The sequence below is a fragment of the Rhinolophus sinicus genome, linkage group LG11, assembly GCF_036562045.2.
Source record: "Rhinolophus sinicus isolate RSC01 linkage group LG11, ASM3656204v1, whole genome shotgun sequence".
NCBI classification, from domain to species: Eukaryota; Metazoa; Chordata; class Mammalia; order Chiroptera; family Rhinolophidae; genus Rhinolophus; species Rhinolophus sinicus.
Genome location: NC_133760.1, coordinates 22,752,103 through 22,995,895, shown reverse-complemented (window position 1 = coordinate 22,995,895; position 243,793 = coordinate 22,752,103). Strand labels below are relative to the sequence as shown.

At 50.7% G+C, this 243,793-nt stretch overlaps 1 protein-coding gene across 2 annotated transcripts; it reads left to right on the top strand.

Moving 5' to 3' along the window:
* Window positions 1-1,939: 1,939 nt before the first annotated feature.
* Window positions 1,940-235,644, top strand: CMIP (c-Maf inducing protein). 2 transcript variants are annotated; one of them, XM_019743707.2, is made up of 21 exons: window positions 1,940-2,626; window positions 146,187-146,312; window positions 157,529-157,579; window positions 182,462-182,623; window positions 187,275-187,316; window positions 192,657-192,719; window positions 195,128-195,208; window positions 200,959-201,062; window positions 202,596-202,700; window positions 209,517-209,870; window positions 218,977-219,042; window positions 220,302-220,328; window positions 220,624-220,672; window positions 223,222-223,329; window positions 225,894-226,010; window positions 227,572-227,712; window positions 228,485-228,532; window positions 229,661-229,807; window positions 230,640-230,745; window positions 232,117-232,187; window positions 235,021-235,644. In XM_019743707.2, exons 1-21 carry the CDS (start codon window positions 2,327-2,329, stop codon window positions 235,072-235,074), a joined length of 2,322 nt encoding a protein of 773 aa, XP_019599266.1. In that variant the 5' UTR covers window positions 1,940-2,326; the 3' UTR covers window positions 235,075-235,644. The 2 variants fall into 2 exon arrangements, with proteins under 2 accessions (XP_019599266.1, XP_019599267.1); XM_019743708.2 differs by lacking the exons at window positions 1,940-2,626; window positions 146,187-146,312; window positions 157,529-157,579 and adding an exon at window positions 176,634-176,666.
* The last annotated feature ends 8,149 nt before the right edge of the window (window positions 235,645-243,793 follow it).

Sequence of the window (243,793 nt, the reverse complement as noted above, 5' to 3'; positions counted from 1 at the left end):
GTACAAGGTGGGTGGGGGCGTGGGTTTGTCCCTTTCTTGCTTGATGGTTTTCTCAAGGCCATTGAAGCTTAGAATTTTTTTCCTCCTTTATTTTTTTTTTAAATTAGTTTCAGGTGTACAAAACAATGTAAAAGATATTTACACCCCTCACAAAGTGATAACCCCTCTCCCCCAATCAACAACCCTCTGACATCGTATATAGCTATTACAATTCTACTGACTCTATTTCCTGTGCTGTCCTCCACATCCCATGACCATATACATTAAATGATTGTTGACATTCAATATTATTCATCTTCCATCACCGTCCATGAAGTGGTCTCCCTAATAAAACAAGTGCTCATCTGACACCCTACAAAATCTTTACAATATTATTGATTATATTCCCCAAACTGTATCCCCATGGCAATATTTTGGTTAACAATTTGTGCTTTCTAATAAGCTTAGAACTTGAAGGAAATGCCAGCAAATTGTGGGGAGATGCTGAATATGCCACCTCCTTTTTTTTTTTTTTTTTTTTTTTTACCTAACTGTGCCTCCTGCAGGGCAGATAAGGAGTAAACAGTTCTGCCCAACTCCTGGGCAACCTGGGTGTTTGAGTCTTATTCCATGAGGAACACATGTTGGGCCCTGCCCCCAGCCCTTGCCAAGCTCAGGGGAGAGGGTCTTAGGGAAGCCCCTCCATCTTGTTTGTTCTGGGAGAGTGGGGAGGGGTTAATCCCACTGCAGGGACACTGTAGACAAACTGTAGCATTCATGATATGATTCAACACATGCTCACACACTCATGTGTTCACTACAGGCTACCTTCACTTAACAAAAAAAGCAAAAATCTGGGGGTTTTGATGGTATTAACTGCAGAAGCAGTTGGACTTGTGGAAATCCGGTGCAGGAGCTGAGCACTTGTTGGGTGGTGTTAGGTCCTGCTCCTGGTGGCAGAGTTGGAGTTCCTGAGTGACACTGTGGTCCTTTCCACAAAGATGCTTCGAGTATGATTCTCTTGTCTTGTGTTCCGCCTGGGGACCCAGAGATGAATGGTTAGGTCCTGGTCTGAGGAAGAGGTAAAGAGACTGGAGCTGCTGGGATGTAGACAGAGGAGGGGCTGCCCAGGGGGTGACTTTGTTGTCTAGGTTTCCAGAAGCGGTCAGACTCCAGGCGCAGAAAACAAGGAGGGGGGAGGCAGCTAGGGAACCTGTCCCCTTTCCCCAGGCTGCTTGAGGGCCCCAAGGGCCAAGGCTGGCAGACTTCTGTGAAAGGCCAGGGATTCTGCAGAAAGACTGGCAGGCTGAGAAAGGACAATGTGGGCTCATTATCCGGATCATTGAGGGGACATTTTCAATTGGAGGAAACATCCCTGCCTTATGGCCCCATCTGGCAAGCTAGATCGGCAGCCTGAGCTGTGGAGCGGGGTGTCAGAGGTCAAGCCGTCCAGCCCAGCCTGGGTCCCTCCGGTTTACACACGGCCGCATCTCGGCTGTCCGCGTTGACATGTTTTGGGGTGCTGACATTTCTGATCGCGGCTGGCCAAAGTGGTGAGCGTGGGGTGAGGGGCAGCGGCTGGTCCGGTATCAGGTTCAGTCCAAGGGCTCAGCACCCGCCTGGGCACCGGCGGGGGCGCGGCTGGGCGTGACGTCACGCGCCCCGCCCCCGCGGCCCCCGCCCACACCCACTTTCCGGGCGGGGTCGGGCGGGGGCCTGCCAGGGCTCACCCCTCGCAGCCCCCTCCCCAGGGGCGGCCCCCTCCCGTCGGCCGCGCCTCTGCCCCTCGCGTCCCCGCCCGGTGGCCGACTCCTCCTGCGAGAGGCCGAAGCCGCGGCGGCCGCCGCCGTTGCCGCCATTGACGTCAGAGGGGCGGGCACATGACCCCGCGGGGACCAATCGCGCGGGCGCCGAGCGGCTTCTGCAATCTCTCAACTGAGCCGGCCCCCGCGGCCCCCGCCACACACTCGCCCGCGGACGGCCGCCCAGACACACGTACTGTACACACGATCGGGCGGCGGGGCCGAGACACGCCCGCCGCGCGGCCCCCGCTTGCTGTCGCCGCCACCGCCGCTGGCCCTCGGCGCTGCCCGCGTCCCCGCCCGCCCGCTGAGCCGGTCCGGCCGCCGCGAGCATGCACCCGACGAGCTAGGAGGAAGCCGAGCCCCGCAGGAAGGACCGAGCGCCGGCCGCGCCAGCCGCCCGTCCCCGGCCCCTCCCCTGCGGGCGCCCCCAGCCCCACACCCCCCCACCTTCCTGGGCGGTGGGGGGGTGCGGGCTGCCGAACGGGGGCCCCGCCGCCCTGCAGCCAGGACAGCCCCTTTCCCCGCCCCCGGCCCCGCCGGCCATGGATCTGACCAGCAGCTCGGGCGGCGGCGGCGACCCCCGGCAGATCGAGGAGACCAAGCCGCTGCTGGGGGGCGACGTGCCTGCCCCCGAGGGCACGAAGATGGGCGCTGTGCCTTGCCGCCGGGCCCTTCTGCTGTGCAACGGGATGAGGTACAAATTGCTGCAGGAGGGCGACATCCAGGTCTGTGTCATCCGGCACCCGCGGACCTTTCTCAGCAAGATCCTCACCTCGAAATTCTTGAGGCGCTGGGAGCCGCACCACCTAACGCTGGCCGACAACAGCCTGGCGTCCGCCACGGTGAGTCGCTCCGCGCGGCCGCGCGCCTCAACCCCCGCGTCTCCCCTCGGGTCCCGAGAGGCGCCCCCTCCCACCGCTGCACCTGGAGCCCCGGGCCTGCTGCGCGCTGGGGGCGCCGGTGGGCGCCAGGGGTGGCGAGAACGGGACCCCCCTCCTGGCCTGGGCTTGGGGCTGGATTGTGACTCCGAAGCTCTGCCCAGCCGGAGCCTCGGGGAGACCCTTAGAATTCTGGAGAGGATCTGGCCCACCCCGGGCTGAGCATTTGGGGACCTCCCGGGCCCAACGCTTGGGTTTTATACGGATGGGATCGTGGGATAGACCGAGGGCTGGGCCCTGATGGTGGTGAGGGTTCCGTTTACGAAAGCCCGCGGCCCATCTGGACCTGCGCTGGAGCGGAAAACAAAACAGCCAGAAAAAAAAAAAAAACACAACAAAAAACAAAAAACAAAACCCAAACCAAAAAAACCTAACAACCTCAAAACCCCAAAACCCAAAGAATTTCCAGAAGCCAGTTCCTTTTTTTGGTTTACCCGTCTTTTATTCTTTTCCTGCCCGGGCTGGCAGGCAAAACTGGGTGCTTCCCTTTCTGAAAAATTTCTTTCGCACATTGGGAGGTTGGAAGGGGAGGGGTGGGGGGCAGGGGTTATGGACGGTCTCCTCCTTGGTGGGGGGATGTCAAGTTCTAGTGTGGAAGCTGTCCTGTGGGGCTCTGGTCTTGCATTGTCTGAAGTGTGTAGATGTGTGTTTTGTTGCTGGAGGTTTTATTTTGTTATTGTTATTGTTTTAAAATATATGGCTGGGTCAGCTGGGTGAGAGGGAGGGAAGAAGTGATTAATCTGTTTCTGAAATCAAATCTGCAAGGTGGGGTAAAACAGCTGTGGTGGGGTCCCAGGGTGGGGGTTGGTGGGCAGGAGCCTGAACAGGATGCTTTGTGTTTTGAAACAAGGACAGTTTAAAGCACCAGCTCTGCTTGGGCCTGAGCCTTGCTGAGGTGGTTCCTTCCTCTATGGAGAGGTGACAGGTCTTCCCCAGAATGCACATTCCCCCCTGGGTCCACGGTGATCCTGTTTACTAAGCACAGTGGGAGGGGGGGCAGAATCCACCGCCTGCCCACACCTGTGCCAAGAAAACCCAGCCAGGAAACAGGGTGTCGCTTACATGGCATGTCACAAACGTGTAGCGTGTGTAGACATTTCCCCGGCATCCATGTTGCCTTGGCAGTGTGTCACAGGCTGTGACACATGCTCCAAGGAATGGGGAGGGGGAAAAGTTAGCAGAAGAAATCATACTCCTTGAAACAGCTTCCCCCCTCCTGAGAGCACTGAAGCACATGAGGACTTTTATTCTGAATTTTGGGTCCGACGTGCTGAGAACACCTATTTTTTTCTTTCCTGTGGGCACGTTGGTGCAGTGTCTGCAAAGACTGCTTTCTCAGGAAGGCTCACCGGTTGCCATGAAGTGGCCCAGGCCCAGTTTCAGGCTCCTGCATGTTCTTCAATCCATCCTGAGCCATAGGCCTCAGTGTTTGGCTTTTCATTTGATGGAGGGAGAGCCTCAGAAAATTCGCAGGCACACAGCGTCAGATTCAAGGAAGAACTAGTGTCCTTAGCAGTTCCATGCCAGGGACCTGGAGCCCCCAAATCTGGTTTTAGAAATTTCCATTGGCTCAGGGGGGGGCTTTATCATTTTTTTTCTGCCATACCTCACAATGCAGGGTGGGGGGGGGGTAGAAAATGGTTTTGAGAGGCTCAGAGATCTTTTGTGGAAAGGACAGCCTAGCTCCTGTGCTCCCCTGGGAGAAGCCAGGAGTGTGTCCTCTGCTGCTGCTGCTGGCCGCTGGCTGGGGAAGCCAGCTTTGGAGGCTCAAGGCCCTCCACTTACCTCTGATTGCTCAAGAAGCATATATGAGAGAGAGAGGAAAGGAGGAAAGACTGAAGCTGTGCGCTGGTTTCTTAAGCAGCCTGGCACCACCTTCACCAGCCAAGGAGGGTGGTACCTTTGTAGCTAGGGCCTTTCTGGAGAGGAGCTGTGATTTTTCAGGACTGGGGACTGAGGGCTATGCGTGAAACAAGATTTTCTCAGCAGAGACTTGCTGTGGCGTTGGGAAATGTGGAAGGAGGAACTCCGAGCAAGTGTCCAATGAGCTGGTATAATCTCTTCTTCCTCCACTTACCATCACCAAGCCCAGTGGGCAGAGCAGGGGGTGTCCTTAAACCTTGCTGTGGTGGGCTCCATTGGGGTGCATGGCTTTCCATGCCAGGGCCTGTGAGCGTGGAAGAGGGCGTGCAAGGGCAGGCCCAGTTGTGGTAGTGGCCTCCAGGGCAAGGTGGGGTTGGGACTGCTCCTGGGGACCTTGTCCCATCGTGAGACACCTGGTTGGTATCCAGGCCCTGGGAAACAAAGCAGCCCTGAGGGGTTTCCCTGAGGCCAGGGCATTATGTAATCTGTATGAATTTTATAGTGCGGCCCAAGCACTCTGTTGAGAAATATTAATATTAACCTAAATGAAACAAAGGTGAATTTGGGTGCAGTTGAATTTCACTACAACAAAAAACCCTGTGCAGCCGTGTAGCTTTGCAGAATCCCCTGGCCCAGCCTCGAGCTGCCGATATGTTTCATATTCTTTCATGAAATGTACATCATCTGTATAGTAAGCTGTCTATACAGCCCAACTCAGAACCATCTGGTAATTATCTGGTTAATTGTGTGGGCTTCAGGAACAAGAGTCAGAGTGGTGGATCTGGATTAAAACCAGTAAACAAACCAAATACACGCTTTTGCCCAGACTGTCTTCAGAATCTGTCTACACTGATCCAATTAACTGCATTCTTGTCAGAGATAAAGACCAGGCTTCCAGGACCACAGCTGCCTCAGGCAGGGGTGGAAACATATGCGGCTCGAAGGCCCACCTGGTGCGCAGCTCCTGCTGGGTACACCCCTCAGGTGGACCTCTCTTGGTTCCCTGCTGCTGAGATGGGCTCAGCCTGGGGCCCCCGGGACTGGCAGCCTCACCCCCTGAACTGGCTGTAAACTTTGCCTTCCGTGAGGTCAGGTTGGAGCTTGCCCTGTGCCTGTCTCCTGAGCCAGTTACTGATTAAATCCTTGCAGAACCAACAGTGCGCCTTACGTGGCCTGTGACAGCGCCGGGCCTGATGCACTCTGTGATTGAGACTTTGGATCCGGAAAGCTCATAAACAAAGAAGGAAACACAAAGGCGACAGGGACCTGGCTGACGTGTGAGGGGTGATTGGGAAGCGTCCGCCCCTTCCCTGGGGTACACATGACCACACCTTGTGGGGGAAGGGCCTGCCTGCCCAGGCCGTGGCCTGGATAAGGCACCTCATTCCCCTTTGCATCCAGACTTCTCAGTCCCCAGGCCTCCCTGGGCTTTCATGGTGGTGGTTGTGGTAACTGATGGCCAGGCCTTCGGCAAAAGCAGCCCATTCCAGCGAGACCAGAATCCATTTTGCTGTTCTTGTGTTTGGGTTGAATTTGATCACCTGCTAGACATGTTTGTCCACTGGAAGAGGGCTTTGTCTGTGTGCTGTTTCCTCTGCACTGAAGAGGTACAAATAAAGCTGCTTACCTTTTCTTTAACCTCATTTTTGTGCGTGTAGCACACGGCATCTCAGAATGCTGGATCCAGTCCGAAAAGTCTTTTACTCATTGACCAAACAGGGATCGGAGCACAGGTGACAGTAGCATTCTTTATTTTCAAGCCTTAATTCATCAGTGACTTGTTTATAAATTTTCACCCCTATGCTGCTCCGATTGAGATGTTTCTGGGCTTCTTGTCACGGAGAAAGAAAGAGAAGTCACCTTAATTATCATTGGATTTCTTTAGTGTGTTCTTGGGGAGAGCAGCCTTCTTCTGAACTTGGCCTTATACTTACTAAGCACCCACTGGGTATCGAGTACTGAGCGGAGAGTTTATCTCGACAGTGTGGTTTCCACTTGTGAATTAAAGTTTGTGTCCTCCAGAGTAGTCATAAGTCTTGTGGGAATATGTGTGTGTGTGTGTGTGTGTGTGTGTGTGTACGCGAATGTATGTGTGTTCATTTTTTTCACTTGGTATCATGTACCACTCCCTGGTTTGCCCGTTTTTCCCGCCTTTGATTTATGTGATGTTTTTCATGGCAGTTGGCAAATAAGGAGTTTTTTTTTTCAATTTCACTTGACGTAAGAAGATTTTATAATATATCAAATTTGTTGCCCGAATAACTTGTCTGATTGGAAGTGGTGGAGGGCAGGTGTAGAGACAGAGAAGAGGAAAAAAATCTAAATTCTCTGTAAATAGCAAATGTGGTCTGCTTTCCCCGGGCTGTGATAAATGCGTTTTAAGGAGGAAGTATGTTTTGATACTGCCTTTCTTTTGCCTGGTACAATCTGAGATGCCCTTTCGGGCCAGGTTTAGAATTGTTCCAGGAGAGATGGAAAGGGTTTCACTGCTCGGGTGTGGCTGGGCTTTGCTGCCGAGCTGGTGATGGAGGCGGGCGAGGCCGACGTACGCCGCTGGCTTGGGCTCCATGGCCCACAGGTGGCTTCTGCATGGTGCCCGCTGACTCACCTGGCAGTGGGAGAGGGAGGGCATTTCTGGGGCACTGTGTCCAGCAAGGCTTAGGGGAGCCTGGTGGCCAAGTCACCAAAGCTGTCTCTGTTGCCTCGCTGACAACCTTGGGACAGTAGGGCAGCCTCTTTCCACGCCAGCCGGGCTTGATCCATGTGGATAGTACCCCCTTGGTGTTTTGGCAGAAAGGACCTTTAAGATGGTCGAGTTACACCTTTTATTAAAGGATTAAATGAGATTAAATCTAATGATTTAGGGTGTCTCCACTGTGGGGCAGAACAAATTCCGGATTTGCTGTCACTTACTACTGGGTCTGGATTCTGAAGTTAGGACTTCCTGGCTGTGTGACTTTTGGCAAATTGCTTTACTTCACTGGGCCGTACTTTTTCTCCTGGAGAGTGGAGTAGTCCTCCCTCATTGACAAGGTTGCTGTAAGGATTGGAGAGAATTCAGATTAGCACCTAGTAGGACGGCCAGCACAAAGTAGGGGTGTGACCAGGGTCCAGTATCCCAATTCATGTTTTCCTAATTGCCCTGAGAGAGCTTCATGAAATTCTGCAGGAATGGAAGGGGTTATTGCTATTTAAAAATGGGCAGTCTCCAGAGAAAAGTCTTCCAGGATGAGCAATGAGTTTGGGAAAGTTAGGGATATTTAGCAGATCTGGTATGTATGGAGGCAATGAAATTGTTGAACGGTTTAAGAAAAATTCCTCAGGGGGCACAGTCTGTTTTCTTTAAAAAAACAAAACAAAACAAAACAAAAACCCACAGTTGTTTTTTTAAAATAGAAAAAGTAATGTGCATGTTAAATAAATTCAGATAGTATAACAAGGCATATAAGAAAGAATCAATTTCCTCTTATTCTATCCCCTCATAGCCCCGAGATCTCTTCCTCAGAGTCAAGCTCTGTTACCCATTCCTTGTGTATCCTTGTTGACCATTCCGGCATTTACACACAGTTCTGTGCCGTTACTGTTCATTTGACAGTTTATTTTGGAGATCATTCTAGATCTGTTCATACACAGTGGCCTTGTTCTTTTTCACTGCTGCGTAGCGTTCCACTGTAGAGCGGTATTATAATAACTTAGGTAGACCATCCCCGGTTGCTGGACATTCAAGTTAGTCCTAATCTTTTGCTGTTTTGAACAAGACGCTTTCCATTTTTATTCAGTGGAATTGTTTCTGTCTTGATAATTTGAATGTTTTTTGCCTACTTCGTTAGTCTCAGAGTGCTTTACAAGGGCGAGCTGACCCAACCTCAGGGGGAAAGGGCATTGCTGTCTCGGGTCATCGCTGCCTGCAGTCATGCTTCATCAGTCTGGCTGAATGGCACTGGTTAGGGAGCCCCCTTGGAGGGTCTGGCCACCTGGCCCCGCCGGGAACTAAACACAGGTGAGCAGGGGTCTCTGAGCAGTCACGCTGACCTCCTCCCTGAGGACAGGCGTCTGCACGGCCAAGGATTACTGCTTCCTGCTCCATGTGAGAGCGTCATTTTTGTCCCGACTTCCTGCTTCCCCAGGATGGAAGCCAGGCCGAGTGCGTGGCCCATGGTAGAGAAAGGGAGGAAGTGAGACTGTCTCTTTCCCTGCTCGTGGCTCTGGTGACAAGGCATCCAGTGCATTCAGCTGGGCTCCCAGGGAGGCCGTGTGCATTGGAAAGGAAGCTACGCTGACATCAGCAGAGCCGTACCAGGCTGATGAGGTGCATGTGTGTGCATGTGTGTGGGGAAGGTGTCCGTGTGCATTGTGGCAAAGGGGACTGCAGAGAAAACATGTCTGGTGCTGAAATGGGTCCCCGTGTTCAGTCACATTTCTTCACACCTGTCATGTGCAAAGGGTTTATACCAGCATGTGGGGTATGCAGCGAGGTGGATGGAGAACAGCCAGACCCAGGGGAGCCGTCAGAGCCTGGATCCTGCCCCTACAGCTTTCTAGCTGGTGGGTGATCTTGGGCAGGTCACCTAATCTCTGTCCTTATCTGTAAAATTTGGATTATGGGACTTCCTTTTAGTGCTGACATTCGGGTTAGGTAAGGTAAGGCATGGCAGTTATTCACTCATTCATTCAACAGATCAATATCACTGTCCTAGACACTAAAGCAAACCAGTTTCAGCCCTCCTGGAGCCTGCATCGGTAGGGTAGGTGACAGACAGTAAACTGCTAAGCAAGAAAATATGAAATCTGTCTGGCGGTGACAGGGGCCCTGGAGTAAAGATAGCAGGCAGGCGGGTGGGATGTTTGGGGCTTGGAGATGGGAAGCCTGGTGGCTTTGCATGTGGTAGTCAGAAAAGGAGGCCATATCTGGGGAGCAAGCATTCCAAGCAGAGAGAATGGCCAATGCAAAGGCCCTGAGGCTGGATCGTACTTAGCAGTCACCGAGTAAAGTGGCTGCATGGAGTAAATGCTCTACAATTGTCATTGTCCTGCCTTCCAGGAGCTGTTATCATTTATTTAAAAATATACTTACGAACACCACGGGCTGGCTGGGTATACAGGCAGCTCCTTGCCCCGTGGAGTTTCCATTCAAGTGATTTTTGGGTGTGTGTGTGTGTGTGTGTGTGTGTTTTATTTAACCTAGCTGCTTTAAGAGACTTAAATTACAGAGCCCAGCAAAACTTTTAAAAACCAGCTCCCTTTGTCCATGCTGTATAACAAGGGTCCTAGGATTTAGAACATACTGTGTTTCCCAGAAAATAAGACCGGGTCTTATATTAATTTTTGCTTCAAAAGACGCATTAGGGCGTAATTTCAGGGGATGTCTTACTTTTTCATGTACAACAATCTACATTTATTCAAATACAGTCATGTCATCTTCTGGAACATCGTCATAATGTACTAAATGTGTCTCTCTGGCTGACGATCTTAACTGGGGCTTATTTTCGGGGAAACTTGGTAGTAATCATTGAGGGGAGAGGTGAGGGGAAGTTTGTTGCCCAAAGACCCTTACAAATGGCTCAACAGTAGGGCTGGGATTCACAGTAGGAAGGGCCTCCCAGCACCTTCCAGGGTCCTCTTTTGTTGTTGGCTCTCCCCTTCCAAATTGCTATCAGAAACGCTACGATGGAGAAAGCTTCTAAACACATTAGGCTGAGTAAACTTGCTTTGGAGGGAAGCAGAAGAGCTGGATTCTCCGGTCAGGGCAGCCAGGGCTTCCCTGGGGCTGGGCTGGGCTGGGCTGGCTCAGGTGGGGTCATCAGGAGAGGGGAGATAACACTGGAGCTTGTGGTAGTTTCCTGGGTGTCCTGGGCCAGCATAGCTGCAAACGGGAGCACACAGTCTGGGAAAGCCCAGGCCTGGCCCCACTGCCTCTGGCTTTGGCTCACTCGCCAGCCCAGGGGCATCTGATCGCCAGGACACTGTGCTGGGGGCTCAGCGGGGCAGTGGAGCCCTCTGTGCAGACGGCTGGGCGCAGTCAGGGCAGGCCAACTGCTATAACAACCAGTCCGCATACTGAGCTGGCTTCATGCAACACACTTTACTTCTCGCTGATGTCACAGTCCAGTCGGGGTTTCTGCCCCCTCCAGGACCTCATTGAATGGGGGGTAGGGAGATGGGCTGAGCCCTTGGCCACAGCTCAGTCACGTGGCTCCTCTGAGTGCAGGCGATGCTGGGGTGGGGTGAGCTGTGTCCAGGAGAAAGGAGACCATGGAATGGTGACGACTCCTACCCCAGGTCCGCTGGGACACCGCAGTGGTCTGGGGGTCTCCAGGTACCAGCAGCAGAAGAAATTCCAATGACATGGTGTCTTTTGGCTTTTGGGTTTGAGCTTGGTGGCAGGTCAGGAAAGTCTGCAGTCTTCTCTCTGGTGGGGAATAAACTAGAGTAAGCGAACCTATTGCAAGGGATGGAACAATGCGTTCCTGATTACAATGACATTTATTGTCCACCTGCTGTGTGCCAGGCACGGTGCTCATTTACTTGTCCACGTAAACCTGTGGGGTGGGTGTTATTATCCCTGCTTTCTGGGTGCTGCAGTGGAGACTCAGACAGGAGGACTGGGAGGGAGCGCAGAGGCAGAGACAGAGGCAGGTCTGCCCCGTGCTCTGGTGTGTGTCCATGGGTGTGTGCGCGTCTGTGGAGATACATAAAGTGACTTCCGCCTCCTGCAGAAGCATCTTAGTTGAGAATCAGTGGGCTTAGCAGTTTTGTGTTTGCCAATGTTTGGCAGACGTTCCTTTGTGAATTTGTCAAGTGATTTCAGAGAACTGGTGTTGGAAAGTGAACGCCAAGTATTTTTGTGAAGGGTAAGCACCAGGTACTAGGTAGTGAACTGAGTACCAGGCACTGTGTGTACAAAGGGAGTTCCCCAGGCGCTGCGTCTGCATGGGGGTGCTCCCAGGTACCCTGTATTTGCAAATGAGTGCTCCCAGGTACGACACTTGCAGGGTCAGTTATAATCTTTGCTCCCCAAAGACTCACAATTAAATTGGGTACCCGACAAATTATTGATACACTATAGAGCAAAGCACACATCCTCAGAGAGGTTTATGCTTGTCTGCTCTTTGGAGGGAGGGAGAAGTGCTGCCATGGGGACAGGTGGTTTCAGGAAGGACTTTGTAGAAGAGACACATCTGGATGCACAGAGGTAGGGTTGAGATTGGCAGAGATGGGGGTGGGGCAAAGGGTGGAAATGGGCAGAGGGAGCAGTGAGGAGAGGGAGAGAAGCCAGAGCAGCGGGGGCACGTTCTTGATAGTCTGTGCCATTTTTCCCGTGGGGTGGGCACCATAAGAGAATGTAGGAGGTAAAGATGGAGGCAGGATTGCTTCCCGGAGTCGGGGCCATGCGTGGGGGTGAAGGTTAGTGTTGGATTCACCAGGGCACTTTCCAGCTGAGTGGGCTCTGCTCACAATGCAGAGAAACAGGGGACCGACTGCCAGCTGGGAGCTCGGGATGCCCCTGAATGGAAACTTCGGCAGTGCAGGGATCTGAGTCACCATGGCCAGGCTTTAGTCACAGTAGTGACCACTGCTGCAGCCACTCATGAGTGTTCCTTTTGCCAGGAGCTCTGCTACATGCTCACGTCCGTGATCTCTACAACAGCCCACTGAGGTGCTGTTACTCTCTCCGTTTTACAGATGGGAACACTGAGGCTGCCTCTCAGCAGACATTTCTCTGGCTGAATGAATAGGTGAATGAGTGAAGGAATGAACGAACGAGGCTGCTTGCAGGTGTCTAGTTGGGAGGTCCCTCCTGTTGAAAGGGGGAGACGGAAGGAAGGACCACAGATCTCTCCCTGCCACTTCCTTGTAACCCTGCGTGTTTCTGGTCCTCCATAGCTGGCGATGTAATACCACTCCCTTTTCCAAGCCAAAGGAGACAGTATGGGCAGACAGTATGCGTGTCCAGCATGTGGTGCACACAGCCAGCCTCAGGTTGCACACAGGCCCAAGGGTTCCTGGTCTCCTTCGGTCCCCCTGACACCTCTGGGCGCAGCCGGCCAGCCTGGAGCTCCTGATGGCTTCCACCAGAGGCCTCTGGTACTTTCCAACTCTCAGACCTGCAACCTCTGCTGTGAGCTCTGGCTCACCGGCCTCCCTTTCTGGAATTTTCCTTGCTGGAGGCTTGGTGGGAAGGCCCATCTGGCCCTGCGGCCCTTGAGAAGGTGGCACCATTGGGCTGAGGCCCAGGGCAGGAGTGGCGCTCTGCTTTGTGTCTGCAGTGAGGTCTCCGGCTGGCGGCTGTGGGTGACAGGGTCAGGGCTGCCCCGTTAGAAAGGGGAACAATGACTTGTGACGTCCATCCGTCTGTTGGTCTGGTTGGTTTGTGTTTCATGACCCTGTGACTGAGGCTTGCTTTGGGGCTGGGAAAATGAAAGCGCTCGAACCATCTGAGCCGTCCAGTGGCGACCAGGCTTGGGGTCTGAGGCAGGGTCAGCCTGCAGGATCAGACGGATCAGGATGGGGTGGGGTGACTGCAGGATAACAGCCACGCTGAGTCCCCTGGGCATATTGGTGCAGTTAAACCTCACAGCAGCCCCCCGAGGCTCCCGCTTACAGATGGGGAAATGGAGGCCCCGAGAGTTTCAAGTTACAAAGCTGGAAACCAGACGACCTGCCTGCAAAGCCCAAGGTCTTCTCCACAGCATGATGCCTCCTTGCTGGGTTTGTGATGGGAGCCTGGGTAGTCAGGACTGATAACCAGCAAGACAGTGGTAACAACAGCTAACACTTCCGCGGCTCTTGCTATTCTGCGCCCTTCATGTAGGTGAGCTCGCGTCATTCTCAGGATGCCCTGAGAGGTGCTGCTGTCACTGTCCCATTTTGCAGATAAGCAAACTGAGGCCCAGAGAGAAAAGGTCACTACGTACCCAGCTAGTAATGGTGGAGCTGGGACTTGAACTCAGGTTGTCTGGCTCCAGAGTATAACTATGTGTGGCCTGTGAACAGGGCTCAAGAGCAGAGAGGCAGAAAGGCCCCAAGTGGCCAGGGCTGGCTGCGTGCTGACTGGAGGGCCTTGCTGAAGGGGGAGGGTGTGGACAGAGCAGAGTGTTTCACCCTATGGGGTTTGTCCAACTCCCTGCAGACCATCTGTAGAAGAGCCTTGGTGGAGGTTGCTCCTCACCTGCCCTTTGTTGACCTTGGGGTAGTGACCTTGGCCTCTCCGAGCCTCAGTTGCCTTGACTGAGAGGGCCTGATGCTGAGGAGCCGCCTGTCAGAGCTGGCTGTGATGAGTCAACCACAGTGAGCCTGACGTCCAGAGCCCACTTCGTGCACCCTCCCCGCCTGGGGTCTGGCGTGGCCCATCCCCACCCGGAGCTTTGGCACAGCACCTCTTTCCCTCTGTTCCTGGAGTCTCCCCTGACCCCCAGCTGCAGTGAGGGCTTGTGTCCTGCAGAGTGGCACTTCCCCAGCTGGGTGGCAGTTGTCTTCTCCACTAGCTCTTCATCTCCGCACTTATAAATTGAAACCAAAATAATCACACAGGGATGATGATGATCTTATAAAATAAAGGAGGAAAAAATTCTCCCATAATCCCACCACCCAGAAATCCTCCATGTGAACATTTTGGCAGATAGCCATCTGTGCTTTTCTCTTAGGCAAGCCCATATGACATACATGGGATCGTTTGCCCAGTGAATAGAGACTAGGTCTTACTCATAAATGCTAAGCCATTTTCATATATTATCTCAAGGGTTTCAACTTGGGCCACATGGGTATTGGGGTCCAGATCATTCTTTGTGGTGGGATTGTCCTGGGCCTCATGGGGTGCTGAGCTGCACCCCTGGCCTTGGCCCACTCGATGTCCGTGCTCTGTTCCCCTCGGTTGTAACATCCATAGTGTCTGCAGACATTGCCACGCGTCTGGCGGGCATCATCCTCTGTTGAGAAATACTGTGGTAGCTCATTTAACATGCCACCTGCCCAGAGACGTCCCACTGGACAGAGTGGCCCTGGCTGCGAGCTGGCCAATGGCAGAGCTGGGAACATTCCTGCTTACCCTGCTTCTCTGGAGCCTGGCACAGAGGAGTGACCAGGAGCTCCGTGGGAGCTGCAGGAGCCCTAATCCCGTGTCTGGCGTGGCACGGGGCCAAGAGCCAGCAGGGCCCCTGGAGGAAGTTTTGCCGGCCAGGGCATCAGCGAGCTCCCCATACCTTTCCCTTGGATCCCTCCGATGGCACCCCTGCTGTCCTGCCTTCCCTGATGACTCAGGACTTCAGAGACCTGGATTGTTGAAAGGAGAATTGCGTCATGCCAATAAAAAAAGAGAGAAACTAGCATTAGAAAGTTTTGGTGTGAGGAAAAGGACTTGGAAACCTGCTCTTGGCATCCTGTCTGAATTAAAGCATGTTTTTGGGGAAAGGGTGCAGTGAGGAGAGAGAGTGGGCTGTGGTAGGCGACCCAGCTTACATGGCTCTTCTAGAAAGGCTTTCATCTGCTTGACTCAAGCCCCCCCAGGGCTGTGCATTGGGTCCCTCTGCTTTTTGGAGCTATCTGAGCCACACCACCAGAAAAGATAAAAAAACGAAGCTTCTAGAGTGTGTGGGTCCTGCCAGCAGGAGCAGTGAAGAGGCAAAGGTCTTAGGCCAGAGACTGTTGCAAAGAGCAGAGGTCTGGGGGCTCTTCTGATGCCCCAGTGGTAAGCAGGGCACCCTCTAAGCCAGGAGAGCCAAGTACTGGCTGGATCTCAGCCCCCACGGTCTCTGGCTGTGTGCTCTTGTGCAGTTCACACCTGCTCAGCATTCAGGGCAGCCTGGCTTCAAAGGGGTTGGCACTGCAGACTGGGGAGCAGCAAACATCTTGCCTCCACTTTGAAACCTGGGGTAGAGGTGGAGGTACTAGAGACCCTGCCTTCCAGGTCAGTCCTTCCCTAATGGGGACACTCATGATCATCAGACCAAGTGACCAAGAGTGCTCGCCATGTTGTTAGATTCCAGCACTGGTCGGGTAACCAGTGGTGTGATCCAGCTCTCAGTTTCCTCATCTGCAAGCTGGGGATAATAGTAGCTACCTCCCAGGGCCCCCCTAAGGATAGCGGAGCTAAGACATGGAGAGTGCTTGGTATGCCAGGCGTAGGGTCCGTGTTCAGTAAATGCCCACTCTGCCGTCACCACCAGTTTTACCATGGCTGCTGCTTCTGCTCCCCTGCATTCCTGTTTTCTGCTCGACTGTGAACTTCTTCAAGGCAGGGCCCTTTTCATCCAGGTATACCCGATGTCAGAACAGGCCTTTGACTGAGTAGTCCACCGTCTATATCCCTGGGTTCCGCATCTGTGGATTCAACCAACCGTGAATCGAAAATATTCAAAAAAAAGTTAGGTTGTTGCTGATACGCAGTGTGTAGTTAGGCCTACGATGGTTGGGTCTGTACCGAACCTGTACAGACTTTATTTTCTTGTCATTAATCCCTAAGCAATACAGCATAACGACTATTTACATAGCATTTACATTGTATTAGGTATTATTAGTAATCTAGAGATAATTTAATGTATACAGGAGGATGTACCTAGATTATATTCAAATGCTTTGCCATTTTATATAAGGGACTTGAGCACCCAAGGATTTTGGTATCTTGAGGTGGTCCTGGAACCAATCCCCTGTGGGTACTGAGGGACGACTGTGTGGTTACTTATCTGGGGCGTCTCGGGGCCCCACACATCACAGTCTGTGAAGGACCAGAAAAGCAGCTTAAGTTTTCTTGGAAACCCTGGCTGTGTCTGGTGACCTCAGGGCTGTTCTGTCGGGGAGAACTGCAGGGGGTGACTCCAGGCCCCTTGGGCACCCAGACCTGGAATGGACCCACGGCCCCGGGCACAGCCACTGTGTCCCTGACTAGAGGAAGGTAGAAACCCACAGCTGGGAGGATGAAGGTATTATTCGTGGTTTTCTACCTCAGCTTCCAGCAGCAGTGCTTGGGAAATAAGATTTTGATCTTGGAAAATATAATTTAAAAACAGAATTGAAAGTTGCTTTTATTTTCTCAACGATATTGTCCCTGACACATGCACAGGGCCTGAATGGTGGCATGCCAGTGGGGACACCACTCATAGCCCTTCCATGAGGCACCCCGGTGTATATTTTATAGCCCTCCCCACCGCCCCTGCTCTCAAGTGGGCTTTCCACCTTTGATTCCCCACTTAGGTCTGAGATGACAGAGCACCCCGTTTAGACAGAGACCAAGAAGCCCCTCTTCTTTTGGGGTAGCTCAGTGTGTCGTCTCGGTTTCATTCACTCTGCTGGCGGTGACGTTGTTGCCAGGAGAGGGCCTTCTTCCTCGGAGCCCTGAATATTGAGAACGAAACCCATTGACGGGGGCTTCATGGAGCTTGAGTCCGGTGGTTCCCGCCCCACGTTCCCATCCCAAAGTGGGAGAAGGTGCCTTTCCTTCCCATTGGATGAGGACTGGGTGTCCTTAGTCCCAGCCAGGCCCTTGTGGAGCCTTCTGAGAGGTGAGGTCTGGCTCCCTGGTTGTCCCAGAGAGGCTTGGCACTCCATTCTTGTCTGCCCTTCTTTGTGCCCAGGACCTGGCCATGTGGCCTTCATCAGTGGGCTTCTGTGCTCTCTAGCGTCCAGGTTGGTTTGGCCAGTGCGGACCCTGGAAGGAGATGCAGACCCTGGGCTCCTTCCTTCAGGGTTGCGGTGGGTGGGCAGCGTCTCAGCCACAGCTCCTATTGTGTCAAGGCCCCCCCCACCCCCAGGCTTCTAGAACTGCTTCTTCCTCTTGTCCCTTCAGGCCTAGGGGTAGGAACACATAGGGCAGAACTGGGGTGGCCAACCGTCTTGGCTTGCCCAGGACCTCCCCAAGTGTTTGCACTCAGTTCCTGTGTCCCAGCAAACCTCTCAGTCCCAGGCAGACTGGGACAGTTCCTCACACTGGGTAGAAACACCATCTCTTGTGCTTTCACTGTGCTCTGCCCACACCTTGCTGTGTTTGTCCTTTTGTTACAATTTCTTCAAATGACACCACTTTATGTCTGCCATCTGTTTCTTCCCGGGGCCCTGGCTGATACACTAGGAGCTTCAGGAGGATGGGATTGTTTTCAGAGCCTCTTCCTTTTTAGGGTTCATAGTAACCAAATGGGCTGTAGTTGTAAACATGGGAAAAAGAAACTAATCTCTTGCACTTGAACTCTTTTTTGAAAATAGGCCCCCTTCAAAGACAGATGTGATGAAATGACCATGGTGGTGACAGCAATGATGATGATGATGATGGCCCTTTATTTGACGACTTACTATGGGCCTGTTGTTGTGTTGAGAACTTGGGTGCACTGTTGTGTTTAGTTATTGTGACAATCCTGTGAAGATCTTCCAGGATGAGGAGACTGAGGCTTACCAAGAATTAATCTGTCCAAGGCTCAGGATGGGCAACGGGTCTGGCCAGGGAATGAACCCCACCGGAGCTCCCTGTGAGCTTACTATGCTCACTGGTGAGGTGTTTTACAACCAAGGCCAAGCCAGACAAAACTCACACTTTTGCTGCTTCTGGCTTGGATTGGAGTGTCTTACTGGGTGTGCAGGCAGCAGATCTGGTGTTTTCCATTTCCTCCCATGTGGCAGTGCTGTGTGCATGGAGCATGTAGGACTGGCTGGGCGGCCAGTTTGGGCTTTGCTGAATTCAGCTATGGCCGGTATTGGAAAATGTTAGTCTGTTCTTTCCTTTTCCACCCCTCCCCCTTTAAAACTTTTATAATTAGAATCAGAGGTAGCTAGAGTTGGAAGAGAACCTGCAGGTCATCTAGTTCTGGGATGGCAAATATATGACATATGTGCTGCCACTCCACATTGCCTCGCCCCTGGTAGGCATTGCTAATCGATCCTGGCGTAATCAATCCTTCCCAGTGTGTCTGGAGACAGCCACTACGAATCAATTGTTGTTGGCCTGCAACGTGTCTCCCACTGTGTGGATTAGGAGCAGCCTGAGACCCAGAGAAGTTAAATGACCCTCGAGGGAGTCACGGGTTGTGAGCCTGCTCCACACCAGGGGGTTTTCTATTGAGAGATGACTGAGTTAAAAGTCTGACATCTAAATAAGAAAGTACGGTGTGGGTTTTGCAAAGCAGTGCATGGATCTGGGTTTAAATCCCAGTTTTCCCTCTTCCTGATTGTAACTTCAGGCAAATCATGTGACTTCTTGGAACCCAGTCTGTGAAACTGAAAATTATAATCTGTACCACACTGGGTTGTGAGGAATAAATGACACGGAATGTTTATTCCACATCCAGCATCTGTTGATCCAGGCCTGGCATGTGGTGGTGAAGCCGTGTAGACGAGACCCTGCCCTCGGGGAGCTCCGTGCCCTCAGGAAGATGAGGCCTGTTTCAAGTAGTGCTGGTTTTCTTCCTCCTTCCTTCTCAGAGGCCTATGAAATGGTATTGTTACTATTATTTCCTCAGAGGCCTTTGAAATTGTTGTTATTATTATTTTTTTAATCAACTCTTCTGTCGCGTCCACTTAAATTCTGGCTTGTTTTATGCTTCGTATGACTTTCTTTGGGAAGTGATATATTTTTTCTTTTATTCCTGGTCTCGTTTCCATTCTCATAGTGGGACGGATGGTCAGTGAGTCTGTCTGTCAGTCGGAAACAATTGAAATGACAGAATCCTCCCTATTGAATGGATGTGCCTTAGTCTTCTCTGGAGGGACACACTGCTTTTAAAAATTTGATGAAAGCTGTGGACCCTCCTGCTGCCAAAGTGGTAAGATGACAGGCTCATAAAATGTAGCATCTGTAATACAGGCATTCTTAAGCATTGATTAATGGATACCCCCGGGTTATAAGCCAGCCTGGCAGTCCTGTGGCACTTCACTAGCAGGAAATGGAACTTTACATGGAAATAAAGACATAAATGGTTAAAAACTGTTTCGTTACTTATGAAAGATCAAGGTTTTTATTCAGATTTCTACTCCTGTGGCTGGGCAAATAGGTTTGTCCATGTAGCCTCTTCTGATACTTGTTGACCTGTGTTTAGTCTTCTTTGTTATAGTGAAATATTTTTTCTTTTATCCTAGTCTGGAGTTTCAAGGTTGGCACTTTTTGCCCCTGAAGTGTTTGTTTTAAGATTTAGAACAGTTCTTCCCTCTTCGATAAGAGAGGGCATCACTGCAGACCCACTGTGCTCGAGCACAGGGCGATCCCGCCGACGTCGCAGGTGGTGCTCAGCGCTCAGCCCTGCTGAGCAACGCAGGCCAACCTTGGGCCACCTCACCTCTCTGACCTGTGAAACTGGGACAGAGATGACCACAAACCCCTTGTGGTCAAGGATTAAAGGCTAGCTAGCATGAAAACAAAATAGGCCCAGAGAATGTACAAATAAGCTGTGGTGGATTTTGTATTTCATCGCCTTGAAATTGACTCAGAAGTATGGTTCCTTTGCGCTGTGAGAGGTGGTTGTTTTTATTGAGTCTGTGGTATGGAGCTGAAGTGAGCGGAGGTCCTCTGTGAGGTGCAGCATGCATACCATTCTAATGTGCTTTTTCCTCCTGGGTACAGAAGGCTTTAAGGAGGCTGACCAGCATCGTTAAAAGAAACCAAGGGTCTTCTTTGGTTGGTAGCATATAAAGGGACCCCAATAAATGAGTTTCCTCCTTGCCTTTGACGCTTCCCTGGAATGAAACATGGTTTAAATGACTAGAGAGAGAGAGAGATGCTTCCATAGGACCCTTTCAAATTTAGACATGGAATTTTGCTGGGATGGTTTCTTTGCTACTGAATTTTGCATTTGCATGTTCTTCAGCCAAAAAAAGGAGTTGAACTTGCCCTTTTGTTTGCTTCATTACTCCCACCACTTTTGGCAGTTTGGAGGGATGCGGTTGTGTATTTTTTTTTTTTTAAATGACTCTCAAATTCGTTTTTAAAAGTGTGTTGTGTGCATGGAGGCCGCTCCCCTCCCTGAAGATTTTGTAGAGAGGTCTGAGTCAGTTGTCTGTCTAGCTGGGTACGCTTTGCCAAAGGCTAGGCTGGGCAAAATAATGGAATCTCCATTTCTTGAGCATCTACTATGTGCTAGGTGCTTATGTATCTCATCTCTCACTCACAGCAATCCCCTGGGTTGGGTAGTATCCCCTGTATTAAAGGATTGGGGACAGCCCCTTGCTTCCAGGGTCACACAGCTGCAGGTCATAGAGCTGCTATTCACACCCAGGTCAGGCTGACCCGAGCCCATGTGATGTATCCTAAGCCCCACACTTCTTCTGTGACCTCAAGAGACTTCCTGGGTGTAACTTTATGTCCTCACCCTTGTAGGATTCCACTTAAGGAAAAACAAGTCGGCGTTGGTCTGACAACAAGGAAAGGCCTGGAGAGTCCTGTTTCTCCAGGTGGGGTCAGGATTGTCCCAACGCTCCTGGTGACTGGCTAGGGTGGCCTTCTCCAGACTGCCAGCTCTGGGATGAAGTTTGGGTTCCATCTGCCTCACCTGTGTGACCTTCCAGGGCAAGCCCTGGCCAGTATGTAAAGGAAGGGGACTACAGTGAAGGTAGCTTTCTTACCCGTCTCTCTTTCACAGGTGAGAAAACCGAGGGGAGGGTGGCTTGGGTATGACCACTCAGAGGAGAGGACTGGCCAGGCTGAGCCTGAGCTGTTCTAGTAGGTGTTTCCAGCCTGTTTACCTGGAAGAGGTGCATCTCAGTGGCTGGTGTCATGAGCTGGAGGTATATGCCTGCTATGGTGTTTCCCTGAACACAAGTCCTAGCCAGACCATCAGCTCTAATGCGTCTTTTGGAACAAAAATTAATATAAGACCGGGTCTTATTATATTATTATATAAGACTCGGTCTTATATTAAAATAAGACCGGGTCTTGTATTAATTTTTGCTCCAAAAGACCCATTAGAACTGATAGTCTGACTAGGTCTTATTTTGGGGAAACACGGTAGTATCTTCCTAGAATCAGCTCCATGTCAGGAGACTAAAGAACAGGTCTGCTCGCTGAATCCACGGGGTCTTTTGAGACCATCTAGGCTGATGCTTTCTTTCATTTTGCAGTTGGTCAAACTGAGGCCCAGAGAGAGAGAGACTGCTCCAGACACCAGCCCTCCCCTAGTATAGCTTCCGATTTTCTCACTTTATGTACTACATGGTAACATAGTCTTATTTGTTTATTTAGGCATTTAACATTCTGAGTGGTTTTTTTTTTGGTGGTAAAATATACATAGGAGTTGTCATTCTAACCATATGCAGGTGTACAATTCACTGGCATTAAATACATTCATGATGTGTTACTATAACCACTGTCTATACCCAAAATTTGTCATCATCCCTAACATACAAGTAAACTCTGTACCTGTTAAACACTAGCTCCCCCTTCCCGCCCCCTGGCAACCTCTGTTCTACTTTCTGTCCCTATGAATTTGCCTGTTGTAGGTATGTCATGTAAGTGAAATCATACAATACTGCCCTTCTGTGTCTGGCTTATGTCACTTAGCGTGATGTTTTCAAGGTCCACACATGTTGTAGCATATATCAAAATTTCATTCCTTTTAATGGCTGCATAGTATTCCATGGTATGGATGGATCATGTTTTGTTTGTCACTTCATCTGTTCATTGACACTTTGGTTGTTTCCAGTAATCTTTTGGCTCTGTGATTAATGCTGCCATGAGTATGGGGGCAAATAACCTGTTAGGGTTCCTACTTTCACTTCTTTTGGATATATACCTAGGAGTGGACATTTATTTTTAAAAGATGTCCCTCTCTCTCTCTCTCTCTGTTACATTGGGAGTAATTAGACAACACAAATAAAAGAAAAGAAAATTTCCCAGAATGCTAACACCCGGAGATAATACTTAACATTTTTCTAGGACATTCATTTGCATGTGCTGTTTTTCCTTTCCACGCAGGATTATACTCACAGTCTTTGGTAGTGTGGGATAGATCTTTGTTCAGAAATATAAAAACCTTTGTGTAAGGCACTGGGACAGAGGGCGGAGGTGCCACTTGGTCTTTGTGACTCAGCTGAACATTCACCACCTCCTGGAAGCATCCCCTTGTTTGTGAAGGATGCGTCCCCGTCTGATTGCCATGTCCTGCTTTGCCTATTCTGTTCCCTAGTATCTGCCCCCTAGCTGGACCATCTAAGTCCTGGGGGGCTGCCCAGCACAGCACCTGGTGATGGTTGGCACTCAATAAATATTTATTAAGTGAATAAAGAAATAGCCGAATGAATGAATGAATGAATGAATGAATGAGTGAAATTAACAATTGAAGTCATTGGGTAGCTGGTGTCCTTTTAGGCTAGACCTTTTGCCTGCAGCCTGCAGCAGACACATTGGGCAGAGTAGCCGTAGTATAGTGAGTTGTCCCTATTCTGAGTCTTTGTTCACATCTGGGGAAGGAAGAGGCTGTCCCTAAGAAGCTGGGCGGACATGGTCCTTTTTACTCCCATCAATAAGGCTGTGCATGTTCCCTCACTGCAGATGTTTGCTGGGGGTCTCCTGTGTGTCAGGCCCTTGGCCAGGGCCTGGGCTCTGGGATGACCAAAAGAGGGTCCCTCTCACGGACCTACATTCCAGAAAGGGAGACACCCTTGCATAAAAGAACACAGAAATTTCAGATGGTAATGCATGTGATTAAGAAAAATACATGTTTTCTTTTTTTTCTCTTTATTAAATTTCTCTCTTTCTCTTAAAAAAAAAAAAAATCCATTTGGCTGTTTCTTGGTTGATTGGTGGCCAGGGGTATATGTGCAGTTACAGGGTTCGAATCCCAGCTCCACCGCTTTGAGCACTGATCTTGGCAATGACCTTAAGCTTTGCAAGCCTTTGTTTTCTTGTCTGTTGCCGAAAGATAGTGGTGTGTCTGCTTCCTGGGGTTATGATGAGGCTTAATGGTGACATTGCTCATGAAGTACAGTGCCTGGGACATCGCAAGTTCTCAACAATGCCTGCTGCTCTTGTCATTATGAACCTGTGGTCATTGAATAATGAGGCTGCTGACTGTGTGGTTTTAAAATGACAAAATGGGCCCCATCCAATGGATTGGTTGACTAGAGAAGGGCTAGCAGGGCACCCAGTGTGTACACTCGACACAGCACCGCTTCCCTGAGGCTTTGGCCAAACCAAATTTGTTCAGCATCTCCTCCCTGCGTCAGATTGTCTCCTCCCTGGGAACAGGAACAAAAGGCCCCAGCTCTGAAAGAGGCCCTTGTTCCCGACGAAGCTTGGGAAAGCCAAGGCGAGTGTCGACAGCCAGCTCTAGGAGTTCTGCAGCGAGGCCGGACTCTTCCCTTTTTCCTGTGTCTCTTTGGGGCCAGAGTCTGCTGGTTAGCTGATAGAGATGACCACAACATACAGGAGAATAAACAGAAGCCCCCAAACTGCCCTCTGAGGCACACTCGTCCTCGTAGGGTGGGGACGGGGACCTTCTTGGACACTGAAACTTTCTTTAATTGAATAAGTTTCCAGTTTGTCAGGCATAGGGCTTGGTTAGGTCACATGGTACCGCCAGGCCCGTGTGACACAGCCCTAGTGTGGGTGCTGGACTTGGACCTGCATTTGTCACCATCCCTGTTACTCACTGTGAGGCCCAGTGAGTCCCTCAGTATCTCTGAGTGCCCAGCCTCGGGTCCCACCTGCAAATGAGGCACACGGTAACCCCGGCTTCATCAGGGAGTGGGGAGACAGGGCCCATGCAAGGCTGGGGTTCACCAACAAGGGTGCCCCCCCTCACCTCTCAACAAGGCTGTCCCTTTCACCATCTCCTCCTCCTCCCCTGTGAGAAGATGGGAGGATCTGAATGCTGTCCCCTCAAAATGCCATTTCTGCCCAGGTTCAGGTCTGGGAAGAACAGGAATTTAGTTTTACCTTTTCCAGGCTTCCCTTTTCCCCCTTTCTGCTCCTGTGGTCCTGGGACTCAGTGAACAATACTGTGAAGTGCACAGCTGGGGGCTGTGATTCTGGAGTCTGAACCGACTAGGAGAGGCTGGACTGGCTGGGAGCGGGGGTGGGTGGAGGGGGCTCTGTAGTTCTCTTTCCCCCAGGGGCCAGTCGGCTCCAGGGTCTAAAATGAACTAAAGAGGACTCGTCTGCTTCCCCGCCCACCCACTCCACACTAGGGAGGTGTGTCTATGTCCTAGAAGCGGAGTCTGCTCTCAGGGCCTGGCTTCTAGTCCCAGGCCTGTCCTGTTTCCTCTCAGTATGGAGCCTTCTGCACAAGGTGGGGCGGGAACAAAGTGAGGAAATGCACCCTGTGCCTGTGTGCTGCCTCCGCCATATGTGTTAGGGTCTTCTCACTCAGTGTTTAGGCATCATGCCTGAAGTATGCACTTATGGAGCACCTACTGGGTACCAGGCATTACGCCAAGGGTTAGAGGAGAGAGAGCCATGGACAGTCAGATCTGATGCCTTGTATGACTGAGGAAAACAAGGGTGACAGGGGAGCTTGTGGGTTCCCCAGGAGAAGCCTGCTCATCAGAGAAGGGGTCGACTTGGGCCAGATGGAGAATGCGGGGAACAGCATTCCAGGCCGAGAGAGGCATTGGCAGAGCTTGGAGGAGTGGCAGGGCCACCACATCTCGGGGAGGGAAATGCTACTTGCGCCAGGAGTGTGTTCAGTGGTGTGGGCCTGGGTGAGCTGTCCTGCGTGTTGGGCTTAGGACTTTGGACTTGAACATGGAAGCCGAGTCCTGGAATGCCCCTGAACGTCTATTTCCTTCCTGCGTAGCCTTGAAAGCACCTTGTTCTTTGCCCTGACTTGGTCATTCTTAGGCTTGAGAATCTGGGAAAGACCGAGCTGGTGATGGGTGGGGCTCAGTTCATTGCCAGTGAGGAAATGGCCTCTTTCCCTCAACCTTTGGTGCTGGTGGAGAAACTCAAAGGAAATAGCCCTTGAGGTCATTTTGGGCCAGAAGCATCTAGACCCGAGATAGTGGAGAGAACTGCCTGGTATTGGAAGCTCTGGGATTAGTCTTCTACGGTGAAAGGAATGCCTGGGACAGTCAGAACAACAAGTTAGGAGTTCTACCCTAGGCTCTGCCACTTGCCAGCTGTGTGACCTTGGGCAAATGGCTTAACCTCTCTGGTCTTCTGTTTCTCATCAGTACGATGTGGTGTAGAGTGGTACCAATCCCCTGGCTTCTGAAAGGATTTGGTAAGATAATGCATGTCCAGTGTTAGCTCTGTGCCCAGCACAGAGAAAGTGCCCAAGAAAAAGAGAGAGCTCTTATTATTACCAATTACTGCTGTTATCAAGATTACAGAGGAGGGGCCCGTCTGAGCGCAGGGCAGTAGGGGCCAGAGAGGGCTTCCTAAGGCAGGTGACATGGAGCTTTGGAGTCAGACATTCCTAAGTTCAAGCTCTGCCAGTCTCTGGCTATGTGTGACATTGGGCAAGTTACTGACATTAAATTGAGCATATTTACTTACATTCTGACCCCCTTAGTTGTCCCACCTGGAAATGGGATAATAATAGTCAACCCCCAGGCCGCTATGGGGGGTGTAAGAGCTCCTAGGTCAAGGTTCTGTTGATGAATCATTTCCTCAAAGTCTTTGGGGGGCTGGGAGAGGGAGGGCTTTCTTTGAGCTCCTCCGGCCCTGTGAAACCCCAGAAGACAGGTGTGGGGTAGAGAACCTTGGGAACCTGTACCTATGACCTTGTCTGGAGGCTGACAGCCATCCTCAGGTAAAAAGTGTTTGCTTAAGCCCTGGTGGGAGCCCTGGCCTTGCCTGACAGTTCACCCCCCGCCCCCCAGTCTCTGTGTTAATCTTTTGCAGAAGTCATGAGCAGGAGGAAGGACAAACCACTTCCTCTACAGCCTTCAGATTTATCAGGCACAACTTTTGACAGTTTCAGTTTGAAGAGAGTTAAAAAAAAAAAGCAAGAAGTTGAGAAGTGTTAGATAAATAAAGCGGCTTCGCCACCTCTGTTCTCTGCTGCTTCCAGGGTTGGGGCAAGGCACCTCCAGGGGCTTCTGGGATGCGGGGAGGGGGGCCTGCGGGTTTGGGTTCGAGAGGTGGCTGCATACGTTCAGAGCTTTCTTTGCAAATGCAGGCTGCTGGCTGAGAGGCCAGGCTTCCAGGCCACTGCCTGGTGTTTCCTGCCCTGTGTGTTAGGGTGTCTGCACCCAGAGGCCAGGTCGCAGAGACAGATGTTTCAGAAGTGTGACCACAGAGTAGCTTTCTCTGCCCCTCCATGTGTTTGGAGAAAGTGCTGAAGATAAGGCTGGACCTGAACTGAAGCGAGTGCTGGCCACCCAGACATGCTGGCTGGGATGCTTTCCCCTCCACCTGCTTGCCTGTTAAGGTCTCACACAAAAGGGGATGCTTTGGTTAGATTGGGTGGAACTTTAGGGAACTGCAATTTTGTAAGTCAAAATAAGTAAATGCTGGTTTCATGTAGGTCGACCTACTAGTTTGTAAGTAAACACAATTCCTGACTTCCTGATGTCATTTCTTAGAAGTTTCTGAGACTCCTAAGAACAGGACAGAAAGAAAACCTTTCTTGAGGAGAAAGAGGCACATAATGATTGGTATGCACACACATACACACGTATACCTACATATATACACATACACACATACATACACATATGTACACGTACACGCACACATACACATACACAAACACCCATTTATACACATATGCACATACATATGCATAAACATACATGGACATCTGCATACATAAATATGCATGGAACAAACCACACAAACACATACGTACATCTTCAAAGGCTGTCTTTGGCATTTCACTCCTTTCTTTCAAATTGACTAGATGTATGTGTGCCTTTGGGCATGTTGTATAACTTCTGCCTCAGTTTCCTCATCTTTAAAGTGAGATCAGTAGTAATATTTATGACCTGGGATTGTGGTCAGGACGCAGTGAAAGAATGCATGAAACAAGCGTCGCACACGGCCCAGGACCTTCAGTGCTTAAGATGAGCTCTTCTGAGTTTTCGTGTCCTTTGTGGCATCTCCTTGGCCCTTCACTGTTCCCACGGCACCTGGTTTGCCCACAAGTGCAGGATTTGGCCCTTCTGTCCGTGGTTCTCCTGGCCGGAGTAGACGGTGAACTCTGCCACCCGTTCCACACTGCTAAGCATTAGCTCTGTGCCACGGACTGTTCTAGGGCATTTCACCGTGGCCTCTGCTCTCCGGAAGCTTAAAGTTCGTGGGCGGGGCGGGGTGGGGGCAGGTTGACAGTAGACAAACAAGCCAGCAGTGACCACGGCCCCTTCAGAGGTGACAAGTGCGAGGATGAAAATGGGCTGGGGTGACGCAGCAGTCAGGCAGGGGCCTACTTTAGACAGTGCGGTCAAGGAGTGCCTCTCCGAGGAGGCAACACTGATGGAGGAGCTAGCCTTGTGGGGGTCTGGGGAGGAATATTTCAGGAGTGGGTACAGCAAGTGCAAAGGACCTGCGGTGGGAAGACGGGGCCGCTCGTGACTGTCACAGAAGCACCAGCAAGGAGCTTGGATTTTATTGAGCACCACGGGAAGCGGGGGCAAAATGGGATCTGATGACCTTTCACTAAGGTTGGCGAGAGAGGCATCAGGACAGGCTGTGTATCCTGTTCTTCTCTTGTCCCTTTGGGCCTGCCTTGGGCTCAGCCACACAGTGGCCGCCCAGTGGGCTGTTAGGGGTGGTCTGTTGAACTGCTCTCTGTGAGGGTGTGAGGACAGCCATTCACACGTCCAATGGACCAGGCTTACATCCTGTCCGTGTGCCCTCAGTGTCCTGATCTGTTGAATGGGCATGAATATGGGATCCCTTCCCCGCCCCCACCTCCCGGCCTGGTGGCCCTGCTTCCCCTATGTCCTTCTCTGAGGTCAGTCTCTTTCAGCTCCCACAGCGCTGACGTTCTTTCTTGTTTGTTGTGGGGGAGGGGTATTTAATTGCATTCCTCAGGAGTGAACGACACAGAAAGGGCAGGGGTACGTCAGCAATGCTGCTCTATAATTTTCATGTCTGGGACGGGTTTCAGAACTGGGCTGTTTTCCTCTCTGACTGGCAGCGGCTGTTGCCCAAGTCAACAGCGGTGCATTTTCGAGTTGGCCTTTGTTGGTTTTCCTTTCTCTTTCTTCTTCTTTTCTTCCCCTTTCCTATGAAATAAAGCTGGTGACTTGGATGTGGTGGGTAAGAATTAGTAGTTCCTGTCCTTTTGGTGTGGGAGTGGGGAGGGCGTTCATTTCAACGTTTATTTCCCATTACGAGATTCCTGGACTTGGAAGCTGGCCTTAGAAGGGGGGTGATCACAAGCCCCAACTGCTGGTTGTGATGCCTGTAGGTCTTGCCTTAGAGGGACGCAGGGAACATGCCGAGGAGGTTGCAAGCAGGCGACCCACGGACCAAGGCCAGTCTGCTGGTCTATTTTCCTTGGCCTACGCAGTGTTTGTGGGAGAAAAAAAAGAAAAATGCTTCAGTAAGTTGTCCACATTTAAAAATCGGGAGAGTTCCCCTAAAAAAAGCCTGGATTTCCATTTTCTAATAATAACAACAAAAGCAAACACTTCTGTGTCATCGACTGCATGCCTGGCGCTGTTCTACATGACTTGCATCTATTCACTCCTCTGCTCCTCAGGACAGTTCTGTGGTGCAGGTATCTTTATTATTATCCCATTCTACTGCTGGGGAAACCGAGGCAGACAGTGACCCAGTTTGCTCCTGGCTGTGTCTCCCTTCCTGCGTGGCAGCTATGGCTGGAGCAGGTGGTGGCTGCCCCCTTTTGGCTGGGCACATGTTCTCCAGTTCACCCCACCCTGCCCGGCCCACTGTACTCCCGTTCCTTACCCTCCTGACCTAGGCCTGGGAGCCTCGGACTTGGAGTGGTCAAGATGAGTGATCGGAGTAAAGCTGCTGTCTGTGCACCGCGTCCTTTATCACTGATTTATCCCTCCCTCCCGTGCTGCCCCTGGCCGCCCAGAGCCCGCCTGGGCCAGGCAGATCCCACACCACTTCAGTTGTGTGTGAGGATTTGTGCAGGCTCCCTGGTTTCAGTCCAGACCTCCAGTGGGAGGTGCTACGTGAGGATCTCAGGGATGAACTGAGACAGGCTGCCGGAGAAGGGGACCCGAGCATCCTGTCCTGTGCCAGCCATCCTTCCGTGGGAGGGGAGCGGTGGGGGGCGCAGAGAATCCATGGCCCACCTAGGGAAGGAGCTGCATAGGGCGCTGTGCCTGAGGTACCTTCCTGTGGGGCTCCCCTGCCTGCGGTTGGCCACCTCCATCCAGCAGCAAGCCTGGGATGGTGTCCATCCTGAGGCCCCCCCAGCCTGGCTGCCCTACGTCACACCGTGGGGAGAGCAGGGGGTTGCATGGCCACTGCTTATCTTTGTTGAAACTACTGGTGGGCGGAATGTGGTTCTGGGGTGGCCAAGCTTGGGAGTGACTCATTTTGGAAGTTTTGAGATGTCATTTCACCTACGGAGCCTTCAGCAACATGGAGGTGAAGTGGCTCTTTTCACAGAGGGCTTGTGGCTTCGTGGACAGAGCTGCTGTGGTCAGTGTGGCTGGACGTGGCAGAGAGGAGCGTGGGCTGGTGAGGAGATGCCGCTGTGTTGGAGGCCTTAACCCTTCCCTCCTCCCTTTCTGTCTTTTTCCTCTCTCTCTCTCTCTCTCTCTCTCTCTCTCTCTCTCTCTCTCTCTCTTTCACTCTCTCTTTTTCACTCTCTCTCTCCCTCTCTCATCCTCTTTGGGGTGCATTAAAAAAACCCTCTTTATTGAGGTATAATTGGCATACAGTAAACTGTACATTCTCCCTTTTAAAATGCTGAATGATTTCAGCTATTCAATGCAGTATATAAAATAATACGTAAATATAACCACTGGTGTAAGAAATAAACCATTGCAGCTGCAATTCCTGATATTCCCACGTGTGCCCCTCTCAGATCTCACCCCCTGCCTTTCTCTTATCCCTGAATTTATAAACATCTCTCTTTGCAGGAGTGTGAAAGTTTCTCCCACTCCCCCGCTTCCTTTCCTTCCTCTTCTTATCCTCACCCCACTCCTCCCTTCCTCTTTTCCTTACTTCCCAGGGGCAACCAAGTTCAACCCATTGGGCCTCCTGAGAATTTTCAGGAGACAGGGAAGAATCATGGAAAGAACACCAGACTGGCGTCCTGGGTTTTAACCCCAACGTGCTGGGTGTCTTTGGACTTCATCTGTAATAGGGCTGTTTCCAACCTGGGCTGAAATTATTCCTGCAGAATTGAGCTGAGCATTTGAGGCATATAGTAGGTGCTTGATAAAAGGTGGCCAGTCCATCCATTGATTTTGCAGAAATACGTCAACCTTGGAAATGTTAGCCCTGAATTCTTAAAGAGCAAACATTAGGGCATTCCAATTGCTATATGTTGAAATCACCAGGTCTACGGCTGGGATTGCCTCCTTTCTCACTGTAGAGATGAGAATGCTCTGTGTTGTGGGAAGGCAGCCAGGCCCTCTCATCAGCTACAGTCAGACTTTATTTATCCTGCATTTAGGTTCAGCATTCATATAATATTAAAAACAACAACAACGCAACAGAAGTTTGTTTTTTTTCTCTCATATAAAAGAAGCATAGGCTGTCATATTAGGGTGAGTATGGTTGGTCTATATTCTTCATGGACCCATGCTGCTTTTATCTTGCTGCTCCACTACTCTTAGCATCTTGCCTCCTGGTCCAAGTAGCTGCTCAAGTTCCTGCCATTGTATCTGTATTCCAGTTAGTGGGATGTGGGCTCTTGCCATCACATCTACATTCCATTAGCAGGAGTGGGAGGGAGAGTGGAGAAGGATTTCTACCCTTTTCAGGAGACTTTTGTTTTCATCTTACTGGCCAGACCGAGTCACATAGCAACTCCTACCTGCAAGGGAGTCTGGGAAATGTAATCAGGGAGACACATTGTGAGTGGGGCACAGACATACCCTCATGTTTTTAGAAGTGACCATCCTTTGGAAACCTGACACATGTAGAACGGTGGAAGGAACTAAGTCTTTTAACAAGAGCCAAGGTAAGATGTAAATTTTCTTCAGCAAGGGTGTAAAGTAGAACGAAGAAATGGTTTATTTTTTATAGTGTCAGAATTGGAACCATGGCCGCTGGGAAAGAGTTGAGGGCAGTGATTTTGGCTTCCTGAGACAGGATGTGTCTGAGCAGAGGTTGAACGGACATGTGTCAGTCAGTGAGGCCACCGCGTATGTTCCAGATCTGGAAGAAAGGTCCGTGGAACCTCAGGGAATTGCTCTCTAAGGGATCTCATCCACTGATGGCAAATACACGGACCTTGAGTTGTCACCTCCCTCCCCTGTCCCGCCAATGGCAGACATCACTGGTCCGTCCTGGTGCCCTGCTGACCCCAAATGCCACCTGAGAAACCTCCCCACAACCTCCCCATTGATAGAAGGTAAACCCACTCACCGATGGGGAACCAGTTGTGTCACTTCTACAAGTGAGAACATGAAGAGCCAGAGGTTCACACTGAGAAGGGCAGGGGACCCAGGCTCTGAGACTCAGGTCCGTCTCAGCCGTGCCAGTCTCCTCCTGTGGGTCCTTCACCTGCCTGTGAGGAAACCCAGAGCTGCAGAGGCTGCCGCCTGCAGCCTGCACGGCTGTGTCTTATTTACCGGAGCTCAGTGTAGCCGAGTCCGCCCTCCCAGAGCCGGCTGACAGGGCAGGACCTGCCACCTCAGGTCTGGGCTTTGCTGCACACCCAGGAGAAGCTGGGGGACATGGGCCAGCGGGAAGTGAAAGTGTGCAACAGCCCTGTTAGTTCTGCTATTGACCCGGCAGGGTTTTTCCTGGGGGGAGGGGGAGGAATCTGCTGTGTTTTCTTAACTTAATCTGGCCTTGCCCCAGAGAGAAAACACATGCAGTCTCCATCCTGTTTGTAAAGAGGGCGTTCAGTTACTCAAAGTTGCTGGCCTGGAAAAACTGGGAAGATGTCATCTCTGACTGAAGCGAGGTGTATGCTGAGGACAGCTCAGGTAGGACCACGCAGCTCCATTTATTGTGGCGACGGCATCTGTGGACTGTCAACATGTGACTGGTTTGGTTTGGTAAAATCCACATAACATAAAATGGTACCGTTTTAACCACTTGTAAGTGTGCAGTTCCAAGTATATTCAGTTGTTGTGCAAACATCGCCACCTTCCATCTCCAGAACTTTCTAATCTTCCCAAACTGAAACCGAACCCGGTGAACACTCCCCATTCTCTTCTCCCTACACCCCACTCCTGGCACCCACCAGGTTACTTGCCGTCTCTCTGAATATGACTTCTCTAGGTACCTCATAAAAGTGGAGTCATGCAGTATGTGTCCTTTTGTGATGTTTTTGTTTTGTGCTTTTTTTTTTAATTGAGGTGAGATTCACATAACAACAAAATCAGCCATTTTAAGGTAAACAATTCAGTGGCATTTAGTACTTCACAGTGTTGTGCAACCAGCACCTCCGTCTCGTCCCAAAATATTTCATCATCCCAAAAGGAAACCCCATACCCATTAACAGTTAATCCAGGTCTCCCCTACCCCCAGCGCTTGTGGCTATAAATCTGTGAATTTGCATATAACTAGGCACTGTACAAATGTATGTTGAGTGAAGGAAAGAAAATCCTTGCTTGTTGACAATGATGAAAGCTTGGATTTCCTGTGTGCCAGCTCCATCTAAGCATCCATATTTCTCTGCCCTGCTCATACTCTGAAATCGCCCCAGGTGATCTTCACAACCCTGCTGCTCTGGCCCCAGCCTGGAGATGTTGCTCGCATTGGTCTAGGGGAGGCCTGGGCGCTGGCCTTTTTCACACAGCTCCTGAAGTGATTCCAATGTGAGAATGACTGCTGTGCATTATTTCATTGTGCTGTAGCACTTCTCTGGGCAGCTAATATGATCTCTGTTTTATAGACAAGGAAACTGGTTCAGAGAGGTTAAGCAACTAACCCAAACACACAGCTTCAAATCTTTGTCTGAGTCCAGAGCCGTGACCTGATCCTTCTGCTGCTTCGCCGTCTCTGAATTAGTTCTGTTGTATGTGATTTTGAAAGGGGGACCTATAGCTACTCAAATATAATGCTATGGGATAAAATATAGTAATGAAACACTATCTCACTAGCATGTGTGGAGTTCTGACTGTACATCAGGCGCTATACACTTCATCTGCCTTTTCTCATTTTACTTGTACGGGAACCCTGTGCAGGGGGGCATGCTCAGAATAACACAAGTTTCCCTAGGAGCTGACACTTGTGGGGATGCGCTTTGCTCAGACGTTCCTGGGGAGACAGGTGGCGCTCTGGCAGCCCACGTGCAGGGGTCTCTCCTCAGCAGCAGGGAGAGGGAGGGTTGGCCAGTGTGATGTCGGTCTGAGGTCAGGCCCGAAGCTGGACGTGGTGTTTCTACTGCACGGTCTGGGCAGTGGTCAGTTTGAAATATTTGGGGGCCACTGCAGCTGACCCAGGAGAAGCCATGCATGCTTTAGGGCTATGGCTTGGCTCTTAGTCTTTCTCAGGAATGTTATGTCACATGGTTTGTGTTTGAGATCTTTTAATGCTGTGGGGTTCATTCATTCATTCATTCATTCATTCAACAGATATTACTCACACCTGATAGTCTGACACTGTGTGGGGCTCTGGGATATGTGGTGGAGAAGACAGGCACACTGTCTATTTTCCACAGTCCTGAGATGTTGCTGAGGGTACAGACTGTAGTGACAAACCCCTGTTCGAGCATGCTAAGCCCTGTCTCCGCATGGGTTCTCATTCCACTCTCCAGAAGTTGTCCGAGATAAACCCTTTTGTGGCCCTATGTAAGCGATGAGGAAAAGGTGGCACAGAGAGGGTGGGGAACATTTCTAAGGTTGCACAGCTCGTGCTGAAGTTGAACAGGGCTGTCTGGCTTCAGAGCGCAAGCTCCTAACCACTCACAGATCAATGAAAGAGGAAGTCCCAGAGCATCTATGTGGGGTCCGACCATACCGGGGCCAGAGCAGGGCCCCCGTGAGCTGAGGGCAGAGAGTGTGTATTAGTTTCCCATGGCTGCTGTAACATATGACCATGAACTTGGTGGCTTAAAACAAAGCACATTTATCATCTTACACTTCTGGGGCTCCAAAGTCCAAAAATGGGTGTCATGGGGCTAAAATCAAGGTGCTGCATTCCTCCTGGAGGCTGCAGGGAAGAACTTGTTTCCTTGCAGTTTCCAGTTAACAGGTTGCTCCAATACCTTGCATCATGGCGGCATCACTCCAGCTGCTACTGCCATCGTCCCATCTGCTTCTCTGACTCTGACCCTCCTGCTTCCCTCTTCTAAGGACCCTTGTGATGACATTGGGTCCACCCAGGTAATCCAGGACAGTCTCCCCATCTCAAGATCCTCGACCTAACCATATCTGCACAGTAGTCCCATTTACCACGTAAGATAGCATGTCCACAGGTCCCAGGGATTAGGACTAGGACATCTTTGGGGGTCACAGTTGTGCCTTGCACAGCCGGTGAGAGTGGGGTTGGCGGGGGCCTGGAGGTAAGAGAGAGCATGGCTGCAGGAGGGGCTGCAGGGTGCCTGCGTGCCTGGGGTGAGAACCGGGCGTGGCCGGCAGGGTGCATGGCAGAGGCCTGAGGAGCCGGTGTGGAGTGGGGGTTGGGCACCTGCTAAGTGGCTTCTGGGGAGAGCACCTCTACGGCTTTCTGAGGCTGTGAGGACACATGAGTCCCAGGAGGATGGAGCTGTAGAGAACACCCTGCGCTCACCCCCACACAGGAGCCTCCCTCCTACAGCCTTTGGGCAGGAAGATGGAGAGCTGGGAGCACCGGTGTCCCTCAGGTGCCAGCTGTCTGGGGGCAGGCAGGCCACACATGCTGCATCTTCCCCCTTTTGTGGGGGTGATACAGCTGGGCTTTGGAATCCCTGCAGCTGGGTGGGTCCAGGTTTTACCACATTTTAAGCTTAGCCTGTCTTTCTCAACTGTAAAATGGGGTGGAGCAGTGCCTGTCTCACAGGGTCACCTGTCAGGAGGCACCAAGTAAGACAAATCATGGGCTGTGCCTGGTGCAGAGCAGGCTCACTCTCTCATTTGTTCAGCAGGTCTTGCTGGAGCATCTGCTGTGTGCCAGGCTCTGTTCAGGGCACAGAGCAGAGCAGACAGGGGGTCTCTTAGAGCCCATGTTCCACAGGAGGAAGCGGAAAATGAACAAGGAAATAGAGAATCTTGTCAGCTGCTGATAAATGCTATGGAGAAAAATATTGCAGGATAGGGACAGGAGTGCTGCTATGAGTGGGGAGGGCGTGGTTTGTGTAGTGGCACTTTAAATAAGGCGGTCAGAAAGATCTGGATGAGGTGACATTTGAAAAGAGGCCTTATGGAGGTAAGGGAGCAAGCCTTGCAATTATCTCAGCAGGTGCAAAGGTCCTGGGGCAGGAGTTTGGCATTTTCTAAGAATGCAAGGAGGTGAATGTGGTTGGAGTAGAGTGAGCCAATTTGCAGGAGGGTGGCAGCAGTTGAGGTCAGTGAGTCACTGGGGGATTAGATGGTGTAGGGCCTGGAAGGCACTTTGGCTTTGATGCTGGGGGAGAAGTGAGTTGTCCTAGAACAGACATTTAAGAAAATGGCAGCTCCAAAAGCCCTAAATGCATGTCTCTCTCCCTCCCTCCCACTCTCCTTCTCCCTTTTGCTCTCCTCCGCCCCTTCCCTTCCTCCAGTGCCCACTCTGTTTTACGGGAATGACTGACCCATCAAAGCCTGCTGCATTGAGGCCAGGGTCCAGCTTCACCTGCAGTCTGGTCTGGGGACTTTACTCAGCCGTCCCCTCCTCCAGCCAGCCTCACGATATGGTTTTTGCTATTTATACAACACAGTGATTTATAAACTCTGCTTCTAGAATTTCAGTCTCTCCTGCAGTGCATTATCTCTCCAGGCAAATAATCCAAATAATTATCCAAATCAAAGGACAAAAATTAAGGCTGTAGACAGGATTATCTGCATTTCATGTTTTCCACCTATTCTGTATCTTCTTAAACTTTTGACTCCCACTGGAATCTTGTGTAAGGTAGCATCTGGTTTAGCTTCATTCTACGTGTAATCGTTTTAAGATTACTGAATTAGTTATTATCTGTTGAACACCTACCGTGAGGGGGGTTTCTGCTCGATGTGAGATTTGGTGATGAACAAAGCAGGTGCCTTTTCTGCCCTCTCTTATGTAGTTTTACAGAAAGCGAGAAAACAAGTTGAAATAATTTCAGATGTGATCCAACGTCATGCTTTTCCACGTATCACCCCAGGTCTGCTCGGAGGCCCACCTGATAGAAGCCATTCTTCCCTCATGGATCCTGTCGGTCCGCCTTCCTTCTAGCAGTCAGTTTTGGTGTAAAGGCCACAGCAGTGGCAGAGTTTCATCTGTGAGCCTGAGGAAGAATTCTGGGCGGTGCAAGATGCAAAAACTAGCTGTGCAGGAGCCTGACAACGCTTGACAGCTCCTGGCCTGGGCCAGAGTTCTCGGGGTGCACTTGCCATAGCTGCCTACCTCCCCGAGTCTCAATTTTGACTCTCGTGGAGAAAGATTCCTTGGTTCTAGAACCCCCTGCAGTAAAAACCATCTCCCCTTCCCCTTGGTCCAGGCAGACGCAGGAGTGGGACAGTAGGGAATGTGCACGGACCCGGCTAGTTAAGGACCAGAGATTGGACTTCTGCAGACCATTAAGTGATAGAAATACTGGGCAGATCCAATACTCAGAGGCTCCAGTCACAGCTGGAAGATGCCAGGTGGCTTCTGGAGCAGGTGTGGAGTGTAGTCTCCTTCTACTCAGCCGTCGACCTGTTGTAGGTTGACTCTTGACGTCCTTCCTATACTTCTGTCCTCTCCTGGGCATACGCTCCGCTCAGGGTCATCCTCTTCCTGCCGTTCCTGCCTGCAGGCCGCCCCTGAAGACCTCTCTCTCTTCTGTCCAAGGCTTGCTTGCTAGGTTTCAACCAGCAGTGCCCATGCTGGGCTGTACGTTAGATCACCTGGAACCTTAAAAAATATACTGATGCCCGGGCTCCACCCCCAGAGGCTGGGATTCATCTGATGTATGGTGGGGCCCGGGCATCATTTTTATTATAACATCATCTGTTATAATAGCTGCAGAGAGTTCTGCATGTGTGTACCAGAATTGCTTCCCATGGCAGACATTTGAGTTGTTTCTATATTTTCCGACTGTACTACAGTCTACATCTATCTTGTCTGTCAAGAAATAGCGTGAATGACTTTGAAATGGGTGGGAGAAGATTACTGGATGTCTTTTCTGGCTCACCCATCTGAGCTATTTCTGCCTTTCATTGTCTTTGAGCTGTTTTACAACTCTAATTGTAGAAAGCCGCTAATAACGTACGTGATTCCTGTCCATTGAAATACCGACTGCTTATACCTGCGGAATGTAGTTGATTGCTGTTCCACACCAGAGATTGTCCCGTCACTCCTCAGGCGATTGTCACGTGCAGCCAGGTGGAGAGCTCAGTATAGAAGATTCAAGGTGATTTCTAAACCCAGTCTCTCAGTCAGGTATTGTAATATGGGTGCCATTTCACACAAATAAGAAACAACTCTTGTAATCCCCTGTGCAGATGGGGAAGTTGAGGCCAGAGAAATTGCTGGAGCTTATATTGCTAATGACAGACAGAACTGCTTGTGTCACCCTGTGGAGGGGGGTGCCCTGGGGTCTTGTCTGGACCCTGCCGCTTCCTTCACCGAGTCACTTAGCTGCTCTGCGCCTGTGTCGTGGGGCAAATGACCCTGAGCTCCCAGATCCGCTGCTGAGTGGTGAGATGTTAGGCCTGAGGCTGTCAGGCTGAGAGGGGCTCAGTGAAGGCCACGCTCAAGCCATTACCCTGTGTTCTTTGTGTGTTGGTTTGCACGCTTGTCACCTGCTTGGTCAGTGTGAGGGTGTGTGTCACACTTAGGGGAAGAAAATAAAGTAGTTCTACCGCAGTGGGGCTTTCTCAGGGATGTTCAGGTTCCCAAGACCCTGGGTGACTTCTGTGGTTGACAGACTTAAGAATGAAGGGACCAGTGTGGAAACCCTCTGCCAGGGCCTTCCATCTGTTGCAGCAGCCAGTCCTCAGAACAACCCGAGGAGGCGATGTGATCACAGTGGGTACTGTGAAGTCAGATGCACACTACTAGCATTTGACACCTTAGGTAGGGCGGGACACCGAGGTTCATTCATTCATTCTTGGGTTCCTTCACTCATTCACCTCATGTGGGCCAGATATACTCTAGGCCCCAAGACACAGTGGCAAATTAGGAAATTTCACTTTGGGTCCTTCCTGGAGTTCAGTCTCCTCCAGGAGAGGTGAAACGATAGGTCCAGCAGCCCAGAGAGGTCAGGAGAGGTGCCTAAAGCCACATAGCCAGGAAGTGCCAGGGCTGGGCCTGTGTGCCCTCCCAAGCCATTTTGACTTGAGCACACAAGGTGACTCTCTATGTAGACCAGAAAGTCCCCTGCCCCCAGTCAGATGGTTTCCGGGTGTCCTTAGCCCGAAGGGGCGCCTCACCCAGTCCCCAGAGAGACCTGGGCTCCCCAGGAACTAATTTCTTAAGAGAACTTTATGGCTCTTAACTTCCTAAGCAGATCCAGATGTGCCTTGTGGCCGGCACTGCTGCAGATGTCCTGGCCAAAGCCAGCTGGGTTTGGAAGCCCAGCCCCGGCAGCCGCCAAGTCTGGAAATGAAGTAAATGAGCGAGTTGTTCTTGGCCATTTTCCCCTCATCTCAACCCAACTCAAATCAAACTTGGGCTCTGACCTCAGGCATCGCACATTCCAGCGTTCCCCAGCCTCCTGGGGTTCCAGGGCACCAGGCAGGAGCTGACTGCGTTGGGGGTTGGGGGAGTCGGAGAGGACAAGGGAAGAGTTCTAGAGGGAGCGTGGGACACAGGCTGAGGCAGCTGAAGCAGCTGCATTCCTCCACACACCGGGTCTTGGAGAAACAGAAAGGGACATGCCTGCTGGGCCACGACTGGCCTCCAGCCTGTGGGGGAACAGAGAGGCAAGATTGGCTGAGCAGCTGGGGAGGGGGCTGATTTGGGGCACCCCTCTGTCCCCCCAGCATCTCCGCTGTTCCCCGGGGGCCCTAACCCAACTTCCTGGGCACTGGTGGCATCTCTGCACAGGCCCTGTCCCACTGGGCGGTCGCTGAGAGCTGCACCTGGATTCCTGAGGTCCTGGGGAAACCAGTTCAAACCTGGGTGGTCAGGGGTGAGCATGGCGCTGACTCCCCGCCCCCCAGGCCCAGACCAAACCACACAGCCCTCGAGAGTGAATCACTTTGAAGTGTGGGGTTCCGGGGCCTGTGGCAGGCTGAGGGAGCCGACTTGGCGGGAATGGGCAGGCGGGCAGGCTAGTCTCATTCGGCTTCCGGGCAGCTCCTCCCCTCCGAAGGCCAAGGAAGCCAGAGCCAGAGGGTAAGGGTCTGGGCTTGGAGGTCACAGAGAGGCTGAGTTCAAAGGTCACTTCCTAGCTGTGTGATCTTGGGCAAGGCAGTGATCTCTGAGCTTCAGCTTGCTTTATCTGCAAACTGGGGGCATCCTTGGACTGCCTTCAAAGGATCTGTGTGACGACCAAAGGAGAAGATCCATGAGGTAACGAGCCTGGTCACCGGCTCCAAAGTTGTGGTGTTAAATGGTAGTTCTGAGAGGGCTTCGCCCCCGCGTCACCTCAGAGCCACCCCCCAGTGACACAAAATGTAAACAAAAAAAGATGTGCTAGTTCTGCCAGCAGTTATTAGACACTCCGCCCATCCCCCTGGTTCACTGAATTACTGCCCCCAGCCCCTCCTCTGTACAAATCTGAGGGGCCATTGCTATGCCCCGTGTATTATTACTGTTGTTGGCTATATGACCTTTGCATATCACAGGTGAGAGTATTCTTGTCATTATCGTTATTATTATTATTAGCTACATGACCAAAGCACACGAAAGCTGAGAGATGTTAACCAGTTCCGATTAACAGTTCAGATTCCGGAGCCAGTCTGCATGGGTTTTAAATTCCTCTTTCTCCATTTACTAGCTGTGTGACCTTGGGCCGCTTACTGAAAGCCTCTGTGCCTCAGTTTGCCAGCCTTTAAAGTGGAGATAATACTCTGTCTCATAGATTGTTGTGAGGATTAAATGAGGTGATAGGTGTAAAGTGCTTAAAGCAGGTCCTGTTAGCTTTTAGTGCTGTAGTCATTCCTGTTCTCTGACAAGTCTTGATTATGTGTCCGTTCTGCCCAGGAGGACAGTGGGGAATGCCAGGCTCCTGCGACTGCTGTAAGTGTGATACGCAGTTCGTTCTCCTCGGTGGCCCCCCTAGGGGGTCATCAGCTTTCCTCGCTGTACCCCAGCCCCAGTATGGCTCCTGGGATTTCCAGGAACACGTCAGGAGGCTCTGGAGCCTCCAAACCCCATCCTGGGATCTCGCGCCCAGCCCTTGACTCACTGTTTTCTTGTGACCCAGTGTAGTCTTGATGGGATGAGGAGTAATGACCAGCATGGTGGTGAAGTCGGTACTGTGGAGGCAGATGCATGCTACTGTCATTCGACATGACTGTCACTCCTGACTCAGGGTGGTCACTGGGAGAGAGAGTTGGCCTCTCAGTCATTCTTGCAAGTTTCATTCATGCTTCATTCATTCAGTGATTCTCATCTGGTCCATTCCCATTCAGTGCTTTCATTTATCCTCTTTAGTCATTCTTTTGCCATTCATTCATTTTTCAGTTTATTGAATGTCTGCTATGTCCTGGCCTCACTTTTGGGCATGGGAGATGCAACCGTGAGCATGGCCCCTACAGATGCTGATGGGGCACTTGGAGGCTGGCTTAAGGGGTCAGGGAAGGCTTCCTGGAGGAGGAAACATTTCAGTGGCACCTAGGGAGGGAGCTGGAGTTAGCCTGGTTGAGTGGTGCTTATTCCCTATAGAGGGGTCCTTACCTGTAGAGGTTTAGGGCCCCCGAGGCAAAGAATGGGCTTCCAGACCTCTGGTGGGGTGATGCTTTCTTCTCCCCCAATGTGAGATGCACCATTTGGATGCAGGGGCTTAGGTAAGAGACCAGCAGTAGAGGTCTTGGTTGTGGGTCCCCTGTTCCAAAAGTGCCACCGTACCTGGATGTCTGGAAGTCCGTTGGTACCGGCAGGGACTCAGCACACATTATCACCAGATGACACGTGGCTGCCATTTCCCCCAGGACCCAGCCCAGGAGGTGGCCTTGGCTTATGCATCTGGGTTTTTGGAGCCACTGCCTCCTCTGTGCAATGGCCCTGCAGCCTAACTCAGGGTTGGGGAAAGAGCCGAGCCATGATTTGTGCGAAGCGCCCAGCACAGGGAAGGGTCCTGCAGCCGTCATCTCCTTCCTGCAGGCAGGCATCCCCCTGGCAGGAGGAGTGACGGGGAAGGAAAGACCCAGGGAACTTCCGCAGTCATCCAACACTGGGGATTGGACATTGGCCTTCTCCGGGGGTCGTGGAATCCAGCAGATGTACTGAAACCTTTCGTTCCTGCTGTGGCAAGGCGATTGGTCATGTCTCTGGGCAGCAGGATTCTTGATGTCTTCTTAGTGCAGGCTTTTGGTCTGGTGACCTTTGGGTCTCTGGGGAATGTGCAGGGAAGCAGAGAGGGCATGGAGCTCACTGGCTGAGGTGGCCTGGGCAGAGGCCTGCAGTATCCCAGGGAATCTGTAAAAGGCTGTGTTGGCCCTTGGTTAAGGGTGGCTGAAGGTTCCTATTCCTCAGGCAAAATCTGCACTAGCACTTAGTGATTAATCAGTGCACACTTCCTGAGCTCCCGCTGCACACTAGGGCTACGGCACCATAGTGCAGAACGTCCCTGCCCTGGTGGCGTGGGCGGGGGTGGGTGCTGACACTAACCCAGTGGATACCTAGCGTGTCGGGCAAGGACAGGGCTATGAAGAGGACCAAAGCAGGGTACGGAGGTGGGAACGTCCCGATGTGCATGATGTGCGCAGGGCAGCCTCTGCTAGGAGAGCGCTTGAACTGAGTTAGACGGAAATGAAGGGGGAGCCACCTGGGTTTCTGAAGTGGAACGTTCCAGACAGAGGGAGCAAGTGCCAACGCCCAAGGGAGAACACGGCGGGCACGGAGAAGCACTCATTCTGACTGGGTATTGAATTGGGTGCATGACACACCATAGCCCTAAGAGCTTATAACCCTGTTATTATTCCCATTTTGCTGATTGGTCCTATTTAAGCTCAAGATGATTCAGCTCACAGCCAGTAAGTGGAGGGGTTGGGATTTGAACATGTGGTGGCTGACTGTACAGCTTTGGCTCATGTGTATACACTGCCGTCCTCATTTGGCTGCAGGACCCGTGGTAGAGGTTTTAGTTTGTGGGTCCCTCTGATCCTGAACCATGTGTGGAGCGTGGCATTGGGTCACCTGTATGTAGGTTAGAGGTGTTGCCCTTGTGGGGGTCATCTGTTGGCAGCCCTGGGGGCTAATGCATGATGTGGCCCGGAGTGGTGTCCTGTGTCACGAGCAGGTCGCTGTGGCCAGAGACATGTAGGGTGTTGGAGCTCTGGTGTCTGTGTTGGTCTCACAGGAGCCCAGTGAGGATGGGCTAGAGGCCCTGTGTGGGGCCCGGTGCCCCCTGGGAAGAACTGGTTAGTGTCCCGTCTTTGCCACCACATAGGTGAATAACACTGAGGAATCAAGAGTCACTCCCTTTCTGATTCCTAATTCTCATCTTGGTAAAAATGGGGCCAGTAAAGCTCCATGCCCTACCTTCCTTCCAGAGATTTTGTGAGGCTCAAGTGAGATTATATACGAGAAAGCCCTTCGTCAAGCTCTAAAGCCCTCCACATGAGAACCCTGATTTTTCCTTTATTTAATTGCAAAAGCAATATCAAAGCAACATTAGACTTTAAATATAAAAGAGAAGGAAAGGAAAACCCTTTATTTGCAATTCTACCACCTTAACAGAAGCATGGATACACCATCCCACCCAAGCACGCCCCAGCCGAATAGATGTGGACGTGTTTTCAGAGAAATCCTGCACTTCCAAACTCGCACTAGTCACCATCCCAAATTCCCGAACCACAGAGGTTCAGATTGTTCGTCATCCTTTGCTGATGAACTCAGAAGCCGGATGGATTTGGGTATCGAGTTCCTTGTATTGATTTACTAATTGTTTCTCTTGGTTTTTGTCCACATGTGCACATATTTTTATGTCATTGCAGAGTGAACATGCCGCGTTTCTTTTTCATTTGTTCCTCTGCTATCATCTGTATTGATTATGTTTTGCACAGTCTTTACAATCATTTTTAGTGGCTCCCTGATAGTCTCTGCACCATATTTTGTGAAACTGTCTCCCTTTGGGTAGGTATTAAGTCCATTTCTCGCCTTTCTTCTTCAGTAGAGAATGCCACAGTGAATATCTGTGTGCGCGTAGCTTCCACACCCCTTTCTTTATGATGATGAATAATTGTTTGGAAAAATTCCCAGGAGGGAAATGAGTTGGGCAAAGGGGTATGAACATTTTGATGGCTTCTGCTATCGATGAGGCTGTATTGCTTTCTAATAGAGTCAGGCCCATTTGTAATACCATCGGCAACTGGTAAATTTCATTTTAACATAGCCTAGTCAACTCTTGGTGTCATTGTTTCTCTTAAATTAACTTCGAAGGTTGACAGTGGTACAGTGTTGAGTGTTGTTAGTCAACAGCTGGCTTTGAGATACATGCCCCGGTGTCTTCTGCTCGTGCTGTGTTCTCTCTCCTGTTACTCAGCCATTGTCATTCAGCCATTGTCACTCAGCTTTTAGCACAACTGTTACCATGTTTCCCCGAAAATAAGACCGAGTCTTCTATTAATTTTTGCTCCAAAAGACGCATTAGGGCGTATTTTCAGGAGATGTCTTATTTTTTCTTGTACAACAATTTATTCAAATGCAGTCATGTCATCTTCTGGAACATCGTCATAATGTACTAAATGCGTCCGTCTGGCTGACGATCATAAGTGGGGCTTATTTTCAGGGAAACACGGTAGCATCAAAGATGATGCAGTGTTCCCTCCAAGCAGATTCACCCCTCCTCTCTGACCGCAGAGCAAGTGGGGGAAGAGCCAAGAAAAGGGGCTCCCACAGGAAAGGGGTCTGGAGAGGGCCTGGGTCAGAGGCGCCTGGGGAACAGGAAGCAAAGTGGGGAAGGAAACGAGCGCACTGGAGAAAAACGGGGAGAAGCAAAGACAGAGCTGCAGAAATAGACCCTGGAAACGCAGTGAGGGTAGGAAGAGAGGAGAACCGCTGAGGAGAAAGGCAGGATGTGGAAGAGGAGAGACGGGCAGATGTTGCAGGGGTGGGAGTAGAGATGGGGATAGAGACAAGGGATTCCGGGGGAATAATAGGGTTCTGAGTCTGGGTGTGTAGGGGAGTGAGAGAGACAGAGAGAGGGAGGGAACTGAGACGGAGATGGAGAGATAGCAGGGGGTGAAGAGAGAAAAAGGGGGGAATGAGAAGGGAAGGAAATGGGAGAAGGGGTGGTGAGTGGGGAGATGAATAAATCCTTAGTTTGTGTGAAGTCATTACTCTCTCTGGAGGCTGGATGGGCCTGAGTCTGGAGGGACCTCAGTGAGCATTAGGGAAGGGAGCTGGCAGACGGTATTGTTTGTTGGAAACTTGAGTGGGAGGTAAAGCACCACAGGTTGTACCTGGGAGCCGGGTTTCTACCCCAGTGCTGCCACTTCCTAGCCATGTGACCCCAGTTCTGCCTCTGATGATGGCACTGTCCCCACAGAGTGACAGAGTGACAAAGCTACCCCTGCCAGGTCCTCCCCTGGGGCCCCAACCAGCAATAGAAGCCAGTGTGATGGGGCTATGGGTGTGACCATGGCTGTCTGTGGGGGTGGTTAGGGGCAGGGACGCTGGGGCTGGGATGCCTGGGTCCACAGCTGGTGCAACCCCGCAGGCCAGGAGGCCCTGGACAGATGCTAATAACATTTCCCATGTCTGCAGGTGGTCGAGAGGGTTAACTGAAGGTCTATAGAAAGCCCTCGGGGCAGGCCTCGCCCAGAGTGCAGATTACTGTGGGACCCCAGGGGCTGCCCTCCTTGCAGTGACAATGACAATGGCAGCAGTACAGCAGCCAGTGTGGTGGGAGCCCCTAGCAAGGGCCTGTCCTTGTTAATCCCCCAGTGTGGCTAATTAGGTCTGAATGTTCCTACATCACACACAGGGACACTGAGGGTCAGACAGTTAGTGTAATAATAACAATAGTAACAAAGGCTGCACCAAACAGGTTTTGAGGCCTAATATACACAAGGCGTATGTGCTGTTTGTAATCCTCCCAATAGTAGAACTGACAGATGAGGAAACTGCAGCTCAAAAAGGAGTGAGCTGCTGGGGCCACATGGCCACAAAGTGACAGAACCAGGCAGAACTGGATCCATGCAACTCCAGAGCCCAGGCCAGGCCCACGATTCATTCATCTTTCATTTTTCAGGCCCAGCCTATGAATTGGTGCTTTTCAGGAAGTCTTAGGAAAGATGCATTACTTATTAGCTGTTTTTCTTTTTTTTAAATTTATTTTAAAAAGTCATTGTGAATGTGGAAATGTGATTCCATATATGATCTGAGAGGTTGAAGCCAGAACCCCTGGCTCACAGGTAACAGCCGTGTTCACCTGGGTGAGGAATGTTCAGGAAGCTTGACTCTAGGCGCTGGCCTCTCCTGCTGACCAGTCACCTGGGGAAGGTGGGGCAGGGTTAGGTTGGCATCAGGCTGTTGGAGCCATCTCTTCCTGGGTCTCCAGCCCATGGCAGCCCTGGATTTCATCTGTGCCGCCTCTGACCTGGCTTTGCAGCTCGTGCACACCTGCTGGCTAACTGCAGTGTGGTTCCTGTCTGTCCCCAGCCCTGGGTGGAGCCCCCAGAGCAGGTCCTAGTCAGCTGAGGGTGTTTCCAGACATGTGCTGAGAATGGAGCAGATGCAGGGGCGGAAGGCTCTCCAGAATCAGCCTGTATTGACGCAGAGGGTGGGAAAGGAGCCACGTGGCTGCCCCAGGAGAGGGTGGGCCTCCTCCTCTCGGCCTGGAGCTGGGCTGGGCCTCCTTAGGAACTTTCCGAGGGAAGGCCAAACAACCCTCCTTTCACCTTGGGGAGGAAACGGAACAGGACACACTTCCCACAGGAAGCTGACATCAAAAGAGAGGGTTAGAGAGGAGCCCTGGCTGGTTCCTTTCCCGGGACTAGTGTTCAGGGCAGCTCCTTGTGCCAAGCGCTGCATACGTTTCTCTGCACGGTTCTGGGGGTCATGGCGTGACCAGAGGGGCTGCCCTCCTTATGTTGCCCAGGGCCACAGAGTGGTGTGGCTGGGATACAGGGTCCAAATCCTGGGCTCCGTGGACTTCCTAGTGCTGCCCAAGTGCCTCTGTGTACTTGGGAGTCTTGTCCCCAAACAACACAGAATTGATATTTATGATGAATATTCTTAATAAGAGTAAGTCATAGCAGCTGCTATTTTTGAGAGCCTCTTGTTACCAGGCACTTGCCTGCATGATGTCATTTAGCCTGCTAAAGAAGCCTGTGACAATGGGCACTTTCACCCCACTTTACAGATGAGGAAACGGAGGCACAGAGTAGTGACATAACTAGCCTACAAGTAGAGCTGATGTCAGAAATGGGATTTCCACTAGTTCTGGTGACTAAAGCCTTATACATGGGCATTCTAAGGCTTTTGGCAAGTGAGGGGACCTCTCTGAACTTCCGGGTTTTTTTCTATATATGGACGTAATCATGTTCTGTATGGCAAAGATTTGAATTGTGACTTAATAACTGTAAAGTACCTAACCCAATGTCGGCTATCATCATCATCGTCACCACCATCATCATCATCACCATCACCATCATCACCATCATCACCATCATCACCATCACCATCATCACCATCACCATCACCACCATCACCATCACCACCATCACCATCACCATCACCACCATCACCATCACCATCATCACCATCACCATCACCATCACCATCACCACCATCACCATCACCATCATCACCATCACCATCCTCACCACCACCAGCATAACACAGGGGGTCATGAAGAACAGACACCAGTGGCCAGAGTGGGACTCGGTGACCTGAGGGAAGCAGAGGAAGAGCCGCCATTTGTGAGACCACAGACAGGTTGGGCACAATGGTAGGTGGGAGCCAGGCAGATCCAAAGGGGTGAGGTTCATCTGAGGGGCCAGGCGTGGGTAGGGACATGTGGAGGAGTCCCTGTGAGAGTGGGCGGCAGAGGACCTGCGGGAGAACAGCCCAGCCTGGCCTGCCACTCCATTTCCCATGCAGAGGGAAGGTACAGATTTCCACTCTGGTGTCCAGGGAAGGATGAGACTGGCTGCTCGAGTGTGGTCCCTGCATTCTGCTGCTGGTGTGGCTCTGCCTGGCTCGAGGACTGTATCCAGAGCTGACTGAAGTCATAGACCCACTTAGTGGAGGGTGGGCAGGTGTGTCCCCTAATCTGAGATATCCTGGGCCCCTCCTTTGATTTTTGTGGGAGGAATGGCTGAAACCCCAAAGACCCCAAGGCCTCTCCTTTGGAGGCCTTGAGACATGGAGCTCCTTTGGTGGAAGAGACACATCCGTAATCTGGCATTTTTGAAAGCTGTCACCTCCTCCTACAAGCCCTCCTTGATGCCCAGTGACAGGCACCCATTCCTTCTGGAGTGTCAGTTTGCCACGCTCAGCTACTTTGCTGTTGGCTAGTTTTTCTTTCCACCTTATTCCCCCACATAGACAGGAAGTTCTTAGCCCTCAGTCTCTGCACCTCTGAAATGTGCATGTTTTTGAGATAATCGCCTGACTCCCTCCAGCTCTGAGACTTGCAGGAGCAGAGACAGTGTGACCAAATGGGGAGGGAGGCAGGGAGCAGGGTCCTGTCCCAGGCTCGGGAGCAGGAGAGCCGGTGACCTAAGGTGGGGGCCTTGAAGACCTTGTCAAATCGGGATTATAAGCTCAGCCTGTGCCTCAGTTTTCTCCTGTGTAAACCGGGGATGATAATGGGACCTCAAAGGGTTGATGTGAGCACTGGGTGAGTTCATCCATGTAATACATTTAAACAGAGCCTGGTCCAGTGAGTACTGTGGTTGTTATTGATGATAAATTACTGCATTTAGTTAATTAAAACATAAAGGCCAAATCAGTATTTGTTGTGCCTACTATTGTGCGGACACAGCAGTGAACAAAACAGACCAACCGCCTACTTCCTTGAGCCTTATGAGTTGGGGAGATGGACAGGAAATGGAGAAGTGCGTAAAACATACGTAGGATGAGGGTAAGTGCTACAGAGAGGAGCTGAGCAGCACAGAGGGGCAGGGGTTCCGTGGGGAAGGGTGTTGTGATGTTAGCTGAGTGAACTTTTGTGTACATGCTTTCTGTGATTTTCGTATCACAGCTCTCCTCAAACATTATCAGGCAGAGAAGTTTCGTGAAGGCGTGCTGTCCAGGTTGAGGTGGGGGTCAATCCCCATGGAGACTCCTGGAACCCTTTGGGGGCCCTGGAGAACACAGTCTGAAAACTGAAATCTCTCTTTTGGGCCTCTAATCCAGGTCTAAGAACGTTCTGTTAAACAGAAACAGGGGAGAGGGCAAAGGGCCGGTTTAAGAGGCAGAAACCAGTGCCAGTTGGAAGGCAGTGCTGGGGACAACTGCACATAGCCTGGCAGCAGGGCTATTTGTTCACCCCGTGAATTGCAGAGAGGCTCTGGGCGCTGGGCCCCTTCAGGGGTGTCTGGGGCTGTGGGAAGGCGTCAGTATGGAGGGAGGTGAATACACTGGCCTCCTAGATATGCCAGGGGGCAGGCAGACAGAGCATGCACCCACGCTGAGGTCACTCCTAGCCAGGCAGAGCTGTGGGGTCCAACAGCTTGGGCCTTGCATCTGCCCACGGAGTTCCAGGCCCCTGATGCTGCCATTCATAAGAACAGCCATCATGTGGCCTCCCTGCTACGTATCTTATGAGACGTGTTTTCAACCTTGTACGAGGTTCTCTCTACCATAACCACTAGTAGATGATGGCTCCCTACCCCGGAGGAAGAGCTCAGGGCTCATCCAGGTTGAACCACTTATTCAAGGCTGCCCAGAACTACCAAGCTGAAGCTCAGGACTGCTAAGCACGGCAAGCTAGGGGCTCAAGGAACCATTTCCAGAGAGCTCCTGGACCCTGCTGGCAGCTTCGCAAAGGGTCTCGGGGGCAAGGGGACTTTCTTCCACTCATTAGCTTGAGCCCTATGGGGCCTTACGACACAGCCAGCTTTGAGAAGTCACAGTGATAACTCATCCCGGTGGTGACATCCGGCCTCGACAGGCTGGCTCTCTGAGTGTCCAGGCCTTGGCAGCTGGGATCTAGCTAATCCCAAATCCCACGGGACTTGAATGCAGCTCAGAAAGCCAGTTTTCAGAATTTACACTGAAGGCCTCGCTGTGAAGCCACCAGCCCTGCTCTCTGACCCGGCTGATGGGGGGCCGGCCGGGAGGCTTCGTCTCACACTCCGGCTGCCTCCTCTGCAGCCTGGGGCCCGTGTGGAAAGTTCCTTCTGTCTGTGCCGCCTGGGGTCCTGGGTTCTCCTCAGACTACCTCAGGAAATGGGCCCTGCCCCCCAAGAAGCTTCTCAAATGTGGCATTCACACACTGCACCAGCACTTTCCTTGTTTAATCCCTTTTCTGGGCACGAAGTTTCGGTTTCCTTTCATTGTTCTTTGTTTGTTTATTCATTCGTGCATGCATGAATTCATTCATTCGTTATTCATGTTCATTCATTCATTCTCAGAATAGCTCAGTCACTGAGAGGACAGTCACAGAGCGAGACAAAGCTGGCTTGGAACCCCCAGCTCCCAGCTGTGAGTCTGCGGGCAAATGATTTAACCTCTGAGTTTCCTTGTCTGAAAAACCGGGGCTGGTGCTCCTTCTAGGATTGTTGAGACAGTTAAATACAGGAACACATGTGGAGCCCCTGGCACAAGCGTGTCCTGTGGGTGGTCCGTGTACTGTCGTGTGTCTGGGCCCCACCCTTGCTTGCAGCCTCTCTCTGTTTTCTTCCGACATAACGTGCTGAGGCAGAGGGGTGAGTGACAGGTGGCCCGTGTCCCCAGCCTCGCTGGTCTGGTTTCCTTCTCCAGCCTTTCTCTGCTTAGAATCTGCCCGCGGCTGCCGGTCTCTGGCCACGGATTGCCCAGGTTCCTGAGAGCTGCCTTTCTTACTGGGCTTCCTGGTCCCACGTCACCATGATTCACTCTAAGTGGGTCCAGCCCCTACACATGCATGCTCCGAGAACACGCCCACACATGCACACACACGTTTTCACTTGTATGCTGACTGGCCCACGAGCAACATGTGTCTTGGGCACTCGCATGCATTTCCTCCCCCAGGCATCATGGTTACTCAGCGCACACAGTCGTGAATAGCCACATACACCTCCCTCCTGCATAGCCACGCACACCCAGCCCACAGGTCCCTCCCCTGTGTGCACAAGCTCCCACTCATTCTACACCATGCACACCTCTCCAGCTGTACGCTGGCCCTGCGACCAGCTGTGCAACCACCTACCTACACTCACGTGTTTATATTTTTTCACACACATATGTAGCATTTCTAGGGCCCCATCTAAGTGCTCTACAAATACGAAATCACGTAATCCCCTGACAGCACTATAAGGTAGTGACTACTGGTCCCTCTGTCTCCACATGAGGAAACTGAGGGATGGAGCAGCTAAGTCAATTGCTCAAGGTCACATGCTAGTACGGAGCAGGGCTGAGCTTCGGTCCCAGCCTGGCTCCAGTCCAGGCTCTGAGTCCTGACACGATACTGTTTCCTTGGGAACATGGTGTGCGCATGCCAACCTCATGGTGTAAATGTGTGTGAGCATGGCACACGCCCTGCGCAGTGTGCATATGTGATCCCAGGGCACTCATTCTCAAGATCACAGATGCACACACCTCATACATGTGCATGGAAGGACACAGCACACATCCTGTGTCCACACGCATGCACACACACCTCTCTCTCTCCCTCCCTCACAGGTGTCCTGAACCTCTATCCATCTTCGCTCCAGTCACCAGCTCCCTTTCAGAGAGTCCTTCTAGATTGTTCTTTGTTTCCTCACACTTGTTTAGAGAGGGAAGTGGTTCTGCAGGTCTGGACTAGCCCACTCGGGCCACCCATGCTCACCCTCTCCCTGGCTTGTGGCTTCTGTGTGGCAGCTGTGACCAAGCTGCCTTCCTAGCACCCCACAGCTCTTCTTTCTGCCGGGGCCCTCACTTGGCTTCCTTCCTATGTATCTTCTTGGCTGGCATAGGACCCCAGCACCCCCACCCCCCAGGAATCTGGGAACATAATGCTGGATTGGGCTGAGGACACGGCTACATCATGGGGAGCAGAAGTGACTGGTCCGAATGCGTTCCGCGAGTCAGTGGCAGGAAACTCACATTTCCTCCTTCTAGGCCTTGGTTTCCTGGCAGGCCTCCTTGCCACTCGAGTCCCTTCCAGCCCACCCCGGAAGGGCCCTCTGAGTGACCCACATCAGCACCAGCCAGGGGCAGCAGCTCCCAGTCCTGCCCAGGGCCTGCAGTTGTTGCCCGTCGCTTTCAGAATCAAGTCTGGGCTTGTCGGCCTGGGCAAGACTCTCTCCTATTTTGGCCTCATCAGAAGCATCCAGACTTCTGGGCCACATCCCCCAGTGTCCTGGGCTCAGCCCTCACTTGCTGGGCTCCCAATACGCTCTGGCCTTTACTTGTCTTTGCGCCTTGCTTTGCTGTCTCCACCTCGGAGCCCCTTCTTGTCTTCTCCAAAACATACCCTCCTCCAGAGAGGAGCCCAGCCTTTCCTTTGCATCCAGCCGTCTCCAGCCATTCCTCGTCTCTTCCCCTGCTCCCCTCCGTCCCTGTGTGTCGTATCAGCTCCAGCCCCTGCCCTCTGTTAGAGCTCATGGTCAGTGCTGCGTGAGCGCCGCTGGAGACGGGGCCAGGCGCTTTGATGGAACTTTTGTAGCGTTTCTTAAGGCGAATTTTGATTCTTAATCCAGATTCCCTTCCTCCCTTCCTCCCTCCCTCCCTCCTTTCTTCCTTCCTTCCTTTTTTCCTTCCTTCCTTCCTCTGTGTCTAGCCTTGAGCACTGGTTTCTTTGAAGCCCCACAAGTTGAACTAACAAAAGAAGAAAACCCCAAGGAGATGAGAAATCGCTTGATTGTGCAGGTGCCGTCTGCCAATTGGTTGAAAGTTTTTACGAGCAAATCTGGTGGTTATCCTTCAGAAAATAAGCAAAGGCCAACCACTTCCTGCCGCTTCCAGGAGCCGCTTGAGTGCCTGAGCTTTCTAAGACCTACCAAGAAACTGAACCGGCAGGCAGGCTTCCTCTGTTTTCTTGGAGAACTCGGCAATTTGTGTTGGTGAAATTCCACTGGGTCCAATGGGGTTAGATATTGCATTTCAGTCTTGTCTTGCAAAGGAATTTCTGAGATCGAGTAATTTGGCGAGAGAAAAAGGGAGCTTTGGCTTGTGACACAGGCAGCAATGCCCTTCCTTTGGGCCTGTGTCTCTTGGTCTTGCAAATGCTACAAAGCCTCAGGGGATCCAGAGCCCCTCTTCTGTGTCAGCCATCTCTGGGCCCAGGGCGAGCTGTGGCAGTGCCTGTGCCATGGGTTGACTCTCTCCTCCTTGCTCTTCTTACTTGACCTGTGTCCTAAATTCCTGAAGAATGGAGACAGAATGTTATTGCTTCCCATTGAGAGTGGTCTGCTGTTCAGATGGTGCGAGGGGGGCAGGACTGCAGGCGGGTAATTCACGTAACCAGCCACTAACCAGCTAGTTACATAACCCTTCTTTGCCTTCGTTTCCTTAAAACAGTGATGATTCTCGTACTCCCCTGGGGATGGCGGGGGACTTTTTTAATTTAATAAACACACTTACAATACACCTGCCGCATTCTAGGCCCTGTACTAACTCTTTGCAGATTAGTGTAATCTTCACAGTAGCAACTACTACCTAGTCCCATTTACAGGTGAGGAAACTGAGGCTCAGAGAGGTTAGGTGACTCATCCAGCTGGTAGATAGCTGGTTTAGACCAGGGGGTTCTGGCCCCCGTGTCTGGGCTTGTCTTCACTGAGCGACACTGCCTCTCTATATAGGATTAGATGAGACGCTGTACATCAACAGAGTGGCCACTTGTCTCGTTCTGACCTGGGACAGCCCCACTTGTAGTCTCGGCATACTTATCAATCGTGCCCGCTTTCATTTTATTCTAAGAGTCTCCCAGTTTGGAGGATAGATGACATGGTCAGCTTATGTGTGGAGCCTTGAAGACAGTCCCAGGAACACCGTGGACTCTGGACTCAGGACAGCAGCGAAGAGGGAGGTGACACAGCCACAGAGGATGGAACTTGTATAGCCTGGGGGTGCCTTTGTTACTCAGAAGGGAGATGTCCTCCTGCATCAGTCATTCCCAGCCTTCCCTACTTCTCTCACATCTGTAGGGGGTGACGAGGAGGGCGAGGGAGACAGAAGACACAGCCAACAGCTCTGGAAATGAAGTCACACCCAAGACCCACCCTCCTAGGCAATGCAAAACATTACCGTTAGGATCATATTCCTATTGCTTTGTTTGGCAAATTATGATAGTCTGTCACTAAGGAGTACATTCTGATTACCTATTGTTTGAATTTGGGGAAAAAAAGGAAGAAGAAAGTAAGTAAAGGCCTCTGGTTGTGTGACTGGTATTTAGAAGTTTCCATTCCTGAAAGGCCTCAGGGCGGGGCCAGTCCCCTGGCCGTGTCACGGTCCCCAACATGCCCAAGAAGGGAATTGGTTTATCTCTGATTGCATCCATTGCACTCTGTCTCTTGGTCCTTAGATATGATTGCAGGGTGTGCTGGGACGTGGCTTTTCCAGGCAGGCCAGCTGAGTAGCCAGAGATCTTCTCTGGCTTCCTGGTTGATGTTTTATTAAAAACCTGCCCTAGTTCCACACGTGCTAAATATGGTGGCGAAAGAGCACTGGCTCTGGAGTAGGGTGACCAAGTTGTCCCGGTTTGTCGGAGACCATCCCCATTTTAAAACCAAAAATCCCAAGTCGCAGGAAAACCAGACAGTTGGTTACTCTGCTCTGGAGCGAAGCCAGCCCTGGGTCCCCATGTCCAGCTCTGCTGTGTGACTGCAGGTGCAGTACTTAGTCACGCTGAGCCTCTAACAGCCTTAATGGTACCTATCTCCAGGGTCATTGTGTTCATTTATGGGAAGAGGTACCTCAAACATGGCTGTAAGCCCTGGTTTCATAATGTTATAAATTATTCTAAGATTTCCCCCATGGTACTAAGGCAGTAGGCGTTATCCCGTGGTCTCAGTGGACCACCAGGCAGTCTGCCAAGTCCCAGACATCTCTGCCTCCTTTAAATGTCACGCTGGTCACTTTACTCAGGGTAGGTGTCAGAATTCTGAATCTCAACCCACTGCCTTGTTCTCTGAAGTTGCTTGAAGCTTCTGTTCTTCTCTTAATCCCTTCGTTGCTGGGCCTGCCTGTGACACAGACATTGTCACCTGGGAACAGGACAGGAAGTGTATGACTAGCGAGCATTTACCGAGAACCTTCTCTACACCTGTGATCTAAGGGCTTTATATTTAAATTCCCATACGAGAACCCTCACTTTACAAATGGAGAGACTTGCAAAGGTTAAAGTATTTCCCCCCTGTTAGAAAATGTCAGAGTTGGGGCTGGAGCTCACCTTTGTCTCACTCCACACACTGAGCTGCTACAAGTGTGATCTGGAGACCTGTGCCGATCTGTGAAGAGATAAGTACAGAAAGAGAGAATAAGGGGGCAGGAACTTTTCTAGGAATTTAATACTGCAATGATATTTTTCAGAAGTATTGATCTGCAATGGGTTAGATACTGAAAATCAAAATCAAAACTGGTCTCTTGTCATCGATAGATGGAGACCGGCTGCCATGGACTGTGCTTTTTATTTAACCCCTCGTATCAGCCAGTTAGGCTAGGTTGTGCTGTAGTAACAAACAGCCCTGCCCCTCAGTAGCTTTACACAGCTGACGTTTCTTTCTCCTTTATGCTTAATGTCCAGGGCACTTCAGCAGATGGCCTTGCTCAGCTCTCAGTCTTCTAGCTGCTGATTTTGTTCCACCGGTTACATTCCTGGGCCCCAGAGCGTCAGGTGGGGCTCTCTGCACTGGGTTTCTGGTTCCCATTAGAGGATAGGTTCAGTGCTTTCTTGGTTTAGGAACTGAAAGTCTTGTCTACTTCCGTGAGGCTGTGCAAAGGAAGAGATTATGAGCAGTGTCAGGAAACTGCTCTGAAACTTTGGCCAAGATAATTTCCCCTCCCAGATCTCAGGACTCTTCTTGGTGAAACAGTGGCTGAGTGAAGTCAGGAATAATACGAACTATCATTTATTGGGTGCTTATTATGTTGCTGGGCCACACCGTGCTGAGCAATTTACACACATTATCTCAACACATCCTCCTGCAACCCTAACAGCTTGGATTATTCTTAGCCTCGTTTTATGGACGAGGAAACCAAGGCTGAGAGAGGTTAAGGAACTTCTTTGAGGTCATGCGCGGGACACTGGCTGAGCTGGGGTTGGATCCAGGCCTGAGTGATTCTGAGCTTGCAGCCTGTACTGTTTTGACAGTACTTACTGAGTTGGGGTCTCAGAAGATAGTAATGAGAAAGGGTCTCCAGAGAAATTTTTAACCTTTCAGAAAGCTCAGTGAAATCTTGACATTTATTCTTGAGAGAGAGATCCTGGCTAAGTTCAGCCATTTTATTACACAGGATTATCTGATCTTTCCTTTTATTGATATTTACCGTTTTTTTTTAAATGCTTAAACAAATTTTTAAAACATTTTTATTGGGGAATATTGGGAAAGAGTGTGTTTTTCCAGGACCCATCAGCTCCATGTTAAGTCATTGTTTTCAATCTAGTTGTGGAGGGCACAGCTCACTGGTCCATGTGGGAATCGAACCGGCGACCTTGGTATTATGAGCACCGCTCTGTAACCACTGAGCCAGCCAGCTGCCCCAATATTTACTGTTTTTTGAAAACTGTCCATGTGTTATAAAAATAACACTGGAAAATGGAAATAAAAATTAATAATGGCTAAGAACACTGGTTTGATGAGAGAAAATGTTTTCCAAATATGAAAAGTATTAGGTGGGAAGAAAATAAAGTGGGTTTTGAAATTGAAATGGCTCAAAGCCATTTTCCTAAATGTGCCCTAAGGTAAGGCCATTGGCCCAGTCCTGGCTCTCTGGGGGTCTTGGGTACCTGCCCTCTGTAGATACTGAGGGTTGTGCAGCCCATGGAGGAGTCAGGGATTCCAGAAACCATATGCTAACTCGTCCTGTCTTCCCCGTCTACCTATATGACTTGTTGTTTCAGAGGGAAAAGGTTAAGTCATTTAACTAATATATAATTTTAAACGTGGCTCAGCCTCTAGGAATGAGCGTTTTATTCGAGGGGTGGAAAGGTTAAGTAATTTAACTGGTATGTAATTTATAACACAGTGCCCCTTTCTGGAAGCTTTCATCTTAGAAGAAGATACGGTGAGAGGGGAAAGGTTAAATAGTCTAATTAGGGAGTCATTTCAAATATTACTTTGCTAATAGACCAAGCGTAGATATGGAGTGGAATGCAAAATTCACACGGCTTATTAAGATTAAACACAAGACTCAAGTGAAATTTCTTGACGGGGTGATTGTGGATCACTGAGTGTTTGCCCTTCTTTACATTTGGGGTTCTTGGAGGGACAAGAGGCCTGGGTTCTAGGGAGGGTTAGTGATGACAGAGCCAAGAGTGCTGGGCGCAATGCCAGCCTTGTGGGTCTTTGAAGGACAAAGTCGTGTTGTCGGCAAAGATAGCCTAGGTACATACAGCAAATGAATGGGTATTTTTATTTCCCTTTTTGTTTGTTTAAACAAATAACAGAATCCTACGTTCCTGTATTATTTTTTCACTGAACAATAATAAGGCATTGTTCCATATCAGTACAACTTACTTATTTTCTGTATGTGGCTACAGAATATTTCACTGTATAGATTTGTATAACCATTCCCTTGCGATGGGTGTTTGCAGCCTTTTGCTCTTTCATGTAATGCTGCGGTGATCAGCCATGTGCATATATCTTATAAGGGTGTCTCTGGGATAAATTCCTAGAAGTGGAATAGCTGGGTCAGAGGTTAGGGTACCTTTGGTATATTGATAGATTTTTCCAAACCGAATTGCCCTGAGAAAGTGCCCCCTGAAAGAGGTCTCAGGACAGCTCGTGGAGGCCTGGGATGGCGTGCAGACTGAGCAGGTGCCAGGATGGGTGTCCTCATTGTATCCTGGGGCCTTTTGTGACATGTGCTTCATCACCTATGCACGTTGGGCTGGGAAATGCTTAGGAGAACAAGTGTCACAGCCCAGAGTCTGCCTCCCTTGGTCCCGCTGGCCAGTCACTTGCAAAATTGAGCACATGATACATTCGTTCACTCAGAAGTGGAATTTGGGTATTTTTTCAATGAGATTCTGGTTCCCTTTCACCTTGCCTTAAGAGAGGCAGCTTGCATCCGCGGAAGGAAGAGAAAATCACTCTTCAGGAAGAAAAGCCAGCACGTCCCACCAAGAGCAGGTTCATGAGCAGCCTCTGAAGGTGAAGCGTGCCTCCCACATGCAGGCCCTCTCCCTGCATCTCTGGTCCTCATCCTCACTACAGCAGGCTCTTGTTAGCTCCGTCCTACAGATGAGCAAGTGCCGCTCAGAGAGGAGTGAGTGGCCGTGGCCCAGGCAGGACCACCCAGCGTGCATGCCCTTGGCCTGCACGCCTCACTGCTTCTCTGGTTTAGTCCTTGTCACCCAGGCGAAGAGGGAGGTGACACAGCCACAGAGGATGCAGCATGCAGGGTGAGGGAGCGTGGCGTTGGAGACAGTCACTGTGTTTGAAATAGAGGCGCCTCTGCTTCCTGCCTGTGTCACCCCAGCGCCTCTCTGAACTTGAGGTTTTTCAGCACTAAGAATGGGAATGACCTTTCTGATAAGGTAGGCACTCAGGAAGTTGTGGCCTATCTTTCCCTCCTGCCCTGTTTGTTCATCTCCCTCTGGTCATCCTGAGCCGGTCTGGCCAGTGTGGTCCCAACACAGAGCTCTTCCCTTGAGTTGGGGTGGGGGCAACTTTCAGGATGGCTCCAGAATACTTCCTGGGTCACCCAGGGGCATGGTCTGATCTGTGTCTCTTGGGCCCACCTGCCCCAGCTACATCTCCGTGGCTGGGTTTTACCTGGGACCCAGGACCCCAAGATGCTATCTTCCTGCCTCTCCTAACCAAATGGGAGGGAACAACTGGCCTCCTGGGTGGACTCTGGAGCAGGAAGTGTGAGTGATGGGTGGCCTCGCCCACCTCTGGGGCATGCGGGCCCTTGTCGGGAACTTCAGGTGTCATCTCCACACAGATAGAAGGCCTGCCCTGGAGGAGCTGGGCCTAATGGGATCTGGCTGGCAAATGGAGCCTGGCTTTCCGATCAGTTTGTGTTACACTTTCAGACGAGGCTTTTTTTGTGTCGCTGATGGGGCACTTGTCAGAAAATCTGTTGACTTTGGCTTTGACTTCTCGCCCCTGTGAACACCCTTTCGAGGCATAGATGGTGGTCGTCGGCGTCCTTCCACCATACTGCCTTCTCTTCCATTTATGGCTCGCAAGTTCCGATCAGGGACCAGGAGACATTTGCTCCCCCCAGCTACACAGACCAGGCATCAGGACCTCCATTTCCCTGGATGAGGACACCAGAGCTCAGTGTGGAAACGCGTCCGTGAAGGACACCTCGTCTCCGGTGTTCTTTCTAAAGATGATGATGATGAGACCAGTAACGACACTGCTATCGCTGACTAACGTTATGGGCCCGTGGCTGAGCACTTTGTGCATATGATTTTATTTCCTCCTTACAGCAGCCCTGTGAGAACACACTGCTATTATCAGCTCCCAGTAGCAGAGGAATAAACTGAGGTTTAGACATGCAGTCACGCAACTGGCCAGTGATAACGTCAGGATTTAGATCCTGGAGGTGTGATTCTGGAGCTGGCTGTCTTCAAAACTGCCCTCCACCACTGCCCTTCCCGGCTAAGGCCTCAGACCAGCCTGAGACTAATGGCTGCTTTTAAAAAAAATAAACAAAATAAATAAAACCCAAACCTTTATTATGGGAAATTTGAAAACATAGACTAACAACACAAAAGAGTAAATGAACCCGTGTCCCCGTCACTGGCTTCAACAGTTACCAACTCTTGGCCAATCTTGTCACACGACTATCCCCATCCACTACCCTCTCTCCCAACCACTGAATTATCTGGAAGCAAATCTGGCATCCTGTCATTTCATTGGAAATTACTTACATAGGTATCTCTAAAAAAAATAAGGTATTTTGAAAAAAATCAATAAATATAAATGCGATACTATTCTCATACCTAAGAAATAATAATTCCTTGATATCAGCTGTCCTGTTAATATTCACATTTTCCCAATTGTCTCATACATGATTTTTGTTGATTTGTTCAAATAAGGATCCAAACATGGTCTGTACACTGTGTTTGCTTAATATGTCCTTAAGGGCTTTTTTTAAATCTCTTTTTGAATCAGGTCATCTGTCCTGTGGAATTTTCCATATTCCCAGTTCCTAGTTCTGCTAATTGCTTCCTCACAGTGTCATTGAACATATACCTCTGTGCCCCGTATTCCTTGTACATTCTGTGACTTTGTAGTTAATTCTAGACCTGCGCTGTCCAATACAACGGCCACCAGCCACAAGCCACTGAGCACTTGAAATGCGACTGGTCCAAATTGAAATGTGACATAAGTATAAAATACACACGGGATTTTGAAGACTTAGAATGAAAAAACAAGAACATAAAATATTTCACTGATAATTCTTATATTGATTGCATATTGAAATGATAACATGTTGAATATATTGGGTTAAATAAAATACATCCTTTCTTAGGTGGCACTGTGTACTCCAGGGAGCTCTCGCCTGGGGTCGGGTCTCTGGGTGTGACACACGAGCAGGTTCATGTACGCTGCCCGACCCATCCATCAGCTTTTCTGCTCATGTTTTAGTCGTCATCCACCACCATTGCTCAGGTCCATAATTTCATCAGGGACACAAAGTGAAAATATTTTAAGTTTACCTTCCATCTTCATTTCTTAGATGGGATTATTCTAAAAAGGGCTTCACTTCATCAGCCACTTGGCTCTGATGTTCCGTATATACAGGAAACGCAGGGGAAAAAGCTTCATTCTTTCCCCTTTTACCAAATTTTAGACTAATGAGTTGATTTTATATGATTTTTCCAAAGGTTTATTTGTAATGTTTTTACTCCATGTGAATTCATGGATTTAAATTTACAGTTATGAGTTCGATCCGATGCACTCACTCTTCTTTTAGCTGTTCTGATCGTCCCATCTTTGGCAAGCGGGAGCCTTTTACTCTGATTTTGGTTCCTCACCTAAACCTTTGTGAATCTCTAAGTCCTTTCCTCCTTAGCGTGGCAAGACTCCCCTTCTTCTAAATGGAGTCTTCTTAGAGTGGGGCCTGCCTGCTTCGTCGCTGCTCACCAGGCCCAGGATGTGGGGGCTTCCTGCCAAGGGCTATTCATAGGTGCCACCTTTCTCTCTGGCCTCATTGCCAAGGTCCCAGCCACAGGCTGGAGTGAAGGAGCCAGGCCAGCACTGCTGGCGCGGGCCCCACGCATAGTAGGTGTTCCGGAAATGGCTGTCGGGTGAATGAAGGGACCGAAAACTGATCTCTCACACCACCTGGCTGTACTGGGTTCCTTTCCGTCCTGGGAATCTCCGGGGAGGCCAGCTCACAAATAGAGCTGGCCTTTGATTCTCTGCAGTGTCAGGACACCTCTCCAGAGCGAAATGCATGCAGAGTGGCCATTTCATCTCCAGGGTCATGCTGAGGGTGCTGCCAGGGAAGCGAGCGCCCGTCATCCTGGCCTGGCTGGGTGCAGGCTTGCAGGGCGCAGGCAGGGGGACGAGGGTGGGATCTGGACACTTCCCAGAGTTGGAGCCATCCCTGTTTCCAGGCTGAGCTGTTCTGCAGGGGGAGTAGACATAGCTTGAGCCGGCCCCTGACTCAGTAGTTCCTGACTCAGAAGCGCGACTCTTTCCGGGTGTGAATTTTTAAAATTCCAGCTCTGAGAACCTCCGGCTTGGTTTTCCCTCCACAGTCTTGGAGCCTTTGCCCTGTTGTCTTTGCTCCAGCAATATTTGCTTTGCTCCCCTGAGTCCTGGCTGCACATTCTTATCCCCATGGCCCAGTGCAATCATGGGCTAAAGGATGGCTTTGTGATTTGGCCCCAAAAAGGACCATGGGGCTTCTGTTCTGGTTGCTGTTGCTAGTTTAAAAAACAACACACAAAAAACGCTGCTGCCAGCTTTGTTGATGTCCAGAGAATCTTCGTCCCCAAAATAATGTGTTTGTTTGTGGAGAATGACTTCATGTATTTACTCTATAAGAGCCTAGAATCCGGTGACACGCCTGGTCTATTTGAGGGGAGGATTTATGTCTGGATCTGTTGCAAGGAGGGCAGGTGTTGCAGCCCCTGCAGTTAGGGGGTGGGGCAGGCAGGAGAGAGTGACCAAGAAAGCTTCCCCTTTGGGGGGGCATGTGACCACCCCCAGAGGATCAGGGTGAGAGAATTTTCCAGAAATGGCATGAGGAAGGGGGAAGGGGCAGCTCAACTCAGCCTTAAGAACAAGGTTGACCCTGGGAGTCAGGAATGTGATTCTGGAATGAGACCTCCTAGGTTCCAACCCACATGAGTTGGCCTGTCTGTGACGTTGGACAAGTGGCTTGATCTCACTGAGCCTCCCTTTCTTCATTCACAAAGTGGGGCTATTGTGGGGATTAAATGGGAAAGCTCACACAGAGCCTTTAGCATAGTTCCTGGTACCTAGTGGGCATGCCGTACTGGAGACACTAGTGTAGAGGTTAATTGTGTGGGCTCTGGAGCCTGAGTGCCTGGAAGGGAGTTCTGGCTCCACCACTTATGAACTGCCTGTGCGTCCATGGGTTAGTTTCCATACTTCTCTGTGCCTCACTCTCCTCATCGGTAAAATGGGCATAATAATATTTCCTACTTCACATGGTTGTGAAGATTAAGTGACTTAATAGATAGGAAATCCTTAGGATAATGCCCGGCATGTATAGGTGCTGGGTCAGTGCTAGGCGTTACCACTCTAGTTAATATTAATATAAATACCAGTCAGATAAGGCTACCGTGGACCCAGAATGGGACCCTTTGTCCCAGTGATAGATATGCAATGAACTGCTCACCAGAGCGTCGTCATTTGAGGACCAGGCACAATCTGCTAAATCTCCCAGCAGCTGTGGAGGCAGGTCAGAGCCTTCCCGTTCCCAGAGCTGGAGCCCAGGGCGACCCACGGCTGGTTCCTGGCAGAGCTGGGTAGCCCCAAAGCCCTCAACCTTTTTACCTGTGCCTCCTCCCAGCTTAACTCCAGCAGAGAAAAATGTACTGGCCCCCAGGCTTTCTTCTGTGCCAGGATGTGCCAAAGAACCTGCCCAGGATGTCAGGGTTGACTAGGCAGCTGAAGCTGAATCTGCTCACCTGTGCTTGGAGGCCTCCAAGTGACTCGCAGCTGAACAGAGCCCTTGGCCTCCTGGTCCTTGTCCTTGAACCTTTGGGGTCCCTCCTGCTTTAAAATGTGGGAATCATTGTGGATTGTGTGGTGCTGATGCTAACATGTGTGGAATCATGAGGGGCTGGGCACATCCCGTCCTGGCTTTGAGGGCCGGCAGGCCAGCACCACTTGGCTGCTGTGCAGAGAACACACTATCGATTTACTATTGAGTGCTCGGGAGTGCGAGGCCGGGTCGGGGGTAATGAGAGGCGTGTTTCATCAGGCCGAGAGCAGCCTGGATGGCTATCAGGAAATCAGTTGCCGGCCTGGGTGGGGTTGGGGGGGTGCTCTGAAGCCATCCCTGGCTCTGTTTATTCTTTTCACAAATGTGTCTCCTGCGCCAGGTGCTATTCCAGGTACTGGAGGTTTGCTCTGCTGTGCTGGGCCTGTTCCTGGGTCCATTCCTTGCCTGCCCTTCCTCTGCTCCTCTGAGTATAGGGGGAAGAGGGGTGACCCCTGCAGGCTGCGTGTCCCAGTTGCCCCAGTTGTTGGGTTCAGACAGTGGGAGGAGCTGGTGGCAGGTTGGATGATTTCTCTCCCTCTGTCTATGACTGGAAGTCTCTCTGACAGCAGCTGCCATTCTCCCATGGCTCCAGCCCCCACTGGACGGCCCTCTGGTTCTGTCTCCAGCCCCTGGGCTTCAGGACCTCTACCCCCTCTGTTAGGTCTAGGGGTAGTGGCAGTTTCCTGCTGGTGCTGACCTTTTGTCGCGTTATTGTCCCCATTTTGCACCCATTTCCCTGCATTAAAATGCCTCCGTTCAAACACTGAAGATGGTTCTGTCTCCTGTTTAGACGCAGTCCCAGCTTCAGTGTTATTTCCAGTCTCGTCGGTTGACCTCAGGTCTAGGCCGTACGTTCTTTTTCCCTTTGAAGTTCTCCATGCACAGAGACCCCTTCTCTCCAGCCACCCCCATCTTGGCCCCTTTCTCGTTCTTGGTTCCCGTGGGCACTTGGCTGAAGTACAAATCGAATCCCACTCTTCTCTGCTTTGACCTTGCTTCTTCTCACTCTCCACCACCTTCCCAGTAGGGTCTTGGTCATGCAGATGGCTTTCTCTTCCTGAAGTACCACACTCTGCCTCACTGCTTGCCTTTTGCAGTCATGTGCTCTTACTGGGCTTGGAATCTCTCCCCAGTGCCCTTCCCTGGACATTGTAATGTCTGTCCCTTTCTCTTGGCCAGGTCTACCTCAGGACCCAGTTCAGGTGTCCCCACTAGAGAAAGCCAGCCCTGCTTCCCCAGCCTGGGTGTTTTGTGGCCAGGCACCCTGCCCTCACTCTTGGCTTTTGGCTCTGCGGGGGCAGGGATCGGGTCTGTCTGCACTGCTGATTCCAGGGCCCTGGATACCAAAGCACCTAGGTGAGCGTCCTAAAGAGATTCTCCTTCATGTGCCTAGACACATGCCCAGGGATGCGTAAGGGAGCAGAGGGAACAGCTAGAGACAGCATCTAAGTTCACCAACGAAGGACCAGGTCAGTATATTTTAATACAGTTATTGTGTGGAATATGATGCAGCAGTAAAAAAGAGTGAGGTAAATCTAAAATGCATTGCTGTGGAAAGATGTCCAAAACATGTTATTGTTCGAGACCCATTATTACACAAAAAGGATAAAACAAAAGGATTTTTGTTTTTATATGTACATAAATGCCTAGAAACATGACTCCAAGGAAACATCCCAAACTAGCAAAAGGAATTTTGGAGTAGCAAGTGGGATTGAGTCCAGGCGAAGGGGATTCTTTCGTTTTGCTCTTCATATGTCTGTATTGTTTGAATTTTTGTGACACACTGTATTCATGTATTAGCTGCATAATTGCAAAATAAACAATGGGCTATTAAGGTAAAGAAACCTCCAACATTTAAGCCAGTGTATCCTAGGAATCTCTCCTCAGAACACCAGGGAGGCTGAAAACGTTTTCTCCAGAAGAAACTCAGAGCAATGATGACTGTTTTGGGAATATGTCGGAAACTGTCTCATCCTTTGGGAATGACATTTTTGGAGTTAGATATTCTCTGGAGGTTTGGAAGATACAGCCATGGCACTAAGCTGGCAGTGGCCTAAAACACTATTTTCAACATTGACCTCCTGCCACAACAATGGGAAACTTTTATAGTTCTTGGATTTTCTAGGAAAATGGACACCAGTGGATTTGTGGAATTTCTTTGCAGGCAAAGTAAATGAAAGGAGTCCCTTTGAGTCACCCCTACCCACCATGGTTAAGAGAGACAGACAGACAGAGAGACAGAGAGAGAGAGAGAGGGGTGGGGGAGAGAGAGAGAGAGAGAGAGAGAGAGAGAGAGAGAATGTGTGTGTGTGTTGAGTGTGCAGGAGAAAGCGGGTAATGCCACTATTTGGAGATTCGCTGTTCTTTGGAAGGCTTGAGTCAATGGGATGCTATTTCCCTGAATCACCTTTGAAACCCCCATGGCTAAAGCCTATGGATTACCTCATCCCTCCATTTCCTATTTGGCTCTCAATTTGGTCAAAGGTAGCTAAGCACATAAAATCTGTCATGATTTTGAAAGCAGGACCTGCCATCTGCTAAGGGGTCAGCTCACCTGGCCCACTGGCTGTCCTCTCCGCTTGTTGATACCGTGGAGTTGGGAAGTGGAGAGAGGTGTAAGGGTCGCGAATAAAAACAATGGCCTGCTCACGTCCCATGGAATATAGGAAACCCAGACCTGTTTGGGAAAGGAGGAGGGGACAGGCACTGGAGAGGCTTTGTACTGAAGTCCCTGGAGGGACCAGGCTGGGCTGTATCCTCCCACTTGACAAGAGGTCCAGACTAGCCGTGGATGAGGGAAGTAGTATATTCTGAGCACCGCCTGTGTACCAGGCGTGGTGCCGGGCTCTTGGCTCACATGACTGCTTTTATCTCTCAACCAGCCCTGTGCAGTAGGCGTTAGCATCCTACCCTACATACTAGCCAGCTGGGCTGAAACCGATTAAGTAACTGTCTACCTGCTTCCTGTGTTCTGTGTCTGCTGGTATTGATTACAAAACATAAAACACAACCTCTGTGATTGTTGTTCTCCACGACACCAAACCTGCTTGTGTTGGAGAGCAGAGCCTGGGCCCCACAGAGCATCCTAGCCCCCTGGCCCCTTACCTCGAATCTCATACAGTGCAGGAAGTGGTTTCTCTGGTCTGTTTTCCACTCAGTCACACCCTCTCTGGGCTTCTCAGCCCCCCGGGAAGTCAGGGAAAGGGCATTGTATGCAAAGGACTTTGACTTTGAAACCCCAGACCTGGCTCCAGTCCTGTGTCTCCTACTTCCTGTCTCTGTGATCTTGGGCAGTCGTTTAACCTCTCTGAGTCTCAGTTTCCTCATCAATAAAGTGGATTTGCTATAATATAAGGCTCAGACGTTAGGATAGACCAGATGAGATGGCCAGCATTTGACCACTGCAAAGTGGCAATTTCATGTGGCTCCAGCAAATCTGTACTCCATGGGGATGGCTTCCTGAGGTGCTGGGACTACTGGACTCCTGTCTCCTCCCCTGAAGCCCTCAGTGTGGAGGGCTCTGTCGTCCTAGACTGTGGTGAATAGGAAGTGAGTTCTGGCATCATTGCCTGGGGATGAAGAGGGAGCGTGGAAATTGTACCTTCCTGGAAGGTCCCGTCTGCACTGAAGCGGGCAGTTCACTGAAGCTGTCACATGCCGGATGTGTGGCGGGGGCTGCAGGGCGTGGCTGTGGTGCTGACGCAGGTGCCCCTGTGTGGCCAAGCAGGGTTGTTTCAAACAGTGTCATGGGGTGACAGGCACAGCCCAGATGGGTGGGAGGCCTTGGGAGGCTGTGCTGGGTGGCCTGGGTCTAGTGTTTGTCTTTCAGCTGCCCATGTAGTTGAGAAGCAGTGTAGTGGGTGGTCCAGAGCCCAGGCTCTGGAGTCCAGCTGGCTGTGTTTGAACCCTAGATCTGCCTCTTGCCTGCTGACCAGAATTTCTTAGTGCTTGCGAGTAAGAGATTCAGACAGCCCTGCCCAGTGTGCTATGTGACCTTGGACAGGCCACTTAACCTCTCTGAGCTCAGTCCTCTGTAAAATGTGGATAAAAAGTGGGAGATTAGATTTATGGGCAGGTCAGTGAGGATGAAATCAGGTGCTACTTCTGGAAAGTCTTCACTCAATGCCTGGCCTGCTGCTGTAGGGGCAGCCATAGTGAGCTTGTGGTTTGACTGTGGAGCCCGTGGTGTCACCTCCTGCCCTCTCCATTTGAGCAGTGGCCATGTGTTGAAAGAAGTACCCACTCGGCTCTTATCTGATGTGTTTTGCCCTGGAGATTTTTGTAGCTCAGAAACAGGAATGTACTTTAAAAGGATTTAATTTTGCGGTAAATTAATTCTTGAGCAGGAGGAGGGTTTTTAAACAAACAAAGAAAAAAAAAACTAATTGCTTCGGAAGACTTGTCTTTTTCACTTGTGTTCCCTGTGACTATGGGCCACAAGACCCTGTCAGCCCTGAGGCGTTGCAGCAAGCCTTCTTGAGTGGCCTCTGCATCATTGCTTACTGAGCGGAGGGTACTGCGCGGTTGCCATGGTAGCAGCAGGATGTGGTTCCTATGGTGATGGTCCGCAGCAGCAGGAAGACAGCAGAGGTTTTAGTTATCTGGTGGCTCTGCATTCGCCGCCCCCCTGAACAGCACAACACGAGCTGCCCCCACCGCCGCTCTGCTCTGTAAAATGGTGACTGCTGAGGTCGCTGCCTCCCCGAAATGCCACTGCTGCTTCTTGGAAGTGCTGGGCTGTACAGGGCAGTTCTGCTTCCAGAAGATGAAGGGCCTGAATGTCTTCAGGGGCAACTCAGCTGGGGAGGAGGGGGCTTTATGTGCACTCCGAATCCAGCAAACGGGTCTGTGGGGAGCTTCTCCAAAAAGCCCGCCCGCTGGCTCCCTGGAGTGGTTTTTGTTTTCTCATCCAAGGCCACCTCTATTTGCAGGCAGATGCAGGATGGTGGACTCATGAGGGGAGCCAAATGGTTTTAAAAACTCCTTTTATACCTTGCATCCAGGTTTCAAAATGGTCACAGTTTGGAGGGGTCACTTTTCTTCAGTTGGGGATTGACTGAGATCAGGGAAAGAACAAACGTATACTGAATAATTCTTTTCCATTTTGACATCCGTTATCTTACAGATCGAATTTCTCCATAGATAGGGAGCGTGTGATACAGTGAAATGTAGCGTACAGAATGTTATTTGTTTTTTATCTAGAAACGAAGGAGGGAAAGTGTTTAAGCAGGATTCAAGGGGCCCTGTTACAATTTAAGAGTAAATCTGAAATTTAGGAGCTAAGTGGGGGTGGACGTGGGGGCTGCTGGCTGCTTTCAGTGTTGGGCAACGCCCTCCGTAAACCCTACATTTACACTTGATAAGGCTGCCCATGAGAAAGGAAATGTCAAGTGTCTTTGCCTCTGGCTGAAATCCTGTCAACCTAGTGTGGCAACACGATTCACTCATGCTGGTCAGGCGCTCCAATTGGTAGTCAGTGACATCACTGTGTTTCCTGGAGTGTGACTGGTGGATCTGACCCTGCTGTCAGAGTCATATGCCAGGTGACCACACCTGGATTGAAACAGGAGGCTGGAGAGTCCTCTGGACACTTAGTGCTGGGGCCTCCAGTGCAGGACACACAGGGCTCCTCAGGTGTCTGTCCTGGGGGAGGCGGCTCAGTGGCAGGGCCCCGGGCAGAGCAGACCATTTCTTTTGTCCCTGAAGCACCAGAGGTCAGAGGAGTGCCTTCTGGCAGAGCCCTGGGGCACCTGGACTCTTAATTCCTGTGGAGAGGAATGCACTTTGAACACTACCTGCGCTGAGAGACTTTTCTGTTTTGAATTCTGAGAATAAAAATACGTAAATAAATGCACACTTTAGGAGACATACATGATCAGCAGGGTTCGTGCTGATCACATACAGATGTCAAGGTGACTTTCAGGTGAGCCAATAAACACAACAGAAAGCAGCAAAGACTCATACCAGAACCCACATTTCTACCAGCCAGAATTGACCATTGTTAATATTTTGTCCTCTTGGCTCTGTCTTTGTAAGTAAAAGGAATAAAACATTATTGGAGAAGTTACAATGACCTTGACAGTCACCTCAGGTTCTCCATTGACCTCCAGGCACCCTCTCTGATGAATTTGGTGTGGATCTTGAAATTAGATTTTAAATACTTTTATACACACATAACCGTAAACACTGTGTCGATTTTAAATACTTTTATAGACCCATAACCATAAACGCTGTGTAGTGTGGCTTGGTGTATGCTTCTGAAATGAGCTTGCAACTTGGCTTTTCCGCTCTTCCTTGTGTCCTCCTGTGTTTGACATCTGCCTCTGTTGTCGTGCAGATTTCTTTCATTTCTATTTACTGCTACAGAGTAACTCTGTGTTTGCCCTCTTGTTCCATCAGGGTGGTGGCCGCAGCTGGGGGCAGAGTCACCCCGTCTTATAGACGGGGACCTGGCTTCAAGATGGGCTTTGTCACCACTCCACCCTGCCCCCATTTTGATTGGACTCCAAAGGTAGGGTGTCCCTCATGGCACCTCAAGCTTCCCTGGGCTCCGGCCAACCAGCTGACTGGGCCAGTCTGTTGAATCCAGGTTCCCGAGACACCCAGCCCAGCCATGTTTGCCTAATTTAGGTCACTGCCAACTATCCCTCCCCCTAAAGGGCCCTGTGGCTTAGACCGCTGCCTGAAAAGGAAATGCGATGACGTGCTTTTGTTTGAAGACTGCTGTGCCCATTTCCCGGACCACCCTCAGCTCCTGTTTGGAGCCCCTGGGAAGAGGATTGTAAAAGCAGCTTTGGGAACACCCTGAGTTGTCTCCTGAGGTGAGACACATCAGGTAACCCTCAGAGTTCACTCAGGCACAGCTTTTGCACCCCCAGAGCTTTGGTATAAGGCTGACCTCATCTCTCGGCTCTCTCCCAGCGCTGGGGCCTCTGGAACCAAGCGTGAGCCCCCTGTACACTGGCAGAAACTTGCCACTACTGGTTCCTGAGTCATCGGTGTTCTCCCCAGGTGTGTGTATGTACCTGTGACTGGGTGGGTGTATACCATGGGGTAGATTTATTTTTCTGTCCCGTTAATTGTGGCCTCCTCGGGCCCAACTCTGGCAGTGGCTCCTTGGTGTCACTGACCTGTGACCTGCAGGGTTATCACAATATCGCGTAGACACCTGAAAAACCAGGCCCTCTAAATGCCACTATACAGTTTGGGGATCTGACAGAACTTGATTCTTTCAGTTGCTCAGCAGTATTTATTGAGCCTCCCGCTCGGCCCACTCTGGGGATTACGTGGCAAATGAAACAGAGACCTTGTCTGTCGTGCTGGAGCCTGCAGCCTAGTGGGAGAGCGACAGTAAACAGGCAGATCACACAGCTGTCGTCGTTGCTGCTCCATCAGCCTGGCTGCCAGTCCCAGCTGGGTGACCTGGGTCCATCCACTGAATCATCTGTAAGCACAGTCACAATACTACTAACCTTACAGGCTTATCAGGAAGTCTTGGCAAGACAGTTGCTCATCACCGTGCTGGGAAGGCATCAGTGCCCAGAGCGCAACAGTGCACCTGTGACCACAGCCCTCATTTACAGAGATGAAAATTGAGGCCAGAGAAGTGAAGTGACCTGCCCATGGTGACACAGCAGCTCTCAAGCCCAGCTCTGTGTGGCAGCCCTGCCCAGCTCAGAGCCACAGGCAACTGTGCCCCTGGCCACAAGGGAGTCTAGTCTGTTCCTCTTCTTGCCGGACAGCGCCCCTGTGTTCTACAGGGGGTGGTTCTATTTATTTACTTATTTTTATCGTGGTCAAATATACCTGACAAAGTTTCCCATCGTAACCATTTTCAAGTGCACAGGTCAGTGGCATTAAGTACATTGACATCACCACCATCATCTAGAACTTTTCCATCTTCCAAACCGAAACGCTGGCCTTATTAAACACTGACTCCCCATTCCTCCCCCGCAGTACCCACCATCCTACTTTCTGTCTCTGTGAATCTGACTGAGCACCTCGTGTAAGTGGAATCGTACAGTATTTGGCTTTTTGTGACCGGCTTATTTCACTTTGCGTAATGTCCTCAAGGCTCATTCATGTTGTAGCATGTGTCAGAATTTCCTTTCTTTCTGAGGCTGAGTAATATTCCAGCGTGTGTGTGCGCACATGTGCATGTGTGTGTGTACGTATGTGTACGTACCACATTTTGTTCATTCATTCACCATTGATGGGCATTCGGGGTAGTCCCAATCTTTTGACTGTTGTGCGTAGTGCTGCTGTGAACGTTCGTGTACTAGTATCTGAGCCCCGGTTTTCAACTTTCAGTGCGTTTGGGTATACACCTTGGTGAAGGGAGCATGTTATCATCAGGAAGAAAATAAAGGGAATCAAAAGAAAGCTCCTAACTTCCAGGACTTCTCATCCTCGGGTCCACAGAACTCAGGGGATCTTTGAATGCAAAAAAAAGGGAATCTTTGTGGTCGCTGATGTATAGCTGCTATGTGGTGTTTCCTCCCTGATGGCTGTAGGCAGAGCTGCAATGGTATTAGCCCTGCCTGGGAGTCGGTCACCCATGGACATCACAGATGTGTTCATATCCCATTCCTGTCGTAGCTATCTCGGAATATTGTTTCATTTGTCACTACAGAGTTAGGGAAGTTATCAGACCTACATCTAGATACTGCTATTTAATGCAGTAAAGAAGCCATCTTTTTGTTCTAGCACAGATTGTAAGAAATATTTCCATATGATCAGTTTCCTTTGCAATCCTGTGAAGTTATGTTATACATTTGAAACGATGCCTCTGAGAAGGGGTCCAGATTCTTCACCAGACAGCCAAGGGCTCCAAGGCACAACAAAGGATAGGAAGACCCCATCCTCTGTCCCGCACCCCATGAATACATGGCGTTTGTCTGGTCTCCTGAGGGTGCCTCTGCAGGACCCACTACAGGAACCAGACCCCACAGCAGGTCTTCATCGTCGCTTCCAGGCAGCTCCGAGGAGAGGACCAGTTTCTTCTCAGGGATAGTTGAGGGTCCTGGGCCTTTGCTGTTTTGCAGCCTCTCCCCACCCGCAAAGGTAAGAAGAGAAATCTCACTTCTTAATTACCAGAAACCTCTGTTTCTGGGATGGTTTTGGACATGTTTTGAGCCCTTCTGGGCCCCCAGCAGTGAGCACCTGGGGGCGAGACCTTTGCAGTTTCGGGGCTGGTTTCACTAAAGGAGGGTACATGTAGGGTGACGCTGCAGCTCAGACAACAAACGCGGCCCGACGCGTCTGAACCCGAAGAGGAATGTGTTTCCTTGGTTTTCATCCACTTCAGAAAATCTCTGCTTTCTAGCTCATCTGCCCAAAGTGGGACGGGGAAGGGGGAACAAGGTGACATGGGAGTGGCAAAGAGCCATGGTGGGAGAGGCCAGCCTGGGCTGTTGAGAAAGTTGCCTTCATAGCTGGCATGTCAAAATATCATTTATCATCGTCATCAATAATAATAATAATACTGCTTGATGGACTGCTAAAGAATGGATAGATAGCTGAAAAAGCAAGAATAGTAAAATGGTCTTTGTAAATTCTAGATGAGTGTATGGGACTCACTGTAAGATCATTTCAACTTTCTTTTTATTGACATATTACTTATTTCCAAAGGTACACAACCAAAATGAACACATCCATGAATTGTCACCATATCACGTGCCTGTGACCCAGGCCATCAATTAGAACCTTGGCTCGCATCCTCAGAAACCATCCTTAGGCTCTTTTAATAACCACCCTCTTGCTTCTCCCCAAAAGTAACTTTTCTGACTATTGTATGTCTATAAGTCTAGTCTTTCCTGGGTTTCAGCTTTATAGAAAGCAAATCATAAGGTGTGTATTCTTTCATGTCTGGTTTCTTTGGCCCAATATTACATTGGTGAGATTTGTCCATATTTTGTATACAGCTGAAGGTTATTCATTTTTGTTGCTAAATAATTTTTTTTTTTTTTTAGAGGTGCAGCTTGAATATTAGTTGTTCCTTGAAGCCTTTCTTTCTTTCTTTCTTTCTTTCTTTCTTTTTTTTTTTTAAGATTTTTATTGGGGAAGGGGAACAAGACTTTATTGGGGAACAGTGTGTACTTCCAGGACTTTTTTCCCAAGTCAAGTTGTCCTTTCAGTCTTAGTTGTGGAAGGTGCCATTCAGCTTCAAGTTGTTGTCCTTTCAGTCTTAGTTGTGGAAGGCGCAGCTCAGCTCCAGGTTCAGTTACCATTGCTAGTTGCAGGGGGCACAGCCCACCATCCCTTGTGGGAGTCAAACCGGCAACCTTGTGGTTGAGAGGATGCGCTCCAACCAACTGAGCCATCTGGGAGCTCAGCGGCAGCTCAGCTCAAGGTGCTGTGTTCAATCTTAGTTGCAAGGGGCAGAGCCCACCATCCCTTGCGGGATTTGAGGAATCGAACTGGCAACCTTGTTGTTGAGAGCCCACTCGCCCATGTGGGAATCGAACCGGCAGCCTTTGGAGTTAGGAACATAGAGCTCTAACCGCCTGAGCCACCGGGCCAGCCCCTAGATAATATTTTTATCTTGAGAGTGTACCATTGCACTGGTGTACCATTCTTTGGTTTCTATGAATAATAGTGCTAGGTTTCTAGGAATAATTTTTGCCTGCACGTCTTGGGAACTATGTCCCTGAAATGCTATTGGCTTATAGTTAGGAAGCAGTTGGTAGTGACAGGGCATGCGTAGATTCAGCTTTTGTAGATAATGCCAAACACTTTTCCAAAGTGGTTGTACCTGCTTTCACTGCCGGGAACAATATATGAGATTTCCGGTTGCCTCACTTCCATGCCCGTATTTGTTATTGTCAGTCTTTTTAAATTTTAGCCATTTTCGGGGTGTACAGCAGTATTCAACTTTTCTTTGTGTTTGAAAATTCTCATAAAATTTTGGCAAAAATATCACACTCATATAACTACTTTATAGAAAATTCCTGATATTTTTAAGGAAAATGGTTGAAATTGGCACTCGCCTGGCCTTGGAGTAAAGGCACATCTCTTCACTGTGGGCAGCCCCAAGGCCGGCTGACGTCCGTGACCCTGTGGCTCCCCCTCCGGCATGGGCACTGTGCTGCCAAGTCCTGGATAAAGTTTTAAACGTCGGCTGCAGGCAGAGGCTGGGCCCCGGGTGAGGTTTGGAGTACCTTGAAGCTGCGCTTATGCGCTGAGTTGTTGTGCCACAGCGGTGGGGCTCAGAGCTGGCTGCTGGCCTGGAGGAAGTCCTGACACCTGCTGCTTCCTAGAGAGGCTGCTTTTGAGTCAGCATGGGAAATGAAAATCGTTCATTGACGTGTTGCTAGTTCTGGTTGACTGTCTCCCTGTTCCTGGCACCCTCCTGGTCGCAGCTACCTCCTCACTAGGGCCTACCCCTCTGACTTAGCACAGGGGATGCCCACGTCGTGAGCAGCTTCCTTAGGTTGGCCGCTCCTTCGCTGAGTTCTCCCAGTGTAGATTGTGGCTCTAATTCATGCCGTTTTCCTCCCTCTCTCCCTCCCTTCCTTTATTCAACAAATATTTATCGAACATATGCTTTTATGCCACGCACTCACCCATCTTCCCTCCTTTTCTCCCTCTCTCCCTCTCCGTTCCTCTGTCTGTTGGCCCATCCATCTATCCATCCATCCATGCATCCACCCAGCACTTACTGAGCACTCATTGTAAGTTAGGCATTGGGCTAGACTTGATGAATGAACTGTAGCCCTTGCCTTTGAGGTCCTCCTAATACCCCCTATTGGAGAAGACGAATGAGTAAATAGACAGTCATAATACAGTGTGACACTTATGGTGGGATAAGTGAGGGGGTGGTGGTGGTGGTGGTGGTGGTGGTGGTGGTGGTCGGGGTGCGGGGAAGAGGTGTCTAGGCCAGGCTAGGAGGATCAGGAAAAGTTCCTGGAGGTCATGATGTTGAAGCTGTGTCTTAGGGGTGTCTAGGGACAGCCGAATGAGGGAGGGTAATGGGGTGGGGTGGCAGCTGGTTTCCCTGATGGAAGGAGACAAAGAGGTGAGCAGTGCCTGAGACACTCAGGGGACCTCAAGTCACCAAGTGTGGATGGGTAGAGTGTAGGGTCAGGTGGGAGACAGGGCTCTGGAGCGATCAGCAGAGCAGATTATGTATGTAGGGCCTGGGACTCTTCCAAGGAGTCTGGACTGTGAAGCTATGGGACACTGGGGTGGCTCTTTTATGGGGTATGGTGGACAGACTAATGGCCTCCCAAAGATGCCATGTCCTAATCCCCAGAACCTGTGCGTGTGTGACCTGACGCGGCAGGAGGGACTGCAGATATGGTTGAGTTAGGCATCTTGAGATGGGTAGGTGAACCTGGGTTACCCAGGCAGGTGCCGTGTAGTTACAGGGGTCCCTATGAGAGAAAGGGGCAGTCGAGAGACAGTCAGATAAGATACGAGGACAGAAGCAGAGGCGGGAGTGATGCTGTTGCCCGCTTTGAAGACAGAGGACGGGGCATAAGACAGGGAACACAGGTGGCATGTAGAAGCTGGAAAAGACACTGGACAGACTCTCCTAGAGATTCCAGAAGCAATGCGGCCCTGCTGATACTTGATTTTCGCCCAGTGAGACCCCGTTTGTACCTCTGATGCCCAGAACTGTTAGAGAATAAATTTGTGAGATTTTAAGCCACTAAGTTGTGGGCACTTGTTACAGAAACCATAGGAAACTGAAACACTGGCTAAGTGTACAGTCATCTGAAAACCTTTGTACCAGGGTCTGGTTTAAGGGTTGGGGAGGGTGGGACTTTTTGGCCAGGAACGGTAAGACCATCACCATTACCTGAAAACCCTCTTAGAGAGTTTGTCTTCCGATCAGGCAGCTACGAGTGGTTTTCTTGGTAGAGATCGTTGTTACAATTAAGGCCAGGGGAAAAGGAACCTCATTTACGGTCAAGGAGACTTACCGATCCTGATCTATTACCTCACGCGTTATGACGTTTGAACCTTTTTACTAGGGGATTCTGATAATACATCATCGCAGGCAAATACGATGTGATAGAGCCCCACTTTGGGGGGAAAAATCTCAGAAAAAGTGGTGGATCCCTCTGGGACCTTGATGGATTTCCCGTTACTCATTCCTCTCGTCTCTGGAGTGGGAAGGTGGGGTGTTTAGTGAGTATCACTGTAACCTGTACTTTTCTGAAGTCAAACAGATTTCTTCTGGTGGGAGTATTCATCATTTGTAGGATCGGTGCAGCCCGTCTGACTCAGCACCTCAACCCAGCACCCTCTGCAGCTGACACTCCTGACAATTCACTTGAATCTCCTGCCTCCTGCTCACAAAAGCCTGCTTCGTTGTTCAGCTCCCTTCCCTCCCTCGAAGCAGAGCGGAGCCTCTCCCGCCCCCCTCCCACGCTGCTTCCTTAGCTGGGCGCCTGTGTGACTGCTGCTTCTAAGACTTGTGTGTCACTGGGAAATGGAAATATCACTGAGTGATGGAACCATGCGCCTCCTGCAGACACTACCCACAGCGGCCTCCTAAGTGGCACTGGGTGTAGGCACTGTGCTGTCCCTTGCATGCATTATCTTATTTGCTCATGGCCACCCTGGCATTAAAAACATTTCCCCGTAACATCCCAGGGTTAAGAAGGCAAAGCTAAGCCTAGCACCCAGTGTGTTGACCTAGTCCCTGCCCGCTTCCCTTCTGTGGCTGTCCCTAGGACATTGGCCACTGGCTAACAGTGTTAGCTTGTTCTGATATTGTCTGGGACGGTCACTGCTATGGGTTGAATTGTGGGCCCCCCCCCCCCCCAAAGGTACATTCAGGTCCAAACCTGCAATACCTGCGAACAGGACCTTATTTAGAAATAGGGTCTTGGCCAATGTAATCAAGCCCAGGTCCGCTGTCTGACCTTTGCTTGGAGAACTGGCTTTATTGGGTTCAAGAATCATTCCGAGTTGCAGTTCGCTTTAAAGAGGTCAAACCATGTGCCCTGGCTTTTCACAGACTGGCTGATTCAAACCAAGCCACAGCCAGGAAAGGAAAAAAAAAAGATTATTGACTAAGAAACATTCATTTCTGTTGCAAATGACTAGTTGGGGCTAGTTGTTGATTATCTCACCTCTGTTGCCATTTGTATTTAGAAATGGCTCATAAATTTGCTTACGTGGGTCTGGTTTGTCCTCTAAAATCAAATGATTACACTGCAAATAGTTCTAAAACCATATTGTGCTTTGATAGCTTCCATTTTATGGAGCTCCGACTGTCAGGCACTGAGTTGGGTGCTTTATTTAATTTTCTGTAGTTTTCACAATAAACTGGTGGACTCTATTTTGCAGATGAGGAAACTGACGCCGCGGCCAGCTAAGGAAGTGAGGTGCCCAGGGTCACACAGCTCATATGCGAGCAGGCTAGCTTTCCAACTGCAGTCTTCGGACTCCAGGTTCTAGTCTGCCCTGCTTGTCTGCATGCTAACTGCAAACAACTTCCCAGTTAGATGGTGGAGAAAAGCGAGTATGGGGTGTTCATGTTTAGGTATGTATTTGGTAGAAGAGAGAGAGAACGTGCGTATGTGCACACACACTTATGCAGGAGGCCTCTGCATATATGCAGCTGTCTTTGAGAATGTTGACCATCACTCGTTTTGAAAATTTTCCCCAAACAGCCTCTCCCCCCAGGCCAGTAAGTTGAGCCCAAGAGATAAATTCTGGGGCTTATTCTCAGTCTCTGCAAGTACCTTTAAATCCTGCCGATAGCTCTTTGCTTCCCCAGGGACTGGGGCTGGCTGTCCTCACTTCTGTCCTATGGGCTTCAGGAGGCTCCCTCTGCTTGTTCCATAACTGAGTCCGGAGAAGCTTCCTGGGAGCCAAGGGAAGCTGGAGGTGGAGCTGTGAGACTCCATGCCTTGCACTGGGTTCGTGGGACCCAGGCCTTTTCTCCACCAGTCCCCCAAAGGAGGGTATAGGTGTGTCATCTAGTGTGGGTCTCTGTGTCCTTTTCCGGTAGTGCATTCAATGCCTGGCTGGTCTTTCAGTGCTTCACCATGTGACCGTGGGCGACCACCTCACCTCCCAGGCCAGCTGGAAAGGCAGTATGGCCCAGTGGAGCCTCCTCCATCGCTTACACATGGTGTGACCTGGGCCCCCTCCTTGGATACGCCCTGCACTGCACCTGGAGGCCTTTGCCCTGACTGGTCTCTCTGCCTGGGTGTCTCTGCCCAAATATCCACCCCGCCCATTCGCTCACTTCTTTTTGATCTTGACTCAGAAGTTACCTAATCAGCTTTCCCTGGCTGTCCCATCTAAAATGTTGACAGACATTCCCCCCCAATATTTTATTTCTTGTTCCCTGCCTTTTTGTCCTTAGCAGTTACCTTACTTTAACAGACTATGTATTTCTTTTTCCTTTTTTTAAAAAAGAGATTTTTATTAAAAATATAGCTAATATATAAGGGTGATCAAACAATAAAGCAATACGATGAATGTTTAAATAAAATTATTACAGTAAAAGACATATTGCCATTAATCCCCCTCAAAATGCACCCCCCCTCCGGCTTTGAACACACTTATCCCATCCTTCTTGCCACTTTCTGAAGTGGTTCTGGAAGTCCTCTTTCGTGAGTGTCTTTCGTTGTGCTGTTGTGGCTGCCTCGATGTCCTGAAGCAATTTAAAACGTGTACCTTTCATGGTCATTTTGACTTTGGGGAAGAGCCAGTAGTCGCACGGATCAGGCGCTAAGTCAGTGCAGGGCAGAGGGAAGCTCTAGGCTGAAAGGTGGCAGGTAGACCCCCTCCTGTTCCCTTCCCTGTCCATCAACCTTGAGCATCCTCTGGGCAGCCAGAGGGCCTCAGATGGGGAAGGTCCTGGAGACCAGTGATTTCTTTTCCTGCTGTCTGATTCGGGGCAGGTGAGGAGAGGGGCCCATGAGAGCCCTGCTCACAGCTCTGCTGACACCCCTGTGTCTCCACCAGGCTGGAGCTGGGGCGCTTGTCTCTGTCGGGGTTCCTGCACCCAGGCACGTCCCAGGCAGCCTGTGGTCAGATTGCGTCTCAGGGCCAGGACTTTCAGGAATGTACCCTTTTGACCACACAAGCAAGGCCATACATGCCCAATTGTAGTGAACTCTGAACTCTTTAAAAGAGTGTGAACCTGGCATGGAGCCCTCGGTACGAACTTCTTACCCTAAATCTCATTCACTCCCCTCACTTTTTCGGTTCAGTAGCTCTTTACATTTCTTTTGCATGTCATTTAGATTGTTTGTGTGTTTTATTTTTAATTGGGGTATGTGCCCTTTTAGAAACCTAGTTTGTAAGGGTTTTATTTTTAATATAGAAAAAATTATTAGTCCTTTTCCAAATCATATGTGTAGGGATTGTTACCCCTTCCTACTTCCTTTTTTTCTCCAGCCTCTTAATTTTGTGTGGGGTAGATATTGATATATAGAAGTTTCATATTTTTCTGTGCTCAGATCTGAGTGTCTTAATTAGTAGCTTCTTAATGTAATGTCTTAGTGGTGTAAAAAGTGCTTCCAAATTCCAAGATTGAGCAAACATTCCCCATTGTTTTTTTGTTTTTTAAACATATAGCTGTAAAATTAATTCGGAATTAATTTTTGGTATAAGGTGTGAGGTGGGGCACAATGCTATTCTTTCCCTCCAAATAGTTAACTGACTGTGTAGTATTCACTTTAAATGCTTCTTTTTTCCACTGCTTTAAAATATCACTATTATCATATACTAAAAATTTTCAAATATGTGCTAACGTCTTTGATAGGCTTTTTGTTAGTTACTGCTGACTTACTGTTCTTGGTCCATCACTGTGCTGGTTTAGTTATTCTATATTCATAGTGATTTAAAGCCCCTTCATTTTAACGATGAAGGAACTGAGGCACAGAAAGATCAAGTAACTTACCCAAAGTTACACAGCTAGATGGGGTCTCCAGATTTCATATGCATATCATTTGCAGCATATTTGACCTTCTCTTAGTACCATGCCTGATACATAAAAGCCATTAATCTATTAATTATAAAACAATCATTTCCATCGATGTCATTGCCTTCCTGTAAGGTACGTCCTCACTGCATTCATATATCCTTGAATTTTCAGGATGTTCCCAGTGGCAGATAGTCAGCTTGGTTGCCCATCCACCTAATAAATTATTAATAGCTTCAAACTCTAAAAGAGCTGATAAACTATTACAGTAATAAGAAGTTATATGCTTGAACATTTCCATGAGCTGCCAGGACTCTTGGTCAATTCATGTGTCCTGGGCTTTTGAGAAAATTGTCCATCCTGACATCAAGGTAAGTGCATCTTGGGTCTCCTCCCAGAGAGTTGTGCCACCCAAGGGCCTAGAGAACCTCATGGCGAGGGACCTCGTGTCTGCAGTGTCCCGTAGTGTGCACTTCTGAGTCAGCGTGATCCTGTCTGCAGGGACCCCGAGCATCCCCCACCCAAAGGTCTGCACGGCAGCCATGAATAGCCAATGTAAAGATCAGTTTCCCTGCAAAATCTTTGCAATCAGATAAGTGTTAGTGATTTTTAAATCAGACCAAGAAAGTCCTGGTTGCCATGAAAGCTAAAAGCTGCTTCCTTGAACACATTTGGAGGGTGTGACCAAAGGCACCTAGACGTGCTCCCCATCCTTCCTGCTGATGCGGAAATCGCCGTCTCATGTCGCGCGTCTGGGAAGAGGCGCGTCCCCTCTGCCTGCCTGCAATCTTGAATGCAGGGAGGTAAACCCAGGTGGTGTTCTTATTAACTGTCAGGTTGAAACCATCTCCCGTCATGCTCTGTAGGAAGCGGTGCTTGATAGTTCCTTAGCTTAGAAATAGGTGCTCTTGATTTGGAATTACGTCAGGAGGGAGCTTTCAGCTGAAGAGAGAGATGTGCAGTCTGAGAGGTGGTCAATCACAAGTGTGCTCTTTGGGCTTCTTGTAGCCTCTACTCAGACCCAACTTGGGGAGAGCAAGAATACATCTCTGCCCCCTTCCCCAGGATCCGACATTTGCGCTGGAGGAGTAGGGCGAATGGCAGGAAACAGAGAAAAACCAGAGAGAGAGCAAGTATTTGTGCATGGCAGATGTGTTTCGTTGGGGTGGCAGTGCCTTGTCCACTTGGTTGAGAACGATTCTGTGGCTGGATTGGAGCTCCGCAGGAAAGAGGGCTGAAATCTCCTCTCCTGAGGAGGAGAGGGATGTCGCACATACAGGAATCTATAGGAGACACAGGAGGTAGCAATCTCCAGACACAATTGCGGGCTGAGAAGACCACACAGGGGTGGAGGGAGACCACGAAGCCTAGATACAGGTATTCATTTTCATTTACTTTTATGGTTAAGAAATATGAATGTAAAATATACACAGTGTAGACAATAGAAAAAGAAAATCATCAGGCGTTCTGCTCTCCAGAACAATAAATCCTGTTCTTCGTGGCTCTTTTTCCTAGTCTTTATCTAAATCCCTCTACTTTTTAACATATTTGTCCAAATACATAAGACTTTTTATCTAGTTTTCTTTTTGAACGGCTTTTGCTGTTTATTCATTTTTCCATGCCTTGAGGCAAGATTTTTAAAAAATATAAGCCCAAGGGCACACCTTGATGCCTTCCTTAGCAGTCAGTAACTCTGGGCGTTATAAATTCATCTCCAAGATTATAATATTCCCATGTAGTTTATTTTATTTTTCAATCGAGGTACAATAATGTAAAATTTACTATCGTAACTAACCATTTTTAAGTGTATAGTTCAGTAGTGTTAAGTATAGTCATTGTTATGTAGCCTGTCTCCAGAACTTTATAGTTCGTTTGAAACGAAGTCCTGGAGCCAATCCCGTGATGGGCACCTAGTTCATGACCTTTACATGAGGCGGATAGAATTTAGGGCAGGAGGCCAAGGGAGAAACAGTAGGAGCAGAGACCTTAGCAGTAGGCATGATTGCCTCTCCTCTGTGTCCCATTTTACAGATGATGAAACTGAGGCACAAATTGTCATTGCTTTTTGGGGGGGTAAATGTTATTGAAATGTAACACACATCCAGAAATGTGCACAGATACTATATAGCTCAGTGAATTTTTGCCAACTAAACACACTCGTGTAACCAGCACCCACATCAAGAAACAGAATGTAATGAGCAGTCTTCCTCGCACCTAACTCATGCTCCCTACCCCAGGACTAACTGCTCTCCTGACTGCTGTTCCCATCCAGTCGTCTTGCCTGTCTCGCAGCAGCACAGAGGTACAGTCTCAGCGTGTACGATTGTGTCCGGTGCCTTTTGCAGATTTGTTTGTGTGACTCTGCATGGAACTTGCTGGAGATCTCAGCCAGTCAGAAGCAGAAGGGGGATGCAGACTTGGGTCTGCCCCATCTGCCCCTGTCCTGCCTTTTAGGGGGCACATGGGAGTATGAGTTGACCTGGGGTGTGGGGGAATCCCAAGAAATAAAGTGGGATGGAAATGGTCAGATCAGGGGGTTTTTGCACGTTCAACAGGAGTTAGATGTGGGTGTTCTAGGAGCCCCTCCTATTGAGCCAGCGAAATGACCTGCAGTGTTCTAAGTGACAGTGAGACACAGGGGTGGGGGGAGATGACTGGGGGAAGGTCAGAGCCAAGGTCAGCCAAAGGAGTGAGTGAAGATTCAGAGAGCAAGGATTCGGAGTCTTGGGTAGGTGGGGGGTGTTGGGTGTACATGGGACTCGGGGTGAGTCGGGGGCAAAGCCCAGGTGTTCTAGATAGAGTAATAACAGTGATAATTGACACGTGCCAGGGGCTTGCCCTGAGCTGGACACGGTGCCCAACACATTGCATATCTATTGTGTCCCTGCCACAGCCCTGTGAGGCAGGTACTGCCATCGTACCCATTTTTACACAGGAAAACTAAGGCTCTGTGGGTAAAGTGATTTGCCCCAAATTGGGTATCTAGAAGGAGGAGAGGTGGGATTGGGCTGTCTCATTCTCAGAACTTCACCCATAACCGCACACTCCATGGCCTGTCCATGAAAACTATGGAGTAAAGACACCCATGAAATAGGGAGCCAGCGTTGGGGTCCCCTGCTGCCAGGAGCCTGAGTAATATAAACACAGAGCAAAGGCTGCCATATCTGACTACAGGGGTTCTTGGAACAAAGTGGAAACACTGTCGAAACCGGTTTCACCATCACTAGTGAGTGTGCTGTGGGTTAGCTGGCACTTTTTCAATGGATTTGCTTGAGGCCGGCATGTATCTCCATATTCTTACTTCATAAGCTGAGTAAGTTGATCTCTGCAATTTAAGAAGAGCCTGGTTTTGGTAGTAAGTTGATTTGATTACCATTTTATAAGATTTTGTTGGTCTGGTCTTGATCCTGTGGATTTCTCTTGGTTTCAGTAATTTTGGGGTGGTGATCTATCCCCTGCCGTTTAAGCCAAGTCACGCTGACATTCAGTGCACCCAAAAGAATGTGTTAGAATAGCCTCGTTCCAAGAAAATAGAAAAAGGCATGTGACATCTCAAACTAAGACTGTGTTACGATCTCAGGCAATGATATGATTATCTGATTTTATTTTTTCACAGGCAAGTTGATGCCTTCTAAGGTCATTAATTTTATCCGTACCCCGTGGAAATTGTGTCCATTTTAAATGAAAATAAAAGTAATGGTGTCCATCTGTTTTTGAAAACCTTAATCTATTGAAACTGATGTAATCAGTCCATTCCCAAGTTCATCATGGGTCAGGGCAACAGTATTTATATTCACACATACAGGAAATTCGATTAGATAACTCAGGACGGGCACACACGCTGATGGGACATGATTACCCTGAATGCAGCAGGCAGCCCAGATTCTCCAGTCCATTCGAATGTCAGATTAGCTGGGGATATCCCTTTTGTGACGCAGAATCTCGCAGAACAGTTGGGTGTAACCGCCTGGGAGCGAGAACTGCTTGCAGCCGGGATTTTCCAAGCAGGCGTCTCGATTGCACAGAAAAACGTTTTGGGAATGTTTCCATAAGCCCAGCAGTCTGAGGATTTGTGCATAATGGTGAAAGGCTTCTGAACCAGGGTGGCCTCGGGGTTTGATAATGATGGGCTGGGGCAGCTGCAAAGTGTCTGGCTGTCCTAGGGGGCCTGACAAATGTTTGCGGGGCCTACCGTGATGGAGGAAAATGAGGGCCATTTTGGAAGCACAGACTGCAAAAGCAATGTTTTCAGCTGGGCACGAAAGGCATGTGCGTGATGAAATTCCCCTTCTGCTCAAGAATCCAGTAATGGTTCCCCATTGCTTTTAGGAATCACTCAGAGTTCTTGACCTAGGTATGAGTCCACGTGCACCTGTCTCTCCCTCCTCGTCATGTCCCACCCAGCTGCAACCAGGAAGTCGTTTTCCTTTGCTCAGCCAGCCAGCCTTCTGACTGCCTCAGGGTGCACGCAAGACCCCTCTTCTTCTCTCCCATTTCCACTCCCTCCCTCCTAATTCCCTTCCAGTTCTCAGCTTCAGTGTCACCTCCACGGGGGACCTTTCGTGGTCTTCCCTGATGCCCTCCCCCTGTGGTAGGATGGTCATTTTGCTCCTGGGCTTTATAACATGAACACAATTCACATGAAGTAATGATTTGTTTGTGGGTGGTTTTGTTTCCTGTGTGCTAGGTCACCAGCTTCTAGTTCACAACTCTGTCCCCCGCTCTAAGTACCATGCCTAGCGTGTATTAGGGACGCACTAAATCACTGATAAATGAATGATGGAGACAAATGTTTGCAGTGAATGAGGCTGAACGTAGCTCTCTGATTTGCAGAATAATCTCAGCCATCTTGAAAGGTCCCTTTGAATGCTGCTTCTTGGTGAATTTGTCAGGCGTGCAGCATTTCCAGCTAAATGGAGAAACAAACCAAGGGCCAAAAGCAGTTGGTTGCTGTGGCAGCTTAGTGCATACACTGACCGTGCTGTCTGGTCAGCACATGCAGCTTTGATGAATCCACCGACTGTTTTTAGTCCTGCGCAGGGAAGATCTCGGGCCCGTGAATGCTTTGGACCGTGCCATTTGCTTGCTAACCCTGGCTGAGGCAGACAGCTGTTTCTTTGAAGCCAGTTAAATGTTTCTTATTTCCAGTGTTAATTTGATTTTTTTTTAAAAGCTGCGTACTTGTCAGGCTCTGGGCTTGCTTGTTTTATATGCTGAACTCTTCTGTTCAATCTTGCTGATTAAATAAAACAATTGGATACTTAATATATACATCTATTCTTCTTGTGAAAAATGATATCTCCCCTCATTCATATCAAGTTCCCCTCCCTTCACCTCCAATTCTGTTCCTGCCCCGCATTTCACATCCTTCCAGTCTTTTTTCTATGTATTTATATTCAAACAGATGGTTCTATAGAAAGTGTATGTATATACTTGTATATATAATTTTATATACGTTTATTTATTTAAATATAAAAGGAGTCGTTATAGTATGTATCTTTTTGTAATTTACCTTTCACTTAATAAGACTCTTTGGAGATGTGTCCGTGTTATTAGAGTTCAGTAGAACCATATAAATTGTGCAGTCATGACTCACTCCGCTAACTTTAAATGGCAGAAGACTCATTTAATAGATTGGCTAGGACACTGCCACCCGACGGTCTACTCTCTGTGCCAGTCACACTGGCTGGTGCACAGGCTGCTCCGGAAACCCCTACACTGCTCTTCCGGCGAGTCGTGTTGGGTGCTACCAAGAGCCAGCTGTGTCTGTTCCCAAGCCTGGTTGTGCTGGCTCTGGTGTCACTGTAGTCACACAGTTTACTTGAAGATTACCTCCACTTATGAAATGTGAGTGTGAAAAAGAACATGGTTCTCTTTATGAAAACTGAATGGAAAGCTTAGGAAAGTCTCAGTAGAGTGCCACTAAAAGACAATAGCTCCTGTGGGTGAAAGAACCATAAAAGTGGGAAAAGCTGTAACAATCAGATGGTCTTGTGAAGGTCTTTAAAGACACGGGACTCACAGATCGCCAATTGCAGATTGCTTGGGGTTTATGTGAGGAAGACAGAAGGAACTTCGGGGGGGTGGGGGTCATCTTCAAGGAAAAGGCTTTGGCCCAACCATGAAAGATGGAGAGCAAGTTCACGTTTTACATGTTTTCAGTAAAAATAACACGTTTATTTCCGTTTGTGATGATTGACTTATTTTGGGTTCATCACTCAACCACTGGTTCTTTTTTCCCCAAAGATTTTATTGAGGAAGGGGAACAGGACTTTATTGGGGAACAGTGTGTACTTCCAGGACTTTTTCCCAAGTCAAGTTGTTGTCCCCTCAGTCTTAGTTGTGGAGGGCGCAGCTCAGCTCCAGGTCCAGTTGCCGTTGCTAGTTGCAGGGGTTGTAGCCCACCATCCCTTGCGGGAGTCGAACCGGCATCGTTGTGGTTGAGAGGACGCGCTCCAACCAACTGAGCCATCCGGGAGTTCAGCGGCAGCTCAGCTTAAGGTGCCGTGTTCAATCTTAGTTGCCGGGGGTGGGGCCCACTATCCCTTGCGGGACTTGAGGAATCGAACTGGCAACCTTGTGACAACCACTGGTTCTAATAACTGTGGACCTAGCTCACTCCGCTGTTGCTACATCAAATTCCATAAAACGGTGCGTCTTGCGACCCCAGCCCCGCCAATGGATGTGAAGGTCATTTCTTGCTTTTCACTCTTAAACACAGCACAGGAACAAACAACCTTACTGAGATTCCTGTGCACAAAACAGTTGTGAGTAGATGCTGAGATGCAGAATTGCTGGCGTGGGCATTCTTCGTTTAAATGAGGCTGGCACTAGCTGATTTTGAAGTTGAAGACTTCCATGCTGGGCGCTCCCAGGAGGCAGGAGTAGTCTTGCACCTGTGAGTGAGGGTTCCAGTGGGGACACGATGTTAAAGGTGCAGATATTCACCCAGTGCTTAGGCCTGTCTGGTCAACAAGCATTTCTTGCCCTTCCTTTGTGTGTCAGAGACCATGTAGGCATGGGAGGTGGGAGAATCCCCGCACAGCATGCCTGGTCTTGAGAAGCAGGAAAAATTACTCCGTATTTGGGAGAGCAGACTTCATGAGTGTCGTTTCCTGGGCCTTAGTCTGAGGGTAATATTCTCCATCTGTCTTAGTCTGCTAGGGCTGCCATAACAAAATACCATAGACTGGGTAGCTTAAACAGAAGACATTTATTTCTCACAGTTCTGGAGGCTGGAAGTCTGAGCTGCCAGCATGGTTGATTCCTGGTAAGGGCTCTCTTCCTGGCTTGCAGATGGCTGCCGTCTCTCTGTGCCCTCATGTGTCTGAGAGAGTGAGCTTTGGTTTCCTCCTCATCTTATAAAGGCGCTAATCCCATCATGGGGGGCCCATCCTCATGACCTCATCTAAACCTAATAACCTCTCAACGGCTCCACTTCCCAATACCGTCACTTTGGGGGTTAGGGCTTCAATACGCAAATTTGGGGGGGGACACACACATTCATCCCAGCATGGAAGAGCAGAGAAGGAACGTTTTACAATAGGACAGAATGTATAAGTTGACGTGTGTCTTGGCTCTTTGGGACTGGCGGTGTGAATTTTCTATCCTAGGTCTAGTGAAACGGTAAGTTCAGGGATGTATTCCAAAGGCTGCCAGACCCCTGCCGACGTGGAATCTGTGAGGTGAGAAGGCGCAGGTCTGGCATCACGGTACCGTGTGTCACTCCAGGTTCTGCCGATCACTTGCTGTGTAGGCCCTGGAGAAGTTGCTGCACCTCTCTGGGCCTTCGTACCCATCTGATTCGTGGGCTGGGTCAGGCTTGGGGAATCTTCAGGCAGTGTGGCCCTGAGATGGCACAGAGATGGCCAAGCTTCGTGGCCACCTTTGCCCTGAGCAGAATGATGCCCCGCCCATCACAGCCAAGGCCATACGGCAGCCAGAGATCCCTCTGTGTTGGCCCCATGAGAAAATTTGGAGACGATCCTATGCACCCCCATCGATGGCTGCTTGTTGCTAAGGGGCTTTATTGGCCAGCCATCCCCATGTTCACGTTTAGGGCTGCTGAGGACCTGGCCGCTGTCCTCCTGGGCCCTGCCTGGTCCTCGCAGAGCAATGGGGCTGACTGTGCCAGGAGGGAGGCCAGGGTTGTGGGGTAGGAGCCTGGCCCTTGGAGCTGGACGGCCTGGGCTCCAATTCTGGCCGATGCTCTGTGAAAGTCACTTTTTCCCTCTGTGCCTCAGTTTTCCCATTGAGAGTTAGTGTGAGGATAAAACAAGCTGCTCTCTTATAACAGTGCCTGGCTTCCATATCAGGCCTAACAAAAATGGAGTTTCATTCTCTAGGACAAAGAGAAATCCTTATTTGGCTCCGGCAGTCTCTCCTTCAAGGAAATATTAGGTTGGTGCAAAAGTAATTGCGGTTTAAATGGTTAAATATAATTGCAAAAACCACAATTACTTTTGCACCAGCCTAATAACTAAGTTTGAATTCATTGTTTGAGCAGTGACTTCCTCCAACCTAGCTGTGACTCCCGAACTACCTCCGTTTCAATTTCTACTTTCTCTCTAAGGAAAAGAGTTTACCGAGCTAATTGCTGGTATGAACCCTATCGCTGGGGGAAAGGTTTATCCTACTTAGAATGCAACTATTTTAAGGAACTTGAGCACATTTTTATTTGCATCCACCTGCCACAAGACATTTTTGTTGTGAAAGAGTCTCCTCGGGGTGGCCATTCTCCTTAGAAAACAGCCTGTCAGCTCAGGAGAGGAAGGGAGGAGAGAGGAGTGCGGACGGTCGCCCTGTGAAGTTGCCCCGTACCCCGATGATCCCGTCCTTGGTGGGGTTCCCAGATGTCTTCCACCTCCTGCACCGTGGCTCTGGGTTTCGGAAGGCAGATCCACACTTCCCTTTTAAGTGAGGGTGATGGAGAGGGCAGAAAGTTGTGTTTTAAAACGAAGCTCACACTGGACAGTTGTGCAAGTGAAAAATACTGGGTTTTTATTGCTAAGTCTCTTTGGTGCCACATGTGGTAGACCTTACCTGCAAAGGCAGTAGTTTGAAAGCATTGCCCATAGAGCTGTCCTGTCCTTAAGGGCTGTGTGTGCGTGTGTGTGCTCGTGCGCACGCAGGAAACCTTTTGTTTATAAACATATCCTCCTCCCAACGCCTGAAACTGGCCTCCCAGTCCTCTCCGAGGCTCTCAGAACACATCTTCTTTGCTATATCGTGGAGCCTGGGGGCTCCCATTTCTGCTCTGGGTCCAGGGAAGGGAGCCAGGCCTCTCTCTCCCCCTCCCCCTCCCTCCTCCTCCCCCCTCTACTTCCCCCTCCCTCCCCCCACCTCTCTCTCTCTCTCTCTCTCTCTCTCTCTCTCTCTCTCTCGGGGTATATGTGTGTATAGGTATATTTGTGTATGTGTGGAGGGTATGTGTGTGTCTGTACATGTATGTGTTGTGTGTGTGCGTGTGTGTGCTCCTTGTTTCCAGAGTTGAGTAACTTTATGAATGGTACTCAGAACCCTTCTGTCATCCACAGGACAAAGTTCAACTCCTTATTTTCCTGGCAGAGAAGGCCAGATTTGGCCCAAACTCAATCTTCTCATTTTTATCTCCTGCCAGTTTCTTACCAGGCACCTTGTGCCCCAGCCACAAACAGCCTTTTGCTGTAGCCCAAAGAGCCCGTGATCTTGTGCCCTTTTAGACCTTTGAAGATGCCAGGACCACGGCCAGGGATCCCCTTTCTTTCTCATTCCCAGCCCAGCTCACACCGTGTGAAACCTCCCAGGCCAGCCCAGGTCTAGTCCCCCTCCCCTGGGCTCTTTAGCCTTCCCATCCTTGTGAGACACCTTCCCATGTGCACCACTGTGTTCGATTTAATGCATCCGTCATCCGGGTGAATGTCCTGCTCCCTGAGAGCAGGTGCAGAGCCTGACCCATCACCAGCACCTCGCACAGTGCTTGGCAGGGGCCACCTCAGTGCTCATCAGAGTGAAGGAGCGGATGCTCAGGTTCGTAGGATGATGCTTACGTTGTGTGGCTGAAAGAGCCTCTGGCAAATGGCATCAGCATCAATAATAATATTAGTGTATTGAGGACCTTCTCTGTGCACTTTCCCTCTATGAATGCATTTAATCTACACCACTCTGTGAGGCGGGTGCTGGCTTTCTTATCCACTTACAGATGGAAAAGTGAGGCTCGCAGAGGGGAAGCGACTTGCCCCAGGTCACACAGGTTGTATGTGGTGGGTCCAGGATACTCACCGTTGACTGCTGTGCTTCTGTTCTGGACAGCAAACCCTCCTTGGCATTGTTTCCATGTGATGATGCCTTTCGAGCCCTAGCCACCCAACTTCCTTGGGTATAGGAACCACCTTGCTTTCCTGCCTACCCTCCCACGTGCCCCAGGATCTTTGCACAGGATTTCTACATGCAATTGATTGCAAGTCTGGGTCTCAGCTGAATGAGCATGCACATGGTCCCTACATGCTTGCTTGTAAGAGAATTCCTAATTTTGCTTCCAATGGTGCCACCCCCCTCACCGGAGGTATACCTGGCGAATGCAGGGAGAGCCCACTGTGACCTCCATTGAAAGGAAGTGGGACGGGTGGAGGGAGACGGAACATGAATGATGCTTGCCGCGAATCAAAGTGTTGGAGAACCCCACAGCCAACAGTCAGGGATGCAAGGCATTTGATTTATAATAGAATCTCACATTCATCCTCATTCGTATGCGTTATAATTTTTCCTGAAACCTCCTGGGGACCCTGCTGCCTGAGCTGGCAGGCAGGGAACGGCATCCCCAGGGGAATGAGGAGCCCCCATCTTTGCCTCTGAGTCTAGAGCAAACAGACTCACCCTGTTTCTTCCACAGCATCAGGGCAGAGGGAAGGATACTTGAGAAACAATGCCTCGCTTGCTGGCCGCAGAGGTCACACTGTCGACACTGGGGAGACAGGGCTCAGGGTGTGGGGGGACACGTGGTCACTTCAGTGAGATGGAGGAGCTGGGCTGAACGTGCATCAGAAACCAGCCCAGTGGGTCGCTTGCCTTTTCATCATAGTTTTCCTGGGGCTTGGTGGGGAAGGGGAAGGGGCTGAGCTGCAATTCATTCATGCATTCATTCATTCATTCATGCATGCATGCATGCATGTAGTCAGTTCATAGTTATTGAGGGCCCACGTTCCCAAAACCATACAGAACGTTGGGGGATATAGTGATGAGCAACAATGAACTGTATCCTGCCCTCAGGAAGCTCTCAGACTGCTGGAGAAGATGGGTAACAAGTTATAAGGCTGGGTAGTAAAGAAGTGAACATCATTCATTCATTCATTCAAGCGATGGGTACTGAGCACTTTGCGCTAGGGATTGTTCGAGACCTGGGCTGTCCAGTGTGGTATCCGCTAGCCACATGTGACTATTCAAATTTAGTTAAAATTAAACAAAATGAAGGATTCAGTTCTTCATGTGTACAAGCCGCACTCCCAGTGCTCCGTAGCCACACGTGGGTAGTGGCTCCCGTATCAGTGCAGATACAGGCCGTTTCCATGATTGTGGGAAGTTGTTTGGACAGCGCCGCTCCAGGCTGTAAAGGTGAGGGGCTCAGAAAGGCTCTCTGCCCTTGGAATCTCGCAGTGTTGGGGAAAGACCAGCACGTATTCCACTACAATACATGGTGATGTGTGCTGAGATGCGGGCGCACAGAAGCAGGGCAGCGAGCCCGGCCTGCAGAGGCAGGGATGCTTTGGCAAAGCCTCAGGCACATGAGGAGGGCATGGGGCACAGGGGAGGGGCACTGTGTTCCGGGAAGAAGGAGGAATATGTATCAAGGCCTGGCCTCTAGAAAGGCTGGAGAGACAGAAGGTGCTCAGTGTGGCTGGCCGTAGACCTTGTGTGTGTTTATGTGGTTGTGAGTTTGGGGGGTGTGCAGTGAGGGACCAGCCGGAGGTGGACAGAGACCAGGCCATACAGGCTCTTGGATCCTCTGCCACCTTTGGAGACAGACCCCTGCCTGGGTGTGCGGGTGGAGGGTCCCACAGCCAGGAACAGCCAGCTTGGAGGAGGGTCTCGCTTGCAGGGCCAGGGGAGGCACCTTCCTCAGAGGGGCAAGCTGGACCTTGGAGACAGACTGCCCTCTCCGGCAAAAGCTGGGGGTGGCAGGTGGAGGACGGCAGAGGGAGGAGGAAGGGGATGGAAGTATGTGCTCTGAACTGTCGGCAGGGTCCAGACACAGGCGTCTGTGCATGTGGCACTCAAGAAGACAATTCGGGAAACGGCCCCTCCCCCCTTTGCGGAACTGCAGGAGGAGGGAGAAGCCGAGTGGCTGGCTTGTGATTCTGGGGAAGTGAGGGGGGATTTGGCAGCTCCACGGGGCAGTGGGGCCCCAGGCCTGGGACCCGCTGGTGTCCCCTCACCCCCCAGCTCCTAGTGACATGGGAGATAAAGAAGGGAGAGGAATTCAGGTGGCAGCCCATTCAGCTCTCTTCTTGCCTGTCACCTGCGCAAGTCACAGCTTCTCTGATCCCAGCTTCCTTCTCTGCAGTCTGATGACAATAATGTCGCTCTCTAGGGCTACTGGGACAATTTTGAGATAATAATGGCGTCTGACATTTATCAAGGGCTTACCTTGAGCCAGGCATTGCGTTCCATCCTTTACCAGGATCTCTCACCCTCAGCACTAGACACGTGAAGCTGGATCATTGTCTGTGGTGGGGACCATCCTGTGCATGGTAGGCTGTTGGCAGCACTTGTGGCCTTCACCTACCAGATGCCAGTAGCACCCACCCCCATCGTGACGACCACAAATGTGTCCAGACCTTCCCAAATGCCCACAACTGAGAACCTCTGTGTAACACACATTGTCCCATTCTTTCTCATAGCAACCCATTTTGGAGGCAAGGAACCAGCTGCTGTGAGAGCCAGTAGTCGTTGCTGGGATATGAACCCGGGTCTGTCTGTTTGGGCCTTGGCGGTCAGCCATTAACTCTATTTTACTGTTGGCTGAGATGGGAAGGGCACAGCCCAAGGCTGAGTGCATAGTAGGTGGTCACTGACCTTAATCATTGATCACTGGCTTATTCGGTATCCAAACCAGACCCTCTGTTCTGGAAATATAGGATGGGGAGGGCAGGGTGTCTGACCCCCAGCTGGTCCCTGACTTTCTCGACCTGTAGTAGCACCAGGGGACCGGCTTGAGGGTTTGAGGGAGCCGTTTGTACTTCTTAGGCAATGATTAACCCAGCTGAGCTGGTAAATCATTTGATAGTCAGAACTTTACCCTGGAAAATGCCAGCCTTGCAAATGCGGGGCCATTTGTCTCACATCTGCTCTTTCTTCATCGAACTTTCGTTACCCACGAGGTCAGGAGCAGTGCTGAGGGCTGTTGGGAAATTCTTCTCAAGTGGATTCCTACCTCTTTTCCTTGCCAGCCCTAGCCTGCTATGTGTCCCCCGAGAAACTGTCCCACCTGGAGGACTTTCAGGGCTGGGTTTCACTGTGTGAGTGTGTGTTTTTTTGTGTGTGTGCGTGCGTGTGTGTGTGTCTGTGTGTGTGTGCGCGCATGTGGGGGGCGTGTTGAAGAAGTGGCCCTGAGAGGCAGGCCTGAGGCCTCCTTGTTTGTTTATTGTCTTTGGAAATCACCGTCAGTGATGAAATCACCCCCAAAGGACAGAGGTGGCAAGGACTGGTCTTTGCTAAAGCTGGGAGTCTGGACCCATGCAGCAGGTCACAGGGTGCTGGCTGGCTCCATTGTGGGTGCCTGCGTGTCCTCGTCCCATTCTGTGTTGAGAAACCATGTGTGTTTATGTTGAGTGTGTGTGCATGTGTGTATTAACATGTTCCCATGTGCATATCTGTGCTCACAGTGTGTACATTTACATGTGTGCATGTGTGTACATGTCTGTGTGCCTATGTGAGTACTGAAATGTGTGCGCATCTATGTGTGTATGTGCCTGTTTACATGTGTTCTGTGTGCGTGCATACATGTTGCACGCTTGTGTGTGATATGACCCCACCCCACCCCGTGGTTGTAGGGCTGAGATAATATACGCCAGGCACCTGGCATGTGCTGTTGTTAGCCCGTCTCCCCTTGTTCTCACGGACGGTGGGTACAAGCAGACCTGGATTTGACACCGCTGTGTGACCTGAGGCTAGTCATGCAAACTCTCTGAGCTTGAGTGTTCACATCTATGAAATGGGAGAATAAAAGAGCAACTTTGAGAAGTTTCAGTGAGGATTGTGAGTGATGGATGTGTGAGGCTGGGGGCCTGGCTGAGAGAGGGCAGTCAGTAAATGACGTGTCCTCCCATCTTTGGAGAGTTCTGGCCTTACCACTGGGGGTTTGGGAGGACAGTAGGGGCTTTAGTTGCCCCTCCTGCTTCCAGCTCTGAAACCTTGGCAGCATTGGGCAGGACCATGTAGACAGGTCTTGTCCCATCGTGGCCCAGTCACATGGTCTGTAGTGCCAGGAGAGGCCAGAACTCCCTGGGGCTGCTGGTGCTCCCGTAGCTTGCCTGGTCACGGGTAGATGTTAGTAGAAGGCGAAGTCAGGGGCTCTGGAGACCTGGGTGTTGCCCACTGGTGACCACAACACTGTCATTCTTACGTGAAGCTGCTGTCCTTTTCCCTGGTGACAGCCTCCAAGGATCCCCATGTTTGCCCGGGAGAGGACAATGAAAATCCCACCCCATTTTTTACAACCCCCCTCCCCACCTCCAGCTCCATCAAATAAGTCCAGAGGGTTCTCGGTAACCACCGGCAACCAAAAGCCAAGAAAATGGGAGTATTTTCTCTGTCTCACCACTGTTTTCTGATTAGTCACTCCTAGCTAATTAGCAAGTGACAAATGGGACAATAAAGCTCTGAAAATATCCATCGATTTCCTAGAATCCCAGTCACAGACATGGCAGAGGGCCTGGCAGAGAAACAGAGATAGAAGACATTTATGGGTCCCCAGGAAGGAAGCACAAAGGACCAAGTTGCACTGGGCGTGCTGATAGGTGGCCACAGGTGGCTGCGGGTATGAGCCTCAGAGACATATGTGGGACGTGTGTGGGAGGTGCGGGGAGCTGCTCCACCTTCCTCTTTCCCTCTGTACTGTCTGGAAGAAGTGATTTCACTTCACCATCACTCGATGACTAAGGTAGACTTCCCCCATCCAAGGTAGAAGTTGTCAGGGGACCCTGGAGACATTCTAGGCATCTGTGGCCAAGACGGCATCTGTTTCCAAAGGTGCTGAGACCTCTCCAGTGGACAGGGCCACTGGACGCATGAGGGTGGCAGTGGCTGCTTCTGTAGACGGGTCCCCATCTGGGTGGGTGAGGTTGCGCTCCTGTAACCAACGCTCAGCTGACATGGAGGGTCAGCAGGGCAGTGCGCAGGGGCCTGGCTGGCGGAGCTTCTCCCGCCTGGTTATCCTGTTACCTCCACGCGAAGCGTCAGGGTTTGCGGGGGCCGAGGGGCTGGAGCTCAGCACTGGCAGTGCTGTCCTTCCGCCTCAGGAGACTCAGGTCACTTCCTCTCACACGTGATCAGCCGGCATCAGTCATGTCACCATGGCTTGGCTTCAAGGGGGCAGGAATCCTCATCCTTCATGTACCAGGAAACAGGATGAAACCTGGACTCAGCGGCCATTAGTAATGTCTGCTGTGTCACAAATGTGGGTTCAGTGGGGCTGATAATGGCTGACTGGAGGTACCGAGAGTGTCCTGCAGGGGTGTTTTAATTTCCTTTGGCTGCAGTGACATATTCCCACAAAATTTGTAGCTTAAAAGCACACAAGTTATCCAAAATCTCATTGTTCCAGAGGTCAGAAGTCCAAAATTGGTCCCCTGGGCTACAGTTCAGGTGTCAGCAGGGCCATGTTTCCTCTGGAGGCCCCGGGGAGAATCTGTTCCCTTCCCTTGTCCAGCATCTAGAGGCCGCCTGCATTCCTTGGCTGTGGTGGCATCACTCTGACCTCTACTTTTGTTGTCACATTTTCTCCTCTGCCTCTGACCTTCCTGCCTCCCTTTTATAAGGACCTTGACATGACATGGGGCCACCTGGATGAGCCAGGGTCATCTCCCCACCTCAGAGTCCTTAACTGAATCCTACCTGCGAAGACTCTTTGGCCAGGTACGGTCATGTATGCACAGGTACCGGTGATTCGGACGAGGACGTCTTCGGGGCCTGCAGTGGGCCAGCCCTAGTGTGAGAAACCAGGCGATCTCCCTCCTCCCTCTCTTCCTCATTCCTCCATGGCTCTTCCTTTCCTGCGAGACATTGTGCTGGGATTTGGGCATGACGAGTCTCTGCCCTCACAGAGTTGCCAGTCCATTCCAGAGTGGAGACCGATGTTCAGCAGGAGTTCTGTGAGCACATTTTGTCAGGTGGCCCAGTCTCCTCTGGAGACAAGGGGTGACTTGTCAGCTGTGATCTGAGGAAGGAGGAGGTTTATGAGAGTGAGCTGGGGACTAAGTTCTGAAACTGGGTGGCTCAGCCACTTGGTCCCAGCATCTGGGACCTGAGCTCCCTCTACTTCTGCAAGTCACTCCTCGTTTCTGTCTGTTCTGATTGCACAGACCCCTCTGCCTGCTGCTTTTCTGGAAGCGGACAGCTTCCACCCTGTCCTGGTCTCTGGCCCTGGAGCGAGTCATGCCTCCAAGGAGGCTGGCGGACTTGGCTGCAGGGATGTGGGAAATAGGACCCAGGGCCATATTTGCAAAAGCAACAAAGTTGAAAGCCGGGCCCTGCAGGCTGGGTTCAGCTGTTTGCTCTGGGGGAAGCGCCCGCCTCAGAGATGCCTTCTTCTTCCTCGGGCCAGAAAGGGAGATTGTCTCAGACCCCTCTGATGAAGAACATATATTCTAAACAAACCCTGCTGCCGGTCCTGGTGCCAGCCTCAAACAGGGGAGGCGACTGTGACATGCTGTGGCCCCCCCACGGCGGTGGGTGAGGTTGCTCAGGCCACGGGGAGAGTGAGACCTCTAAGTACAGCCTAGAGATAAAAGCTGGGCGCACTCCGCTGGCTTCAAACACACCTTTCCTCTCAGCCCTGGAGATGCCATTTGTGTTTTCTCTTTCCTGTGCCCTCGCCCTTGCCAAAAGCTATAGGCAGCATGGCCAAGATTCCTCTTTGGGGTGGAAAAATCAAAGAACGAAGCATGAGCTTCTAATTAGCAAAGAGAGACAAATCGCTGGCAGAGGGACCACCCTCGGCTTCGTGTGCTGCAGCCTCCCGAGGTCCCCTTTATATCTCGGACCCACATTCCTCAGCGTTCAACACCCTCCTGCGTGCTGGAGCCACTGTGCAAGTGTTTCCAGTGGACTGTGGGCAGAAAGGTAATTTTCCACGTCAGAATCAAATCCTTGCCGAGGAGGCAAAGAGTGCTCTGCTGGCGGGTGTGACATGGCCCCCTGTACTTTCCACTTGAGGCATTTAGAGCAATTGTATTAATTAAGTAGTAAGTTAATTGTTTGTCTTCCTTGCTAAATGCAGTGAGGGCAGAGACCCTAGTACACAACTGGTGCCTAATAAGTCTAATTTGATGGAACCTAACTTTCCTATAAGAATTAAGTTTTACCTCTGGATGAACAAATACCAGGTATGTAGTTTAACATTCAGAGAAAATTTCCTCTTCAAAGGCATTTCTACCTTTTGTTCTGTACCTGAGCTCATTTAATGCAAGGGGAAGCGACTGACGATAACTGTGGCGTCTGTTCTGCCACTTCCCACAGCTGTGCCAGGGCAGACATCAGTAATCAATGACCACTCTTTCCTGTTGAGCCCAGATGCAGCTGCGGAATCCTTCCCAACACACTTCCAGGCACTTGAGATGTTTGCAAAATCCCAAATTATTAGATATCTCCATCTGATATAATTCATCTCATACCTTATTTCCAAATGTCTATTCTCTGACCCAGGATGGTTACTGCACTTTCTCATTTTCTTCAGTCACAAGTATCAACAACTACCTTTGTTCCTGTGGCCACTTCACTGGCCATGTGACCTTGATCAGACCACTTTATTCTTCTCCGGGCCTTTGTTCCTTGTCTGTAGAATGGAGATCATTGTAACATCTATCAAAACCCCATGACGCACAACCAAAGCACAGAGTACTTAGCACCGGGCCTGCTAGCACCTAGTGAAGACTCAAGAAATGATAGCAATTTTAAAATGCATCAGTCTTCCCCGTAAGCCCTCAGCAGACTGAAGCCCTGGCAACAGGCAGCGTTAGGCCTTCCCAGGTCCCTGGCAAGCCCTCCTTAGCACACTGCTGCAGTGGGAGGGAGCCTTACCCCAGCATTCTCACACCTTGGTGCCTCACCCCTGCGTTCTTGCCTCCCAGCCCCAGGGACCCACCCACATGGAAAGACCTCATTTCAGGTCCGCAGCAGCCAATACAAAGCCAGAGGGAGAAGAAAGCCTGTCATTTCCCTTCTTGCGGAAATCCTCAAGAAATATTTCCGATGTTGTCACAGTTATAATAAGCAGCAGGCATCACCCAGGGAGGGGAAAACGTGATTGAAAAACTTGGAAAAAATAACCCTGGTTCCTTTTTCTCCAGAGTGGTCTCTGTGGCTCTGGAGAAATCAAGGTTCCCCTGGACTTAGGTGGGGACATTTTCTCCTTTTGATTTAGTTTTGGGGAGCAGACCTACACCCTGGTGGGGAACAGACACATGGATATGGTGACTCCACAAACTTACTAGCATCACCTCCAGGCCGGTCAGGGTGGGGTGGCCCCCAGCAGGCTCCGGATCACTCAAATGGAAAGCGCCTGCCAGAAAGGGAGTGTGACGGCACCAAGCTGGGAACAGGGCCTGGCCCCTCTGTGCTTCCTGCTGCTGTCATGTGTAGCTTTTGGGGTGCGTTTCAATGAAGCGCAGGTGTGTTTCATTTTCCCTGCCTCCTGCTGGGAGCATGAGCCTTTTCCTCTGATGTGTGCACTGGTTCAGATTCCTCCCAGCTTTCCAGCCACTTTGTATCTGACATTGTTCCCGGTGCTACCAAGCCACAATTTCGTTTAAGGAGTCCGACAACCCTGGAAGTGTATACGATTCCTTGCACTCTACGTTGCTGAGCCTGGTGCTCAGGGGTGAAGCGACTTGCCCAAGGTCACACAGCTTCTAAGTGGCAGAGCCAAAATGTGCACCCGGCTCCTCAGATTCCAGTGCATGTACAATGGAGCTGTGTTGCCTCCTTGGAACACATATTGGACCTTTGCTGGAACTTACCATGGATGAGTAAATAAAACTTGTGGTAGGGAAAAAAACTGAAAAAGGAAGAGGCAAGAAATGTGACATCAGGAGAGAGTTTTGATGTGGGTCAGTGTTGAAAGAAGGGCTGCCTTCCTGGCCCTTCTCTGTAGCCCCAGGACCTTAGAACAGCTGTCTCCGCCTCACAGACTTTCTTCCCCTGTTCGGCCTGTGTCCAGGCCCGCCACCCCCCGACGCCTCGGCCCTAGTACATCTGACCATGCACTCCAGAGTAGGTGAAACTCCTTGGTACCAGTGAGTGCCACTGTGGCTGTTTACATTCTGTCCTGATTGGGGGGGCCTGATTCCTGCCAAGTGACTATTCTCTGAATCTTAGTTTCCTCATCTCTAAAGTGGGTCAATCATAATGCCGACCAGTGGGGAGCTGTGAAGATGACAGCCAGGAGATAAACCTTGTCATACAGTAAGTGTTTAGTAAATAGGGACTCCTTTGTGGCTTTCACTCATTTCCTTACAACTTAAAGGTGTGAGAGAATAGAATGACCACCAAATTGAATCATCGTCTTCTTTCTCTTTAGCCTTTGTTTCCCTGAAAATGCAGACCCAGTGATGAGCTGGAAATCATGCCGACGGGATCCCTTAATTCCTGACACCTCCGGCTGGGAGAGGCATTTCGTTGGGGTCAGAAACTTGGGTTCCAGTGTCACACTATGTGACCTTGATACCTGTGTGACTTTGGGCAAGTCACATTCCTCGCCTAAGCTTTAGTTTCCTTTGCTGTAGAATGGGGTGGGGTGGGGTAGTTATAATACCAGTCTCGTGGTTTGTTTTGAAGTCTGAACGAAACCTTGTCAAGTGCTTAGTTAGCCCAGTGCCCAGCGCCCTTTGGGTGCCCAGTGAGGACCACTGTTAGCAGGTTGACTGTTATCATAGTGGATACAGTGGCTGTTCCTTTCCGGGTGCCAGCGTGCGTGCCGAGGAGGAAGAGCCCTTCCCCCCAGAAGGGAGCCTCGCTTTCCCACGCTTGCTCCAAGAACCCCTGTTTCACCGGAGCCACCAGCCGGTGTCAGTAGTGTTCAAGGCAGCCCAGAGGGTCATGAAGGTGTGGACCCCGGCCCGGTGCTGCCTGCCGCTGTGCCATGGCTGACCCGGGGCCAGGAATGGTCTGCTGTGGCATCTCCACCATGGCACCACCTTCTGGTGCAACCTGGACCAGGGACCTCAAGAGGGGAGCAGGACCCTTACCTGGCCACAGGTCACCTCATGAGGCTACATGCCGGACACCTGTGAGGCTGGGATGCCCCAGGGAGCAAGGAGGCCCAGACAGGAGAGGTGAGAGGTAAGGGTGAGGGCAAGCAGACAGGTGTCCAACTGGTTATTACAAGGGATGCCTGTTTTAAAAGATGCCCGTGGATTTGGGTTGCCACCTTTTTGGCGATTATGAATAGTGCTGCTGTGCGCATGGGTGTATAGCTGTCCGGTCAAGCCCCAGCTGTCGATTCTTTGGGGTATATACACCTAGGGATGGAATTGCTGGGCCATGTGCTAATTCTGTGTTTACTTTTTGGAGGAATCACCGTACTGTTTTCCACAGTGGCTGCGCCACTTTCCATTCTCACGGGCAGTGCACACGCGCTCCAGTTCTCCCACAGGTTCCCCAGAGCTTGCTATGTTCTGTTGTTTCAGTCCTGGCCATCCGACCAGGTGTGCAGCGGCATGTGCCTGTGGTTTGGAGTTGCATTCGTGGAAACAGAAGGTAGCACAGTGGTTATCCTGGGCCAGGGGGCTGCAAATGGGGAGTCAGTGTTTCATGGGGACAGAGTTTCAGTTGGGGAAGATGAAAAAGTTCTAGAGACAGAGGGTGGTAATGGTTGCACAACAGTGTGGCTGATTTTCATGCTACTGAACCACACACTTAAAAATAGTTAAAACCATACATTTTGTTATATGTATTTTAGCATAGTATTTTTTTTTTAAAGGAGGTGCCACATTAGAGAAACCCAAATTGAGGGACATTCTGTAAAACACCTGAGCAGTACTCCGCAAAACTGTCAGGATCTTCTAGGACGAGGAGAGTGTGAGAAGCTATTACAGACCAGAGGAGGCTACGCTGATATGAGGACAAATTTGGGGTCCTGGCTGCGATCCCAGGACAGGAAAAGGACATTGGAGGGAAGCAGCACAAAGTCTGGTTGAAGGTGGAGTTCAGTTAAGAGCCATGCAGCATTGCTGGTTTCTTGGCTGTGACTAATGCTCCCTGGTTGTGAAGGTGTTAACATTAGGAGAAATTGGGTGACAGGTATACCAGAACTCAGTGGGATTCCCTGTACGGTCTTGGCAACTCTTCTCTAAATCTAAAATGATTTTAAAATTGAAAAGTTTATAAAAAAGGAAAAATGTCTGATCTGGTTGGGAGTGGTCAGGGAAGACTTCCAGGAGGAAGTGATGGTTAATCTGAGGTTGAGGGAAGTCAGGCCTGCTGGGTGGGAAGAGTGTGGAGGCAGAAGGAACAGCACCCGAGATGGCTCAGAGTTCTGGTATGGTCTTAGTACATGTAAGCTCCTGTAAGAACTGAATCGCCACTGCCTTCATTGGTGCTCCACCCAAGAGAATAGTCTCAGTACCTGGAGCTTTTGTTTTTCAAGTGCCAACACCCTATTAGTTACTTAACAGGCTCTTAAAATAATGTCCTGACTACTAGCTCTTCTCTTTGTGAGTGAAATGCCTTTATTCATTTTTAAAGTTTTTAATTTTTACAGCAAAAACCAGTAAAAAAAATATTTGCTTATAGCTAATAAAACAAAACAAAGTAATCAGGAATTACTTAGAATCCCACAACCCAGAGAGAGCACTGTGAATATTTTGGGGTACTATATTCTTCCAGACTTTTTTCATCGTTAACCTTTCTTTTTATCCCTGAACGATCCTCGTCACGTCATCTTTCTGAGTAGTTCCCGTTGTGCTGAAACCCAGGGCACTTCCCAGGGCTCGGGATTGTGTGGGCTCTGCTTTGTGCACTGGGGTGAGCAGCTCCCCAGGAAGTTACTTCTGAGTTGGGACTTGAGGTGGGGTGAGGTCAACATTATACGGAGGGCAGTGGCTGAGCAGGGCCGGAGGCGCCCACGGTGGTCCCACCACTCGGTATCGTCCAATGCACAGGACAGTCCCCACTGCAAAGAGGGAGGGCCTGGCCCCAGATGTCCATGTTGCCGAGGTGGAGAAAACCTGGATTCCAGTGAGAGAGGGGCAGAGGGAAAGACGTAGAATGAAGTTGAAGAGGCGGAGGCGGGCCCAGCTAGGCAGGCTGCCCTGACAATTGTGATAAGCATGTCCTAGAAGAACAAAGAACCACAGCAGCGGTGAATATTTACTGAGCCCCTCTTGGTATGCCAGGCACCCAGGAAGTGCCTTTCTTGCATTACTTAATTTAAACCCACACCACCACAAGGTGGCCGAGAACTTGGTGAAAGTGGGCCATGCGCAGTAGGCCCTTAGGACCCGGAGCTCGCTTCCCCTCCCCCCTGCAGGTCCAGAGTGTGACTCTGATCCCCACCAGCTTGGCTCTTCCAGGTGCTTTGTCCTTTCGAAAGCACAGACACTTGTGCTTCAGGCCAGCAGAGAATATGGCCGTGTAAACACACAGCCCCTCCCGATGGAACTCACGCTGTCCCGTGTTTGTGAGTGATGGGGTGGGGTTACCTGGCAACCAAGCCAGCGAGTCCCACCTGCTGCCCAGCTGCCACCAGGACTTCCTTCTTTGGTGTGGGGCTTCTACCTTCCTGGCACCCACAGGCAGGGCAGGCCAGGCACTGGAGGGGATGTCGTTCCTTTGTTGGTGTTTGTTTAACGAGAACACCAGGCATGGCTGAGTGGATCAAGCGATGTGATATCAGGCCCTGAACATGGGCTGCTGGAGATTGAGACAAGAATAATGATGAAAATGTATTATTACAGCAACAACCATGGTTGTTTGTTGAACACCTGCTGTGTGCGGGATGGCTTACTCATTCGTCTTTATCCAGGGCCTGCTATGTGCCTGGTCAGGGCTGTTCCAGGCACAGGAGATAAACTAAGTCTTTGTCTCCATGAGTCCAACATTCTGGAAGAGAGAATAAATATGAACACATAAGATTTCAGGTGGCCAGAAGTATTTTCAAGAAACAAGACGGGAGGTGAGACACAGGGGACTTGGGTTTCATTTCCTGGGGTCAGGAAAGATATTTGAATAGAGGCTTGAATGAAGGGAACCAGCTGAAGATACTTAGAGGGAGTGTGTGTCATGAGCACAGCACATGCGAAGGCCCTGTGGCAGGCTGAGATTGGCAGGTTTCAGCAACTGCAAGGAAGCCAGTGGGGCTGGAACAGAGCAAGCAGGGAAGAGGGTGGGGAGAGTGGAGGCCACAGGTCACAAGGGACCTTTCAGGCCATTGACAGGGCTGTCGACTTTCTTCTGAATGAGAAGGGAGCCATTGGAGGCTTTTGAGCAGAGGAGGGACATAATCCAACTTTGGCTTTAAAAAGCATCCTTCAGCCACTGGATGGAGAATAGTCTAAACCTCTAACCCGATTGCCACTAGCCATATGTGGCCATTTAAATCTAAATTAACTGAAAAGCAATGACGTTGAAAATCCAGTTCTGAGTCACAGTAGCCAACTTCAAGCACTCACTAACCAGGGCAGCTATAGAGCATTGCCGCCGTCACAGAACATTCTCTTGGCCAGCTGTGTAAGGGGCGTGCACGCCGGGCACCTGGCAGCGGCTGTAGTACTAAGCCAGGTGAGATGATGCTGACCCTTGGCCGCCTGGTAGCATCTGTGGGGGCTATGACAAACGGTCAGACTCAGGACGTATTTGAAGGTAAAGAGGACAGGACTTGCTCATGGGTTGGATGTATATGAGCGAGGGAGGGAAGCCGAGGGTAGCTTAGTGGTGGTTGGCTGGAGAGGCCATTTATGAGATGAGGGTGCAGATGGTAATATAACTCATTCCAACCCAGCGCATGGTCTGTGCCAGACATAGATTGAGCACCCTACGTGGGTCTCCTGGCATCCCCACGACAGCCCCATTTTACAGCAGAGAAAGTGGGGTTCCACGGAGGGGCATGTCCAGCCAGGCTCACCCAGCTCAGGGTTCAGAGCACCAGGATTCAAACCTGGGTCTTCTCGACTCTGACGCTGTTTACAGGGACATCTCACTGTCAGTGCCCCCATCCCAGAAAGCGCATGCTAGGTGCCAGGCCCTCCTGCCCCCAAGTGCATTCATTTGGGACCGACCTGTAGTGCTGCCCGTGCATGGCAGGCCCCAGTACAGTCCTTTAGGGCCAGGGCAGTGTTCACTGGACTATGACCGTGAGAGTGGGTCATGGGGCAAAGCGGGGCTGTCCTCCCCTTCCTTCCCAGCTCTGCCCTCCTCTATCACGGGCAGACTGCCCCCGCCGGGCTCCTGAGCACCCCACCTGGCTCCCTCATCTATCCAGTGTTGACTGCCAGCATCAAAGAGCTCCACGTTCATACTTCAGAGCAATTCAGTGAGGTAGGTGGGCCTTTCCCCCATTTTCCAGATGTGGAAACTGAGGCTCAGAGAGGTGCAGTCACTTGTTTGAAGTCATACAGCGGCTAAGTTGGAGAGGCAGAATTTGAAATCAGAGCGGTCCAAATCCAAAGCCCTTCTATTTACCACTAGGACCCACCACCTCATGCTGAAGCACTGGTGAGCAGGACTTCCTACAGAGAGCCGTGCAGTTTTCATTTCAGACCTTGTCGGCGGCCAAGGCTTGAGTAGGCTGGAATCCTATGTGCCCTGGCAAGGTGCTGACCCACCCGGAGAAAAAGGCGTTTTTTTGTTCTTTGCATAAAAACTCACCCAACTCACTAGACATTGGCCCATATTGGTTAAGAGGGGTTTCATTTTCTCATTCCTACAGCCGGGCTGGCACCCCATATGACACACAGAGAAATAGCAAGAATGCAGCAAAACCTGAAGGGTGGCAGGTGGAGGCATCTTGGCTCTGAGGTCCTGAATTCATGCCTTGGAGCCCACAGTCCCAAGTTCAAACCCTTGCTCTGCCTCCTCTGCTTCTGTGACTCCATGCAGGCCATGGATTCTTAAGTTGCAGTTTCCTTTTTGTTGTGAAAAGGAGAAAGATGATAATAACAATTTCTTGTGCCTGGTAGGGTCGCCCCTTTCCACCCAAGGTAGGGTCCACAGGCCAGCGGCATCAGCCTCACCAGGAAGCTTGTTAGAAACGCATGCTCTCAGACACGACCTGACCCCCTGCATTTTAATCTGGATCCCCACGAAACTCCCTGGGTGGTCCGTGTGCACATTTAAAGGGAGAAGTTCAAGGTGATCCAGATACTGCTGAGTACAGGCAGGCAGCAGGCTGCTCTTGGTAGGCATGTTCTCTCTTCTTCTGAGCTGTGTAGTCAAGCTGCCTGTCTCTCACTCTGAACTCTTGTTATTACGGGGTTTCATGGTGCAAAGGTGAGATGCCTTGGAAAACAGATCAATACCTAGGAAAGCTTCTGCTTTTCGCCCTCCTGCTAAGGATCGGTGCTATCCAGCCATTTACGGTGCCTTGTAGAGTCAAACTTCCATCACAGACCGCAAACTGGCGGTATGGCTCTTGTGGCTGCAGCTAGTGGTACCTGGACCTGGCCTTCTGAGCAGAGCCCGGCGTTGTGAGGCCGGAAGAGCTGCAGAGCCTGAGCCCAGGGCCCGGAGGCCCGCCACTCATCCATTCCTTCTCTCTTCTACCCTGCAGTTTTAGCACCAATCGATATATGTGGTCTGAGAGAGTCCTGGGTGAGTGGGAGAGAAGCAGGCAGCTGTTACATCATGGTGGAGCCCAGGTTTTAATTGGCCAAATAAATCTCCCAGGGGAGAAAGGGATGCAGCCCTCACGCAGACAAGGAAGTCAGGTGGCCCAGGAGGGGCCGCAAATAAAGACTTATTTGCACTGGGACCTTCATCAGCATTGCCCTGCACCACCCCACTTAAATCACTTTTCTTGGGGGAACTTCCCTAAGAGTGTTCGTGAGGCCCTCCAGAGACGCGATTTAAAAGTGTGTGCGTATAGATATGTGTGTGTATGTATATATGTATATGCATGTGTATATATGTATATATATCTTTGTATATATATATCTTTGTGTGTGGGTGTTATATATTTAATGCTCTTGGAACAGAAACAAAGCCACAAAGCTATTAAAGAGGAATCTGGTCTCCATGTAATGTGGTTCTGAGCTCCTTCCTGGCATCCCTGAGGGTCCATGGGGGCCCGACATGAATAATGAGGATGAGGAGAAGGAGCAATGCTGGCTCCATCAGCTCTCTGAGGCCAGCAGTTCTTGAACTCGAATGCACGTGGGCCGCGCAGAGAACCTGCTGCTATCGGAGCTTGGTTCCTAGGTGGCGGTGACAGTGGGCTGGGCTGCTCTGTACTTGGAACAGGCAAGCCTGGGTGACTGTTGCTGGTAGCCCTGCAGATCGCACTTTTGGAAAGTGGGTACTGTGGAAAGAATCAGCAAATCAGGCACATAATAGGTGCTCATTAAATACATGCAGCGTGGAAGTGTGTATGGAGGCGTGCATAAAGCATGCATGAGCTGATGGATGAATGTGTAGAGAATGAGCTTGCAAATGAGACTGTGACAAAGGAGAGCATCGGGAAGCAGCGAATGCATGTGTGCTGGGGCGCGTGGATGTGGGTTCGGGTTCCAGGACAGCGGGGTGGATGGAGCAGGGGCCTCCAGAGTGGATTGGATGAAGGGTTGGTGCTCTGGTGTGTCTTGCTCCAGGAGGGAGCTCAAGACATTCTGGCTGATAACGGGCTCAGTTCTGGAAGCGAGGCAGAAACGAGCTAGTTACCATGATCTGCAGAAGGCCCCTACTCGGACCCAGGTTGGGGCGTTACTGTGAACTTTAGCCCAGAGTCTGCACCCCAAACTGGGCATGGAGGGCTGCCTTCAGCCGCATGGCTCACCTTCCAAAGGGAAGTTTGCCCCTTTGGCTTACTCAGAGGAAAGGAGCCTTTCTCTCTAGTCTTCACTGTATAAACTCCTGTGCGTCCCCCAAGACCCACTGAAATGTGCCACCTCCCGATAATTGTCCCAATTCCAGGTGCAGACCACAGCAGCCCGACTCAAGGGGCCATGGGAAAGCAGTTGGAGCAGGGACTGGAAGCCTCTGGCAGCTTCACCTCCACTTCTCTCTGTATTTCTACTTCCTTCTGCACCCCTCACACTAAAACATAGCCTCCGAATGTCCAGCCGAAACTTTACAGTTTCTCATTAGGAAGGAGACTATTTGCTCTTTCTCTCTCCAGTTTCCAAGTTCCCAAGAAAGGACCCTATACACAGGGCTAGGGCAGCGGATGTCAGCCTCTGGACCAATCAGCATGGCTACCTGGTCGGGTCAGTGTACACATGGCAGCTTCCTGTGGTAACCACGATGACCCCACAAGCAGTGGGAACAGGGACATTAAGGGGGGAAATTTAGAGGTGAGGGCGTGACGCAGAGATAGTAGCTGCACGTGTGCCCCACCCCCAGGAAGACTTCAGGTGCCTCCTTGATTCTTCAGCCATTCATTCATCCTGTCGGTGGGAAGGTAGTATTCAACCCACGTCCATCTGTTATGTTTATCTTCTCGGAAGCTGTGAACTCCTTCAGGACACGCGGGCCCCATCATCTTTTCCCAGCCCTGGGTCGGGGTTCATGCACAGTGAGCGGCACAGACACCACGCGGGAGGAGGTGTCACCTCGCCCCTCCTCCAGGCTTCAGGACCTGGACCAGAGCGTGTCCTCGCTGGGCCCTCACAGCCAACAGGAAACTTCAGGCAAGAACTTGAAAGATCAGGGGAAATAGTTGGCTCTTTGAGGCTGAAATCGGGCAGCGGGGGACGTGGGGGACCGTTGACTGTCATTTGTTTGGACAAGCGAGGCTTCTGCCACTCGGTCTCGGACACTCCAGGGGAGACAAAGACGCTTCAGATCGGATGCTGCCCTCTCCCCAAGACGGAGGGCGCGCCGGGACGGCTGGATGCATTTGCTTCCAGATGAAATTACGTGCTTGGGGTTTGAGTGGACTTAGGCCTCATTCATGCGTCTCTGTTTGCTCAGCCTGCCAGGCCCTGTACCTGGTCTCCCAGGCTCCTGGGGACAGATTGGGGCCTTGCTGTTCTTCCAGGGAGTGAAGAAGCATTATCCTCCTTCGAGCTCTCCTTCTCCGTCATCTCATTATCCAGCAGGTCCTCCTCAGCACACCCACCCAAGCAAGGCTAGGAGACGAGGCATGGATCTGGGGCCACGCACAGCTCGGTTGTGTCCCGGCTCTGCTACCCTCTAGCTGTGTAACCCTGAGCACATTACTTGACTTCTCTGTTTCCTCGTCTACACAATGAGGCTCATATTGCCTGCCTACCAGATCTTGGCAAAGGTCTAATGCGTTCATTCCTGCTGCTTTTAGGACCCAGCGATCCTACTCCCAATTATATTCTCAAGAGAACTGAGTGCTCTGTCCACCAAAAGACACAAATAAGAATATTCAGAGCAGCCTTAGTCATAGTAGCCTAAAACAGGAAACAACATCAGTATCCATCAATAGGAGAACAGATAAACAACTTGTGGCATAAGCACATGACGGAATACTACACAGCAATGAAAAATAACACACCAGGGATGAATCTCAGAGACATTACATTGGACAAGATAAGCCAGACACAGATGAGTATATACTGCATGATTCCCTCATCTGTGAAGTTCAAGGGCAGGCTGACTAGCCTGTAGTGATGGAGGTCAGAAGAGGGTGTTGATCAGGAAGGGGCACGAGGGAGCGCTCTGGGTTCTGGGTGGTGGTCACGCAGGTGTGTATGTGTGTGAATGTCCATCGGGCTTGTGTGTGCCATCAGTGCACGTGCCCATGGAAGTTACACCTTGGACACTCCCTTCCCCGGAGGCAAGAACCCTGCAGCCATAACCGTTCTGTGGGTGCTCACGAGGAGGAATCCCCAAGTACAGTCCCACCCTTTGCCGCCTGGCGGGAGAACCCTCCAAGGAAGTGCCTGTGGCAGCTGCAGTTCCTTGAGGGATTTAATTGTCCTTGAGGACTCATGCCCGGCATGGGGGCACTGTTGCTGCTCAGTGGGACGACTTTCTATCCTTGCATGTGGCATCCATGTCAGGAAAACAGCGTGGCCTCGGGAGCATTTTCTTATCCTGGAGTCCTAGCCCTGTGGTTGAAGGAGGGAGACATATAGACTTGTATTGGAAATCTCCTCACTGTGCAACTTTGGGCAAGGACGCCACCTCTGTGAGTCTCAGTTTCTGTTCTGTAAGAACGAGGGCACTGAGGGATGAGTGCAGATCACACAGGGACGCCGTGTTTGAAGTGTGAAGTGCCAGCCCCTTGTTTGGCTCAGAGCAAAGCTGACTTCCCCCTTCTTGCTCCACTGCCACTTTGCCATCAAGGGCTTTCCTGCTCCACCTCGCCACGCCCCACCCCTTCTGTTTCCTCCACACAAATGATTACCACCTAAAGTGCGTTTGTTTTATTCACTCATTGCTTCCTGTCAGCTCCCTGAAGGCAGGGTGCTTTGTCTGTTTTGTTCACTACTGTAATCCCAGCTTTTGGCATATAGTAGGTGCTTAGTTAGTAGTTGTTGCCTTGGCACTGACTTGTTAGCTGCTGTTAGAAGGTACTCCTAATCTTTTCATGTCCCAGGCTTTCTGTTAGGTGGAATTGAGTTCAGAAAAGATTAGTATACTCACCCAGGGTTACTGGGAGCATATGTCTAAACAGCCTGAGTTGTTCAGTATTAGATCTGATTCTTTTTTTAAGCTGGGAGTAACCACATAGAGAAGAGGCCCATTTTGCAGATATGGAGACTAAGGCCCAGAAGGGCCAGGGACTTGCCTTGCAGGGCATCTTTGATGGTGAGGGAGAGAAAGGGAACCTCTGGACTCACCCCTTGACACTGACCATGGGCCATGCATGGTCTGGTCTGTCGAGTGTACCTTTCCCTCTGACGTTTGGTTCCCTTTCCCCCAGTGCCTCTGGCCACATGCCTACCCTCTGCCCCCTGGAAATGGGGGCATCAGAAGGGAGCTGTGCCCGTCACCCTCAGTGTGAGGCAGGGGCTGCTCAGGGAAAACTGTAGCCTGTGGGCCACATCTCTCCTGTTTCGGCCCAGCTGGAGCCCAGGGTGAGGGCACGGTGCCTTGCAGTGAGTCACTCTCTGTCTGTGCCAGGCAGGAGCTCTAGGGGACAGGGGAGTGACCCCACAGAATGGAGGCCTGGTCGGGGAGAGGCCCAGGCACAGCCCTTGGCTTGCTGGGGCAGGAGGGAGGAGAATGGAAACTTCTACATTTGTTTCTTGCTTTCAAGCCAGTTAGCAGGGATCAACCTCATAGATCAACAGCAGCCCTGAACCTTGGCTCTTTCTGTTAGAGAAACCACAAAGGAAAGGAGAACTGGATTTGGCTACGTTAAAAAAAATGACCCTTGAGCGTGGAAAAACAGGCAAACAAATCAGCCTTACCATAAACCAATTTGAAAGGCAAATGACAACCTGGAAAAACACAGTTGCAGCATGTTTGACCCACAAAGAGCTAAATAACCTTAATACGCAAAAAGTGTGCATGAATCAATAAGAAACTGAGACTTCCTCAGGACAAATGTGCAAAGAGCAAAAGGAGAAATGAAATAGCCAATAACGGAAAAAACACTAACCTCCCAATAATCGAGGAGAGGTAAATTAACAAAAAAAATGTGGTGCAATTTTTCACCTGGAAAACTAGCAAAGATTTATTTTATTTTGTTGAAAAGATATGCAATGATAATGTGTTTTCCCAGGAAGCGGGGTGCCTTCAGCACTGTTTGGACCCTCTCCCATTTGGGCCTGTACTCAATCCCCCTCTTCTACATTGGTTAGTCTTTGGGTGACCTCATCCTGTGACCTACTGCCCTCATACTGTATCTACTGAGGATGTTAGTAGTTACCATCCATGAGTACCTACTATGTATCAGGCATTCTGCACATAGTGCTTCATTCTGGACAACCCATGTGAGCCAGCTTATTGTTCCATTTTGAAGATGAGAAAACTGAAGCTCAGAATGGTGAAGTGACTTGAGTGAGGTCCCACAGAGGGTAATGGAACTGGAATTTGAACCCAGAGGTTACTCTGGCCAAGCTCCTCTTCTGTCTGTCTGCCTTCTGGCCACCATTTGCCCCGATTCTCTCAGAGGCACCCAGATGGTCCCGGCACCTCCGGTGTTCGCTTTGACCTTTAGCACCCATGGCCCACAGGGGCTGATTGGATAGGACAGTCCTGCCAAGCAGGACAGTGGGCTACAGAGGCGTCTCCATAGCTTGGCCAGGTAGTGATTAGTGCTCTTGCTCATGCGGACAAAAATCATCCCATAAATATCTGAATCCTCAATGTTGGGGTATGGATTTCTCCTGAAGCATGGGAGGCATGAAGGGCAGAACATCACACACACACACACACACATACACCCCCGTATACATTCAGAGCGGTGTGGCCTGATGGTGGGGAATCAGACTACTTGGGTTAGAATCAGTGGGGTGCTAGTGAATCTGCTTTTTGGGGAGTGGCAAATTTTCTGGGGGGAAGCCTTGATTTGTAGTGTTTGCCTATTTCCACAGTGGAAATTTTTCTCCTGTGGCCAAAACAAGACCACTGAGGGCAGATTGGGACGAAATTGTGCAAAGTTGGCTCCCACAAGCCAGGAATAGCCACCTCCAGCACATCCCACCACGTCCCAAGTGGATGACCTTGGTCAAGTCACTTAATCTCTCTGAGACTCAGTTTCCTCATCTGTGAAATGGGAATAATACCTACTTTATAGGGTTGCTGTGAGGAGTAAATGGGTGAATACGTGTAAAGTGCTTTGTATGGTGCCTGCACGTAATACGTACTCTAAAGTGTTTATGTAAAATGGGGGGGTGGTTTTAAGGAGGTTGATGCTGAAAATTTTTGTGTGGTTCATTGCGTTCTTAGTGATTCAGGCAAACTCTGCTGTCTCAGGCCTGGGCTGGCCAGGCTCTGGGCCCTGGGTGGGGGACTTTGAGAGTCTCTATGTGGAACCCCTTCTTTCTTTAGGCTCCAGCAGGCCCAGCGGAGGGGTGCGGGAAGGGCTTTCCCTAGTGAAAGCATCTGTTTGAACAGGGTCCTCTGAATGTGGTGCTGGAAGAAGACACTGCTCTCTGTTTCTGCAGGCCCTGGTTCCCAGTGCCCTGTCCACCCCTCCTTCAGGCCTTCAGGTCTTCAGTCCCCTGCCACGGCCACCACATTTCCTGAGCCCTCCCAGGTGCCAGGTGTTTCACAGATATCACTGCTGCCCGCTGCGACCAGCCACCACCTTGCGTCGTGGTTCTTATGAGTGCTGTCTGGTGGGCGTGGTAGCAGAGGTTGCATGCTCATGTCAGCCTTGCTCCCAGGAGCTTGGCTGAACTCCAGTCAGCAGCCCTGGTTTGTCTCCCGGCTGCTGAGCTCCCTTCGTCTCCTCTCACTACCTGTTACCCCAGCCTTGGACCGTTTGTTTGGTAAAGAGGTAGGAATGGCATTGGCCATCCCTTACGAGTCTTCTGGGAGTGACTCACTGCCAAGGAGGAAAGCATGGAAAAGGGAAAGAAAGGGGTAACTACAGTGGAGAAAACTGACACACATCTCTGCCGGGTGATTGCGGTCAACACCAGTCCTCGTAAGTCATGGTGATGGCCTGCATCCTTCATGTCATGTGAGGAGAAGGTCACTTTACCTCTGGGGTCTTCCTCCCAACACCCACAACTCCTGTCTGTCTACTCATGAGAAAAACATAAAACACCTGGCAGTACTTCTTAAAACTGCCAAGGTCTTCAAGAACAAGGAAAGTCTGAGAAAACTGTTCCAGTCAAGAGTAGCCTAAAGAGACATGACAGCTACATGTTATGTGGGATCCTGGAGCAGAAGAGGAGCATTAGGTAAAAACGAAAGAAATCAGAATAAAACATGGACGTGAGTTATAATAATATGTCAACATTTCATTAGTTGTAGAAAATGCACCCCACTAATATAAATAGAAGAAACTGAGTGTGGGGCCAATGGGAACTCTCTGTGCTATCTTCCCAGTTTTTCTGTAAATGGGAAACTGTTCTCAAAAGTAGAATCCATTCAAAGAAGAAAAGGCCTTCCAGAGAGGTGCAGGCTTACACGGCCCCTCCTTGGAAAACCACAGCACAGAGCTTATGGAGTACAGCTTGGGCTGGGGTGGGCCCCGTGTGTCACTTGGGCTGGTCACACCCTGCCCAACTGGCAGCCCCGCCTCCGAAGCCAGGAGTGCTTCCCACACCTTGGCCTCCCCGCAATGCCCAGGAAACAACCCAGCCTCTCTTTGTACTTGTAGTGGACCTGTGCTTGAAAGACCTCTCCTCTAGTGCCCCCCACGCCAGTCCCCCTCAGCTTTCATCTCTTGGGAGGCAGGGCGTTGGGAAGAGCATTCCGCCATCAGATCCTCCGTGGACTCAACAGGCATCCTTGGCCCTGACCCTGGGTACCCGCCCGGGACACTTTGATGGAGTGTCTGGCCAGTCCTTGGGCCAGTTCCCCTCCTTCTCTGCCCGAGGCTTTATTGCATGTTCTTCCCAAGGCTTCCTAGACCTTGAGCTCACCATTTGAACTTCCCATTTCTGTCTATCAAATCAGCCTCTCACTTGGCTGCAGTGTCCACCCTCAGCCAACTCTATCTGTGGACTGTTGGGCTGGGATGAACCTCCCATTCCAAGGTGGGACTTGGGGTGGGGGGGAGGGGTGTCAGTCTTGGAAAGAGCCCCTCCCCCATTGCAAATTTCATGGGGTGGGGTGGGAGTGTGGAATGTTAATTAAATGCGATATTTTGAGTTTTTTCTTGGAATTACTTAGAAGCATTGTTTGGTAGTCTTCTAGGCTTTTACCAGTGACAGCAAAGAAGGGACAGAAGCTAGTGTTCTTTGAACACCTACTGTGTGCAGTCACTTTTACTGTTTTGCTGTCCCCATAGCAGCCCTGGGAGGAGAGTCTTACTGTCCTTATTTTGCAGATGAGGAAACTGAGGCACCAAGAAGCCATTTGCTCAGCGTGCCAGCTCGCAGTGCTTGAGCTGGGATCTCAAACCTGATTCCATCTGATTTCCAATCCAGACTCTTTTCTGGATGGCCCCTGTTTGCCTGGTGGCTAACAGCCCCACAGCCGGAGGTGCCCAAGGTCCCTAGTGATCGTTGTGAAATCAACCTGATTTCTCATGGAAAGTGACGTGCTGCTGGGAGAGTCAGCTCCTGGCAATTGAGGTTGGTGACCAACTCGTCCTAGTTTGCCTGGGACTTCCCTGTTCTAACACTGAAAGGCCCTCTTTCTAGAAAGCCCCAAGGTCCCGGGTAAGCCAGCCTGGTCGTTGAGACCCTACCTCCCATCTAAGTTTCTTCAAGTTTCACAGTCAGAGAAACATAAATATAAAATAATAAAATAGAATGACCTCTTGTCCCTGTATCAAAGCTGTAATGGAGAGATTTAAAAAATGTGTCTTCACGCCATAGGAACGGCCAGGATTTTAAACGAAGCCACAGGACAAGAACTTTCTTTGAAAAAAGAAGGTGCACCTGCTATTTCATCCTTCCATATATGTAGGGAAGAAGCAGTGAGGAATTTGATGGTTGGCTTGGGGGGCAGAATGGGGACTCCAAGACTCAAATTTCAGAATTGAAAAGAGGAAAGGTTTTTTGTTTGTTTGTTTTGTTTTTTGTGTGTTTTTTAAAAGCAAGCACAATGTATAATATTTGTCAATTTTATTGAAAATAGCTTTGTGGGTTGGGGGCTGCGGGGGTGGGAGGATGGAGGTAGAGAGGTTCCTGCGGACACAGCTCTCAACAGTGAGAGAAAAATAGATCTACAGTCCACACCCAATAGAGGCTGAGGCTTTCTTCTCCCAGCAGGAGTGAGTACTTGAAGGAGAGCTGAGGAATCAGGAATTCCCTGTAAGTTGAAGGACGCGAATTATCGATGAAATTTCTGTCCTGTTTTGGTAAACCTTTGTTTTCCTGCAGCCACCTGAGAGGAATCGCAGTTACCCCGGAGGTCTGCACCCCCCCAGCCCACCCACCCCACAATTGCCCTGAACCCCATGTTTCAGAAGCACAAACTGGGGAACCAACCCACCCCTCCTACTGCGGGAGGGAGGCAGGCAGCTCCGCCTCGGGAGTGGGGTGTGTAAATGTATGAGGTGGTGGTGGTGGTGGTGGGGAGAATCGGACAGTATAGTACGGTGGCTGAAGCTCTTCAAATCCTGTGACCCTAGCGACACAAACCTCAGTCTCCTCGTCTGTAAAGTAGGCGCTGTAATCGTGCCACCCCCCTGCGGGTTGTGCGAGCTGAGTGAGTAAACGTAAATAAAGCTCTTACCATGGTGCTTGGCCGAGTCTGGGGTTGTGAGTTGAGCCGTTAGTATTCCGAGCCTCTTGAGAAGCAAGGAGAGAGACCATTTTTCATGGGAGCAGGACCCTACATGCTTTCCTTCGTCTACCCTCCGTTCTCTGCTGATTCCTGAGGTGCATTGTAACCTCCACACCCTAGCTTTGACCTCAGAGTCTATTCCTGTACGGTCCGTGTGGTAGATACGAGCCACATGTGGCTGTTGGACATGAAAGTTAACTCAACTTAAAAATTCAGTTCCTCAGTCCCACTAGCTACGTTTCAAGTGCTTAGTAGCCATATGTGGCCAGTGTGTTGGGTGGTGCAAGCAGAGAACATTTCCATCATCACAGAAAGGCCAATTAAGACAGTGCTGGTCCAGCGGGTTGGGACTGCCGGGGAGGCCCAGCCGAAAGCCCAGGGAGCCCACCTGCCGTACCCCCCATGCTCAGCGTCCTGCTGCAGGCTCAGGTCTGCCTTCCTCGGCAGGTCTTCTGGGGCCCCCTCAACTCTTGTCCAGACTGCCTGCCAACCCCAACACCCTCCCCACCCCAGCCTGCCACCTTTTGGCCCATCCTGGGGCTGCCCGTCACCTGGCGCCCACATCCTTCCCAGCCCCAGGAGTCCTTCCACTGGGAGGCGGAGGGCATGGATGGGGTGCCAGGCTTGGCACCTGCCGCTGCTGGCTCAGCTGGACTGGGAGGGCACTGACCTGGGCTCATGGTATCTACGTAATCCATCAGAAAAAGGTGGTGGTTTGGCAAAAACTGGGAAGCTGCTGGAGGCTTTCGTATTGGACAAGTTGAGAAACTGTCAGTCACTAAGAAATAGAGGGAGGGAAAGATTGTGGTGGTTCTGTAAGAAAGAGGCTTTGATTGTGACCTGAAATAGCCCCTCACTTCATTTTTTCTCGCCTATCTGTGAGCTGGTTTGATGTTCTAGACGCTGTGCTTAGTGCCAGGGACACATGGGTGACCTCTGGGGACTGGTCCGTGTCCCTGCTCTCGGGTTCAGACCCAGGGGAGACACAAACATAGGAGTAAATAGTCACGCTTCAGCTCAGTCTGTGCTTACACTACTGATACTGAATTGACCAAATGTAAGTTCATATGGGCAAGGTCTGTGCTGTCCCCTTGGTGTCCTCAGGGCCCAGCACACAGTAGGTGCTCATTAAGTGGTTGCTGGAGGAACATTTGTATAGGGCTGTGTTATCGCTGATATCTTTCTCATTTCATCCTTAGAGAGGGATAGTCATTGCCCCCATTTTGTGGAATTCAAAGAGGCATCATGCCCTGCTGCTTCTGGAATGTACTCAAGGAGGGTTGTCTTACAGTATAATACCTAAGATTAACTGAGCACTTACTACATGCCAGGCGCATTTTAAACACTTTACCCTAATTATCTCATTTAACCTTCACAACAAAAAATGTGCCAAGGGGCCTATTATTATCACCCCATTTTACAGAGGAGGAAACGGAGGCACAGAAAATGTAGTCAGTTGAGCCCAAGTTGTGCATTGGTGGAACGGGGATTTCCAGGCCACCTCTGAAGGCTTGCCAGGCTCAGAACATTCCTGAGACTCCAATTTGGACTGTACTGACCCTGGCACTGACTCCCTTGCCCTCACTCTCCAGTGGAGACGGCTCTAAAACTATCACTCCCCGACTGCTCTAGGAGGCTTAGAGCAGGGGCAATAAATGCTACAGGGAACAGCAAACTTTTCCCCACATCAAGCCTGCAGGTCTCCAGAGTGATGATCTGGGCCCCAGGAAGGAAGGTCCCACGTGGAGGCTGACTTCATCCATTAGTGCAGAATAAACACCAAGATCATGGGCCCTGGAGGCTGCTGCCCGTGACCGGGACACACCGCCCTGCTCCCTTCTTTTGCTTCCCTGCCTCCTGAGACGCTTGAATTACTGCCAGCATGACAGCATTGGAGCCCCACGCCAGAGTGCTCGGAGCTGTGTGTGGGCAGTTAGGAGATGTGGGTTTAAGTCCTGCCTCTGGCCCTTCCTAGCCATGTGCGCTTGGAGTCTGACAGGGATGTGTGTGGGCAGGGGTCTCTGATGGTCTCTCAGAGGAGGGACGTGGTTCTGGCAAAGGGTCTGGCTTAAGGTCTGAACATTTCGATCTGTTAATGAACACTTGAATAAATTTTGTAGACTGGCTAAACTCTTAAAATGTTCTGAAATAAGAGCAAATGCTTGTAAGTCCTTACTTCGTGGCTGGTGCTATTCTAAGCACTCAATGTGTATTATCTCACCTAGTCTCCATACCAACCCTACGGAATAGGAACTACCATCTTTCATCATATCTGAGACGCCCATTCCTTGTAAGGTACCCCATGCTCTTATGTGCCTCTAGAGAGAAAAAAAAGTGGCCAGAGGTTTATTATCCCGTCAACTTTAAGGGAAGTTGAACTGTGCATTTTTGAACTGATGAAATACGGTATCACTGTATTCATTCTAGATGGGGAAATCAGGCACAGAGACAGAGATTCAGTAACTTGCTCAGGGACACACCGCCAGTGAGAGGCAAAGGCAGGATTCCAACCCCAGCAGCCTGTTGCCAGAGCCGGGTGTCATTCCCACTGCAGTGTGCCGTGGAATCACGTGAACTAAGTGTCCTGTGGAACAGTGGGGAAGAGCACTGGTGTAGAGTCAGACAGACCCATGCGGCTTTGAGATGTCCCAGTACCTCTAAGCCTTCGTGTTCTCAGTTATAAAAGGGAAATGTCATAGCAGGGGTTAAGTTTGGTGAAGCTTTAGAAGCACTTGGCCACAGTGGAGGCCGTTTTCCATCGAGCCTATGATCACCACCATCACCGTTATTACCATCACCACTGTCACTGTTGTCGTCATCACCAGCCACCATCACCGCCACCACCACTGTTACCATTATCACCACCTCCCTCACATCCATCCCTATCACTATTCCATTCAGTGTGAGGCACCATACATAAGGTTTCTCCCCTGCTCACCTGGGCCTCGCACGCTGGAAGCAGTGTGCTTTATTCTCATTCTGTCAGTGGTAATCCCAGCCCTGAGTCATGTGAGTGTTGGGTCTTTCCTAGTGTGAAGTCTCCACATTGTTCATACAATGTCCAGGTCACGCCTGCCTTCAGAAAGGAAAGGAGAGAATATTTTAAGTACTCAACCCCCATGCTGGGAATAACAGGCCATAAAATTTAATTTGGAAGAGAATGTTTGGAGTTATGTGAGTGCCGGGAAGGAGTGGGAGAAACCACTCAATGGATTCTTTCTGGAACACCAAGATGGAATGCAACATGAGTCCTTTTATCCAACCTGACAACAAGCCTGCGGGTTCCATTCAGGGGCCAGGACAACTTAAGAGAGTACTGAGACGAGGTATGAGCCTCTGTTTCTCATCTGTGAAATGGGTACCGTACACTGAATTCACTTACGATTCCCATGCTTTCCTCCTTCCCTCACCACACTTCCTTTATCTTGTACACTTTTGGAAAATAAACGTGTGATTTTTTCTTCTGAAAAATTTCTCCTGCCTGGTGAGTTACCAGGGTTTTTTCTAAAGGGATGTTGTTAGAGGCACAGTGAACCTTGAGGTTGGAATGCCAAGGGGCCAGTCATGTCCTCACCTTTGAAGGGAGCGGAGAGCAGAGTGGCAGGTGAGCCTGAAAGGGAGACCAGCACCCAGTTGTTGAGGGCCTCGAATGCCACCCTGAGGAATTTGGACTTTTTCCACGAGCCAAGGCAGTATCATCAGAGTTCCTTAATTAAGAAGGACAGTGATAATTTCCTTGCAGTTGAAATAGATTTCTCTTTCCCAAATAAAGAGACTGCACTGCCACCCTCATCTCCAACCCCTGCCTTCCTGGTGGTGCCAGCGATGTCTTAGCCTAGCATTTCCTCAAATGAGTTTTGTTGCATAATGTTAATAGGTATGCTAGCGAAAAGTAAGAATAATAGTAGCCACAATGACAATACAAAAACTAAAGGTTCTGCGATGTAGATGTAGAAATGGTATGTTTAGACAGGTTTCTTGGCTGCAGGACTTCTCAGTGCCTTTAATGTTAGTACGAATTGAGAACCTCACTGAGGGGAATAACAGAGAGAGACTGTTCTCCCAAGTGTATTTGTCTGTGGGACCCCTTCCTCTCTCCTTTCTTCCTTCTCTCCCTCTTCTTTCCTTCCCTCCCTCTTTTGTCCAGAAAAACAATCTCTTGGAATCCACATTAGAGAGAGTTGTCTTTATGAATTTTCTACTCCCTTTTCCTGATCTCTTCAGCCCAGAAAGTATGAAATTTTCGTGGATGGGCTGATGTGCAGGGTATTTTTTTCTGAGCAGTTGGATAAAAATACCTTAGGCTTTTCCACGTGGAAGGCATGACGAAAGGCTGTGTGCAGGCATGTTTGGTCACCCTCCCTGGGGACCACAGCGTGAAAGCAGCAGCGCCTGCTCCCTGCCTGTACCGGCTGCAGGGAGGTGCCATTTCAGCTAAGCCAGACCTCCCTCCCCACTGGTCCTCAGGGAGGGCTGATGGTAGAGGGGAGCCCAGGCCCCTGCTGCCCTGGAGCCGTAGTGAAAATGATTCACCTTGAGCCTCCTCCTTGAAAGAATCAGCAGAAACCTGCCAGGTCGGTTCTTGGGGGTCTCACTAGGAAGATGGAAGGAAATTGTTCCTGACCCAGAGCAGGGTGGGGAGAGGTGAGGGGCTTGGCCCAGGCCCTCCCGAGCACCACTTCCCCCAGTGACACCTGCCTTATGTTTTACCTGTTGGGACTCTGGGAAAGATTTCATTTGAAAAAAAGAGTTTGCCATTAAAAAAAAATAAAACAATACAACAGGTTTGCAAAGCACTAATCTAGGAAAGCCTGTGGCCCAGCTTGTCTTGCTGAGAAACAGATGTTTCCGGTAGAACTAAACTAGTGTCGGCTCCAAAGAGTCCCTTTTCTTAGAATCCTTGTAAGCAAGGAAGGGTAGGGACCAGGGAGGGGCCGCCTTACCTGCCTCCAGACACAGCTGCTTTATCGGCTCCCACACCCACTCTTTGCAGCTGCCACACCCCTGCCCCCACACCTCTCCAGACCCACTAGCAGGTGGGGGTTCTGCTTTCTGCCCTCACCATCACCCACTGAGAATTGTTACTCATGCCCGAGGCACTATGTCAAGCACTTGCATCCACCGTCTCAGTTTATCACCCCAGCAACCCCATGTGGGCACAGCTGTGATCAGATCTGTTTCATGGGCAGATGAGGAACCTGAGACTCAGGGAAGGGAGGTGGCCGGGTCTCCTGGCACCAGAGCCTTTGACACGGTGAACTATGTGCTGGGCACTGAGCTACGTAAGGCTTTTTTTTTTTTTTAATTCAGATAAAATTCACATAACATGGAATTAGCTATTTTAAAGTGACGAATTCAGGGGTGGGTAATATATTCAAAATGTTCAGCAACTACCACCTCTGTCTAACTCCAGAACATTTTCATCGCCCCAGGAGGAAACTCGTATCCCTCAGCAGTCACTCTTTTCCCCCTGCTCCGCTGCTCCATGCCCTGGTGACCACCAATCTGTGCTTGGTCCCAGTGGTTTTACCTGTCCTGGACACTTCATATAAATGGCATCATACCCTGTGTGGTCTTCTGTGACTGCCATCTTTCACTTATCATGACGTTTTCAGGGTTCATCCGTGTTGTAAGTGTGACTTAGTATTTAATTTCTTTTTATGGCTGAATAACATTCCACTGCATGGCTAGAGCATGTTTGGTGTATCCATTCATCCATCGATGGATATTTGGGTTGTTTCCACCTTGAAGCTAATGTGAGTAAGCTGCTGTAAACACTTGTGTACAAGTATTTGTTTGAGTCCCTGTTTTCAGCTATTTTAGCTGTATACCTAGGAGGAGAACTGCTGAGCTTAGCATTTTTAGAAATAGTGTCTCCTTTAATCCTTACAATAACACCCTGAAGCAGATACAGATGGGGAAACTGAGGCACAGAGTGATGGGACCACTTGCCTCACATCAAATAGCTCCAAAGTGGCAGAGCTTGGATTTGAACCCAGGGAATCAGGTCCCCAGCGCCCAGGGTCTTTTAGCTCCTGTTTTCTGCTTCCCCCTGGGAGGGCTCAGAAACCAAGGGGCTGTTCCCTACGTGTAGGGACGCTGAGGGCGCAGTGCGCTGCCCTTGGAATGCCTCCCTGGAATGTTTGTTTGCCAGCTTCCAGTTCAGTCCCCATTTCTCTGAGCATGATGGGGCCAAGGAGATTCTTTAAAAAGCCATTTATCAGACTGGGCTTGAGAAGGGCAGGCTGGGCCAGAGGCGTGGGGACTGGGAAGGGCTCCTCTCGGAATCAAAGGCCTGCCCTAAAAGGCAGTGAGTGGCCTTGGATTCCTCTCTTGTGTTCAAACGGAGTGCTTTTCAGTTGCAGGGACCTCTGCTCTTGGAGTCAGTAGTGAACCTTGTTGCCAGTAAACAGAGGTTACCCGACTTGTTCCGAGGCCACTTTCCCACAGGCACACCAATCCCAAACAATCCAGAACCCCAGGAGGAAGTGTCCCTAGAGGTGGCAGCTGCTACACACTGAGCTCCCAGGTCTCATTCATTCGCACCCCACACACAGACCTGACAAGTGTGTTGCTTAGGTTTCCAAGACCACGGAATTAGAAGCAGCGAATCAGGAGGAGGGAGGGGGACTTTCCTGGACAGACCTGTTGTTCTCAGAGAGCAGGAACCCCTGACAGCCTGAAGTCTGGAGGGAAAGAGGGGGAAATGATAGATGGAAAGTAAAGATACAAAATGCACAGCAGTTGGGGACGATTGATACAGGGGCCCGCATCTTGCCACTGCTACAAGAGCTCCTGATGGTGGCAGTGTGCTGCAAGGGATCTCCGAATGATGATTATGTCATCAAGAAAAGGGCAAAGGATATTCCGAATGGTCTGTTTAAAGCAGGAAAAAAGGAGACATTTCTATCTAAAATTATTAAAATTTTTCTAAGGGGCCTTGGCACTCGGAGGGTAAGCTCTGGCTGGCATTGCCTCTGACCTTGGCTGCCTGACACTGTGCAGTGAAAGAGGGAATTGTTCCTGGGGCTGCACATGGGATCCTGCCAACATCTGGGCTGCCTGGCCCCTTTGTCTCCCCACTGATGGCGGGCACCGTTGGGAGAGTCCTGGGCCTCCCATCTGTGTGAATGTCCCAGTATGTCACGAGTATGGCCCCCGAGGCCCGGCCGAGGGGCTCTCCGACAGCTGTGGTCCCAGACGGGCAGCAAAGGAGGCTCTGTTCTTTGACCCTGACTGCAAACGGCCACCAATCTATTCTTGTTGTTTGTTGAGCAAATGTCCTGGGCTAAATCGGAATTCTTTCTCAATCGGCGCCCAATTTTGCTTTTTAAAAATAAATCATTGGGAATACTTGTCCCTAGGCAGAGAGAGGGACCAGCACTCAATGAAAATTGTCAGTAGAACCTCCCACAGTTGGGTCAAAGATAGAGAGGGCAGTAGTCAAGTCCTCAAACAAGGCCCATTGTCTCAGCATCCCTTGTTTTTACTGTTACCCCCAATTGGGGCTTCTTGGGGATACTTTTTTTCCCTCTTTGGACCCAAGTTCCTCTCTCCTCTCTGACTTTACACAGGTACTTCAGGGCACACCCTTCCCACTTGGGCTCCAGGAAAGATGAGAACATCTGAGAAACTTCATGGAAGCCCTGAGTACAGGGACAGAGGGGCTGGATTTTTCTCTGAAGGCAAAGCAGGGCGACCCAGAGTGCTGGGGCAGAAGAGCTAGGCAAGTGAGTTGTGTTTCAGGAAGAAAACTCTGGTGGCGGTGCTTTGATTATAGGGAGGTGAAGAGAGTAAGACTGGACGCAGGAAATCTAGACAGGAAGCCTCTGCAATACGCTGGAAAAGCAATGAGAGCAGACGGGAGGACAGAGGGTGCAGCAAAGCGTCGGTGAATTGAGGGGGCAAGTTAGCAGCTGGACCTGACCCTGGTGACTAACCGAATTCAGGGGTTGAGGCTGTTGAATATGATTGAACAGTTAGGTTTTGCATGCGGCCAACTAACAGATGTGGTGGCCACATACCAGGCTTAGGAAGACAGCAGGGAGAACCCATGGGGTGGATTTCACTTGGGTGGAGATCCCAGGAACCTGGAGGCCATCAAGGTGGTGGCACCCAGCAGGCCGTCACCAGAGGGTACGCCCTCCACGGAGGCAGGGAGCGCTGTCTGGTTGGATGACGCGTCCCCGCGTACCCGATACCCAGAAGGCGCTGGAAGCGCTTTGTGTTGCACAGGAAGCACTCAATAAATATTTGATGAATGAATAAACTGTGAGCTTGGAGCTCAGGAAACAGACTCTTAATCCAGGTTTTAGATTATTTATTTCAAGCTGAGTACAAGGCTGTGTGTGTGTGTGTGTGTGTGTGTGTGTGTGTGTGTGTGTAAAGCCATCCTTCTGTCTGCTGGAAGAATGACCTTTTTTTTTAACCTAAAGTGATCATAGAGTTTTCCGTGGACATTGATGAGGCCATTGATCTCGTGTTAAGAGTGTGTCGACATCGATTGATTGCAGTAACGCACAATGGCTTGGTTTCTCCTGTAAGGGAGGCCAGTACTCTTGGAAATACTGTTTCATCCTGTACAAACTAGCCTGGTGTCATCCATCATCCGAATTATCAACACATGATTAGATGCCAGGAGATGGTTTTTCTACTCTTGAAATGGCCTCTGAAGGAGTCCCCTGAGACACTGGTTCTTCCTCTCTCTGTGTCCAGGGAAGGGAAGCTGCCGTCTGCCGGCTGTGGTGAGTCTGCTGGGCCTGGACACCTGCCTGGGAGAGAGTTCTCTGATAGCCCAGGCTGTACGGCCTTCGAGCCAGCCCCTCCACCCACCATGATCCTCCAGTCTGTAAAATTCTCAGGATTTGTTACTTATTTTGAACTTTTTCTTGATTGAGATGAAATTCATGTAACATAAAATTAGCCATTTTAAAGTATACAGTTCAGTGGCTTTTAGTACCTTCACAGGGCTGTGCAACCAGGACCTGTATCTAGTTCCAAGATAACTCTCATCACCTGCGGGGGCCACCCCGTGCCCATTGGTGGCCATTCCCCGTCCCCCAGCCCTTGGTGACCAGCGGTCTGCTTCCTGTCTCTATGGATTTATCCACTGTGGATGTTTCACAGAAATGGAATCAGACATGATGAGCCCCTTTGTGTCTGGCATCATGTTTTCAAGGTCAGTCCGTGTTGTAGCGTGTTCAGTATGAATTCATCCCGTTTTGCAGAGAAGTTCACATCCAGTCACAGAATTTGCAGGCGCCCCATGATATAGCACCTCTCATCCCTCTTCCTGGCCCTCGGCAGTTCCTTGACAAGGCCCTGGCTAGAGAAGCGCCCACTAGTCCTCTTCTGTGCTCAGATCTCGAGCCCGCCCCTCAGCCTGGCCAAAGCCGCAGGACAAAGCCCACACCTGTCGTGTGGCCTTCCCAACCCAATGTATCCCTCCGATCTCATCGCCCAGCCCTCTCCCATGTACACCCACTTCCCACCATTCCCCAAGCATGTTTTTCCTCCTGCCCTGGATGCCTTTCCATCACTTTGAGCAGATTTAGTGTTTCTCTTCTTTATCCCCATGGGAGAGTCAGCAGCCCTCTTGTAGCACTTCATCTCATCCTGTGCTAACCATGCCCTCCATTCTCCATGAGCTCCTGGAGGACAGAGTACAGGGTATTGCTAGTGAATGTTTGTTGAATGAATAAGTGATCCAGTGAATAAACTAATGGTATTCTTACACTCACACTTCATTGCTTCCTCTTGCTGGCTTCTGTGCTTTGTCATGTTGTCATTTGTGTGCTCCTGTCTTTTTTCAGAAGGGATTTGGATGTGTTTAGGTCTGAACAGCTACTTGTAGAGAATGCTGTCACCCCACACTCAGCTGTCCAACTTCAGGATCTACTAGGAGGCTTGTTCAGTGATGGGACTTTGGAGCCCATTGGGTAAGTGGCGTGCTGACATGGGAAAAGCAGCATTTATCCCACTATTTTGATAGCACAAGGTTTAGAAAGGCTTTTTATAGACATGGCAGAAATCACGCGTGGCCTGTGTCCCTGAGAGGAAAGACCCAGTGGAACTGCAATGTGGCTCTTCCTTCGTGGAGGTGACGGCTTGTGACTATGATGAAAGCAACATTGATAGCGGGAAGTGATGGTTGTTGAAGGGTCACCTAGAGACGCAGCAACAGCAATCCTTGGGGCCAGTCCCTGAGTCACTCTTACCAGGCCTGCTCACACACGTTAGCTTACTCGATGTCTTGTGCGCTAAGGTAACCGAAACCCTGTGAACCCCCACATACCTCAGTCATCCAAAGGAAATCTAAGCATTACAGCCTCATGTTCAAGGCTGTCCATCATCGGGATCTAACCAGTTTTTCTGACTCATCTCCTTCAACCTCTGTCTCTGCCTGATAAACTCCTATTTACCCTTCAAAACCCAACTCAAACATCACATACTCTCTGAGGGCTTCTTGAATGCCCCAGTAGCAGAGTTAGTTAGTCCACCTCCCCCAGGCTTCCATGCCTCCCTACCTGCAGATATCATGCACCCGGAATTCTAATCTATAGACGTGTCTGATTCTCCCAATCAGCTGTGAGGTCTTTAAGGGGAGGGATTCTACACTGTATTTTTTCTTGGAGCAAATGCTTGACAAGGTAGTGATGAGGTATCTGTGTAGATGTGTAAAGCTGGGTAAAGGAGGCAAGCAAGTAGAGAACTCAAAGACGAGAGCTCTCTGGATTCACATCTGGGGGAAGGCGGTTCCCGAATTCTCGGGTTCACATAAATTGTTGGGACCCATAAGCTATTTGCCTAATTTTGAAAAGTGTAAAGAACATGAGATAAAATCTATGGGGTTGGGTGGTTGCCTTTTGTTTTTCTGTGTCATGTATTCAGTTTTCATTTGATTTTGCTTTCATTGATTTTGTACTAGTTACACGCATTGATCCGGAACTCTGGTGGACAGGGACAGAGGGCCTTTTGTTCATGAAAAAGGGGACATGTGTGACTCATTACCATGAGCAGGGGTCCTGTGGGATGCACCTGGATGGCTGGACCAGATGTTTACAACTGGTGTCCATTCTAACCTGTCTGTTCCTAGTCTGTACCAGATAGTAAATACTTTTACTATCACTTCCGCTTATTATGTCATGAATAGATTTTGTTTGTCAAAAGTTGGAATGCCTGTGGTAGGATCAATGAGGTGGCTAATCTGTGTCATGTGTGCACACATGGGGACCTGGACTTGGAGGCTCACGTCACCTCTGCGTGCCCCGAGCCCCCACGCAGGAAGCCCTCGGCTTCCCGAGCGTCCATGCAGACCATTATAGCCCTCATGGTTATCATCTCGTTTTACCAGTGACAACACCAAGGTGCCCAGAGGTGAGGTGGCCTCCCGAGGCTGCCAGATGAGCGATGAGAAGAGCTGAGACAGGGAGCCATGTAATCTGAGCCCACAGTCCAGAACTTTCCTCTACCCTGCCTGGCTTCCTGAAGTGACTGAGCCTGTCTCCCTCCTCTCCTGCCTTGGGGGAGATTTTATTTCTTTTTTAGACTTCGTTTTTGTAGAGCAGTTTTAGGTTCCCATCAAAATTGAGTGGAAGGCCCAGAGATGCCCAAGTACCCCTTATCCCCACACAGCACAGCCTCCCCCAGTCAACATCCTCATCAGAGGGGGGCATTTATTACAACTGATGAAGCGACACAGACATAGCACTGTCTCCCAAAGCCCATAGTTTACATCAGCGCTCCCCGGTGTGCATTCTGTGGGCTTGGGCAAATGTAAAACGACATGGACCCAGCATTACAGCGTCATACAGAATAGTTTCACTGCCCTAAAATTCCTCTGTGCTTCACTTATTCGTCCCTCCCACCCCCGAACCCCTGGCAACCAATGATCTTTTCACTGTCCCCATAGTTTTGCCTTTTCCAGAATGTCATAGTTTGAATCACACAGTAGGTAGCCTTTTCCAATTGGCTTCTTTCACTTAGTCACATGCCTTTAAGTTTCCTCCAGTCTTTTCACGGCTTCTCAGTGCTGAATAATTTCCCACTGTCTGGAGGTACCACAGTCATCTATCCACTCCCCTACTGAAGGGCAGATATCTTGGTTGCTTCCAGGTTTGGGAAGTGACAAATAAAGGTGCTATAAACATCCGTGTGTAGGGTTTCGTGTGGACCTAAGTTTTCAGGAGCAGATTTTTAATGATGATTCCAAAGACCCCGCCTCTGAGTGATGTGTAGGAACATACATGGGCCTAGAGGTGGTTCTGACCCTGCAGCCCACCTTCCTTGGAGAAAGATCCCCAGGTCTGTGGTGTGTGTACAAGCAGCCAGCGTGTAAGAATTCCCTGGTCCTGGCATCCTCCCTGGAAACCGGCAGCCCCCCAGGCAAGATCCGAGCCAAGAACAATCAGGGATTTCCTATTCCTTACTTGAAAGGCAATGGCAGTGGCTGCCAGCACTTGCTTCCCCCAAGAACTATTGTGTTTATTTGTCTAAGATTATACCCTGCCTGCCTCCAAGAGGACTGCGGCTTCTCAGAGCTAAGATTCCGTGTGAAATGAGGCAATTAGGATCTCACAGAACAGGCCCTCTGGATCCCCAGGGACAGGCGAGTACCCTAGGCCTTGTTTGGCTGTTCCGAGCTTTCTGTGGAGGCAGCGAGAGGGAAGCAGGTTTACGTGAGTGTTGTTTTCTGACCAGGGAAAGCACACACATTTATCCTGTGGGGAAGATCCCTTCCCGTCCCTGCCTTTCTTCTTTCTCTCTTTCCCCTGTTCCGATTACAGAGATTTGGGGTACACTTGTCCATCATCGCTGCCTCTACAAGTTCTGATCCTTTGCTATAAGGGCCTTGTTATCTTGGTCCCATTGCCCCACCATGAGTGGTCTCATTTCAGGCCAGGAGTTACTTATCTTGGGAAATATCGAGCAGCGAGCGGTTCCCCGTACTTCTCCAGTATTAGCTCTGTGTGATGGTTAAGTTAAACTCTACTTTCCTATGAAATGATAGGGCCATGCCAAAACCCAGCATGCCCTCTTTCTCTGTCTGCTTTGTCTATTTCACTTGAACTTATCATTTGACTTCCTTTGTATTTCACTTATTTATCTTGTTTTCTGTCTGTCTCCCCCACCACAAGGGAAATTCCATGAGAGCAGGGATGCTGTTTTTCATGGCACACAGTAGGTCCTCCATATTGCATGCCCTGGCGTTCGTTACTGTGTGCTGGATACTGTGCTAAGTGAATTCCATGCCTACTCTCGTTCCATCTTCACAATGACCCAATCAGCAGGGCTCTGTTATCACTCCATTTCACAGATGAGGAAGCTGAGTTTCCACAAGACTAACCTACGTATCCCAGGGCCCATACCCTGTGAGAGGCAGAGCTGGGGTGTGGAGTCAGGGTTCCCGACTCCCAAGCCTGGGTTCTTTACCTTTATAATTTGAGAAATCTGTGAAATGCCATAATGCTATTCTGAACTCCGTCTTGCTTGCCAGCCAACGTGTATTCATAGCAGCAGCACCTACCTACGTTTGAGCTGCAGTGAACACGGATATGCAGACATTCCATATTTTCCATCTAAAGGCTATGCTTGTGGGCAGGGACGGGTCTCGCATACCCTGGCGTCCCCACAGCCTGGCCTGTGCCTGGTGCATGTGGGCTCTCTCTGTTGGATGATGTCGACATGCGTGGTGGGACAAAACATCGCGGAGTAATTCTGCCAGCTCCCTGCCATCGTCTGTGTCCGTAGAGAGGCAAGTGGTATCCAGAGGAATGTAGTCTTTTAAAGGAAACTTTGTGGAATTGAATAAAATACTACAGAAAAGCACACAGATCCTAAGTGTATGCTTTGGTAAATCTGCACAAATCGAACAGATCCTTGTAACCTGTACCCAGATGGAGACACAGTACGACCGTCCTTGAGACGTTCCTTGGGCCCCTTCCTGCTACCACTCCCCCAAAGGTGACCGCTCCCCTAGCCTTTGCCAGTGTCCGTACCTTATATAAGTGAACTCATGTACCCTTTTGTCAGTGAAACTCATATTGCCGTGGAGGCTTGTGGTCTGTTCCCTCTCACTGCTGTACAGTTTTCCACTGGGTAAATTCGCCGTCATTTATTTATGCGTTTTACTGTCGAAGGGCACTTGTGAAGTGCCGCTGTGGATCTTGGGGCCTGGTGACCATGTGTATACATTCCTGTTTTGGGTATCTAGCAGTGGACATCCTGGGGTACAGTGGGTAGGGGTAGAGTCAGCTCTGTCAGGTGCTGACAGGTCCCCTTCCAGAGTGCTATATCCCAGCTCATGTTCCCACCAGCAGTGCAGGAGCATTCAGCTTTCTCCACATCCCAGCCATCACAGGATACTGTCATTTTTACACCCCATTTTTTTTTCTTTTATTGTAACATACACATAACATAAAATTTACCATTTTAACAATTTTTAAGTGTATAGTTTGTGGTATTAAGGACAATCACATTGTTGTACAACCATCACCACCATCCATCTCCAGAACGCTTTCTCTTGCAACACTGAAGCTCTGTCCCCATTAAGCAGTAGTTCTCCATTTCCTCCACTCCTTCCAGCCCCTGGCACTCACCATTCTACTTTCTGTCTCTGTGAGTCTGACTACTCTGGGTACTTCATATAAATGGAATCATACAGTGTTTGTCTTTTTGTGACCGGCTTATTTCACTTGGCATAATGTCCTCAAGTTTCATTCATGTTGTAGCATGTGTCAGAATTTCCTTCCTTTTTCAGGCTGAATAATATACTCCACTGTTTACATATGACACATTTCGTTTCTCCATTCATCCATCAGTGGACACTTGGGTTGCTTCCACCTTTTGGTTATTGCAAATAATGCTGCTGTGAACACAGGTGTACAAATATCTGGACAAGTCACTACTTTCAGTTCTTTGGGATAAATACCCAGAAGTGGAACTGCTGGATCAATGGTAATTCTATGTTTAATTTTTTGAGGAACCTACAACTGTTTTCCATGGCAGCTACTCCATTTTTATATTCCTACCTGCAGTGTACAAGGGTTGCAATTTCTTTATATCCTTACCAACACTTGTTATTTTGTAGTTTTTGTTTTGACAGTGGCTATCCTAATGATGGGTGTTGATTGTGTGTGTGTGTGTGTGTGTGTGTGTGTGTGTGTGTGTGTCCATTCTGGTAGGTATAGTGTTTAGCTGGTGGTTTTCATTTGATTTCAGAAGAATGACGTTTTAATGAATTTGTCTGAATATCTGTCTTGAAAATTGGTAATTTTATTCTAGGTTGTTGGAGGTGCCTTTGTACCACCAGCAGTGTGTCTTCTAATCACTGTGATGCTTCTGGTACACAGTAGGCGCTCAGTACATTCTTGTTGAGTTGAATTAAGTTACTGGTGGGAGTGACAGCTGCGTATTGGGATTCCAGCCGAGAGAGAAAGGACATCCTTGGACGGTGGAAACTTAAGAACCACACTTGTCTCAACAGGCTGACCCCGACTGCAGCCTCATGCCTGCAGGGACACCAGTATTTCTCTTTCTTTGCAAGAAAAGACCTGTTCACGTTCCCAATTTCTTGTCTCAGTATCGGATCAGAACCCTAAGTTCTGTGTCTCGTGGAGTAGAAGAAATGGCAGTAGATGAATAGGTGTTTAGGGCAGAAACAGCTGCCTCTGTGACCTCCATGGGGCCCCTCCAGGAGCCTTGAAATGACAACACCCCTTCCTAAGTGGCATATGAAAGGCTAGCCTTGAAGCTCTGACCAAATATGGCCACATCCATTTGGTGTAATTAGTGCAGGGCGGCACCTTCTGGAAATAATGAATCAACAGAGCCGAGGGCTCAAAGCTGTGGGACCTGCGTCTGCCCCCGGCCAGGCCTGTACCCTGATGGTTCCTGCTCCCCAGGCCGCTGCGCTGTCTGCGGCCATTTTAGCCCCGCAGCGTGATCAGGCCAGCAGCCAGCCACTCATTTGTACTGTGTACTGCTTTTATTTTTAATTAGAGTTTTTTTTCTCTTTTCTCTTTCATCCACTTGTTTGTTGTACTGACAGATACAGACTCTGGGCAGCTTGAGCTGATTCCCAAGTGAGCTCTGGGCTGGCCTGTCCGACGTCAGAGGCTGGTTTCCCCGAACAGGAAAACCTAGTGACGCGTCACACTTTGCCTCCCCAAGGGCCTCTTCCTTCCCCTTTCTCATTTCTTCCCTTCTTCCTCTCTTTTCTGTAGCCAAGTGGCTGCTTGGTGGCGTTCACTGCTGCCAGCATTGTTATCATCATTACAGGGCTTAGCAGGAAGTACCAGAGTCGGACAGTCAGGAGCCCAGTCTTGGCTCCACTGCTTCTTTGTAAGCGACTTTGCCTCTCAGTGACTCATCTGTAAAATGGGAAGAACAGTGCTGCACACCTCAGGGTGTTCTAATGAAAATGAACTGATGCTTGAAAAGTCCTACGCACCTTCAGCCTTTGTAGAAAGTAGCCCTCTTCCCTCCCTCCCTCCCGCCCTCCCTCAGTTAACTTATTGTGGGGAGTAAGGTAAACTCCACGTACCAAATTCATCTGTTCAGTGAAGAATATAAGTAAAAAGACTGTTTCCACATGTGACATCATGTGTGATCATAAGTTGGCACCTGCCTGAGTCTCCGTGATCGCATAGAAGTGGTGCTGAATCCTGCTTGGGTGGGTGGGAGCGTGGGTTGATGAAGGCTGGATGGACACTGAGGGACAGACACATTGCAGGGAGTGTCCTTGGAGCACAGGGCAGAGTGAACGATTATTCCCAAAACTCGCGTTTGCCCCCCACCAGTGATATTCTGCCACCCTGAGGTCTAGTCAGAGCCTCAGGAAGGTCTACAGTGGGGCGCCCGACAGGTAGCCCTGTCTTGCAGAGTTCAGGGGTCCCACCTCGGGTCTGCCACTCCCAGCTGGCTGGTCCTGGGGAGTTACCATACCTGTCTGAGCCTGCTTACCTTATGCATGTTGGACCAAAACATGGTTCTCATTTTTATCCCTCCCTCCCTCTCTCCTATTAGGTTTTTAGAAGACGGTGTTGATGGGAGGCCCTGTCCCCAGCTTTCTTTACACTGTCACAGGTTCTCTGAATGAGACTCAGTCATGCTGCCTTGTTCCTATTGCTCCTATAATTTTGGGAACAAGAGTGAGGTGGGGGTCACCCTGCCTGGGCCTGGCATCTCACTTCTTGGGCATCTCTAGCAGCCTTATGTCCCCAGTGGATGTGCGTAGGTAGCTCTGGGAGACAGAGCCACATCGCCTGGCTTCTAGGTCATTTGCTTTCATTTAGGGATGGGCCCAAGGGGGTTTTCCCTAAATTTGTCCTCTGGAAAATTTCTTCAGAGCTTGTCTGATGTGTCCATAGAATTTAGGGTTAGAGCTAAGGCTAGTCCTTCGATGGGACATTGCTGGAGCCCTGGTGGACACAGTAAATAGCAAATTCATCCATTCACTTACCCACCCACTGAAACTTCCTTTGTGACTCTGTGCTAAAAGTCACCTTAGAAAACAAGGAGAGGAAACATTCTACTCTTTTTTCTTATCCATCCATCCATCCATCCATCCATCCATCCACCACATATTTATACTCCTTGAATGGTTTAAACCAGCCTTTGGCAAGGTATAGCTCCCAGGTCAAACCTGGCCTGCTGCCTTTGTAAATAAAGTTTTATTGGAACACAGCCATGGTCATTTGTGTATCGTCTATGGCTGCTTTCACGGCACGGCAGCACTGTTGAATTGTTATGACAGAGACCATGTGACTCACAAAGGCTAAAGAATTTAGTGTCTGGCTCCTCACAGAAAATGTTTGCCAACCTGTGGTTTAGATCAAAGGGCTAGAGTTCCAGTCCTGACTTCATTAATAATGGGGGGCATGGCGTAGGGCCATGTATTTCTCTTCTCTGGGTCTTGGTTTTCTCTCAGCTGTAAAATGGAATCATACTGGCACCCATCTCCTGGGTCAGTGAGAAGACTCTGCACGCAGCTGACCCACATAGGAGGCACAAAGATGACCCTTAATCAGGACAATTCCTCTGGACGTGGGCTAAGGTGGCGGACTGACATGCACAGTCTCTGTTCTCAGGAGCTCCTGGCTCACAAGCAGCTGACACCAGTGCACGGGAAGGTACCAGGGTTGAAGCATGCCCCCGCCTATGAGAACCCAGAAGCGGGTGCCCCTATTTCTAGGCTGTCATGGGCTACAGTTTTCAACAGCTGAACTATGCCATCAACTAGCATGTGTTTTTGAAGACCTGAAAGTTTGCCGTCCAATCCCTTTCGGTATCCTTACATCTGATGGGTACAGGCCTGCGTGACACTGGCAGGTGATGTTGGAGTTAAATTAATACTAACATGAACAAAACTATACAGTTGCCATTCCCAGCCTTTAACTCAGAGCTCTAATCTTGAACAAATGTGCCCTTTCCTTTTGCAAAAATGCCTAGACTGAGCATGGCGAGAAGACTGAACATGAAGGGAAGTAGAGACGCCCCCTTCTGCCATGTTAGCCATGAAAAAAGTGTCTTTTGCCATCACCTCCTCTGTGGCCCTGTGTCCAGTTTTGAGAAGGACGCTGCCTCTTCTGCAGGTCTCAGGAGTGCCCTGTGTGAAAGATGCACTCCACCTTATGAGGAAATGGAGCTCCATTGCTGGCCTGTTTCCATCCCCCAAACTCAGGAATCCTCGTTCTCCCAAAGGCATAGGTACCTGAGAAAGAGCAGGCCCTATAAAGAAGCTCGTTTTTATATAAAACCTCTCTGCAATTCCCCTCAAACATGTGTTTCTTGGGCTTAAATATAAGCATTTTATCCTGTGCCCAGGAATCCCACTCCTGGGTATTTACCCAAAAGAGTGCTTTGGTTTCCCCACTCCACTCCCCTCCCCTCAAAATAAGTACAAAAAAACGTTCACAGCAGCTTTATACACAATAGCCCCAAACTTGAAACAACCAAAGATTCATAAACAACATTGTAGGTGGGGAGGAACACTGCTGAGCAGTGAGAAGACAGACACCCCAAACAAAAGGAGCCAGACGCAAAAGTGTGTGTGCTGTGCGCTTCCCCTTGTAAGAAGTTCCAGGACCAATCTGCAGCAATGGACGCCAGGACAGCGGACACCTCCGGGCGGTGTGGACCGGGAGGGGGCACGAGGGGACCTTCTGCGGGGGCCACACAGGGCTGTGCATGTGCAGAAGGGAATCCAGCTGAACACGGAAGCCTGTGCACCTTTGGACCTGACATACTGTCCTGCTTATATAGTATACTTTAATTTAAAAAAAAAAAAAAAGGAAGGGGGAGAGAGAGAGATCCAAGAATTTGAGAAGGTTGGGCAGTCGAGGGCTGTGCCCCGGTCTGAGTCCTGTCCAGGTCTTCCTGGGGAGTCTTTGCACCCCAGTCTCATCTAACAACTTCCTATTCCCCGAACAGAGTCCAGCTCGCTGTGGCCCCCTGTGCTTTTCCTTTCCTCCATGGGAGTGCCTGGCACTCCCCTACCCACCTGAAGACCCAGCTCAGAGGTCACTTCTGGGACGCTTTCCCTAGTGTCCCAGAGTGTTCCTCCCCCACCCCCGCTTGCCCTTTGTTCCTACAGCCTTCGGTTACAGGTGCTTATCACATCGTGTTGTCCTTTACCTTTGTACACCTCTGTCCCCGCCCACGCTGGCGCCTGAGGCCCTGGTCATCTTGGGGCTCCCGGGCCAGTGTGTGGCAGAACAGGCCAGGGACGTGGGATTGTGGATACGGACCTGGCCTCTGAAGTCAACAGCGAGGTCTGTCTGCTGACCCACTGTGACCTGGGGCCCACTGTTAAACTGCTGCAAGCCTCCCTTTGTTCCTTTTTATACAGGGGTCCTACAGGATCCTTGTGAAGGAGATGGTGCCTGGGGACTGCCTAGCTGCGGGCCTGGCCTGTGGGATATGCTTGATCTATGTGGGCTGCTGACTCATATGGGTGGAAGTGTGCTGACGTTGTGTCATGGCCTCCAGAGCTGATCAGTTGCTCCGATGGAGAAGGTGCCCAGTGGCACAGATGCTGAGCACCACGCCCTGGAGACCAGATTCCCATCCATCTTCCCATGTCTGTGATGGCGACTGGGGTTGGAAGGGTCTGAATGTAGAACTACAGCCCTTTGCTCTATTATTAAACCTCTTGAGCCATTTGGCCTTAAAAGGGGGCAGCTGCCGTGGCTGGACTCGTGATTAATGAGCCAGCGTGCCTCCCGCCTGTCTCCACGGAGCCCGGTCCATGGAGAACAGCCTGGGCCTGCCCTGACACTGACCTCCTGGCCCAGCCTCTGGCTCTGCTGAGGCCAGGCTGGAGAAAGGCGGTCCAGGGGCTCTTCCTGAAGGTCCCACGGCCCCCCAGGCAGCCCCTTCTGAGCCCCCAAGGAGGACTGGGCTGTGACAAGGCTTGACTGAGATACGGGGCAAGAGGCGGGCACGCCTGAGGTGAGCAGTGCTGCACGGCTCAGAGCTCCTGGGGTGCCCGCTGAGGGTCCGGCCCACACCATCCATAGCTGATAGGGTCCTGCTTATCATCCGTCATCCAGAGCTGCGTGGTGTCCTGTACACCAGGCTCACTCCGACCCAGAGACGTCCTCTCTGGTCTCACTTTCTGGGGTGATCTGTGGGTGATAGAGGGACTCGGAGAACATTTGTGCAAAGCCCCTTCTTCCTTCTTGTTGAGGCTTTTGGAAAATAATCACCCGGGTATAATGAGCTCCTTCTTAGCACCTGGCACCGTGCTGGGAGTTGAACTCTCTCATCCTTCCCTGCCTGCAGCCCCCCAAGTCCTGGCCTTCTTTCTCAGGCAACCCTGTGTAATACTCTCTTGGGGTGACAGCATGAGCATAGTTACTTATCAAGGTCTTACGAGGTGCTGAGCTATACACACTTAATTTCTCTCCACAAACACCCTTAAGATAGGTATACTGTTACCTTTTTTTATTGCTATATAATTCACGTACCATAAAATTCCCCATGTGGGTCATATGGAAACTGTGTAACTTTTTGAAGAACTGCCAAACTGTTTTCCCAAGTGGCTGTACCATTTCACATTCCCACCATCAGTGTATGAGCATTCCAGTTTTCTCACATCCTCTGTAACACTTGGTATTATCTTTTTAAAATAGTAGCCGTCCTAGTGGGTGTGAATACTAGCTAAGTTTTCCACCTGAGAAAAATGGACTCAGAGAGGCCAAGTGACTTGCCTAAGGCCACACAGCCAGCAAGTGATGGAGCCTGGATTCGACTCTAGAACTTCTGATTTTTTTTGTAAGCATCTTTTTAGTGAAGTGTAACATACATACAGAAAAGTGCACACATAGAGTCCCGCTTGATGCGTTTTTACAAAGTGAACACACAGTGTCACTACCAACAGGAATCAAGACCTAGAATGGTACTAGGCCTCCAAAAGCTCCCTCCGGCCTCTTTCCAGCACTGTCCCCGTCCCGGGGTAACCAGCAGTGTTACCAGTTCTGCTAGAGGACGGTGCGGTGGTGTCACACTGGGGCAGACCTCCTGACTTCCTGCTCACTAGGCTGTCACATAGACAAAGGCCAGGACAGAAGTCCCAAGTTCTCTGTTCTCTTCCCCATCTGCCCTGAGTAGCCAGCCATGTGCAGTTGGTTAAAGTATGCTCAGAGCTTCCACTTCTGGTCTGTCAGGGGTCGATGGCAGTACTTGCCACCAGGCGGGCTGTGGGTTTCGGGGGATTGGTGGAGGTGGGAAGGACCATGCAGATCTGGGAAGTGAGCGAGGGGAGCCAGCAGGGGTGTTCCCTCCTGGGAGGTCCTGACACTAGGGCAGGGGTAGGTGTTCTGTTGGGCCTGAGTAGGGGCCGGGGCCAGTCCCTCCGAACTCCAGACTCCCTTCCAAACTCCCTCTGAACCTTGATCAGTTACTCAGCTGTCAGAGGTGCCCAGCGACCCCGATGAAAGTCCCATGCCCTGAGGACACACAGACTTCAATCCTTCTGACCGCCTATTTTTTGGGGGTCATCTGTCTCCTCAGTTCCATGATTGTACTATGTCCCTGCCTTTCCCCAGGCCCTGGCATTAGGTCACATGTGGGAAGGGTTCTGTTTGTCGAATGAATATGTGAATTCAGTCCGAAAAGACCATTGCAGTAGCCACATTTCAGGTGCACAGCAGGCCACTGGTGGCCACTGCGTTGGGCAGTGCAGCTGCGGTTCGTTTCCATCGTCACAGAAAGTTCTGTCAGACGGTGCTGATCAAGAGTTGTTTATGCTGTGAAGAGTTCAGAGTAATCACCCCCGCTGCCAAGATAAGATCAGACGGAACGCCATGACACACAAGAAGGATGTATTTTTGTCACAAGAGGTTTTCTTGCTCAAAACCCAATTACTTTTACTTTACACATAATTCTGATGTGCTTGGCACTCTGATTTCATAGGCTGCACCAGAGGAGGAGTAACTGTTTGTGGGTAGGGTATGAGGGAAGGTACATTGGCAGCAGAAGGAAGTAGCCCTTTGGCATCAGGAGAATGATTGGAGTCACTACACAAAACAGACAGTCGCCCCACGGCCAGCAAGTGTAGCAGCAGTCAGCTCTCCGTCCCCTGGTGGCACCGAGACCATTGCTGGGCTGCCCCGCTCCCCAGTGGAGAGTCACAATGATACCATGGCCCTGGGGCACCCAGAAAAGGTTACATCATGCTCAGTATCTTTGGTTTATGGAAACAAGGGGCAAGGGGGAGTGTGAAAGGCATTTGAGGAGATTTGCTCTGGGGCTGGGGCCCAGACTGGCCTGTTTAGCAGCAGATTGTTACCTGCCGCTTTCTTTCGCTGTATAACTTTCCCTCTGTGGGATTAAAGAGAACATCAAAATATTTTGACAGGCCTTTCCCAGATGAGCACATGTGGGTTTCTGCCCTCGAGGCCAAGTGGAGCCATAGGTGGCCTGGCATCCTGCATGGCTGGGTGGCAGCGGGCAGGCAGATTCTGAGAGCCCTGCTCTGCCAGGTTCGGCTCTGTCCTCTCTGGTCCCGGCTCCTTTGTTGCTTAGCATGCACCTGTAACGTGTGTGCACACAGGTACGCATGTTGCAGTTTGGATCTGGCCAGAGGAGTGTGACGGAGCATGGTGATGGAGGCTGCAGTTTCGGGGTTGTGAGAGTGAATCTTGGGTCTGTCTGTCCTTAAAAGCGGGGACCAGTGACATGCCATCACCTGTCCGTGCCCCAATTTCTTCTTCTGTAGCATGCAGATAAATAGGGGTACATGCAGCAGACCCCCCCATGTTGTTATGTGGTTAAATGAGATAATACATACAAGCCCTCAGCATGGTACTGGCCACTGGGAACTGCCTGATAGACGTTAACCAAGGGCACATGTGCCTTCCTGTGTCAGGGACTTCAGGAGGGTGGTGCTTGCAGAGCGTGCGTCCTTCCTGTCCCTGGAAAAAATATGCAGCAGGCTGTTCACAGTCGCCAAAAGGTAGAAACAACCCAAATGTCCATCAGTTGATGGATGGGTAAATAAAACACGGCGTTAATGTCCATTAAATGGAACATTATTTAGCCATAAAAAGGAACGAAATACTGATACATGGTACAACGTGGATGAACCTGAAAACATTCAACGAAAGGAGCCAGATAGAAAGGACCACATATTGTACGATTTCATTGATATGAAATGCCCAGAACAGGCAAATCCATAGAGACAGATCGCAGACTGGTGGTCATCAGGGACTGGGGGGGAGGGGGGGTTACAGGGAGTGACCCCTTAATGGGTATGGGGTTTCCTCTTGGGGTGATGCAAGTGTCTTAGAACTAAATTGAGGTGAAAGTTGCATTGTGAATGCACTAAATGCCATTGAATTGTATAATACATTTAAAAATAGTTAATGTTTAATGTTATGTCATGACTTTTATCTCAAGTTTTTAAAAAGCAGCAGGGGGAGGTGAGGGCTGAAGCCACTCCCCCAGCTGAGACCCTCCCTCGTACCCCCCCCCCCCCCGTGGTCATGGCGTCATCATTACTGTTACAGCCGCTGTTGTTCGCTGCCCAAGGTGGGGTGGGGGCTCCCCTGCCCTCCGACCTGACATCGCTCCTTTGAGGCCAAGGTTCGCGTGGGGTGCGGGCGCTGGGAACGAATCCTTCCTTATGCCAGTGGGGCGGTGCCACCTGGAAGCAGGCCGTGCAGTGCAGGTCCCCCTGCACCGTGACTCAGTGACCTCCCCTTGTGGAGGATGGAGATGTGTCCACAGCCTGGCATACTCCGCAGGCTGCCCGGCGCCAACCCCTCCCGTAACACACAGCCTGCTGGTCTCGGCCCACATCCCCAGCTGGCCAAGGTTTCCCAGCCTCCCACTTCCTCCTCCCACCGGAGCAAGCTCCTTGAGGGTGTTTCCAGACCAGCTTTTCCTTTTGGAGTCCAGAGCCTCCTCCCTTGGAACAGCGCTGGCGCCTTGTTGACGCGCGCCTTGAGTCAGTCTGAAGCCTTGTATTGGGGGCCGGGCCTCTGATGTCATGATTCATATTCACTTCTAGAGAAATCCCCATGGAAACCAGCAGGCAGGTTTGAGCGGGAGGGAGCTGGCTTCCCAAAAAGGCAGGGAGGCAAAGACAGAATGAGGGGATGGGCTTCAGTGGGGGATGTGTCAGGAGCCTTTGGTCACCCCACTCCATGCCTATCTGATACATGGGACGTCCAAGAAGGTGCCCAGTTTGGAATATCAGCTCTGAAGGCTTTGTGGGGGGGTCATTGGAGGCCCTGGTGAGCCCCCTCTCGGTCCCGCTTACTGTAGCCCCCGTCCAGGTATGGAGGGGACACCAGGAAAGAAGCTCATCTTGGAAATGAAAGCAGAGGGAGAGTATTCTTTTCCTGGTCTGGCAAATGCAAAGACCCCCAACCTAGCCCCTCCTCAAGCCCTGAGCAAAAGTACACAGGCACCCCTAACCTGTCCCCTGACTCCTATGGGAAAGCAGTGTCCCCAGGAGCCAGGACCCTGGGGACTTCTGCCACTCCAACACCTTGGGGTGTGTCACGTGGCAGGCACTCAGCGACCAGGTGGTCGCACTGAGCTCACCCAGTCAGAGCGTGGCTTCTAGCAGGACCCAGTCATCTGGGAGCCCAGGATGAAGGCCCCACCAGTCTTAAGCATGGCTCCCCAGTTCTCGTTAATGTCTCTTTAATGAGTGCAATTTGGCAACGATATGAAATATGCTCTTACCCTTTGTCCCAGTAATTCCATTTCTGGGAATCTGGCCTAAAGAAATAATCCTAAATATAGGGTAGAGAAACATGTTTCATAAGGATGTTCATTGTGGAGTTGTTTAGAGTAGCCAAAATGAATACTGCCTCACTGTCCATGGGAGGGGGAGAAGTGGTGGTGAATAAATGGTGGCTGAATATTTTACAGCCACTAAAATGGTGGTTCTGGAGATTATTGTTCAGAATATGGGATGTGCACATGATGTAACGTTATGTTAAAAAAAAGAGTTATAAAATTATATGTACTGCTTGATTTGGGCTGTGTAAAAAGAAAATATGTATAAAACAATAATCAGGAAGGTAATATACCAAAGCGCTAATGAGTGATCTTGATATGATTTTATCTGAAAGATTTCATTCAGTTCATCATCTCCCAAATTATCTTGAATATTCATGCATTGCCTTTCTTTGTCCAGTCTGAGTTGTAATTTACATGCAGTGTAATTCACCCTTTTAGTGTGCAGAGCTGAGTTTTGACAAACATATACAGTTGAGTAACCACCACTGCAATCAAGATACGGAGTATTTCCAGCACCCCAAAACATTCCCCCGTCCCCCTGGGTACCCAGTCTCCTCCTGTCTCAGCTGATCTCATTTCCATTCGATAGCTTGGCTAATTCTGGGATGTCATATACACAGAATCACAGTGTGTCTTGCACTGCTTTTGCATGTAGAAATAACTTTTAATCTGCTTATCATTCTCTTAAACGTACCTCTTAGAGCTGGATTTCCTAGCTTCCCTCAAGTGGAGAAGTTAATTTTTCTTTTTTTTAATCTAACTCAGCCCTTACCCCACACCCGAATCTCCTCCTGATGCAGCTCTGACCATCATATTCAAACTGCCAGGGAATTACCAGTTATCTGTAAAATCCTCCCAAGAGTGTGAAAGTACCTCGGATGGAGGGCTCCTTGGTCAGCGGGAGCTCATGCCTCACCCAGAAAGCAGCGTGTGGGGGCTTTGGACCCCGATCTGTCCCCTCCCCTTGGTGACGATGATGGTAACGGTAACAATCGTGGTAGTGGCAGCAGTTAATTTTTCTTAATAAACGTTTTGTTTTGGAACAGTTTGAGATGTACAGAAAAGTTACAAAGATAGTACAAAGAGTTCCCATATATCCTGCACCCCATTTCCCCCGGGGTTAACATCTTCCAGAAGCATGATGTATTTGTCACAACTAGTGAACCAATGTCGATATGCTATTAACGTTCCTTTCTACTTTGTTTAGTTTCCTTAGTTTTTACGAATGTCCTTTTTGTGTCCCGAGATCCCACAGTACAATTAGTCATTGTGTCTCCATAGTCTAATCTTGGTTGGGACTTGCTCAGACTTTGCTTGTGTATGATGAGTGCTGGCCCTCAGTTGGGGTTTGATGTTTTTCTCATGGCTAGACCAGAATTGTGGGTTTAGGGGAGAAAGACCCCAGAGATAAAGTTTAGTCTTTCTCACAGTAGTTCACTTCATTGAGCTTTTCAGTAAGTTCCAGATGCTGTGCTAAGCCCTTGAAAATTGGATCTTCTTTAAGGTTCCTGATAATTCTGTTAAATTCTCATTTTACCGTTAGAGGAAACAGACTCAGAGAGATGTGGTCACTTGTGAAAAGACACACACAGTAAGTTGCTCAAACACAGGTCTCGCAGATTCTACAAATTTTGCTTTTAGCCAATGCTGCTTCAAACAGTGGGAAAGCAATACATCTGCTATTAAAAAACAACAACTATGTATTTATTTATACCCAACGTTTCCCCCAAGAGCCTGTGTTGCAACTTCTAATCAAGGCCACACTGAGACAGCTAAAGCCTAGGGTCATGAGAAAGGCAGACACAGGCGGTTAGCGAGCCCTTCTTATGTCAGATCGCACATGTCAGCAGAGGTCACCTGGAGTGTGTTGCCCGGCCTTGGTGTGGGCCCTGGCCAGTGTTTCCTCATGTCGCAGGGTCTCCGAGGAAACCGAGAACCTCCTGTGGTGGGAAATAGAAGTCCAAGGCCTTCTGCTTGAGTGCCCAAAATGTGATTTTCAAGAAACGAGCCTGGCCATGTGCTTAGTTTGGATCACCACGTCCAGCCCGGTGCGGTCGTAGACCTTGTTGGGATTTTCAGAACGGGGTTTTGTATCTCTCCGTCGTTTGTTATGGTCTAGCCACTTTCCGGATGTCCTTGCAGTCACGCCATAGCCCATGTCCTGTGGCCTGTGCATCTCTAGGGGTCAGTGGCTGGGGTTGGGAGTCCAACGTGACCTGGAGAAGGGAGAGAGCTGGATGTGGGCCACCAAGGAAAGGCTTTTGGCACAAGTGGGCACCCAAGTGCCATTGCTTCCTAAAGGAGATTTTTAAAAAATGTATTAATTTTTAAATAATAACCAAAAAAGCATCTTCCCATGTGTGTTATGATTTGTGATTCTAAGTAACATGCAAATGAGCCTTTTTTTATTTAGGAAACTATTTCTTCATTTATCAAGGAAATAATCACCTTCTCAGTGTCAGGCACTGTTTAGGCACTTGGAACAGAACGGGGGGAAATTCCTGTGCTGTGCTTGTGGTGCTGAAACACTAGCAGGGAGACAGGCAATCGGCAGCAAGCACAGTGAATATTTGAATGTGGGTTTGAAAAGTGAGCATATAACCAACCCCCCCAAGCCTCTGGTTTCACTGGTACTCTCAGGACAAAATGTGCTGTTAGGGCTGAGTCACATACGCGTACTGCAGAGTATTGAGGACATAACGTGCAGAGGATTCTGGCCGAGGGCAGAGGGAAAAGGGGAGCCCCCATGTGTGCCTTTGGCACGCTGATATGACCATCTTCATCAGACATGGCGGTCCTGGATTGGTGCTTAGGGGTAGGCCATGTGCTGGTGAGAAGTGCAGGACGAACTTGGCTGCCTCCCCACCAGGGTCCGAGCAGCCTGGTTGCTCACCTGGTTGCTCACCTGTGCAGGAGCCTCCAGGTCCAGGTGAACAACCAGGAATCATTCCTCCCTGATTCCACGCACTCTTCCCAAGTCTGTTCTCCATGCAACACCCTCAGTGATGCTGTATGAAATTTGCCTAAAGCCTCTGCTTCGGTCCACCTCAGGGGAGTAATACTTGGACCCCCAGCTGTACTTACACATCCCGCCTAGAGTGGCCTAACCATCTCTCCAAGACATGCCTTACGCCAGTTCTCCCTCCCTGTGGCCTTTGGTTCCTCCCTGTACACTCCCAGGTTGTGCCCACTACTGGTCCTTTGCACTGGCCGTAGGCTCTGGGATGCACTTTCCCTCCATCTTTCCGCAGTGCTCCAGCTCTCAGCCACCTATCACCATACTCTGTTTTGATTCTTGGTGCAGCACTGCTGCTCTCTAATAGTTTATTTATTTGGGTATTTTGTCTGTTTGTTGTCTCTTTGCCCCACTGAGCTCCCGTCTCATTCACTGCTGTGCCCCAGCACCCAGCGTGGGACCTGGAATGTAATAGGTGCTCAATAAATATCTGTCAGATGAATGAATGAGTGAACATGTGGATGAACAAATCAAGTGATCCATCAATCTTACTTCCACAGCCTGGTGACTGATGAGATAGAGAAATTTGAGGCAGCTTAAGCCTTCTCTGCCTCCACCACCACCACCATATCTCAACTTTGGCAGACAGAAGTTGCAATTTAAAGACCTCATGGAGGTCCTAAATCCTGGTAAAATGAACTTGTTGGGCCATGGACTTTAAATTGCGTCTGCCTCTTGGTTGCAGCACAGCATGGTGGTCAGGGAGCCAGTTCCCCAGTCAACAGCTGAGTTCAATCCTGGCCACGCCTCTTCCCAGCTGGGTGGTCTTGGGCAAGTCACATGACCTCCTGAGCCTCAGCTACCTCGTGTGTGCAACGGGATGGCTCTGCACCTGCCGTGTGGGACCATTAGGATTAAAGGAAGTAGCACGTGTCAGGTGCCTGGGGAGTGCGTGGCTCACGTCAGGGCTTGGGAGATATTAGCTGTTATTCTTCTCAGCTGTGCTGTACTTGCCTCTCATTCTGCTGAAGTTTGGCTTCCTGGGGCCAGAGTGACATGGACGCTGCCAGTACCTGGCGGTCCGTGCATCCCCCTGGTGCCTGATGCCTTCCTTCTGTGACAGCGGAACTCACTCAGAGAGCAGTGAGTGGCTGTGAATTTCTTTGGCGCTACTCTCACCCTAGTGTAGACCAGTGATGATGGCTTTTATCATTCTTTCTTTCTACACAAATTGTTGAGCCCTTGCCAGGTGCCAGGCACTGGGGAGAGAGAGCAAGGACCAAGACAGACACCAGCCCGACCTCGTGGAGCTGCAGCCTGGCCAGGAGGCAGACATCAAATAGATAACAGGCGACATAAGTCCACAGTAATTAACTGGGGTGTGATGAGTATAGAGGGCTCAAGCAAGGATGCGACCGGGTGGGTTATGGTGTCCGGAGTTGTCGCAGGTTCCCGCCCCCAGAAGTCCTGTTGAGCTGAGATTTAGAGAGTAAAAGAGGAGATGACAGGGACGGGGTCACAGCTTTTCTGGGACAAAGAACAGGTTAAGAGTGTGATACTGTCAGCAGGCCTGTGTATGGGAGTTTGGACAGGGGCTGAAGGAGGAAGTGAGACCACACCTGTGGGGCCGGTCGGTGGTCGATGGAGTGTCCTTTCGTGTCAGGCCACCAGGAGCTGAGCAGGGGAGTAGGGGGATTGAGTGTGCCAATGTGGAACGTGACCAGGGTGCTGAATGGAGAGCGATTATACGGGGGAGGGGAATGAGGCAGGGAGATGGGAGGTGGGGGAGGCTATGACTGATTTCTGGGCAGGCGAGGGTGGCGGTTTGGACACAGCAAGGGCTGGAGGGCCCAGGCTCTGCCTGTGCTGGGCCCTGCTGATGCCAAGAGGAACAACGCACAGGCCTTTCCCTGAAGGTACCCTCAGTCTGGTCCCAACTGCATCCCTAAACAATGGGCGAGTTTCCACCGTGGCTCCTCCCCTCCAGCTGGATGCCACCACCTAGGAAAGACAAAGTTCCTTTGGTCCCTAGAACTGCCAGGTGTCTGTACCAGCTAGGTTTGCTTGTTGCCACAGTGGGGATGTTTTCCAGAACCTTCTTCTGACTGTGGATGTTGTGCCTGATATTGTAACCAATGCGTGTCTTTTTCTTTTTTTTTTTTTGCTGCAGCCAACTGGGTACATGGAAAACTCAGTCTCCTACAGCGCTATTGAAGACGTTCAGCTGCTGTCCTGGGAGAACGCCCCGAAGTACTGTTTACAGCTCACAATTCCTGGGGGAACTGTCTTGCTGCAGGTAGGAGAAATAAACATGAGTAAGCAGTTTCTTTTCCCAGCCACGCTCACTCACCTCCTCTTTTCCCCCAGAGGGAGACAGCCAACTCTCAGGAGCAAAGGTGGTTTAATGGAAGGTGTTTTTTTTTTCCTTCAGGTACAAGAAGGGTATAAACCAGGGCTCACTGGAGGAAAGGAAAAGGGAACATGCACCAATGGAGCTCCTACTGCATGCTTGTCACACTTCTAGGAGCTTTACACATTGTATTTTTATTTCTCTTAACAAACCTGAGAAATAGATTTTCTGATCTCCATTTTACAGATGGGGAAAGTGAGGCACACGGGCATATTATTAGGCTTAAAAAGCTATAAAAAGCAAGGAGGCATCAGATGTCACCTTTTGCTCTACTTTGAGTGAGCAGTTTTTCTTACTTCTCATATATTTAAGTCTTTGAGACTGGAAGTATGAGTTGCGTCCTTGGAAAAGTGCGCGTTGTTGGCCAGGACTGTTGGTTGGAAGTGATCTGTATGCAGACTGTCTGAAGCAAAAGAGAAGTTGATGCTGTAACTGTATCAAAGTAACTGGGAAGTCTAAGAGAGAAAGGACTTCAGGCATAGGTAGATCCAGGAGTCAATGATATTAATATTCAGTCTCATTTCTCTCTCTCTCTCTCTCTCTCTTTCTCTCATCTCCTGGCTCTGCTTCTATGTGCTGGCTTTATTGTTAGGCGGGGTGTCTCCATGTAGTGGGAAAACACGGACTTCTAGCAGCCTCAAGCTGTTACAGTCTTAGAGCTTGTAATCTTTAAAAATGTGAGAGCCCGTTTTCCTTCTCTTATATTTCTATAAAATCTCATGGAAGATTCTGATTGGCTCCATGCACCCCAGGGCATGCCCTGCCCTGGATTACGTGCCCAGCCTGACCACAGTCAGCTGTATATTCTGATAGCCTTACCGGGAGCTCGTGGACCGGTAGAGGTGGATCCCCCAAGAAAGGAATTATGGCAGAAAAAAATAACATGGCTGCTGAAGTACATACATGTGACATGTTCTCTGTCATTTCAGGGAGAGCTACCCCCATTTCCAGCAAAGACTCCAAGTCAGAAACCCCTCATTTAGAGAGAATGTATTCTCTCATCATTGAGAGAACATTCTGCCTTAGCCTTTCTTTGAGGGGCATTTTCTTTCTAACTCTGTCACTGCAGGGAGACCTACTCTGAGCCCAAAGAGGTGCTCCCTAAAACCTATTTCATAAGTGACCATTGGGTTGTGTAACAACATTGGAGCCAAGAGGCACGCAGTTTGACCTCTGAGGAATGCTGAGCTCAACAAGATCAGTATAATAGCTAAACATCCTTTAAAAAAATTCCGTTCTTTACTGTCATCTCTTGGAGGACACCAAAACCGTGCCTGCCTGTCTGCTGAGTCTGTGAAAGAGGTGGTCAGTTCCTGCCCCCTTGGGCTGGGGGAGGAGCAGCAGTGGAAGATGAGGGAGGCAATATAGCAGGATTTCATGGAAAGCTGAGAGGAGTCCGGTAACAAGAAAATCCCATTTGAATCACAGAGCATTGAGCTGGCCTGTCCCCTCTGCTGGGGGAGGAAGGTGAATAAGACCCTTGGCCCCACCCTTGAAGAGCTCCTGGGCGCACTGGGGAGACGGAGTCATAAACAAATAGCTAAAATAGAGGCATGCGCTGGAGAACTGGGAGTGACTCACTCAGCCTAGTGGGGCCAGAGTGGGCTCCCCTGGGATGGCAACATTAGAACTGGGCGTAGAGGGATGAGTAGGAGTGTGTCAGGATGGGGGGCACACACTCTGGGCAGAAGGAACTTGGGAGTGAAGCATGAATTAGGTGAGGGACTGTTTGCTGCCCTGCAGGAGAAGGGAAGGGGGTTCAGGCCCTGTGATTGCACCCGGAACTGTTAGGTCACAGCCAGATCATATAGGTCTTATTAGCGGAGTATGGAAGCTGTGGTTATGTTCTGAGAGCAATAGGAGCCATTGAAAGCTCCCCAGGGGGATGGGGGACAACAGCGGGATCAGTCTGGTTCAGGGCAGAGGAGCCTGGATGTGTGAGTGCAGAGGGAGGCATGAGACAGGGAAACCCTTGAAATAGCCCAGCTAGAGAAAGGAAAGCCTGAGCCCCCATCTCTCCAGGCATAGGGGTCACCACTCCACCAAGAGGAGTGGCAGGGGGGCCTCATTGCTTCTGGAGCTGGAGGGGGCAGCGGGACCCCCAAGGAAGTACCCTGAGTGTCACTGGCCCTGAGGACAGAGGTGCAGTGAGGCTTGGAGGGGTGTCGATGACTGGGCAGAGCCTGGAATGTCTCTTTAACCCAAGCCGTGGCTGCAGGCCGGCTGGGATGACTCGCCTGGCTGGGGCTACACCCGGCAGTGGCCTCACGTCAGAGCTTCCCCCGCGGTGCTTACAGACGGGCGGGCGGGCCCGCGGCTGCTCCAGCATCCCCATTGCTCGCTGCCCCCCACCCTGCCCCCCTCCGCTCCAGTGGACAGTGCAGCCGCATAGCCTGGGAGCCAGAGCCGGAGCAGGAGAGTGGGAAGAGGAGGGAGAGGTGGCCAGCAGTTCCTGGGAGCCAGAGCTGGACTCAGCTGGGGGGAGGAAGCAGACACAGCCTCCACCCATCACCCAGGGGAGCCGAGGTGGGTGCAGCTCGTCCCTGCCTGCCTCAGTCTTTCACTCACTGTCATTTCCATCGGCTTCTGCCTTGCTTCCTTCTTACTGTCGCCCTCCAGCCCTCCCTCCCATGATTCATAGATGGTGTGTGGCCGTCTTATTATGTAAATGGGCTCTGAGTCATCTTGAAGATGGGCTCCAGGCTGAGGGGTCCATGTGGTTACGGGGTGACCGGGGACCAGTATCCGGAGCCCCAGGATAGTGGCCCGAAATGCAGGGCAGGGCGCCCCTCACATGCCTTTGTGACAGTCGGTGGGATCCTTTGCTTTGGGCTTGTCCCTATTCATGTGATGGGACCCAGAGCCATGGCGTGACAGAGCAGTTTTCCCTGTTCCAGGTGGGAGGGAGGCCCAGGAAGCAGCCCGGGGTGCTCAGGGAGGGGCAAGGCCGACTTGAAGAGCTTCATCTGGGTGCTCTGGTCACCTGAGGATGACAGTACCTTGCCACAGCCACTAGCCACACAGGGCTGTTTGCATTTAAACTGAATGTATTACATCAAATTAAGAATGCAGTTCCTTGGTCCACCAGCCACATTTTGAATGCTCAATAGCCACATGTAGTTAGTGGCTGTGATATTGGACAGTGCAGATAAAGAACATCTCATTGTCACCCAGAGTTCTGCTGGATGGGCTGGGCCCTAGAACTGTTGATTTTGACCCATGTTCCATGCCCCCCAGCCCCCAGGGGAAATAGCCTTAGAATGCAAGTGGCTCTGGAATGTTCTAACATCCCTACATACCCGAAGAGGGTCCCATCCTGCTACATCCAATCCGGCACAGCTGTTCTTTACATGGGGCCGTGTCAGGGCTTGCTGGGGTCCCTAGCCTGCCTGGTTTCTCTCCCCCCCCCCCACCTCCCCAAGGTTCTCCGTATCCATATTTTCCTGTCTCTCTCTGACACTTTTTCTCCACTCTCCCCTCCCCTCCCTTCCCCTTCTCTCTCTTTTATCTGTTACTCTGTTACGTGCCCTGCTTCTCTAACAGTTTCTTTTTCTCTGGTTTCCTTCTCCAGGCCCCTCTCTCCATCCCAGTCCTTCTCTCTGTGTGTCTTGACTTAACTCTCTCTTCCTCTCTCCATTCTTCCCTCTTCTCTCCTTGTCCCTCTCGCAGGGACCTCCTTACAAAGCTGCTTTGTTGGAATTTGAATTAGTGCCTTGCTCAGACCTCGGGTGCTGACCTATCTGAGTTCAAGGAAGGTTAAGAGACACTCTTAGGCAAACATGCCTTCTCTCCAGCTCAGAGACACCGAGCAATCTGCCAGCAGGTCGAGTCACCAGACAAAGGCGCCAGCCTTGAGCCTAGGCCCAATTGGTGTGTTTCTGGATGCTTTGTGATTTTCAGCATGAGCTCCCTAATGCCATGTTATTAGAATCCCCGGGTGTAGAAAGGACCTATTTATCTTTGCTCCCTTAATGCCCTTTCTGCTGGTGTTTCATTGTGAGGAGGGAGCTACATAAGCACATAAATGGTGCTGTGAAAGCGTCCTGGGGGCTCCTCCCCAGCCCGTGGGGTGTCGTGGCAGCAGGTCCTCTTCCGGGGATTCTGCCTCCACCCACCGGTGAGAAGTGGGGAGGACCCACTGCTCCTAAAACAAGGCTGCCGGCGGGTGGGACAAGACCAGGGACAGCCTCTTCCCCGCGAGCCTCTGCTTCCTTCTGGAGCGGTTCCCAAGACCTGCTCTTCTCAATGACTTTCCCAAAAGTCCCCCAGGAGGCCGGGCAACTGTTTACCGCAAACACTGGCAGCAGGGCAGGCACTAGGCGGGTTCCCTTCTTACTGGAAGCTGGAGAGAAAGACCTTTCCGGTCTGAAGCGCGTTTGCTGTTTTTTCCCTAAGAAGTCAGCCTGGGGAAGGAGAACTTGGGAACAGTCACCCCCAGTGCACCCTTGGCTGTTTTTCTCACCTCTCAAGACAATGCAACAATGAGAGGGAACTTGGCACCTTTCGAAGAGGAAATTAAGCAGAATTTGCCTGGAACGAGGCCCTTTCTGTATTCGAAAGATTTATCACTAGGAGAAGTTGCGCTGGCCTGAGCAGGCCTGCCTCTTCCAGGGCTCTTTCTCTGGAATCTCGTCTCCTCTGAGTGACCCTCAGGACCATGAGCTGTGCCCTGTGTCCCAGGGGACCAGGTCACCCCTGCTCAGCTGCCCACAGGGCAGTATGGGGAGTCTGTCCAGAAACTTTTCCTCTCCTCCCAGCCGGGCACAGCCACAGCCTCTCTCCTGTCCTTGGAAGGCACTCAGAGACGCCTGCACAGGGATCCGGACATCCCCCAGCAGCCTCTGTCCTTTTCTGAAACTAGACACGCTGAAGGAAGGAACAGTTTATGGCCCACGCTTGCCTCAACCTTTCTGACCCCATCAGCAAGATGGGCAGTGGTCGTGTGGAAGCCTATGTGCTATGAGCCGCCTCCCCTCTCTGGAGGCAAGTTCTGGCCCCACCCTCTTGTTTGTGGGGTGGGGCCTCCTGGTGATTGGAACGGGCACCAAGTCCTTCCTTTTCTCTCCCTTTGTCAGCATAATGCTTTCAGATTTCCCAGCCCAGTTCCTGGAGCCTGTTGGAGCCCAAGCGTGTTTTCACATGTGGGGTGGACAGTAGCGCGAACAGGCTGTGGGGTCAGACAGACCTGAGTCCCAGCCCAGCTTTATCATTCTCTACCTGTGTAACCTTGCGTAGCAGCAGTAACCTCTCTGGACCTCTACTTTATCTGTGAACCGGCCCCATAATACCTGTCTCCCTGGGTATTGTGAGGATCAGAGATGTCACATGTAAAATACGTGGCACTGTGCTGGGTACATAATAGGTATTCAGGAAAAGACTGCCATGATTATTTCTAGCACAGTCCAATACAACTTGGAGAAAGGAAGCTATCAAGGGTGTGTAGTTCTTTTGAAGCTCTGCTACACATCACATTTTCTTCAATGAGCAGAATGGGTATAGTGATGCTCCATCCATCTGTCCATCCATTGATCCACTTACCATCTGTCCATCCTTCCATCCAATCTCCATCTTTCATCCATCTACCCATTCATTCATCCACCTATATGTTTATCTATGTGTTCATCTATCCATTCATCCATCCACCCACCTATCCATTTATACATCTGTTCATCCATCCAGCCAGCCAGCCAGGGCAAGCCAGGTTATGCCAGGTTATGCTACAGTGACAAGTAGCCCCAAATTCTAAGTGGCTTAAAACAGTAAAAGATTATTTCTCACTCATGCTGAGTGTCCATGGTGGGTCAGTTGGGAGCTCAGGTGGTGGAGGAGCACGCACTATCTGAAACGTTCCTGGTTACCTGGTTACCAGGGAAAGGGAACTTACTAAATAGTGCACTGGTTCTCAAAGGCCTCCACTGGAAGTGACACAGATCACGTCAGCTCATGTTTTGCTGGCCAAAGCAAGTCGCCTGGTTCCGCGTACCTACCATATGTTAGAAGGGAGCTGGAAACACTGGGGAAGGACATGATGAGACTACAGCAAGTCTAGGCCTTAGTTTCCTCATCAGGAACATGGCAGGGGAGGGAAAGTTGGCTTAAAGTCTGGTCCTTAACCTGTGGTCTATGGTATAATTGGAAACTGCCTGCACCATTGTATGTGTGTGTGCCTGCATGCGTGTTTGTGTGTGGTGCACAAATATGAGTATTACTTGGGTGTGACTTCATAGCTTGTTTCAGGTTCTCATAAATTCCCTAAAGGTTGAGAATCCCTGGACTCGGTGGCCCTTAAAATCCTTTTGAGGCTCAGATTCAAAGAGCCTCATTCATTATAATGAAAAAATGCAGCTGAGGCCTCTGTCTTCCTCCGAAGTGCAGGCAGTCTAGGGGGGAGGAGGGAGGCCTGTGGCCACTTCTCCTCTTTGGGCTGAGGAATAATAAGCCTGGTGGGTGGGGCGGGAGACATTCGCGATCTCCTTGCTGTCCAGGACACTCCCTGCTGGGGAGGAAGCACAGGAAAGCTGGGCAGCATGATCCTTCTTGTCCAGCATCCTTGCACTTTGCTTTACATGTACTTCATTCATTCAGTAAAACTTTTAACACTGGCCTCACTGGGGAGGTCGCATCTAATCCTGCCTCGTTTCCCAATCCTGAGGGTGGGACTGGTAAGCTGCAGGGTTGGGATAAGGGTTCTACGCGTGGCAAGAAGAAGCACAGGCAAGTGGAAGAGAAGGATGGTCCTGGCTGAGGCATCGTGGATGGTGAGGGGGTTTGAAAGCAGAGAAAGGTGAGCACGTGGCATATGAGGAGCAGTGGGCAGTGGGGGCGATGGTGTGGTCAGAGGCTGGGTCAGACTCCTGGGTGGGCACCGGGCGTTTCCTCACCTGTGAGATGGGCATATTCACGTCCTCACCGCATAGTGATGAGTGTAAGGCATTTTGCACGATCTTGTTCAGTAACATCCAGTTATTGTTACTGGCCTGCGGGATCTCAGTTGATCCCCACGTAGAGAGCAGACTTCCTGTGCCTGTGTTACAGATGAGAAGGTCCACAGTCACACAGGTGTTTTCAGCTGGATTCTGCAGACTGCTCTGCTGCACCCAAACCTGCCCTCTTTCCAGATGCCACGCTGACTCCTAGGGTTGAGACAGTCCCAGGGAGGATTGTGCTGGCCAGGAAGCTGAGTGTGGCTGCGCAAGGGGGCTTCGCACTGTCCCCCATGAGGAAAGACTTGGAAAACTCAGATTGTTCTGCCTGAAGAGGTTAGGCTGAGGGGGAGATGACAGACGCAAGTGAGGTGGTGGTTGATGTCACTGAAGAAACCCTCCACCTCTTCTAGAGAGCAAGTACCGCTGTGAAAGGCAGGACACAGTGGACCCAACTGAGCGTGGGGGCAGGAGAGAAAATCTATTGATCGGAGCTAGAAATCAGCTGGTGTGTGAGCTCTGGGACCTGGGAAATGCCAGGAGGGCTCGTGGTGTAACGGGGAGCAGCCGCTGCTCTGGGAGCTGGCTGGCTCCTTCCAGAGGAACCGCAGCAGGGAAGATGCCTTGGAACGTCCACTTTCTAGAAGAAAGAAGGGCCAGTGGGGCCATACATATCCATCAGGACTCTTGGATGCAAGCAGCTGAAATGGGCACAAGCTATCTTAAGCAGGAAAGGAATATACTAGAAGGATTGATGGGAGACTGGAGAGCAGGCTTAGGAAATGGACTGGAGCTAAGGCAGGTGGGGGACCAGTACCCATCTTTACAGGAAGACACCGCCCTACCTCATAATGAATTCTCACGCCCCCTCATCTTGACATCATTTTGCTCAAGACCCAGGTCCTGGGCAAGAGCTTCTGATTGACCCGGCCCAGATTCCTTGCTCATACACGGCCATGGGAGGGGCTGGGAGGCCCCTTTAAAGATCCCTAACCAGGGCTCGCACGTGGGGGAGGTTCTAGAATAGAAGAGGCTGGGCTGGTCATGGGAGAGACGGGTCTGTGTTGGATTTGTTTGCTGAGACGGAGGAAGGGAGTCAGCGTCTACCACTTACCACCACCCACACGGTTGCATTGTCTGTGCGACAGATCCCGACGGGAGCAGGTACTGCTGATCAGCGCTGGGGATTTGGGAATAAGACCCTGCTCTCTAGGAGCTCATAGTCCAGTCATTCATTCATTCATTCAGCAGGTCTCAGTCACCACTGTGGCGGTCACACACAGGCACGTATTTATAGGGCAGCATAGTGAGGCCAGTGGCACAGAACAGAAAGAGATTGAGGGTCTCTTTTCCTTCTCCCTCTCTTACACCTTCCTCTCTTCTTCTCTGTCCTCTCTCTTCCTTTTTGTCTTCACTTGGTCATTCAATCCAGCCAGTGACACCTAAACACTGCCCAGGCTCACTGTGCACCCTCAGAACTAATGGAACAACCCATGTTAGCACTAAACCAACCTGGCCATACCTCCAAGATTCATTTCCTACTGCTGCTGTGACAAATAATCACAAATGTAGTGGTTAAAACAAAACAAATTTGTTATCTATAGTTCTGGAGGCTGGACATCCAACACAGGTCCCACTGGGCTAAAATCAAGGTGTCGGCAGTGCTGGTTCCTTCTGGAAGCTCGAGGGGAGAATCTGTTCCCTTGCCATTTCCAGCTTCTAGAGGCTGCCCGCATCCCTTGGCTCATGGCCACATCACTCCAACCTCTACATGCATCTCTGACTCTCTGACCTCCTGCCTCCCTCTTGTATGGACCCCTTCTGATTATGTGGGCTCACCCGGCTAATCCAGAATAACGTCCTCCTTTCAAGATCCTTATTCACTTCTGCAAAACCCCTTGGCCCTCTATGGTATCATATTCACAGGGGATCAGAATTTGGACAATCTTTGGGGGTCCTTTATTCCGCTTCCCACACCTGCCCCTTTCGCCGGCCACGTTGGTCTGTTAAGCATAGAAAGGGCTGTGGACCAAGAGCGTGCTGGAGCCACTCATTCCGGCTCGTACCGGCTCCTGAAAGCCAATCGTGTATCTCTTCCAATTCTGGTCCAGGAACAGAATCAGCCAAGGTAGCATCATTCACGGCACAGAAGTTGGCACACGCTGTGATCAGTGTTTTTTATTCCAGAGGCCTGTTGTCGTACATTTATCAGTACACCGCTGGCCGTGGCTGCCACTGATACTGAGCACCTCTGTCTGCAGTGTGTGCACGTGCCGGGCATGGCGCTAAGTAAGCATTTTACGTGGATTAATCTCATCGTTGGGATCTTGGCACTGTTCTCCGTGTGCATGGGATGTATTTTGTCATCCTAATGAACAGGAATTGTCATGAGACCACAGAACTAGGTCAGCACTGACAGGAGGTGACCCAGCCATGGACCCTCCAGAGTGCAGCTAGTCCTGTGGCAGAGTCCCCTTCGGTCTTCTCCCAGTCAGGTGTCACAGGCTTTGTGTCATAAGGGGACTTGGTCCAGGTCACACCGCTAGACTATGGGGGAGTCCAGACTTGAACCCAGGTCTGTTGGAGACTCAGCCACTGCAGAAGTCCCCGATCACACAGAAGGCGTCCCCCAGCCCACTTCCCACTCTGGGCAGGCGCAGCTCGCCTCCAGGTGCTGGTGTGAATCTGCTCAGGGTTTGGAACAAGCCTCTGAGCCTGATTCCCCTCATTCATTCAAGCCAAGAGATTTCCCCGAACTCTGCCCTGGCAGAGCAGCTGATGTTTCCATGGCAATTGGGGTGAGAACTAGGGGAGACCCGGATCTCCTGACTGAGGGTGACCCAAAGTTGTACACGCTTGTGCATGCATGAGTCTGCGTGTGCATGGGTTAGGGGCAAAAGGTGGCCTTTGATGTTGAGAGGCTCTGGCCTTTGTGAGAGTCCCTTGACCGTCAGAGCCAGGGTCACTTGGAGAAGAGGGCTTTGGGGTCAGGCAGGGAGTGATGCTGCATTTCTGTCCCGGGGAGTGGTCGGTGGGAAAGTGGGACTGCCACAACATTGTGCTTTGCAGCATGCGCCTGACCACCTGGCTTCAAGGCCTGGCCCTGTGTCTGCAGCCTGTGAGCCTGAGCCTCAGTTTCCTCATCTGTATTGTAGGGTGAGCTGCTAACAGTCCCAGCTTCCCAGGATAGACCTGCAAGGACTGAATGAGCCAATCCATGTGTAGGGCTTAGTGCTGCATCTGGCACATATTAAATGTCCTGTAAATACTACTGTTGCCATCAGCAAATCTGCTAGAAGCGGGGGTAAGAGCGGCAGCGACATGCATGAGAGTCGGCAGGGCTTTCCTCCGGCTACATTGTATTTGAGAGGAATTGAAGATGGTGATGCTAACAGTAATGATGGCTTCTCTTCTATTTGACCACCTGTGTGTCCAGCATGCTTTGAGATGCTTTATAGGTATCATACCCAATCCTCATGACATCCCTGAATGATCGGGGTTATTGTCTCCATTTTACAGATAAGAAAATCAAGGCTGAGTTGCCCAAGGTCTCTGAACTAGGTGTTGTGGATAAAGGAAGGTTTTGCTCTCCACCCGTTGATTTTTAACTCAGGTCTGCATGAGTTCAGGGCTGCTTTTCTACCATGACTTTCTGCAGTTGGCAAGAAGTGCAGTGGTTAAACCTGCAGGCTTGGGGGCCTGAGTTGAAATGCGTTGATGTGAGATCTCAGGGTCTCAGTTTTTCCCTCTGTGAAATGGGTATGGTGTCGCCCACATCTTAGGGCTGTTGTGAGGGTTGATGACAGAATATGTGGACAACAACTGCCAGGTGCCCAGAGTACTTGGTACAAAGGAGACATGCAAACTTCTCCCACCATCATCATCCCACCACCATGCCTCTTTCCCATTCATCCAGGCCACTCCTAACTAAGTTGAGATATGCATGCAGTCAAAGCTCTTCCAGGCACCCGTGTCTGAAGTCACTCCTACCCAGCAAAATAAGCACATGATAGCAGTGAGATCTTACTTCAGAGAAGTCCCCCTGGTTATCACTTTTATTTTGATTTTACACCCAAAAGGTTGGACAGACAGGCTGGGGCTCTTGTACTGGCCTGTGAAATGCTCTGAAATGCTGTAAGCCAGTGACCGGACTTTGCTGTCCTGTTCTTGTCATTGCAGGCTGCCAACAGCTACCTGCGAGACCAGTGGTTCCATTCTCTGCAGTGGAAGGTAAGTCCTGACTCGGTTGCTCATTTGGGCATGGCTCAAAGCTGGCCTGTTACCCAGAGGCGTGAAGGCGGAGAGCTCTTGCCTTTCACGTGGTTCAGCCAAGGAACCTTGCTGCATTGTGTCAAAGCGTCTCCCGCTTCGCCCTCTGACTGACGTTGACATCCTTCTCCGTGCGGTGCCGAAGCGGCATTCCTGCCCCATTGGTCTTGACTGCTCCTGAGCCTTATAGCGTTGTGCCTGCTTCTAGAAGGGTGTAGACCTGCTTGCTCTCAGAACAGGGGCTCGCCTGAGGGACTGGGGGAGGCAGGACTTCAGGGGTTCAAGATGCTGGTTTGAACATAGCTTGTAAAGGTAGCAGCAAAGGTAAGTTTACTAGACATTGAAAGGCCCAATTCCATAGTCTTCACTCCTTTCAGTTACCTGGATCTTTGGCCCAATTTCCTGGCTTTAGCTCTTCATGGGATGGTCCAGAACCTTCCAGTACATAAGGAAAATTAGTCTTCTACTGGTCACTTTCAAACCCAGGAGCCAGATCTGCTGAGAAGGGTCCTCCTAAACCCCCCCCCCCCAGGGAGTCCACGACCTTCTCTGTCGACCTTTTCTGTTGCTCAGGACCCAGGAGACGTGGAATGTGCCCATGTGCCCTGCCTCCCTGTCTCTCCTGCCTTCTGATCTTTTAGTTTAGAACAAGCTGTGACAGCCTTGTGGCCTCACGGAGCCAGCAGGGTCTGGCTGGAATGGCTGGTACATGTCCTGAGCTATTATTTTTACTGGAAGTTGGAGAGCCCCAGAGGATGAGCGGCTGGCCCTCTGCAGGGTTTAAGGCCATGTGCCATCTTGGCTGACCAAGGGGACACTCAGAATGCCTCTCACATCTCTGGAGGGGCTCTCATCGTAGCCAGGCGGAGGACGGAAATAAAACCTCGGAAAATTACATTCCTGGTCCCAAAGAGGGCCACTCCTCTCTGCTCCCCCTGACAGCTGCTTGTTCTCTCGCTTTGTGGCCCATGTGGCAATCTCAGAAGCTGAGCGTGAGTCTCCACGTTGGGGCTCCTAAGGGAAAGGACTAGATTTATTGAGCACCTACAATGTTCCAGGAACTTGTGTCTGGGCTCAGGTCCATTTGACCCTTGTCACAGTCTTAAAAGGCTGGTTATTTTCATTGTTCCCATTTTATGTACAGGAAAGGTGAGGCTAGACAACTCCCATAGCTAGTAAGGGCCTGATCCGGAGTTCAGACCTACGTCTTTCCCATACCTGTAGGTGTCTGAATGTAGGTCGAAGGCACTGGGTGGCAGCTGAAAAAGCAAGGTGGCACATGCCTGCTGGTGGAGTCAGCAGGTGCTACTGAGAGCTCGATTTCCCCAGGGAGCTTGTCCCTAAGGCCTGGCTCTCTGCAGCTAGCTGTGTTCCAGGACAGGCAGGGTATACGTCAGGACCTACTGGGGGCCATCTGGGAGCTCAATGCCAGAGCAGGTGAGAGGGAGGGAGGATAGCAGAGATGGTGGTTTTAGGGGGCTACCTGAAGGAGGAAGCCATTTCACTGCCCCTGACAGCAGCCGCCTACGTCTCCCCTCTTTGTTCTCCATGTGTGTTTCCCATGTGAGTCCTCAGTAAACGATTGCCTTGCTTTTTCTTAGCTCAGGACGGGGCCGAAAGTACTTAGAGACATACAGCCTGGCCAGCAGGATGGGAAAATGCCTCATTGAAAAGATGGCCAAGATTGGTGTCAAGGGAGAGGCTCTTTTTTGTGGTATTCCCCAGAGCTCTGCTTTCTGTTTTGCCTTGGTCAATGTTGTTTTCAACGGCGACTTACTGGGAACACCTAAAAGGGCAGTGCTGGTGAAATTTGTGAATACCATGGGATCACTAGATGGTGGGCATAGAAAGCTGAATTTCGGGAGACTTGACTGTCTAGAAGGATGATTTGAAAGTGACAGACTTGAAACATAAACATTCAAATGTCAAGGATTGCATGTGGGGTTCAGACTGTTGATTGAGAAAGTACAGAATTGGAGATCCCAGGGCTTCTAGCAGTTCTCATAAACAGCCGATGTCTGCACTAAATTTTGGTGACATTCAGTTTATTTATGGTTGTGAAATTTAATCAGTTAAATTAAAAATAAAAGAAAGCATCCAGGAAACCCAAGTTTAGGGTGTCAAGGAACCGGCAAGTGTTCAGCAGTGTGGCCCTTTAGCCAGGTGGTGGATGGTGACTTTTGTTTTCACTGTATAAGCATTCAGTTATGTCTTAGGCATGTGTAAGATACTGGCTGTTTTTCCTCTTTGACAGTTGGCACTGTACTACTAACACACACACACACACACACACACACACACACACACAACTTAGGTATGCTGCCACCAGGTGGCAGTGGTTTCTCAGTGTGTGCAACTTGATTTCGTTCCTGTGGCTGTTTGCCACCCAGTTTTGATGAGATTGGAGGAGGCTTGCTCTCCTTCCTTTTAAAATGGCAAAGATACATAAGGTGTTTTGGAGGCACTGCTGGCTAGTGAAATGAACTGAGAGACCTGGATTCGAATCCTGGTTCTGTAGCTTCCTTGCCTTGTGGTCTGCATAGATTCTAGCAAGTATTTATTAATTCAGATGCAGTTACCGAGTACCTACAATGTACCAGGCATGGCCAGGCTCTTTCCTGCTCATTGCCATTCAGCAAATGAGGGAACCAAGGCTCAGAGAGGTCTAGTGACTTGCCCATAGTTACAAGCAGATGTCAGTATAGATCTGTGGGTCTGCCCGGCCTCCTTCGTCCAGCAGTGCCCAGTTCTAAACCCTTCAGCCCGCTCAGGATGTGTCTTCTTCTCCTCGTGCAGCCATTGTCTCCTCCATAGTTATAACCAACCATTTTGGGTGTTTCCTTTTTCTTTTTTCCCGTTTTTTCCTTTCTTTTCTGTATCTTTAATTAAAAAAGAGAATCAGTAGAACATCAAAATTAAGGATTTTAGAAATTCCACAACCTCGGTTTGAGTTTTTAAATTTTCTAAATGTTGTCTTTGTCTTTTTTCCCCCTACACCAAATACGTATTTGCATCTTGTAGCCACAGTGCACCTAGAGAATACATTCTTCTACTTGTAAAGAACATTTCCTCTTAAATACTGTGTTCCCACTGATTTAGTTTTTATCGAGTTGTCCTGGTATGTCTAGGGCTTTCTCAACAGGGGCGGTATTGCCCCCAAGAGGACCCAAACTGGTTGTTTGGGGCTTTAAAAACCTTGTTACAATAGTATATGGCCCTCCAAAGTTCAACTCTACTCAAGAAAATCTTATTTTTCACTATTTAATTTCAAAGGGAGGAGGCATGGGGGGATGCAGTGTCTAAAACGGTTCCTTAGGGAGATGATCGTGAAGAAAGGTTGAGACATGCTGCTGGAGAAGCTGCCTCATGTTGTGTTGTGGAGCGAGACAGAGTATGAATAAAATATCTGTATAATATGCTTGGCAATGTCTGAGCCGTCCTCCGAACACCCTTATGTGAGGCTGAATTCCTGTGCGTTCACACGCCATCACAGGCCCTCCACGTCCATTGGGGGCATTTCCTCAGCACCGGGCTCTATGTTTTGAGCTTCATCTGTCTCACTGAATAGTCTTTCGTTATCGACGTTTGCAAGTGAAGAAATTTGAGTCACTTGCGCGAGGTCTCGAGGCCACCCTGAAGGGGAGCAGGGTTTGACCCACGGTGTGTTAGGCCCCAGGATCCCCTTCCCTGCCCCCGCCCCAGCTGCTCTATTCTTCCTCTCAGCCTCCCACCCTGCCACCTTCAGCCAGAACTGGTCAGGGAGATCCAGAGGAGGCCTGGAGCCCCAAAGGAGGACAACCAGCATCTCTGGTCCCAGGAAAGAGGGTGGGATGGGATTTCTCGGGGCATCGGAATGGCCGCTGCAGCCCTCCCAGCGTCCATTGGAGCAGAGTATGCTGTCCTGAGGCCTCCCGGGGGAGGCCAGCCCTGTTTGGTTTGGGTGGTTTGGCCCCTGAGGCCAGTTCCTGAGGGTATGCAGGCATAAACAGTGTGCTGAGTTAATGAGACCTCCTTTCTGACTCAGGTGCACTTTGGAGGCCAGGTCCTGTGGAGACAGGCCTGTCCATGTGTGCATGGCTGGGAGGGGATAGCCTGGTTTGTGTGACAAAGCCAAGAATGTATTCCGGGCTCTGAAAGGAGGGTGTGTGTTTACAAAACTGTGAGAAGACTGGCCTGTTTCTGTGTCCAAGATTCGAGGTGACAGGCCCTGAGTACCCGGCTGGGAGGAGACATGCACCAGGCCCGTAAAGAAGCCCTAAGAAGCAAGAGACCTGCTTTGCATAGGGCACGTCTGGTGCCTCCAGCTCTGAAAACCAGCCTTTTCACTTCCTGAGAGGGGTTCTTCAGGCCGTTGCACAGAAGTCTTGAAAACCCCAATGATTTTATCCCTAGCGGAAGCTGGGTCACTAAGAACGGCAGATTATATGTGAGACAAGAAGCTACCCTATTTTCCTGTCCCAAGGCTGCAAGGCAGACGAAGGCCCTTGGCTCTGGGAAAATCCCGGTCCAGGTTTGCGTCTCTTCTGGCTGGCTGCCTGGCCACACTGCCTCCTTCTCCCCAGCAGGGTTTCCCGAGCCCCTGGGGTAGCCAAAGCCTCATGGTCACCCCTGTTTAGGGCTCTGTCCCTCCTCTGAACAGAGTAGGAGGGTGGAAAAGAATGTGGGTTTGTGTGGGGGATGAGGGGTTGTGACCATGTTATGAATGCATTGGGTATAGAGTGTGTTTATTTGGGCTTCAGTTTTCTGTGAAATGGGGATGATACTAGTACCTCGCTCATTGGGTCTTTTTGAGGACAGGATGCTCTGTTGTTTGTGAAGCAGTTAGAAAGGGGCCCCCAGGAGCCAGTGCTGTGGGAGCATCACTGCATGCACCTTACTGGTGTGTCTCCTGTGTGTTGGTGAGGGGGAGCAGCCAGCTCAGCTCCTGCTCCCTCTCCCAGCCCCTCCTGGACCCCCAGTGTGGCATGTCTGTAAGAACCGAGGATGCGGACAGTCTGTCCTCAGGAAGCCCTGCGCGGCACAGGCCGTGGAGTGTTTCTCAGGTTTTGGAGCGTCACTACGCCTGGCGCTTACTGCACATTCTCCCTTAATCCTCATAATGATTCTGCAAGGTCTTCACTAGCCTTTCCCATAGATGAGGGGACCGAGAGTCTAAGGGACAAAAGACATTGCCCGGGACAGCCGGCTCCTAAGGATGTCACAATCTATCTTCGATGTAAGGCCCTGGGGGAGCCTGTCCTATGCCCGAAGGCCCTGCTGAGAGGCACAGCCACCATCAGGGTCCCCAGTGGGCAGGTGAAGAACCAGAGGCTCAGAGGTGAAGACCGTGGGGACTGGAAGCCTAGGTTCTCTCTCATTACGCTCCCCCCGGGAAAGGCTGGGCCCATCACCCCCATTCCCACACAGGGAGAAAGGCTCTATCTGGTGTCAAGATTCCTGAAGAACAGGTTAGAGGGATAGAAGACCTTTGAGCTGATGCAGCCTCCTCTGAGGGGGAGCTCCTGGGGGACAGATGGGACCCTCTAGTGGGTGCTGTCACCCCCACTCTGACCTCCTCGAGGCCTTTCCTCAGGGAAGAGCCTTTCCTAGTCCTGCAGCTGTGGCCCCCGGATGACTTTCTCCACCCAACTACTAAGCCCCCTGAGCTCACGCGCCCCGAGTCTTTCTCCAGCCCCCCTCAAGCACAAAATAGCAGGTGGCCTTCACCACCCTTGACAGGTGCTTGCTCAATCACCCTGTTGAATCCTCCCAATCCTGAGGAGATGCCTCGTCCTCCTATTTTCTCATTCCACAAGTGTGGAGACTGAGGCTAAGAGATGAAACCACTCGCTCAGGGTCACACAACTATTAAGTGGCAGAAGTGAGGTTTGAACACAAGTTTAACGGATTGCAGAACCTGGATCTTAGCCATCTGGAACATACCTCCCAATGGCACACATGTGTGAGTGCCCCTGCCAAACACATGTATACATACACACTAGACTGTGCCTCACACCTGTGAGCTTGTACTTCCTAACCATCCCTGCAGTTCCTTTTTCTTGTGATTTGCATGTTTGGGGTCTTGTGTTTCTGAGCTCTACATTTTCTCTAAGTCTCACAAACGTCACCATGAGGGTTATGTAAATTAACCTCTGATTTGGCAATTCCCTGCTTGTCAGGGGTAGGAGCCGTCCGGCATGCAGCATCTCACAATGTCAGACCAGCCTGAGAAGGTCAAGCTCAGCGCCAGCCCCCTTACACATCTGCCCCAAACACATGGGGCCTGTATCCTCAGATTCCAGCATCAAGGCCCTGTGTTCCCAGACCTAGGCTTGCTCCTAACTCCCCTTTGCACTGGGCCACCACCCTCCCATGTGGCTTCTGTCTCGGCTCACCTCATCTGGCCAAGCTGTCCCTTTGCCTGGAGGGAAGACCTGAGCCCTGCTTCACCCCTGCACCACTTCTGTGGTGGCCTCCTCCCTCTCTGCCCTTCTCTCTCCCACTCTGTCTCTGCCTTTTTACAGCAGTCATGAAAACATCTTTACAACCACATCAAGGGCAGCAGCAGCTCTGCTCCTGCCGGTCCCCGCCCAGTGACTGATGGCACCCTTGTGAGGCCCTTCCAGGCTTCGCCCATCTTTGCACGGACATTTGACCACTGTGGGCAGGTGCATGGACAGTCCTGCTGCTTCATTCCAACATTGCAGCTTAAACATTTCCACACATGTCCAGGCCTACATGGACACACCCTTGCAGGCGTTTGGGCGGTTCCCGTTGTTCTCATTGTAGATCATGCAGACATGACTATCCCAGTATTGCAGCTTTTTCTTCTCTAGAACCACTTTTTTCAGGGCAGATTTCCAGAACAGGGTTACTAGGCAGAGTAGGGATATTTGTGTGTGTGTGTGTGTGTGTGTGTGTGTGTGTGTGTGTGTGTCTTACCATATATTGTTAGTTTGTTCCCAAAAGAATGATTTTTGCAATGCTTAAGGGTGAGGGCTCTGGGCCACACTGCCTGGGTTCAAATCTGGGCTCCACCACTGCTCCTGGCTGTGTGACCCTACACTAGTTACTTTCCTCTCTAGGCCTTTATTTCCTCCTGAATAAAAATGGGGTTCATAATAAGACCAAGGTACTTGGGATGATTAAATGGGTTAATAGCTGTAAAGAACTTAGAACGGCACCTGCCATGTGAGTATTGGATCAATGTTAATTATTCTTATTCTTCTTTAATGATCAAGGACCCTGCTTCCCTTTGTGTAGACCTGTCCTAGAAGACAGCTCTAGAAGAAAGGAGGCACATGCATAGCGTGTGTGCCACCGTCCCCCAGCGAGCCCGTGACAGGCATCACTAATCAATCACTGCCCTCTTTGCCGAGGCAGAACTCTGCTCAACATAGCCCCCTGCTGGTCCACCTGAGTTCACAGAAGGAGGTCCCCTGCTTTAGGGACCTCGTAGTCCTGTGGTCAAGAGTGTCAACTGTCCTGCCTCTGAGAAGGAAGGCAAAACGGAACCAGGATGGGTGGGTGGGAATTGGCCTCAGTGCTCTCACTGCCCCAGCCACAGGTCTGCTTCATCCAGGTCAAAAAGGCAGGAATTCCGTCAAGATTAATTTCTGGCACTTGGTCACAGAGGGCTTTGTGACCTCTTAAGAGGGGATCAAGGGATTCAGCAGAGCTCTGAGAAGGGAGGGGCTTTCCCCACACGGCAGGGGGCCCACCACATTCCAGGACTTCAGGAGTGGCCATGGCAGGAGATGCAGCCAGTGGTGGTGCTGAGCCCGAGAACAGAGGCCCTTACAGAGGCGAGTCCAGCCATGCTGCATCAGCACTTATGCCCAGCGGAACCGAGGGGAGGCCACAGGAGCCCAGGCTGCCAGTCCCCTGGGAGTGCCACAGTCCTCGGCAACCCCCGGGCACAGCTCGTGCCCCTCAGTGCGTCATTAGGGACCCTGTAACTAATAAGGGAGGCTTCAGGGATTGAAACTAACAAGTGGCAGAGGGCTGGGCAGCCTGGGGACCAGAGCTCATAGTCTTGTGGGCTTTCTTTACAGTAGATGGAGAAAACAGTTATTAGCTAATGTCAGGTACTGTGCTGAGGGCTGTCGTGTGTGTGATCTCTTGCAACTTTGTCAAAGTTTGATTAGACTCATCTTGAGCTGAGAGGGCAAAGGACTCGTACACATCACACAGCTAGAACCAGGCAGAGCTGTTTTTGAACCCAGTGGTCTCTGAGTCCAGCCTCCTGCTGCCAGTGGGAGGTGGCACCACTAAGGACCTGGAGAAGGTGGGGGCATGGGCGTGCAGCCCCATTGAGCCACAGAGGCAGAGAAGCCCCAGGCCAGCATCAAGCCCTTGCAGTGGTCTCCACCTTCCCCAACCCGTGCTCCCTTTGGAGTTGACATGGCACATTTTGGTCTGTTTTTTAAATAAACTTTTCATTAAAGGATACATAGATAGCGAAGAGTGCACAGGCCAGAAGAATACTGCTGGATGAAGTCTCACAACTTCTCACGGAATTGATCCATGTAGCTGGCACCCAGAGCAGGAAACAGAGCGTGACTACCTCCCAGGAGCCCCCAGGCCTCTCCAATCCCTCCACTCCCTCCACCCCACACCCGCCATGGGGAACCCCGATCCTGCCTACTAGCAGCGTAGATACATATGTGTTTTCATACATCTGAACTTTGTGTAAATAGAATCATGCAGGCTGAACTCTTGTGCCTGCCTCCTTTGGCTCAGCATTATGTTTATAAGATTTATCTGTACTGTCGTATGTAAGCGATCATTTATTCGTTCTCTTTGCTGGATGGTGTTCTGTTGAATGAATCAGTTATGAATTTGTTCATTCTATTACAAATACATATTTCCAGGTTAGCTATTGCGAGCAGAACCATGACAAACACGCCTTTTGACAAACATATAGGTCGGGCACAGGGATCCCTTTAATGGACACTGCCTCCAGTTTTCCGAAGTGGTCGTACCAGTTTACACACCCACCAGCTGTGCACAAGAGTCCTAAGGCACGGGATATTTAAAAATCTCATTTATTAAGGTTTTACTTTAATACTGAAAAGGACAAAGAGAACTAAAAATATCCCCACTGTCCATAAACCTCTGTTAACACTTTTTAAGCTAAAAAAAAAAAAAATCAATCAATAATTTACGTATAACAAAATGCACACATCTTAACGGTTGGGTGTGGTGAGTTTTGACTATTATATTCACCTGAATAGCCACCACCCAAATTCCCGTCACCCCAGGAAATTCCCTCGTGTCCCTTTCCAGGAAGTTTCCCCTCCCCCCCGATAGCCTCCGTTAAGATGTAAGACAAATGAAAGTTACGCATGTATGCGGTGATTCTAAAAAGTATAGGAAGGTGTAAGATGCACACTCTCTTCCTCCCCCAAAGGCAGTCCTGTTAGATGTCCTGTGGGGCCTTTCCAAAGGTTTTTATGAATATTCCTTTTCAAACACCACGCAGGTTTGATTACCCACATTGTTGTGTTCTTGCTTCTTTACCCTTTAAGTACCTTGGCGGCGAGGTTTGCACACACAGATCTCCTCCTTCCCTTTTTACGGTTTTGTAGTCTTCCACTCAGACCAGGGTCAAGCTGGATGGAACTTTAGATTTTACAGTAAAACAGTGTTGTCCAGATGGGGAAACTGAGTTCCTGCGGAAAAGGACAGGCATTTGTCAAGTACCTACCATTGATGGACCAGACACAGCACAGCAAGAGGCGCTTTGCTACCTACAATCCTCAGCCTCTAACCATCCCCACTTGAAAGGTCAAGAACCTGAAGCCAGGGGTCCTGGGTGGAATGAGCTGCCCCAGGCCAGAGAGTGGGAAGTGGAGGAGCTGGGTCTGCACCCTGTCCCTGGAACCCCAAGCCTTTCCCTGCACCCTCCTGCCCCAGCCAGGGCTTCCCCAGTCCCTGTCAGAGGGCTGGCCTTGGGCTTTATTTTGGGACATCCTAGACACCCCCACCCATTCCTGTGTGAAGGTCTTCCCTGGGCCCCAGGAATGGCTCATGACAGCCAGCTCTTCAAATGTCCAAGAAAGAAGTGCATTGTGGGTTGTTGCTTTTTTCCAGACAAGGAGGGAGGGATCAGAGCTTTTGTGTGTCATCCCACGCATGCTTTGATGGGGGCTGATGAGTCACTGAACCATACAAGGAAGTTTTTTCACGTAAACGGTTTGTGGGTGAACTTGTTTTCGGCCCTTTAAGGCAGATTTTTTTTTCTCTTTTTTTCCTCTTTAAATAAGTCTTTAAAACATAAACGTGAGGCAATATTTTGACTAGCAAGGCCTTTTGTTCTACAGGAGTTGTAGCAGGTCCCTTTCAAAGCTGGGCAGTTGGCATTGCACCCCTGAGATGGGATGCGGGCCAGTGTTTGGATGGAGTCATGGCAGGGGTCCAGCCTCGGAGGGAAGGTGCCCTGCCCTTCTGTGTTTGCCCTGAGGCTCCTGCCTGCCTGTTGGCTCAGAGATGAGGCCAGAGATCCCAAAAAGAGTAGTGCCTGTCCCCACAGAGGAGTTAGGTGTCACCTCACCCAGTGGTGAGAAAATACCCAGTGAGGCAGCCAGCTCAACTCTCTGGTTAAAAAGGTGTTTGGGAGAGAAGCTAATTGACCAGGAAACAAGGGCAGAACCACTGCAGTCCTGCTTCTTGAAGGACCCTGGTGCCTTCTTAGAACGAATAGACAGTTTTGCAGAAAGCCCTGAAATGGATAGAGAGCTGCTTTCAAGGGACCTGAATCCACCCCTGATTGAGCCTGCTGACCACGGGGGCAGGAAGCCAAAGTGGCTCATTTCTGGGTGGGGGCTGAGGCAGGCCGGTACTTGGAAGAAACCCTTTGACAGAGTGGGCTGAATCTGACCTCTGGACTGGAGCAGATGTCCAGGAGTATGTGGACCCTAAAATGCACACTTGGGAGGTTAGGGGCCCACTCATCATTGGCCAGAGATGGACATGAGCTATCCACTGGCATCTGTTTAGCTCTTGAAGCATTTGTCAATGTCTGCACTGAAGTTTCCATCTAGGACGGTCCTCATCTCCTCCCAGGCCTCCCCGCCATGATGGTCCCAGGGATTTTGAACCAACAGCTCAGTGGTTCTCAAAGTGGGGTTCCCAGACCAGCAGCATCTGCATGGCCAGGGAACCTACTGGAAGTGCAAATGTTTGTCTCACAAACTCGAGAGTGTCTCATAAACTGGAGAGTTTTACACCCCCACCCCAGGTGATTCTGATACGCACCACAGTTCAAGACCCACTGCAGTAGTTGGAAGGAAAAACAGTAGACATTTCGTGAGTTCCTGCTGTTTACCATCCACTTCATCTGTGTTATTTTATTTAGGCCCTACAGTGTCCCTGGGAGGTGGGGATTGTCCCCGTTGTACAGATGAGAAAACCGACTCTCAGATTAAATAATTTTCCCATGTGTCCAGCCAGAATTCAGACCCAGGCCTGAACTTCCTTCTGTGTCCATTAGGCCCTGTTGCCGGGTCCCTCTCAGCCTGAGATCAGGCGTGCATAGCCAAACATATCGGTAGCTTCTGGATTACCCTGCTAGCATCTCTTCCATTTGTGCAGGTAGCTTAGACTTCACCACAATGGCCACCCTCCAAGTCCCATTCCTGGGCTCTATTTTGGACTTCCCCTAGGCGAGTAGAGTGCTCGGCGTCCTGTCTGAGGGACCTTCCTCCACAAGGAAGGTCAGGTCCTGTGTAAATCCTGCCTCTCCACAAGACGCCCTATCCAGGAAGGCAGGCAGGAGTATGCCTTACTCTAGTTTTAGACACACCATCACTACCTGCCGGACTACGTATGTTGGGGATCAACTGTAAATTAATTTGTCAGGGAACTGGATCCTCCTCCAGGGTGCTCATAAATTAAGGCCTTTTGTAGACGGAGCCATGGCTGCAGCCCAGAGGAGACAGCCTGACAAGGAATGGAGGCTTCCCAAACAAAGGGATAAGCAGATGAGATGGCCTTTGAAGTATTGTGAGCACTAGCTGAAGTTCTCACTCCCATAAGCAGCCGAGGCTCCCATGGAGGTGCTCCTGTCTTGAGGCCAAGCAGGGAGCTCCTTATTTGGTACAGAGGTTTCCCTTTGCGGGCCCCGAGGAAACAGCCCTGTGCTGGGCGCTGCGTTTCAGGGGAGCAAACGTCAGTAGGGGCTGAGTCCTCTCACATGGCAGGAAGAGCGGCCTCTGGTACAGAATTTGTTTTTGTTTTTTAATTGGGGAATACTAGGGGACAGCGTGCTTCTCCAGGGCCCATCAGCTCCAAGTTGTTGTCCTTCAATCTAGCTGTGGAGGGTGCAGCTCAGCTCCAAATCTAGTCGCCGTTTTCAATCTTTAGTTGTAGGGGGCACAGCCCATGTGGGAATTGAACCGGCAACCTTGTTGTTGAGATTCGCGCTCTAACCAACTGAGCCATCTGGCCGCCCCTCCAGAAGCTCAGTGGCAGCTCGTCGTCATCACTGTAGTTGTGGAGGGCGCAGCTCACTGGCCCATGCCGGAATGAACCGGCAACCCTGTCAGAGCTTGCACTCTAACCTACTGAGCCATCCAGCCGCCCCAGTATTTGCAATTTTAAATGTCTTTGGTGGGTGGCTCTGACTGGGGGTTTCCTCAGGAAATGGCATCTCCTGTTAATGATTGATAAGCAGTACTTACTGCAGCCTTTAGTATCATGATCAGGTTCTGCACGGGGCTCCCAGCACTAGAAACATCACTGAGAGTCACTGGGGAGGAATAGGATCTCCTTACACAGAATGTTTTAAACGTGGGGTCTTCCTCATGCTTGTGTGTGAAGTGGCCATCACATTTATAGTTGAGGCGAAGCAGGACAAGTCTCTGGATATTTGAAGCCTAGAGAGGATGGGTGGACTGTGCCCTTGGCGACCCTGGACGTGTGCGCTGGACCCAGGGGACGAACGCAGGGCAGGCAGTGGCCCCCTGCGGAAGAGCTTTGGTCAGCAGGGGAGCGCCCGGTCACTGAGGTGTGGCAGCCACAGTGTCTAATGGCACCTGCCAGAAGGACCATCGGGAGGATTTGCACAGAGGATTTGCCTCATTTTTATTTTCTAAATATATATGCTCCATTTGCCCAGTGGTATTTGAGGTGTTTTACGAAAACACACAGCATGGGACAATGCACACAAATTGATAATGGAGCAACTTCACCAGGTGTTAGAAAAAGCAAGAGGCAGAGACCTAGGTATAACGTGATGCCCTTTCTGTAACACAAAAGGAAGAACAAAGCAGCAAAAGCTGAGGACCAACGTAAATCTCTCTCTGCATTTGCATGTGATTATATGTGACTGTGAAGAAAGATCTGAACTGATTACACCAGGGTCAGCAGACTATCTGGGCCACCGCCTGCTTTTCCAAATAAGCAGTTTTATGGGCACATGGTCCCATCCATTCAGGCTACAGCAGCAGAGTGTGGCCGGGAAAGCCTGGAATATTTACTCTCCGGCCCTTTACAGAAATTGTTTGCCAAACGCTGATACGTATCCTGGTGTTAACATGGATATGAGGGTGCGGGGGTGGGGGAGGTGAAGTAGGGAGGCAGAGGTGAGGTTAAGAAAAAACCAGCATGTATGATGTGGGCTAAATGTATGTACACGTTTATACTGATGTGTGTGCACGCTTGCGCACTCATGCACAGGAAGAGAATCCATGAAACAATGGTCACCAGCACACAAAGTGCAGGCCGTGAGCCCACACGATGGAGTTCTTACGCCCTTTACTCTCTTCCCTAACACGGTTCTGTACGATTCTAGTTTATCAGTGAACATGTGTTATTTCAAAAACTAGGTAATCTGATAGAGCACCGAAAAGTCAAAAATAACAGTATCTCAGATCCCTTCCAGCTCTTTCTAAGAATGTGGGATTCTGACCAATTGGAGAATTCTGTGGACAGGACTGTACTACCTCCATGGTCCCAGTTTCTGAAATCTCTGGGTGCTACCATTATCCCATTTTACAGATGGGGAATCTGAGGTTCAGAGAGGTGCTTCCATTTGCCTGAGGCTGCACAGCTTATAAGTAGATCAGAAGTTTGAATGCTGATGTGCCCCACTCTTGGTTTATTATACTTCGCACACCTGAAAGCCAAAACAGCCTTGCTTGAGCCTCTGTTTCCCCAGATTTGACAGGCTGGTGGGGGAGGCAAGTGAGCAAAGGACAGTGAGAATGTAGTGTTGGGTGTGCTAAGCATAGGACTAGGAGCCCACCAGCCTCCCTTGAGTGCTGTGACCAGGCTGGAAGGCACGTGCAGCCCTGCTCTGGGCACTGTCCATTGTATGCCATAGCAGGGTGCTGCTGGGAGAAATGGCCTGCCTGGGGTTAGAGCCACCTGGAGACAGGAGGGCATGTCCAGATGCTGAGAGCATGTCCAGGGCTGTACTTGTGTTTGTGCAGCTCAGGATCTCTTCATGGACCATGACTCAGGATGATGAGGTGACCCCGAGAAGGAGTCCTGGTTTAGACAGATGGCTTTGACCGAGAGTATGTTGCTGTCCCCCTCTATGTCATGGTCATGGTCTCCTCATCTTAAGTGTGTGTGTGTGGGGGGGGGGTCACACCTGCCCCCTTAGACTGGACCAGCCCTACTGACCCCTGGCTACATTCTGGAATCACGTTTGGATTTTAAATACACTTCATTTAGTGTCATAACATGGAATTTACCATTTTAACCATTTTAAGTAGCACTAAGTACATTCACATTGTTGTGCAACCACCACCACCATCATCTCCAGAGTTTTGTCGTCTTCCCAAACTGACACTCTGTCCCCATTAAACACTAACTCCCCATTTCCATTCCCCCAGCTCCTGGTACCTACCGTCCCACTTTCTGTCTCTGTGAATCTTATTACTCTCGGTCCCTCACATAAGTGAAATCATCCGTATTTGTCTTTTTGTGACGGGCTTATTTCATTTTACGTAGCATAATGTCCTCAGGGTTCATCCATGTTGTAGCACGTGTCGGGATTTCCTTCCTTTCCATGGCTGAATAATACTTCATTGCATGGATAGACTACATCTGTTTATCCATTCATTCATCAGTGGGTACTTGAGTTCCTTCCACCTTTTGGCTCTTGTGAATAATGTTGCTATGCCCATTGGTGTTTAAACATACTTTAAAATACACCAGTGCCAAAAACTAAACGGATGCCTGGTCTCTACCCTGCCCCCAACACCCACCTGATGAGGTTGACCTGGGGTTGCACTCTGTTACTGGAATGTTGGTAAGCCCCCCTAAATGGTTTTCGGTACGTAGCCAGGATTGAGAACCCTGAAATAGTTGTTTTGGGCTGAGCGCCTAACTCAGTGCCCGCTGTAGGAAGCTGGGTTTTCAGCTGGCACGATGGGGGTTACTGGTGGCTGATGTGTGACCCTTATAAAAGGAAAGGGAGCTCCATTTGCTCTCAGCCGGAGTCTGTCTCATGACCCCTCTTTGCCAAGGACCCTAAGCAAGCCCTGTGCTGCTGTCCTGCCCGAATTCTCCTGGGCGATCCCCCTGTGGTCACCCCTCTGGGTGACCAGGTGGCTCCTCCAGCCCGATGTCACTGATGGGGCAGGTGCCCAAGTGTGCAGGTGTCCCCGTCAAGTCTTTCCCGAGGCAGCAAATGACCCGGGGCTTATTCGTTCCGATTATGAGTGTATAAGTGGACACCCACACTCCCACCCCCTGAGGGAGCAAGAAAGAGATGGGGGGGTGTTGTCAAGTCTTCCCCCAGGAAGACAAAACCCAACGAGTTCCACACTGAGGCTAAGCTGGGAGAGGCTGCTGAGAGCGGGGGCGCCTAGGTGCTAGTGCCCTCTCACCCACAGTGCCAGAGGGCCCTCAGCTGCCACCATCACAAGATAAAAGGGGTGGAAGGGTCAGCTCACATGGCGGGAGCAGAACAGCAGAGCGAAGGGGAGCCAGGTGTCCTGGGATCTGTCGTCCTTTGCGGCTCACACTGTATGAGATTCCTGTGGCTGCTGTATGCAATAAAGTGCCATTAACTGGGTGGCTTAACACACCAGAAATTTATCATCTCCCAGCTCTCCAACATCAAGGTGTTGGCAGGGCCCTGCTGCCTCCAGAGACTCTATGAGAGGTTCTTTTCTCTTGCATCTGCCAGCTCCTGGGGGCGGCCACAAATCTTGGCATTCCTTGTGCTGTAACTGCATCACTCCAGTGTCTGCCTCCATCGTCGCATGGGCCATTCTCCCTTGCATCTGAGTGTGTTTTCACAGGGCCTTTTTATAAGGAGACCAGCGGTTAGATTCAGGGCCCACCCTAATCCAGCATGACCTCATCTTAACTTGATGGCATCTGCAAAGACCTATTTCCAAATAAGGTCACATCCACAGATACCAGATTTTAGGACTTGGACATGTCATTTTGGGGGACACAGTTCAACCCACAATACCAGCTGTGTGACCTCAAGCAAGGCGCCCCCTTCTGCTGTGTATATTGGGGACAGAGTGAGTGTATCTGCCTCGTAGGGAGAAGTAAACAAGGTGTGCAGGTTAGGGTTCAAGAACGTTATTCTTACCTGGAAGCTACATAAAACTGCAGACTCCCAGGCCTCCCCTAGATTCTGAGTTGGAATCTGCCTTTTAACAAGACCCTCTCCCCCGGCCCCCCAGGTAGTTCTGTGCACAGGAGCGTTTGAGGAGGGTTAACGGGTTTGGTGCAGTGCCTGGCACAGCAGAAGCACTCCATCCATGTTAGCCGTTACTCCTGATTTTTATTCTGCTCCCTTTTACAAACACTGAGAGCACCTTCCATGTGCCCGAAGTGGTTTCAGTCACCACCCAAAACAGTAAAGAAACAAACGAGGCTCCAAGGAGCCCAGAGCTCAGTGAGAAAAATGACCATACACAGTTTTTTAAATGCAGTCAAACGGATGCATGTGGTAATTGGATTTTGCCAAGGATGCAGCAGGCCCTGAGTACCCAGTAAGATGTGGTACCCAGCTGAGAGTCTGGCACCAAGGCCAGTTCATCTCACCAGCCCGATGCATGGTTGCCCAGGCAACCAGCCGCTGCCCCAGAGATGATGAGCAGGACACTGGGCCCGAGTTCCTGCTGTTTCCTTGGAAGCAGTAATGATTGTGGGGAGACCGCCTCTGGTGGGCGTTTAGGGGGCTGAGTGCCCAGGCTCTTTTCCCCACTTTCAAACAAATTGCCCGTCTCTTCAGGACCCAGCTTTCCAGGTAGATGTCAGCTGGATGCCCGGCTGCAGCCAGTCTGGAACTGTCCTGGGTAGCCAGCTCAACTCTCCAATTGAACAGACTTCTTGTTCGTTTAGCAGCAGGCGGCAGCATCAGTGGAGACAGAGAAAGCACTCAGGTGTGCCTCTCAGAGTGGCATGGTCGGGCGCTCAGGATCCAGAGCTAGACCTGGGTCCCCATTCTAGCTCTGGCTCTTACTTGCTACATGAGCTAAGCTCTCTCAACCTCGGTTGTCTCATCCGAGAAATGGGGCTAATTATACCACTCACCTCACTGAGGGGTTGTGAGGATTAAGAAAATTACTTTGTATATACAGAGTGCTTAGCATAGGGCCCAGCCTGTGGAGAGCCCTCCAAAAGTGCTGACAATTATGCCCGGGTATCACTTGTCACAAACGATTATGGTTGTTCCTGTCACACTGTAAGCACTGGATGAGTGGTAGTCAGTATTGCTGTAATTAGTGGCTTTGTTAGAATGAATTGAGCTGTGCCTGACCTTCCAGCTGACAGGGGATGACCAGGGCTGGGCTGTGTCTCATTTTGCGTTGTTTCCTCCACTCCCTTCCCCCCTCGGTAGAGCCAATTCACAGAGCAGGTATCCCTACACTACCTTGAAAACCCTGAGTCCCTGGATGGTCATCTGATTAGTCCATCTGTCAATTGGTAAGGCCAGCAGGTAACAGTTGAGTAAAGTAGGGTTTCTGTGCAGAGGGCACCAGGTGTTCTGAGAGGTTATGAGCTAGTCTGAGGTTGATGGTCAAGGGCAGTTTGGGGGTGACATACACGGGCCAGTCAAAGGCCTGGGTTGTATCTGAAGGCAAAGTGATGGTCTTTGATGCTAAAAGGATTTAAGGGAAGCTGTTCTGGAAGACTAAGGAGAAGGCCAAAAATGCCTCTCCCCCACACCCGCCCGAGGGTCAGGGCCCCCAGAAACACACGGGCTTGACAGGGATGGTGATTACCCAGCACACGTCAGCATGCACAGCCCCAGCGAGTCCTGAAGGAATGAGGAGGCCAAGGGCCCCTGTGAAGGAATCGGGGAAGCCAGAGAAGTCACCTAACCAGTCATTCTCCCTGGGTGTGCAAGGGACATTTGGGACAGCAGCGTGTAGACCTGGAGGGACAGTCGGAGGGGCTGGGCAGGTGGGCAGGGTGCCACTCACATTCTGGCCCCGGCACATAGCATCGCCTGAGTGATGGGGAGAGGCAGCCAGCACGTTACTGGTCCTCTGGGGGCATGGTGACAGGGGACTCCAAGACTTGAGGGCAGAACTTCGTGGTGATGAAAGTGCTCTCTATTTGCGCCATCCAGTATGACACACACTGGGCACATGTGGCTGTAGAGCAGCTGCAATGTGGTTGGTGGGACCAAGGCACTGAAGTGTTAGTTGTTTTATTTTAATTAAGATAAATTTAAGTAGCCACATGGAGCTGGCGTCTTTCCTGTTGGAGAGCTCAGCTTTGGGACCTCGGCTGGAAAGAAGTTCTGAAAGCTAGGCAGGCTCCCTCCCTGAATCGTTCTTCTCAGTGGCTCTCGGAGAGCCGTGCAGCCTTTCCTTTAATGACAAGTGGTGGGGAGCATGCGTCTTGTGTGAGCCTGAGCCTCGGAGGCTGCGGCAAGCGGCAGAGCAGCAGCCCCAGTCACTGGGAGGCGTGCTTCCAGCACATTCTGAGTCACACCTCTCCTGGAGAGGGGCACATTCTCATTGTCAGCTCGTCTCCTGTGGAGAAGCCAACGGGCTCTGCTTTCCCAGGCCAGAGAACCCGGGCGTCTGTGGTTGCCTCTGCTGTGGGAGCAGTTGCTGGAGAGATGGCGGATGTTGCCCAGGTAACGTCCCCTCCCTGACAAGCAGAGGGTGAGGACTGCAACAGAGTGACTGGCTGTTCCTCTTGGGAGGCAGGAGGCTCTTGCTGCTGTCTGTTGTCTCGGGAGCTGGTGGGGCTTAGTCACGGAGGCTGGGATCCCTCCCAAGTCCTGCCTGCTCTGGACCACTCACTCCCAGGATTTGGTAGGTGATAAGAATGAGAGCTGCTGTTTAGCCAGGATTGGTGCTTGATGCTTTATATACCGGGGGTGCGAAAATGTATACAAGTGGACACTTCGCTCAGTGTTGCTCAAGCAGTAGTTCGCCGTAATCAGAAGTGTCTGGACGCTGATGGTAACCACCTTGAGCACCTTTTGTAATTGCAGACGTCAAACGTGACTTGTATTCATCTTCTGTTATCGGTATATATTGAGTATTACAATGTTAATAGTTTTTTTACTTTCTTAAAACGTGTATACATTTTTTGGGCGCCCTCTGTATATTATCTCATGGACTAGCCATGGCAGCCTGTAGTGATTCTCATCCCACGTTGCAGATCAGGAAAGTAGGGTGCAAGTAATAGACTGTAAGTTCCAGGAATCCTGGGGCCTGTCTGCTTTGCTCACCTTAGTATTTAACACAGTGCTTGGCACATCACAGTACATGGTTGCCGGTAGTTTTGTTGTATGATTGGTGGATGGATGGATGGATGGATGGATGGATGGATGGATGGAGCAAAGCTTAGAGTTGAACTGAAGTCTGTTGATGACAAAAACCTGAGTGCTTAACCACGAAGCCATACTGCCTCTGGCTTTGTGTGATGCCCTCCTCTGCCTGCCCAGGTTAGGGTTTTCTTTAAACACCTTAATTGAGTTATAATTTACATACTATAAAATTCATGTATTTCAAGTGTATGATTCAATGGTTTCAGTAAATTTATAGAGATGTGCAACCATCCCTACAATCTAGTTTTAGAATATTTCCGTCATCCTCAAAGATACCCTCTAGTCTGTTTGCAGTCTAATCCCCATCGCCACCCACCCTCCCCAGACAATGACTGTTCCACTTTCTGTCTCTATAAATTTGCGTTTTTAAACATTTAATATAAAAAGAGTCATACAATATGTCTTTTGCATCTGTCTTCTTTCACTCAGCGTAATATTTGTGAGGTTTATCCATATTGTAGCATGTATGAGTAAGTCCATCCCTTCTACCGCCAAAGGCTATTCCATTGTCTGGGTTAGGCCATGTCTGGCTCATTCATTCATTGGGTGATAGACGTGGGTCATTTCCAGTTTGGGGCTGTTATAAATAATGCTGCTGTGGACACTCGTGTACATGTCTTTATGTAGAGTCTGTTTTTAGTTCTCTTGAGTAGATTTCTAGGAACAGAATTGCTGGGTCATGATAAATTTAGGTTTAATGTTTTAAGCAACTGCCAAACTGTTTTCTCATGACACTACTAATTCACATTCCCACCAGCAATGTACAAGGATCCCGGTTTCTCCACACCCTCACCAACACTTGGTATCGTCTGTCTTTTCGCTTACAGGCAGCCTGGTGGGTGTGAAGTTGTGTCTCTTTGTGATCTGAATCCATGTGTCCCTGATAGCTCATGGTGTCAGCAGCACTGTGCATTTACTGCTGGGCTGGGGTTTGACCTTTTCAGCAAAGGGTTGGCAAACCTTGTCTCTAAAGGGCCAGATAGTAAGTGGGGCTTTCTGGCCGCATGTGATTACTGTCACGTATGTCTTTTTCCCCCCACACCCCTTAAAAAAAATGTAAGACACAGTGCTTGGCACATCAGAGTAGACATGCTTGGCTTCTTTTGCACAAAAACAAGCAGGGAGATAGTGCGAAGGCCCCATGAAAGCATTCCCGCGGCCCATCCACTCTGGACGTGCAAGAGGTCCCCCACGTCTCCTGGTAACGTGGGCTTGGTAGGACCGCACCGCAAAAACAAGGGCCGGGCTCCTGGGAGCCTGGCAGTCAGGGTTCCAGAAGTATCCCTATTTCAGCCCCACTGCGATTCATCACCAGATGAGCTCATCAGAGTTCCTGGGATGAAACCTGCTCATTTGTCACCCACAGCAGAGTGACTGGACAGGCCTCCCTCTGCCTGTGGCTGCCCTGTCCCAGAGCTTAGAGCCTCTTCTGGGAGCCAGTGGCCTACCCACGGCTATGACCACGATGTCACGGCCACCCTGTCCACCTGTGGCTCCCACCGGCCTCTCCCACAGCTCCTCCACCCCTCGTCACCTGGGCCCCGGCTCTAAGAGCCTGTCGGTTTCTCCTGGCCTTCACCCCATGCCACCAAGCGTGCTTGACCCCTTTATAGTGTCTCTTGTTGCATCTGTCCTTCCTCTCCATCGTCAGTGCTGGCCCTGACTGATGTGACAGAAAGAGAGGGACCTCTGGAGTTGATCAGAGCCAATTCTGACTCTTGAATTGCCCCTTTCTAGGTGTGTGACCTTGGGCAAGCCATGTCACCTCTCCAGCTGTGATAGTCTTCTGTGTAAACAGGATACTAGAGTCCTACAGCAGAAGCTGCCGGTGCCTCAGCTTCTTACCATCCCACTGAAGGCTGCTCACTGTGTACCTGTGTGACTCCACGGGCGGCGTGTGTATTCCTGGCCGGGGGAGCACGTTGGCCTGGGCACAGAGTACTGGAGTGTTCAGGAAGTTTATGGATAAATGCCACCGCTTCCTTGCTCCTTGGATGGGCCAGCTCTAAGGCGTGATCTGCACTGTCTCCGCGAGGCCCCTGTAGGACTCAGCACCCATTCATTCCCACAGTGGCTAACGTTGCCAGTTGTCCAGTCATAATGCTTGATGATGCCACCTCTTCTTCCCAGTCTGCCTTCCCCACGATGCACTGATGTGTCCTCCAGCCCCTCTCAAATAGATAACCCACTTGTCTTCGTCTTCCTGTCTGCTCCCCGGGCTGCTCAGCCTGTGGCAGGTCCCAGCTCCTGGGGTTACTGTGAGGATGCAGTGAGATGATGCCATAAGCGCTCGGCACAGTGCCTGGTACACAGTACGTGCTCATTATGTGTTAGCCCTTCTACAACCCCTGGGACCTTCTGGTTTTGAATGCAGCCTCTGACCACTGTCCTGTGGATGCCTCTTAAGCAGGGTTCCTGCGCTCGAGGGAGAGCAGAGGGCGCTGTGCTGGTGAGCGCTGAGGCTGGGCCCACCCTTAAAGGGAATGAACGGAAGCTGCGTGGGGGCCGGTGGCACCCAGTGGGCCCTTCTGCCAGGGCCTTGCTGCCCCGGAGTCCTAATGACGTCTGAGTGTAGAGAGCGGGGCATTGTACCCGTGGCTGCCCACCCCACGGGCTGGCTGTATTCAGCAAAGTTTAAATGAGGGTTGGCTGGAACAGTGTTCACCAAAGGTTAATGATGGCTGTTTTGAGGTTGTGGGATTTTTGAGACTTTTGTTTTTCATTTACCCTTTTCTTTGTGCTTTTCAGCATGGTTTAAATTTCTTACAATAAGCATGCATTATTTTCACACACATGAAAAATGAAGGTATTGTTCTTTGAAAGGTAAATAACTTGCAGCTGATCAGATGAAAAGGCACTTAAAGCTCAGACTACATTCAAGTCTAGAATCTGCTGCGGGAAGGCATGGGTGTTCATCATTGCGGTTCTCTTTGGGGCTTAATATATTGCAAGTTTCTGTGACCATTTCATGGTCATTTAAAAGTTAAGCCATTCTCTGGGTATGGGACAAAACCACAGTGTCCAGAACTCAAAGGAGCATTCATCTCCTAGGATGGAGTGGCTTCTGGCCCTGGGAAGTGTCTCCACGCCGCTGGCCTTCGGGCACTGTGTTCGCACAGACCTGGCGGGGAAGACAGCCTCCTGCCTCCCAGCTGTGGGCAGGGAGCTGGGCTGATGGAAACGAGGATGAGGCTGGTCACAGTCCCAGGGAAGCCTAACGTCATGGAGCTCAGCAATTGCTCACTGTCACCATCATCCCCATCAGCAGCACATTTACTATTCACTAAACACCCTCCCCCGACAGAGCTTGCCATGCCTTTCTTCAAGTCCTTATCAGACCCAAAATGATGGACGCGGAAAATTTCTGGTCTTTTCTTCTCCCCCACCTGATGAAAGCTGTGCTATCTTCACTTCGTTTGTTTTCTCTGTCCTGCTGGCCCTCCGAGAGGACTTGTCCCTTTTCTAGTTCTTGATTGGGAATGGATGAACAGGCAAAGAACAGTGAGAGAGAGAGAGAGAGGCAGAGGCACACAGGTGGCAGTAGAGAGTGGGGGAATGAATGTGTGTGTAGGGAGAGACAGTTACACTGATTTACACAAGAAAGATCTGGAAGGATGAGGGGGTGATGGGGTGGTGATTAGGGGTGTAAGTAGCAAGTAAGAGGTTCCAGAAAATCATGGAATGTGAAAAAAATGGGAGAAACAAAATGGAATACTCTTTGTATTGCTGTGTGATGCACATTTCATCTTTTTTAAATTGTTCAAAAGAGACTAGTTAAGTATCCGGATTCCCCTTTTTGTTACTGGTGCCTATTCTATTTGGACTATGCTTTCGAATGTAACTCCATACAGAGAGTGGACCATGTGGGTCCAGGATTTATAAGGGTTACATTTTGGAAGAGGCTGCAGGGCATTTTCATGCCCAATGTACAAAAAAGGAAACCGAGGTGCAGCGGGCGCAGTACTTTACAGGAAGAGCCAGGTCTGTGTGACCCTGGGTTCTGCCACTCATTCCACCACGGGGCCTCGCCCAGCACAATTAACTACTCAGTTTGACATGGGCTGTGTCCCCCACATACTTCCTTTGAGGCACTGGGTTCCAAGACCACTGTGTAATTCTTAGCTCAGATGCCGAGTGGTGCGGAGACCCTGGGGGCCTCAGGGGCCAGTAGGAGCCCCTGACCTCTTCCTTCCTTCTTCCCTCATTCAGACTTTGGCTCAGAGATTGTGACATGTCACCCCAGCTGGCTGTGGCACAGTGACACTAAAATTAGGTTTTCCCCATGGAGCAGTGCACTTAATGAAGGAGTTCATCCAGTTAGAAAGAGACTCCCCAGCAAGCTGGGGCAGCAGTGTGTATGTGGGGGGGTTGGGGGGGGCAGCCGCAGAGCCGGGAAGGAGCATTTGGCAGGGACCTCCGCCTTCCCAGGGCTCCTGTTTCCATGATGTCAGAGAGGCGGAACGAACTGCCTTAAATCGAGGGAGGCAGCAGCCCTTGCCCCAGTTGCTCTCTCTTCAGCTTCAGAAGTAGCGCCTAAGCGAAGGTGAGAATGCTTCCGTTTTCCTCACCAGGTGGAAGCTGAAAGTGGCCTTACATTTCCTGGGGGCCATTCTGGGTGCAGCCCTGCCTGGCTGGGGTTCAATACCTGGCCCCCAGCCTGTCTTGTTTCTTAGCTGAACTCCACTCTCCAAGGATCAGGATGAGCAGAAACAGTACTTCCAACTCAAAGAAAGTTCCTTTGTGGGGCCACGAATGTTTCCACTCCTATTGCATTTGAATACTTGGGAAGTCAGTTGGGCAGAAGATATGATCTGAAAGAGAAATCTCTTCATTCTGTTTTAAAGTCACTGGAAATGATGTGGAAATTCCTCTTCTGTGATCAGGAGGCCTGGCCGTCTGCAAATGCACCCGTGATGTGGGGCAAGAATCTTCCCTTTTCAGATGTCTGTTTCTTATGGGGAGAGAGTGGTCCTCACTGACAGTTTCTTGGAGCCTTTGACATCCTAATGCATCTGATTATTTGATTATCTTGTATCTTCCACTCTTGGCATATTAATAAAACATTTGTGTCTCTTTCTCTCTCTCCTGACCAGAAAAAGATTTACAAATACAAGAAAGTTCTGAGTAACCCAAGCCGTTGGGAAGTTGTCTTGAAGGAGATCCGAACTCTGGTGGACATGGCCCTGACATCCCCCCTGCAAGATGACTCCATCAACCAAGCCCCACTGGAAATCGTCTCAAAACTGCTCTCAGAGGTAGGACACTTCCTCTTGCTTGATTTTGCACCTCACTCCCCCCACCCATTGAAGTTATTTCACTGTACCTACCCTGAGCACCAACCCTGTACCAGAATTGGATTCAAGTTGGTGTCTCCCCGATGCCCAAGGAAGTGAGCGCTTCAAGGGTGGTGCGAAGGTTTGCCCCAGTGCTTCCAGCTGAGCCGCCTCGGGCTTATGGCAGGGATGCAGGAGGAGATGTTGCCACCCTGCCGTGCCACATGACCGAACTGGGTATGGGAAACGGGTCGGGGGAGAGTCCTGGTCTTGGGCCTTAGGCTGCCTGGCGGTGGTGATGACAGCAGCCAATTTCAGAATTCTCTTTCGTTCCCAAGTGGGACACATCAGGGAAGCTCCCAGACTGCCCTTGCTTCCTGCCCCGGTGCTGCTGGGGGTCATAGTCCCGGCCACTCGCCATCTTTCCCCAGCTCTGTCCCGCCTCAGCTCCGGCCATCCAAGCAATATGGCTTTCTGCCCTAATCCTCCCGCACAGCCTACAGCTATGCTTTAACTCACACAGGATTTTTAAAATCAGGAGGGTTCACTACAAAATGGGAATTTCCAAATTCTCTTTAAAACCAGTCAGAAAATCCGGCAGCAGTTTGCAGCTGGCGCTCTCAGTGCCGCCCATCCGAGCCATCTGCTTTGCCGGGCGGCCCCACGCTTTGAGTGTGTGCCGTGTGCCAGGTGCCATGCTGGGCGTTTAAATGAAAACAAGCCCCTGCCCTCCTGGAGCTTCCATTCAGGCAGGGGAGACACACAAGGGAGACCTAGTCCACATGGCAGTCATGCTGTCATTAGAAGGCAAAGGGTGCTAGGAAACACACTCGTGTTTACTCTGTCGCAGGTGCTGGCCTAAGCACTTTGCACGTATTAATACACCTCTCGTTGACTTGCCTTCCTGGCCCCCTGAGTCCACTGGAGTTGATGACTCTTGATTTAAACTATGTATGGTCACCAGAGCAAGGCTTCTGTCCCCTCCCCTGGGGTGGTCCTTGCTCTTCTGACACCCTGGTTCTCTGGGTAGCTCCTACACACCCGCTCGACTCCCTGCTGCCTCGCTCTGGCCCTCTGTCTGCAGGTCCATACTGGTTACTGCCTCTTGGTCTAGGAAACTGACTAGGCCCACTGTGTCTGCTGACTAGAGAGGGTCCCTCACCCTGGGAGAGAGGTAGAAAGTGGGCTACAGTGACTAATGGTCTCAAGCAGAAGAACAGAGGCTGTGCCTCACGTGGGAGAACAGCCTTGTTACAAAGAAGAGTAAAGACTCAGCCTCTGAAAGGAATGACGGTCAAGGTCTAGAATTTGAGGCCAAGCACTGGACGCCCAACCTCAAGTCCAGGCTCACCCTGAGCAGGGGAAGGGGTCTGGTAAGCAGGCCAGCGGCTGGCTTCTCATCTGAAGAAGGGGAAGCCACTGACTTTCAGTGAGTACCTGCTGGGTGCCAGGCGCCACACATATAATGTCTCATTTAACACTCACATTCTCCCTGAGAGATGGGCCTTGCTGTCTCCATTTCACAGATAAGGAAACTGAGGCACAGAGTTTCCAACCTGCCGAGTAAGCAGTGGGGCTGGAAATTCTACCTTTGGGCTGCCTGGTTCTTACTGCAAGACCATAGCACCCACCATCATTAAGTTAGGTTCATCGTCAGGACGTTGCGGAGGTGGCAGATGACACTGTTTCCAACCTCTGATGGACTTTGCTTCCCATCTCAGATATGTTTCATGTGACCACGTGCCTTTGTCTTCTTCAGCTTTAAATCAACTATCTCAAAGTCAGCTGATCTTCAAGTGCTAAAGTGGAGAGATAAAGGCATTTCAAAACAAAACAAAACAGAATAAGCTTGCATTTGCTGTGCGCCTGCTATGTGTCAGGCAGGGGTCAGTACCACCCCGTTTTACTGATAAGCGTGGCCGTTGGTAAGGGACAGAGCTGGGACAGGCAGCACTCCCTCCAGTAAGGCCTCCACCTCTCTGAGTGACACTACCACTGTTTTGAGCGCACGCCCTGTAACCAATCACTTTGGCAGGCATTTAGAGCCAATCTTTCACACTTCTCCCAGAGACCCTGCAAAGGAAGTATTAAAATGTGCGGAGAGTCACAGAGGCTCTGAGACATTAAGTTGCCTGCCCAGGGTCACTCGGAGAAGTGGTGGGCCAGGACCCACGCCCAGGTCTGCCCCATTGTGACGCTCACGCTCTTGTGCAAAGGTGTGACACGAACCTGAATTGGGAGAGACTTTTTAGTGAGGGGCAGACGCACCTAGTATGTAGGACCATGGTTAAGAGCAGGTGTTTGGAGTCAGAAAGACCTAGTTCCGCCCTCAGGAGCTAACTGGTCTTGGACAGGTTCCTAGACCTCTCAGTGCCCCGTTTTCATCCACAAGCTGGGGCTAAGGTTAGTACCCATTTCAAAGGACTGGGGGTCGACATTCTAATACATAAACCGTGCCTGGCATTGTGCCACACACACACGGAGCCTTTGAGAAATGGTCACATTTTTATTGTTCCAGGAGATGTTTGTTATCTTGACCTTAAGCACCCTCAGCTTCATGTCTAGAGGGGATTGGGTGGAAAAACAAACAAATCCTCCCTCCTCTTTGCCCTTTTTTGTTTAGAATATGTGTGGCTAGATTCGTTGTTCTCTTTACTCAGGTTGTTTCCGAGGCCTCTCACTCAGAGGCTCCAGGCATCAGTTAAGTGACCAGAAGGTGGGCAGGATCCCAAGAGAGGGAGGGGGGAAGAGGGAGTTATTAGGCGGCAAAACAGTTCTGAGAAAGAACCATCCATCTACCAGCCAAGCAAAGCCGGCGTTTCTGACCTCCTGGGCTTTCGTTGAGTTGACTGTGTGGAATGGCCACTCAGCTTGGGGTTCAGGTGTCCCCTCTAATGCAGTGGCTCTTAGCACTTTCAACCTGGGAGTGAAAATGGCCTCGGTGGAGAGAAATTTTCCTGCAGAGTGGCATGGGCTGCCACCGGTGAATGGGACAAAGAAAGTGGTATCTGTGCTCGCCAAAGGCTCTTTCTGGAAAGGGGTGCAGGTACGGTGAGGGACAGGCTGGTCCCACTGCAGCCTGAAAGATGCAACTTCCACTTACGTGGGAGAAGCACCATAGCTCAGTGGAAATCCAGGCTTTGGATCGGGACAGATGGGTCAAATCCCCACTCCACCGCTATTGGCTATGTTCCCGGGTGAGTGACTGCACCTCTTTGAGTCTCCATTAACTCATCTGTCAATGGAATAGTAGGACACAGTAGAAGAGAACCATCATAAGAAGGAAAAATGGGTGGGATGAGCATTACAAAGCTCTGACATAGTGCCTGAGGCAGAGCGAACTTGTAGTCAGTCATAAGGGAAGAAAGACCAAAGCCAGGCTTTCATCTACCCTGAGCTGAAAAATGACTGATGTCTAATAATCTACCTTAAATGGGCTGCTCAGACTCCAACATCCACAAAAAGGAAAAAGTGTTTGAATTCAAAAACCATCCTCCCAAATGTTCCTGGATTCTAAGCATCGTCGGTCAGCCGTCTCCATGGGAACCTGGACACTTGTGGAGCTCAGACACTAAGACTGGTTCGGTGCCCACCTTCATCCCTCGGGCAACCAGACACAAGCAGATTCATGGCTCACTAGGTTTTCTTTCACTTTAGCTGCTGTTAAACACGTTAGATACCCTCAACACACTCCTTAAACCTTTCCAGGTGGTGGATGCTGTGGGGCTCTTTCTGGAACCCAGGAACAGTTGATCTTGCAAGTTCACTGTCCAGTGAGGAGGCACCTTACAAGCAGCTGGTGTAGCACTATTAGGAAATATGAAGTGACACCAAAGAGAGCCCATGTCTACCGAGAAAGACAAAGCAGAACGCACCACGAAACTAGCAAAAAAGATAATAGTGGCTGTTTCTGAGTGTTCCCATGAGTTCTCATTTATCACGTATTCATTCCTTTCCTCATTTGCATATTCACAGGATGGCTGTACAGGTACCAATTGTGTAAGAAAATTCCAGATAGGGGTGGAGGGGAAACCCAAGAATTAAACAAGTTTAATCCATTCAACTTAATACTGTTTTTGAAAAGTTAATTGTTAGAATGTGAATTTAGCTAAAACATCTTGGGCCAACTCAGAACACCAGTGTTCCCTGGGAACCTAGTTTGAGAGCCACTGAGATAATATGCGTGTCACTCCCGAAAGATTGCCTGGCACAGAGTCAAGACTTAAAAGTCTGTTCCTTACATATTTATTATGAACCTGTCTTCTGGCTTCCAAGTGGCATCGCTGTGACAAGGGCCAACCACAGGTTTAAGCCCCATCCTCTCACAGCAGCTTAAAGAAGATCCCATTTACAGAAGAAGAAACTGCTTCCCACCGAGTCCAAGGTCACTTAACTCACAAGCGGGGAAACAGACTTGGAACACAATTCCCCCTGTCCCAAAGCTGCACTTTTCTCCGACCCTGACCATGCCTTTGAGGGTCTTCTGATGTGTTTAATTAGGAAAAGTGGCAGCAGGGCTCTGTCTGAGAGGCTGAAAGCATTTTGTGACTGTGTGGGCCTTTGAGATACAAATGTTCCATTTTATTAATATTGTTTGTTTTGCTTTGTTTGCTTTCTGCGTTCCACCCTTTAGAACACAAACTTGACTACCCAGGAGCATGAAAACATCATTGTGGTAAGTCTCTTGCCATCCCTCTCCCTCTACCCACCTCCCAGTGCCCACGGTTCTTCCCTAGTTTGGGATAATTTTTCAGGCGCCAGTGTAATCCACCAGCACTGCATCCTTGCTCAGTTTTGTCTTTTCTATCAAGCCAGACATGTCTACCTCCTGCTTTTGCACATTTCAGAGCCCCAATTGATTGTGGGGGAAGGGAGGGTTGTAATTATGAGTCTTTGAGGTTTGTAGCAAATGTGTCTTAATCGACTCCTCCTTCCTGAGTGTGCTGAGGGAGTTGAAGGCAGGATATGGCAGAGACCATATAATTTATTCAGAGGCATAACCCTACTAGTGGAAAGGTAAATGTTCTCTTTTTCCCCCAGGCCATGTCTCCTAATTAACCCACAAATAGAACCTGGATTTAATACCCTCTGATACACAAAATGAGATATTTTCTGGGTTTTGACTATGATGTAAGCATCTTTGGGGTAAAATATCTTCTTCCTGAGTGATTTTAAGCTATGAACTGTGACTGTGACTCTCACTAGAGAGAAGAAAAATAAGATTGCACCTACTTGGTGCCAAGGACTCTGCTGGGTATTTGAATGCACAGATAACTAAGATAGCCCCTGCTCCCAAGGAGTGCCTTGGGTGATCAACTCACTTGGGAAAGAAGCCAGAGAGCTTCCCGGAGGCGGTGATGTCTGAGCTGGGTTTTGAAGGATCAATAGGAGTTTGCCAGATGGCAAAACAGAATAAAGGCCCTCCAGAGAAAGGAAACAAAGCATGCACAGAGATTGAAAACAACATGCTCTATTCTGGAAGCTTCAGCATTGCTGGAACATAAAGCATAAGGAAATGGGAAGCAGGGAGGCAGAATGTGAAATCGATGTGACAGGCAGAGGCTTATATGCCTGGGAAAGGACCTGGACCATCTGCCCAAGAGCTCCCATGGCTGCAGCGTTTCAAACAAGGGCCACATCCCAGACACCATGCCTCTCTGAGCTTAGTTAGGGCTTTAGAGACCCACACTCGGCCCTGGCAAGCCCAGTCTACAGAATTACCCTCCTTGCTGCAGCTGGGCTCTGTGGGCACCAAAGGAGGTGAGCCCTAGGCATGTTATCGCCAAGCCTGAGCACCCGTTGCATCTCTGGTCAGAACGGGGAGCGTCAACCTGGGCACCCCCTATCACCCACCACCACCCTTCTCTGGTACGCTATTAATAAATTGGTTTCACAGATGTTTGTTGTCATGTGAGTACAAGTATGTGCCAGACACTAGTGTCCATTTCACAGAATAAAGCCACCATTTGAGGGATTTACTGTTTGCTGGGAGAACCTGGCAGGTCAACAGATGATCAAGAAATTACATGGTCAGGGGTTGAAATTTGTTCCAGGTGACAGAGGAGCACACAGGACAGGCACCTCACCTCCTCTGTCAGGGAGGATGCTTGTAGGAAGATGACAGAGGGCTTCCAGGAGGAGGTGAGCGCAAACTGAGTCTTAAAGGATGGATAGGAGTACTCCCAGGAAAGGAAAGGCAGTCTAGACAGTGGGCCCAGCACATGCTGAGGCAAAGTGATGATCCTACTGGTGGGGGGCAGGGAAGGAATCGGCATCTTCTGCTCCTTGCTGGCAACACGTTGGGTCCCACTCTGGGCCTTGGCCCTGGAAGGGAAGGCAAGGGCTTTGGACTTACGACGAGCCTGGGAAAGGAATTTTGGTCTGAGAAATCCAGGCTGCATTTATCCAGCTAATTGGGCTGGGCTGACCCCTTAATTGGGCTGCGCTGAGCCTCTGCTCAGCAGGAATGCCTGAAAACAGGGAAGAATTTGATCTGAGGCTCTGATCTTTAAGCATCCTTAACCTCCCCCCCCCGCAGTATTCTTTATTCCCAATGCTGTTACCATTATTATGAAGCCTTCTTCTATATGTAGCTTCCTTTCATTACAGCAATTATATTACCTGATTTGACCTGTTAGCAATTAGTCTTCTCCCAACAGAGCTTGGTATGAATGAATTAATGAATGAATGAATGAATGAATGAATGAATATGTACTTATTTTTCGTAAGTAGTTTTACAAGTAACTGGAGTTAGTTTTATTCACTCCATCAGTCAGGCATCCATGCAGTAGGTAACTGTTGGCTGGTAACAGCTGGCATGTCCCTGGGCAAGCTTGGACCTGGAGGTCCAACCCCAGTTGTGTTCCCCTGTGCTGGTAAAGAAAGTGTGTTTAAAGCTGAATATGGGTTCATGTTCAGAGCCAAGTGCAGAGCCTGGGCCCACCCCATACTAGCTGTGATCTCGGGCAAGTAATGGAAGTAATGGAAGAACTTTACATTTTATTTAGTTTTATTAAAGTTATCTTTAATTTTGCAAGTCTTTGATGAGTGTGTTTTCCTTGTAAAAACAATTTTTTTCAGCCCCCCTCTAACACCCTCTTCAGAGACAGCCCCTGGGGGTTTCCAGGTGGTGATGAACCCACACAGACAGATAGGCTTGTGTTTTTGTTTTTTTGTTTTTAACATGCAGGATGTGATGCTGTATGTGGTATGCGTTTGGTTTTTTTACAATATGTCTTGAAGATTCTTTCAAGTCTTTTCATACATGTCTGCCCCCACGTTTCTCACCCTTGACACTAGTGACAATTGGAGATGAATAATCCTTTGTGGTGGGGGCCGTCCAGTGCACTGTAGGACGTTGAGCAGTGTCCCTGGCCTTGACCCACTAGATGCCAATAGCACTCCCCTGTCATGACGATCAGAAATGTCTCCAGACGTGCTGATTTCCCCTTGAGGGCAAAGTCACCCCAAGTGAGAACCACTGGTCTACCCCATTATTGCTAGTGGTTCAAGAACATTTGTATTTAACCAGGTGGCCATTCAGATAGTTTCCAGCTAACGTGACGCGCCAAGCCGTAGCCTCCTCAGCTGTGAATTGGGTGTGACAGGACTGCTGGAAGCGTTAAGTGAACTAGTGCACCTAATATGCGTAGCTCATAGAAACATTCCACAAAAATATAAGCTTTCTTATTAATTATACGTTTTTAAATTATGATCGTTCTGTGACCAGGGCAGGCCTTGTAACCTCCCTGACCCTTTGTCTCTTCATCTATATAAATGAAAATAACTGCTGCTTGACTGCCCAAGTTGTAATGAGCATCAAATGAGATAGTAGCTGGGAAAACATGGGGCCCATGCTGGACACCCACTGTGGGCCTTTAGTTCGTTCCCATGCCTCTATTCCTTGACTCATTCCCACAAAAGCGGGGGCTCGGTGTGATTAAAGGGGCTTAACCAAGGGGGATGCCCCCTGTGCATGGTACCTCCTCCCAGAGCTTGGTCTGGGGAGCAGAGCCTCAGACCAGGCAGTGGCCTGCAGGCTGGGGGAAGCTCCCAGCCCCTCTGCCCCTGCTGTAACGTCACTTCTCCCCGTGTTTACGGGCCAGCACGTTGAAATGGGCAGCAGAGTCCCCACACAGCCGCCAGATGCTAAGCTTCACAGTCCAGGAGAACTTTCCACGATGATGGGATATTCTTTGTCTGCACTATCCAATGTGAGAGCCACTAACTTCCTGTGACTATTGAAATGTGTTTAGTTCAACTGAGGAACTGCATTCTTTATTTCATTTAAAATCGTTTGTTGCATATCAGTGAAAATTTGGATAGTCCCATGTGCAGTCCTAGACAATAAGGCCCTGGGCCTGTTCTCCAAGTGTTTGTCAGCTGATTGTTGCTGCTGTAGAACAGAAGCTTCATTCTGAGGACGTTTTTCACAGAGGTGTGCTCATGTGCGTAACCAGGCCACTGAGGGTCACCTCTTACTGGTGTCAGTTATCTTTTCCTTTCCCCAATGGCCCCAAGACAAGCAGAAGGCCTTACTGAGAGGCCCCTGTGTATCCAAGGGCATTGCTGTAGGAGGCAGAGCAAGTAGACCCTCCAAAACCAAGGGCAGGGTCTGAACTGCGGAAGTCAGTGATGAGGAGACCATGTCATCATGGAGCCTTCCTGGGGAGTTGGACAAAATCGTCACCTCTTGCTGCTGTGCCCAGTATAGCCCAAGATGGTCCCTCTGCGAGGGTGTCAGTGACATGCTGTGCTCCAGGCAATGGGCTTACCAAGCCTGAGACTCCAAAGCTTGTAGAGTGTTCTCTTATCAAATCCCCCTCAACAACGCTGTCAATCAGTAACTCTAGATTTTCCCATTTTATAGACTAGAAGACTAATGCCCAGAGAGGCTGAGTTGCGCGCCCAAGGTCACACATCCTTGCAGTCTTGGTGCTGGGTCCTGGGTCTCCTGTTTCTGAATCTTGTGCACAGCGTGGTAAACAGGAAAAAGAGTGGACTTCACATAGGCATTAACCATCTAGTAACTAACACTGAAAGCTGGCTTATTTCAGGCTCTCTGAGAGGCACTTGACATTAAGGGTTCTCAGGCGGGGCCCTGGGGGACATTTGGCATTGTCTGAACACATTTTTTAATTTTTCAAAAATTTTTTTTGAATTTGAAATTTAGCAGAATCATTAAAACAGAAATTATGAAAGGGACCAAAAAAATCAAGAATCAAACACCATTCAAGCTATGGGACCCTTGCTTAGGAATGGCAGTGGAACCAGTAACTATTGTGCAGCTGGCCTAAGAATACTTGGTGAAAATGAATTCAAGGGACATTAAATATTCTAAACTTCCTTAATATACAATGAAATGTATTTGGAGACATTTTTGCTTGTCACAACCGGGTTGGGAGTCACTCCTGGCATCTCGTGGGGCAAGAACAAGGATACTTCTAGACATCCGACAGTATACAGGGCAGCTGCCACCACAAGGAACAGCTGGCCCCAAATGTCAATAGTGCAAGGCTGCGAAACCCTCTCTGCACGTATGACAGCTCTACCCCTCACAGTGACTCTCTGCTCCATTTTCCCGGTGGGAACCCAGGGGTCCAGAGAAAGAAAATAACTCGCTCTAATTGTCACACCATAGTAAGCACCGGAGTCAGAACTCGAACCCAGGACTCCGCCCCCAAAGCCTGGACTTAAAACCACTATGCTTTGCTGCCCTGTAGTCAGGGACTATTGATCTGAGAGGGATATCATCAGGTCATGAAACCCCTGAATTTACATGCATCATTGTATATATTTTTCTTGGAGGAAACCCAGAGCTTTATCAGCTTCTCAATGGGACCCATGTGCCGCCCAAAATTTAGGGGGCCTGGCCTGCAAGTTAGAGAATGGGCCTTTTTTGCCCAGAGGGTGACAGGGAGGTTTTGCTTTCCATCGTGCCCCTTACGTAGATTCACATCCTCTGTACGATTCCTTCCAAGAGATTCCAACTGACATTTGTTTCATTGTCTTTCAGGCAATCGCTCCTTTGCTGGAAAACAACCATCCACCACCAGATCTCTGTGAATTCTTTTGCAAGGTATGGCATTGCTGAACGGGGGCTGTTTGCAGGACCAGCCTGCCTTTGTGTGTACACGCTGGGTGTTGGCTTTGCACAATTTGCTGTAAACCCAGGCCCCGACACAGCTGGAAGGCAAGCCAATTACCCCATTCTTAGAATTACAACCCCTCTCTGCCAGACAGGTAATATTGGAGGCCCAGGGTCCAAACCAGTGGGTCAGAGAGGAGCATGCAGCTTTTCCTTGGAATGTCTTCATGGCTGCCTTGGGAGAAGTCTGCAGCAGCTTTTCTGGGCTCCTGACATCAGAGCCAGGTTATTATTAGCCACGGCTCCTCTGAGCACCAGTTGGCCCACAGTGGGAGCACGGCTGTGGGGCTTTCCTGACAGGGAAAGAAGGCAGGGAACGCCAGGTTAGCTGGGAGGAGCCACAGAGCGGGATACCCGCTCCCAGGGACACAACGCCAGCCTCACAGTGGGATTTACCTGGAACACGTCCAGGGCACGTCAGGCGTCCCTCATTCCTCAGGCACACCTCAGCGGTCCGGAGCTGAACCAGCGTGCAGTCCCGTTATTTCTTTGCTGTATGATTATTTTATGTGCTGATTTGACGTCCTTGGAAAGGCACAGTGCCTAGGTCTGCTGCTTCCCAGCGCCACCCTGGTCTCGCTCCTGATGACTCACCTCACTCATGCTCCTTCCCTCCCATGTGGCCTGGCAAAGCGGGTACCTAGGAGGCCTGATGGTTTCTGGAGGAAAGGGGGGCTGGGGTACACTTATTGCCCCCATTCCCTGCCCGTCAGCCCTGCCCCACCCTACACACAGGGAGCCTGCCCGTGTCTGTCAGGACACAAGCTTTAGGGAGACAGGATTGCATCGTCCTCTTTGGCCCTATTGCTCCATCAGGAGACCTTTTCCAGTGCCCCACAGAACAGAGGGTGGACCCGGCCTGCTGGCCTGCAGTGTCCCGGCTACATTTTTGTGTGGACATGTGCAAGTGTGTGTCCTCTGGTCCAAGCCGGTAAGGTGGGTCCAAGTGGATGAGCACCCGATTGACAGTTGTGCGTGAGCATGTGTGCGTGCAAGAGCACACCTACACAGGCGTCGGGGTTCTGTGTGCGGTATCAAGCCCCTCCCCCTCGGGGCACAGGAAGGGAAGAAGTAACGGTTTGGTGACACTGAAGACAACTAAGATGGGCCTCTTTGCCCCCAGCAGAGTGGGGTCAGGTAACCCGGTGTTTGAGCTCCTGAGGATGGCCAGTGGTTCCCTTACCTATCAGAGCCGGTCATCTCCTCTCTTGATATTTGGTCCAATTTAATCCAAATCTTCTTGTTCTCCTTTCAGCTGTATGGTTTCTCCCAGATCTCATGGTTTTCAAACTTGTTCTAGAGCAATGGACCTTTGTTCAAAGTAAATCATACCTGGAGACTCCTGGTAGTAGCTTGAAAAACAGTGATGTAGAAGAAGCCATCCTTTGGGGCATTACCTGATAGAACTCTCCACTGGTGCTAAAACACGGCTGCTCTGCCGTTTGGAGGGAGGGGTCCCAGCCACGTGGGCCTGTGGACCTGTGAGCCTTTCGGCTGTTTTCCCTTTGTGGAGGTCAGAGCTGCAGGCTCAGTGCCTGGCCTCACAGGCAGCCTGGGGAAAGGAGAGCTTGAGGGAAACAAAGCCACTCCCACTGACTCCATCCTGGGCCAGCTCTCTGGACGCACCAGGCCGTTTCTCCTACCAGACTTCAAGACCGGGACCCCAAGAGCTGAGGAAAGTTATCCAATATATCTTGGATTTCCCAGCAAAGCCCTGATTTCTAATATCCCAAGTCCAGTATCCTTATCCAGGGGTTGGAAACTCAGCACCTTTAGGCCCTCCATACGTGCGTTGGAGTGGTGGGGTCTTACCTGCTCCACTGGAAGTCCTTCAATTTCAATTTGAAAACAAAACTTCCTGCCCGTGAAATAAAATACATCTGAGAGCTGCATTTGGCCTGCAGGTTGCTGCCAGCTTATGAAAGCCCACGATTGAAAAGTCACAGAATTTTGAAGATTCTGGTGTCTAAACCCTCTGGTACTCTTGCCCTGATTCTCAAGAGACTGCTGTTAGACCATGCGCTCTGGATCTTAGTGCTGCGAAAGTCTCACTGAATTAAATAAGGGTCATGTTAGAACCAACTCCTGTCTGTCCCATCTGAAACCATCTCACACTTGAAGATCAAAACAAAATGCAAACAAATGATCCCAACCCTACCCACTTTTCTTAAAAAAAAAAGGGAATAAAAAGCTATGCAACCGTATTGGTATTCATCAAGGGAACCCAGGCACAGTGCTGAGCTCACTGCTAGGAGCCACAGTCAGGGCTTTCACAGGCCCGAGGGCCCCGGCTGGACCCTGCCGGGCGAAGCGCTGACCATGTCTTCCCGTTTCCCCAGCACTGCAGAGAGCGGCCCCGCTCCATGGTGGTCATCGAAGTGTTCACGCCCGTGGTCCAGAGGATCCTCAAGCATAACATGGTGAGTTCCCTGCCCTCCCTGACTGTAAAGCCGGAGGAGGAAGGCACAAGGGCTCCCCAGCCTTTCACTTTTCCAGAGATTTGGGGTGGGGTTGGCTGGGCTGACAGCCAGGGACTGTCTTTGGGATTCTGTTTATGTTGGGGTTTTTGTGCAGCCTGTCTCCCCTTGGTTCTATCTTTTTCTAGTAAGACAACAGTATCTGTAGGTACTCTGCCCTTGAAGGGAGCGCAACTCAGTCCTTCCGTGGGAGTTGTCCCAGTGACGTCCTTCCAGAGTGTACAGGGTGGAGAGGGGGGGAAAGAGTAACTACAGTGGAGAAACCTGACAGTCACGACCTGCGCCAGATGATCAAGGTCAATACCAGCAGCGATGTGTGTCATGGCGATAATGTGCCCTGGATATGGCGTGAGGAGAAGGGCACTTTACCTCTGGGTCTTCCTTTCTCAAACCCACAACCCCTGTCTAATCAAGAGACAAACAGCAGACCAATCCCAATTGAGGGACATTCTACTGTCCCCCTTAAAACTGTCTAGGTCATCAAAAACAAGGAAAGTCTGAGAAACTGTCATAGTCTAGAGGACCTATGGAGACATGACAACTAAATGTAATGGGGTATCTGGGTAGGATCCTGGCAAAAGGATGTTAGGGAAAAACGGAGGAAATCTGAATTAACTGTAGACTTTAATCGATTTTTAGAAAATACAGTAGCAGAATTTAATTGCACATTTATAGTGGACCAGGCACTTATAGTCTGTGTGGCCCCTTTGCATTCTCTGATCGGTTTGATGAGAACAGCAAATGTCATTGTTTTCTCCATATTACATGTGGGGAAACAGGCTTAGCCAGGTCTGTTTACTGGCCCCAGGGCCACAGCTAAGAATAAGCATAACTAACCTCTACTCACAGATATTTATTGAACATCTTCTTAGAGCCAGACATATTATGGCTCTACGTGTATTACATCATTTAACCCTTGTGACAGCCTGTGACCTCCTTTTACAGATGAGGAGGCTGAGACCCAGAAGGTTCCATAGGTTACTCAGGGCACCTCTGAGTAGCCATGATTGCTCATGAGTGATACCAAGGAGCAGGCAGTCGGAAGCAAGGGCCGGTGCTCCAACATGCTCTGCTGAGCCAGCCACCAGCCAGACTTAAGTTCATCTCGATGACATGGAGGCACTGGAGTAATTCAGCACAGGTTGAGCCACCGAATCAGTGGCAGGGTGCCCGTGACTACTGCCCCCGGCCCTGTCAAGATTTAGCTCATGAAAACAACTCTGAAAAAGGCTTTGTGAAGTAGCTTTCCTGTCTCCACACCGTGCTCCTAAAGAATATTATATACCCTATCCCCCTTCCCCAATCAGGAATGGAAATGTATGACATGTGCTATCATCCTTCTCCCGTGCTCATGGCAGACATCATTAATCGATTGCAGTGCTCTTCCTAAAGAGCCCAGAGATAGCTTCAGCATCTTTCTCAACACAGCATTCCAAGCAGCCACCACCAATTGAACCCTGTTGGTACCATACGATTTCCGTTTACCATTCTCTACCCTGAACGGTCACACACCGTAATTGAATTGTTGCTTGTTTCTGAGATCTTTCTGGGTTTGAGATAAATGCATTTCTTGTTTTCTGAACACAGGGAGAGGGATATTCCATCTGATTCTTTCTCCAGGACTAGGAAAGAAATTCCCTATTTGGTGGTGATGGTGGGGGTGGGGTGGGGTGGGGTTCTGCCTTAATTTGGGCTTTACTGGTATCAAGGGTACTCCCTCGCTTCAGACAGCTGGGAGGAAAGGGTCTCTGATTGTTGATTTTAAAATCACTGCGGATGTGGTGGGAGGACAGGGCTGTACGCTTTCAGAATCCAGGGCAAAGGTTCTGGAGTTTCTTTCGCAAAGGACCCTTTCCGATCATAACTTGTCAATGACAGAGCTGCACTCGAGGGCATACTGGCAGGCCCATGCCTCCTCAGCTCATAAACACTTTTGCATATTTCGTGGTAGTCAATAGACTGTTTAATAAGGGTTCTTTTGGGACATCTGCCTTCAAAGGGAAAAAAGTCAAAATTCAGGCAGCCTCCAACAGCTTAACCATACAACATCTCCCTTATATTTGGCTGGTTTTATGGGCCTGGAGTGTTGACCATGTAATAATTTTCTGGATAAAAATCAGCACGGCTACAGGGCAAATCCAGAATTTATAGCATCTGTTGTGGCCTGGCAGAGATCAGGGACCCTCAGGCATGAATTCTCACTTCACTTTTAAAGAACTTCCCCTAAGTGATCCTTGAGTCTGAGGATGCTATAAAGTGACTCCTAATTCCATGCTGTGTTGGGAAAGAATTGTAGACGGGACAAGAGGAGCAGCCTCTCCTGCAGAAGAACAGACATGGGTTAAGCAGTGACTGTGGCTTATACCAGGTGCGGGAAGCACGGCAGACCTTTGGTGTCATTCGTTGGATGTTCCTGAGGCTTAGTAAGCAGCCGTGGGCCAGAGGCATCATTTTGGAGCTGGGGCTCTTGGCTGGTGAGTGGGCCTAGCCTGCCACCAGCCATGGGCCTGTCGACATAGCATGACCAGTGACTTCTCTTCATCCCACAGGCACTGTTCCTCATTAAGGAGGCACTTGAACATTTGGGAAATGGGGGAAATCATATACCACAGTGGTGTTCTGGGATTTTGGAGCTTCTCCCATTCTCAGTGTGCATCTTTTGTAAACATATCATGTGCCTCAATTTCATGGATGAGCGTACTGAATCTTCGAGAGGTTGAGTCTCAGAGAGTGTTACTCACTGGGCAGAAAGTAAAATTAACTACAGATGGAAGCAGCCCTTCAATATGTTCCTCTGTCATCCCCAGGAATGACTGTGGTCCCTGTGCCCACATGCCACTTATCAGAGTGTTCCTGTGACGCAGGAGGCATGGTGTGGCTGTGGGCCCTAGTGGCCGAAGTGGTCTGACCTCCTACTTCCCAAGGGGAGCATATTTGACTTTTCCGAAGAGGCAAAATGTCCCTCACTCACGTGTTGAATGGCCACCAGACCCATCTGTAACGTTCAGTGATTGTGGCTTATACCAGGTGTGGGAAGCACGTGGTGTAAGGAAGTGACCTTGACTATCCAGAAATCTAGTCGCAAAGATAATGGCAGTTACCTTTAGCAGGTTCAGTTAAAGTAGTTTCCACAGGATCATAAAACCTTAGATGTGCAAAGGGACCTAGGGATCAGTTCTTCCGAACCTCATTCCACAGTGGAGACGATGAGGCCCAGAGAGGGACCTGACAGCCCAAGGCCACACAGCTTTCCTGTTACCCTTTTCCAGGGAACTAGGGAAGTCTGGGCATCATCCTCAATTTGAAAGCACAGTCAAGCTGCAATCTTCTCTTCATGCAGGGACCTCATCTTCTAGTCAAGTCCTGTGTGTGTGCACGTGCACACATACATACTTGTATGTGTGTATACATGTGTGTCTCTGTGTGCATATGTGTGTACATGTATGAGTGTATGTTTGGGGGGGTGCATGCATATGTATGTATGTATGTTCCTTTTGAGCTTTCTCCATGGCTTCTGCTGCCGTCCTGATGCAAAGGCATAATCCTAGTGGTCAGGATATAATCAGAGGAGTACCTCCCATTGTCTTGAGGACCCTAATTCAGCCCCTTGGACTCCTGGTGAAGAAGCACCAGGCAGCTCTAGAAATGCTCCTGTGAGCTGGCCGGAGAGTGTGGGGGGGACACAATCCGTTCTGAGCTTTCATGAGAGCCCGTGGGATCAGTTAGATCCATGAGGAGAGCCTCCACTGGTTTTGTCTTAGTTCTGATTCAGGTTGCTTTTTATTAAGTGGGTCCCACTGAGCAAGGCCAGGAGGGGCAGATGAGTTTGGAGACCAGGCTGCCCTCTGGCTGGTCAACTTCATGCCCACACTCATTTGCCCTCCTGCCTGTTTAAAATCCAGCTCATGGTTTTAGGCGTCCAGTAACGAAGTCTCTGGTCCCTCATCATGGGCCTGGGAATGGACGCAGGGTCCTTTCCTGGGCCACGCTTCTCTCTCCTGCACCGTCTGTGTTTCTTCTGACAGGCCTCCGAGGCGACAGCCACCATGGAGATTGCCTTTCCACACTTACCTGAGCTCTGTCACCTGCCCCGTTAACGTGCTGCATTGGGGAAGCTGAGAAAATGTCAGTCTCCAATAATGTCACTCATTGGAGCAGGCAGAGTCCCTCTGTCCTTGCTTAGTGTCCCTTAATTAGTCTTCAGCTGAGGTAAGATACGGGTGCCCATCAGCTGAGCTGGTTGATGAACATGGAGCATCGTCCCCCTTACCCTGCCCGCCCGCAGGCTGGGAACCCAGCCTGTTTCTAATGTTGGACAGATTATTCCTACTCCTCCTTCCTGCCTGCCCCCTGTCCCTGACCTGCAGCCACACACCAGCCACCTTCCCTCCACTCCCACTCACCTCCCAGCACACACACCTCCCTTCCCAGGCCACCACTCACACACGCACACATGTACACACGCGCCTCCCACATTCCTTGTCTTTTACCACACCTGCTCCCTCATCTCTCACACACACCTGCTCCCTCATCTCTCTCACACACACACCTGCTCCCTCATCTCTCACACACACCTGCTCCCTCATCTCTCACACACACCTGCTCCCTCATCTCTCTCATACACACCTCCTCCTATGTCCACGTCTCTCACACCCACGCCTCCAACACCCCACGTCTCTTACACATACCTCCTTCCATACCCCACATCTTTTACACACGTACCTCCTCCCACACACCACGTCTGTCACACACACACACACGCATACACCCCTCCTCCCAAACTCCACATCTTACAAACTCACCCTTACTCGTCTAGCCAGCCCTTTTTGAGTTCATTGATCTGTGTCATCTACCTTTTTATTTTATCCATGTGCCCTTTGAGCATGGCTTTTTCTATAACCAAAGGACAAGATCATCAAACGCTCGTTAAGTTTAGTTCTGGAACACGGTGGGTGGCTGGGTCAGCAGCTGCCTGAGAAGCCAGCGACTGGGAACCGTCCCCACCGGGGCCGCATGTGGTTCTCAGGCAGCCGTGGCCCTCTTGCTCAGAAGGATCAAGTATTTCTTCACCGAGGATGTTTGGGGACACAGGGCATTCCAGTGTACTTACGCCGTTTGTCCAGTGTACTTACCTTTATCTCCTTCAAACCCCCAGGAAGTCCCAAAGCACCGCCCCCCGAATTGATGGTCCCAGATTGGGGCATCTTCTGACTTTGCTGTTTTGAGTGGCCTCAGAGAATAGTTCATACAAAGCAGGGCCCTGAAAACTCTTGGGGGCTTCCCCAAGCATTGATGGGGGCCTGGCTCAACATCTGCAGTCCCCTCATGGCCGTGCAGAACAGGGGCCCGAGCTTGCCTGTTTTCTGAGCATATCTGTGTGGCACACTGACCCCGCCCCACCACAGGAGTGGGTTAGTACCATGCCAGTGGGTTCCCTACATGTGCCAGAAAACCCCCTTGTGACAGGACATTTCCTGATCTCTATGGGCAGTCATCAGAAGGTATAAGCAAGAGTGATGGAACCAGTTCTTTGAAGTGAAAAATGTGTGTGCTTTCTAGAAAATAGAGCTCGCTGGTGTCTCCCACTGCCTTCTGTACCAATGGCTCTGGACAGAGAGGGTCCCACCACCCCTTCTGGTCTCCTGGCCTCCTCTGCAGTGTGTCCCAATGCCTACCCTCTGTTCTCTCTGCAGGACTTTGGGAAGTGCCCACGACTGAGGCTGTTTACTCAGGAGTACATCCTTGCCTTGAATGAGCTCAACGCGGGGATGGAAGTGGTGAAGAAGTTCATTCAGAGGTGGGTCTCCCAGCTGAGCCCCTGCCCACTCTGGCCTGTGAGCCAGCTTTCCTCTCCACCCCAGAACCATGCACTGCACTGATTTCCGAAGAGGAGCCACTGGTGTTCAGAGGCCGAGTGTCTCCGGGATCCTCCCACTGAGGCGCTTACTTGCTGTGTGACATTGAGCCAGTTGCTGTACCACTCTGATCCTGTTGTCCTGTTGTTGTGTGATTAAATAAGATGATATGTGAGGAAGGCCCTAGCACAGTCCCTGATGTTCAGTAGGAAGTCAAGAAATGGTAATAGTCCTAAATAATATGAGTATTTCCATGGGTCCCACAGTCTCGGGCTACTGGTGCCTGCTGTATAGGAAACGATCCCCTAATGGCCCTGGAGAGTCGTCATTGGGGACTTAAATAGCCGGCCATCTCCCATACTTGGCCAAGAGTAAGCCAAATATTCTGGTCCTTCCTCCCTTCTGATGGGGAAGTTACTTTTGCTTTGATGTTTACATTTTTTTTCTCTATGCCTCGTTTTCCTCCTCTATAAATGAGACTCATAATACCCACTTCATCCAGTTCATGTGAGGGATTCGCTGAGCTAATACGCACAAACACTAAAAACAATGCATAAACGTGATGGGAGTGTTAGTGGTCCTTGTCATGACTCTTATTTTCTAAGAAAACCAAAATAGCCTGGTTAAATTGCTTCTGAAGTTCCATGTTTCCTAAATATACTCACCTAGAATTCACAAAGCATTTCTACATCCAAATGATGTGTCTTTCTGCCAGAGTTTGGGTGACTTCAGGGTCCCTTTAAAGCACCCAGTTAAGGTTTGCAAAATTTTTTCAAGTGAGGTCTCTCTTAGTCCCAGTGGCCACAATAATTTTTCCAGGAATGTTATAGGTTTTGTCCTCAGGCCCCAAACTGCCTTGGGAGTAGGGGTATTAGCCCCATTTCACAGATGAGAGAACTGAGGCACAGAGACAGCCGTGATCAATAACACCAGCTTCATTTATAGAGGCATTAGCTACTGCGTCGCAGACTCCATGCTAGGCCAGGGTGACCATAATAAGTTTTCTTCCAAAGCAGAGTGAAATGAGGTATTATGAATAATTATTCCAGCACCTCCAGGCATAAATGTGACTGTCCCAGACATATGGCCTCCATATGCTGTCTTCTCATGTGTTAGAAAATTGGGTCCTTATTAAAACCCATTAAGGCAAGGGCTGCTGTCCCCATTTTATAGCGAAGGAAACTGAGAGGAGAGAGTTTAAGTAGCTTGCCAAGGCCGCTCAGCTAGACTTGAATCCAGGCACCCTGGAGCTGGAGCCCATGGCCTGGAGCTTTGCTCTCTGCTGCCTGCACATGGCAGAGCCAGGACTGAAATTCCGATGTTGCCAACTCCCCATCAGAGAGCTCAGTGTTCCCCCAAACCCCACATCCCAAAAGCTGTGTCTGACTAGTTCCCCAGCCTCCTCCCACCCCTCCTCCCTGCAGTGGGTACCACTCTTGCGGCTCCTTCTCACCCTGCCCTCTGCTCTTTTCCAGCATGCACGGCCCCACAGGGCACTGCCCCCACCCCCGGGTCCTGCCCAACCTAGTGGCCGTGTGCCTGGCCGCCATCTACTCCTGCTATGAAGAGTTCATCAACAGGTTAGTGACCGCTACCACGGGGAGGGTCTGGGCACGGGCATGGTACCATTCCAGGGTGGGGACAGTGAGGGGCCAAGTCACCAAGGGTGGTGGCTGACATATACTCACCAGGCCAGGGAGGTGGAATGGCTTTCGCCAGGCCAACATCCAATGTGTTTGCCAAGTCGCCTGTGCTCACTGATTCCAGGGCCCAGAACCCAGGGATGTTACTGGAAAAGCAAACACAGTCAATCAACACTGACAATTGCAAGGCCATTGTATTGACCTGTTTAGGAACAAGTGTTTTATTCTGAAGATTTCTCACCACTTGGCACATGTGACACATTGAGGCATGTGTGTGTGCGGGTATGTATGAGAGAGAGAATGTGTGGACGCATGGTATGTACATGGAGAATTGTGTGTGCCCTGTGTGAATGTGTGCACGTTTATCAGTGTGCATGCGTGTGAGTGTGTGTACATGTGGGTGTGGGTGTTGCCCACATGTGTGAGTGTATGCGCGAGGGGTGGCAGTAAGGTTTACTCCTCACTTTGTCTTTATAAAGATAGAATTGTATTTTGCCTGTGGCCCACTGTGTGCCAGGCATGATTGTAGTTACCGTGTTTCCCTGAAAATAAGCCCCAGTTAAGATCTCAGCCAGATGGACACGTTTAGTACGTTATGACAATGTTCCAGAAGAAGATGACATGACTGTAATTGAATAAATGTAGATTGTTGTACATGAAAAAACAAGACATCCCTGAAAATAAGCTCTAATGGAGCAAAAATTAATAAAAGAACCGGTCTTATTTTTAGGGAAACATGGTACTGGGGGTAAAAGAGACCACAGATTCACTCTCAGAGCTTGTTCTTTGATAGGAGAGATAATGTACATGCAAATACCATGTTTCCCTGAAAATAAGACCTAGCTGGACAATCAGCTCTAATTCATCTTTTGGAGCAAAAATTAATATAAAACCAGGTCTTATTTTACTATAAGACCTGGTATGTTATATTATATTATATTATATTATATTATATTATATTATATTATATTATATTATATTATATTATATTATATTACATTCATTATATTATACCCAGTCTTATAGTACAATAAGACCGGGTCTTATATTAATTTTTGCTCCAAGACACATTATTGCTGATTGGCCGGCTAGGTCTTCTTTTCGGGGAAACTCGGTCTGCAGGATCATGTCAGGTGGTGAGAAATTCTGTGCAAACAATGAAACAGAGCAGTGACCGGAACAGGGCACGGCAGGGCCACTGCCTTGGGTTCCCCAGGGTTTGGGTGCAAGCCTTATTAGAGAAGTGAGCCCAGAAAGGAGGGAAGGCGCCCGGGAAGGGAGGACAGCCCCTAGAGCCTGGATTAATCAGCAGGTGACCACAGCGGGCACTTATGCGTTCCCTGGATGTCTTGGGAGACTATGTGGAACAGCCTCACGGTTATTCCTCTGAGGGATGATGACGCTGGGGTAGTTACTTACCAGCTCCCATTCTTCCCTGATTTAGGGTCACTCTTGGGATGCAGAGTGACGCAGATGCCTTTAGTTTGCGTAGAACTTTCTACTGTGACCTCTGGGGGTCATTGGAGAGGATATAAAGTGCAGGGCACAGGTGGCCGCTGCTGCAGTCACCCTGTCCAGTTGTTCAGGTGGTATAGTGCACAACTCCAGGGGGACCAAAATGTGTCTGGGCACCACTAGAGCTGGGGACACAGCAGGAATATATTTTTGTCTTTAAAGAAAAGGCAGTAGAGCATTCTGAGTCACTGAAAACCCTTGCAAATGGGACTTCTAAAACAAACACTACACGTTGAGTTTTTGGGGAAGGGGCCACAAAAGAACCTTAATAAGAGGGCATTTTCATCTGACTAGGCTTGAGAAGGGAGGATGGCTAGTTTTAATGTCCTCAGCCCCAGGTGCTGATTTCAAAGGGGACCATAGCCAATCTTGAATCATTTCCCCGTTGAGAAAGAGGTAACCAGAACATGAAGATGTCATGCTGCTCATTCCCGAGTGCCTGTTCTGTGCCCTGCAACATGTTACATTGCAAGCAAAAAAGAAGTTCAGAGGGTAGTGCACGGCCTGTACAGCCATCCCAGCCCCCTGTATACCCGAATGGGCACTTGCCCTTGGCCTGGCACACTCTAGCTCTGATTGCGTGGATTTCAAACTCAGGCCACCCCAGGAAGCAGGAAGAGCATCAGGAGTCTCTCTCTCTCTCTCTCTCTCTCTCTCTCTCTCTCCTGAAGCCTCCCTGGGGCCACTCCCTAGACGCCTGAACTGGGACTCGAGTTGGGGGCAGAGGCAGGAGCAGGAAACCACACATCTCAGAGTTTTCCCTCTGCGTCTCCAAATCCCTGCCTGGGTTCCCTGGAACAGGGTTTTCCTGACTCAGGAACAGCAGGCAGAAAGACAAAGATGCTGGAAATGTCTTTCCCAGTTCCCAGCCCAGGAGAAAGGCAGAGGTGGGAAGAACCAGAATTAGGCACCATGCACAGTGCTGCACAGATAGAGGACTAGGGACAGCAGCAGCCAGCCTTCATCCTTCTCTTCTTCACGCAACACTCATTTAGTGAGGGTCCATTATGTGCCATGTGCTGAAAGTACAAAAGTGAACCAGCCGGGTGGGGCCCCTGCCCTCCTAGTGCAGATGGTGGAGCAGCAGATGGAGGGGTGGGGCGTGAGTAAGCAAGCAGTCATTGCACAGTTTGATCAGGGCTGCGATGGCAGAAGCCAGAGGCGTGATTAACATGGAGACTCCAGTGTGGGGTCTCAACCCTGGCTGCATATCAGAGTCACCTGGGAAGGCTTTACAAAATCAGAACGTGAAACTAGACATGCCTCTGCCCTGTGACCCAACTCCTCATAGCTTTTGGCATGTTCATCAGAGGATGTGTACAAGAATGTTTACAGCAGCATTAATTGTAACAGCCCCAGACTGAAATCTGCCTCAACTCCAGTCTCCTAGAAGAGTAGAATGGATAAATGAGTTGTGGTCTGTTTTCGCAAAGGCATACTGTACAGCAGCAGGAGTGAATGAATGAACTAGTACAACCATGAGTAAATCTCACAGATATGATATTGAGCGAAAGAAGCCAGACCCAAAAGATACATACAATGTGATTCTTTTTCCTTGACATTGTATAGGCAAAATGAATCTGTGGTGATAGAGGCCCCCTTTGGGGTGGAGAGTTAGGTGGAAAGCCATGAGAGAAGTTTCTGGGTTCCTGGAAATCTTCCACATTTTGATCTGGGCCCTTGATTCTCAACTGGAGGTAGTTTTGACCTCCAGGGAATATTTGGCAATGTCTGGAGACATTTGAGGTTGCCACAACTTGGGTGGGAGATGAGATGCTGCTGGTATCCAGTGGGTAGAAGTCAAGAATGCTGCTAAATATACGACCACCTGCAGGACAGCCCCCCACAGAGAATCACCAGAATTATCTGGCCCACCATGTCAGCGGTGCCAAGGTGGAGGAATCCTGATCTAGTAGCTGGTAACTCCACAGGGGAACATGTGAAAATTCATGAAGCTCTGTGCCTAAGGTTTATGCATTTGACTCTTCTGTGTTTAAGTTATACCCACAGTGTGCTGGAGCCCTGCTCCATTTGGAAGCACACCTCTTCCTGGTATCTTGAATTCGGTCATGGCGGGAGTATTTACACCAGGAAATTGGCAAACTGTAAAGCAGGGCTCCTCTTTTCTGTACTGTTGGTTGTTAGACATTCACTAGCATACTGCTGGTTATGTCTCCATAAAAATGGGTGAGGGTGGAGGGTACTTGGGTACCACCCACTGCAATTCTGATTTTGTTGGGCTGGCACTGCCATCGGACTTTTTTTTTTTTAACTCCCAAGCAAGTCGAGTGCATGGCCAGAGTTGAGAACCCCTGCTCTCAGGTGAGGAAGGGATCCTTCAGGGAGGTAGTATTTAAGTTGAGACCTCCTGACTATCAACAAGGCAAGAGGCAGCATGAGGTGATCCAGGCAGACAACGTGCAGAGGCCTGGCGGGGCAGGTGGAGTTGCCATTAGTCACATTTTCCTGTCTACGGTCCTTAAGGACCTGCTTCAGGATCCCCTGGACTGCTTCTCTAAAAAGCAGACTCCTGGATGCTGCATTTCTGGGTTGGGCCCAGGAATCTGCATTCTTAGCAAGCTCCTCAAGTGATCCACTCCGTGCTAAAGATGAAGGGCCACAGCAGGTGAGGAAGGGAAGGAAACTGACTGCAACAGAGACAGGGAAAGAGAAGCAAAAAATGCATTGGAGAGGAGGGCAGGCCATGGAGAGACTTGTACCTCTGAGCTCCTCAAACTCCCTGTGCTGAGCTGTGCCTGGGGGTTGTATGTTAAATGAAGGTTCAGATTCAGCATGTCTGGGGCGGAGGCTGAGGTGCCACTTGTCTAACAGACTCCCGGTGATGCTGATGCTGCTGGTCAGGGAGCACAGTGTGAGTGACAAAGCTGTGCCTATGTTTCAACTGCGGAGTTTTTATTCTGAAAGCATTGGGGTTGCCAATGGGTTTTAAGTAAAGAGGGGAATTGATGAGATGTCAGTTTCCAAATTTCCCTCTTGTGGCAGATGCATGGAGGATGGACTGGAGGGGGCAAGCATGACCTTGGGACCATGAGGCAGTGGTTGTAACCAGATACCCAGGGTGGAGGCATAGGGAGTGCGAGGCGGATCTTGTTGCCTCCAGCACACCTGCCCCAACTCCTGGCACAAAACAGCCCAGACCCTCAGAGCCCACAGTAGTTTGGGTTCTTAAGTGATGCCATTAGTTCCTCCAGGAAATCACCCGAGGACCACGTTACCGCCAGACCTTTACCGGGCTCCGGTCCATCCCACCCCGTTGATTAGTCCTTGGAATAAAAAGCCCTGCAATACCCTCAGGGCTCATCCCCGGTGCTCTCAGTGGTACATGATGTACTCACACACAAAAGAACAGACAACTTGACCCAGGTTAGCGTGGCTCACTGGAAAATCACCTGCTCTGAGCCAAACAGCCTTGAAAATCCACTTCTACACCCGAGCAAAGGCAAACAAAGGGAAATGGAGTGTTGAGCATTTGAGCAGCAAATTAGCTCCGAACCCATAGAGATAGTTACGCCATCCCTCCCCCCATGGACCACACACAATTTTCCATCAACCTTAGAATTTTCAGACTCTAGCCAATGGCTTTGTTTTTCCCCTAGCAAAGTTTGAGGTGTATTTATCAAACGTCCTTGGTGGGCTCAGTTCAGGCCCGGCTTGGGGCACATGCTGGATGCATGCAGGCCCGCTGTGTGCGTCAGGTACACGTTCTGCTCTCAGCCCCGTCCCTGTGCGCAGGAGGGTGTGTGACTTTGGAAGCACAGGGCACACGCGGATGGCACATTTAGGGAGGCACTGTACCAGCAGCTGATTGTGATTATGCCTTTCTTCTCTAAGTCTCTTGGAGCAGTGGACTCAACACTGACTGCACACACAGGTAGCCCTGAAAGTTACTGGTGTCCAGACCCCACACACCCCCACCAGAGTTTCTGGTCTAATTGGGCTTCAAGATGTTTTGAAGTGCCCCAAGGGACACTGGTGTCCAGCCACGGGTGGAAAAGCTCTGGTTTGGGGGCAGGAGGAGAGCAGCAGATGGAAGAAATCAGAGAAGACTTCATGGAGGAGGCAGACCACAGGAACACATGGGGTCTTGGAAGCCACCATGGTGGTGAGGAGCCTGGGCTTTGCGGTCAGCTCAAATCCCAGCTCCCTCCACTTAAACAGCCCTGTAATCAAGGGTAGGTCACTTGACTGCTGGGAGCATCTTTCCTCACCTTTAACATGGAGGTGGTAATATTGCCATACAGAGATATCGGAGAAGTCGGTGTGATATCACTCAGCGCTGTGCCAGCCTAGGGTCACCAACAGTGGAAACCCATTGCTGGAATTCTCTTCAGTCTGATGTGCCTCCTGGTAGTGTTTGGGAGCACCCAGTGAGAAGGCGCTCACAGCACTGACAAGTTCTGTGATGAAGAAGCCTGATTTCATTGTGTGTGGCTGAGCTGATCTCCCAGACAAGTGTGCCATCCGTGAGGCATACAGCCCTTTTCTCAGTTAACACCTGTTAACACCCTGCACAGTCATCGTTCCTCCAGGTGGTTGGAGATGCTGTAACTGGGGGGTGGCCAAGAGTGGGGGAGCGCTGTGCCAAGGAGGGAGCTGCAGACCCCCAAGGACTAGAATTCTGGGGTTTGGGATCCCCTTCATAGGTTCCCAGGTGGAGAGTGGAGGCTGAGCTTTCGAAAACCTGGCAGAAAATGTGGCAGTAGAGGTGGGGCCTGGGCCTTGCCCTGAGGACATTATGGCGTCAGGGGGGAAGGGGGACATTTAGACCACAGGAAGCAACTAGTAGAAGGAAATTGCTTAGTAGGCCTCGCAGGTGTGTCAGGAAGGTGGCCAGGGAAGGCGTCTTGGTGGAGGTGCGTCATAGAGGTTCACATTCACTCATTCATTCAACAAATATGGTTTGAGCACCTACTATGTGAATGTGCAGGGACTACAGCATATGTTCTAGGGACAGACAGCTGGGTTTGGATTCCATCTCCCCCTCTCCCTGTCTTGAGACCATGAACAAGCCACTTTCCCAGACCGAGCCTCAGTTTCCTCACTTGTGGAGTGGAAACCAATCAATAGCACTTGCTCGTAGCATGTGGGGTGGGGATTCAGGGAGGCGGTCAGCACGGTGGGCGGAGCCTGGTGCACCAGAAGCACTCACTCGATCTTGTAGCTCAGCGCTGTTACTGGGTCGCCTGTACTCACGCGCCCTCCCCACCTCTTCCCCAGCCGCGACAACTCCCCAAGCCTGAAGGAGATCCGGAACGGCTGCCAGCAGCCCTGCGACCGGAAGCCCACCTTACCTCTGCGCCTTCTGCACCCCAGCCCGGACCTGGTGTCTCAGGAAGCCACACTGTCCGAGGCCCGGCTCAAGTCGGTGGTCGTGGCCTCCAGCGAGATCCACGTGGAGGTGGAGCACAGCAGCACTGCCAAGCCTGCGCTGACGGCCAGCGCGGGCAACGACAGCGAGCCGAACCTCATCGACTGCCTCATGGTCAGCCCTGCCTGCAGCACCGTGAGCATCGAGCTGGGCCCCCAGGCCGACCGCACACTCGGCTGCTACGTGGAGATCCTCAAGCTGCTGTGAGTGTTCCCTTGCCAGCCCGCTGCCAGCAGCTGGGCAGTCTGCACTCGCTTGTTCCCGCATGCGAGGGTGCGTGCTGAGTGTGTGTGTGTGCACGTGTAGGAGTGTGCACACTTGAGTTGGGGTGTGTAAACGCGTGAGTGGGTGCACAGATGCAGGGTATGAGGGCACACGTTTTGGGTGTGTGTGTACATGTACGCTGGAGTATCTGGGCACGTGTGTAGGTATGTACACAAACATACGTGTGTCCATGAGTTTGAGAATGTGTGTGTGAGTGTGCATGAGCACACGGGTGCCCACATCGGCCACTCTCAGGACTGAGTCCAGTCGTTGGCATTGCCAGGTGCAGTCAGTGTGTGAAGCTCACCACGTTGTGTAGGGTGTGCGCTCATTGTGTGCTTGTGAGTGTCTTTATATGTGTATGTGGCTTTGAGTGGATATGGTGAGACAGGACATGTGGGATTGCCTGAGCACATGTATGTGTGTAAGTGTACAAGTGTGGGTGTGTCTGGGCACTTGTGCTGCTTTGGTGCTTGAGTAGCAATGATACACCTGTACATGTGGGTATGAGTGTACACGAGTGTTGTAGTCTGTGTGTGTGTTTCTCTGTACATGTATGCCTTTAGCCTGTGTGTGAGTGTGTTCCTGTGTTGTGTGCTCTGTGCATGTTGTGTGTGCTGTGTGGTTCTCTGTATACAGATGTCTGCTTTATTTTGGTGTGTGTGTGCCTGTGGGTGTCTGAGTGGTTATGTGTGTGCATTTGTGTTGTGTGCGCATGTGGGAGTCTTCTGTACAGGGCGTATCTTTTGGGAAAGTGGGCCCCCTGGACTGTGCCGAGGACCAGGCCCTCTGTTCTTCCTCGTGAGCTCTCCAGTTGGTAGGGAGGGAGGTGTGTGCAGATCCAGCCCCTTGCGGGCCTGGCTGGTGTGAAAAACTCTGAGAAGGAGCCAGGAGACCCGGTCTGCTCTGGGTGGTGACACTTCTGAGCTGGATGCTTTGGCCTGTCCAAACCCTCCCTGAGCCTCAGTTGGGTGACTCTAGAATGGGGGGAGGGGCTTAATCTTGGACTCCCGAGAGTCTTTCCAGTTCTGCCGTTTGCCCTTGTACCACTCAGACTCATCTCACTCACACACGCCTAGTTCCTAGAGCCCAGATGGAGGGACCTGTGCTGAGCCCGGTGGTTTTACGGGCCGGCTGGGTCTGGAGCACCCAGCAGATGCCTGCCTGCTCGCTCCCATGCGTCCTGTCCCATGAGCTCGGCCACTCTCAGGACCGAGTCCAGTAGTTTGGCATTGCCAGGTACATTCAGTGGTGGGTGACGGGCTTTGCAGAGGGATTGGGGTATGATGGAGTGATCACATCTAACCGCTATACGGCACCTAGCTGAAGGCTGGGCACCAGGGCCCCTTGATCTGGGGGAGGCCGGGCTCCTGGGGCTTTTCACTGGTGCCAGGGTTTTACTGAGTCTCTGTGTCTTTGTTGTACACTGTGCAGAATGTGTTCCATCTCTGTCATGAATGTGTTGCTGCCTAGAGTGCACGCTGGGTCCAGAGGGTTGGAGGCACCCTACCGGTGCCTGGTGAGCTGGTCACTGGGTCTGGGAGGTGCCCGGGGCCACCCCGCATGCGCACACACACACACCTCTGCACACACACCTTACGCAGTGGCTTCTTGGGGTTTGAAAGGAGAAGCTGGATGCAGCATACCCAGACACAGCCTGCGCCCTTGCTTTAGCCGCCAAGAGGAGAGGGTGAGGTCTGCCAGGGGGTCAGCCCCAACTTTGCCCATGGTTCTAGCAGCAGAGGCCAGCTGAGGGCACAGCTGCATTTAGCGACACCTCCCGCCCCAACCCCCACGCCCCCACCCTGGCCCAAGGACATTCCAGATTCTACTTAGAGAGCATCTCTGAGATCACGCCTCAGTTTCTTTAAGGCATGGGGGGCCGTCCCCACTGTCTCCCAGGAGTGGCGGCCAGCCCCCTGAGAAGGGTCAGCGATGGCCCTCATCTCCTCCTTGCCCTGGTTGAGGCCGAGAGGCCCTGCGCTCTGGCTGTTTTCCGCAAACACCTGGGACGCTCAGGCCTCCTGCCGGCTCGGCCCTGACTCATATTTCTCATTAAGCACTAAGGGTTTGAGTTTCATCATGCAGTTCACACACATTTTTTTTTCCTTCTTCACAAACACGCTCATGAATGAGGACTCTGTTCTTCCTGACCTGCTTCCAGACCTCCTGCCTGCCTGTGTCACCCAGCTGCCAGGGAGTGGGTGGGGGTCGGAGGCCCGGTCAGGCGCTGCCTTCTGGGAGCCAGCAGTGTTCGCACCGATGCTCAGAGCAGCACCTCGCAGCCCTCTCAGAGGTTTCCTTGAAGGAGGGTTGATACTTCCAGAAACCTCGGTTACTGTGGGGAGCTCAAAACACAATTTGGGCCTGATAACTTCTTTTCCTGTCATCTTTTCTTCTCCATCTCTGCTGCCTGCTTGGGTCACTGGCACGCTGGAGGGCCTAGGACATGTTGGATCCCCCAAAACCCCAGCAGCTCAAAGTGCTCCAGTGTGTGATACGTACGAAAAACCAGATTCAGAGCCAGGACGCTGGGCTCAAGGGCCACAGACACCAGTATTAGCTTGTGACCTTGGATGAGTTACTTGTCTCCTCTGAGTCAGAGCTGCTTCTGAGCATTAGAGTGAGATGGAGGGCGAGGCCCTGGGCGCCTTGCAGGTGTAGACACCAGGCAAATGGGAGTTACTACACTTTATGATTACAGTTGTTTTTCCTCTATTTAAGACACCGTTGAGAGTACGATGCATCGTAGATTTAATAACAACACTTGGAGAGGGGAAAAAAACAATATAGCATTTAAAGCACACTCAGATGGCAAAAAGCATGCATCTTGGAATTTAGGAAATGTGACAGTATGACAATCTGCTGTGTAATTGCATGCAGCGTTTTTGGCTCCTCTTGCCCTCAGTTTTCTTGTCTGTAAAATGGGTGCTTTTCTCAGAGGGCTGCTGTGATAATTCAGTGACGTTGTTTCCAGGCTGGCCCACTGCTGTGATCAACCGGACTGCTCCCTAAATGAGAGTTACGTGTAAAGAATGAAAGCACAGAGGCTCTAGTGTGGAATTTGGGGGTCTGAGGAGGGCATTGTGTGGGGCCACAGAAGCCAGGCTTAGTGCCTTGGCCCAGCTGGCCAACGCTGTTTGTCAGAGCAGGCACTGCTGGTCCCCGAGTGTGGGCAGTGCAGCCCACCCCACAGCTGGGGGCCCTGAGAGGCGCAGGTCCCTGATCAGCTCCTTCCCATAGGAAAGCCCACACATCGTTAGCGTTTAACACCTCTGAAAAGGAATGTAAGCCACAAAAAGTTCCCTGGAGACCCTTGAAAGGGAATACTTATTCCCAACACAGGTCAAGGTTGACGCTGAAAATATCACCCTGTGAGGCCCAGGCTGGGTGGTCCGATGGAAAGAATGTGGACTCGGCTGCTGGACAGAGCAGGTTAGGGTCTGTAGTGGTTTGGAGTCCTGCTCTTAACCTGCTAGCCACCTGTGTGTGAGTCATGCCTTTTTAAAATCCATCTACTTACGTGTTTATTTATCGACGTTCACCGTGCACTAGGCTGGGCCAGGCTCCGCTAAATGCTGGGGGTCCCAACTGATACCCTGCTCTCAGTCCTTCTGAGTAGCACCAGCTGCTAAAAGCAGTGACATCACCCGCCCAGTGGGGTGGAGTGTGGGAAGCTGCTGGCACACGTGAGACCACGGGCAAGGGGATGCTCTTCTGTCCAGGAAGAGAAAAGAGCAGTCACCATGAGGGAGAGGTGGGCACAGCCACTCCTTTCTGAGCAGGTCCAGCCTGGCTACATGTTATTTTTGCAAACACCTGGATTTTAAAAGAGGCCTGATGGGCTGAAGATCAGCTGGAAGGCCTTTAGGGAAAATGCAGACGGACGTGGGGCTATCCCAATGACTGGAAGCCCCAGGAGGAGACCCGGGAAACGTCGTATGTCACTCGGGACAGCCCTACTGAGTGAAGACCCACTGCAGCCAGATGCTGCGGCTCCACTGAGAAGAAACACCAGGAGTTTGGTGCAGGGAACGGGGATTGGTTGGCTGGCTGGAAACCCCATCAGACAAAGAATGGCTGAAATAGCCTCCAACAGGCTGAGAGATGGAGAGGGAGGCTGGAAGCATTGGTGGGGCAGTGCCAAGTTGGTGAGCATCGTTGGGGAGTCTGACAAGGTGCTGGGAGTGGGTGGACTGGGCCCCAGTCAGCATTCTCTGTTCCTCCCTCGGTCCTCTGGCCACAGGCACGACCGCTGCCAGTCATTCCTCAAGGTCAGCTCTCCCTCCGCTGGCCACTGTCTTCCCAGTGGGACTTGGGGTCAGGAGCTGGGTGCCTGGAGGGGAGTGAGTGGAAGGACCTCCTCCTCAGTTGGGAGTCCACTGGCTTGAGAGTCGGCCAGATTGGAGTCCAAACTCCATCCCCAGCATTTAACTGTACGATTTTAGACAATAACCCCACCTCTCTGAGCCCTGGTTTCCCAGCTGTGAAATAAGGATAATGCTCCCTCTTGATGCATTCTGGTTCTCAGGGCTGCCTTGGTATTAAATGAATCGGTGTGTCACAGCACCTGCATTCGTCACAGTACTGGCACCCAGTGGCCTTGTGGCAAGGACAGGTGCTCTCATCTCCACCGTTAGCATCTTCGTGTACGGGCTTCTGGCAAGGCTTTTAGGTGATACCTGCAGAGCAGCATAAATCATATATGTACGTCTATGTGTCTGTATGTATTCGAGTAGATGTATTGACTTCTTTGGAAATTTTCACATGCAAATTCCTGGAGTGTGAGGTCACTATAGAAACTGGAAGTTCTCTGGAGCATTTGAGGCTGGCGGATTCGCTCTGCAGCCCTAGGAGGTCCCTGATGGGATAATGGGGCAGGTGGAGAGAGGGAGAATTTGCCTAGATCCCCAGCCTCAGACCTAATGGCCACTCATTTCTTGCCTTGGATTTTAATCCCTGGGTGTGGAGGCAGAGCCCCAGAAAGTAGTTTCCAGGCTCTCAGCCTCACATAGACAGGTGCTGGCTCAGGTAGTAAATGGCCATCAACTGTGATTGCATGGCCATCAGCTGTGGCTAGTTGGCCGTCAGCTGTAACCAGTGAGCCATTGGCCACTAATATAACTGCTGTGGCTAGGCTAGCAGAGAGAGAAGAGAAAAGAATGGGGGCCTAGCAAGAAGATGGCGGCTGGGCTGGCAAGTGTGGATGGCGGTTTGCGGACAGTGTGGATCCAGCCTCCAGTGAGAGTATAGTGCCGCCAGAGAGAATATAGTGGTATGACTCCCCTACCTATGGCTCCGTGGGTGTTCCTTTTTGGCCTCACCATATCCTGCGTTCTTGTATGGGGAGCGGGAGAAGAGACCCCGCAGGCCTCCCTGCATTACACTGGACCAGCTGGTTTGCCTTTTGAGGGAGCAGATATTTCTAAATGTGTGTGCATGGCAGGAGCAAAGCAGGATGAAATGTCCGTGGTGCAGCCTTCTTGCACCCAGGCCTTTCTGAGCATCGGAGGGCTGTATTGGCACCTCACTCAGTCTTCTAAAAACGCCAGTGGATTTCCCACTGGTCTCTCAGGCCTCAGCTCACCCCCACTCCCCAAACCTCCAGGACCCCCTTTGAGGACCCCAGGAGCCCACCCCAGGGAACCACCACATTTGTTCCCTGGGCTGTGGCCCCAAGATTGCTGGGGTTCAGGTTGGGTTCTGTATACATGCAGCCATCGAAGTGAGGCCTGCTTGGCCTCGGCCAGTGTGCTGGGGACGTCTGGCTTTTCAGAGGCTCCTGTAGCCCACCTACGTAAAGCTGTTGCATCAGCTACTGTTCCATTGGGCTATACCCCAGATTCCATGAATCAAGAAGAAATGGTGTGCTGGGAGGAAGCGTCTGTCCACAATTCCACCAAGTGTGCGTTGTGTCTCTTCCAGACCAAGGCAGCTGACCCAAGTCCTCAGAACTGCCTCTCCATTTCCCATGGCCACCCCATTACCTGCCCAGCTGGTCCCTGGTGTTATACACCCACACCCCGGAAGCAAAAGGGAGCCTCGGTCATCTGGGTTCTAAACTGCTTATGTACTTCTAGAACCTCAGTCAAGTCCAACTTCTCCCCTCATTAGCTCTGTGACATTTGGCAGGTGTCCTGACCTCTCTGGGTCTCCATTTCTCATCTATAAATGGAGGTTCCAGAGCCAGCCTGACCCCCTTAATGTGAGGGTTAAATGTTTGGTGCTTGAAACCTGAAGCTCATTGGAGGTCCTCAGGATGCTTAAGGCCTCACCTGAGCCCAGAGAAGGCCCAGCTGTCTTTTCTCCTTCCTGAGGGTAGGTGATCAGGCCTCGTAGACTGGCCTGCTGCTCTCCCTCCCATCCCTGAGGCTGGTGTTGCTTGCCAGATGCTCAGGGCAGGTGCTCTGCTGACCCTCGCCTCACCCCTTGGGCCTGGCCACCCAGCCTCTGCCCAGCATACCCACTGCACACCCCAGAGTGGTCAGACTGGACGTTTGCAGCAGGGCCAGGAGCCAACCTCAGACTTGGAGCTGGGCTGGGCCTAGGTGAGGAGGGACATTTGTCTGCCTCTTGTTCTTTCTTTACTTGCATGTCCCCATGCTTGGTCCTATGTGAGCCGCCATAGTGGAGCCGACAGGAGGCTGAGCTCCAGGCTGGGCCTCAGGACACCCTGCCTCCACCATCCATGCGCAGCATAGAGCATGTGCCCATCCTTGGGCACTGGGGTCCATGGACCTGGCTGGGAATCCTTGCTCTGCTGAGATGGGTCGCTGAGGTGCTTGGGGCCTTACCCTCTCACCCGTAAAGCAGGTGTGATTCTGTCTCTTCCCTGGGTGCCTGATCTAAGGATTAAGTAAGTTCATGGCCAGTGCATGGTCGAGTAAATGCTTAGTAAACCTCAGCCAGTGAGTGCGCTATAGAACTTAGCTCAGGCCACCAGGCTTTTCTGGGAATTCTTTTCTACATGTCCGGTGTTTGAGTCTTTCCTCAGAACCCTCCAGGGTGTGAGCTGGATTTTGACGGCTGTCACTTTATCACTATGTATTTGGAGGAAGGTAGGGTGGGAAAGCTCTCACCCAGGGGGTATCTATCTAAGCAATGCATTGTTGGTGGGAACAAATACTGGTTCTAGGAGTGAGAAGATCTTACTCTTTTTTGGCATAAAGCATAGCTAGACATACAGCACATAAACATATGCAGTGTATTGGGAGAACAATTAGGAAGAAATGTCAAGAAAGCTTGGGGCAGCGGGCAGAGGGATACCAGATAATTAAAAAAAAAAAAAAAAAAAAAAAGGTTGAGGAACACTGAATGCTAAGTGTAAAGGAGTCCCGGGGCCACAGGACCAAGAATCAGGTGTGTGAGTATTACCTGGGACGTGTGTGGATGCTCCCGAGCCTGGTGAAGGCCTGTCTGTCCGCAGGCTCAGTTGCTGCCATGCCCCTCAGAGTCTTTCCCCTTCTCTTGACCCTCCTGGCTTTTCAGAGGGCAGTTGGCAGAGGAATTCGCCTCTTTAAGAAGCTGTGCTAGTGGGAGTTGGGGAGCAGCCTGCTGACTCCACAGCGGTCTCCAGAAGCCGTTGCTTCCCTTGTGGTGACCTCTTGGGGTCAGCTCTGCTGTCACCTCAGCCAGTTACCTACCCACTCCCCGCCTGTAATGTGGACTCACGTTGGTCATGGGGCCGACTCCATGAGTGAGCCGGTCCTGACACACGGTGCTCAGCAAGTTGTAGCTGTCATTATCCTTCATGCTAATCTCGTGGCTGTTATCGCACAAATGGGACGTGACCCTCCTGTGCCCGGTCTCACCTAAGACCTCAGCTGCAGTCAGGCAGGCAGGAGCCGGGGGTCTGGCATCATGCAGACAAGCCTGGATTCAGTTTCTCATCAGCCACTGCTGTGTTAGCTCAAGCAGTTAGCTTGTCTGAGCCTCAGTTTCCTCATCTGTCAAGCGAGGCTAATCATCATCATCATCATCATCATCATCACATATAGTAATTGTATATCAATTATAGAAACATACAAAGTAATTTATAATTATAATCATAATCTTTATTGTGAGAATAAATGAACAGATGCAGTGCATGTACAATGTGTTGACAAAATCGTATCTGCTGTTTTTTCATTATTATTATTATTGTTACCATTGGTGTTAATACTGCCGTTAACAGTGACTTTAAGAAAAAAAAATATTACCTGGACACAAGACTAGAAGTATCTGATAAATCAGGAGGGTTAAGCTACAAATAAACAGCCTATAATTTTTATTTTTTATGAATCAGTCTGTATACATTTGCTCCTCAGTTCTGGTCAATCAAAGATGAGAATGGCTTTGCATTCCCAACCTACACCCCTGTATTAGTCAAACAGGGCGGCTTAAACAACAGCAGTTTATTTTCTTGCAGTTCTGGAGGCTGGAACTCTGAAATTCAGGTGCAGGCAGGATCCGTTTCTTCTGAGGCCTCTCTCCTTGGCTTGCCGATGGCCGTCTTCTCCCTGTGTCCTCACGTGGTCTTCCCTCTGTGTGTCTGTCCTAATCTCCTCTTATAAGGACCGCGGTCAGCTTGGGTTAGGGCCACCCCAATGACCTCACTTTATCTCAGTCACCGTTTTAAAGGCCCTCTCTCCAAATACAGTCACATTCTGAGGTGCTAGGGGCTAGGACTTCATCATATGAATTTGAGGGAGGGGCATTTCAGCCCATAAACCTCCCCCCATCAAGTTCCAAAGGCGGAAGGAACAGTAGCCTGGGTTCAGTGGCCAGGAAGGAGGAGGTTCCTGGGAGTCGGCCTGCCAGCCCCTTCAGTTGCCGTAAGGAAGTCTCTGGACAGGTTCTTCTGTCTGTGCGGCCTCCCAGCCACGCTGCACACACACACACCAGCTGCTTGTCGTCCCAGAGTCTTGGAAGCTGAGGTGGTTAGAGCAGAGTGGGTGCCACAAGAGTCTCCACCAGACTCTTGCCCCGTCTTTCCCATCCGTGACAGCATGCTGTAAACCTTGCCTCGTCCAGACCAAACCTGACCATCACCCCTTCTCGTTCTAGGTCGGACTATGATGACTGGAGACCGTCTCTGGCCAGCTTGCTTCAACCCATTCCATTCCCCAAAGAGTGAGTCCCACACATGTCTCTGGCCTATGAGGAAAACCTGGTATCCACCAAGACCTTAACAGGGGGAGCAGTCATGCCCCAGGATGTACCAAGTTACCCCTGGGAACACCATGGGCAGAAGTAGGAGGTGGAAATTTTGGTTCTCAGCTGCGGGACCCTGGGGGAGGCGTACCCCCCCCCCAAAACAAACTGAGCTGAGAATGCAAACAAAGCCATCCGCTCTGTGCATTCACGCCATGAAGTTAAGAGATTTCTATTATGCATCAGATGGAAACAGGAGGACCTGCCTCTACTCTCTCTGAGGCCGCAGTAAAAATCAAAAGATAATGCGTGTGCAATTGCTTTATATGTCAGACAGCGATGTGCTGAAAGCTCTATTATGTCCATTATGATTATTAGGTCACGCTCCACAGCGAGTTGGCCAGAAATGGACCCTCTGTCTCTCTCTTGCCAGCCCTTATCCCGATACTGAATTTATCACAGGAAAATGGGGCGAAAACTGCCTGGTGGATAAAGAATGGCCCGAGGAGAAATGTTGTCTAAAGAACCAAGCCCTAAAATGCCTCCAGGTCTCTGTTTTGATAGATGTGAAAAAGCCAGGCCTCCGGAGACAGCTAGGGCTCTCTCAGGAGCCGATTAACGAGCCTGTGTTTATGAAATGTGGCTCTCCAAGGGGGATATTACACTCAGTAATTGCCCCATTTGCTGGCTTGGCCTGTCCCTGGAGCCCCCAGGAGTTGAGACCAGAGAAATCTGACTCCTGAGAGCTGCTACCGTCTCCAAGAGAAGTGGCGTCATTGGCTGCAGCCACTGTCCCCACAGCCCTGGGGACACACTTGACAGTGGGCCCATGATGCAATTTGCTTGGAGATTTGTCCCTGATTGCCACCCTGATGTACGGCTTTAATTAGTGCGGCCGCACCTTAATTGTGGAACAATTAACAAACACACCTGGGTCCCTGGTGCCCACATGCAGACACACTCACTCACATACACTCCGGTTAGCACACTCCTGTTTACAGGTATGGGGCCTGGGAGTAGTTTAGGGGTGTGGGGCTCAGTCTGTTCACTCATCAAAGGAGGGCTTTGTTTTGCAGCTTCAAGTAGGGACAAAATGTCGGTGTTTTCCATTCTCAACTCCCTCCTCATCCTTTGAGGCAGACATAATACCTAGCCGTCCCCAGAGGAAGATCTCTGGATCATTGTGCCGTTTGCAACATGCCCTGCTAACTGCACTTTTCCCTTTGTTTTTGTTACAGAGCTCTCGCACACGAGAAGTTCACCAAGTGAGTATTTGGGCAACGCCCTCATTACCTTCTCCTGGTACGAATGCCCTCTGTTCTGAGGTCGTCCCCAGCGGCCAGCCCTCCTTCCGGCCCGTTCTCATGTCATGTGCATTCTGGGAGGCAGTGATGGCTCCTCTGGGAAGTTCTGCAACACACGTCCAGGCCCATCCAGGCATTTCTTCATCCTGCCCACTCAGCCAGGCTCCCTGCCCCTTCCTGCCCTCTCCTCAGTCCCCAGCCCTGGTCCACCCAAGCCAGGACCCTGGGAATGACCGCTGCCACCCGTCTTTTTCAGGGAACTGAAGTACGTGATTCAGAGGTTTGCTGAAGACCCGAGACAAGAGGTGAGGCCTCTCTTTCTCCTCATGAGCCCACTGTCAGTGCTCCAGCAGGACGCACATGGGCCTCTCCGAGCCTTCTGTGGCTCTGTCAGAGCCTCCTTGTCACCCACGGGCATTCAGAACAGTTTACAAAGGCTCCTTGCCTTATGCATAAACACAGCCCCCGCCCGGGTGTCTCAGCCCGGCCGTGATGTCAGTGTTTTACTCTAAACTCAGGCTACTCAGAGGTGGTTTCCCACTGCCTGGCAGGTTCTCCTCAGATTGCAGGCCTTGATTTGGGGCGGGCTGGCACATGGGCCCCCATCCAGCTCTGAAACGGCATTGGCTCCTCTGTGGTCCTGCCGTTGTGAGAAATGGAGGGAAGAAATCTGAGCTGGGTTTCATTTCCATTCTGTCCCTCAGACAGCTGGGCTTCAGGAGTTCAGGGGGAGGGCAGTCTTCCACCTGGAGCCTGTGTGTATGAGCAAGGACACAGCAGGGGCTGGGAACCCCCACAGCCCTTCTCTTTCCATTGCATCAGTGTAACAGTTTTATTAGGTGCTCACCCTGTGTCAGGCACGTGCTGTTCTCATATAATCCTCACAACCCTATAAGTAGATTCTAGTATTACCCCCATTCTACTGCAGAATTATCCTCCTTTTAGAGTAGAAAAAACTGATTTAATTATATCCCCAAGGTCACACAACTGGTACATGGTTGAGGCAGGATTCGAACCCAGGGAGTCTGGCTCCAGACCCTATGCAGTAATCAGCTTTGCAGTATGAACCCTGGGCCAGGAAGGGCTGCAGAGAAAGCTGGATGCTGTCCCCGCCCTGAATAGCTCAGGCCCTGTCTTCTCTGTACATGTGGATCCCAGGATGTGAAGGGGTCTGGCTCTGGGGGCCAGGGGAGCAGCACCCACGACACATACCCCCAGCAGTGACAGGATAAGGGTGGGCAAAGGAGGAGCGAGTTCTTCTCAGTGCAGCGAGAATATATTCCCTTCAGGCCACACCGTGAAACTTAGTTCTAGGAACATCTAGTTCTAACGCACCCTGGTTCTAACCCCGGGTTCCAAAAGCATCCTCAGGCACCACGGGCCAAAGAAGGACAGCAGATGGGGAGCTTTTAACCGCTTGGTACCAGTGCTGACCCCCGTTGTTCTTAGGGTTCTCAGAATTCTCCTGCAAAGTGAGCCTCTATTTCAAACACAAGCTTTGAAGAATAAAAGTGGTACCAGCTGCTTCACAGAGCACAGAGGCAGAGCCAAGTGCTGGGAGGGAAATTTCCAACTGAGGGTAACATGCGGAGGCCCAGGGGGCTGGTGAGAGCGGAGCCCTGCCCAAGCAGGCCCCTCGCCCCCCTCTCCTGTTGGCCAGAATTGTTCTCTTACAAATTCTTTGCTGTATTTGTTGAATAGGGTTCCAGGCTCTTGATTCCTTATTTCTTTGAAGTTGATAAAGTTAACATTTGATACTCCTCCAACTCAGAGGCAAAATCAAAGGTCCACCGCCTGTGTTTTCTGTTTACTTGTGTGTGGGTTGTGATCAATTGAGTATCTATGAGTAAGTGGACTCTTGGCAGCAGATTGTCCTTCACTCCTGAAGGAAATGATGGGGCACTTCTCTCAGCTTTCTTCTGAGGACGGGGAGGAGGAGAGGAAACAAAGGCCTTTGTCTGTCTCTGTCTCTGTCTGTCTCTGTCTCTCTCTCTCTGCAGTTACAGTAGGGGCTGGGGTGGATGTGGAATTCCTCCCAAACACGCACACACACATGTGTTTGCACACATGCACGCCCATGCCCAACCACACAGGAAGGGGCTTGAGAGCCACAGAGAGAGCTTGCTTTGGGCACTGAAATTGCCCCTCACCTGGGACAGAGATTCAGAAGGAGGTGCAGATGGGATCTCCGAGGGGGTGGGTGGTAGAGTCCCAATGAGAGAGAGGAAGAGATGAGCAGGACAGAGATCCAGTGAGGGGGATCGTGCCCACGAGGGTGAAGTAGGAAACTCTGGGCGGGAAGAAGGCAGGCGCCCCAGGAATGAGGGTCAGTTATGGGAGGAGCAGAAACCCAAGGAGTAGGGGGGCAGAGGTTCAGAGAGAAAGAAGGGCGGGTGAAGATTAGAGAGAGAGGAGTTAGACACACAGAGAGGGAGAGACAGAGACCCAGACAGAAAAGGGAAAAAAGAAATGCCCCCCCCCAAAAGAGCACAAGAGAAATGGGGGGCTGTCTGAGCAATGGCTTCAACCTCTCTCCCCCTTGATTCGGCTGCAGTTTTGCTTTATTTATTGAGGGTAACTAACCAAGCTGGGCCTGGCCCTCCATCCCGCAGAGCTGATGGCAGGAGTCCCCCAGTTTATGGATACTGCAGTTTTTCCCAAAAGGCCCTCCATGGAATTTAGTGAAGGCTGTGGAGGGGAGCAGGGGGTGTGTTGCTGGACTAAACAAAGTTAAACATGTTTCTTCACTGCGGGACTTGCCTGAACCTTTCACGTGTGTGTGTGTAGATTACTGGTCACTATATTATGGCTGGGTCTGCGAGGCACTGACCGATGGACCTTTTCCTCCGTGCAGGTCCACTCGTGCCTGCTGAGCGTGCGGGCTGGCAAGGATGGCTGGTTTCAGCTGTACAGCCCTGGAGGGGTGGCTTGTGATGATGACGGGGAGCTGTTCGCCAGCATGGTACGTAGGTCAGGGACCCGTGACCTGGAGCTGCGGGCGGGCACTGGGGTCATGTGTCCTGACAGCGAGAGACCTGCCTCTGGCCTCTGTGGCCAGCCCAGGAGTTTCCAGGCTAAAATGGTACTGATGGTGAAGATGGCAGTGATGACAACCTCAGTGTCACTTTCTCGCTTCTTACCTGAGCAGGCACTTAGCCAGGGGCTTGCAATTCTGTTCTCACTCGGTCTCACTCAACAGTGTGAGGAGGTGACACTGTTACCCCATTTTACAGACGAGGTGGCTGAAGACCAAGGTGCTGGCTGCCCAAGCTCACACAGTTCATCATAGTGGCCACGTTAAGTCCAAGGGCGTGAGTGCTTAATGCCCACGGGGATTCTGGGAGGCACTGCAGGCCCCCAGCTCATCTCCACCTCACAGTGAGAAGCCAAGGTCAGGGTGCTCATCCCACCTTTGGAGATGAGAGATGTGAGTTCACGAAACTAAGAGCTGCACCCATGGTGACTTCCGGCTCTTGTTTGTGCTGGACACCTGTGCCGAACACCTCTCATGCACTGTCTCTTACTCTTCACAGCATCCCTATCCCTTAACTACACCCGCGTTGAAACAGGCCCAGAGAGGTTCAGTGGCTCGCCTGAGGTCACACAGGCCTTCATCCTCCTAGTCTCTCCCTTGACCTAGGCCCAAGCTGTCCAGAGCTGGCCCCTCCTTCCTCTGGCAGAGTGTCCGTCTCCTGAAATGAGTACAGACTCCCTTCCCCCGGGACAGAGGCTCCCTCCAGGTGGCCAGTCATCTCAGCTGTCCCGCAGGTTGACAAAACCAGCTTGGTTTCGCGATCACACCTCTTCCTAAGCCTGAGAAGCAAGAGTGTCAGCCAGACCTAGTTCAGATCGCAGCCCTGCTGCACGCTGGCTTGACGACCTTGGCCTGGTAACCTGCCTCTCTGTGCCTCAGTTTCCTCGTCTGTAAAGCAGGGAGTATAGTACTGGCTTCGCGGGGTTACCATGGTAATTACTGTGATAATAGATGCAAGGCACCCGGCTGGGGCTGAGCGCACAGTCAGTACTCAGAAGTGATAGCTGTGGTTATTCTCATCTCTGCTGGGCAGCTGTTCCACGTGGCGAGTGGCTCATAAAGCTCTTCGCAGTGAACTCAGCGATGTTTCTGCTGTGACGACACGTCCAGGTGCTCCCTCTGGAACCTTTCTCGAAAGGGACTTATTTTTAGGTCCTTTTTCTTACGCACTTGCTCTCCCGTTCCTTGCGTGCTGCCTGATGAGTCCCTTTTGAATGCCCTGTGCATCCTGGAAGTGCCAACCCTGCCTGCACCACCTCTTTTTTACCTCTCTCGAGCGCTCCTCTGATGTCACAGCTTCCCATGGCAGCATCCAGTGGTCCCCCCACCCCTTAATGTGAGAGAGACCTCAGGGAGCTGGCAGCTTCCTAGCCTACGAGATTGCATTTGTGTGCCAGAGTTGTTGATGATGGAGCAGAAAAACATATAATGGCAAGGAAGGAAGCAAGCAGCCCCTGGGACGGCAACTCATCGTTTCCATGGAGATGCATAGCGAGGAAGAGGTTCCCTCGATTAGGCTGCTATTTCCACAATGGGAGGGCATTTGCTATTGTGTGCAGTCAGGGATAGAGCAAGCAAAGTGTTGGGGCCACCCAGCCCTGTTGGTTGGGGACCCCTGCCCTTAGGTCCCGCCTCCAGATATAAATATACATGGGAAGGAAGAAGCACAGTTTGCTTAATGGCTGCCCCACATCTAACCCAGGATGGAGCAGAATTTGCCCGTTCTTGTATTTCTGGGGCAGGTGATCATCAGAATACCTCTGGAGCTCACAGAGGGCTCTGGGAAGGGGAGGCAGGGCTCCATACTGTTGCGTCCCGCGTGAGTCTGTCTGGGCCTGTACACCCTGCGCAAGCACTGCCCGGAAGTTTCCACCAGGTTCAACAGTGCTGAACAGAGTCCCAAGGGGAGCGGGGAGGAGGCCTGTTGTGTGTGTGTCTGTGTGTGTGTATGTGTGTGTGTGTGTGTGGTGGCAGAGGTGCAGTAATGTGTACATAACATAAATTTACCATCGTAACCATTTTAAGTGCACAGTTCAGTGGCATGAAATACATTCACATTGTTGTGCAATCGCCACCACGGTCCATGTCCAGAACTTTTTCATCTTCCCAAACTAAAACTGTCCCCACTAAACACTGAACCCCCCTACCTCCAGCCCAGTCCTGGCACCTGCCATTCTACTTTCTGTCTCTGAAGCTGACTACTCCAGGCTCCTCCCATGAGTTGAATCCTACAGGATTTGTCCTTTTGTGACTGGCACACTTAGCATGATGTCCTCGAGCTTCGTCCACAGGGGAGCATGTGTCAGGGAGGGGTCCTCTGAGTATCCTGGGGGTGCTGGTGATCATGTCTGACCTCAGTGTCCATGTAGGCATGGGATGGGTCTGATCAACATCTTCTGGTTTCCCAAACCTTCCACACACGCGACGCAGACACCACAGGCCACAGCCCCACAGCGGTCACTGTCCTTCACCTGGCTTATCTCTCGTCCCAGGTGCACATCCTCATGGGCTCCTGTTACAAGACCAAAAAATTCCTGCTCTCCTTGGCGGAAAACAAGCTGGGACCCTGCATGCTCCTGGCACTGAGGGGCAACCAGACCATGGTGGAGGTAAGGAGCTGGCCCGAGTCCCCGACAAAGCTGCTGGCTCACCCGGTCCTTCATCCTTGGTGATTGAGCACTGAATGCAGAGCTGTTGCAGGAGCTGGGGACACAGCAGTGGCAAAGCGGGTGCAGTCCCAGCCCTCTTGAGCTTAGCGAGCACGAGGCATTCGTCAAACAATTTATTGACTGCACTTACGGTCTGTGTCATCCAAGGGCTCAGGGAAGGTTTCTGTTTCGTTTGTCTGCTTCTGCGTAACAGACCACCCCAAATGGGGGCTTCAACCATAATACCCATTTATTTTGCTCATGGGCCTTGGGGTGACCAGTTGTCACTCTGGGTCTCTCATGGGTTCACAGTCAGATGCGGGCTGGGCTGGGTCATCTCCAAGGCGTCTTCATTCAACCAGCGGAGGCTGGACCAGCTGGCGCACCCAAGCCTCTCCACACAGCAGCTTGGGGTAGTCGCGTTCCCACTCCCCAAGGAGCCCGCATGCACCCGCCCCCAACCCCTCATGTCTCCTCTATCTGCTATTCTCTAACTCCCCACAAAGTCCCCAGAACCACTGTCCAAACAAAGGCCAGCCTGAAACCACATCACTGTCCCTAACTTAGCCTCAGAAGTTAGGCAGCGCCCGCTCTGCCACTTCTGCCCATTAGGTTTCAGTCCCTAAGGCTGGCCCATAGTCAAGGGGCAGGTGTTAGACCTCACTTCTTAGTGGGAAGAGAGTCAAACCACTGGCTTCCCATGCAAGTGGTAGGGACTTGAGGGGCCGAGGAGAAGTTAGTGAGAGGCAGGAGCGGAGTCTTCTGGAGGGCCGTGGGGATGGCAGCAGGAAGAGGCTTTGCGGAAAAACGGAGCAGGCCAGAGCACCGGAATATAGTGAGTCCGGGGGCGAGAGGCTCGGGAGTGGGCAGACATGTGTGAAGAGCCTACTAGGTGCCCGAAAGTCCTGGTGAGGAGCTTGGAGTTTAGTCCAAGTGCTCGTCCTGAGTGCCTTGTGCTGGGACTTGAGGGGAAGAGTGGAGAAGAGGGGGTGTTGGTGTGAGGGCCTGTCCGGGCAGGCTCTCCTGGGTGCGTGAGAAGTCACAGGAAAGGGGAGTGTGCATGTGCAGCTGCCTGAGGCCCTCCAGGAGGTGGTGTGGTGCACACTTCCCCAGGCCCCAGTTCAGTTCAGAGAGCATGTCTGAGCACCTGCTGTGTGCCAGACACCTGGCAAAGAACCAGGAATAGAAAGAGGTGTCTTATCTTTGGGCCTGGCACGCATTGTTCCTACACACATTTACCAAGAACTGCTGTGCGCTCAGCTGGGCGTACACGAACGTTCCCATTGTACAGATGGGAAGCTGGGGTAGATGATTTGCCCAGTGTCACACAGCCAGAAATGCAGAGGCGGGGCTGCAGATTTTCAAAATAAGCCCCCTGGGGTGCACGTGGTGCACCTATAGACCACCTTTCCCGGGCATGTGGGGCTGTGGGGAGGGGCTGTTTGGCTCTCCGCCCCTTCCAGGGGAAGCCCCACCTGGAGCCACAGCCGGTGACACCCCTCCCGCTCCCTGCTCCCTGCAGATCCTGTGCTTGATGCTGGAATACAACATCATCGACAACAACGACACCCAGCTGCAGATCATCTCAACTCTGGAGAGCACCGGCGTGGGGAAGCGCATGTACGAGCAGCTGTGCGACCGGCAGCGGGAGCTGAAGGAGCTGGTGAGCCCACGGCCAGGCTGGCCAGAGAGCGTGGTTGGGTACAGTGGGGCACAGCCCAAGGACCATTGCACCTGTGGGGGCCTCTAGCTCATGAATCCCCCTCTAGATCCAAAGAGGTCCAGATAATTACCTGCCACTTTCCAGATCATCAGAAAGTCACGGAGAGGTGAAGTCAGTGCCCTGAAGAAGTCACAGCTTATTCAGCTCCTGACCGGGACGTCATCCTGTCCCACTCCCAGAGCCATGCATGGCCATCACTGTGTGTGTCCACACTCGCATTTCAGTGCATAGGGGCTCAACTTCCAAATGCCGTCACCTGCACCTCTTGGCTGGAGAGCCTTCTCTGTCCATGTGCGTGCACAGCAGGACAGAAGGGTGGAGGAATGCACAGGCCCTGTTCTCCTGGAGCAGCCCTCGGCCAGTGACTAATGGGGGAGGCTGTGTAAACACTTCAGCTCCCATCGCTCTGAGACATGACTCCTCCACCATTTCTCAGAGGCCCACAGTGGTAGCTGGGTTGACAACACCCCTTTCCACCAGTGGCCTTTCGTCTTCTCCACTCTCCTGCTGGTGATTCTTGGGATCACGTCTTGAATAAACTGCCTGTGCTTCAAACCTTGTCTCAGGGTCTGTCCCTGAGGTCAAGGCCACAACGTTGCTTTCTACCACTAAGAAATGAAAATGGCACCATGAGTGGTGTTTACAGAAGCGGGGTGCAGGGAGGAAACTCAGGGAAAAGAATGCATCTTAATCAGCCTGGTTTCTGTTGCAGCAAAGGAAAGGCGGGCCCACCAGGCTAACACTGCCCTCCAAGTCCACAGTGAGTTGGTTTTGTTCTCTCGGCGGGGCCAGGTGGAGGGAAGAAGGTGGGTTGGTCCTCCCTGCCGGGGAATGGCAGGCAGTGTCTGTGGAAGGGGGTGGTGGAGGTGAGCAAGGACCCCATAGTACTAGACACGCCAGCTTCTCTAGGAAAAAACTGGGTTGCAGGAAACCAAACATTATGACAAAGATTGTGGATATTAACGTTATCAGTTATTATTAATAATAGTGGTTGATAATAGCTAATATACACTGAGCATTTATGTGTTATTGGTTCATTTTATCCTCAAACGACCCTGTAAGGTTGGTGCCTCTTACCACCCCCGTTTGCAAGGATCATAGTTCCTCGTACCTGCTACTTCAGTATCCTTGGCACACGCCTCTCATCTCATGGTCCAGAAAAGGCTATTCAGGCTCCATCCATCTTGTCTCCATTCCAGCCAGCAGGAAGAAGGAAGAGGCAAAGATGAACACGAAAGAACCTTTAAGGACCTTCATGGAAGTTCCGCTTGACACATATACTTGTAGACCATTGTCCGGATTTAGCACATGGCCACGCTGAGCTGAGAAATTAGCCCTAATTCAGGGCAGCCAGGTGGCAGCTAAAACTCAAGAATTCTGTTACTAAGAGAGAAGGAACAATGGATATTACCCTCAACAACCTCATAGTCTAGGGCTCAAATATTCACTGACCTCCACAGTCCTGAGAGTTGAGGGGGGCCTCACTGTTCCCACATGGGAAATGGGCACAGGCTGCTGCCTAGGAAAGTGAGATGTGTCTTTAGACACACACATACACACACACACACAAACACACACACACACACACGCCTGTGGGAGGGACGTGGCCTTGGAACACCCCAGTTGGTGACTCAGGGTGTGAGTCACAGCACTGAAGGCTTTTTCCTCCGCCCAACAGCTGCCACCCACAGGGACAGCCCCTCCCTCCCTGACCCCCATCTTGGCCCAACCCACTAAGTCATGTTGTCACCTCAGCTCCTAGAGATTTGCTGTCCCCAACAACAGCTCACTGTGGGGCAAGGGAAAGGAAGTGGGAAGTCTCAGGGTCTTCGGGAGCTCCCTGCAGCCCCAGGCAGCCCTATGACCCCAACTGCCGGTCTGTTTGCAGGACGCAGACTTGGCTCGTTTGCTGAGCTCTGGCTCCTTTGGAAACCTGGAGAACCTCAGTTTGGCCTTCACCAATGTAACCAGTGCCTGCGCTGAGCACCTCATCAAACTGCCTTCTCTCAAGCAGCTGAACCTGTGGTCCACTCAGGTACATACATACTGCTCACCTTGCACCCTGCTCACCGTCCCCGTCTCCTCCCTCTGCCCCTTACACCTTCCTCCCCCTACATTCTTCCCTGCGCCCTTCTCCCTGCCCCTTCGCACACTGTTTCATGCACCCTCCTCCTTGGCTGGCCTTTCTGTCCAGAGCCCCTGGGCCCAGTCACTTGATTACCACACCCCCTGCCAGGCTGAGCACCCACTTCCTCGAGGCCACATGAGGCTCAGGGCAGGGACGTGCCAGGCAGTCTTGGAGGCACTGAGGCAAAGCCGAGAGGCAGAGCTGCGAGTGGTTGTGGGCCTCTTCGCTGTAATAATGACCACGGCACACCGATCCTTGCTGCACGTGCCAGGTATCGATGGAGTTGTCCAGCGCTTAGGTCAGCGCATGTGGTCTCCACTCCACACCTGTGAAGCGTAGCCCTCACCATTCCCGAGTTGTATAGACACCAGGCGTTCCCAGCAGCCTGCCTTCCAGGCCCAACTCTTCCCTCCGTATCCCACTGTCCCACCTGGGGAAAGGCCACCTCAGCTTCCGCTCAGAGCCCTCCTTGACAGACAGCAAACCTGACTCAGGGAGGGCACCCATGTGCCGCTGGCAGGAGCTGAATTGGAACCCAGGTCAGGAGAGGCATTTGAGTCTTTGGAGAGGAGTGAGAGCAGCCCTGACCCTAAGGCTGGGAGGGCGGGCCGCGGGCCTCAGAGCCAGGCTGTGTCCCCATGCCCTTCCTCCACCTTTGCCTCAGCCTCGGGGTCATATCCCAGGGTGCCCTGGGGGTCCAGAATCAGTCTCCAGGGCTGAGAGGTTCTGTGCCCCACAGTTTGGAGACGCCGGCCTGCGCCTCCTGTCGGAACACCTCACCATGCTCCAGGTGCTGAACCTGTGCGAGACGCCTGTCACCGACGCTGGCCTGCTGGCCCTCAGCTGTGAGTACTGAGGGGCAGCCAGGGTGGGTGAGGGCCCCCTTTTTCCTTCCTTCCTTCCTTCCTTTCTTCCTTCAACTTGTCACCATGCACTTGGACAAATTCAATTACTGAACCAAGTTTTTATTGAGTACCTACTATGTGCCAGGCACCGTTCTAGGCACGAGGAACAAAACAGGGGGGAAATATCCCTACCCTCATGGAACTTAAATTCTAGAGGAGAAAGAAAAAAATGAGTAAGACCCAGCCCATACCCTCCTGATGCTGTCATAGCCCCTGAGGGACCAAGTTCAAGGAAAATGCTCCAGTGCTGCTGTGCTCCCCTAACCACCTGAGCCATCACCTGGGAGCTGGTGAGACATGCACGTTCTCAGGCCCTGCCCCAGACCTGCCAGCTCAGAAACTGCATTTTAAAAAATGCCTGGGTGATTCTTGGCACATCAAAGTTTGAGAAGCACTGCCCTAGTAGAAGGAGCCACACAGTACTCAAGGAATCTGGAAACGACAATTCCTGAACCCAACCCTAATCTACTGAGAGGAAATCCTGGGTGATGTGGATCCTGGGAATCTGCATTTCCTGTTTCAGACCCATTGGTTTAGATGGGAGGCCCCATGCCACAGCTGGGAGGAATCAAGGCAAGCTTCCCAGGGAGATGATGGGATTGGGGTGTGAAAGATGGATACATAGGAGTTAGCCAAGGGCCCGGCATGCTGGGTAGTGGCCTCCTACAAGGTTGTTGGCAAATGTGGGATGGCTTGGGAGGGGGTGGGGGCAGGTGATAGGGTTAATGGAAAGCAAAGAGGAACAGCCACTTCTCTGCAAATGACACTGTCACTGGCGTCACACAGGGTGGGTGGGCCCTGGGTAATAATGCAGATTCCTGGGCCCAGCTCCAGGCCCTCACCCAGCATCTCCGGAAGTGGGACAGGACAGTCATATATTTGACAGGCTCCCTGAGCAACTCTTGATGCAAACTAAAGTTTGAGGCCTGCTTGTGAGAAGCCGAGGGCTTGAGTCAGCTTCCGGGGTTCCCTCCAGGGGAGGGCCAGGCCCATTCCATTGGGGCTCATCTGGGGTGTGGCACTCGAGCTCTGGGAACCTCTGGTCCAGGCAGTAGAGGAACACGATAGAAGGACCAGAAGGGATGGAGGCTCAGAGGGCAAAGAGAGAACCAGGGCCCACTTCGGACCAGAACATGCCTGAAATAGACTTTCTGTACCAAGCGGCCCCATGGCTGTGCCTCTGCCTCCTCATCTCCTGAACAGGGACCTTGGCATCTGTAATCACTCCCTGAGCTTGACCATCCCGTACCTGCAGCTGCCCCTTGTGGGACCTCACGGACCTAATGACTGTATCTGTCTGTCCTTGTACAGCCATGAAGAGTCTCTGCAGTTTAAACATGAACAGCACCAAGCTCTCGGCTGACACCTATGAAGATCTGAAGGTAATTCCTTCCTTCCCTCTTTCCTCTCTCCCTCCCTTTTTCCTCCCTCCCTCATCCCTCCCTGCTTCCAGCCAGCATCTAGATACTGGTGCTTTGTTCTCTTAGAGCTTATTCTCCACCAGGAAAGGCTATTACACCAGCAGACAAGCCAATAAAGAAAAGAATGGCAGGTTGAAAAGAGTGATCAAGAGGAAGCCAGCAGGGAATTGATGGATTGGAAACAGGGAAGGCCTGTTTGGCATGGGATGCTCAGGAGTGGTCTCTTTCAAGTAAAGGCCACACAGAAGCTGAGACCCAAGAGTTAAGCCAAGAATGCAAAGGGTAAAAAGAAGAGCACGTACAAAGGTCCTGAGGCAGAAAGTGTTGCAAGAACTGACTTTGTAGCAAATGTGACTGGAAAGTGAGAGAGTAGACTGGGGCAGACTGAATAAGCCCTGGAAAGTTGTAGAAGGACTCTGGATACCATGTTTCCCTGAAAATAAGACCTCACCGGAAAATAAGCCCTAGCATGATTTTTCAGGATGACATCCCCTGAACATAAGCCCTAATGCGTCTTTTGGAGCAAAAATTAATGAGACCCGGTCTTATTTTCGGGGAAACACAGTATCATCCAAGTTCAGTAGAAAGCTTCAGCGGCTCTAAGCAGGATAGTGAGTTATGTTTTCAAAAGCTTATTCTGGTCATTACATGGAAACTAGATTTTTTGAGGGGGAATAGAAGCAGGGAGAATGTCTACAGGGCTGGTGTAGTCACACAGTTAAGAGACTAGACTGGCGGCCTGGGCTGGGTTGGCAAGGTGAAACGGGAAAGAAAGATCGGAGTGCTGGAAGGCAGGCACATTCTGTTTGTGAAAACGCACATCTTGGGGGAGTTGGAGGGGCTGGGCCTTTAGCAACCTCCTGTCTCCCCATGATCCTGGGCTCGGTACCGGCTGCCCCAGAAAGAGTGGTCAGGGCTGCCGAGAGCCAGCACACTGGGAAGGAAGGGCTAGGCCCGGAAGTACAGATGTGCCCCGAGTGCACTGGCACGTGTGCGCCCTGCAAGCTCCTTGAAGGGGATTCTCCAGCAGCTCTTGTCCAAGGCCCGCACTCAACAGGGCTCCCCTGTCTGCTCCCACCTCCAGCTCAGCCAAACTTGCAGCCCAGGGCTTGCTCACTGTCCAAGCCTCCAGATGCCTTCAGAGTACCTACTGTGTGCCAGGCGCATGCTGGGGATGGGAACGCTGAGGTGCCGCTGGCTAACCCGTGACCAAGAGGAAACCCAGCTAGCAGGCAGGATAAGGCTCAGGAGCCAGCAGGGAGGGGATGGCCAGCTCCAGTCACTGGGGCAGAAGAGCCTTCACCAAAGGAGGTCTTGAGAAGTGAGTTTGCCAGGCGGGTTGGAAGAGAGAACCATCCACAGGGTCTGGAGGGGCGTGAAGACAGGGGTGGCAGGGGTAGAGGACAGGTCAGGGCAGGGCCAGCCTGGGTGCCCACCCACAGGGTTCAGACCTCAGCACTGTCAGCCTCACTCAGGCACTTGTCAAGAATGCTGATCCAGGGCCTCCCAGACCTCTTCCATCCAAATGGGCATTTGAACCCCACCCCCAAGGATTCTGTGCACGGGAAAGCTGGAGAAGCTCTGTGCTAGAGTACCCCTGAGTTCAGAGTGCCCAAGGTCTAACCGCTATCGAGACCAAGCTGGAAAGGAGCTATAGTGAGCCGCTGTGCAGAAGTCACTTTCAGTAGGTGTTTTATTTTCACACATTCGGGAGACACATGGTGCCAACTTGATGACACTGGCGGGTGACAGCAGCCTCGTGTTGTGGAGCCTCAGGCAGACTGGAGACGTCCGCCTGGGGGAAGCCAGAGCGCGCTGCACAGTCTCGCCAAATCAGCTCATTTTTCAAGAGAACCTGGAAATCTAGTTTCTTCTGTGCACTCTCCTAATTTTGAAAGGTTGACTTAAATATTTTTTACACAGCTGCACTGCTGAGTGTAGGCCCCAGTTTGTAACCTCTGCCTGGGCAGTGGGGAGCCATTGAGGGTTGTTGAACACAGGACAGAAGCAATGAGCAATTGTGAGTGTGTGTGTGTGTGTGTGTGTGTGTGTGTGCATTAAAAGATCACACTGGCCAGTGCACAGGAAAGCTGGGAATTGGGTAAGTAAAGGTACAAGACCAGTCAGCAGCCTCTCTGTGCAGTGCAGGCTGAGTAGGAAAAAAAACTACTGCTTATAAAAGAAGGAAGAGAAGAAGCGCGTCTGGGTGGCCGGGATGGAGAGCAGGAAGCTGCTCTGAAGAACAGCAGGTGGAATTGGGTGGTCACGTGGATCTGGGATCTGACGTGGGGGAATCCTGAGAGGGACATCTCTCTGCTGACTCCCAGCTCCCTGCAGCTTATGGAGATCCTACTTCCTTCACCTGCCCCATTTCTGAGAATGATGAGGATATAAGCAATAGTGAAAGTGAGACATTTCCTTCCCTAGAGCGCATGACATTGTGTGGGCCAGGCCACTCTGGGCTCACCCTGCATTTGGTAGTTAATCCCTAGCATTGACCCTGGGACTGGACACAGATTCGCTCCACAGATGAGGAAACTGAGGCTCCAGGAAGTTGGGGTGGGGTGTCCAAGGTCATACGTTTGGCAGGTGGATCCGGAGCCCCTCTGAGGTGGGGACATGGAATCCCCAGCAGCCTGCCTTCATTAGCCGTCGCCTACTTTCTCTGGAGCCAGGAACACCCCACCTGCTCTGTGTTCTCTCTGAAGTCACCGAGCTCAGAGCTCCCGGGAGCAGCAAGGTGGGGCGGGCACTGCCAGGTTCTGGAAGAGACCGGATCCTTCTTGCTCCGCAGGCCAAGCTTCCCAACCTGAAGGAGGTGGATGTCCGCTACACAGAAGCCTGGTGAAGCTCCACTCGGCAGGAAGGAGTTTGCAACCGCAACACACAACTCTTGACTAATAGCCGTAGAGCGGCCAGTCCTGGGGTCCCGCCCCAGCGTCCTGGCTGTGAGATAGATGGGGGAGTCTTTCTGGGGGCAGAGGGCGCTGGGGGAGGGGGTGGGGAGGGGGTCCATAAGCACGCCCAGCCCCCGCCTAATTCTCTTAGCTTCATAATTGGAACCTTGACCTGATCTAAAATGGACTTTGTAGCAACCAGAGGAGCATCAGCGGGTCGGGGAGGGGGTGGGTGGGGGGCTTGGGGAGGGGGGACCCCTTGTGGATTTTCTTTGCCTTTGTGTTTAATGCCATGTGGGAAAAGTCAACTCTGATGCCACCATCACTCGACCCCGATGGGCCTCCAGGGCTAGAAGGATGCTTTCTTCCTCAGAAGCTCTCGCTGAGAACCAGCCCTGCCATTGGGACAAGAAGACCCAGTCCCATCATTGCACCTGCCCTGTGTCCTCACCATCGCTATGCAAAGTGATTCTTGTTGTACATAAGATTTAATGCGCCTATTTAAGAAATGTTGACAAATTGCGGGTCTGGGACCTGCCTCTTATTTATGAAGTCTTCGACCCGCCCTCCCTCCCTCCCCTCCCGCCTGCCCCCGCCCCACCACCACCACCGCCCCTGGCGTGGAGTACTGTATAAACCAGTCAGCTGTCGGGGTAGTGGTAGTATTATTGTTATTTTTTTAAAGGAAACAAACAGACAAAAAAAAAAAAAATTTCCTTGGAAAATTAATTGCTTTTTCGTAATGGATTCTGTATGGTAAAGCTCTCTCCTCCCTTCTGTCTGTCTGTCTGTCTGCCCACCTACCACTGTGCATTTCCCAGATGTCTCCAACTTCCTCACGGGGTAGGGGTCAGGCTGGGGGAGGAGAAGTGGGGCCCCAACATTGTAGTCTTGCTCCTCTAAGGGCCCAGCTTTCTCTCCGCCCCTTTTACACATTTTGAGGGGGACTGCTAACCTGTCCCCCCACCCATCCCTGGAGAAGAGCTGCCCCCGTCTGTCCCCCGGAGAGTCCCATCTCCGGTGACCTCTGCTCTCCCTGTCCCTGACTGAGACCTGTGGCCTCCCCATCCTCCTGTGCTCCCTGTGGTCTCTTCATGCATGCCGCCTCCTTGCATGGTCTCTTGGGAGAAGAGAGAGACGTCGCCTCCACCAGCCTGACTTCCCTCCCCCCCCCATGATGTGACCACTGCAGCACAGACATCCCTCTGTCCCCACCCTGCCCCGACGACAAACCAACCTCCATTTCTTTTATAAACAGTCGGCTTTTTCTTAACAAGCCCTCACTGTACAGAACAGCCCCTTTACGGTTTACTTGGGGTCCCCTCTCCCCCAAGCCCCTTTTTCTGTTGGTTTAGCACAAATACTCCCCCTCCGGCACCTCCAGACCTAACCCCCAGTCAATGTAATTGTTTTATATATATATTTAATCTTATTCAATGGAAACCATGCTTTTGTCGTTTTATACTTTGCTAGGTAGACTTTATTACCCCCCAACTATGCCCTCATTTTTTTAAAAAAGGAAAAAAAAAAGAAATTGGGTTTCAGTCTTAATTCATTTTACGTGCCAGGTTTTATTTTGAGTGTGTGTGAGTGTTCCGTTTTGTGTTTTGTTTTCGTTGTTGTTGTTGTTTTCTGTTGTTTGGTTTTATTCTCTCCCCTCCAGTCCCATACTTTACAGCACTCTGGTGCAGGAATAAGCAGAAGCAAAAAAAAATTTTAAAAAAGAAAAAAAAAAGAGATGAACCGAGACATGCCACCTTTCCCTTCGCACTGTTGCTTTTCCTGATGGTTATACTACTGTCACGTAGCTGTGTTCAGAGATGTGAAATACTTTCAGGCAAAAATAAACTGTAAGTGACTCATTGACATCTGACCCTTCTGTATGGCTTCCCGGGGGCCTTGTGGGGGAAAAGGAGGGGCAAGACCTGGGCTGAGAGTTGGGGGCTCACGGCAGAGCGTGGACACCCCACTCAGTGCCCAGGGCTTGCCATCCTCGACACTGTTGACACTGGGGGCCAGGTCGTCCTTTGCGGTGGGGCCTCCCTGGGCATCATGGGATGTGGAGTAGCATCCCTGGCCTCCACCTGCTAGATGCCAGGAGCACCCGTCCCCCAGTTGTAACAACCAAAAATGTCTCCAGATGTTGCCCACTGTCCCCACAGGACAAAATCACCCCCAAGGGAGAACCCCTGCCATCAGTCTGAACTGCTGTACAGGACAGCCTCACGGAAGCTCTACTCCAGAGCTTCTCAGGCGAATGTGCCTTCTCTCCACCTGGGGAGTCTCTGGAAAATGCAGATTCTGATTCCTAAGGCTTGGTGGGCCTGAGAAGCTGCATTTCCTAGGAGCTCCAGGCTAGTTCATGGAACTTAGAACTCTTCAAGTTCAAAAGCCTAGAACCATCCATCCAGCTACCTCCCTTCCCCAGATGTCCCCAAGAGGCAAACAAGATGTGCTCAAGAAGAGAATGGGAAATAGAGAACAGGAGAGGCTGGGTCTCTTGGTTAAGGTCACACAGGGCGTAGGGGACCGTGGCAAGCTTAGAACAAGGCATTATGGGAAAATCTCTCCACTGCTGGTTGGTGAATGGATGGGGCTGGAGCTTGGACCAGGGCAGAGACCATGTGGAGAAACAGATTCAAGAGAAGCTTAGGAGTAAAACTGCAGGACATGGTGCTTGGTAGGAAAGGAGGGCCAGCAAGGAGTCAGGGTGACATTCAGTTTCTTGGTTTATTCGCTGAGGCAATAAACCTCTGTGAGGGCCTAGAATGAGCGCCTCTGCCAGGCAATAGCCCTCAGTGACAGGCAGGGCTGGTGCGCAAATGCCCCGGCTCTGTCACTCCTAGTGGGAGTGGAGAGCTCCGAGGCTGAGTTCTTACCTGGCTCCTAGAGACCCTCCCTGGGACTAATCAGCTGCCCACAGGGCTCACCTGCTTGTTAGGACTTCCTGCCCTTCCCCATCTCACTTTCCCAAAGTCCCATTGTGTTTCCTGGGACCACTTCCCACATAAGCTATCTGTGCTGGAATATTTATCTCAGAGCCTGCTTCTGGGGAAGCCCAAACTAAGACAGTGACTAACCTTATGCTAGGGGACAGAGGGACAGATTGGAGGGGGAGCCCTTCCATGACAGGTTGGGAAAACCCTGCCAAGGACACTTCAGGGTCACCAGGTATTCCTGCTCTGACCTTAGCAACAGAGACACTTCCCAGCTGAGCTAGAAGGACTCTGCCCCTCAGGGTCCCGAGAATCAGGTTGCACCCATTTTCAGAGGTGGGGGTGGCGACTGACCAAAACTCTCATACATTCCTGGTGGGAGTAGGAATTGGTTTGACTGCTTTGGAAAGTGTATCTACTAAACTGAACATCTGCCCAGCCTATGACCCTGCATATCCACTCGGGTATATGCCTAAGAGAAATGAGCTCACATGTCCACCAAAAGACAAACAAAAATGTTCATAGCGGCATTATTCATAATAGACAAAAAGTGGAAACAACCCAAAAGTCCACTAACAGGAGAATGAATAAACAAACTGGGGGATAGTCACACAGTGGAACAACGCAAGTGTCTATCAACAGTGACATACTCATATGATGGAATCCTGCAGAAAAAGAAAAGAACCGACAAGGGATATACACAATGACATCAACTAATTGGATAGACATTACGTGATGTGAATGGAGCCAGAAACGAGGGTTTGCTGTATGATTCCATTTATGTGAAATTCACGAACAGACACAAGTCATCTGTGATTATAGAGGTCACAGTGGTGGTTATCTCTGCAACGGGGTGGGAGTGTTACTGGGAAGGCAGAAGGGAACCTTCTGGGACGATGTAAATGCTCTACATCTTGATTTGTAGATACACAGATGTTTACATACTCCTGGAGCCCCACACTTAAGATTTGTGTAATCTGTATATGTTACACATCAACTTTTTGAAAGTGGCATTAGGTGGAAACCGCAAATATCCGTCAATGAGTGAAGGGATAAATAAAAATGATATATATAGACAATGCACTATTACCAATCCATAAAAAGCAATGAAGCTCCGATACATTGTCCAACATGGATGAATCTTTAAGACATTATGGTAAGTGAAATAAGCCAGTCACAGAAGACCACATATTGTATAATTCCATTTATATGAAATGTCCAGAGTAGGCAAATCTGTACAGAGAGAAAGCAGATTGGTGTTGACCGGGAGCCAGGGAGTTACTACTTAATGGGGATGGGCTTTTGTTTCAGGGTGATGAAAACATTTTGGAACTAGATAGAGGTGGTGATTGCACAACACTGTGTTCTAGACTCCACTTTAAATTGGTTTCTTTTCTGTTACATGAATTTTGCCTCAGTTTTTTAACACATGGCCTCAAAAAAGAATTTTATAAATGAAAAGTTGGCTGCTGTTCCCCTCTGCGTGTCTGGGAAGGTGAATGGTGTCTAATGCCACCACTATTCAGAGCCATTCTAGTCCATCCTTTTGAAGCCTCTTGGTGAACGTTTCCAAGTGTCTCCTCCTCAAAACACAACACTGCCATCTGCTGGAAAATTGACATAAGCAATACAAGATTGTATAATAGATGTGCCAACTGTCTTAAATGTGGCACCCTTGTGCATTGCACAGCCTGCACAGCTGTACATGGGGGGATATGTGACTTTGCTTTATTTTTCAGTTTATCTAGATTTGGATGGGGCCTTGAAAACCTCTGTGCCAGCCTTCCCTGCTGTTCTCATAGGCTGGGTAAGGCTAGCCTGGGCTAGCCTCTCAAATTTGTGAGGGAAATGAAATCCACCTGGTCCCTGATCCACTCCTCGGTATCTGGGAACCTGACCTTTGGACCATCTTCAGAAATGAAATCTTCCCGAAGCACTTTTGGTCATTTCCACAGAAGTCGAAGGCGGAGGACAGTCTGAAAGGTTCTCCACCAAGCTCCTAGCAACTGACCTCTTGGCTGTTTGTCTTTCCTGTGAATGTAACGGTAGGGAACAACTATTGTTCGTCTTTCCTGTGAATGTAATGGTAGGAACAACTATTTCCCTCAAACAGCAGGCTTGTCTCCTCTGATTTGCCAGGGAGGAGACGGGGCTACTGGATCCAGTGGGAAGGAGGCTCAGCAAGTGGGGTGTGGAATCTCCACTCTTTCTGGGGCACAGGATGCCTCTCACAGCAGCTGCTCTCTGCCGCCCCCCACCCCCACTGGCTACAGGGGATTTGCTGGGTTGGGAGGTGGGTCAATGACTCATGGGCTTTTTTGTGAGCAGTAGAGCATCACAGTGCATCTTAAGCCCTTCACGGCTCTGCCGTTCCAGCAGTGTCCATCCCGAGCATGAGGGTGGGGGGCTGTCTCCCCTGAGGGGTGGCTGTGCAAGTCCAGCGTGGTCTTATAGAAACAAAATGCAAACCACATGTTCTACTAGCCACATCTTTAAAAAAAAAAAAAAAAAACAGGTAAAATTCATTTGGGTGATATATTTTCTTTAACCTAACATACCCCAAATATCAATTCAATATGTAATCAATACAAAAATTACTGAGATATTTTACATTCTTACGAAGTCTTGGAAACCTGGGATGTATTTTGTATTTCCAGCCCTTCTCCATTGGGACCAGTCCCATCTCAAGTGCTTGAGAGAGCAGCCATTCATGGCCAGTGGCTCTCTTATGGACAACACAGTTCTAGCATTTCTATAAACCTGGAGCTGGGGCGTGGCAATGACATGGGAGGAAGTGGGGAGTAATCAGGGCACAGGACTTGAACTAGCATTTACACACTGGTAAAGTGGATTTTATTGAGACGGCACACACTGAGAGTCTACCTCAGAGCCCACTGGGAAAGACCCGAAACAGGAAAAGCTCTCTGGCCTGACCAGCCCCCCCCAGGGGGCACTCACAGAAGTGACTTGCAGTGCTGCCAGGCTCACAGTTCTAGCCCCTAGTCCTGCTAGAAAGCAAGCATCTGCCTGTTTTATTGATTTTTAAAAAGAAGAGTATATTCATTTACAAGAGATTTTGAGACCATAACCATGCATTTCTGTGGAACATGAAGGAGTGAATGAATTAATGAATGAAAAACTATGATGTGAAGAAAGGAAAGCGCCTCTGCTGATGAAATCAGGACAATGGGTTGGATATCTGACCTACAACTAACATCAGGGGTTGGGCAGTGAGACTGGATTCTTGACTTGGAGCTGACCTGAGGCTGCCAGGCCACAGGCTCATTCAGAGCTCCGTCCCTTATTCGACATGGATCCCATAAGGGACCCAGGGTCTGTCATCCTGTCGCCATCATCCCACCAAGAAAGCGCCTTCCCGTCGCTTCCCACAGCCTTTCATTCATTCACTCACCCATTCATGCATTCACGGCACAAAAATGCATTGCTAAGTGAAAGAAGGTAGTTACAAAAGACCTCCTATTATGTGATTCCACTCGTGATAGGGAGCTCTGTGGAGACAGAAAGCCAATCAATCGTGCCTTAGAGCTGAGGGGTTGGAGGGGTAGGGAGGTGATAGCTAAAGCACACTGGTTTCTTTTTGGAGTGATGGAAATGTTCTAAAATTGACTGCAGTGCTGTCTGCACAACTCTAAATATACTAAAACCATGGAATTGTACACTCGGGTAGATGGTAGGGTATGTGAATTATATCCCAATGAGGCTGTTTAAAAAAAAACAACATACTGAGCACCTACTGGAACCACAAGCATTCTGAGGGACGAGGCAGCCAGTAGACAAATAATCCCAGTACTACTTTTTAGTGACAGCGGTGGAGACAGTGGTGGAGAAAGCTGAAAGGAAGCGCAGGCTGGAATGTGCGCCTTCAAGAGAGGGCAGCGCTGAGCTCACTTGCCTAGCTCTGGAGAAGAATCAGGAAATGAGCAGCTGAGAAGGGAGGTGGGGGAGGTAACAGCCTTCCAGGCAGAGGGAAAAGCAGGTGCGGAGGCCCGGAGGCAGCGCTGGCATTTGGGTGGAACGGACTAGAAGGGAGGAGCAGTATGGAGGCATGAGCCTCAGGAGAGAGGGGCAAGGCCCTTAGGTCTCTATCCCAGTGCCCGGAGAAGCCCTTAGGGAAGGAGGCAGTTGTGGGAGAGGGGTTCTATGATAATTTGGGAGTGGCTTAATTCCGTGGCTTTATTGTGAAATGGAGGAAGGGAGGCAGACCCGGAGGGGGAAAGAGGTAACACGTCACCTCCCACTTTCCTATTAAAATGCACATTCTGCCTGGGAGGGGGCTTCCTGTTAATGAAACAGGAAGAAAAATCTGTTTAGCTAGCGGCCCGCTGAGAGCAATTTGAGGACCAAGGGACAGGAGGAAGCCGGAAATCAGGAAGGTGGCAAGCCCATGTGACCTGGCTGGACTGGCTCACACCTGTCTGCTCCTGGTGGCCAGGACGGGGCAGATCAGAGGGCAGGGTGGCAGCTCCAACGCCCCTGGTGTCTCAGCTGCTGCAGAACCCGGCTGGGGATGCGACAGGCCGGCTGGTGGGGGCGGGAGGCAGCGTTCCGGACCCCAGGGCCATGACGTCAACGTTGCCATGGAGACCCCTCTGTATGCGTTGCGGCTCCTAGAGACCCCCGGGTTGGGAAGTCATTGCAGACAGGACTGAGGGAAGCGGAAAGCAGTGCGAGCCTGCGGCGACAGGGCAGAGTACCAAGACCTGGAGGGCCTCCCCGCAGCCCCCCAAGCCGCCCCTCAGCCCTGTTGCCCAGACACAGATTCTTTCTTGCATTCTGGGAGATCCTTGGCACAAAACGGTGTAGGCATCCTCCCAATGCCCTTCCCCACAGTAGCAGACCCCTCCCACCCCACACTCCTTGCTCCATTGTTTTGTTTCCAATGCACCTTCAATCAACAAACATTTACCAAGGCTGTCCTGGTGCCAGGCCGTGTCTCAAAGGTCTTGCCAAGCTCAGGTAGTCTTCAGTGACCCAGCAAGGGAAAAGGGGCAACCCAACATGTAGCTGTCCTACTGCAAGCAGGAATCCGTGGACACACGTATGAAGGGGTGTTTTCTTTGTCTCTAAACCTTGTTCTCCGAAATCTTTCTTTCCACTTTCTTAAAGACACCTTGCCGTAGCAAAATGTCCAGGCTAGTCTAAAACTTCAGCCTCTCATCCAATTTTACGTTCATTTTAGGGCTTTTCCCGTTTCTGAATCCCTTCCTCATCAAGTGGGGGTTAAGGTGGAAAGGGACACGTGTCTAGTACTCAGCTGGTGGTGTCCTTGTACTTGTTTGGTCCTTATTGCTTCTTTGGTAGCCATGGGCGTGTTCAAATGTTAGCCTGAGCGTGAGCTGTTGGGGGGTGCCATGTGGGATGGGGGCAGAGGTGAGGATCCCCATGGTGTGTATCCCCACCCCAATTCCCTCCCCCTGTGGCTAATCTCCCACCTCCCACTGCATCCTACTGTGGGCTCTTCACCCTGGGGCCAACCCTTCGGGGTGGGATACTGGGAAGCTGTCTCAGTCCCTGCTTCCTTCCGGTGTCCAGGTGACATTCCCAGGAAACTCCCACCTCCCTGACCTCTCCTCACCCCAGCACCTCTCCTCAGTCCTCTTTTGCCTGTTTGGGGCATGCGCTGTGTGGAATCAGCACCACCTCCCTTAACTGGAGGTGTGTGCAGGGCAGTGGTGAACTTGGGACCTGGGGAGGGAAGTTTCTTCTCTCCTCT

Bases quoted from the DNA above. Each gene is read 5' to 3' on its own strand.
- CMIP (XM_019743707.2), top strand. From the start codon at position 2,327: ATGGATCTGACCAGCAGCTCGGGCGGCGGCGGCGACCCCCGGCAGATC. The intron at 201,063-202,595 runs GTGGGTCTCCCA...GCTCTTTTCCAG, and splicing joins GTGAAGAAGTTCATTCAGAG to CATGCACGGCCCCACAGGGC. The intron at 219,043-220,301 runs GTGAGTCCCACA...TTTTTGTTACAG, and splicing joins CCCATTCCATTCCCCAAAGA to AGCTCTCGCACACGAGAAGT.